The sequence below is a fragment of the Megalobrama amblycephala genome, linkage group LG3 (genome assembly GCF_018812025.1).
Source record: "Megalobrama amblycephala isolate DHTTF-2021 linkage group LG3, ASM1881202v1, whole genome shotgun sequence".
Classification (NCBI taxonomy): Eukaryota; Metazoa; Chordata; class Actinopteri; order Cypriniformes; family Xenocyprididae; genus Megalobrama; species Megalobrama amblycephala.
Genome location: NC_063046.1, coordinates 10,690,421 through 10,919,969, shown reverse-complemented (window position 1 = coordinate 10,919,969; position 229,549 = coordinate 10,690,421). Strand labels below are relative to the sequence as shown.

The following is a 229,549-nucleotide window of genomic DNA, read 5'->3' as shown; positions in this document are numbered from 1 at the left end:
ACTGATTCCAAATTAAATGACAAAAATTGTAGTTAGTATTGTAATCTTTTAGATTACTAATTTTAGGTAATGTATTCAGACTACTCATTTATCACATTAATTTGAATAGGATAATCTTGTACCATATTGATATAAAAACACAAAGAGAAAGAAAATATATTCCATTCTTTATCAACAACATGAAGTGCATTAAATATTACATTATGTCAGGGTTTCCAGACTGGGGTTCTTGATGGAACTGTTTGAGTTTAATAAAAAGCTTTTAAGTAATTAAATAATAATGTTTACCATGGTGTAGCATCTCCTCTTCTTTTCAAAACAGTGTGAAGATGTCTGGGCATCAAAGTTATGAGTTTTTGGAGTTATGGTGTTGGAATTTGGTCCCATTTTAGTCTGATATAGGTTTCCAGCTGCTGAAGAGTTTGTGGTCATCTTTGACATATTTTTCTCTATAGGTGAAAGATCTGGACTGTAGGCAGGCCAATTCAGCACCCAGACTCTTCTTCGACGAAGCCATGCTGTTGTAATAGCTGCAGTATGTGGTTTTGCATTGTCCTGCTGAAATACACAAGGCCTTCCCTGAAATAGACGTTCTCTTGAAGGGAGCATATGTTACTCTAAAAACTTTATATACCTTTCAGCATTCATAGTGCCTTCTAAAACATGCAAGCTGCCCATGCCGTATGCACTTACGCAACCCCATACCATCATACCACTCTGATAACATGCTGGAAGGTCTCCCTCCTCTTTAGCGGGAGGACACGACGTCCGTGATTTCCAACAAGAATGTCAAATTTGGACTCGTCTGAGAACACTTTTCCACTTTGAAACAGTCCATTTTAATTGAGCCTTGGCCCACAGGACACGACGGCGCTTCTGGATCATGTTCACATATGGCTTCCTTTTTGCATGATAGAGCTTTAGTTGGCATCTGCAGATGGCACGGCGGATTGTGTTTACCAACAGTGGTTTCTAGAAGTATTCCTGGGCCCATTTAGTAATGTCATTGACACAATCATGCCGATGAGTGATGCAGTGTCGTCTGAGGGCCCGAAGACCACAGGCATCCAATAAAGGTCTTCGGCCTGGTCCCTTACGCACAGAGATTTCTCCAGTTTCTCTGAATCTATTGATGATGTTATGCACTGTAGATGATGAGATTTGCATAGCCTTTGCAATTTGACGTTAAGGAACATTATTTTTAAAGTATTCCACAATCTTTTTATGCACTCTTTCACAGCTCTGCCCATCTTTACTTCTGACAGACTCTGCCTCTCTAAGACAGCCCTTTTATAGCTAATCATGTTACAGACCTGATATCAATTAACTTAATTAGATGAAAGATGTTCCCCCAGCTGAATCTTTTCAAAATGTCTTGCTTTTTCAGCCATTTGTTGCCCCCATGCCAACTTTTTTGAGACCTGTAGCAGGCATCAAATTCGAAATGAGCTCATTTAGTGGATAAAAGTGTAAAATTTCTCAGTTTAAACATTTGCTATGTTATCGTTCTATTGTGAATAAAATATTGGCTCATGTGATTTGAAAGTTAGACATTTCCGGAATTCGGGTTGTAACTGTAGTCTGATTATGGGTATTTTAAAATGTAATATAATCTAATTACAAGTACTTAATTTTTGTAATCTGATTATATAATCCAGATTATCTACATGTAACCAGTTACTACCCAGCACTATATACAGTGTCCTCCACAAATATTGGCACCCTTAGTAAATATGAGCAAAGGTGGCTGTGAAAATAAATCTGCATTGTTTATCTTTTTGATCTTTCATTCAAAAAATTCACAAAATTCTAACCTTTCATTGAAGGAAACAAATTGAAAATGGGTGGAAAAACTCATTATGAAGTAAATGTTTTTCTGTAGTTCATGTTGGCCACAATTATTGGCACCCAATTATTGCAATGTCCTTTTCCCAAGATAAAAGCTCTGAGTATCTTCTATAATGCTTGATGAGTTTGGAGAACACCTGAGGAGAGATCAGAGACCATTCCTCCATGCAGAATCTCTCCAGATCCTTCAGATTCCAGCTCCATGTTGATGCTTCTTCTCTTCAGTTCACTCCACTAATTTTCTTTAGGTTTCAGGTCAGGGAACTGGGATGGCCATGGCAGAAGCTTCATTTTGTGCTCAGTGACACATTTTTGTGTTGGTTTTGATGTTTGTTTTGGATCATTGTCCTGATGGAAGATCCAGCCACAGCCCATTATTGGATTTCTAGCAGAAGCGGTCAGGTTTTGATTTTTTATCTGTTAGTATTTGATAGAATCCATGATACCATGAATCTGAACAAGATGTCCAGGACCTCCAGCAGAAAAATAGGCTCACAGCATTACAGATCCAGCAGCATATTTAACCGTGGGCATGGGGTACTTTTTATCCATGTGTGCACCAAACCCATCTGGTGGGTTTGCTGCCAAAAAGCTATATTTTTAGTTTCATCTTACCACAGAAGCTGGTCCCATTTGAAGTTCCAGTCTTGTCTGACAACTGAATATGCTGGAGTTTGTTTTTGGATGAGCAAAGAAGGATTTTTCTTGAAACCCTCCCGAACAACTTGTTGGGATGTAGGTGCTGTTTGGTATTTTTTTTAGGCTTTCTGAGACTCAAGACTCAACAAATTTCTGCAGTTCTCCAGCTGTGATCCTTGGAGAGTCTTTGCCACTCAAACTTTCCTCCTCACCGTGCATTAGGACGATTTTGACACCCGTCCTCTTCCAGGCAGATTTGTAACATCTTTAGTTGATTGAAACTTCTTAATTATTTCCCTGATGGTGGAAATGGGGATTTTCAATGCGTTAGCTTTTTTCTTATACCCATTTTCTATTTTGTGAAGCTCAACGATCTTTTGCTGCACATCAGAACTATATTATTTGTTTTTTCTCATTGTGATGAATGATTAAGGGGATTTGGCCTTTGTGTTTACACATATTTGTACTCCTGTGGAACAGGAAGTCATGGCTGGACATGTTCATGATCACCCTGGTGTGCTAAAAAATGTAAATATGAATGGGAATATACTTCAGAGATATTTTACTCAGAAGAATTTCTAGGGGTGCCAATAATTGTGGCAAACATGTATTGGAGAAAAACATTTATTTCATAATGAGCCTTTTCCCCTATTTTCAATTATTTTCCTTCAAAGATCAAAAACATAAACAATGCAGATTTTTTTTTCACAGCCGCCTTTGCTCATATTTACTAAGGGTGCCAATATTTGTGGAGGGCACTGTATTTATATTTATCATGTGGCAGTAATGCAAATCGAAGGGAAACCTTTCAATTAATTAGTTTTAAATTAATCTAAATATAATATCTTATTTCTTTCTTTTCAATTTGGGTTGAATATGAGATGGGCACGGTCTTCACAGGTGTCATGAGATGATATTCACCCTTAAACAGAAATATACTTCTAGTCAGTCATCATTAGGGATCATGATCACACTGCAGACTCGTTCAAAAGTGAATTACCTGTGAGGTGTGAATCTGCATATCTCAGTTACATGCACGCCACTTGTCTGGATAAAAACGCCTTTTATTGCCGTCTATCTGACACACTTGCGCATGCATGCACTAGCCATAAGCTCGTGCTGCTAACCTCAATAGTAGCGCGCACTCGTTCTGCTATAGGCTTACATGACAACACTTATATTGGCTGGCGTGCCATCTGTCGTGAAACAGGACCAATATTTCAGGTTTATTGAACTTGAGCTCCCAAAATGAAGCGATAAGAAGGGATGCAGTGTTTTGAATGGGAAAGAATAATGCAGGAGTAACTCAAGGATGTTTTGGATGTATCGCGTGCCAGGGCTGAAGGTTTGATGCTCGTGTTTTGGTGAGTTTGGAGGTGATCGCTTGAGCGTGATTCATTTACCGCAAAGTTACCAGACTGGACTATCGATGAGCAAAATGCGTTTGTTGCTTGGTTTTGTTTTGTCAACTTTTTGGCTTTGGGAAGCGTCGCTTTCTCGCGTTTACACCAATCATTGGGCTGTTCGGATCCCCGGAGGACCAGTAGACGCTGATAAACTCGCCTCAAAATATGGCTTTACTAATTTGGGTCAGGTAAGGATATTTTTGTATTTTTTCCTAGTGCATATATGATAAGAAACTCATTTAAATCAGTTTAAAGTCTACAGTATCTTCATTGGTATGAGAGCATTATCAAAAACTAACAAGTTAGGTCATGCGTAAATTACCCAAACAATTACGCACTGAAACACTTTGCTCAGGGCTTTCCTTCTCCGTTTATGTATTGTTAACCTGCACGCAGAGGTCCGCAGTTGTAATTTGAAAACTGGTAGGCAGCGAAAACTGGTCGTGCCCAAATGTAAACAACACAGTGCTAGAATTTTACGACGAGCTGTTTAGCAACAGTCAACCAATCATCAACTACTTCGACGCGTAACTAATTAAATATTCATTACCTTTGTACAGTAGCAGAAACTTTCACGCGCTTGTCTAGTTCAAGTGAGGAAAGAGTGCCAATAAAAATGTCATACAGTGACATTAAACGCGTTAATTCGAGTGAAAAAGAGACGATTACATTGTTGAAAAAAACAAAACAAAAACTGGTAATGTAGGTTTTGAAGCTGGGATGCTGGTTTGAGCTGGTTTATGCTGGTCAAGTGCTGGTCCTATGCTGGTCCTATGCTGGTCCATGCCGGTCAAGTGCTTGGTCCTAAACTGGTGCTTGGCATATGCTGTTTTTTTTTTTGTTTTTTTTGTTTTTTTTTCAACAGGGTATTTTTTTATTTACAATTTTGGTGTTTTCAAGACAACCAGATATCAATACAGGTTGGCTGCTGTTGCTCAATCAACCTTGATAACGTTTCTATGCAGGATTACCTAAATCAGTTTGGACAGTAAGAAACATGGAACAAGATACCTGGTGATTAACCTATGATTAAAAATGAATCCGTATTAAATGTGCTGTAAGCAGCTGGATTTACTTCTGGTTTTATTAAACACCAAGAAGGGACCCAACACAAAATTGTTTACAGTACATATAGTACTTAATTAAACATTGAAATGTATTAATATTACCGTAAATGTAATAGATCCAACAATATGTAAATGATTACACATTTACTTTGGCTGAATAGGAAAATTAAACTGTACTTTTGTATTTTGATTTTTTTTGATTGGTGTGGCAGCCAATATAATTAATCACCATGCATATCAAACATTGATTGGCTTAAATTATGCAAGCGATGCTGTTTTTAATATAGTTTTGCATATTTTTAGTCACGTGTTTAAGCAAACTGTCCATGTGTTACTTGGTAGAAATTAGACAGGTGTGACATGAATTTGCACCAAAATACTGTAGATTTTGATATAACGTACAGCCTTTGACTTAAAGTTCATAGGCTTGTTCATGTTCCTTTTATAACTATGCACAATTATATTCTTACTTGCATTTTTATCATTTGCATTTAGCTTTTTTCACCACTGTGAGCCCTCTATCTGTAACAAAGTCATTCAGTCGTTTTGCTAATGTGTGAAAATTTCCCTCCTCGTACTTGAAAATAATTCATTTCTATAGTGGGAACAGACTGATCAGCCAATCAATGAGAAGCAAAATTTGATCTAATTTTGAGATTGTCACTACTAAAGTGATGTTCAATTTCTCAAGAGGAGGTGGGAGAATTCAGAGTTGGAATGCATTGAGGTTGGAAGTGGAAAATTTCAACTTGAGTGTTCCCACTTCTGATTCCTCTGGAGCATGTCATCCTTAGCCACTATTTACTACAACCTCTTTTTGTTGTTGTGGTTTAATAGTGTAGGCTTGTCACATGTGTGATATCTCAAAGCATACATTTCAGTGATGAGCTTCAGGTTGTGGGATCGTTGTATGTATGGTATTACACCTTTAACAACTTCAAGTACTTCAAGATTTCCAAATGCTTCAAGAGTCTCTGGGTTTCACTTGCTTGATGTGCATTCTTGCATTATGTAAAGGATTCCCCATCTATCCTTAAACGGTTCCTAATCATGATTACATCGTAAGAACTTGAGAAATCATACTGTTGGTTGTTTGAACATGTTATTCAGCTCTTGTTTCTCAAGTCAACCGCACCGTATGGAATGCACTTCTCTCTTGCACTCAAGGGCCTTAGGACATCTGGAGGTGGTGTCTGTTCAAATTAACACTGTCTGTGCTAATAGTATGCCTTGAATTAGGTCTCTGTGAGGTTGCTTATCTCCAAGATTCAAGATGTTCTCTTCTGAGGTCTGTGAAGCTTTGATTTGACACGATTGGTTGCTCAGTGCCCCATCACAGAGGCAGATCTATTTTATTTCTTTGATAAAAGCACAGAGAAAGTTGTCTTTCAAGGTTATTTTAAGTCCTTTTTGTCACCTAATGCATTTACATACATCTCAGTTGTGCTCGGTGTGTCCTGACAGCAAGGAGAATCAATATGAGTGAACAAATAAACATGGAGTTTATTTACAGAGAGATAAACACATGTGAGCGGATTCTTCCTCACATTTCTGGCAAAGGCATATTTAAAATTACACCCTCCCAGATGTTACAAAAGAAAACCTTATTCATGAGATTAACATTTGCATTGCAGACAAATCATGTAAAGTATTTAAAGGAATAGTTAACCTCAAAAGAAAATCATTTCATTATCATTTCATAGGCTTTAATAATAATAAAAAAACAAAGATATGACATCTAAAGTATGTAAGGTAGTACAACTAGATCTCTTTTATTGAATCCAAAAGGGTTTAATTGTATTTTGCAATTCGGTTTAACCGTCCAAAGGCCAATACAGCCATTTCATTTGTGATTAAAATATCTTAAAATGTAATAAATGTATATATTTTTCTATTCTATTCTATTCTATTCTATTCTATTCTATTTTATAACATTATATATCAACATAGTGCAAAATGATATTAAAATTATGTGTAGAAGTCGTTGCTTTGTTATGAGAAAAATGAATTTCATTGATGTCATTCGGAGTAACCAATATAAAGGGACCATTTTGGATCAAGTCATGTGTTCAATATCATGTGACAGGATGTGACATCATTCAGACACCTGCAAAGGACCACATGGTCGTGAAGTAAAGTAACTAACTCTCTCTTAACTATTTGAAAAATTAATGTTTTCACTTGCTCATACGCATGTCCCGAAACATCAGGTCATTTGGTACAACTGCTATAAAACATGGAAAATGCTGTAATATTTTAAAAACTTATACTAAATATAAAATGTTTGATTGTCCTTTTGCTAGCTAGCTAGATATCAGCCTGTTAGCATTGTTTGAAAGTATCGTCATTCGTTATAAATGAAATTTTGGTTAAACCAAATGACTTTTTTGGTGACAAAATTTGAGAAAAATGACAAAAGCAGTGTTAATTGATTATAAAAACCACATAATCTCATTGTTAACACTTAATAAACCTTCAAAATTAATTATATCTCCATTGTGCTTTTTTTATATTTTTAAAAACCTTATTCGTCAATGACCCTTGTATAACAAAACTGTATATCTTTCTTTCTTCCATGATAAACAAAAGATCTTTATGCATCTATTTTCCATACAGTCACAGTTCATAATGACTTCAGCTGCACAAAACACAATAAAGTAGTACACATATAATCTATTTTCTCTTCTTTATCCTTTGAAATGTTCCTCCAGAGTTCTCAAATTAAAAAATGACATCTTGGTGCATCACTCGGCACTTGTATAGGCAATCGCGATGTGACAGTTTAAATATGTTGTATATAGAATGATAAGTTTAATTTTTAAATTTAAATGATTACATTTTTGTCTGTTCCCTGTGCTTTCAAAGCTATCGAATTATGGAAAATTACTCTCATTGACAAAACAACAGCGATGCATACAGGTTTGGAACAACACGAGTGAGTAAATACTGAACTATTCCTTTATCATTTGTCTCAGAAGTGCCAGTGTGTGATAGATGTGCTGAGGGCAGTAGGCATGTGCCAACTAGATTTCTCTTTCCATGGCACCACCCACTGTGTGCCATATGTTGGTTCTGCTGAGATTCTCTTTGGTTTTTTGTGAGGCTGAAATAGCAATGTATGTGCAAGAACTTTTTTATACTGGAGTCTGTGCTGTATGTGTTTATATTGATCTCTTGTTTGTAAGCTGGCCCCTGCCAAGATGCAATTTCTGTCCACCAAAGCTGTCTGACAAAAGTTAATTTCATGCCTTTCTCAAATGTGTGACTGTTGTTTCCCTTGCTGGTTTTCATGGTTGTTTGTTCTGTAGATCGGAGGACTGGAGCACCATTACCATTTCCATCACAGCAGGGTGGTACGCAGATCCACCTTTGCCACGAGGGGCGCTCACAGCTTCATTCACATGGATCCAAAGGTAAGCCTTCCCTCCTGTGGCCACCATCACCAAACACTCCACTGATGACAAGAATGACACTTCAAATGCTTGCAAGTTTATGAAAGCTATTGCAAAGTGATCTGCTGCCTGTTTTCAAACGCTCCCGTGTGTATCTGTGTGAAGTAAAGAGCGTCAAAGATGTCTATTTACAACATGTTTTTGAAGCATTGATCATTGTAGCCAATCACAGACATATCTGTTGAGAGCATGAACACAACGGCCAATCAGAGGTGTTTAAGAATCCACTCAATAGCGCTCAAAATGCTAGGGGGAAATGCTGGTATCGTCACATTTTTGAAACTTGGTACCGAAGTCGGTACTGTTGACATCACTAATTCAAAAGTTTGGGGTCAGTATGATTTTTTTTTTTTTAAATAAATGTATACTTTTATTCGGCAAAAATGCATTAAATTGATCAAAAGTGACAGTTAAGACATTTATAATGTTACAAAAGATTTCATTTTCAAATAAATGCTGTTCTTTTGAACTTTCTAAGAATCCTGAAAAAAATGTATCATGGTTTCCACATTGATAATAATCAGAAATGTTTCTTGAGTATCAAATCAGCATATTAGAATGATTTCTGAAGGATCATGTGACACTGAAGACTGGAGTAATGATGCTGAAAATTCAGCTTTGACATCACAGAAACATATTATATTTTCAAGTATTAAAATAAATTGTAATAATATTTCACAATATTACTATTTTTACAGTATTTTGTTCAAATAAATGCAGACTTGGTGAGCATAAGAGATTTCTTTCAAAGAAAAATGAGAGTTTGCAGCTGCTGTCTTCATGAAAAGTCTCATTTAGCTGATCTAAATGGCCTCAAACAAAACTATTGAATATATTAAAAAAATTGCATGCCATAAACTTTCCAATATTGGGCTTGTGCAGGCCATCTGACGCAAGAGCGGATGAAGTCTGTGCTCCTGAATCATAAACACCCCGGTGATGCCAGAAGGAACGTAGTTAAAATTTACAGCTAAATATGGCAGCAGTGGTGCATTTATAGTGCATTTAATTGTCCGCTTGTCCTGCAGTATGCTGTGTTGTTGTGAATTTGAAAACATTTATAACCTCAACTTTGATGTTATTATTTTCAGTATGATGAGTTTCTGATGTGTCATCACAGCCAGAAGGAGCAATGTGCCTGCTGTGTCATAAGGGATGAAACAGACTAAAACTAAAGATGTTTAAATGACTACTTCAATACTCATCCACATTTTTACATTGGTCGAAATTCAGTTAATCTATTCTGTTCTTAATTTTTAACTTTAGGGTTGGTTACTGCAACGTATTGTTTTGTATGGTGTCATTTTGGTGGACTTTCTGTTTCAACACTGAACAGGGTGACTTTCAGCCCGGGGATGCAAAAGCACTCAATGCTCAATACTGCATAATTAAACAATAGCACAGATGGACCCTCCTCCCTCCACTGTGTACAATGACTGTAAAACTATAACTGACACTTTATAGGAAAAAAGTTATTAAAAAAGTTATTCATGCTTGCACTGTAATATAATATCAAAAGAAATTTTTTACTTCCCAAAATTTGAGTATGAATGTATGAACATGGCCATATTAAGTACAAAATATGAGAGTGACAACCATATTCTAGTGCTGTGTAAAAATTCACTGTAATCGTCCAAATACTTACACTTCCATCTCGTCGTTTTGAGGTTGGAGAGCCCTGGGATGTTTTCTTTTCAGATGCCCCTGCATTAAAGTTGTGCTGCTGTTGTTTTCCATTTCATTCAGTCTCTGTTTTCAGACTTTAGATCATGCTCGAGCCTCGATATTTTTGTAATAACGGCTGATTTTCAGCACGCCTGGGAGTCGGAGCCGCCATCATTGAGGATGGACATAAACAGCGCGATGAATCTACGCATTTAAAGTTTTGACATTTACAAGTTATATTATTACGGAAGAGGATTAGAGCCAAGCAATAATAAAAAAATAAAACCATCTCCAGATTAAAGTTGTTAAATTTCGAGAAAAAACTCGTTAAATTTCAAGAAAAAAGTCGAGATAAAATGTTGAGAATAAAGTCATTAAATTATGAGAAAAAACTCGTTAAATTACAAGAACAAATTCGTTAAATTACGAATTTGTTCTCATAATTTAACGACTTTTTTCACGTAATTTAATGACTTTATTCTCATAATTTAACGAATTTGTTCTCGTAATTTAACGACTTTTTTCTCGTAATTTAATGACTTTATTCTCATAATTTAATGACTTTATTCTCAACATTTTATCTCGACTTTTTTCTTGAAATTTAACGACATTTTTCTCATAATTTAACGAATTTGTTCTCGTAATTTAACGACTTTTTTCTCGTAATTTAATGAGTTTATTCTCAACATTTTATCTCGACTTTTTTCTTGAAATTTAACGACATTTTTTCTCATAATTTAACGAATTTGTTCTCGTAATTTAACGACTTTTTTCTCGTAATTTAATGAGTTTATTCTCAACATTTTATCTAGACTTTTTTCTCGAAATTTAACAACTTTAATCTCGAGATGGTTTTATTTTTTTATTATTGCTTGGCCCTAATCCTCTTCCGTATATATTATTTTCTATTGTTGTAGAATTGTTTTTGCAAATTTTTTTTTTTTTTACAGTTCAAAGGGATAGTTCACCCAAAAATGTAAATTATCCCATGATTTAGTCACCCTCAAGCCATCCTAAGTGTATATGACTATCTTCTTTCAGACAAACACAATTGGAGTTATATTAAAAATATCCTGGCTTCTCCAAGCTTTATAATAGGAGTGAATGAAGCTCAAGATTTTGAAGCCCAAAAAAGCACATACATCCATCATAAAAGTAATCCATACGGCTCCAGCGGGTTATTAAAGGCCTTCTGAAGCGAAGCGATGGGTTTTTGTAAGAAAAATATCCATATTTAAAACTTTATAAACTATAATAACTAGGCCGTACACGAGTCTGGTTCCGGTGGAAGAGTGACCTGACATATTGACGAATGCAAAGGTGCAAAGCAAAAAAACAAAACACTGGTCAGACTTAGAAGTCTAAAATGAGAATTTTTAGAGAGAAATGTCAGAGGATTTCAATATAAGAAAAGAGGAGCTTGAGTTTCTTCCCCAGTCCTATTGAACCGCGAGAGGCGTCTAAACTCACTCCCCATTCACTGCCATTCTAAAGTACTACATCTAGTGCCTATTTACCATTTGTGCTTCTCAGCAAATCAGGTAGGAGTACCGGGACTACTGTTGAATATTAATTATATGACTACATAATGAATATTCATGAGCCAAGCTGTTAAGTTCTGTTACAATTGTGTCCCTCCTACTTTCAGATGGTTCCTATGCTCCAACATTCAGCTTCTCCGACTTGCACATTAAATCATTTCAGTCCCGGACGCATTAATATGACGAGCAGCCGTGTTTGCCCAAGACTTCATTTGACAGAGCAGCCAGGCATTCAAAGTCAAGCTGTTTGCAGGATTTGGAAGCCAGCCCTCTCCTGCTAAGATTATCTCCTCCCGACAGCCGGCATCTCGGGAGTAATAAAACAGTCCAGGTCTATTGGAGGGCATCTGACGGAGGTCCTCTGATCATATCCTGCCCCGGGCCATGTGTACAAATGGTGCGGCGTGGCAAATGCCCAATAACCCATTTCATCAGTGTCAGGCCACAGGCAGAGGCCATGCGAGGCGGCGCGAAATGTTTTGTAACCGCAAGCAAAGAGCTGTCAAGCTGAAAAGAACAGAAAAAAAAACAGCTCTTCCAATAGATGTTGTTGTCCTCATAAAAGGACACTGACACTGAAAGGAAATTTAATCTTTCATATCAACATGCAGTTAACATGATTAAATTCAATACATTACATTATTAAAATCAAGAGCTGTATTTGTTAACATTAGTTAATGCACTGTGAACTAACATGAACAATGAACAGCTGTATTTTTGTTAACGTTAACAAAGATTAACAAATGTATTGTTCATAGTTAGTTAATACATTGAAAAAAATGAACCATATTGTAAAGTGTTAAAATTTTTTTTAAAGAAATTAATAATTTTATTCAGCATAGATGCATTAAATTGATCAGAAGTGATCATGAATAAATTATAAATTAAAAAAACGTTATTTTGAACAATTCCACAAAAATAAGAAGCAGCACAACTGTTTTCAACATTGATAATAATAAGAAATGAGTAGCAAATCAGCATATCAGAATGATTTCTGAAGGATCATGTGACACTGAAGACTGGAGTAATGATGCTGAAAATTCAGCTTTGATAACAGGAATAAATTACATTTTAAGGTATATTCACATAGAAAACATTTATTTTAAATTTTATTATATATATATATATATATATATATATATATATTACAGTATTACTGTTTTTCCTGCATTTTTATTAAATAAATGCAGCCTCTGTGAGAATGAGACTTCTTTCAAAAACAAAAACAAAAAAAATGATAGTATCAGTAATAATAAATATTTTTTTAGTCAAGTAATATAGTTCATTGGCTCAAAGATCATATCACGAACAGTGCGACTTGATGTATTAAAGGATTAGTTTACCCAAAAATGAAATTTCTGTCATTAATAACTCGTTCTACACCTGCAAGACCTTCGTTCGACTTTGGAACACAAATTAAGATATTTTTGATGAAATACAAGAATTTTTTTTTTTAATCTCCAATAGAAAACAATGAAATTACCACACTCAAGGTCCAGAGAAGTAGTAAAGACATCATTAAAATAGTCAACGTGACTACAGTGGTTCAACCTTAATGTTATGAAGTGACAAGAATACTTTTTGTGCGCAAAACACAGAATCGCTGCACTGCGTTTATTGCATCAACTGCGTAGGAGACTGACAGGGAAGAGGAAAAATTGTTGAATAAAGTTATTTTATTATTTTTGTTAAATGTTTTGTTAAAATATTATTTTTGTTTTGTTTTTATGCACAAAGTATTCTCGTTGCTCTTTACTACTTTCTATTCTCTTTTTACGCTCTCTATTATTTACTACTTTTCTAGACTTTGAATGTGGTCATTTCATTGCTTTCTATTGGAGAAAAACAGTCAGTCAGAATGTACAGTCACAGGTGTTTATCAGTATTTATCGCCTTCAGATCATCCAATTGAACTATCCAGTTTATAATACGGTGTAAGCTACAGTACACACTACAAATCAAGTGAACTGCATAGTTTATTTTCTTGTTACTTAGTGCTACTGATTTGCTGCCAATTAGTGTGATACACTGTACTTCATCTAAACTATTTTAAACTCTAATACATGCAGTTTTCATGACATATTAATTGAGGCACCACTTATTTTTTTAATGTGTCTAATAGCCCTTTATACTATATATCCTAACTAATACTATAAGTTTATAACTGATTTAACTGAATCATTGAGTGAGTCAGATGATTCAAACCAAGTCGTATTAGCTATTCCATTAAAGGGTCAGTTACACAAAAAATGAAAATAATGTTATTTCTCACCCTCATGTCGTTCCACACCCGTAAGACCTTTGTTCATCTTCAGAACGCAAATTAAGATATTTTTGAATAAATCTGATGGCACAGTGAGGCCTGCATAGACAGCAATGGTACTTCCTCTTTCAAGATCCATAAAGGTACTAAAAACATATTTAAATCAGTTCATGTGAGTACAGTGGTTCTATCTTAATATTATAAAGCGACGAGAATATTTGTTGTGCGCCAAAAAAACCCCAAAACAACTTTTTAACAATATCTAGTGATGACCGATTTCAAAACACAGCTTCAGAGCGTTATGAATCCTTTGAGTCGAATCGGTGATTTGGATCGTGTATCAAACTGGATCTTGAGAGAGGAAGTACCATTGCTGTCTATGCAGGCCTCACTGAGCCATCAGATTTATTCAAAAATATCTTAATTTGTGTTCCGAAGATGAACGAAGGTCTTACGGGTGAGGAACGACATGAAGGTGAGTAATTAATGACAGAATTTTCATTTTGGGGTGAACTAACCCTTTAAAAAGAACCGGCTCATAGAAGTAATTTATTCATAAATTGCTCGATTCAACAATGGTCAGCTACAGTTATCATGCTGTATGTTTATTATTGCATTTAAGGCGAGTTGTCTTTATTTTTATCTTTGTACTTTTTTGTGGCACCCAGGCTTTCTCTCTCATGACATTCAATTCAGCCTCCAAACAACTTGCCGGAGATTCATTAGCGGTTCAGAAACATTCAAGAATTATTAATGGAACCACATGTCATGAAAATCATTTGGTTCTGTTTAATTGTTTATTTATTTAATAGAACCCATTTTTAATAAGAACTGGTTCTTGATTCCCAACCCATGTATTTATAGCATTGGGACTGTAACAGAGAAATACGTAATTATTGCAATATGTGATTTTCTTTGCATTTTCCCTCTGGACCTCTTTAATGAAGGCAAGAAAGCGTAGTGCGCTAGTGATTCTGAAGTTAAGCTCTTTTGAAGGGAACCACAAATTCGGCATATCCGCAAGACAAATAAATCTGCGGGCATGGCTGGGCGACTTTTCTAATTAGAAGTCCACATCCCTTTATTTACAGCAGAGGATACGTTAACTGGAAGGATACAGAGATCTAGATAGATCTGAATGTGTTTGGTGCTGCTCTAATCGATATGGAAAGCACACTTTCGTCCTTGCCTTTAGTCATTTTTGGACTGACACACTCTAATTCATTGTTGGTTTTATATTTAGTATTCAAGGTAAAACATGATTCCACTAACCAAATATAATAATAATAAGTGAATTGTAAAACGGCAGCATTACTATTACTGTTGCGATTACTTATTTAGGGAGAGTAATGTGAGCAAACTCCTATAAGTTACTGTTCAAAAGTTTGGTTTTAAAAATAAATTAATATTTTTATTTATGCATTACACTGATCAAAAGTGACTTTTATATTTACAAGAAAACCTATTTCAAATAAATGATGTTCTTTTGAACCTTCTATTCATCAAATAATCCTGAAAGAATATTTTTGTTTATCAAGGATGCATTAAAAGTGACAGTAAAGACATTTATAATGTTAAAAAAGATTTCTATTTTGAATAAATTTCTATTCATTAAAGAATCCTGGAAAAAAATGTATCACAGTTTCCACAAAAATATGAAGCAGCACAACTGTTTTCAACATTGATAAAAATCAGAAATGTTTTTTCAGCAGCAAATCATCATATTAGAATGATTTCTGAAGGATCATGTGACACTGAAGACTGGAGTAATGCATCACAGGAATAAATTACATTTGAAAGTTTATTAAAATAGAAAACAGCTATTTCAAAAACATTAAAAAATCTTACCAACCTCAACATTTTAAACAGTAGTGTGTATATATTGCATCAAAGATTTCTTGAAACATGTGCTATTGCTTTTTTTTGTTTTTTTGTCTTGTGTATAATAAAACAGGTGAAAAAAATCTCTTCGACTTATGTGGATATGCATATATTTTGGATGGTGTGACTATGTTTCTTCTTCAGGCTGTATTTAGGAAAGCACGTTTCGGAGTACTACATTCCCATTTGTTTCTACTCAAAATGCAATGACTTCATAAGCCTCACGTAATGGAAAAGCTAGAGCGTGACTAAATACAGGCCGCGCGTTTCACAGACATGTTTATGTGCATGAAGGTGAGCCTAAACTGTTTAGTCTTTGATGTGAGTCAATGTAACCCGGGCTTTTTCTGCAGGTTGATTGGGCGCAGCAGCAGGTGGTGAAATCACGAGTGAAACGCCACGCCAGGAGTGACCCGAGCTACATCCACTTCAACGATCCCAAATGGTCCAACATGTGGTACATTGTTAGTAGATATTTCACACATTCAGTCTTGTATTTCATATCTATGCTATCTTTACTTTTTGACCTTTTTTTTCCTAATGAAGTGATTTAGCAAATGAATTGCTGCCTCATTTCCAGTGACTCCTGGAGAAAAGGGCCACTGATTTGCGCTTCATTAAACAGGCTCGTTTGTGAAGCTCCTGTTGTTTTATTTGTTTTATAGCAGGACTGTTTCCGCTGCCCTGGCCTCATAAAAACCGAACTGTGTGAAAGTAGTGTATGTGTGCGCTAGTTTGTTTCTCTAACAAGCTTGATGCTATGAATTACAAATGAATTCATACTGTAGGTTTAGTGATGTTGAGAGGAAATGAACACAATCACTCTAACACTGGCAGCATCAGTCAGGGCAAATTTCAGTCATAAGCATCAATTTACAGTCCCTGGTTCCCTTGACAAAAAGCTGATTGGATTTTTCCATTGGCTTTTGGAGTATTGTAGAAAATAAGCTTCATGACCAACAGAAGTTTATGATTCTTAAATGTTTTGTTCATCATGATGATCTTCACAAATGAACGCAACTTTATGAATTTCAGTGCCTAAATACAGTCGGCAGAAGTAAAAAGCTAAATCTAGGCTATAAATGAACTACACCACAGTCGCATGACTTTAATGTCACCACCATTAATCTTCCAACAACTCTTTGTCTTTATTTAAAAAACATGTTTCCTAATAAGGATCCACTTTGCTGTCACTGTGATATTTTTTTATTAATATGATTGCATTATTATGTTAATATATATATATATATATATATATATATATATATATATATATATATATATATATATATATATATATATATATATATATATATATATATAGTTGTAATCAAAATTATTCAGCCCCCTTAACCTGCAAGACATTTTGCTGCTGAGAACAATTTTTTTATGAAAACAATTCATCAAAGGCATCAGTAAACTGTTATACAAAGTTTATTAATACACATTTGAGTGATTCCTAGAAAGTAAAGTTGATGAAAAAGATCAAACTGGCTCTAAACATATTATTCATCCCCAAAAGTCAAATTTTGTGCAGAATCTTTTTTTTTTTTTGTAACCTCCAATAAATGCTACCTGTAAGTGCTTAAAAGCTTCTGTCACCTCTCTTACTTTTAAAAGTAATGCATTTAATATTGCGTTACTCCCTAAAAAAGTAACTAAATTTGTTAATTACTTTTTATGGAAAGTAATGCGTTACTTTTTCTCACCTGGGCTGACTTCAGCTATTTAGCCATTCTGGATTTAAGAAGAATAGAATGCAGGAGAAGAAAGTTAAAGGGTCGGTTCACCCAAAAATGTAATTACTCACCCTCATGTCGTTCCACACCCGTAAGACCTTCGTTCATCGTCGGAACACGAATTAAGATATTTAAGCGGCGAGAATACTATTTGTGCGCCAAAAAAACAAAATAACGACTTTATTCAACAATATCTAGTGATGGGTGATTTCAAAACACTGCTTCATGAAGCTTCAAAGCTTTACGAATCTTTTTTTTCAAATCAGTGGTTCGGAGCGTTAATCAAACTGCCAAAGTCACGTGATTTCAGTAAAAGAAGCTTCGTTACTTCACAAGTGTTTCGAAATTTCAATAGTTCACGTAACTTTGGCAGTTTGATACATGATCCGAACCACTGATTTGAAACAAAAGATTCGTAAAGCTTCGAAGCTTCATGAAGCAGTGTTTTGAAATCGCCCATCACTAGATATTGATAAAGTCATTATTTAGTTTTTTTTGGTGCACAAAAACGATTCTCGTCGCTTTATAATATTAAGGTTGAACCACTGTAGTGACATGAACTGTTTTTAAATACGTTTTTAGTACCTTTCTGGGCATCTGAAAGCGTTAATTATCTTTTTGTCAATGCAGGCTGTACAGAGCCATCAGATTTGATCAAAAATATATTAATTTGTGTTCTGAAGATGAACGAAGGTCTTATGGGTGTAGAACGACATGAGGGTGAGTAATAAATGACAGGATTTTCATTTTTTGGTGAACTAACTTTTTAACAACAAACTTCAGCAATAAAAAAAAAAAAAGAAAGAAAGTCAGTCAGTCAATAAATGGGAAAAGTAACTCAGATATTTTGTTGTAAATTTAAAAGTAATGCGTTACTTTACTAGTTGATAAAAGTAATCTGATTACGTAACTCATGTAACTTGTAATGTGTTACCCCACCACTGGTAACCAACATGGCGGTTAAATGGATAATAAAAGCAGAACAGTCTGTTTTCTGAATGTAAACTTTTTCTCTCTGAATCTGTGCTTTCTATGACAAAAGATGCTTTCTTTGGCTAATAGGGGACACACACACACACACACACACACACACACACACACATGCATACATTTCCAGGGTAAAGTTCATGAATTATATCCTACTTCACTCTATAATAATAGTTTTTAAATAGTTTAGAGTCTTGAGAAATTGGTGACTCTTTATTCGTTGGCATCTCATATTTTTTCCCCCTTTCGAGAAGTGTCTTCGAAGGACTTCAGACCTTGTTCGTTTTATTGAAGTGTCTTTGCAAATCATTTTGTTCTCCATATATCAGTATCAAACACTACACGATTAATGGTTAATCCATCAGAGCTGAGATTTTCAGACGATATTAAAGCATATTCTGTTTATTTGCATTCGCATGATTAATATTGCAGCACTCTGAGACTGTTTTCAATCCTTCCTCAGATGTTGACTTCACACTGGGACGTCTTTGTTGATCGTGTCCTCAAAGACTGCGTTGAAAAGAATCATAAATGAGACCCTCAAGGACACGCAAACCTCTGCCGCTGAACAAACATGAATTGTCCCGTTTAATTTACAGGTTCTTGCGGCCGCTTGCTGTGACATATTTCCTCACAGACGAATTGAGTCATAAGGTTACTAAAGTAATAAAGGCTTGTGTTTCTGGAGAGCGGAGAATGTCTCTAATGTTCCAATGTTTCCTATTTTCAAAGTCAAATGCGTGTGCCTGAAACTGATTGCAAGTGAAGGTACATTGATGTTGATGACTTCTATTTGTCTTCCAGCACTGTAGTGATAAAAACAGCCGCTGTCGTTCAGAAATGAATATCCTTGCGGCCTGGCAGAGAGGCTACACAGGTCGAAATGTGGTCATCACCATCTTGGACGACGGTATTGAGAGGAATCATCCAGATCTGGCTCAGAATTATGTGAGATTATCTTGAAACTTTCTGTGGTCTCTGTAAATGTTGTCGTCATTTACTCTAACTCAAGTGGTTCCAAACCTGTATGAGTTTCTTTCTTCTGCTGAACACAAAAGAAGATATTTTGAAGAAAATTGGTAATCAAACAGTTGACTGTAGCCATTGACTTCCATAGTAGGAAAGAAAACACTATGGAAGTCAATGGCTACAATCAACTGTCTGGTTACCAACATTCTTTAAAATATCTTCATTTGTATTCAACAGAAGAAAGAAACTCATACAGGTTTGGAACAACTTGAGGGTGCTCTACACAGCATGAATTATAACATCATTGCTTGTGTTATATATTTTAGCACTCTAGATGACTACAGTGGGAAAACAAAATAGGTTTATTTCATTCTCAATGCCTCAGATGGTTTATTTATCGTGTTTTGTCTGTCATTTAGGATCAGCTTGCTAGCTATGATGTGAATGGCAATGACTACGACCCGACCCCACGATACGATTCCAGCAACGAGAACAAGTGAGTCCTGATGTCTTTATAAATGACTCTTCACCACACAGCTTGTCTTAATTGCATCTCATTTGCGTGTGTGTCTCACTTTGAGTGATTAGGCGGTGGATAAGTGAAAAGCCACATCCTTTTAGCTGTGAGATTATCTAATAAGTCCGGTGGGACCTTCATAATGATCTTGTGTGGTAGGAAGTGAGTTCTGAACAACGTCTCAACGTTATTTTTGATCTGCAAAGGTGAAGACACACGCAGTTTCTGTGTCAGCCATTGCACCGAATTGCAAATAATTCAACTAGACAAAATGTTTGCTTGAAAAAGTTTTGAAGTTTGAAGGTTATTTGAAGCCTTTTTGTAGTTTAAATAATTGGTTTATTTGAGGTTTTAAAAGTATGTTGACCTTGCTAGGGGGTAATGGTGGGGGATATGTTAATTTATTATTTCATGAAATGAGCTATTTTATTTCATGATAATGATATATATCACGATGTAGTTATTTTATCTCATTTCTGTTATTAAAAATAAGAAAAAGAAGCAAATTTTATTAAAGAAGCCGGTTTATTTGTCTGCTGTCACTTTAAGACCAAATGCATGGATCCATTATACTGATACACATCTGGTTTACACCCAACTGTTTACATTCAATTGAGACGTAACCGGCTGTGTTTACATGAATACTCCACACGATGGGTATTTTCCTTTTCATGATATATTGTAGGGATGGAACAATATATCGATGCATCGCGATTTGTGGATCAATTCTGATGTTTTCTGAATGCATCGCAGTTCTCTCTCGAATCGATTCTGAGCTTAGTTCTTAAAGGGTTAGTTCACCCAAAAATGAAAATTATGTCATTAATGACTCACCCTCATGTCGTTCCAAACCCGTAAACCGTCTCAGGTTACGTATGTAACCATAGTTCCCTGAGAACAGGGAACGAGACTCTGCGTTGCCACGCTTTGGGGAACGTCACACGTGACTCGGTGTCTGAAAAACCAACTATCCAACAACGGCAATGCTCATTGGCCGGCGACAGCCTATGACATCATAGGGGCGCGACCCGGATGTATAAAAACGCGCCCGCGGGAGCAGTCATTATCCATCGTCTTGAAGGGACTGCCCAGCAGGCCGCCTGAAGCATGGCAAAGGAACGCAGAGTCTCGTTCCCTGTTCTCAGGGAACTATGGTTACATACGTAACCTGAGACGTTCCCTTTCGAAGGGAACTCAACTCTGCGTTGCCACGCTTTGGGGAACGATATACCAACGCCGCCATGATTAAGGAGAGTGCCTGCCAAAAAATATGGCTGAAACAAAGGTCTCAAAGCAGTCCTCGAACTGCTCAGCAACTCCCCCTCGGGTCACACCAGGCTGTCAGTGACAGCATTCCCTTTGGCCAACAGCCCAAGCTGAACTTCCAAAAGGCTTCTACCTTTCGCTTTTAACAAATAGAGCCTAAAGAAATCGCTAAGGCGTCCGGGACCCACTTTCCCAAAGGAAAAAGTGGTCCCTTTAAGGGAATGTGGCCAAGGAACCAAAGGGAACCTCGGCCAGCCACTCTTGAGGGGAACGAGGTCACCCTCATTACCACCAGGGACGCCGACCTGGTCTTCTAGGGGAACAGACTTAGTCCAGGCCAACCCTGTCTGAATACAGAGCCTCTAGAATGCATTCTTGAAGAAGAAAAATAGGTAAGAGTGACTGCAGAAAGGCAGAAACCAGCTCAGACCCACGTGTAGAGACGGGCATCCTGGAGAGCAGAACTCAGCTGAATGCTATGAACCCTCATATCGAGGGGAGATAATCCGCTCACCTAGGATCTACCCAGTGCTTAATTAACGCACTGAGGAGGCTGTGCGCTGAAACCCTGAAAGGGGAGCACAAACCAGCCTAGGGCTGATTCTTAAGATGGGGCCTGAAGAAGACCTAACCATCATAACCAGCTTAGGGAGCTAAGCACTATTACAAAACCCAACCCCAAGGGGGAAGCGCAGAGCTCACCTAACAGGTAGACTATGCCAAGAGCACATAACCACGAAGGCCCGGGAGGGACTTACAACATGACAACAGAAGTACACTCAGAAAACAACCCGTTTTATGGTAAAACGCCTTTCTGAACACCTGTCTAACGTACAGAGACAGATAACTTCCATGGCAGCCATAGGAAAGCTGCACAGTGCTCCTTAATAATCCACCCAACACAATCCGACAAGCAGTGTACTCAGTAAAAAACACTTTTCTTACTCTTTAAACAAGAGGAGTACAGCGTACGCCAACACGTACTAAGGAAGGCCTGGAAGGCCTATAACCTCAACAAACACGTGGCATCAGCTCCTGGTAGTGTTTAGGTCCCAAGCCAGGTAAACAACCCGCAAAAGAGGGGGTTGAATCTACCACTTGGGCCCCTGGCCAGCGAAAGTGTATATGACTAGTTCTCAGGGAGAAATACACCCAAAACAAACACCAGTGTGTCCAAAAAAGGCGGCCCGCAGGCTTAGCATCCTCCAGGACACATGGCGTAAGTCTCGTGGCCGTTTCCAGGAGCCTAAAGATCCAACCTAGGCGCTAGGTGGCTCTTAGCTCAACTAGAATCATTGACTCAGAGAGGCAACAATAGGCTAAACCAAACCTCAGTAAGGTTTCACTACTGTCATCTCATCCAAAGCCGCACAGAAAAACACAATCTGTGCCAACATGTAAACTAAAAAGGAGGCCTGAAGGGGCCTGCCGATTCAATGACACGTGGCTTCAGTTCGCGAATTTCCAGGGAACCAAGCTACAGGGAACCAGCTCTAACCCAATTAACTATGGGAAGCTAACTGCTACCTGTGCTAGGCTACACTTTCCAAACAGGCAAGTACCCTAAGTTATGTGACTAAAGGGAACCATACAAAACCAACATGGCTTAAGGGAGGCTAGTTGAGCCTGCTACCTCAAACAACATGCTGCAGGGCCTGAAGCAGTGTAAAAACCAAAACAGTATGTGAGCAGACTGAAATCTATTATACAGCAGTATAAAACTATTGCTAACTAGAAGGAGGCTGAACAGTCTAGCCTACAATCACCGTTATATGCAATATAGCTGATAAACAGATAACTGAAAGGGAGCTGACAGATACTAACTTTCCTCAAAAAGTGATCTAGCTACCCTGAGTATGCAATCCAACAGGTGATGCACTCAGTAACCCTGGGGAAAGGATTCACCAGCACTTACATAGAGGCCGCTTCTTTTTTTTTTTTTTTTAAGAAGGCCTACCATAATAAGTGGGCGCCAACCTGTGGCAGCATATCAAGCTCACATACCAAATGCAGGGCAAACGTTCTAGAACTCAAAGGAAACTTTGAAATACATGCTATTTGACAGAGAGAAAAAATAAAATCATTGCTACAGATTCTCAAATCTGTTCCAAGCCTTAGAGGACAAAGCTGAAATGCTGGCAAGTCAACTCAAACTTGAAAATATCAAGTGGCTCGGAAGAAAATATTCTTTCCTCTCAGCATGAATGTTCTAGAGAGTGGGGCCTAGCAAAACCAATAGCATAAACTTATCTACGCAAAGATAAGGGCCTACCACCTGAGAAACAGCATCAGGTCTCTAACAAAGCAGTCTAAAACCTAGCTGTTACACTCATCGTTGCACCTACATAAGTAATGGGATAATCTGGGCAAAAAATTCAGCCACTCCCTCAGGAGAAAACCAAAACTAAAATACATATGGGAATTATTTATACATACACCATACATACACTTAGTTCTAGCCTGGCCAAACAACATACAAGGCCTTTTAAAATAACAGGCGTTATAATAAGCCTGATCTCTACCTCGAAATTTCAGATAAGAAATACAGCAAAGATCACAGCCATGCGCTGGGCGGCCAGTTAGGACCGCCACAAACGCATAAACTGAAGTGATGAGCGCCAGCTCAAACTATACTGACAATAGTCGAACTGCAGAACATACAGAGAGAAAACTGAACAGCAGCCATTCTGTGGCTCGCTCAGTCAGTCTCAACACTCCAGTTTTTGCCCAAAAAACCCCTAATACATATTTACTGTTACACATTCAGGAAACAATACAGGAATAAAAACAAGGTCGAACATTTAGGCGATTAAATCAGACCTTGTCTTACCTTCCCACGGCTCGAAGACCAGAGATTCCTTCCACGTTCTTTCATAGTAGAAGAAAGATATCCCCGGTTCCATAAGCCTACGAACCTTTTCACTATCAAGCCAGAAGGCGGGCCTTCAGAAAAAGTTTCATCATGGGCCGGCCACCGGCCTGACTGTTCAAAGGTGTTATCCTGAACGTGCACAGATTAGAATTAAAAACATATCCCGGGAGGACGAAGAAAAGGGGCGAAGGAAAGTACCAAATCCTCCCTCGCCAAGAGAGGGGAGCAATCAGCGGCGATTGATCAAGCCGCCGATTGATCACCTCTCTCAAATCACCTCTCCTTTTCTTCGCATCCCGCCGCTTCTGAGACTTACTCCGAGGTGGAGGAGGTGCTCGAGCGGCGACACTGGATCTCTCACCCTGCCTCTGAGCCTCGGCTCGAGGTGGACCAGAGCCTCCCGGTTGTCTGGGCCCAGAATCGGACCTGAGCGGTATGCACTTCTTAAATGCTGCTGAGCGCACCCTCGCCTCCCTAAACTTTCCAACGACCGCCTCAACGGAACCGCCAAAAAGTTCAGATGGCGAGACCGGGGCATCGAGGAGAGAGCCCTTCTCTTTCTCCCCGATGTCCGCCATGGTCAACCAAAGGTGCCTCTCCGTAGCCGCCATAGCCGCCATCGATCTTCCAATCGAGGCGGCCGTTTGCTTAGTGGCACGGAGAGCCAAATCCGTGGTTTGGCGCAGCTCAGCCACCGCATCAGGGGACAAACCCTGCCCCTGATCCAGGTCCTTCAGCAGGTCAGCCTGCTATGCTTGCAACACCGCCATCGTGTGCAAAGCAGCACCAGCCTGGCCCACAGAAGCATATGCTCTGCCGTTCAAACGGGATGTCATCTTAAGGGGTTTAGACGGCAGAACCGGAGCCTTCAGTGTCGGCGCGCTACCCGTGACGAGATAGTTAGCAAACGTCTCGTCAATGGGGGGCATCGACACATACCCATGCTGGCCCAATTCCTCTACATCAGCGAAATTCCCCCGCTGATGCAAATTAATCCTGGCCGAGTATGGGTTCTTCCATGCCTTCCCCACCTCAACATGTAGGTCGGGAAGGAATGGAAGGCTCACAGGAATTATAGGGTTGTGGTCGGAGAGAAACCGTTGCCACGAACGGGCTCTTTCCTGACGCGCTGCCATGGCAGCTGCAGCCTGCCTGCAGCGCGTTCCACAACCTCCAATAATTCCACATATGCTGGACAGGGAGGCTTGGAAGAGAAAGAGGCAACCTCAGTCACTTCTCCCTCTTCCAACACCATCTCCTGCTCTCGGGGGCTCTCAGCCAGAAGAGCACTCGCTCCTGGATCCGATGATGTCAAGGAGATGGCATCATCGTCATCCAGAAGCTCATCCCCGCCAGCCACCGCTTGAGGTTGAGAGACCGTGACACCTCTCTCAAACTTAGCGGCGAGCTCCACCTGCGACCCCCATGAATGCAGCCGCCGCTCGGCCTCAGCACGAGCAGGACCAGATCCTCCGGGCACAGGTGTAGACGTCTCTCCCCTCGAGAAGAGCGTCAGGCGGGAACGGAGCGTTCTCATGGGAAAACGCTCCCACAGCTCACAGCCAGTGTCCTCAAACGCCGACTGTGCGTGCTCTTCACCCAGACATAACACACACAGGGTGTGAGGATCCTCCGGGGTCAGAAACCTCGGACAAGGATCCGCACACTTCCTAAAACCTTTGCCCTCAGACATAGTTTCCAAGATACTCACAGTTTGAATTCTAGAGAAGTCAGATAGTGGCAAGACACAGGCAGTCCCTGAAAGACGAAAAGATAATGACTGCTCCCGCGGGCGCGCTTTTATACATCCGGGTCGCGCCCCTATGACGTCATAGGCTGTCGCCGGCCAATGAGCATTGCCGTTGTTGGATAGTTGGTTTTTCAGACACCGAGTCACGTGTGACGTTCCCCAAAGCGTGGCAACGCAGAGTTGAGTTCCCTTCGAAAGGGAACCTGCAAACACCCTTGTAATTTGCTTCAACCTTTTTGAACTTTATAAATTGATTATTTTATTTTTCTAAAGTACGCAGTGCCATCTGCTGTTAAAAACTAAGCTCAGAATCGGTTTGAGAGAGAATCGCGACACATTCGGAAAATATCAGAATCGATCCAGAATCATTTCTCGATTCATGATGCATTGATTTATTGTCCCAACCCTAATATATTTCACCTATAACTCTTTTTTAACATCAAGCATCAAGCAATATCATTTTATCACTCTGAATAGGCATGTGACGGTATCAAATTTTCATGTTGCATTTTCATAATTGCTGAAGCTTTTATCACGGTAAACGGTATTATCATGATATTGAAATAAGTTGCAAAAAAATTGTCATACTATAACAGGTTTAAGAACTCTTTGTCTTACAACAAAAATGCTAAACATTTACATACAATAACACAATACACAAAAAAATTATAAAGTAAAATGTTTCAAACAAATTATAGTGCAAAAGACTTATAAAGAACAACAGGTAACACTTTACAATAAGGTCTCATTATTTAATGTTAGTTAATGCATTAACTAATGAGCAATAGTTACATTTGTTACAGAAGGTATTATTTTTTTGTTAATGTTAGTTAAATAATACAACTGATCATCATTAGTTTTAGCTCGGGTTCATTAAATAATAGTTACAACTTTTGATTTTAGTAACGTTATTAAACTTTAAGAAATTAACATTAACTAAGATTAATAAATGCTTTAAGTATTTTTCATTGTCAGTTTGGTAATAATGAATTAACATGTTAACTAATGAAGCCTTAGGTCACTAAGACACTGAACAATAAGAAATAATAAGAACATTTTCAATCATCATAGGGCATGTTGTATTCCATATTAAAATATAAAAATGTTTAAGTTTGAAAATAGCTTATTAAATCATTAAGTATTAAGTATTTGGTGCTGTGATGAACAACATTGCGAATTAAAAAAAAACTGAATGGCTATTTGAAGCATTTTAAATACTGTTCAGTAGTGCAGCTGCTTTGTTTACGGTGTCTCCGGGGTAACCGCTGCATTTCTGCTGTTCCATCAGCGCCCTTTGCTGTCAGAACGCGGACTTTCATTCAGCACGTCTCCTTCACTCGTTCCACCATGTGCTTCTCGTGCACGTTGGGCTTGTTTACATCTGAGTGCGCATGTCCCTTTGACACACAATACAGTGGTGTTGTGCATTTTATACGGTTGATGGGTAAAGTATTCTTAAAATGTATTATAAAAATTTTAATAATTCGTAATAAATATTCACAGTATTTTGAAGTGTCCATATTGTGCATATTCATTATCGTGATATATCGTATTACAAAATATCAGCAAGTCTAACTCTGAAGTGTCAGTAGTGCTATATATGTACATACCGCAATATACACAATATAGCAAAAAACGATATATATTGTCATACCTCCCAGCCCTACTAGGAGGTTGCTAAGATGTTCTTAATGGGTGATTGCTAGTTGACAGTTGTTAGGGTGTTATGGGTTGTTGCGAGGCAGTTTCCAGGGTAGCAATTGGCAAGCGTGAGCGCAGGTTAAAATCTCACACTTTACTAGTATTTATAGCACCTAACTTAATAAAGCAGACTGTGTGAGGAATGATCACCTCAGAATGGTTGCTGGGGTGTTCTGGGTAGATCTGGCTTGATTTTAGACTCTACAATAAATACAGCAATGTTTGGAAAGATCATGCTTCCTCAAAAGCTGTGATATTTGGAGCAATGCAAGTAAAGTCATAATGCTGGACTCTTGTGATTTGAATGAAGAGGCTTTTTTGTGGAGAAGCACTGAAACCAATCCAATCCTGTGGGATTGAGGGTGGTGTGGATTTAATTGAAAACGTCTCTCTTTGATAAGCACCTGATTTAATGCTTGTTCTCTGCTCATGCCGCATGTTTACGAATTAACTGCCAAGAGCTCAGCCTCAGACGAAACTTCAAAGCGCTGTTTTGTTAATACTCATCAGAATATTTGAAATGGAAAACAATGCAATGTTCAATTCATTTTTGAAGTATGGAACGTGCCTCCTGGAGCAGAAACTTGTGAGGACAAAGAAAAAAAATATTAAAAGAGACTTTGTTAATGAGGTGCACTGAGCGAAAGAGAGCGAGTGAACAGTGCACAAGATAAAAATGCAATTAATGCACTGCTAATGCAGCCTGCAGCAATATGCTGTGACAGTGGTGGACAGAGGATTGACTTGCATATCAGTTTCAAAATGTGCTGCCTTCAAAGTCCAAAACAAACTTTTTCCCTTCAGTTACCAAAATGAAATAAAAAAATTACCCTATTTACTTTCTTAAATGGTTAGTTCACCCAAAAATGAAAATTCTGTCATTACTCACCTTCATGTCGTTCCACACCCATAAGACCGTCGTTCATCTTCGGAACACAAATTAAGATATTTTTGATGAAATATGAAAGCCTTTTGATCCCCATATAAAGCAACTTTATTACCACTTTCAAGGCCCAGAAGAGTAGTAAAGGCATTGTTAAAATAGTCAACGTGACTACAGTGGTTCAAACTTAATGTTATGACACGACAAGAATACTTTTTGTGCGCAAAACCCCCCCAAAAATAACTTTATTCATCAATTTCCATGTCATTCTCCGACGCTGTTTATGTTATAAAGACAGTGCAGGGATTAATTAATAAAGAATCAGCTTGTTCACAAATCGGATAGATTTCTTCAGTTCAAAATAACGAGGAACGACAAGTCAACACCATAATGACTAAAAGTTTGCCAAAGTATTTCCCACTAAAGCAAGGCGGTATTTCACTCTGGTCATTGCAGACTGGTGGGAGTGGCCTTGGACGGCAACATGCCCAGTGCATTATGGGTGTTGAAGTTTTCCTACTTATTTGGCAAAGGGAAAACAACAGCCTTTTTTCTTTGTTTTCTCTAGCCAGGTAACACAGATGTCTTTTTTTCTCTTTTTCTTCTGCTTTCCAGCCTAGTTTTAATGAAAGCCCATTTTGCCAGTGAAGTACCTCTTTAAATGAAATGAAAATGATTTTTTTTTGCCCTGGCAACTTACTGAAATATAAAATATATATATATATATATATATATATATATATATATATATATATATATATATATATATATATATATATATATATATATATATATATATATATATATGAATGTGAAAGTATTTTTTTAATGGTGTTTCTAGTTTTAGTTTGTATGATTTTTTAGTAGTATGATTTTTTTTTTTTTTTTTCTCAAAACAGTTCTCTGAACAGTTTCTTGTTCACATCAGATTTGAATTTCTTATTGATTTAAGCAATTTGCATATGTTTTGGCATGTGTGCAAAAGAGTAATACAGTTGTCTTTTGCACAATAACTAAATGCACATGGCTTGTTGATCTAAACTAGGGATGCAACGATACCATTTTTTAAGGACCGAGTACGAGTACGAATACTTTTTTCTAGTACACGCCGATGCCGATGCCGATACCAATGCCTATACATTTATTAATTTCTCTCTCTCGTTTTTTGATGTTGCAGTTTTCCAAGCACAACACAGTGAGACTAATGAATGTAGGACAGCTTCTTTATTATTTACTCTAAACTGATGAGTTGATTCTCAGTGAAATTGTCTCTTCACAACTATTCTTTCATCGTGTGAGCCATCACATGCAAAACGATCCATTCATTTATCAAAATCTGTTGGACTTGCATGTATATTCCATAAATACCTGACATGGAATGTTTGTAATGTCTGCTAAAGTGGCAAACAGCCTGCCATGTAAACTAAAAATTCACAGTTGCTTGTCACAGAAAAGCAATAGGAAGGTATGTTAAAATGTGTGGTGGTTTTGTTGGAAGGTATAACAGTGTAAACATGAACAAGCAACTGTGAATTTTCAGTTTGCATGCAACACATTTCTACAAAATAAATCTACTATATGAATAAAAATGTTCATTTTCTTTTTATACAGCATTGACTTTTCCCAGTAAATTTTTACCTATACTGCTGAAATCTGTATCTAAAAAGCTCAGTGTGATACACAGACAAAACTGACATTCTTGTGTAGTATAGAAAGCAGTCAGTGTCAACAAAGATGTAGAAAAAAAATATTACATGACAAAAACAATTTTTATTTTGGTGGCATTGGCCAATTTACTGACACAATAACTAGGATTTGAAGAATGAATTAAATGTTTTGGGTGAGTAACTATTTTGCAGACGTATGTTCTAGCAAAGGGAGAATATTAAGACTTTCGAAAAATGTGCAAAAGTAACTGAGAAAAACTGTAAATATCTTACCGACCCCAAACATTTGAACGGTACACTGTAAAAGAAAAATCAGTTGTTTTACAGAATAAAGTGGTTAAAAATACAGTAAATATGTAAACATAATTACAGAACAACCTGTAAATTCTACCATTTAAAACTGTAATTTACACACACAAAAAAAAATTACATTATAAACCAGTTTATCTATTTTGAACATATACTGACATCCTCCATAATAACACTGGTGGTAAAGAGAAAACCACATGATAAATCAAAGTTCATCACAAGTAAATAGGTGCACATGCACACAAATACAAAACACCATCATGGTAACACACATGACACTATAATAATGCCATTAACATTCATTTAACAACATAAGATGTACCGTAAAACTATGTAGAAACATACTTATTAAAATTATGTGAAGTGTGAGTTTAAGTTTTTTCAGTGTATAAATTCTAAGATATGTTCTTTTTACTTCCAAAAATTGTACATTTAACAATGTTACTGTAAAATTACACAAAATGTAAGGTTAGACCATTACAGTTTTTCTCCGTATATGGGTAATTGACGCATAAAAAAGGTGTTTTTTGAAAATCTTTTCAAAACTGATGTAATGCATATTTTTGAGTCGTGAACAATGTGTTTAAACATGTTTCAGTTGTTAAATAACATCTCAAAGTGTTTAAATTCAGTTTTTGACTGTTTTTATGTCTGTTGGTACAACCAAATAGTTGTATGCATATACAGTAGTTGTACCACCTGACATGGAAATTGTACCAGTAATTGAGAGAGATCTACAAACCTTTTCACTCTACCACAAGGATCAGTTGGGATCCACTGGATGAAGCATTATCTTGCCAATTCATAATAAAACAGCCATTTTTGCAGTTTTTCCACCCTGACATTTGAGAACATACAAATTGCTGGACAAAAGTTGTTGTTTTTTAATTATCTCAACAGCTTTAAAACTACTGATATTTATAAAACTTGTTTATATGAAAGGTTTCAAACATAAAATGATGTCATTGTCACAATGCTGAAGATGAAGACATGATTTAAAAAATATAAATGAGGTTTAATAAGTAAGCAGGGAATCAGGCGCAACACAACAGTGAACTCAGGAGACAGCAGAACTTGGGTACAGACTCAAATAAGATAATTAATCCAACAGCTGATAAAAGGAACTAATAATGACAGTAACCATGGAAACTAAAGAGTGGTGGGAATTACAAACAAAGGAACACATGACATATGAAAACAAACTAAAAGTCCATGAAAACTAAAACTAACTGAACATATGTGTGACAGCCATAGTATTTAGCTTTTAATTTTTAATTATTAAAACACCATTTTAAAATTGTTTTCTCATCTGTTCATTTGTTCGGACAGTTGCACCACCTGATATTTTAGGGATTTAAGCTAACAAAACATAAAATATGTATTATTAATTAAATGTACTAATGAATTCAAACTAAATAGGTTTTATAGAATAAAGTGATATGTAATGAATTTATTTTAAAAGGAAATAATGATCTTGGACACAAAAATATGCACGTCATGTCAATGACCCATATACAGTACAACAGGAACTTGCTGTTAAATAATTAACAGGTTTTTACTTTTGCATTTTTACAGTTAAAATTACAATCATTTTTTACAATGTATTGTAGGCTGTAGACAAATGAGGCAAAGCACTAGGGCTTAAATCAGAGCCAGTGTCTTAGTGTGTAATACTCAATCCAGATTTTTTATTTTATTTTTTTGCCCTCTTCACAGTTTTAATTAGCAGTGTGGAGAGGACAGAATACAGTGAGGAGATAATGGGGAAGCAAGATTGGCATTGTTACAATTCTGATCAAATTCAGAAACGAATACACACTAATATATTTAATTAATGATTGCATTTCTTTTTCTTTCCAGGCACGGGACACGATGTGCAGGTGAAGTTGCCGCTGTAGCCAACAACTCGCATTGCATTGTCGGTATAGCCTACAACGCCCGCATAGGAGGTATGCATCTTTCTAAAAACAGTCTGTTTACTTCCCTGCTCTTCTTATTTTCTAATAAATCTCAGATGCTGTTTCGGTTACAGACCCGCCACAGCCGACACTCAACACACACGTGGATTGGCAAAACTGACCAGTTGCCGCAAGTGGCTAAACCCTGATCAAGCAACAGGTTTTAGACGCAGTCAGAGCAGATAAGACAGGATTATTCCGCATGTGTGCACAGGATTAAAATCGGCGAGACGCCCGCTCTCCTGTCCGCCTCTGTTCGGAGAGTTCATTAATTTAGTGGACAGCAAACCGCTCGACATTCATGCACTCATAAGCAATTAATCCTATGAAAAGGGCGATCGGTTTTAATCAAAAAGTGGATTTCATGATATGCCATCAGCCATCTGGGGCCATTTAGTTTGAGCCCGCAGCTGCACTGAAAGACGCAAATATTTCCTTATTGTACTTGCAGGTGGCAGGGCTGACAAACGCATCCTTTGCTCAGAATTGGCAGGGTTCAGGCCTGTGCTGTTCCAGTTGCGCTGTGTGCCAAATGCATAAAGTTTAGTGATGCAACTGCGAGTTCAGGATAGGGCTGCATATACAATCTCTTAAGGAGCCAAGCGAGGGTGTGAAGCTCCTATTATGTTCATTGTTTTTCATTAGTTTTACTCCTTGGCATTGGAGTCTATAGCTGCGTTTCCACTGAAATTACCTTGAACAATTTATCCCAGGAACTTTTTCCCCCAGACCTTTTGCTGTCTGCGTTTCCATCACAGTCTAAAGTACCATGAAGATTAGGTAAATTAGTCCGGTGATGTATGACTGTGCATGGCTTTCCAGTTCCCACTGGATTTTGTCCTTTACATATAAGTTTATTAAAGCTTGAACCTCGTCATCGGTCTAAATTCGTATTTTTTTAAACTCCATTGTTGATTTGAATAGCACACAACTCTTACTGCACACACATAAAATGCTGCCTGAACTCAACCAATCAGCATGGTCAGCACCCAAATCCCATCCCCAAAAGTTCCGTAACTTTGAAAAAGTACTACCTCGTGAGCAGGGACTTTCTGAGTGGGAAATTTTTACCCAGAACTTGATTTAGACCCTGGTCCCTGCGGTCGAAACACATCGAGTACCACCCCAAAGTCCCTAGTTTCTAGGGAAAGTTCCTGCGGTGGAAACGCAGCTTACAGCAGCAATTTGAAGGAAAGTTGTGAAATTTGACTTTTAGACCAGAGTTTTTGAAACTCTTTTAAAGCAAAGATCCATTTCATAACCCACACTGTTTGTGGACTCGCTTCAGTTATATTTAATGTTCCCCTATTATGCTTTTTCAGATATTACCTTGTAATATAGCTGTTTGTGAATGTAAAAGGTCTGCAGATCAAAGTGCACGATATATGGAGTTTTCTTTTCCAAAAGAAATAACTGATTCTGTACTGCCTGAAACGAGTCATCAGTAATTCCATTCTTTCTTCCTGCATGAACAACGTAAGTTTGTAACACATTTGCATAATGCCAGCCTATTGTTTTCATTGGCTACCTTCGAACAACGTCTAGTTTGACCCGCCCTGAAACACTGGCAATAAAGCTTTTTCCTGGAAGCGTTTGGTTTGTGTTGTCGACATGTCAAGAAGAAGCAGTTTTCTGTGCTACAAAATCAAATCCTCTTTGCATGCTTTCCCAAAGGATGAAGACTCTGGCTTGAATTGATTCTGTAAAAACTGCCGTTTTGTTTCCGACACATGCTGTAAGTGGTCGACCAATCACATCAGACTGGGTCATCTGACCAATCAGAGCAGAGTAGGCTCTTGGAAAGGAGGGATTTAGAGAGACTGAATCCTTTATCGTTTCAGATGCGTAATTTTTTCCCCCCAAATCACCTCACCAGAAATCCCGCCCTGCAGCTAATGCCATTGAAGTGTTAGTTCACCCAAAATTACTCACCCCCGTGTCGTTCCACATCCGTAAGACCTTCGTTCATCTTCAGAACTCAAATTAAGATCTTTTTGATGAATTCTTGTGAACACTTGCGCATATGCGTTGTTGACGCGCGAGTCTGAACACAACATGCATGCGTCGTGAAGCTCTCGTGAACGTGCAGATCAATATTTTTGTAAGTAAAGTGGTAAATTATGCAAAGCACTCGCGTCGCTCGATAAATTTGAGGTTAAATTACTGGAGTCACATGGATTACTTTTATGACGTTTTTTTCCTACCTTTCTGGACCTTGGAGTGGTAGTTGCATTGCATCTCTATGGAGGGACAGAAACCTTTCAGACTTCTCATTGCTTTCTGAAGATGAACAAAGGATTTACGGATGTGGAATGGCTGAACTGGTTTGGGAAAAAAATCACTCATTTCATCAGACACTGTGAGAAAAGAGCTGATGCTGCAATGTACGGTACAGTCCAAAAGTTTGAAACCACTAAGATTTTTAATGTTTTTAAAAGAAGTTTCGTCTGCTCACCAAGGCTACATTTATTTAATTAAAAATACAGTAAAAAACAGTAATATTGTGAAATATTATTACGATTTAAAATAACTGTGTACTATTTAAATATATTTGACAAAGTAATTTATTCCTGTGATGCAAAGCTGAATTTTCAGCATCGTTACTCCAGTCTTCAGTGTCACATGATCCTTCAGAAATCATTCTAATATGCTGATTTGCTGCTCAAGAAACATTTATGATTATTTTCAATGTTGAAAACAGTTGTGTACTTTTTTTTTCAGGATTCCTTGATGAATAGAAAGTTCAAAAGAACAGCATTTATCTGAAATACAAAGCTTCTGTAGCATTATACACTACCGTTCAAAAGTTTGGGGTCAGTAAGAATTTTTATTTTAATTTTTTTGAAAAGAAATTAAAGAAATGAATACTTTTATTCAGCAAGGATGCATTAAATCAATCAAAAGTGGCAGTAAAGACATTTATAATGTTACAAAAGATTAGATTTCAGATAAACACTGTTCTTGTGAACTTTCTATTCATCAAATAATCCTGAAAAAAAATATTGTACACAAATATTTTGTACAATTGTACACATTAAATGTTTCTTGAGCAGCAGATCAGCATATCAGAATGATTTCTGAAGGATCATGTGACACTGAAGACTGGAGTAATGATGCTGAAAATTCAGCTTTGCCATCACAGGAATAAATTACTTTGTGAAATATATTCAAATAGAAAACAGTTATTTTAAATTGTAATAATATTTCACAATATTACTGTTTTTTACTGTATTTTTAATTAAATAAATGTAGCCTTGGTGAGCAGACGAAACTTCTTTTAAAAACATTAAAAATCTTAGTGGTTCCAAACTTTTGGACTGTATTGTATATTATGAGAAAATTAAATTATTATTATTATTTTTTATTATTATTATTTATTTTTTTTACCTTGAATGGATGTAAACCTATTGTAGGAGAATCCAAAAAAACCTTTGGGAACATTTAAAATAGCACAATAGAGGCATTTTAATCCTACAACAGATAAGATATTCAGAGTGTTTGTTTAGCTGCATGGTGGTAAAATCCTATTCATTTTTCTAACTAAATTTTGATCTGTATTGTTGTTCTCTAAGCATTAATTTGGACTGTTGAAGGACGATTTGTCCTCAGTTAAATGGATGCCAGTTAAACTCAATTCAGCAGTCGATACTTCTCCTCTCTTAAATTACTGTCTTTCAACCATTTTATAATGTTTCGGTGTTGCTGATTAATTCATTAGATTGGTCACCATCTTGGATGTCAATAAAATTGTCTTTTTCAAGGTCAGCCTTTTTGCCTCGCCACCTTTATGATCTTTATAAGCGTCATCATTTCAGTGCACCTTAAGTAAATGAAACAAAAAATGAATTATTGCTACTGAAGGTTCTTGAGGAGTTTGAGGACTGCACCACCTAGCGATTGCATCTTAAACTATTTTAATTTTTGCTCCTCCAACATAATTTCTTGTCAAATAAAAACAAATCTATTGAATGTTTTTCTTAACAGCACTAGCATTTTTTTAGCTATGCTTTTATATTCTGTCTCACCACTGGCCTACATGAATATACAATACATTGGTGACTGGAATGGCAACTTTTTTTCATCTGCTATGTTAAAATGTTTAAATTTGATGTCCTCAATACACTGTAAAAAAAAATCCCCATAAAATTTATGTTAAAAAACCGGCAGCTGTGGTTACCAGAACTTTACCGTAAAAAGTACGGTAGCAACGTAAAAAAAAAATAAATCCATTAAATTTATGGTAAAAAAATTTATTTCATTAACTGATATAATGTTAATGATGTTAACCAACCTATTGAAGTGGTAATATCTGTTTTGTACTTTTGTAATACACTGACAACCTCCAATCACAGTGGTGATGAGTCACATGATGAATCAAAGCTCATCACAAGCAGCTTTTTCACAAGCTGAGAAGGACAATACTAATATATAGAAGGTTCATAGTGTCATTCACACAAATGCTAAACACCATCATGGTAACACAAATGAAATAAACATTTAAGTTAACAACATTAGATGTAACACAAAACCCTAATGTACATTACTGATTAGAAAAAAAACTAAGAAGAAACAGGTTATTTCAATGAAAATGCATCAGATGTAAAGTGTCATGCAGGGAATTGTGGGAATATCAATTTAAGGTTTTCCACTGTAAATTATACAATGACGTTATTTTTCACTTCCAAAAACTGTTAATTTAACAGTATTTTACCGTAAAATTACTATAAACGTACCGTTAGATCTATTACAGTTATTCACAGTATACAGTACGGAAACTTTCAGCAAACCACCGTAGCATTTTTACAGTCTTTTACCGTTAAAATCACGGTAATGTTTTACAGTGTAAACTCCATGATTTGAGGAATTGTTCGTGTTTGTAGCACAGACGTTGCAGGACAAGTTCTGCATGATAATAATGCACCACTAATAACCACAAAGTGGACAGATGATTGACTTGTTCCTCATCCAAATGTTGGCTTCACATATCCTAATCTATCTCAATTGTTAAGTCCTGTCTGCAAAATATTCATCTTAAGAGTAGTGAAGTGATGTTTGAAAAGATTCATTTTTCCAAGCCAGATACAGACAGATTAGCACAATGAAAGATGTGCTTTAGGTCTTTTGGCTCAGCAGTTGACTTTTTTCCCCCCTGCTTAATCACTGAAACGCTGCCAAAGCTAATACGTGTCAGATTCAAGCCAATGACTTCATCGCCTTCTAATGACATTTCTAATCTATTCGGTCTCGCCTTGGCTGCTATGTAGAACTTCATGTCCTTTAACCATAATTAGAAATGTAGAAATGATTAGTTTTTCTGCTCTGCGGTTCAGAAAAGTGTTTACTCTGTGCTGTTTTAGAAGTCGCAAAATCAATTTGAGGTGTAATGCAGCTTGTTAGAAGTGAGAGGAATGATAGAGAAGTGTTGAACCCCCTGCTTTTCCCTTTAGAGGTGTTTCAAGGAAGGAAAACGGTGCGTTCGCATATGGTGTTAGAAATAATAACGCACATACACGCACATTCTCACACTATACAGTCAGGCTCTTTTCTAGTCTCATGAGCGCACAGGAACACAAACACACGCACCTTTGTTATTATATTATGGCAGGAACCTCTTATTGACTTCTTGAATTAAGCTAATAAAGCTGATTAATTCTGCCTCTGCCTTCCTCATTCCAGTTGTCCATCAAAGATCTTGGCTGGTTGCTGAAAGGTTGTAGGTTTGAACCCCAATTTTCACCATTGAGCACTTGAGCAAAGCACTTAAAGGTGCCCTCGAATGAAAAATTGAATTTATCTTGGCATAGTTGAATAACAAGAGTTCAGTACATGGAAAAGACATACATTGAGTTTCAAACCCCATTGCTTCCTCTTTCTTATGTAAATCTCATTTGTTTAAAAGACTTCCGGAAAACACGCGGATCTCAACATAACACCAACTGTTACGTAACAGTCGGGGTGTACGCCCCCAATATTTGCATATATGCCAGCCCATGTTCAAGCATTAGACAAGGAAAGGCAGTATTAACGTCTGGATCTGTGCACAGACAAGGTAAGCAAGCAAGAACAACAGCGAAAAATGGCAGATGGAGCAATAATAACTGACATGATCCATGATAACATGATATTTTTAGTGATATTTGTAAACTGTCTAAATGTTTCGTTAGCATGTTGCTAATGTACTGTTAAATGTGGTTAAAGTTACCATCGTTTATTACTGTATTCACAGAGACAAGAGAGCCGTCGCTATTTTCATTTTTAAACACTTGCAGTCTGTATAATTCATAAATACAACTTCATTCTTTATAAATCTCTCCAACAGTGTGTAATGTTAGCTTTAGCCACAGAGCATAGCCTCAGACTCATAGAGAATCAAATGTGAACATCAAAATAAATACTTTACTCACATGATTCGATGTATGCACACAGCATGCATGACGAACATCTTGTAAAGATCCATTTGAGGGTTATATTAGCTGTGTGAACTTTGTAAATGCGCTGTAATATAGTCGAGAGCTCGTGAGGCAGGGGGCACGCGATTTAAAGGGGCGGCGACTGAAAAAATCAGTGTATAGTTAATGATGCCCCAAAATAGGCAGTTAAAAAAATTAATTTAAAAAAATCTATGGGGTATTTTGAGCTGAAACTTCACAGACACATTCAGGAGACACCTTAGACTTATATTACACCTTGTGAAAAAGCATTCTTGGGCACCTTTAAAAAGAGGTTTCTCCAAGTTGATCGGGCCTGTAGTAAGTTTACTGTAAGATGCTTTGTATAAAAGTTTCAGCTAAATTACTTTTTATGCAAAAAGTTATGCAAAAAAGCAAGAGAAAAATAAAGAGCAAGAAAAGGAAATTAAGCTGTAGTTCGATAACAGAATGAGGAGAAAGAATGCAGATTATCAAGGCATTTGTAAACATCTCGTTGCAGCAGAGTACAATAGGTTTTAATTGCAATTTATGCACATTTGTGTGTGTTACGAACCATATGGCATACGATTATGTGCCTCTATGTGGGTTTGTGTGTGAGTTTTGAAGGAATTCTCCATTTGCACGTTCGTCATATTATTTTTGTAATAAATTCAACAGTAAAGTGTAAAATATCACATTGTAATGTCTTTTTTCCTAAAATCTAGTATCTTAAATATTTAGGTTATGTATTTAGGAATCTTGTCTTACTTGTATTAAAGTATTTAGTATATTGTCTTAGTATATTGTGTTTGTCTAATCTTTTTTAATTTTTCAAAAAATTGTTTTCAATAATTAAAATAAAGCTGAAATAAAAGAAATGATAAATATTAGATGAAAAAACTTAAGCTTAAAGTACTAAGTTAAACGCTCTCTTTTATCATGCAGACTGTGCACTTTCATTACTCTGTTAGGTCACTCTTTTTACCCCAGTTGATTTTGTCTTTTGTTCTGCTTTCTTTTTCCTCTTTGTAATATTGTTCTGAAACTCCTAGAGAGTTGCACTATGTTTGAAGTTATTGATGCCACAGTGGTTTTCGCATTTCGACCACAAAATGGCATGGTTTATAGTGCACAAGTAAACTGGGCTACTTTCATAACGCTTTCATGATGCATTTTAGAGCATGGCAGGATAAATCAATATCCTTTTTTGTTGCATTTTGAGTTTCACAGAGAAAAGAAAATAATACAGATTTGGAACAACATCGGGGCAATTTATACAATGACTGAATTTGTTCGTTTTTGGATGGAACTTTTTCTCTAAGGTGTTCGAATGCTTGATGGAGACGTGACTGATGTGGTGGAGGCCAAGTCTCTGGGAATAAGGCCAGACTACATCGACATTTACAGTGCCAGCTGGGGCCCCGATGATGACGGGAAGACTGTAGATGGACCGGGGCCTCTGGCCAAACAAGCCTTTGAACTGGGAATTAAAAAGGTTGTTGTCTCAAACTCGCACACATAAACACGAGGGATTTCTCAGTGAGTAACTGTTGTTGTCGGGGTTGTTAAATTGTCTAAAGCTGGCCTGCTCTAGTGTGATGGTTATGATGGTTTTGACTAGGACTGGGCAATAAGACTTAATTTTGTATTTTGTATCAAATTAAATTGTTTTAAAATACCACCTATGTACTAATGTCTATTTTTCTAAAATCTTGTTGCTTAAATATTTAGTAAATGTGAATTTTGAAATTTATATTTATACATTTTATAGAAATAAATAGTAGTTTATCTTGTCAGTGTTGTTGTCAACTTGCCAGTGTTGTTTTTGTTAAATAAATAAATACAATTAACAAAAATGAAATAAATGAATAAAAAGTCAAATAAATAAAAAACAATTTTCAGTAACCGATCAAATAAAATTAAACTTAAACATAAAAATGTCGCCTTGGCAAATGAAATGTTAAAGTACTAAAACTACATAAAAAAAAATTAAAACTAAATAGAAATATTACAAAAATAATAAAAATGACAAAAGAAATATAGAATAAAAAATATATAAAAATACAGTGGGTAGGGAAAGTATTCAGACCCCCTTAAATTTTTCACTCTTTGTTATATTGCAGCCATTTGCTAAAATCATTTAAGTTCATTTTTTTTCCTCATTAATGTACACACAGCACCCCATATTGACAGAAAAACACAGAATTGTTCACATTTTTGCAGATTTATTAAAAAAGAAAAACTGAAATATCACATGGTCCTCAGTATTCAGACCCTTTGCTCAGTATTTAGTAGAAGCAGCCTTTTGATCTAATACAGCCATGAGTCTTTTTGGGAAAGATGCAACAAGTTTTTCACACCTGGATTTGGGGATCCTCTGCCATTCCTCCTTGCAGATCCTCTCCAGTTCTGTCAGGTTGGATGGTAAACGTTGGTGGACAGCCATTTTTAGGTCTCTCCAGAGATGCTCAATTGGGTTTAAGTCAGGGCTCTGGCTGGGCCATGCAAGAACAGTCACGGAGTTGTTGTGAAGCCACTCCTTCGTTATTTTAGCTGTGTGCTTAGGGTCATTGTCTTGTTGGAAGGTAAACCTTCGGCCCAGTCTGAGGTCCTGAGCACTCTGGGGAAGGTTTTCGTCCAGGATATCCCTGTACTTGGCCGCATTCATCTTTCCCTCGATTGCAACCAGTCGTCCTGTCCCTGCAGCTGAAAAACACCCCCACAGCATGATGCTGCCACCACCATGCTTCACTGGGACTGTATTGGACAGGTGATGAGCAGTGCCTGGTTTTCTCCACACATACCGCTTAGAATTGAGGCCAAAAAGTTCTATCTTGGTTTCATCAGACCAGAGAATCTTATTTCTCACCATCTTGGCAAACTCCATGCGGGCTTTCATGTGTCTTTCACTGAGGAGAGGCTTCCGTCGGGCCACTCTGCCATAAAGCCCCGACTGGTGGAGGGCTGCAGTGATGGTTGACTTTCTACAACTTTCTCCCATCTCCCGACTGCATCTCTGGAGCTCAGCCACAGTGATCTTTGGGTTCTTCTTTACCTCTCTCACCAAGGCTCTTCTCCCCGATAGCTCAGTTTGGCCAGACGGCCAGCTCTAGAAAGGGTTCTGGTCGTCCCAAACGTCTTCTATTTAAGGATTATGGAGGCCACTGTGCTCTTAGGAACCTTAAGTGCAGCAGAATTTTTTTTGTAACCTTGGCCAGATCTGTGCCTTGCCACAATTCTGTCTCTGAGCTCTTCAGGCAGTTCCTTTGACCTCATGATTCTCATTTGCTCTGACATGCACTGTGAGCTGTAAGGTCTTATATAGACAGGTGTGTGGCTTTCCTAATCAAGTCCAATCAGTATAATCAAACACAGCTGGACTCAAACGAAGGTGTAGAACCATCTCAAGGATGATCAGAAGAAATGGACAGCAGCTGAGTTAAATATATGAGTGTCACAGCAAAGGGTCTGAATACTTAGGACCATGTGATATTTCAGTTTTTCTTTTTTAATAAATCTGCAAAAATGCCAACAATTCTGTGTTTTTTCTCTCAATATGGGGTGCTGTGTGTACATTAATGGGGGAAAAAAATGCACTTAAATGATTTTAGCAAATGGCTGCAATATAACAAAGAGTGAACAATTTAAGGGGGTCTGAATACTTTCCGTACCCACTGTAAAAGCAAATTCAAAATATTAATAAATACTTTAATAATATATAAATAATACACCACCTATAGGATTGCATGTTTTCATATTTGTGTAACCTAAAATTTCATTCATGTATGTTCTTGTTCACATGTTTTCATGTCTCTGCAGGGCCGTAAGGGTCTCGGCTCCATCTTTGTTTGGGCGTCTGGTAACGGAGGCCGGCAAGGTGATCACTGCTCCTGCGACGGCTACACCAACAGCATCTACACCATCTCTGTCAGCAGCAGTACGGAAAACGGCAACAAGCCCTGGTATCTGGAGGTCTGCTCCTCCACCCTTGCCACCACATATAGCAGCGGAGAGTTCTACGACCGCAAAATTGTTAAGTAACACGTCCATGTTCCCACAAATGCAAGTGTTCAATAAGGCTGACCTTTCTCTGACACTTAGAATTAAGGGTTAGTTCACCCAAAAGTGAAAATTCTGTCATCATTTACACACCCTCATGACGTTCCAAACCTGTAAGATGTTTGTTCATCTTTGGAACACAAATGCAAATGAGAATGAACTTATTGGTTCTTGTGGAAGTTCAAACGCGGTGTGTAACACAAGAATGAACCTCATTCGAAAGCTCAAGCGTGTTTTTTGTAGGAAGCATGATACATTTTTTTCAGGATTCTTTGATGAATATAAAGTTCAAATGAACAGCACTTATTTGCAATAGATTTTTTTTTGCAACAATGTAAAACTCTTCACTGTCACTTTTGATCAATTTTTAATGCATCCTTGATTTTTTTGATTATCAAGAGCCTGAACCCATCAAATTTAAAGAGATGTATATAAATAAAAATGTTTACATTTATAAATATTTTGCATATTGGATGCATCTCTTGGTAATAAATGAAACATTGCTGCTCATTAATATTTAGGACATTTGTATAATAATCACTTTTGGTTCTCTGTTGTGATGCTTGTATTCTGAAGCAAAACCAGTTGCACTATAGAGTAGATTGAGTTGTGCTGATTTAAAAGAGCAAAAGAAATCTTGTGCTCCATTATATGACCCCTTTAAGCGTGTATCTTTGTGTACTCCATTTGTCTTCTCCATCTGTCATCTACTCAACCTTTTGTCCTCGTCTTACTTTCGGCCTTGTATGTATGTTGTTTTATTAGGTCATTTGCTCTCTTGATGCCACATATTGTGTCCTACAGTTCATCTCAATTATTTCTGTGACACATTCTCCTTTCATTCCTCCTCATCACTTTCTAACACCAAGCAGTAAATGTCTGACCGGTCCATTTGTGCAGTGGACATGAATAATATGGACGTGCTGTTCCCTTTCTAAGCAGTCAGGTGGTTTTTTTTGCCTTGTGGGTGATAAAATGGGTGTGAAATCCCAACATTGAAGGACAGATCACAATCAACTTTTGACTGGACCAGTATAGAAATACAGTTGTATATGGTGTTTAATGGTAAACTGCCAAAATTCAGATATCTTCTATAGATCATCTGTCCCAGATCCTGTTGCTTATCCTGCTAATACAGCTGAGCTCTTGTTGTTTGGCTGTTTCCACAAATATCTATTGATGAAATAAGATGCTTGGAAAAAAAAACTGGGGCTGAATGTTTGGTCTGGCTCCCATGCGCATGGAAAACCGCAGGGAGCTATCAAGAGGATGAAGAGAACTAGCGTTTTTTTTGTGTGTGTGTGTGTGTGTGTGTGTACATCTGCTTTCTCTTCCAGCAGTGCAGATTATGACATCATCCTTAAGAATGACTACTATGGGTTTTGCTTTTCTTCTGGTATTTGGTTAGTAGTTATGGGCTTAAGAGCTCATTTACAAATGCATGACTGGTTTCTTTATCTTTTCTCACACACTAATTTTGTTTACACCGTGTCTACACCAGATAATACTGTTGTTTTGTTAGTGGTGTTGATAAAGCAAGCATCACTATTATTATTACTCATACATAAAGTTTATTTAAGTACAGCTTCAGTGCGGAAGTCATCTCGCAACCACTTTGAATGGTATTTTAAAATGCCACTGGGACTAAAATGTCACATGACTATTTTAATGATGTCTTTTCTACCTTTCTGGGCCTTGAAAGGTGCAATGACATTGCTGCCAATGTGTGGTTCAGATACCACTCGGATTTCATCAAAATATCTTAATTTGTGTTCTCAAGATGAACGAAGGTCTTACAGGATTTACATGAGGATGAGTACTTAATGACAGAAAATTAATTTTTGGGTGAACAAAGCCTTTAACAGGTGGTTCTACACCGCACCAACAAATGCCGACACACTGCAACACTTCATCAGGTTTTGTCAGATCAGTGTGTTATCCCTGTCGCAGTCTGTTGGCATCTGTTGGAGCTTGTTTACACCGATTGAACATACTGAATCAGCAGAATGTCTGAAGTGATATGCTGTAATTAAGTGACTGTCTGCATCGGTCTGCGTCTGTCGGTGCAGTGTGAATTGTCCTTAAGGCTTGTCAATAAACAGCCACGGTTATGAATGCATGTCACAGAAAACAGAATCAATGCCTACGTGGAGTACGTCAGAAACTGAACGTGCTTCGGTATATTGTATCCAGTGTAGACAGTGATTAGAATGCTTTTGACGCGACGCTCACATCCAGTGTAGGCAAAAATCAGCCGTTAAGCAACTGAATGTCAGTAGGCGGGGCCTATGATGCGATGTTGTATAAATGTTCGTTGATGTCTTCATCTGGAGGCGGTCATATGCAAATATATTTGCCCATGTGACTTCACAGATCCCGTAATATATAAAACCGAGCCGTTTTTGGAGCTTGATTATAAATAATTTTTTTATAAGCTATAAAACTTGCAGAATGTTTTAATAGTACAAAGACTGCTTATATCAAAAGATCAAGGTAAATTTGGCTTCTCATGTTATGACCCCTTTAAATTTACTTTTCAAAATTTTAACCCTCTACCGCACGCATTATGATAAATCTATAAAAAAAAAATATTTGACTCTTTTTCTTTTCTTAGAATGGCTTAACTTAAAGTGCTGTAAAAGATTTTTTGGAAAAAAATATTATTTTAAGGTACTTTATGATATGTTGCCATATGGCAACAACGTACAATAGTGGAAATAACTTAGAATAAGTGTAAGTGTATATAGTTGATATTTTTTCTCAGAAATGTTGTTTGTATTGAATCAATTGGTGCTATTATAAGCTTTAGCAGTAATTATAAACAATACCTTATACTTATTTTCCAACATCTTGTGCTTTTCCATTCTCTTTTGCTGAATAATGCTTTATATTCTTTAAATTTCATTACATTTTTCATGAATATTATTTAAATTGCAAATGTAGACAATTAAAAACAAATCTATTACTGTTCATCATGTATCATAAAACATTGACATAAAACCAAAAACATTGCAGTTCATGAAAATTCAACATTATGCAATCTTATGAGAGGAAGGTTATGAACATGAACCCCCCATAATCCTTCAAACTTCACCTTTTTTCTGTATGAAACTTCAAAAAGCATTTTTTTTCAGAGGTGAGACACATGTACACATTACATTTGGTGCACTTCACCCTAACAATACACTTACATCCACTTGCACCTGCCTTTTTGAGACACAATGGTAGGCCAATGGTAGGTCTGGGCCAGTAGTACTGGCTGATGTTGATTTAATGGCAGTCCTTAACATACGACTAATCAACATTATATCACTAGCATTAATGTTTTTATTGTTACAGCTTAACAGACTGCAGCTGGCCTTTGCTAGCTACCTAACCTATTATAATAATGTCATTCCATTATTGCTCAGTGTTGCCATATGGCAACACAGACATTTTATCGATTTACCAAAAACGAATTTCATAAAAAAAAATTTGAGTGGTGAATATGTCATCATAACTTACCTGAGATGATATTAACAATATTTTTGTGAATGTGACATGGGCGGGTCCTTGTTTGTTACTGACGTTTTAATTTGCTTTCAGCAACTACATACAAGAGATGTCAGTCTGTCAGAATTGCGACACAGAAAAAAATTGCATGTCATGTGACTTAACCAAAGCACATCATTGGCTAAACTAAGGTCTTCTCTTACCAACAAAAAAACGAGAACGTTCTCTTAAAGAGACAGTGGCAAGGAAATGAACACAAAGAGTATGTTGCCAATGGCAACACTATGCGGTAGAGGGTTAAAGACACAGTCTTGCCTTGACTATTTATTTTGCAGCAAAAATCTTATTTATTTCTGTCATTTAAATGTTTTTAACCTACTATGCAACAATTGTTATATGGTCCAGATGATGGTTCCTCTGGGGGGAAAAAATCAATCATCTTTAAAGTTGGCATTAAAGATGCAATGTGTAAATTTTAGCGGCATCTAGCCATTGAGGTTGCGAACTGCAACTAACGGCATGCACCCCTCCCTCTCTTTTGGAGAAGCTACGCTGGCCATCTGGCTGACACAAGGCAAAGATGTTGTCGTCTGAGACAGGAGAGAGTGCAATGTGTGAGGTTTCTTTTTACTTCTAACAAAGAACGGTCTCTGCTTCTAAAGCCTGGAACACACCAAGCTGACGCCGACGAACTAGTGGCGACGAAAGCAGACTGCGGGGTTGGCTCACGTCGGCAACATCTGGGTCCAAAGTTGCCCTGACACACCAAACCGACGCTCGACAGCCGACGGCCAAGTAGCGCGTCCGTTCTGCGCCTGCGTAAGAAGAAATGCCTTTCCTTACCAGCAGGTGGCAGTATCTGAACAGCCAATCCGAATGATCAGATGGCCTGACTGACCAACGAGCTCTGATGCCGATTCAACATGTTGAATCGGCCGAAAAAAGCAGACAGGGACCAACTTCAGCTGACGGTGCGGAACACACTGAGAAAACTTAGTGGGCCGGTGAAACGAAAAACTGCCCAACAGCCGACTGTCGGCTTGGTGTGTTCCGGGATTAATAAACCAGACGACTACTACTACTACTAATTTGTGCATATTCAACGTAGTGATGATGCAAGCTGTCTTTAAAAACACGAATGATTTCGAAGAACAACAACATAGTGACTAAACGTGCTCTGTAGAGTGTTTGTCCGTTTAGGGCTGCTGTAGAAACATGCCGGCACATAATGGTGACTTGACATGGAGCGGGGACCCGCGGTGTATGTAGATAGAAATGACTCATAACGGTTCATTATGCAAGGTCTTTATACACCACTGAAAACATAGTTCTGTCATGACAACTCTCGGAGTGTTTGGCATGGCAATGGGTATGAAAATGTTGATATGTTTGGTCTTGGTGGAATAGATCTGCTACACTGCTGCTGTTGGTTATTGCTGCTGCAGAGCAAGTACGGGACTTGCTACTGCCAATACATACACAACACGCTGCTGTGAGCAAGTAAGACATGCTGCTGCTGCTGTACAATATAGCACACATGAATTACCCATAGCAGATATACAGGTGGAGCTGGGGAAGGTGGAGGGTTTCTGAAGTGTGCTGCACTGCTAAGGCAAATGCTACTCGTGTATTTGAAGATTGAGCATGCAAGTTCATTGGCTACTGATACAGCAGGAACCAATCATCTGTGTCCTATAGATAATGATGTGATTGAGTTAAAGGACCTATTAGCCTGCCCATAAGAGTTTCATGCCAAAACTTTGTATTTATGTATATTATATTGCATTTCTGTCAGTAGACCCTCCCAAATTTTACACATTGCACCTTTAAATCAAAATTGATCCTATTTATTTTCTTAAGGCACGTTACTGGTCTTATTCTTTCATCGTTAACTTTTTTCTTGTTTTATTTCACTCAAAAATGTCTAAATTTTTTTCCCCTTTATCATACAACCCTAATCACCTATAAAATTATTCAATCACAATGTAGTTTTCCCCTGTTAATAACTTTTAATGACTTTTTTTAATGATAATGAATAATTTAATGATTTTTAATCATCTTTAATTTGCAAAATTGCTCTTAAATTCTTAAACACATCTTAAATTTAATCCCCTTAATAAACATGCAGATGGTTGATGAGAAGTGTTAAAGCAGAGAATGTAAGTCTATTACTGTCATGTTTGTTTCCTGACTTCTGTTTTTCAACATGAACCCCCCCAACACACGCACACATATTGGACGACAGCATGTCTCTTATCTCAGCATCTTCCTCAGGACACTGTCAGTGGCACTGACCCCATTCATGTTTATTCTTTTGAGAAACGCCAGTGTAATCAAGCTCATGTTTGATTGAAGACGCATTGGAGCGCTCGCTCTCTCTGCCTGCGGGCTACCAGAGTAGCCCTGTGGGTGACCCGCTGTTTCCCAGAAAACCACAACAGCGGAAATTTTTACAGAGCACTTTGCAGAAAACCACTCATCCCATCACTGTCACGAAAGTGCATTCTTTCAGAGGATAGCTGAGTGTTTTTTAGACCTGACGCCTGCATCATTTCCCTCTAGTCAAGTCACCTTTATTTCTATAGTGCTTAATACATACAGATTGTTTCAAAGCAGCTTCACATTAATAAACAAGGAAACAACAGAATCAATGATGCAAACTTCACCAAATATGAGACAAATTCATATTCTGTTATAAAGCAGCTTGAAAAAGACATGTTGTCATGTTGATTCAGTTCAGTTCAATAACTGTAAAAGATAATCAATTATTAAATGAGTTCAATTCAACTGTAAAGCAGCTTTACAGAAGAAAATGGTGTCGATATTCAGCTCAAGTCAGTTCAATGTTAATTCAGTTCGGTTCAATAGGTGTCGATGTTGCAAAATTTGTCAATTATGAAACAAATTCAATTCAGCTGTAAAGCAGCTCTGCAGAAGACCACAGTGCCGTCATCCAGCTCAATTCAGTTCAAGTTTGTTCTCATCCGATAGTGTCAGTGCAGTCAAATCAATAATATTACTGAATATTAAGTGTCTTTTAACAAGAAGTGTCCGCACACAAATTTAGAAGATCTGCCATACCCGTTAATAAGATTTAAAGGACAAAATTTGCACATTTGCACAGTCCTCTGTTTCTGTTTTCATTTCAAACTCATGCATGTCCACAACATTGAAGTTGTTAACTCTCTGTATTCATGTGTTTCTGGTACCAGGTGACCACAGACCTGCGGCAGAGGTGTACCGATGGCCACACGGGCACCTCAGTATCTGCTCCGATGGTGGCGGGTGTCATTGCTCTCGCTCTGGAGGCAAAGTGAGGTTTCCATACAGCTGCAGAAAGCTGCACTGCTTCTTTATATTTCAATGTTTTTAACCTTTTTTATTTATTGGTATAAAGGGATGGTGGGGATGGTCGTCGCTTATTGCATTTTCACACCTGGCTCGTTTGGAGTTTCAGAACCTGGCACTTAGTTTGGGCATATATGAACATGGCAATTGCTCACGGATCTGCACCAAAACAATCGGTCTGATTAAAATAAGAACTTTGTAGCAGTTTGGTTGTGGCGCGAAAACAGTCTGAAACAAAGAACCAAGCAGTATCATAATTCATAATGGGAAATGCTTGGCATGAAGTTAGTAGTATTTGTTATCTCAGTTAAAAACCAAAGAGAGTCTCTTCATTATGAAAAATATAAATGTATTTATTATTTTTTTTTTTTTTGCATTTACCCAAAGTTTATTTCAATGTTGTAAATACATTTTGAAATATATTTTGACATTTCAATGAAAAATATTTTCAGTAGCTTGCATGCGTTCCGCTCTGTTTAGTTTATGCAGTTTGTCTACCTTGTGAATTGACGCCCCCAGGGCACGGTTGCCATCTTGTGGATAAACTAATTAAATTTGCAAGTGCGACCTACGTGTACAAGTATGCGCGGTTACAAAAATCCGGCGCTGCCCGTAAACTACACAGATACTCCGGCTCTAGGCACAGGCAGGGGTGGGCTGAGCAAAGATAGTGTTATTAGTCTGTTTTTTTTTTTTTTTTTTTATTTGTTTGTTGATAAAAAACTATCTTAGGGAGGCTGCATGTTGAGAAGTTTTATGAAGGGCTGAAGTCTGCCTCAGCCAATTAAAAAATAAAATAAAACAATAACACCAAAAAATTGCAGTATTTTTCTTTTATTAGCTGGATGTAACGGTGCGTTATACATTCACAAGGCGGATTCAGTCTGTTGCTGACAATTAAAGGGCCTGGATCTTGCCACCATATTTGTCTTGTAACAGAAGCAGAGACTCATGTACAGACAGCTGAAGTGGACTGAGGTGGCGTATAGCATCGAGAGCTGCTTGGAAAAAATTACCTGCTGGGATGCAATTGTTTCACTAAATTGAAAGAGTGCCTCAAAAGCCCCTACAAACTGAGCCTCTCAGATGGAAAGCAAAACAGTGGCCTCGATGAAAAAAAAAATTCTTTACTAAATTTGCAAATAAAATGAAATAGCTGTTGTTCTACAGAGGACATTTTCAAAAGAGCAATACAACTCAAAAGGCTTCTCTCTTTTCTCTAACAATTTATTTTTCAGTCCTCTGATCACCTGGAGAGATGTCCAGCATCTCCTTGTAAAGACATCGAGACAGGCTCACCTGAAAGCCACTGACTGGAAAACCAATGCAGCCGGACACAAAGGTAAAAGCCTCAGAATTTACTTTGCGGTTTGATGTTTTTAATTTTTTAAATGTAGATGTGTGGTGTGTAGTATAATTTATTTTATTTGCCACAACTGAGTAATAAAGTGGACTCATGATCCATTTAACTTTATGTATGACTCACGCACAATATGTCCAAACGCATAGTAATATCATCAAACTCTTTGTACTTTTTTTATTTTTAGTGGAATAGAACATCAAACCATGTGTTTGAATGCATGAGAGCAATTTGCAAATCTGCATCGCAAAAAATCTTTTGTTAAATTTAATTAAATCATGAAAATAAACTGTGCCAGTAGTATGAAAATTAAACTTAATTCAAGATATATTCCCTGAAAACAAGTCTTATATTTTCAGAAATGTGATTAAGAACAAATATTATGTAAAAATAGTGTATAATTTTGACACGTTTATGTCTCATTTGCTGTCATTAAAGTGAATTATTTTTATTATATCAGCAGTAAACAGTATCTGTCCTGCACTCTAAATTTTGACATTATCTAGATATGGCATTAAAACCAAATATTGGTGACATTATTTGCGTGTGTGTGTGTGTGTTGTTGTGTTTGTGTTTTTGGCTACTAGTTAGTCATCTGTATGGCTTTGGTTTGGTGGATGCTGAGGCCATGGTGGTGGAAGCCAAAAAGTGGAGAAATGTTCCTCCTCAGCACACCTGCACCAAGACCTCTGACCGCAGAACCCGGTGAGGACAGATTCACTTTTTCCTTCACACTGGCAAATATAACTTTCACTTCTGCACAATAATGTATCTCTGTAGGGGTGGGTGGCATTACTGGCATAACTAAAATCTTAAGTTATTGCAATATGAACAATTTTATGTCATGTTTCTGTTTTAAATAAATGCTGCTGTTTTGAACTTTCTATTTGTTAAAAATTACTGAAAAATGTTTCACAGTATCCAAAAAAATATTAAGCAACACAACTGTTTTCAACATTGATAACAATAAGATTTGTTGAGCAGCAAATCAGCATATTAGAATAAATACAGGATAAATTACATTTGAAAATGTATTAAAATAGAAAACAGTTCTTTTAATTTAGCAATGTTACTGTTTTACTGTATTTTTGATCAAATAAATACAGCCTTGGTGAGCATAAGAGACCTACTGACCCCAGACTGAATGCTCATTCTGGTAATGCCTAATTGTTGGTAATTCAATGTAATTAAATAAAAATGAAAGGTGCCTCATTTCATTTGATAGTTTTCTCGTTCAATTTACAATTTAATACACACAAACCCAACGACGATTATTCATAACAAATGAGTAAGTCTCACATTATTTAAAAAATAATCAACATTAGGAAACTGTATATACAGTACTATCATACCACCCATTCCAGCTACTGTCTCATCTCATTCATTGAACCAATCCCCCCCCCCAAAAAACAGTCTACTGATTCTTTTCCAGACACCACATCCTCAAAATTGACCCATATCTGCAACAAACCCTGCTTTTTCATTTGAAAGCGATATCTGATTCTAATGGGAATAATTAGAGGCATTTATTATGATCAGGAGGTCAGTGGTGGTAACTGGAGCATGTCTAAGTGTTATTAGCTCATAACATGAATCACTGCTCCGCTTCGGCCTCAGAGAGGAATGACGTGTCACGTTGGTTTTATGAGCGGTGTACAATCAGCAGACATGTTGAGATAGTCCACTTGAGTGCCATGAATCACTTACGCATTCAGTACAACACTTCAAATCTCAATTCAAATCCCTGCAATATAACCTGTAAGAGGTCTGAATTACTGAGATATTTTGGCAAGCCACTAGGCTTTATGTCAAAGTGACCGCATTTCCAGGAATATCTCAATTTTTCAGTGCCCCAGTGCTATTAGATATTGAGTAGATGCTTCCTGCATACGAAGGAAGTAGAAGTTTTTTGCAAAACTTGCTACCTTTTTGTTTGGTCAAACTTGAATTTGAGCCAATGCTATTTCTATGTAAGTGTAGGGGATAAAGTAGAGTACGAAGTACGAAGCCCCTAAAGGGACATGGTGATGGAAAAAAATATGAGCTGGGAGGAAAAATGATTTCAGTGCTTTTGAATTCACTTGCAAAAGTTTTGCGTTCCCCCAAGAAATTTTGCGCTCTCCAGTGCACACCTTCCAGTGAACGGTCCCAGAGAGGATTTCTCCGCGTAAACAACGGATCTGCGTTCACCATCTGCCCGTTGGAGGACATCACCAGCCCCACTCCAGACCCAGAGCCCAGCCACACTGCACGGAGCGAACACCAGAGCCCACCGTAGGAAGTGACCTCTGAGCCTGCCAGGATGCATAAGCCAGTAAAGAGGACTGAGCGTACCATCGTCCTGGAACCCGAGCTCCACCGAGAGACTGACCAGGTGCGTGAGCCGGCAACACGGTGCGTCACCGTGGGACTGCTTGTGAGTATGTGGGCATGAAGGAAAATCTCACCTGAGAGTGAACTGCAGCTGGCCTCTGCATTGTTTGAGGAAATGGAAGAGGATGTTTCCCTGGTTCTCCTGTCTCCACTGCTTCCGCCCAACTCAAAGTCTACTGTGTCTCCAGAGTTCCTACCCAGCCTCCCTCTCCAGTCTCCTCTTCCAAAGTCAGCCAGTCCATCGACACCTCCTCGCTGGTTCCCGTCAACTCCTCTGTGTCTCCATTGTTAAAGGATTAGTTCACTTCAGAATTGAAATTTTCTGATAATTTACTCACCCCATGTCATCCAAGATATTTGTCTTTTTTTTCTTCAATCGAAGAAATTAAGGTTTTTGAGGAAAACATTTCTGGGTTTTTCTCCATATAGTGGACTTCAACAGCTCATTTTCTCCTCCAACTTCAACTTTTGGCTTAGTCTTTGCACATTCGCTTTGTAAACACTTGCTCTGAACTTCCACCTATGTCACGCGTGACCTTTCCAACATGAGGATCGCGTTGCATAGCAGAGCTAGTGCAGAGCTAGTTTGTGGTTAAAAAGTACATAAAATTATTTTATTTTTTTAGAAAATGACGATCGTTTCACTAGATAAGACCCTTATTCCTCTGCTGGGATCGTGTATAGCCCTTTGAAGCTGCACTGAAACTGTAATTTTGACCTTCAACCCATTGGTAGCTGTTGAAGTCCACTATATGGAGAAAAATCCTGGAATGTTTTCCTCAAAAACCATTTCTTTTCGACTGAAGAAAGAAATACGTAAACATCTTAGATGACATGAGGGTGAGTAAATGATCATGAAAATTTAATTCTGAAGTCAACTAATCCTTTAACTCCAATATGCTGAGTGGATGCGCCTCGGATCTTCCAGTCACCAGCTCCGCCTTGGAAAGAGGATTCCCTATGTCCGCCTTTAGCCATTGAGTCCATCGCTACATCTTGGCTCGTTGACCTTTTTAGCTTTACCAGGCTCCCTTGTCCCTCCGGCTCCACCTTGGTCAGACATCGCTCTGCCTGCGCCACATACTCATGGCCCTTCAGTTGGGCTTTGTCCCTCCACTCCTCCAGCTCCTTCAGGCTCTGCCTTCACTCTGGCTCCACCTTGGTCCTCAGTCACACCGGCTCTGCCTCAGTCCCCTGGCACCCAGGCTCCACCTCAGACGCTCATTGCTGGGGCTCCACCTCAGTCTCCAGATGCATCAATGTTGCGTGGGTTCATTGGCTCTTCAGTTCCACCTTGGTTTCCACCTCCATTGGCTTCGGCTCCATGAGTTGTCATCCTGGCTGTCGTCCTGGCTGTCGTCTGAGTCCCCGCCTGGCTCCTTACCATCATCACTGCCTTGGTCTCTCCCACCATCCAGTGCCTCTCTGTTCTTGCTGTCAGCATCAGTGTTTAAGTGTAGTAGCTTTGTTTGTTTTTTTCTCCTGTATGTTCTTCCAAGTTATTAAAGGATTAGTTCACTTTCAAATTAAATTTTCCTGATAATTTACTCACCCCCATATCATCCAAGATGTCCATGTCTTTCTTTCTTCAGTCGAAAAGAAATTAAGGTTTTTGATGAAAACATTCCAGGATTATTCTCCTTATAGTGGACTCCAGACGGTTGAAGGTCAAAATTACAGTTTCAGTGCTGCTTCAAAGGGCTTTAAACAATACCAGAAGAGGAATAAGGATCTTATCTAGCGAAACGATCTGTCATTTAAAAAAAAAAAAAAAATGTATATGCTTTATATAAACAAATGATCGCCTTCCAAGTGGTTCCGCCAAAACCACACTTTCGTATTCTTCAAAAAGCGTACACTGTATGTCCTACGCCTTCCCTATTCTACTTACGGAAAAAATGGTACTGGCGCTGCATTAATTCCGTAAATAGAATAGGGAGACATGAACATCTCGGATGACATGGGGGTGAGTAAATTATCAGGAAAATTTTATTTGAAAGTGAACTAATCCTTTAAAGATTGTTCCCTCAAATCTCCTGTGTAGTGCGCGTTATAAAACCATGTCATAACGTGACAGTATTGTGGCAAACTACAGTTTTAAAGAAGCATCTACGTAGTGCACTTTGCACATTATTGAGCATAGTTTTCTTATTTGCATGAACCGTTTTCTGCTGTCTTGGATCATTGTATGCTTTCAAGCAAACACAACAGTGACCCAATGCTATTTTCGTATCAACACAGAAAAGGCTCACATCCCAGCCGAGCAGGAATGCGGAGCTTCAACAAGGGTCCTACAGCATTTGTTCTGAAACAGAGTTTGAATACTCGACTGTTCTGTGTGGCCTAATTTGAACTATGATATCTCGTGGGCACATCCAACTACTGATTTATATTGAAAGGGATTTTCTATCCTTTCATATCTGGCCTCAGAGGATGTGCTGTCACTGCATTGAAAGGCAGATTATCATGGTGATATGTTGAAGGGCATGATGAAACATTGTGACCTTAAAGCTTTATACTGTTTTGTTTTAGTACATTTTAGTGATAATATAAGACCTGCATTTTCTTCTGGCTTACTGCATTGCGTATTCCCTTTAATAACAGATAATAACAGGAGAAGGCCATCTTTATCACCAACTAGTACAAATTTAATTATTCGTGAAATCCAATTTGAATAAGATGGGGGTGGATCACATTTATGTCCGAATGGTAATTAATTTGCACGCAGTTTGACCCAAAAGTACCACTACAAACTGCTTAATCAGCTGATTAAGTGTTGGTGAAAGTGTTCAAAGAGAGTCTGTCTGTCAGTGTGTGTGGCTGGTAAGATGTTTTTGAAAATGTTCTGCTTTTTTTAAAGAATGCTCACCAAGGCTGCATTTATATGATCATAAATATTGTAAAAACAGTAATATTGTCAAATTATTACAACTGAAATTAATAGTTTTCTATTTTAATGTTTTTTAATGTGATTTAGTATTACTTATCATTATTATTTATAATGCAAAGCTGAATTTTTTGATGAATAGAAATAAAAAAAAAAACAGCATTTCTTTGAAAATGTGCAAAAGCTGCATAAATGTACTTGTACAGGAATTACAGGAAACAACGAAACACTTAAAAGTTGTTGAATTTCTTGCACATCTGATAGAAAACGAGATGCAATGCAAAGTTTAAGATGCCTCTGGTTTGTAAAGATGAAAAGCGAGACGAGTAGACTGCTGTAATGTAATCATCTAGTCTTTTAAGATTTAAGTAATCTGATATTAGTTTTGTCATAACCGCTCCTTTCTAAACAGATGCATAATAAAAAATCATTGCAGTTTATTTGTGTTAGACTCAAATTGTAATATAACATCTCGTCTATCTACACTGAAAATGAAAATAAATTAATAGCACTGCTATTAATAAACAGAACACACTGCTGAGTAGATCTGAATTTCACTAAACTTTTGCAGTGGTTAATCAGTGCGTTAATGTTGTCTTCTGTTAGCTGTGTACTAGAATCAGCACATTTAAACTAGGAATGTCACTAATGCATATATGCTCATTCTGATGCATGTCTTTAATGCATTGTGTCAATTACATCATCTGTCCTCAGTCAAGGACATCACATGGCTTGATTTCTCTTCCTCTGTGTCTGGGTCCACATGGGTGTTTGAAAGAAATCGATTGTCAAAATGAAGCAGCAGCTATTGATTGTCTCTTGACCTCATGTCTGAGCCAGCTTATTGAATTAATGAACTGTCAGCACATCTCTCAATAAACTTTTTAGACATATGTCAAGAATGAAGACATTTGTCAAGAATCACCCCGGGTTGGACAGGTAGCTGTTTTTATCTGCAGGTTTGGCTGATAGCAGAAAGGTTTGGATTGAATCTTGAGTTGACGATCCCCAACCTCAGATTGATGTGTTACTGTTACTTACTCATCATAATGCTTGAAGAAGTTATGAACAGCATTGAATTTTGATCTAAATTGCACAGAACTGAACATTATTTAGGGTTAAACATGAGTGCTTTGACATCATACTGCTTTGAAATGACATGAGGGTGAGTAAATATTGATAATTTTGACTTAAGAGCTAACTGTTACTGTTATATTATAAATAAATGACTCATTTAAAGTCGACATGAAACAAGTTGTGACGTTCTTTTCGTCCCTATTGTGACGTATATCGGAGAACAAGAACAGATGTAGGGCATGGCTTGATTTTATCTCTGGGGAATTGATTGGATAGTTGGATGGTTGTAAAAAAAATAGCTGACAAAATGAACAGTAGTGACAGGTTGTCCCGCCCTTGCACGAGTAAACCCAAGAGAGAAGAGATGTCGCTGGAAGAGGGAGGGAAAGTTATTTTGATTAAAGATAATGAGTAACATCAATTTAAAAAGATACATCGTTTGTAATAAGTACTGCAATATTGTTGAAAAAAAACTGTCAATTTTGATTTCATTCACCTCGTCACACATCTGTCTTTCTCTATTTGCCAGAATGCATTTGTGATGGATACAGTTGAACGAAGTAGACCTGTAAAAGCAGACTGGATGACTTTTTAACTGTAAATAGTCTCTGTTTGAATGGTAGGAAGAAGTTTGGTAGGTTCAAATATTTGGGTTAGACTAGGAATGTCCAGATGACCACGATAAAAATCCAGGACAGGTCAGAGATGTCCTGTTGAGAAGTGCACATTCAAATCAGGCCTGGTGTGATTTACACTAGTCTTTTTTTAATGCACAACAATTTGACAATTGAAATCCAACACAAATTTTTAAAAGTTAATGTGCCGTTAAAACGTTTAGTTGAAGTTCCAGTTGTTCAAAAGTAATCTAATCGGATGTCGGCTATCGGATTGGATCAAATCTTGAAAATGGGTTGTTCATTCTCAAATCAGATTAGATTACAAATTCCAATCTTGGTTTTGATCTGGATAAAATCATCAGTTTGTGGTGTTCACTTTTTAGCAAGATTGGGATATCTTTGATCCAAAAAATCTAGATTATACTGATTCCACCAGAAGGGTGGATTTCAGTAACAAAAATGTAACTTTAAAACTGGTAAAAAAAAATACAATATTTTTATCATGTAATATATACACACTTTTTTTTTTATTATTTTGCCTACTGTAAAGTAAAGAGATTTTGGTGCCCTAAAATAACCCCCAATCATATGGGGCCAGTTGTTCAAAAGTAATCTGATCGGATTTCGGCCATTGGATTGGATCAAATCTTGAAAATGGGTTGTTCAAAAGGAAAAAGGGATTCTGAAATCAGATTAGATCACAGAATCCAATCCTAGTTTTAATCTGGATCAAACCTTCAGTTTGTGTTCAAAACTTGTCAGTAGGATTTGGATAACTTTGATCCAAAAAAACAGGATTATCCTGATCCCAACAGGGGGTAGGATTTCAAGGTGGATTCCAGGAGGAAAATGTAGTAAAACTTTAAAACTGGTAAAAAAAAATACAACATTTATATCATGTAATATACATACACATTTTTTTTTATTTTGCTCTTGATTAGTTTAACTGTTAAATAAATTAGAAGTAGACATTATCCTACATATTTAGCCTTTTGGTAACCTACTGTAAAGTAAAAAAGATTTTGGCCCCAAACAGCTGTAAATATCCAACAAAAATATTATATTTAATTCAAAACCCATATTCTCTCTATCATCATGTCCCTTTAGGGGCTCCGTAGAGCACTGGTAATCCAGATTTGGTAATCTGGAAAAGTGTGTATCTGGATCATGGTGATCCAATCCACTTTTTCTTTGAAAAACCAGCACAAAAGTAAGATGGATTACCTGATCCTGGACAGCAAAACATGGGATTTCCAAATCCAGATCATTCTGATCCGGATTAAACTTTTTGAACAACTGGCCCCTGTAAATACCAAACAAAAATATAGTTTAATTCAAAGTGTTTTTATCACTGTTTGTAAAATACATGAGTACAATCATAAGAGAGGAACCAGTCAAAAGTTTAAATGCAAAGTTTCTCGGTTGAACGCTATACAGAACTTTTCTGAGATAATTTTTTCCCCTCATCTCATATTCTTTTTATCACTATGTCTCTTTAGGCGCTCCGTAGAGCACTAGTAATCCAGATTTGGTAATCTGAAAAAAGTGTGTATCTGGATCAAGGTGATCTAATCCAGTTTTGCTTTGAAAAAACCGGCACAAACGTAAAATGGATTACCTGATCCTGGATAGCAAAACATGGGATTTCCAGATCATTCTGATCCAGATTAAACTTTTTGAACAACTATTCCTAAAATATAAAATATAAATGTGTTATACTGTATCAGGAAAATAAGACGATGTTGCTTTGTGTTTTAAATGCACAAAAGCAACATAAAATGTGGAAATGCAACAATCTAGTGTTTCAGGATATATTTCCATTTTAGACTGATTAATAATAATAAAAATCATGCATTTTATTTGTTTTAGATTAAAACTGTGATTCTGAAGGGCCATTTACACAACACCGTTTTCAACTACAAATGGAAAACTTTTATGCGTTTTGGCCGTTCATTTACACAACAACAGCGTTTTCAGGGAGCATGAAAACACTAACTTTTAAAAACAGGTTTCAGAGTCTCCGTGTAAAAGTGTGATTTTGTGAAAACGGTGACGGTGTATTACATGTTCAGTCTATAGGTGTGTAGTGTTTCTTTACAAAGTGACATTGCCAACTACTGGCCTGGCATGAATAATACAGCGTTTTTAGTCATTTTCGTGGATCCATGTGAACGGGGACTGTTTTGACAATGTTGTTGACTGTATGTGAAAAATGCAAAGGAAAAACCTTTCCCTTTTTAGTACATCGTTGTTGTGTAAACACCCTGAAAAAAAGTTTACAATGAAAGTGAAAATGCAAAGCAACACAATAAGAAAACACCGCTAACATGCTGAGTGCTGAATGATCAGCATTTCTCTACACTTTGCAGTGGTTAACCAGTGTCTTTATCATGTCCTCTGTTTAGACAGATGTTTAGACAGATTTCTAAAAGTGAGCGTGCATTTAGAAAGTTTAAGATAGTTGAAATTAATCTGTCAGATGCCAGACAATAAAATACAAGCATATATTTGTTGAAACTAAAACTGTCAACTGTATAATTATTCACATGCATGGCAGATGTTTTCTTACCACTCCATATTTAGAGGAAGCAGCAGATGTAGTACATACTGTTCTGTTGACGGGTCACAGAACTACAGTGCACCCTCTCTTGATAACTTTAAAAGAATAGTTCACCCTAAAATTGAAACTGTAATCATTTACTCTCTTTAATGTCTTTCCAAACCTGAATGGCTTATTTTTTTCTTTGGAACACCAGAGATGTTTAGCATTAAATCTCCACTACACTTAAATCTGCACTACATTCTGAGCCTTAATTCATGCACTGATGCTGTTGTATGAGAACTGAACTGAGCTGAACAAAGACATTTTTTATGTTTTGCAGAACTGCTTTATAGATGAAATTAACTAATTTAATAATTGATGATCTTTACATCGGAACTGAATCAACACTGATCTGACTTCAGCTGAACAACAGCCGAAATGTATTATTTTTCATGTTATCACTGTAAATCTACTTTAAAACAATCTTGTATTAATATTGTATAAAGCGCTATATAAATCAAGAGTTCTTGACTTTGTGTGAGGAATAGATTCTTTGTGTTAAAGAGCAGATTTAAAGGGTTAGTTCACCCAAAAATGAAAGTTATGTCATTAATTACTCACCCTCATGTCGTTCCACACCCGCAAGACCTTCGTTCATCTTCAGAACACAAATTAAGATATTTTTGATAAAATCCGATGGCTCAGTGAGGCCTTCATTGCCAGCAAGATAATTAACACTTTCAATGCCCAGAAAGCTACTAAAGACATATTTAAAAAAACAGTTCATGTGACTACGGTGCTTCAACCTTAATGTTATGAAGTGACGAGAATACTTTTTGTGCGCCAAAAAAACAAAATAATGACTTTATTCAAAAATATCTAGTGATGGACGATTTCAAAACACTGCTTCATGAAGCTTCGAAGATTTACAAATCTTTGGTTTCGAATCAGTGGTTCAGAGCGCGTATCAAACTGCCAGATTCACAAGCTTCATGAAGCAGTGTTTTGAAATCACCCATCACTAAATATTGTTGAATAAAGTCTTTTTTTTTTTTGCTATTTTTTTATCAAAAATATCTTAATTTGTGTTCCGAAGATGAACGAAGGTCTTACGGGTGTGGAACGGCATGAGGGTGAGTAATTAATGACAGAATTTTCATTTTTGAGTGAACTAACCCTTTAATTTGTATTTATTTCGGGTCCTAATTAGGATATGACGAGCACATGTGCCATGCTGCTTATATTTATGAAGCAATAAAAATGCCCATTCCTGTGCCTAAAACATCTGTGGATGAGAGTCTGAAACAAGTACTGGTGGGATGTTGTCCTGCTCCGCTTCACAAACGAGGAGTGGAAGGAGAATTTTAGATTGACACGACAGTCATTAATACAGCTCGTTCCACGTGTCATGCGTCATTACACCATAATGCGCATACGCAGTACTTTCCAGTTTCGGGTTTCAATCTGATCAAGTGTTTACATGTCCTCTCGATCGGATTAGAAAAGGTTTAAACCACCCCTTACAATCTGAATGAAATTTGAATCGTATTTGGCCAATTTTTGACATGGTTACATGTGACTTTTTTATTCTGACTGTGCTAGTAGATGATTATAAAAATGCAGCTGTTGTACTGAGAAGAGCAGCTTGAACATTGTTATGAATTACTCTTTTTATTTTCCACAGAAATAAGTAAGCCAGGTTTGCAGTGACATGAGTGTGGGTAAATGAATCTCTTTAAGGCTTCACATCAAACTGCAGCTGGTGTTTTAGGATAGAAACAGGACAAATCACAGCAATGTCATTTTAAAATATTTGTTAATAGCAGTCAAACTAAAACTAAGACTAATTATGACTGTATGTAACTTCATCAGGATGAGATGTGGCTTGTAAATAGGACAGGACATCTGGTCACTATAGTGTAAACGCAATAGAAGAATATGATGTTATAGCCTGTACATTTCTCACTGTCGGCTAAACGGGCTTCACAAAAATAGCTGTTTTTGCTGTTCACTCTTTGTTTTGGGGCTTGATCAATGGGCTTGATAAAGCAATGAAGAATAAATGGTACGTCCACACTGTTTAAATTGTGCTTGTGTTGTAAAGTGTTGTGTTGTTTTTGTTTGCAGCTGTTCCTCAGAGAGCTTCGCCACTACTGCAGCAGTTGTGACGTAAAAGGCCATTTCATTTTGGGTGTAAAAGTAAAATATAATATAAGATTTACTCGCCCTCAAGCCATTCTAGGTGTATATGACTTTCTTCTTTCTGATGAACACAATCTGAGATATATTAATAAATATTCTGACGGATCCGAGCTTTATAATGGCAGTGAACAGGGGTCACGAGTGTGAGCTGAAGAAAGTGTCTCCATCCACATCCGTCCATCATAAACATACTCCACACGGCTCCGAGGGGTTAATAAAGGCCTTCTGAAGTGAAGTGATGCGTTTTTGTAAAATAAATACCCATATTTAACAAGTTATGAAGTAAAATATCTAGCTTCTGCCAGACCGCCTTCAGATTGAAAGAAGAAAGTCATATACACCTAGGATGGCTTGAGGGTGAGTAAATCATGGGCTAATTTTCATTTGAAAGTGAACTAATCCTTTAAAATGTGACTTGCTTCGAGAAAAAAAAAAAAAAAAAAGAGAAAATCTTTATGTACTTTTGTCATTTTTTCTTTCTATTTAGCATTCATTCATATTTTTTACAGTTTTAGTAATTTTAATACTTAAATTTATTTTATTTTTTGTTCCCATGGCAACATTTCTCCATTTTGTTTTAAGTTTACATTTTTCATCTAATATTTATATTTCATTTTATTCCAGCTTTTTCAATTATATTTTTAATAGTTTTAGGTTTAGTTAACAGTTACAACACTGTACAGTGTGACTTCATGAAATATATTTTTATAATTGAAAATATAATTCATTTAAACGTTCAAAATATATTATAAAATGCATATTTCCAATATTAAAATAAACTTTGGGTAAAGGCAAAAATATAATAAATAATTTTATATTTTATATTTTTCATTATCTTAGATTATGTAATCAGCTGACACATATCTATCCCCTAAAATATGGTTATTAATCAAATGCACAATATCTGTTGTTTTATTGTGGGTAGTGCTCTGAAAATGTGAATCAGTTTCCTTGTGCTGCTCTTTGCCATTTTTTGATTTTGTGCCTGATAGCATTGAATAAGCAAATTTCATCAAAGGGAATCATGAGATTGATTTTTGAATTTAAATTGATTTGCTGATAGAGGGTGCAGAGTGAAAATCCAGGAGCACAATGTCCACCCCAGTCCCTTGTTGACCCGTCTCTCTTTTAAACCATCAAATCTTTCATTCGTTTACCGCTTCAAAACACAGAGAGTCTGTGTATAGTGTTGGCTGTGTGCATGACTGCCGCGGCCTTTGATATTGATCATAGATTGGGTTTTATTTATAGCATCTCACGCTCACATGGCTATTGAGAGGGAATTAGCTGGTGCTTTGGCCACGTTTCGACTGGAACTCTCATTCCTTTGGCTCTATGAAGTGAAAAATGTAATGGCTATGCCATAAAACAATGATGCTGTGCTTGATGATTAGATAGTTTGCTTACATATGTTTAGCCATTTATTTGTTTACATTGAAATACATTTAATATATTTAAACATTTATGCCTGGTCTCCATATGGATGCTGTTTCCCCTCAGGTTTCATCTCAGGGGGAAGTTTGAGGTTCCCCTCAAATTTCAGCACAAGCTGTCATGTTACAGTAAATTGAAGGGACACAACCGTCCATTTTAAGCACATTTTCCTTTGAATGTCAGTCACGAGGCTATAGCGCTCTCCACCTAGAGTATTTCTGGGTAATACTGCTTCTGAACATGTGCTAAATAATGGCTCAGACCTCAAGTGACTAATTTTGTTGCCATCTGTGCGTTGTTGTTTATCAGCAGAACCATAAAACGGCACAGTCGCTATTATAAAACCATTGAAACGGTGTTGCTCCCAAAGAAAAAAGTCTTTCATAAACAAAACGAGCTTCCCGGACTGCCCAGATAGATGATCCTGCAGCTTAACGAGCCACGATACGGCATTGTATTGTGAATATGACAATGAATGTGCTTGTTTTTTCACACTATTAAGGGGAAGGTTATATGTAATGCAGACGCTCCGATGCTTACTATGTGATTTAAATTATTTAGGTTGAAATAAAATGAACAGGTCAGGCAATTTGATATTTCTGTATTGCCTTTTTATCTTAACGAACCACATAAGGTGTGTGATTATCTAGCTGCACAAAGGATTATGGGAAATGTAGTTTAGTCATGCAAACCTGTCACTTCATAAACCAGTAGTCTCGTTTCTCTAGTTTTCATGAATAGTACACAAAATGCACAAATACTAAATTAGTACACTACATTCACAAGCACCACAACTCATCAATTGACATCTCCAATTTGCAAAGTTGGTCTATAATAATTAAAATTGATAATTATGATATTGTGGTAGCGTTTATGACTGCTCATATCGAAAATATTATCATTCTGTGTCTGACATGATTTCATTCATCATATTCAAGAGTGTAAATTCTACAGCAAGAGATGTAAATAAAGTCATGTGGTTTTTGACAGTGACTCAAAGGAGGCAGGACTTTCCCAGAAGACCACTTGTCCTCAGAACACACTGCTCCATCTTAAGTTCAGCCATTTATCGTGTTAAGAGGCAGTTTGTCTCTGTCGTTGCATAATGTCTCTTTACTCCAGGAATAATTGAGGACAGTCGGGAAAACTGGGAGTTTTTCCTTTTAGGCAAGTGATTACACAAAGCAGCCGTCATTTACATCAAACAAGAAATACACTAGTGATGGAGAGAATGCATTTTCTACATTGAAAGTAATAGTTCACTTACTCTTATCATTTACTCTCCCTCATGTCATTCAGATTATATTGTTTCTTCTGTGAAACAAAATGTTACTCTGATCAAATGTAATTTCATACATTGAAAGTGGATGTAGATTTTCATTGCCAAACTGTATAAAAGAACAAAAATGTACCATAAAAGTATCAAGTTGCTACAGTGGAGCTCATATGGTGCAAAAGTTGTAAGGACTACACCGCGTTCCAAATTATTATGGTATTATAACTGGTATGAATCTCAGACAAAATAATTTGCCAGGTCTATGGAAACCCTACTTAGAGGTTGTTCCACATTATTAAGCAAGTCACAGTTCTCATGCAATATGGGGAGGAAGAAAGATCTTTCTGAAGATGAAAAGCATGAAATGGTCCAATGTTGTGCAAAAGGCATGAAAACAACTCATATTTTATGAAACTGAATGGAGATTATCGAATTATCATAAGATTTCTGAGTGATTTAGAGCACAGCAGAACTCGGTCAGATAAAGGCTTATTAATGAAAGTTCCTGTCAATTGTATTAAAAGGGCAGCTATAAAAAAGCCAGTGTTGAGCAGCAAACAGGTATTTGAAGCTCCTGGTGTCTCTGGAGTCTCAAGAAGCTCTCCATGCAGGCTGGCAGTTGTGCGTAAAGATGCATTTTAGGCATCACTAACCAAACCTCACAAAGAGAAACGTTTACAGTGGGTGTAGAAATACATTTTCAAACAGTTTTATTGCTGTGGTGTTTTTTTGCAGCATGGGATAGTGCATAGTGCATTGTATTTCAGAAGGCACTATCCTCCTTTTTATATCATAGCTGAAAATGGCCAGTTATGAACATATCTTGCAAATGTCATTTTAATACCCTCAGAGACCCTAAAGGGACCTTCCATCTCACTTCCCAATATTCCAGCCCAAATCATCACCCACCAGCTCCTTGCTGACATCGCAGTCTTGTTGGAACGTGGTGGCCATTCACCAGCCATCCAGAAATCCATCCATTTAGACCATCTATTGTAGTACAGCATTAGCCAGTGAATAAAACTATTTAAAAATGAGTCTTCATGTATTTCTAAACCCACTGTAAATGTTTCTCTTTGTGAGGATTGGTTAGTGGTGTCTAAAATGCATCTTTACGCACAACTGCCAGCCTGCATGGAGAGCTTCTTGAGACTCCAGAGACACCAGGAGCTTGCTGCTCAACACTGGCTTTTTTATAGCTGCCCTTTTAATACAATTCATTTTTTTGACAGGAACTTTCATTAATAAGCCTTTATCTGACCGAGTTGTGCTGTGCTCTAAATCACTCACAAATCTTATGATAATTTGATAATCTCCATTCAGTTTTCACAAAATATTAGTTGTTTTCATGCCTTTTGCACAACATTGCACCATTTCATGCTTTTCATCTTCAGAAAGATCTTTCTTCCTCCCCATATTGCATGAGAACTGTGACTTGCTTAATAATGTGGAACAACCTCTAAGTAGGGTTTCCATAGATCTGGCAAATTATTTTGTCTGAGATTGATACGAGTTATCTAAAAAGATGGATAAATAAACAAACAAACATTTTCTTAGAAAAACTAAAATCTGAATGTTTATTCTACTGAAATCGTACTGATATGTCACTTGCATAATAATTTGGAATGCAGTATATGTTTATACGTTTATGGTATTATTTGATCTTTTTGACAAAATAAATTACCATCCACTTTCTTATTTCACGCTTTTACAATCTTTTTAAAATCAACCAATTTGCCAGTTTATTGACTATGGACTGTCATAAAACCTGAAAAATAATAACTAAATATATATATACATCTTGCTTATTTGGAGCGGGGTTTTTTTTCAGAGCCTGGTACATTTTATTCCTTATTTCGGTTCGTTTAGGCATATACAGTCAAACAAAAAATTATTCAGACATTTTTTAATATTTTTGATATATTTTTACTAGTGGGTGCAGGACACTATAGTTCATTTATGTAAGTGAGGATAGCAAAATAAAGTAAGCTGTGACATATTATACCCAAAAATTCTTCATACAGTGGACTACCAGTAAAATTAATAAAAAATTTGGAACGAAAAATTATTCCGACACTTTGACCTGACCATATTTTGCTTAAGTGTTATCTGACATAATTAAGATTAATTTTTTAACTCTGAGTTTAACTCTGAGATTGTGTCATATTTTATTACCATTATAGTGAATAAACTGTATTAATTAATGAAATGTTCAAGGTGTCTGAATACATTTTGGTTTGAATGTATGAACAAAGCAAACGCAGTCAGATCCACTCCAAAACAATTGCTCTGAGATCGCCTGAACAAGGTGGTCTCAGTCGATTGAAAATGAACTCAGCAGCTTACTTGAGGTGAGAAAGCAATGTTACCCAGCGGACCAACGAACCAAGCGGTCTCATAATTCATAATGGTAAATGTGTTATATAAAAAGCAGTAGTGTCTGATTCTGTAAGTGTTTTTTTGTGGTTGAAAACCAAAGAGCTCTCCAAATGAAGCCTTGATTCCCACACTAACTGCATTTATCAGTTACAGATAAGTTAACAGATAAAGCCACAATAAGCTCATGGAGCAAACTTGTCAATTCATCTTGATGGATGACACAGAGGAATGTAAATAGGTTAACTCTGACCAATGAGAGGACAGTTCTACTCACATGTGACTTGCATGAACACACTTTGATACACTTTGAAATGTTGCCCTGTAAAAGCAAACAGAACCAAGAACAAAATGCAACATTGTTACAAATTAAAGGTGCAATAGGTAATTCTCTACAGAAAAATTTTTTGTTATACTGGTTATATCCTAATAGCGATCACTATGTTAAACGGTCCAAATGTATTTTTATAAATGTATCGTCTGTGGAAGGTGTAGGACCATGAAATGTTCAACCAATTGAAGAGTTTGGTTCCAAAACGCTATGAATCCATTTTGATTAATTTGAGTAAAAATGTGTTTTCTTTACCTAGAAAGCGGTAAGATGAAAACCACTATTTTCTGTTTCAAACTTTCACATAGCATCTTTTGGTTATAAAAACATTAAAAATTCAAATCTAGATTTTGATTTTCAAAGGTTTATTATAAAAACGTATTTTTCCCCAAAAATGTAATAAATCCATGACACGTGTTTTTTTTGTTTTTTTTTTTCAAAATGCAATTAATCCATCAATATAAAAGTTGTTTTTCATATTGAAAATAAACAACAAAGTAAGTTAATTCACATATATGACAGCCTCTGAACTTTGTCAATACTAATCTTACAGGCATTTGACTAAAAAATACATTCAGTCGTTGCTCCCAAAATGAATTCAACGGGGCATCTTGTTAATGTTATAAATGAATTATGTCTCTGTTTGTCATTAGAGTATCTGGTACTAAAAAAAAACACATTTGCTGAGTACATTGGTATTGAAAACGGCTTTTAAAAACTGTTCATGATTCAGTTTGGGGACCGTGACAGAAGTTTGATGCTGTCGTGGAACAAGCAACAGCCGGCATTGTTCCTCCTCCCGACTCGAGTGCCTCATCTTCTTAATCTCCTCATGTAAATGATTAGATTTCGATGACTTATGTTTCTTCCCCACCGCAGAAACCACCACAGGTTCATCAATGCCGTCAAAATTACTCATGTTTCTGTTTTTGTTGATCACAAAGTACAAAACAGATAAGGAAAACTTGGAAGAAGCCGGGTCAAGTCAAGTCAAGTCACCTTCATTTATATAGCGCTTTTTACAATGCAGATTGTGTCAAAGCAGCTTTACATTGATAATTGGTATATAATTTTACCTTTTAAAGAATAGTGTCAATGCAGGCAGATCAAAAGCACTGTTGAATAAATGTCAAGTCAAATTAAATTAAATTAGGGCTGCACGATTAATCGTATTTTATCACGATAACGATATCTGCTTCTCTCGATTGATTTTAAATAATCGTCACGATATTGGCCCGCTCTATGAAAATGAACATAATTTGGAAATATTGGAAGTAATATTAGGAATTTCGCTGTTTTATCTTTTGAAGTTTTACCAGTTTTCATAATGTTGATCAGCTAGAAATGATTTTTCTTTGCTTTACGAATTTGCCGGGCAATTTGAATCTGGTTTGTCTTATTGCAAACGAATTGTGTTGCTTTAAATTCTAATGTGAATACATATTACAAAGCGCTCACCAAAACCATGTTTTGTATTGATTTACCATCTAACGAAGTTATCATAGTTGGTTAAATTTAAGTCTTTGTGCCACCTACAGGCCTTTTGGGTGAAGTGTAGGTTGGTAAAGGTGTATTCAGAGCGCCACCATTACTATTTACAGTGCATGGAATGGTGCACTGTGATTGGTTGAGCGGATATATCGCATTCTGCAGAGAAGGGTGACTGCCGTTTGTCACGTTTTGGAAAGAAAGGGAGAAAAAATGACAGAATAACACGACGGAAATCGCATTTTACGCAAAATTAATAATTGACTTTTCAATACCGACCAGATACAGTACTGATTTTGGTGGAAACTCAATTTTTTAAATGCCGTTTATCACGTTTTGGAACCAAACTCTTTAATTATTATATTTGGTCTGAATGAAATAATATGATGTCCTACCTGCCTGTCAACATATGTTTTTTACATACACTTGCGCTGTTGTGCACCCTGTTAACGCAGACATCATACATCATCAGCTTGTTTCATGCTATGATGAGTTTATACAGACAGACCTCAGTCACAGAGCACCGCAAACAAACAGCAGCAACCTTTTACAGTTCCTACCGAATCAAAACAACGAGCTTATGCTGCGTTCACACTATAACTACCGTAATTAAGAGATGGCAACCCGTGACATTCTAACCGGAGCTGTTCAGTCAGGCTCAGAATTATGCGTTTCCAAGACAACAGTATCAACGCCGAAATGAATCTGCAGCAGTCAAGTACAAGCTCTCTAAGTTGTTTATGCACTGTAAAAAATGACCGTGATTTTAACAGTAAAAGACTGTAAAATTGCTGCGGTGAAAAACTGTTGATTGGTTTACAGAAAGTTTCCGTACTATATACGGTGAATAACTGTAATAGATCTAATGGTACATTTAATGTAATTTTACGGTAAAATACCGTTAAATTCACAGTTTTTGGAAGTGAAAAATAACAATTCATTGTAAAATTTACAGTGAAAAACCGTATATTGACATTCCCACAATTCCCTGCGTGACACTTCACATTTGATATATTTTCGTTGAAATAACTCTGTTTCTTCTTAGTTTTTCTCATTTTTTTCTAATCAGTTATGTACATTAGGGTTTAATGTTACATCTAATGTTGTTAAATTAATGTTTATTGCATTTTTTAAATTTCATGCATGTTACCATGATGGTGTTTAGTGTGTGTGTGAATGACACTGTGTGCACCTTCTATATATTAGTATTGTCCTCCTCAGCTTGTGGAAAAGCTGCTTGTGATGAATTTTGATTCATCATGTGACTCTTATCACCACTGTGTTTGGTGACTGTCAGTGTATTATAAAGGTACAAAACAGATATTAGTACTTAATTAGGTTGATAAATTAACATTATATCAGTTAATGAAATACGTTATTTTACCGTAAATTTAACAGATTTAAAATGTAAAATTCACATGTAACTCCGTAAGTATGTTTACGGTTTCATGTCATTTTTACAGTATTGTTCTGGTAACCACAGCTGCCGGTATTTTTCCGTAGAAACAACGGGATTTTTTTTACAGTGTGGTCATTATTATTGTAATGTTATGTGCTTTAAGACATGAGGTAGTTTAACTCCATCCCTTGTGACGCTTTCCGAGAGCAGCTGTGTGTGTGTGCCTTCATGTGTTTTGGAGGAGGCGTGGCTTTGGACGCCTATTTGTGGAGAGGGTGGGATCATATGCTTTCAATACTAGCTGGCTAACGGTAGCGTTTCCCAGACCACCTACTGGGCCTTTAAGTCCCTGTTTAAGAACAAAGCAAATGATCTACAGGTCTGAAAATGCCCTTAGTTGATATCAGGGTTCTAAAAGCTTTTTAGAATCTTTTTAAAATCAGTAACCGTTTATTGACTATATTGTCATGTAACCTGAAAGTTTTTTTTAATCTTCATAATTTTTTTAATTATCATATTTTCACTCATGAGAGCCTAATGTTGGGTCGACGAATGCAGATCTGTGTTTTAGATTCACTGACCCCCTTGGGTCCTCTTGCAGGTACATTCGAGCGGATCAGAAACTGAATGCCAGCATCTCGACCACAGGCTGCAGCGAACAGCCCGATCAACACGTGGTGTTCGTGGAGCACGTGGTGGTGCGTGTCCTCATCGTCCACCCTCGCAGAGGAGACCTGGAGATCAACCTCATATCACCCTCAGGGACGCGATCACAGCTACTGGCTCAGAGGTGATGCTCACTTACACGCAACAAAACACACTAGAACACGTATATACAGCTGAATTTACAAGAGACAAAAAGCTGCTTTATATTTTTAGTGGTGCTGCTAATGTCAAGCAACACTATTTTATCCTTTTTGACACTTTTTATTGGCTGGTTTGTGGAGTGGACAGGAAATGATGGACAGCAAACCACCAGGACCCTCATGTATAAAACTTTCTGTAGATTTCATCCTAAAAGTGTGTGTATGCACAAAAGGTACACCAGAGCCTGCTCAATTTTCCCTTTGTAAAACCCAGTAAAAAAAAAAAAAAAAAAGTTTTAAAAGTTTTCAGAGAAGAGTTCTCCTTCTCATTCTTTTCCAGTAGTATTTTTATTCTCAAAAGTTTTCCAATAGCATTTTTAATTTTAAGGCCAAATAGTATTTTCAGTTGTTTTAAACAAATCAAATGTATGCAATTTTGCCTATAAGGTATATTTTATGATGTTTATACATGTATTTTTTGGTCACACTTTATACCCCCTCTGGTGAAAATCAAGTTTTTAATGTTGTTTATATGTCAGTGTGGTGTTTTTAATATGCTTAAAGCAAACCATGTGCAAATTCACAAGTCAACACCATTGCTGAGGATTTTCTCCTTAAAACTGCAGTGAAAAAAGACAGTCTCAAACCCGCGGTTCGAAATCGCTGGTGTTTCTGACGTCACAAACTACCTTGTAACCAATCATGTCAATGGGCCGTCAGGCTTTACCATATCATTACCTAGTAGGGGAGTCTCAAGAGATGCTTATCCCAGTATATTTTTTTGTTGATATGAAAAATTGTGTAGATTTAGCAATATAGCGGGTGTATGATGTATATTATTATGTTATGATGAACAATATGCCTTTCTCCACCGACATTCTGAGTTGTTCAAAGCATTTGTCAGGATACTGTTTGTTAGAAGGCAGCTGTCTGGCTCTCACATGGTGAACAGCTCTCACATGGTTTGTGTAACATTAGCAACACATTATTATCTGTTTACTATTACTATCTGTTTGATAACATAGTCAAGCAAGAGGCTAATCACATTAAGTACTGTTATGTGTCGACGTTGTAAAGAGTGATATTATTGTGCAGCGTTTACCTCAAGCGTGCCACACGAGTCCTGAAAAGTGAAGCCAAAGCGTCTCGATCGCCCCCAGGTGGCTGGAAGCAGTATAGGTCATAAACCCCGCCCTCTCCATGTTATGTAATGGGACGCGAGACAAAGAAAACAATCAATTTACACTTTAAACTTTTTTTTTCCAAAGACAGTTTCTGTCATTTTAATAATAATAATAATAATAATAAACTTTATTTTATGTAGCACCTTTAAAGGTAACATCTCAAAGCGCTTTACAGACATAGAGATAAAAAATGGAATAAAGATCATATACATACCATATGTATATACATACATATTTTAGGCAGTTTTTATCATGCTGGTGTTAGTTCAAGTGTTCGTTCTTTAAATAAGTTTTGGTTTTAGTTAGTTATTTGATCCTAAAAATGGGGGTGTGACGTCATGATTGACAGATGAGATTGACAGATTCTCTGAATGAAGTAGTCACTTTTTTCTGGATCTTCGCCATTTCCATAACTGTTTATTTCACACTTGTCCCTCTCATTTTCTATGGTGGTTACAGCAACTTGGGTTACCCTCATACAAACATATGCACACTAATATGGTAATATCCTACTTTTACCGTAGTGTATTCTAAAGGGGTCTACATGGGCTGACAGGCTCTGATCTGGCTGCTGTGGATTCTGTCACCCAGGAAGCTTCATCCTGTCAATCACACAGCGGTTTGATATCCTCTCTGTTGGTCTTGATGCTCTGCACTCTCCAAATCCTCTCTGCGCTCCGCTTCAGTGTAGTTTAGTATTCTCTTAGCGGTTTTCACCGCATGGTTATGATGCTGGGACTCATTCTCATAGCCCTCACGAATATAACTCTCACACACTCCAAATCACTCGTTCTCAGCTGCTTTTGCTTCAGGACGCAGATTTTACAGTGGCAACACAACACAGGACCAGAACTAAGTATCTTAATTAAACAAAAATGTCAATAAAATCAAATATTCTATGATTACTATTATTATTATTTTAAATCTTGCATACTTTTGTTCTTGTTTTTGGAGGGTATTACACAATATTTATAATAGGAAATGTGGGTCTTCAGACATTGAATGGCAAAAATGTCACTATAATCAAATGTATATAAAATAATTTTGGCTCCAACATAACAAAATTATTATTAGGCTATTTTAAATAGGGATGCACTGATACCATTTTTTAAGGGCCGAGTACGAGTACCGATACTTTTTTTCTAGTACTTACCGATACCTATACATTTATTAATTAATAATCTCTCTTTTTTTTTCAAGCACAACACAGTGAGACTAATGAATGTAGGACAGCTTCTTTATTATTACTCTAATGAAAAAAGTAAAACAAAATTTATGTGCTTGTCACAAACTTAAAGAACAAAAATTTCACAGTGTCCAATAACCTTCAAAGGGCATAATTACCAATATATATAATTGTTGTTATATAAAAAGAAATTTACAAACAAATTACAAACAATACAACAAATACTATAGAGATACAAATTAAATAAACTTGCCTTTCAGATACAGTAGGTTTATTTACCATGTATACATTTATTTAACATCTTTTGTTGTTTTATTAACATTAATGACAAATATAGGCTACAGTCCCTTTAAGACCGAATCCATGGATACTGACACATATCCTGTTTTCACCCAAATGTTTACATCCACTAAAGCCATAACTGACTGTATTTACATGAGATACTCCATAAGATGGACATTTTGACAACTATGTGTGCATTTGACCATTCAGGCGCAAGGAGAACTGATCGCGTGTTGTCTGAGTGAACTGGGATTGCGCGTGCCAGAGAGCGCTTCTGATTTCTGTCATTCAGCGCGATTCCGCCTATCCCGCCTTCACTAATTCATGACAAATTGTGATTGAAAGCATGCAGTTCGCAATGTGTGGGTTGTCATCATTAATTTTGAAGTATTTCGACACCTCTGAGGCTGACATTGTTTCTGCTCCTGCCGCCGGTGTCTCTGTGCACGGAAAGTTCTGTCAGTTACGTCACTTGAGGTATCGGTCTTTGGTATCGGGGGTATTTTTACGAGTACAAGTAAATGAGCTTGGTATCGGGCTCTAATGTTGCATCCCTAATTTTAAATCCTGCATAGTTTTCTTTCTTGATTTTGAAGAATAATACACAACTTTTATTAAATGAAATGTGGCTTTAAATACCAAGAATGTCACTAAAATCAAATACATAAATTAAAGCATTTTAGCACAAGGCTGCAACGTAACATTATTATGGGAAATGTGGATCTTCAGACATGAAATGCCAAAAATGTTCAGAAAAATGAAACGCCACAGTCGTCTTTTCTATCCGTAACAATGTCCGTCACTCCAGTTTGTCTACGTGAAAGTCCCTCCATTCTCAATTCTCCACGGAAAGCTTATTGTTTTGACGTTCCTCGTCTTATTTACCGCATGGAGACGGAAGACCTGTCAAAATCCACCCCTGCACAAACATCTCCCACAGAGCATCTGCTTTTGTGAAAACAGACATGACAGCCTAATGGGGCTTCCCGCATTTGGAGAGTATTTATGAACGGCCAGCAGTCGCCCCGCTCGCCTGCTTTCTCACCCCGGGCTTTCAGTGCTAAGTGTTGATGGAGCGTTGTCCATATGACGCCTGCAAATTGCCAGAAAAGACATTTGCCTTGAATTATCGCTCCAGTTGGAGAGGGATGCTGTGGTCGGGACCTCCCTTCATCTCATTTATTCAACATGCACGCTGCCAGGGCCAAATGCAGTTCAGATTTACCGTCTCCTTATAGCGCAGATCGCCTCGGCTTGGTGGCGGGAGAAGAAAGCACGCAGATGTAATGTGCGAAATTCCCTTCCAAGCCTGTTAACAAGGGCCGTAAAAGGGCCAAGTTCAGAATTGGCAGCTTTGCAAAGCTCTCATTAGTAGTGTGATTGTGGACGGAGCTCAAGGGGAAGAAGTGTTTTTATCAGTATGAGTGCAGTTCAAAGGAAGCGCTAGTGGTCAGACAGCAGGCCGCATGAGCAAATGTGAGCCACCCTTTTGTTGATATCTGATTCTTAGAGAGTGAGTTCATGCTGATCATAAGTAGCGATAAGAATCAAAACTTATGAAAACTTAAAAAAAAAAATAAAAAATAGTGGGACCAAATGATTTCCATGATATTTGGTTCTTAAATGTTTGCATTCATGCTAGGATAGTTAAACTGCTTTCCTTTTCAGCTGACATCACCCAGGCCCCATTGGATATTGGCTATTAACCTATTACCCTGTGTGAACCTGATATTATGGGGAGTTCAAGTCCTCCTGGGAAGTTCATATACGAGTTGAGAAGTCATGTTTACGACTTCAGGTGCGTTCAAGTCGCTTTCGTCGGAGCAAGATGGCAGTGTAGCTTCTCTTAAAGGTGCCCTAGATTCAAAAATTGAATTTGCCTTGGCATAGTTGAATCACAAGAGTTCAGTACATGGAAATGACATACAGTGAGTCTCAAACTCCATTGTTTCCTCCTTCTATAAATCTCATTTGTTTAAAAGATCTCCAAAGAACAGGCAAATCTCAACATAACACCGACTGTTACGTGACAGTCGGGATCATTAATATGTACGCCCCCAATTTTTGCATATGCCAGCTCATGTTCAAGGCATTACACAAGGACAGCCAGTATTAACGTCTGGATCTGTGCACAGCTGAATCATCAGACTAGGTAAGCAAGCAAGGACAATAGCGAAAAATGGCAGATGGAGCAATAATAACTGACATGATCCATGATAACATGATATTTTTAGTGATATTAGTAAACTGTCTTTCTAAATGTTTCGTTAGCATGTTGCTAATGTACTGTTAAATGTGGTTAAAGTTACCATCGTTTCTTACTGTATTCACAGAGACAAGAGCCGTCGCTATTTTCATTTTTAAAAACTTGCAGTCTGTATAATTCATAAACACAACTTCATTTTTTATAAATCTCTCCAACAGTGTGTAATGTTAGCTTTAGCCACGGAGCACCATCAAACTCATTCAGAATCAAATGTAAACATCTATACTCACATAATCCGACGCATGCATGCAGTATGCATGACGAACACTTTGTAAAGATCCATTTTGAGGGTTATATTAGCTGTATAAACTTTGTTTATGCACTGTTTAAGGCAAGCGCGAGCTCCGGGGGCGGAGAGTGCGCGATTTAAAGGGGCCGCAACCTGAATCGGTGCGTTTCTAATTATGCCCCAAAATAGGCAGTTAAAAAAATTAATAAAAAAAAATCTATGGGGTATTTTGAGCTGAAACTTCACAGACACATTCAGAGGACACCTTAGACTTATATTACATCTTGTAAAAAAACATTCAATGGCACCTTTAATAAACTACACAAAAATACAGCACGTTTTTTTAAACCATTTCTAGAAAATGAAGAACGATGAATGAGCATCAGGTGTGTTTTGCTTCTTAGTGTTTTTTTAATTTATGAAGCCACTGTAAACTTTATCATTACATATTATATTTACATTTATTACAATGCTATTACATTTTGTGCAGGGAATTAGCTTATTTTGTTGTAAATAAAAAAAGCCTGACAATGTCACTGCTAAATACCTATATATGAAGAGTTTGGTTCCAAAACGCAATAACTCCATTTTGATTAGTTTGAGTAAAATGTGTTTTCTTTACCAAAAAATTGGCAAGATGAAAACCACTATTTTCTGTTTCAAACTTTCACATAGCATCTTTTGGTTATAAAAACATTACAAATTCAAATCTAGATTTTGATTGTCAAAGCTTTATTATAAAAGAGTATTATTTTTTCCCCAAAATGCAATAAATCCATGACACCTTTTTTTCATATTTTTCATATTGAAAATACACAACAAAGTAAGTTGATCCACATATATGACAGCCTCTGAACTTTGTCAATACTGATCATATATACAGGCATTTGACTAAAAATACATTCAGTCATCGCTCCCAAAATGAATTCAACAGCTCATCTTGTTAATGTTATAAATGAATTATGTCTCTGTTTGTCATTACGGATTAAAGGTGCCCTAGAATCAAAAATTGAATTTACCTTGGCATAGTTGAATAACAAGAGTTCAGTACATGGAAATGACATACATTGAGTTTCAAACTCCATTGCTTCCTCCTTCTTATGTAAATCTCATTTGTTTAAAAGACCTCCGAAAAACAGGCGAATCTCAACATAACACCGACTGTTATGTAACAGTCGGGATCATTAATATGTACACCCCCAATATTTGCATATGCCAGCTCATGTTTAAGGCATTAGACAAGGGCAGCCAGTATTAACGTCTGGATCTGTGCACAGCTGAATCATCAGACTAGGTAAGCAAGCAAGAACAATAGCGAAAAATGGCAGAAGGAGCAATAATAACTGACATGATCCATGATAACATTATATTTTTAGTGATATTTGTAAATTGTCTTTCTAAATGTTTCGTTAGCATGTTGCTAATGTACTGTTAAACGTGGTTAAAGTTACCATTGTTTCATACTGTATTCACGGAGACAAGAGCCGTCGCTATTTTCATTTTTAAACACTTGCAGTCTGTATAATGCATAAACACAACTTCATTCTTTATAAATCTCTCCAACAGTGTGTAATGTTAGCTTTAGCCACGGAGCACCATCAAACTCATTCAGAATCAAATGTAAACATACAAATAAATACTATACTCACATGATCCGATCCATGCATGCAGCATGTATGACGAACATCTTGTAAAGATCCATTTGAGGGTTATATTAGCTGTGTGAACTTTGTTTATGCACTGTATAACTGCACTTATAGTCGAGAGCTCGGGGGGGTAGGAAGCGAGAGATTTAAAGGGGCCGTGCGCTGAATCAGTGCATAGTTAATGATGCCCCAAAATAGGCAGTTAAAAAATTAATTTAAAAAAATCTATGGGGTATTTTGAGCTGAAACTTCACAGACACATTCAGGGGACACCCTAGACTTATATTACATCTTTTGAAAAGATGTTCTACGGCACCTTTAAAGAGTATCTGGCACCACCGCATGGTTATAATAAACACATTTACCGAGTACGTTGGTATTGAAAACGGCTTTTAAAAACTGTTCATAATTCTGTTTTGGGGACCGTGACAGAAGTTTGATGCTGTTGTGGAACAAGCAACAGCCGGCATTGTTCCTCCTCCCGACTCGAGTGCCTCATCTTCTTAATCTCCTCATGTAAATGATTAGATTTCGATGACTTACGTTTCTTCCCCACTGCAGAAACCACCACAGGTTCATCAATGCCGTCAAAATTATAAATTTTTTTCTGTTTTTGTTGATCACAAAGTACAAAGCAGATAAGGAAAACTAGGATGCCGGGTGTATTCAGGGTGCTGCCATTACTGTTTACAGTGTGTGGAATGGTGCGCTGTGATTGGTTGAGTGGATATATCGCATTCTGCAGAGAAAGGACACTGGCGTTTGTCACGTTTTGGAAAGAAAGGAAAAAAACATGACAGAATAACACGACGGATATCGCGTTTTGCGCAAAATTAAGAAATAACTTTTCAATACCGTCCAGATACAATACTGACTTTGGTGGAAACTCATTTTTTTTTTTTTTTAAATGGCGTTTATCGCTATTTGAAACCGAACTCTTCAAATATTGTGTTATTCCGCCATGTTTTTCACTGACCCAACTTGTAAAGATTGGGATTTAAAGAAAATCCTGAGCTTCCCACTCGTATTTACGACTTTGTGGCATTCATGTGCGTTCAACTCGTAAATACAATCTTTTCAACATGACTTGAACACACCATTAGCTTTTAGTCATTAATTAGTGCTTTCGCACTGAATAGTTCTAGGAACTCAGTTAGCTTATAGGAACTAGCCACTGGGATAGTTCCCAGAGAAATAGGCTGCATCCAAAAACCTAGACAGCTGACTTGCTGCCTCACTGCTCTATCAGGCAATGACTTGTACAGCAGCGTTTGTGCATGAAGGCACCTCACAAAACTGATTTCGGACAGACTCCTGAGGCAGCGTAACAGTTTAATGATCTACAGCAACACAGTGCAAGCTTTGGTGAGAACTAAACAAATATTTAATTACTACAGTAGTCATTTCTTGTTAGAAATTACATCAAAATTGGAAAATGTTGGTCAAAAATGTACATTTACACACAAACTGGCCAGCAAACGCAACTTTCGGACGCCATCTTTATTTTTCTAGCTCAACTGTCACAGAATGTAAAGCACAGGATTTTGGGATATCAAAGGAAGGATACATCAATGCTGCCTTCAAAAATCGATCAGAGGAAGGTATCTCAGGAAACAGGAAGTGAAGCTAACATTGAATTCGGACATGCCTTGATGCCCTCATACCTTGAAATGTGTCCTCTGAAGGCAGCATTTTCCAGTTTTCAGACGCAGCCCTTATTTCTCCCCCGGGCCATGTTCCTGGTTAAGTTTGCAACAGGAAAAGGAACTCTGAAGCGGCTGACAGCAGCATCTATAAGCTCGGCATTTACAAACGCTAAAAACCAGTGGATGGAGGATGCCGTGAATGGAGCTGTGTTTGTTGTGTGTCATGGGATTTGTGATAACGAAGATGTAATGTAAATTCATAATTTGCGCGACTGAAAGAGCAAAAAGTGGACGAAATCTTCTATGACAACTTTCAGTATTACATATACTCGAGGCGGAGAAGAGAACACAACCCTGCAGACAAGTAATGCCGTTATCGCTGTTTTCCATGTTCTAGAAGTTAATGTTTACATGACTTTTTAAAAATGCCGGGTGTCTGTGTTTGACATGCGTTTGACCAATCAACGTACACTTACGTCACTGATAGTTCATATAGTGCTGGTTTAGACCCTACTCTGAAGTAGGAGCTAAGAGAGTACCTCAAAGATGACGTGTTTTTGTTGGCCAACCCGGAAGTTAGCGGTGCACGGGTTCCCTCGATCGAAAGCCTATGCATTTTTCCCATAGACTTTTGGAAAATCGCAAAAAATAAGCTCTGTGTTTAACAAAGGGTTATGACACTTACACGTTTTGTCTATCAAGATAATCTTTACAAGTTAACACAACATTTATACATTTTGAAGCCTAAATAAAGTCATCAGATATAAAAAGCTAACAGTAGGCTATAAACGGACTACACACACCATGGTCGTGGATCAACGTCACCACCACCAATCTTCCTCAAACTTTATTTAAAAAAACAATGTTATTTAAAAACATGCTCGCTGATTATGATCTGCGCTGTGTATGAATACTTATCCACTTTTTCATGAGAAATGCTGTCCAAATGTCCTGTTTGTCATGATGACGTCTAAAGTCCCCGCCAAAGGAAGTTGTCCCTTTTAGCAACTTGTTAGCAACCGCCGTTTTTAAGACACAGTAAAGGTTTAAAAAAATCACAAGCGGGTTATAACTGGTGTGTTTTATGTCATAGATCAAAACGTGAAAATATTTAGAGGCTTTGTTAACCACAGACCTTATTTCAGGCGATTTAGCAAAAACCCATTCAAAAAACCCATAGACTTTACGGCGTTGGAACCAGAAGTCCTAAAATGCTAACTCGCTTCCGGGTTTTGCCTACAAAAACACGTCATCCCTGAGGTAATCTATTTAGTTCCCCCAAAAGGAGTTCCTACTAAAATCGTTCCTAGTTCCTGCGGTGCGAACAAGCCAAAATCCAGGTACTTCCGCCAATAGTTCTAGGAAATATGAAAAAGTTCCTCCAGTGCGAAAGCCCCTATTGTGTTTGGTTGCTGTTGAAGGTAATGCAGCCTTTCTAAAAACTGTACCAATAGTTGAATAATTGAATGCCGGTTAATGTAATGAAGGTTACAGCAATAATTGCAGTTTGATTCCTCCTGTAGATTTTGTTTAGAGGAGGAAAAAGATATTTTGCATTTATTAGGGCCCGAGCACCGATGGTGTGAGGACCCTATTGTAATTGTTCGGCTAGTTATTCTTCTTCTCCAACATGAATCACATTTTTTAGGGCCTAAACGTGCTCGAAAACTCATGAAACTTTGCACACGCGTCAGAAATGGTGAAAATTTACATCTGATAGGAGTTTCAGAATTAGGTGTGGCAAAATGGCTCGATAGCGCCACCTACAAAATTTTAATCAAGCGCACTTCGTGCTACATTTCACGTACAAGTATGAAATTCGGTAGACACATGTAACAGCCCAGTACCTACAAAAAAGCCCCCTACTGCAAACTCTGTAAACCCAACAGCAATTGAGATATTTTGAATTTTCTTTGCAAAATTTTGGCAGTTTTTGCCATTTCCACACATTGTACTTTAAAAAAATCCTCCTAGAACTTTAATCAGATCAAGGTCATATTTGGTCAGTCTAATCTTAAGGCCTTAGTGATGTTAAATTGAGAAGATCTAGAGATTTCGCTAAAGGGTGTGTCCGTGGCATCTTGACAAAGTTTGATGTTTCGCCATGAAACAGGAAGTTGTTGTAACTCGGGCATACAATGTCCGATCTGTCCGAAACTTCACATGTTTTATTAGAGTCCTGGCCTGAAGACATCTACATGGCAATATTCAGTTACAGTCATAGCGCCACCTGTGGGTAACAGGAAATTACATGTTTTACACTATGATTAACTCCTCATAGAAATTAAACCAGATAAACACCATATGTTGTCAATCTAATCTTAAGGCCTTCGCAATGTTAAATTACAAAGATCTAGATTTTTCGTTGGAGGGCGTGTCTGTGGCGACTGACGAAGTCTGATGTTTCGCCATGAAAGAGGAAGCTGCTGTAACTCTGTAACAATGTCTGATCTGCCTCAAACGTGTGTGATAAGAGTCCTGCCCTGAACACATCTATATGCCAATATTCAGTTAGTCATAGCGCCACCTGCTGGCAACAGGAAATGGCATGCTTTACACTGTAATTCACTCCCAGAAACACTTTTTGGCATATTTCAATATGCCACGAAGTACCAAACATACTAGAAACACGTTAAATCATGTAACACTTGGCTAAGTAAGTGCTAATGTATGTGATTAACACCACGAAACAGGAAGTTGTTGTAACTCAGGCATACGATGTCCGATCTGCTCCAAACTTCACATGTTTGATAACAGTCGTGGCCTGAAGACATCTACAGAGCAATATTCAGTTACAGTCAAAGTGTAACCTGTTGGCAGCAGAAAGTGTGTGAGGGCCCTTTCATCGCTGCTTGCAGCTTTAATTTTGGTATTGTTCTTTTGTTTTATGTACAATAATTTTGAGCAGTTGGTTGCAGGTTTAACTCTGTCTGCATGTAAAATGTATAACATAAATGTGTGTATTCACTGTAAGAAAAGTCCATAAAAATAGGGCACATTGTTCTGTTAATATATATACTAAAAAAAGGTCCGTATTGATTTTTCACAGGTGTTTTACCCGTATTCTGAATTACTCATCACATTATGTTGAGTTTTATGGTTAGAGGAAATGTGTGTTAATTTTTCTATTTAAAAAAAAAATATATATATATATATATATATGTGTTGTTTGGTTCCCAACCAAACAATATTTCTTCAAAATATCTTCTTCTGTGCTTTGCAGAAGAAAGCAAGTCATACAGGTTTGGTACAATATGAGGGTGAGTAAATGATGACAGAATTTATATTTTTTGGGTGGAGTATGCCTTAATGTTAACCACAGACCACAGACTCTGACTTGTCCCTCAGTTGGTAAAGACAAACAGGAAAATGTATTTACAGTAATCCACCTACGATGGAACATGATCTGTCTGACCTGAGCAAAGTTTATAGCACCACGTCACGCCAGCTGCTCCGAGCTCGCACAAACAGAGCCAAAGCATCCATCTGCTCAATCACCATGATGCAGTGGTGTGACGTCGACTCATGCTTCACAGGTGCAAACACAAATCAGCCTCATGGACTCTTTCCCAGTGATCCCTGCTGCACCGCGCCAGCATGTGAATGTGATTTTGTTTTGGATGATGAGGTGCAGATAGTTGTTTTTTATCTTTTTGCACACTTCTGAAGAGTGATGTAATTGTCTGAAGTGAAGGATTTTTCTTCAGAGGCTGAGGTTTAAATTGATATTGATCTAACATGCTCAGGCTAACTGTTTTTTGTTTTCCTTTTCTTTTTGTGTTGTTGTTGTTCTTGTTTTGGGGTTTTTTTTTTCATATAAAATCTGTCTTGTTTTTCATTGTTTTATTTTTATTGCATTAAATGGATAGTTCACCCAAAAATTAAAATTCTGTCATCATTTACTCACCAAACCTGTATGAATTTCTTTCTTCTGTTGAACACAATAGCAGATATTATAAACAGTTGGTGATATCCATAATGGGGCCCGTCAACTGTTTGATGAGTAAATGATGACACAATTTTCATTTTTGGGTGAACTAACCCTTTAACCACAAACATTAAAGGCTCTGTTTACTCCTGGTATTAAGATGCGTCTTGGTCGATTGGATCACAAGTGGACGACGCTAAATACAGGTGTAAACGGGGTCTAAAACATTTTGAGCTTGTCCACTTTGATCAATTCCAGAGGTAGTCAAAAGCACATTCAACCGAATTGTTTTCGTAGTAGAAACACAGTTTTCCAGCTGTTTTTACACTGTTTTATCATTGCTTTTGTGGTTATGTTCAATAACTTGCCATTTTGTGACATCTGGAGTTCATTTTCTACTCAAAATGCCACAATCAAACTCAAAAACGATCCATCGAATATTACAGTCATTGTCAAATGTGTACCAAGTATTGAGGTCTCTGTGTTCAGGTGCCACGTTACTTCTAATATGTAGATATGATGTCTACACAATATCTATTGTATTATTTACTTAGATGTTTCTAAGTAAAACATACACTTTAAAAGCATGGTTTAATGCCGTGTTATATTGTTTGAGTAAAATGAATTGTAAAAGAATCTTCAACTAAGTAGAAATTACTCAACAAACTTTAACTGGCCAAGTTAAAATTACTTCTACTATTACTTATAATACTTATTTTCTTTGTTAATTTTACTTAACTTAGTTAAGTAGAGTTACTTAATTCTACAGTTGTGGTCAGAATTATTGGCACCCTTGGCAAATATGATCAAAGATGACTGTAAAAATAAATCTGCATTGTTTATCCTTTTGATCTTTAATTCATAAAATTAGCAAAAATCTAACCTTTCATTGAAGGAAAAGAATTGAAAGTGGGGGGAAAATCACATTATGAAATAAATGTTTTTCTCCAAAACACGTAGGCCACAATTATTGACACCCCTAGAATTTTTTATTAGTAAAATATCTCTGAAGTATATTCCTATTCATATTTACATTTTTTTTAGCACACCAGGGTGATCATAAACATGAAATTGTCCAGCCATGACTTCCTGTTCCACAGGAGTATAAACATGAGGAAACACAAAGGCCAAATTCCCGTAATCATTCATCACAATGAGTAAAACCAAAGAATATAGTTCTGATGTGCAGCAAAAGATTGCTGAGCTTCACAATATAGAAAGTGGCTGTAAGAAAATACCTAAAACATTGAAAATCCCCATTTCCACCATCAGGGCAATAATTAAGAAGTTCCAGTCAACTAAAGATGTTACAAATCTGCCTGGAAGAGGATGTGTCTAAATCGTCCTAATGTGTGGTGAGGAGGAGAGTTTGAGTGAACAAAGACTCTCCAAGGATCACAGCTGGAGAATTGCAGAGATTAGTTGAGTCTTGAGTCTCAGAAAGGCTAAAAAAATGATCAAACAGCACCTACATCCTCACAAGTTGTTCGGGAGAGTTTCAAGAAAAATCCTCTGCTCTCATCCAGAAACAATCTCCAGTATATTCAGTAGTTTTTGCAACCTCCTTTTGCTCTGAGTCTTCACCTATAATGCCTGATGAGTTTGGAGAACACCTGACGAGAGATCAGAGATCATTCCTTCATGCAGAATCTCTCCAGATCCTTCTGATTCCAGCTCCATGATGGTGCTTCTTCTTTTCAGTTCACTCCACTCATTTTCTTTAGTGTTCAGGTCAGGGGACTGGGATGGCCATGGCAGAAGCTTCATTTTGTGCTCAGTGACACATTTTTGTGTTGGTTTTGATGTTTGTTTTGGATCATTGTCCTGATGGAAGATCCAACCACTGCCCATTATTGGATTTCTAGCAGAAGCGGTCAGGTTTTGTTTTTTATCTGTTGGTATTTGATAGAATCAAACAAGATGTCCAGGACCTCAAACAGGCCCACAACATTAAAGATCCAGCAGGATATTTAACCGTGGGCATGGGGTATTTTTTATCCATGTGTGCACCAAACCCATCTGGTGGGTTTGCTGCCAAAAAGCTCTTTTTTTTAGTTTCATCTGATAACAGAAGCCAGTCCTGTTTGAAGTTCCAGTCGTGTCTGACAACTGAATAAAAGGGTGCCAATAATTGTGGCCAACGTGTTTTAGAGAAAAACATTTATTTCATAATGTGATTTTTCCCCCCCACTTTCAATTCTTTTTCTTCAATGAAAGGTTATATTTTTGCTAATTTTATGAATTAAAGATCAAAAGGATAAACAATGCAGATTTATTTTTACAGTCATCTTTGATCATATTTACCAAGGGTGTCAATAATTCTGACCACAACTGTATATTTGAAATTTACTTAAAAAATATGCATGCAAAAACTTGCAAAAGAAAAATTAAGTACATTTTACTTATTGTTTTTTACAGTGTATGTAAATTGCATGAGCTTATTTCATCCATTATATCGAAAGATCTGAAAAAGCCCATATTTACCCACCATCACAAAACTAATCATAAAGAGGTTCTGCTTCTCAATTTTTGCCAAAACTACTGCAAAATGTTTAATCCATTAAATTTTTATTTTATAAAACTACTCTGAGAAAAAAACAAAAAACAAAACAATAAGTAAAATGTACTTAATTTTTCTTTTGCAAGTTTTTGCACACATATTTTTAAGTAAATTTCAAATATGGAATTAAGTAAACTCTACTTAACTTAAGTAATTTTAACTTGGCCAGTTAAAGTTTGTTGAGTAATTTCTACTTAGTTGAAGATTCTTTTACAATTCATTTTACCCAAACAATATAACACTGAATTAAACCATGCTTTTAAAGTGTATGTTTTACTTAGAAACATCTAAGTAAATAATACAATAGATATTGTGTAGACATCATATCTACATATTAGAAGTAACGTGGCACCTGAACATAGAAACCTCAATACTTGGTACACATTTGACAATGACTGTAACATTCGATGGATCGTTTTTGAGTTTGAATGTGTCATTTTGAGTAGAAAAGGAACTCCAGATGTCACAAAATGGCAAGTTAAAGCAATGATAAAACAGTGTAAAAACAGCTGGAAAACAGTGAAAAATCAACCTCATTAATTATTCAAGACCCAGTGCATGGTGGGAACACCAGTATCGGAAAAGTTGAGTAGTTTTACTTAATTTTGTAATGTTGATATTTATGCTTTAATTTCTACAAGCTTAAATTGAGTACTAATATAGAATTTACATTTTTTTCTGTAGTATTTACATCACCATAGAATCATTTTCTAGTGTAGTAACACTTTACAATAAGTTTTTTATTTTTTGTTACATTTTTGTTAATTTAATTAACATGAACTAACAATGGAAAAATACTTCTAAAGCATTTATAAATCTTAATCTGTAAATATTTTTTCCTTAACAAAGATTATTAAATAGTGTAACAAATGTATTGATCATTGTTAGTTAATGCATTACCTAATGGGATGTTGTAAAGTGTTACCAATACATTTACATTTATTAAAATACATTTATTTTTAATACATTTTAAACTTTTAAAATGTATTACAGTTGAATACATTTAAATTATAAAATTTAAATTTAAATAAATGTATACATGTGCATATCAGTAAAAAAATGATTTAAACACAACAGTCAGTTTAATCACTTCAGTTTGTTGCATTAGCATACATGTTTGAGGATGTTCAGTGTTCCTCTTCTGAAGGATCACAACTGGGAGTGATGCACAGTTACCAGTGATGCAGAAATGAGCATAACAGATGGCTTTCCTTATTTTCAGTATCCTCTTTTGCTCTCCTCTTCTCTCTGAAACATTGACCACTCTGTTTCTTCTGCCTTCCAGATTGTTTGATAACTCCAACGAGGGCTTCAGGAACTGGGAGTTCATGACGGTGCATTGCTGGGGGGAAAGAGCGGAGGGCACGTGGACCCTGGAGATATCTGACTCGCCCTCTCAGCTGCGTAACCCGGAGGTGTTGGGTAAGGAATGAATGGAGGAATGAAGTTCAGACTGAATATGCTTCCAGTGCAGACAACCTAAAGCCATGTGGTGCGATGCTAGTCATGTTCAGTCTAGACATGGTGTAATCCTAAAACATATGACTCTATTCCCAAATTTTGAGCCTAATTCTAATGTTTGCCCCAATGGTACTGGTTTGCTTTCACACTATGTTGTTTCATACCAACTTCTGTTAGAAATGTTAGTTAACTAACATTAACAATGACAAACATAACGATAACATTAACTAACGTGAGACCTTATTGTAAAGTGTTACCTTGTAACATTTGTTTACTTTATAATTTTTTTGTGTTGCTTTATTGTATTTACATGTTCAGTTCTTTTTGTTATAAGAAAAAAGTTATTAAACCTGCTATAGTATGACAACAATTTTTGCAACTTATTTCAGTATTGTGATAATCCCGTGTATCGTGATAAAAGCTTCAGCAATTAACGCAACATGAAAATTTGATACCGTCACATGATTACTTTCGCATTTTATTTTATTTTATTTTACAAATCATTTTGGCTCTCAGTACTACATGCAGTTGTTTTTATTTATTTATTTATTATTTTATTTTATTTTAATAATCATTTTGGCTCTCAGTACTACATGCAGTTGTTTTTATTTGTTTATTTTGTATTTTATTTTACTTTAATAATCATTTTGGCTCTCAGTACTACATGCAGTTTTTATTTTATTTTATTTTACAAATAATTTTGGCTCTCAATACTACATGCAGTTATTTTTATTTATTTATTATTTTATTTTACAAATCATTTTGGCTCTCAGTACTACATGCAGTTGTTTTTATTTATTTTATTTTATTTTATTTTAATAATCATTTTGGCTCTCAGCACTACATGCAATTTATTATTTTATTTTATTTTACAAATAATTTTGGCTCTCAGTACTACATGCAGTTGTTTTTATTTATTATTTTATTTTATTTTATTATTTTATTTTATTTTACAAATAATTTTGGCTCTCAGTACTACATGCAGTTGTTTTTATTTATTATTTTATTTTATTTTATTATTTTATTTTATTTTACAAATAATTTTGGCTCTCAGTACTACATGCATTTGTTTTTATTTATTATTTTATTTTATTTTATTTTAATAATCATTTTGGCTCTCAGTACTACATGCAATTTTTATTTTATTTTATTTTACAAATAATTTTGGCTCTCAATACTACATGCAGTTGTTTTTATTTATTTATTTATTATTTTATTTTATTTTATTTTATTTTAATAATCATTTTGGCTCTCAGTACTACATGCAGTTTTTATTTAATTTTATTTTACAAATAATTTTGGCTCTCAATACTACATGCAGTTATTTTTATTTATTTATTATTTTATTTTACAAATAATTTTGGCTCTCAGTACTACATGCAGTTGTTTTTATTTATTTTATTTATTTTTTATTTTATTTTATTTTAATAATCATTTTGGCTCTCAGCACTACATGCAATTTATTATTTTATTTTATTTTACAAATAATTTTGGCTCTCAGTACTACATGCAGTTGTTTTTATTTATTATTTTATTTTATTTTATTTTATTTTATTTTATTTTAATAATCATTTTGGCTCTCAGTACTACATGCAATTTTTATTTTATTTTATTTTACAAATAATTTTGGCTCTCAATACTGCATGCAGTTATTTTTATTTTATTTTATTTTACAAATCATTTTGGCTCTCAGTACTACATGCAGTTGTTTTTATTGTTTTATTTTATTTTATTATATTATTTTATTTTATTTTATTTTATTAATCATTTTGGCTCTCAGTACTACATGCAGTTATTTTTATTTTATTTTATTTTACAAATCATTTTGGCTCTCAGTACTACATGCAGTTGTTTTTATTTATTATTTTATTTTATTATTTTATTTTATTTTAATAATCATTTTGGCTCTCAGTACTACATGCAGTTGTTTTTATTTATTTATTTTGTATTTTATTTTACTTTAATAATCATTTTAGCTCTCAGTACTACATGCTATTTTTATTTTATTTTATTTTACAAATAATTTTGGCTCTCAATACTGCATGCAGTTATTTTTATTTTTTTACTTTATTTTTTATTATATTTTATTTTGGCTCTCAGTACTAGATGCAGTAATTGTAGCATCATGTTTTGCAAAAAAATAACCAATACAATGTATAACATTTTACATCAGTTATGTTCTTAAAACCTAGTAAACTACTTTGCTGTTTCTAGGGCAGCTGATTTCTTAATCCTAATGGAAATAAAAACTGCAGTCCCAGATGGACTTTTGTCCATGTTTTTCTACACTGATTTCTGGCTTTTTTGCTTGTTTGGAATTGTTTGCATTCTTGTACTTGCATCAAGTATGTTTCTAACTGAAATCAATGACATTTTTGCTTATTGCAAACTTACTTTGAGACGTGCTGCAGACTAAAGTTGTTCTTTCCTCTTCTGATTTCTCATCAGGACTGATGTGATTCATTGCAATGCATAACACAACTTTCTTTGTCTGACTTCATTGCTCCATCTCTTGCTCTTTCTTCTCTCTCAGGTAAGCTGAAGGAGTGGACACTAATCCTGTACGGCACGTCTGAACACCCCTACCAAACCCAGGGTTCCCACCACTCTCGCTCCAGGATGCTGGAAATTCCCACAGCAGGCAAGGAGCTGAAAAACCCAGATTCTGTGCCAGGAGCCCCTGAGCATGAAGAGGAGGAAGAGGAGGAATATAATGGTACTCTCAGTAATACCTAGACAAGTAAAAAAGTTTGGGGTCGGTAAGATTTTTTTATTTTTAATCTTCTGCTCACCAAGGCTGCATTTATTTGATCAAAAAGACAGTAAAAACTGTGAAATATTATTGCAATTTAAAATAACTGTTTTCAATTGCAATTTTAAAATGTAAAATATTCATGTGATGCAAAGCTGAATTTTCAGCATCATTACTCCAGTCTTCAGCGTAACATGATCCTTCAGAAATCATTCTAATATGCTGATTTGCTGCTCAAGAAACATCTACTATTATTATTATCAATGTTGAAAACAGTTGTGCTGCTTCATATTTTAGTGGAAACTGTGATACATCTTTTCAAGATTATTTGATCAATAGAAAGTTCAAAAGAACAGCATTTATTTGAAATAGAATTTTTTTGTAAAATTTAAAAATGTCTTTACTGTCACTTTTGATCAATTTAATACATCCGTGTTAAATAAAAGTATTCATTTCATAAAAAAAAAACGTACTGACCACAAACTTTTGGACGGTAGTGTATTTCTAATCATTTATTATTAACTCTTCCAAAACCCATTTAAAATATGGAAAAACATGCAAAAGGGGCAGGTGATGAACAAGAAACATGTAATCATGTAAATACAGAACATTTTGTTTACTAATGGACTGAAAAAAAATTGAAACTTAAAAACAAAACAACAGCTATTAATAACAAAAATAAGTTACATGAAATATATTTGTTACTTTATTATTATTGAAGCAACAAATAAGAAGTTAAAAAGCCCAAACACAATTAGATTTTCATTTGACTTGATTTTAATAAATAGTATGATCATATTAATATGTATTATATATACAGTGGGTACGGAAAGTATTCAGACCCCCTTACATTTTTCACTCTTTGTTATATTGCAGCCATTTGCTAAAATCATTTAAGTTCATTTTTTTTCTCATTAATGTACACACAGCACCCCATATTGAGAGAAAAACACAGAATTGTTTACATTTTTGCAGATTTATTAAAAAAGGAAAACTGAAATATCACATGGTCCTAAGTATTCAGACCCTTTGCTGTGACACTCATATATTTAACTCAGGTGCTGTCCATTTCTTCTGATCATCCTTGAGATGGTTCTACACCTTCATTTGAGTCCAGCTGTGTTTGATTATACTGATTGGACTTGATTAGGAAAGCCACACACCTGTCTACATAAGACCTTACAGCTCACAGTGCATGTCAGAGCAAATGAGAATCATGAGGTCAAAGGAACTGCCTGAAGAGCTCAGAGACAGAATTGTGGCAAGGCACAGATCTGGCCAAGGTTACAAAAAATTTCTGCTGCACTTAAGGTTCCTAAGAGCACAGTGGCCTCCATGATCCTTAAATGGAGTGACGTTTGGGATGACCAGAACCCTTCCTAGAGCTGGCTGTCCGGCCAAACTGAGCTATTGGGGGAGAAGAGCCTTGGTGAGAGAGGTAAAGAAGAACCCAAAGATCACTGTGGCTGAGCTCCAGAAATGCAGTCAGGAGATGGAATAAAGTTGTAGAAAGTCAACCATCACTGCAGCTCTCCACCAGTCGGGGCTTTATGGCAGAGTGGCCCGACGGAAGCCTCTCCTCAGTGCAAGACACATGAAAGCCCGCATGGAGTTTGCTAAAAAACACCTGAAGGACTCCAAGATGGTGAGAAATAAGATCCTCTGGTCTGATGAGACCAAGATAGAACTTTTTGGCCTTAATTCTAAGCGGTATGTGTAGAGAAAACCAGGCACTGCTCATCACCTGTCCAATACAGTCCCAGTGAAGCATGGTGGTGGCAGCATCATGCTGTGGGGGTGTTTTTCAGCTGCAGGGACAGGACGACTGGTTGCAATCGAGGGAAAGTTGAATGCGGCCAAGTACAGGGATATCCTGGACGAAAACCAGAGTGCTCAGGACCTCACACTGGGCCGAAGGTTTACCTTCCAACAAGACAATGACCCTAAGCACACAGCTAAAATAACGAAGGAGTGGCTTCACAACAACTCCGTGACTGTTCTTGCATGGCCCAGCCAGAGCCCTGACTTAAACCCAATTGAGCATCTCTGGAGAGACCTAAAAATGGCTGTCCACCAACGTTTACCATCCAACCTGACAGAACTGGAGAGGATCTGCAAGGAGGAATGGCAGAGGATCCCCAAATCCAGGTGTGAAAAACTTGTTGCATCTTTCCCAAAAAGACTCATGGCTGTATTAGATCAAAAGGGTGCTTCTACTAAATACTGAGCAAAGGGTCTGAATACTGAGGACCATGTGATATTTCAGTTTTTCTTTTTTAATAAATCTGCAAAAATGTGAACAATTCTGTGTTTTTCTGTCAATATGGGGTGCTGTGTGTACATTAATGAGGGAAAAAAATGAACTTAAATGATTTTAGCAAATGGCTGCAATATAACAAAGAGTGAAAAATTTAAGGGGGTCTGAATACTTTCCGTACACACTGTAAATATGATGGTACTTGTTGCTTTTTGATAGTGTAAGATAGTCTAGAAACCATGTAAACAGAACTGAAACATGAAAGAACATTAGACTTAAAAGCAAAGCAAAGAAATTGTCTATGTCTTATGTGATATAGTGCAAAATGAACAATTCCTAGTCCAAAAATGATCGTCTATATCAACCTAATGAGCTTTATTATTATAATAAATCTGGAATTGTTGACTCTCTGACAACTTGCTTATGTTCCTCATTTGCAAGTCGTATGGAATAATAGAATCTGTGATAATGAATAAATGCAAATGTTATCTAGTATATCTATGAATCAGATTTATGCCGTTGCTTGTTTTTCATTATATTTCAGGTCCGTGTCATCATGAATGTGGAGATCAAGGCTGTGATGGGCCGGATGCTGATCATTGCCTCAATTGCATTCACTTCAGTCTGGGCAGCCTCAAATCTGGCAGGTAAAGTGGTCGTCTAGAAAGAGGACAATTATATTTAAACTCTGTTTCAGTTTAGTGTTATAGATATTTGTGGGCGGTACGTCAAAAGTCATGGTATATGAGTATTTCTTTATGTTTCCCACTTAAAATATCTACTTTATAAAGGTACTTTATTAATGTACTTTTTTGTCAACTATATAGTTAGAGAATATACAGTAGATTTATGCTCCCCTCATTTTTCTTCATCTCTTATCCTCCTCGTAGGACATGTGTTAGTCACTGTCCACTGGGCTACTTTGAGGACGTAGACGCCCGTAGATGTCGTCGCTGTAACAGAGGCTGTGAGAAATGTGTCGGTCGTGGAGCGAACGAGTGCAGATCTTGCCGGAGAGGTCTTTATTTCTACTCGAAGGAGAGCGTCTGTGTGGAAACCTGTCCCACCGGCTGCTTCCATGACGAGGGTGAGTCCAACAAAGATTGTTGCATTGAACTTATGTGTTTTTTTGAGCTGATCTTTCTGAATTACCATATTTGTCCAGTAAATTAGGTGTAGGATGTACTTTGAAACAGTTTTCATTCAGAAATTGCTAGTAAATTTCACTAATAATTTCAAAGAAATAACACATTTTGAAATTGTGTAATAGAAAGACTGTATATGAAACCATACAAAAAGAAATGAAGTATGTTGTCCATTTATTTACATTTAACAGGTGCTGTTAATCGGAAAAAAATATTATCTCCTTTATATAAATATATAATCACAGAACAGAGCATGTTTGCATCATTCGGCCCATGGGCACAGAGCAAAAAAAAGACAGTCATTTACATGTTTCTGACTAATTTTGCATTTGCATATGGGTTGTTGCGGGTTTATCGTCCTTTGTTGTTTCCATCTTGTTGATAACAGATGCTGGGATGGAGATGAGCTGTAGTTATCTCCACAAATCAGCTTGTTGATTGAGCGTCTTTCACAGTCCGCCTGTGATGCGTATGCGGATGATAAAAGCCAGCAAAGACTTGGTTTATCACTGTTTGTGCACGCTGGCCTCAGCTGTTGAACACATGCAGAGCTGTGCATGTGGAACAGATGTTGATGGGATATGTGTTTAGTGGCAGCATGAATGGATGAAATTTGCACATACCCAAGTATGAATTGCATCCAGATGCACTGATTTCATGTCATTCTGTGCACATGTATTTGGTTCATTTTGTACCCGAATAAATCATCGATTTTTCAGTGTGTGATACATGTGATTGTGATTGACACCGTCTTTAATAACACCCAGTATATTTGCTACTTTAATGTGTCATCTGTACAGGGTAAAACTGCTTTGAATATGCAAATTTAAAGGTACAGTAAGCCATTTCTGAGAACTGCTGTTGAAAGTGGATTGGAACGAGCAGCACAACACACTTGTAGCCACTCAGCAGTAGGGGGCGTGTCCACTCATTATAGGGGAGGAGAGAGAGTGAGCCAATCAGCAGTATGGGGCGTGTTCACTCATTATAGGGGAGGAGAGAGAGTGAGCCAATCAGCAGTATGGGGCGTGTCCACTCATTATGGGGGAGGAGAGAGAGTGAGCCAATCAGCAGTAGGGGGCGTGTCCACTCATTATGGGGGAGGAGAGAGAGTGAGCCAATAAGCAGAAGGGGTGTGTCACTTATTATGGGGGAGGAGAGGGAGTGAGCCAATCAGCTGTATTGGGCGTGTCCACTCATTATGGGGGAGGAGAGAGAGTGAGCCAATCAGCAGAAGGGGTGTGTCACTTATTATGGGGGAGGAGAGAGAGTGAGCCAATCAGCAGAAGGGGTGTGTCACTTATTATGGGGGAGGAGAGAGAGTGAGCCAATCAACAGTATGGAGCGTGTCCACTCATTATGGGGGAGGAGAGAGAGTGAGCCAATCAGCAGTATGGAGCGTGTCCACTCATTATGGGGGAGGAGAGAGAGTGAGCCAATCAACAGTATGGAGCGTGTCCACTCATTATGGGGGAGGAGAGAGAGTGAGCCAATAAGCAGTATGGAGCGTGTCCACTCATTATGGGGGAGGAGAGAGAGTGAGCCAATCAACAGTATGGAGCGTGTCCACTCATTATGGGGGAGGAGAGAGAGTGAGCCAATAAGCAGTATGGAGCGTGTCCACTCATTATGGGGGAGGAGAGAGAGTGAGCCAATCAACAGTATGGAGCATGTCCACTCATTATGGGGGAGGAGAGAGAGTGAGCTAATCAACAGTATGGAGCGTGTCCACTCATTATGGGGGAGGAGAGAGAGTGAGCCAATCAGCAGTATTGGGCATGTCCACTCATTATGGGGGAGGAGAGAGAGTGAGCCAATCAACAGTATGGAGCATGTCCACTCATTATGGGGGAGGAGAGAGAGTGAGCCAATCAACAGTATGGAGCGTGTCCACTCATTATGGGGGAGGAGAGAGAGTGAGCCAATCAACAGTATGGGGCGTGTCCACTCATTATGGGGGAGGAGAGAGAGTGAGCCAATCAGCAGTATTGGGCATGTCCACTCATTATGGGGGAGGAGAGAGAGTGAGCCAATCAGCAGTATTGGGCATGTCCACTCATTATGGGGAGGAGAGAGAGTGAGCCAATCAACAGTATGGAGCGTGTCCACTCATTATGGGGAGGAGAGAGAGTGAGCCAATCAACAGTATGGAGCGTGTCCACTCATTATGGGGAGGAGAGAGAGTGAGCCAATCAACAGTATGGAGCATGTCCACTCATTATGGGGAGGAGAGAGAGTGAGCCAATCAACAGTATGGAGCGTGTCCACTCATTATGGGGGAGGAGAGAGAGTGAGCCAATCAGCAGTATTGGGCATGTCCACTCATTATGGGGGAGGAGAGAGAGTGAGCCAATCAACAGTATGGAGCGTGTCCACTCATCATGGGGGAGGAGAGAAAGTGAGCCAATCAGCAGTATGGGGCGTGTCCACTCATTATGGGGGAGGAGAGAGAGTGAGCCAATCAGCAGTATGGAGCGTGTCCACTCATTATGGGGGAGGAGAGAGAGTGAGCCAATCAGCAGAAGGGGTGTGTCACTTATTATGGGGGAGAAGAGAGAGTGAGCCAATCAGCAGAAGGGGTGTGTCACTTATTATGGGGGAGGAGAGAGAGTGAGCCAATCAACAGTATGGAGCGTGTCCACTCATTATGGGGGAGGAGAGAGAGTGAGCCAATCAGCAGTATGGAGCGTGTCCACTTATTATGGGGAGGAGAGAGAGTGAGCCAATCAGCAGAAGGGGTGTGTCACTTATTATGGGGGAGGAGAGAGAGTGAGCCAATCAACAGTATGGAGCGTGTCCACTCATTATGGGGGAGGAGAGAGAGTGAGCCAATCAGCAGTATTGGGCGTGTCCACTCATTATGGGGGAGGAGAGAGAGTGAGCCAATCAGCAGTATTGGGCATGTCCACTCATTATGGGGGAGGAGAGAGAGTGAGCCAATCAACAGTATGGAGCGTGTCCACTCATCATGGGGGAGGAGAGAAAGTGAGCCAATCAGCAGTATGGGGCGTGTCCACTCATTATGGGGAGGAGAGAGAGTGAGCCAATCAGCAGTATGGAGCGTGTCCACTCATTATGGGGGAGGAGAGAGAGTGAGCCAATCAGCAGAAGGGGTGTGTCACTTATTATGGGGGAGAAGAGAGAGTGAGCCAATCAGCAGAAGGGGTGTGTCACTTATTATGGGGGAGGAGAGAGAGTGAGCCAATCAACAGTATGGAGCGTGTCCACTCATTATGGGGAGGAGAGAGAGTGAGCCAATCAGCAGTATGGAGCGTGTCCACTTATTATGGGGGAGGAGAGAGAGTGAGCCAATCAGCAGAAGGGGTGTGTCACTTATTATGGGGGAGGAGAGAGAGTGAGCCAATCAGCAGAAGGGGTGTGTCACTTATTATGGGGGAGGAGAGAGAGTGAGCCAATCAACAGTATGGAGCGTGTCCACTCATTATGGGGGAGGAGAGAGAGTGAGCCAATCAGCAGTATTGGGCGTGTCCACTCATTATGGGGGAGGAGAGAGAGTGAGCCAATCAGCAGTATTGGGCGTGTCCACTCATTATGGGGGAGGAGAGAGAGTGAGCCAATCAGCAGTATTGGGCATGTCCACTCATTATGGGGGAGGAGAGAGAGTGAGCCAATCAACAGTATGGAGCGTGTCCACTCATTATGGGGGAGGAGAGAGAGTGAGCCAATCAGCAGTATTGGGCATGTCCACTCATTATGGGGGAGGAGAGAGAGTGAGCCAATCAACAGTATGGAGCGTGTCCACTCATTATGGGGGAGGAGAGAGAGTGAGCCAATCAACAGTATGGAGCGTGTCCACTCATCATGGGGGAGGAGAGAAAGTGAGCCAATCAGCAGTATGGGGCGTGTCCACTCATTATGGGGGAGGAGAGAGAGTGAGCCAATCAGCAGTATTGGGCATGTCCACTCATTATGGGGGAGGAGAGAGAGTGAGCCAATCAACAGTATGGAGCGTGTCCACTCATTATGGGGGAGGAGAGAGAGTGAGCCAATCAGCAGTATTGGGCATGTCCACTCATTATGGGGGAGGAGAGAGAGTGAGCCAATCAACAGTATGGAGCGTGTCCACTCATTATGGGGGAGGAGAGAGAGTGAGCCAATCAACAGTATGGAGCGTGTCCACTCATCATGGGGGAGGAGAGAAAGTGAGCCAATCAGCAGTATGGGGCGTGTCCACTCATTATGGGGGAGGAGAGAGAGTGAGCCAATCAGCAGTATGGGGTGTGCCCATTCATTATGGGGGAGGAGAGAGAGTGAGCCAATCAGCAGTATGGGGTGTGCCCATTCATTATGGGGGAGGAGAGAGAGTGAGCAAGAGGGAGATTCAAAGACTGTAGAAAGAGAGATGGCTGAGAGACATTACAAAAGAGAAAAATCACTGGAGAAAGAAGAGTTATGATCAGACAAGAGCTTTAGGACCCACGTTAATATTAGAAAAGCTTTCCAACGCTGGAGAGACATTAGAGAGTGGGAAGCCTAAAAATGGATGGTTGTGTTTATAACATCAATTTGCTATATTTCACAGAAACAAGGTATGCTGTTGTTGTGATGTTAGCTATAGTAACAGGACAGTTTTGAGCAGGACTGAGTGGCATCCTGCAGCATGATTGGATTTAATAGGGGAAACTATTGAATGATTATCTGTTTAAATTAAAGGCAGTTGGACTCAACAGTGATCCTTCCAACTCACCAAATAACCAGTGGTCTGTGAACATTGACATTGGCCAGGAATTGGGTTTCCTTACATTTATATATTCTGGGGAAATACATAAAGCAGAGCCTGTGAATCTGCTAGACAACACTATAAATACAATTTAGGTAGATCTAAATTCAGGTGATCACTTGTATTATTGTTATATATCATCATATCGCCCGGCTCTAAAACTTGTTAAAGCACCAAGAAGGCATTATAGACATAACATTATGACTTTATGTAAAGCTGCTTGGAAACTATGGGTATTGTGTGCACTAATAAATTTGACTTGACACTTGATCGTACTTCAAGATGGGATAAAAGTGACAAGGACATGAACCGGCTAAACACAGCCAGTTATGTCTCAAGTGAAAGTAAACAGTTGGGTGTAAACTGGATGTGTATCCGTATAATGGATCTGTGCATTTGGTCTTAAAGTGACAGCAGCCTAATAAACCTGCTTCTCTGTGTCACTAATGTGAATCAAACAAAAGAGAAAATAACTTACTGCTCTTGACTGAATAAATTTTTTAGCTTTAATAAGAATAGATTTATATTTAAAGGATTAGTTCACTTCAGAATTAAAATTTCCTGATAATTTACTCACCCCCATGTCATCCAAGATGTTTGTCTTTCTTTCTTCAGTTGAAAATAATTTTTTTTTTCCATATAGTGGACTTCAGTGGGGTTCAACGGGTTGAAGTTCCATATTACAGTTTCAGTGCAGCTTCAAAGAGCTCTACATGATCCCAGACGAGGAATAAGGGTCTTATGTAGAGAATCATTTTCTAAAAAAAATAAAATAATAATAATAATAATAATTTATATTCTTTTTAACCACAAATGCTCGTCTTGCACTGCTCTGCGATGCGCCAAACATTACGTAAACACATTGGAAAGGTTACGTGTGATGTAGGCGGAAGTACAGATCCAGTGTTTACAAAGTGAATGTGCAAAGACTAAGCCAAACACCCTTTACAAACAAAAAAAAAGGTAAAACTGATGTTGGAGAATTTTAAAGTTGTAGGAGAAAATGAGATGGAGTTTTTCGCCCTACCACGGTACTTCCGCCTACGTCACACGTGACCTTTCCAACGTGATTACGTAATGCGTGGCGCATCGCAGAGCAGTGCAAGACGAGCATTTGTGGTTAAAAAGTATATAAACTTTTATTCTGTTCAGAAAATGACTGATCGTTTCACTAGATAAGACCCTTATTCCTCGTCTGGGATCGTGTAGAGTCCTTTGAAGCTGTACTGAAACTGACATTTGGACCTTCAGCCTGTTAAACCCCAGTGAAGTCCACTATTTGGAGAAAAATCCTGGAATGTTTCCTCAAAAACCTTAATTTCTTTTCGACTGAAGAAAGAAAGACATAAACATCTTGGATGACATGGGGGTGACTAAATTGTCAGGAAATTTTAATTCTGAAGTCAACTAATCCTTTAATTCATACAGTAAAGAATGAAATAAGAATTTGGTCATATCGCCCACCCCTATTCCATATTATGAGTAGTACGCTAGTATGTCTGTCTTTGATTGTCTATGTGATCTTTCTGTCACTTTTCTTTTCCAGGCCAGAGACGTTGCCTGAAGTGTCATGAGAACTGTTTGAGATGCTTGAGAGATGCAGACAGATGCACTGCCTGTAAGGATGGCTTCAGGTAATACAAATAAAAATCAGAGCTATTCTTGTTTACAATGTTCACTGAAAAAATTTGCACAAAACAACCTGATTAGAAAGAAATGCACAACTTCATGTCCAGTGTTGAACTGCTGCTCTCAGATTGTGGTCTTTTAAAATGCGTCCCAAGAACATTTGATCATTGCTGCATTTGGTGCTGGATTGTTGCTTAATTGCAATGTAAATAAAAGCAAATATTTGGGTTACACTTTATTTTACAATCCCGTAGTTACATTGTAATTACTCATAAGTACTGAGTACTATTAATTAACTACATGTAATTACTATAGAGTTACGGTTAGGGTTTGGTTTAGGGTTAGTTACTTGTAATTATGCATAATTTACTGTTATTACTATAATAATTACATGTAGTAACGTGTAACTACGGCACTGTAAAATATAGTGTTACCAATATTTGTGACTATTAAGCATTTAAAAGTCTCTTGTAACCTATAAACTTTCACTCGCAGAGGTGTGACCCCTCTTTGCACTCATTGCGAAATATATTGAGTTATGAATTCTCATGGCATTCTGGCGCAGATGAAATAGCGTAAGAAGTGAGGCTTTGGTGTTTTATGTCGGTTTAGGACATCTAGGGTGCATTTGGTCATCTTTATGTATGCTGTCTTTGCTGTGGTTTAGGCGAGCCGTACTGAGACAGACTGGGCTTTAGTTCTTGAAAGGCAGTCTGGTCTTGTGAAGGGTAAAACGCTGCATGCGTTACGCCATGACCTCTCTGCAGCATTTAATCTGTCAGGGTTATATATCGTGATGTGCTGTGTTTTGAAGTGCGGATAGAGACCAAATGCCTGGAGTCTTTTAGATTCACATTCTCTGCGTCACACTTGCTCGAATGATTATTGAAACGGTTCTCTTCCCCTGTCATTTTCAACCACTGACCCACAGTTCCCTTGCAAAACAGTTCTTTGAGCCAAGACAAAATCAACCCACTGTGAAGAAGATTGTAGAGTTGTTTTCTCTGACACACATTAAGTCTTGTCTTGGATTCAGACTCACTGGTTACTCTGATTTGTTTGAAAATATAATTTACTATATATATATATATATATATATATATATATATACTTACAACGTGCATTTTATATATATATATATATATATATATATATATATATATATATATATATATATATATATATATATTGGAAATTCCAGTGATGTTGTAATAATAATAATAATTATTATTATGGTAAGCATTATTTTTGGGCAAGTTGGTTACAGTGTCAACTTGGAAATAATTTATTATATACATAAATATACTATTCTAAATATTAAAATGCTTTATTATTTATTTCTATAACATACAGTCATGTGAAAAAGAAAGTACACCCCTTTTGAATTCTATGGTTTTACATATCGGGATATAATAAAACATCATCTGGTCTTTAGCAGGTCTTAAAATTAGGTAAATACAAACTCGATTGAACAACAACACATGACATATTGCACCGTGTCATGGTTTATTTAACAGAAAACAAAGTCAGGTGCTGATAATCAAATGTCAGTAAGTGTGATCACCTCTATAAAAGCAGAAGTTTTGTCAGTTTGCTGGTCTAGAGCCTTCAGGTGTGTGTTAACACAATGCCAAGGAGGAAAGACTTCAGAAATGATCTTAGAGAAGCAGTTGTTGCTGCCATTAATATAGGAAGGGTTATACAGCCATTTCCAAACAATTTGAAGTCCATCATTCTACAGTTAAGGAAGACTATTCACAAGTGGAAAACATTTAAGACAGTTGCCAATCTTCCCAGGAGTGGATGTCCCAGCAAATTCACCCCAAGGATAGACTGTGCAATGTTCAGAGAAATTGCAAAACACCCAAGAGCTACATCTCAGACTCTACAGGCCTCAGTTAGCATGTTAAATGATAAAGTTCATGGCAGTACAATTTGAAAAAGACTGAATAAGTATGGCATGTTTGGAAGGAGAAAGCCTCTTCTCTCTAAAAAGAAAATGGCAGCACAGCTTAGGTTTGCAAAGTTGCATGTGAACAAACCATAAGACTTCTGGAACAAAGTTCTTTGGACAGACGAGACCAAAGTGGAGATGTTTGGCCATAATGTAGAGCGCCACGTTTGGGGAAAACTAAATACCGGATATCAGAACAAACACCTCATACCAACTGTCCATCATGCTTGTGGAGCGGTGATGATTTTTGGCATGTTTTGTAGCAACAGTCATTGAGTCGACCATGAACTCCTCTGTATACCAAAGTATTCTAGAGTCAAATGTGAGGCGATCTGTCCGACAGCTAAAGCTTGGCCAATTTTGGTAATGCAACAGGACAATGATCACAAGAACACCAGCAAATCTACACCAGAATGGCTGAAAAAGAAAAGAATCAAGTCTTTCAGTGGCCCAGTCAAAGTCCAGACCTCAACCCAGTTGAAATGCTGTGGCAGGACCTTAAGAGAGCTGTGCATAAACAAATGCCCACAAACCTCAATGAACTGGAGCAACGTTGTAAAGAAGAGTGGGCCAAGATTCACTCACAATGATGTGAGAGACTGATAAAGTCATACAGAAAACGATTACTTCAACTTATTAATAAAGTTGGTTCTACAAGCAACTGAATTATAGAGTGTACTTAGTTTGTCACACATGGCTGTAATATGTGTAATATGTCATGTGCTGTTGTTCATCTGAGGTTGTATTTACCTAATTTTAAGACATGCTAAAGACCAGATGATTTTTTGATTATGTCCTGATAACTATGTCCTGGTGTACTTTCTTTTTCACATGACTGTTATAACAATAGTAATAATAATAATAATTATTATATTATATACATACATTTTGTTTTGCTCTTGGTGTGAATAGTCTTAATTTGCGTAAAAAGTTTTGATATGTAAATGTTGCCGTCACGTTAATGTCATTTTGATATAACTGCTGTTTATGCTTTCCATGATGAAAGACTTATGATTTTTGCTTTCCATGATAAAACTGTGGAAACATTGCAGTGAATTGTGATATGAGTTTAATTTTTCTCTCTTCTTATTTTTTCCTGATTAAAGTCTGGCAGGAATGACCTGCGTTCCACAGTGTGCCAATGGAACTTATTTTAACTTGGAAGAAATGAAGTGCAGCCCTTGCCACATCTCCTGCTCCACATGCACAGGTCAATTCTATTCTATTCTATTCTATTCTATTCTATTCTATTCTATTCTATTCTATTCTATTCTATTCTATTCTTATATTCCAATTTGCTGTACTTACTGTAAATATCACAGCCACAAGTAATTTGTCAGCCATTATATTCAGAACAAATGCAATTTTATACAACAAACGATAAACAAAAATTCCTAGTAGTATCATAAAGGTCAATACAGATGAATTGATCGTGGCCCAATTTTTTTACGTCAGCATTTATCAGCTCTGGTTTTCAAGGTCCACCGTCCTACCCTGAACAAAAATACACCGCTAATTAAAGGTCCCGTTTTTCGTGGTTTTTTGAAGCTTTGATTGTGTTTATAGTGTGCAATATAACATGTGTTCATGTTTCACGTGTAAAAAAACACAGTATTTTTCACATAATTTACTTATCTGTATACCGCTGTTTCCACTGTCATAAAAACGGGCTGATGACTTCCTTGTTCTATGAAGTCCCTCCTTCAGAAATACGTAACGAGTTCTGATTGTGCCAGCGGTTCCTGTGTTGTGATTCGACAGCTCTGAGCGCTCCTTGCACGGAAAGGTCACGCCTCTTACCATAACATGGAGATGCACGCGCTCAGTGTTATTGTAAACATGTCTTTAATTTTACCCTATCAATTTGAGCCGGAATCAGACCCGGTGATTGGACTGCGGGATGAAAATAACAGCGTTTCGACGACATGGCGACAAACACACTCTACAAACGCAACTCTTGTGTATTCCTGTGGGCGGAGGTTAGTCAAAAAACTGTTTTAGTGACGTCATTAAAGAAGGAAGTAGAGGGATGTAGTCCAAACTGGCCGTTCGATGTAGGCGACTTCTGTTAAATAAAATATCTCGCTTGGCATTGAACTTTGAGCTTTAAAATTTTACAGATATTATTTATACTCTAACAACAACATTACACACTAACTAAAGTTTGAAACATGGGATCACGAAGAACGGGACCTTTAATGTCTTTGAAAATTCGAAAAAATCAACAATTACAGACAGGTAAACTGTCACAGACCTTGAAGGCCAGAGCTGATAAACCATGATTTACATCAGTATACTCAGTGTTGGGGAAGCTACTCTGAAACTGTAGTTTGACAAGCTACAAGCTACTCATGAATTAAAGTAGTTAAACTACAGTCAAGCTACCCTTTTGAAAAAGTAGTTAGCTACATTACAAGTTACTATCAAAAAGTAGCTAGCTACATTGAAACTACTTTTTTTTTAAATTACATAGCATATTACAAATAACTGGATAACTGTTAATGAAGAATGTTTAAGTAAGATGTTTGGGGTTTAAACAAAGCAATGCACTACAATTGTGATTTCAAAGCATAGTGTTTTATTTTGTAAACTATATCAAAAAATACAATACTCAAATGTATATAGGCTACTCAAATGTCAATACTCCTATATCTCACACTGACTCTCTTTGCACGCTTTATATATATTAAAATTCTGAATGTATTATAAGTTTTGTTTTTCATGCGAGAGGACCGACGACCAATTGCACTCTGCAGTTTCAGAAGTGATTACTAGCCTACACAGAAATGCAGGATTCACGCTCAAAATGGCTACCATAACCATAACACGGGACAAAAATGTGCAATAATAAAAATAAGCATAAATGCAGACTAGAAAAATATTAGAATTTTTGTATCAATATTTTTAAAATTCTATTCCAATTATTTGTAAAATGACTTAACATCTTAAATGTCTCTACGCGAATCATGCGCATCTCGCGTGAACATTCTTATACCCGAGCAACCGATTTTATTAGATCAGCGCACTAAGCTATGTTGTTGTTTTCTATTCAGTTGACGGATGCTTTGCCAATGCAATGACTCAAAACACTGCGTTAGTGATCTTATGTTCATTATAAAACTGGCAGGACAGATTAGACTATGGCGGGTCACCACTGTAATAAAATATAACAATGTAATATAACAGCGCAGTTCACTCACAGGACATTGCAGATGCAAAGCTGACTCAAATATTGCTCTCTGAATATGAAATGAACTCAATGCAAAAGTAGAGGAATGAGATCAGATGTCTTCCCTAACTTGTTTACCACAGGAGCAGAATCAATTCGCAGTGAGAGACGCAAGAGTAAAGAGTTTGTCTTGTTTTCAGGACAGCAGGAGTGAAAGAGCCTCTGCCAGTCCTGTTTCACTATTGCTGCTCAGCCTTAGAACTTAATTAACTTAGTTCATTATACCAACTCACCAGAGACGACTGATAAGCCGTGAGTTGTTTGCTTTCCAAGTTCGCTGAAATGTGGAGAGCTAATGTTATAGACACAGCGTGGCGGAGGGAAGTAAATTGACAGATTAGCCCGAGTGTGTGTGTGTGTGTGTGTGTTTTTTACCTCATTTAACATAGTCATGGACTCCATTCCAAACCCTATAGTGAGCTATAGGGTATTTTAGGCAGCATTTTAAGACCTTAAAGGGATAGTTCACCCAAAAATGAAAATTTGATGTTTATCTGCTTACCCCCAGCACATCCAAGATGTAGATGACTTTGTTTCTTCAGTAGAACACAAATGATGATTTTTAACTCCAACCGTTGCGGTCTGTCAGTCGTATAATGCATGTCAATGGGAACTTCGTCTATAAGAGTAAAAAAAAAAACATGCACAGACAAATCCAAATTAAACCCTGCGGCTCGTGACGACACATTGATGTCCTAAGACACGAAACGATCGGTTTGTGCGAGAAACTGAACAGTATTTATATGATTTTTTACCTCTAATAAACCACTATGTCCAACTGCATTCAGCATCTGGTGTGTGAGGTCTGAAAACGCGCTCTGATGCCGGAAGTGATCTCTCGCGCTTATACTTCAATGAGTGCGAGAGATCACTTCCGGCCGGTGTGCATCTTGAGACAAAACAAAGGCGCTGACATAATTTAAGATATATTTTAAGCTGCTTTCAGTTAAAACAGCTCAAACATGCATTTTAGTCTTGGACTAGGCTTAAGCCTTGTCTATGAAATTGGGGGAAAGTAGGAAATATTATTATCTAAAAGCAGCATGGCATGCATCATTCGTGGAGATGACAATCCCACAATGCACTGCAACATACTCCATCTAAATTAGTAGACTGAGAAGGAGTCTTGTTTATTTCATTCAGTGCTGATTTTTTATTTTTTTTTTGCTTCAAAACATTTCAGATTAAGATTTTTTTAATGTTTTTGAAAGAAGTCTCTTCTGCTCATCAAGACTGCATTTATTTGATCAAAAATAAAAACAGTAATATTGTATATTATTACAAAAAATATTATTACAATTTAAAATCACTGTTTTCTATTTGAATATTCACTACTTGTCAAAAGTTTGGCAATATTACTATTTTTAATGTTTTTGAACGAAGTCTCTTATGCTTATTAAGGCTGCATTTATTTCATAATAAATACAGAAAAAAACAATAATATTGTGAAATATTATTACAATTTAAAATTATGGTTTTCTATTTTAATATACTCCAGTCTTCAGTGTCACATGATCCTTCAGAAATCATTCTAATATGCTGATTTATTTTCAATGTTGGAAACGGTTGTGATGCTTAATATTAATTTTTAACCTGTGATATTTTTTCACAGAATAAAAAATTTTTGATGAATAAAATGTTTAAATATATCAGCATTTATTTAAAATATAAATCTTTTGTAACAATATACACTACCATTCAAAAGTTTGGGGTCAGTAATTTTTTTTCTTTCTTTTTTTTTGAAAGAAATTAATACTTTTATTCAGCACGGTTGTGTTAAATTGATAAAAAGTGATAGTAAAGATTTATATTGTTAGAAAAGATTTATATTTTGAATAAATGCTGATATTTTTTAACTTTTATTCATCAATGAATCCTGAAAAAAGTATCACAGGTTCCAAAAAAATATTAAGCAACAGAACCGTTTCCAACTTTGATAATAACTGAGTATCAAATCATCATATTAGAGTGATTTCTGAAGGATCATGTGACACTGAAGACTGGAGTAATGATGCTGAAAATTCAGCTTTGATCACAGGAATAAATTATATGTTAAAGTATATTAAAATAGAAAACCATAATTTTAAATTGTAATAATATTTCACAATATTATTATTTTTTCTGTATTTATTATGAAATAAATGCAGCCTTAATGAGCATAAGAGACTTCGTTCAAAAACATTAAAAATAGTAATGTTTCCAAACTTTTGACTGGTAGTGTATTTTATAATGTATTTATTCCTGTGATGTAAAGCTGAATTTTCAGCATCATTACTCCAGTCTTCAGTGTCACATGATCCTTCAGAAGTCATAATAACATGCTGATTTGCTGCTCAAGAAACATTTTTATAAAATTATTATTATAATTGTTGAAAACAGTTGTGCTGCTTCATATTTTTGTAGAAACCATTTTTTCCCAGAATTTTTTGATAAGTTTAATGCATCCTTGGTGAATTAAAATTATTTTTTTTCAAATCTTACTGACCCCAAACTTTTACAATGACAGCATATGTGCTTTTGATGATTATGTGCAAGCACCTTTGAAAGAGATCACATGGTTGACCTATAGAAGAGAGTCTCTCGTAATCTTGCTTTAACCAGATGAGCTGATCAGCTGAAGCAGGCAAGAAAATCGCTTTTGTGGTCTGATCCTGATGTTCATCGAATCATCTTCAGTTGAACCTGATACATTGTATACGGCCACTGATTAATGATAACGCTGCATTGCTAACGTCAGCCTCTGTCACCAGCCGTCAAAACACGCCTCGAGCGAAGACCCCAATGAAACGCACATATAAATAACGGAAAACCGATTCCAGACCACCTGCGTTGAGCTAATAGTGTGGTTGTGTTTGCAGGGCCGGGACTGGAGGAGTGCATTCAGTGTGCGCCTGACTTCTTACAGCAGGAGTGGCGGTGCGTTCAGACATGCGCTCCCGGGTACTACAGGAGCGAGGTTGCGGGATTCTCACAGAGGATGTGCCGCAAGTGAGTCATGCACACGTCTCAGATGACGACTAAACATTTGAGTACAGTTATGCTTAAAGTTATAAAGTTATGCATTCAGACAGAAACCAAAGCTGCCTTTCCACTGCACACAACAATCGGACACGACTGCCGGAATTCACCCCTTAGTGGCAGACGTAATAAACTTTCAAGCTCATTCTCCCTGTCTCTGCATTTCTAGCCTAGTATTTCCATGCAGTTGTGTTTTTCCGCATTTTACAGTGACATTTGTTAACACAGTGGTTGACTTAAACTTACAACGAACAAAAGTAATGCCTTTATCTTCCAAAAATTCACCATGGTGGAATGAATGAATGCAAACAATAAACAGCGATGCATATAGGACAAATGACCACCAATAATTTTAACCAAAACAGCATTAAAGGTCCCGTTTTTCGTGTTTTTTTGAAGCTTTGATTGTGTTTATAGTGTGCAATATAACATGTGTTCATGTTTCGCGTGTAAAAAAACACAGTATTTTTCACATAATTGACTTATCTGTATACCGCTGTTTCCACTGTCATAAAAACGGGCTGATGACTTCCTTGTTCTATGAAGTCCCTCCTTCAGAAATACATAACGAGTTCTGATTGTGCCAGCGGTTCCTGTGTTGTGATTCGACAGCAGCTTAGCGCTCCTTGCCCGGAAAGGTCACGCCTCTTACCATAACGTGGAGATGCACGCGCTCAGTGTTAATGTAAACATGTCTTTAATTTTACCCTATCAATTTGAGCCGGAATCAGACCCGGTGATTGGACTGCGGGATGAAAATAACAGCGTTTCGACGACATGGCGACAAACACACTCTACAAACGCAACTCTTGTGTATTCCTGTGGGCGGAGGTTAGTCAAAAAACTGTTTTAGTGACGTCATTAAAGAAGGAAGTAGAGGGATGTAGTCCAAACTGGCCGTTCGATGTAGGCGACTTCTGTTAAATAAAATATCTCGCTTGGCATTGAACTTTGAGCTTTAAAATTTTACAGATTTTATTTATACTCTAACAACAACATTACACACTAACTAAAGTTTGAAACATGGGATCACGAAGAACGGGACCTTTAAAAAATAATAGAATATACATATTAAATTAATAATTTATTACTTATTTGTCTATCAATAACCATGCATTTTTAAAAGTATCAAGTGTTTTTGATAAAGTTAAAGTATGAACTTTTGCTTTTTTACATATTCAGCTATCTTTAGTGTGTAATGATGCTGTTTGAGCATGAAAAAGGTCTGCAAAGTGACAAAGTCCCTCCAGCAGGAGTTCTTCTCTATATCAGTGTCACTGTTTCTGAATGCCCTGAAACACCTCCATTGTAGTCTTGAGTTTTCTTCCGGGAATGATCACACCAGTTCTGGAATCGGATACTTATGGTCAGGAATCGGATACTTTTTATAAAATTACAATTTCGATTCCTCTTATTGTTTCCTTTTTGTGCATTTTAACTTGACTTTAAACCATTCAAGCGCAAGAAGACTCTCACTTTGTTTTTTGTGCTGAGCACACATCCAAAGCGACATGCACACAGAAAGTCGCCTCTCATACATTTTGAATAATGTGCGATACTGAACTGAGTCCTCTTCTATGTCTTTTTGCACTTGAACAGACAAATACACATAAAAATATGTCAAAATATCCTCGTAAACACAGTTGGTTATGTCTTAAGTCAATGTAAACAGTTGACAAAGAAAACTCATAACAGTATTGTTACATGTTCACTGTTATCTTCCTTTAATTTGACCTAGTTTTCCCCATTCTGTTTAATTAATCATTTCTTTCACCTGTGTCCAGTTCATTATCTTGTTAAAGGGATAGTTCACCCAAAAATGAAAATTTGATGTTTATCTGCTTACCCCCAGGGCATCCAAGATGTAGGTCACTTTGTTTCTTCAGTAGAACACAAATGATGATTTGTAAAACACCACTATGTCCAACTGCATTCAGCATTCACTTAGTGAGGTCTGATCACGCTCTGACAACGGAAGTGATGTCTCGCGCTTATACTTCAATGAGTGAGAGACATCACTTCCGTTGTCAGAGCGTGATCAGACCTTACTAAGCGAGTGCTGAACGCAGTTGGACATAGTGGTGTTTTAGAGGTAAAAATTATATAAATATTGTTCAGTTTCTCACACAAACCGATCGTTTCGTGTCTTAGGACATCAGTGTGTCGTCACGAACCGCAGGGTTTAATTTGGATTTGTCTATGCAAGTTTTATTTACTTATATAAAAGAAGTTCCCATTGACCCACATTATACGGCTGACAGACGGCAACGGTTAGAGTTAAAAATCATCATTTGTGTTCTACTGAAGAAACAAAGTCACCTACATCTTGGATGCCCTGGGGGTAAGCAGATAAACATGAAATTTTCATTTTTGGGTGAACTATCCCTTTAAGTATATTGTATCCGTGCAGCTCTTAAAGTGACAGCAGCCAATATTCCTGCTGCCGTCTCTATAATAACGTTAATCAAAAATATACGATTACGTCATAGAAGATGCAACTTTTTGAATGGAAGAAAAAAGGAAGAAATACACTTTCGCTAAGATACTGGCTCTTTATAATTTATGCCGTGCAGCGATTTTCACTTGCACGTATAAGAAGATTATTACGAAGGCAGCTGACGTTAATGGAGGAATTTTCAACTTTACTCTTTAATTACAATTCCTGTTCATCAATAAAGTGAGAATCAGACCCGTTATAAATCCAAATACACTTGAAATAATTACATGAATTAATAAGTGTACTATCAAAGTAGGAATAAAAATGTTTGCCGTCGTAATGATGACAGTAGCGCACACAAAAGTAGCAACTGTTCCCTTCTCTGGCTCAGTTAGTGCTCACACTGCATGCAAACCACGCTCGAGCCCAACCGAACCGTGCTCTGACCCATCTCTTCCAAGCGGGCCAGGGCCGGCTAAATGAATGGGCACGGAACGGAGCGATCACACTTGTCAAACGAACTGGGCTTTGGGGGTCAAACTCGCTCGGGCGCGGTTCAGAGCGCCTAGTGTGAGTACACCCTTAGAATAAATGTGAATGATATCTAAGGTTTTTTTTACCTTATTGGAATCGAAATTGGAAATCAATAAGAATTGGAAATGATAAGCAAAATCGGAATCGGAATCGGAACCGGAATCGTTAAAATTCAAACGATACCCAACCCTGGACGAGGCCTGGTTGAATTGCATTGGTAGTGTGTTGACACTCGCGGTTATGGTAATATCTCAAACACTCTGGTGCTTGCTTTTTTTATCTCCATATCAATGATCAATAAGCAATCAGTTTTGCAGATAAAATCAGACAGAAGCAGCAGAGGAAGGTTCAGCACAGATCTTTCATGTATGGGTGAGATTTACAACTCCATCACTGCGTTTTAGATTCCTGTAATGTAGCATAAGGGCAGCGGGAGAGGATAGCCGCCTCTGCACTGCACAATTTATAAATCAACAGTCTTTTGCTTTATGAACGCTGTCTAAAGCAAATAGAGGCTTTTATGAAGGTCTTGGATGGTGATTGGAGTAGAGATGGGTTCTTCTCTGAGTACGGTTGATGTTCACTGGAGGCAAATAGATCAGACAGCCGTAAAACAGAGGTAAATTGTGGCCCTGAGGTAACCAATATACAGTGGAAGACATCTAGTTTGAGCTCATATACCAGCAAATGACAAAGTACATATAGTAAATACTATACAAGTGCCCAGAGGTCACATATGGAGTGCCAAGGACAGTTTTACAGCTGTTCTTCAACACTACAGCTGTTATGAATGGCCTTAGAGCTGTTGTCATTTTTTACATCAATCAGAGCTTGTATATTTTATAATGATAAATTATCCTGCTTCAAATCATAATGGGCCTGGGCCTTTATAAAAGGTGTTTATTGTGTTTTAACTGGTTTTGAGAGTGGCACACCTGCTTTACTTGAAGATTCTTCATTGGAAAGAGGGGAAGAACTTGTTTTGTATGTACACGCTTGGTATTCATTTGTGTGAAAACAAAGTTTTCTAAAGTTTGAGGTCATTTTAATAATTTTTTAAAAATAAATTAATAGTTTTAAAAGTACAAAGTCTCATGTTGTTTCAAACGTCTATGAAAGAAATTCGTATCTGTTTGGAATAACATGATGGTGAGTAAAATGATTTTTATTTAAAGGGGACCTACAGTATTACGCCTCTTTTCACAAAATGTAATATAAGTCTCTGGTGTCCCCAGAATGTGTCTGTGAAGTTTCAGCTCAAAATACCCCACAGATCATTTATTATAGCTTGTCAAATTTGCCCATATTTGGGTGTGAGCAAAAACACGCTGTTTCGTGTGTGTCCCTTTAAATGCAAATGAGCTGCTGCTCCCGGCCCCCTTTCCAGAAGAGGGCGGAGCTTTAACAGCTCGTGCTTCGGTTGCTCAACAGCAACAAAGCTGGAGAATCTCACGCAGCCAAAATGAGGATTGTCAGTAACGGTGTTCAGCCTTACATTGTTCAAACCGGAGTCGACACTGATGGAGAGACTCAGGAAGAAGTTACAACTTTTAGAATGAAACTGGACGTTTCTGAACAGTTAGTGGATAAATTTATGTTTTATAATAAGATAAATATTATAATAAGATCCCCTTATACATCACAAGGGGAGCGAAATCTGCTTGCAGAGAAAGGCTTGTCAAAACAAAGTTACTGGATTGTCCTTTTTGACGTTTTCTGGGTTGGTAGATGCACCGTGGACCCGATTATAGCACTTAAACATGGAAAAAGTCAGATTTTCATGATATGTCCCCTTTAATGTGCATATAAATTTAAGTCAGTAATGCCATAGAGATGAAGACAGAGATGTTTGTCAGATATCTAGCAGCATCATCAGTCTGACTCTCTGTTGCAGTGTGGCCCGGTGTGTGAATGAGACGAGCATCAATTCTCATTCACAGTGAACGCTCTGAGCTGTCAGAAGCACATCAGGGTATGTGATCTCTTTCAACTCGGAAAGTAATGACCTGGACTAGTAGATGTAGAGCACTGAAGTGTTTGAATTAACAAGCTCTAAACTATGTTCAGCCCCATGAACGTAAGCTCAGTGTTCCTCCTCCAAGATCCAATATCACAGTTTGATTCATGTCAACTAAAGTAACCAATACTAAAAAGTACTTAAACGGCACTTTATAATTCAAGGCATTCGCTCTTTTTACGGCTGTCACTCACTGGCATTGATGCATCAGAGCTGGTCGGCCGCACACCTTCATACATATTCATGTGATGATGCTTCTGTTCTGGTCGCCTGGCTTCCCTCGTGTTTTCAGGAAATCTGTCATTTTTATTGATCTTTTCAGACATGAAAAGAGGAGACTCATGTGAAGTTTTTCTGTCCATCTTCAGGTGTGAGGAGAACTGTTTGAGTTGCCAGGGTCCTGGAACGAGCTGCACGCAGTGCAAGGACGGATACAGCCTCGTCAGTCGGACGTGCATCATGAACGCCACCTGTAACAATGGTACGCTCCCTTGAATCGCCGTCGCTGTTAATGTTTTTGTACTATTTACTGTTAATGTTTTCTCCACATGTGGACACAGACCCCGTCAGCAGATTACGAGGGCTGCTGGAATGATTCACGGCTGATTCACGTCTCATTTCATCTCTCATTCTCAGCAGTGGGAGTCTTAATTGCAGTGTAGGAAACACTTTGTGTGTACGGAGGGGAATTTTATGAAATTTAATTATGTATTTATTTATTTTAATCGAATTAATTATCTATGTAATTAAATTATATGTAGTTAATTTATATAATTTAATATATGTTTTTATTAAAAAATGTTTATTTATTCATGTAAAGCTGATAATCTAACATGAACTACCTATTTAATTAATTTATCTTTCTCTGTTATATGAACAACCAGTCAATAATTACACTGATTGGCTCTAATGAGCATTAGGTACACATACAGCAATGACTCATGAGTCAGGCTAATTATTAGTCCTTTAATGATTTAAAAAATAATATTAATATTACACTCTAAAATATGCTGGGTTAAAAACAACCCAAGTTGGGTTGAAAATGGATAAACCCAGCGGTTGGGTTAAATGTTTGCCCAACCTGCTGGGTAGTTTTAATTAACTCAACTATTGATTCAAAATTACTGTATTGCTTGCTTAAAATGAACCCAAAATAAGTTGGAAATTAACATTTATTAATGTTTAATAAATGAACATTTAACTAATTAAACTAATTAAACAATAAAAATTTATTAAATTGCTTATTAAAGGTGCGCTAGAATTAAAAATTGAATTTACCTTGGCATAGTTGAATGACAAGAGTTCAGTACATGGAAATGACATACAGTGAGTCTCAAACTCCATTGTTTCCTCCTCCTTGTGTAAATCTCATTTGTTTAAAAGACCTCCGAAGAACAGGCGAATCTCAACATAACACCGACTGTTACATAACAGTCGGGATCATTAATATGTACGGCCCCAATATTTGCATATGCCAGCTCATGTTCAAGGCATTACACAAGGGCAGCCAGTATTAACTTCTGGATCTGTGCACAGCTGAATCAACAGACGGCAGATGGAGCAATAATAACTGACATGATCCATGATATCATGATATTTTTAGTGATATTTGTAAATTGTCTTTCTAAAAGTTTCGTTAGCATTTTGCTAATGTACTGTTAAATGTGGTTAAAGTTACCATCGTTTCTTACTGTATTCATGGAGACAAGAGCCGTCACTATTTTCATTTTTTAAACACTTGCAGTCTGTATAATTCATAAACACAACTTCATTCTTTATAAATCTCTCCAACAGTGTGTAATGTTAGCTTTAGCCACGGAGCACTATTAAACTCATTCAGAATCAAATGTAAACATCCAAATAAATACCATACTTACGCGATTAGACATGCTGCATGACGAACACTTTGTAAAGATCCATTTTGAGGGTTATATTAGCTGTGTGAACTTTGTTTATGCTGTTTAAGGCAGTCGCGAACTCCGGGGGCGGAGAGCACGAGAATTTAAAGGGGCAGCAGCCTGAATCGGCGCATATTTAATGATGCCCCAAAATAGGCAGTTAAAAAAATGAATAAAAAAAATCTATGGGGTATTTTGAGCTGAAACTTCACAGACACATTCAGGAGACACCTTAGACTTATATTACATCTTTTGAAAAGACGTTCTACGGCACCTTTAATAAATATTCACCTTTTGATTATTATTGTTTTCTCTAGTAATTATGTGTCTGATTTTTAATTTTAAACCTATTTTGGGTTCATTTTAAGCCAGACATATAGTAATTATTAAACAATAGCTGGGTTAAATAAAACGGGCAAACATTTAACCCAACCACTGGGTTTGTCCATTTTCGACCCAACTTGGCTTGTTTTTAACCCAACATTTTTAGTGTAACATTTAAAATATATAACACTCCCAATTAACTGACTTAGCAATAAGTACACATACAGTGATGAGTCATGAGATTAAGACTGATTAAAGGGTTAGTTCACCCAAAAATGAATACTATCCCATAATTTACTCACCCTCAAGCCATCCTAGGTGTATATGAATTTCTTCTTTCAGTCAAACACAATCAGAGTTATATTAAAAAATATTCTGGCTCTTCCAAGCTTTATTATGGGAGTGAATGGTACCCTAGATTTTGAAGCCCAATAAAGCGTATCCTTCCATCATAAAAGTTAATAAAGGCCTTCTGAATCCATATTTATAAATTTATAAACTAGAATCACTAGCTTCCGTATGCGAGTCAATTCGGAAAAGTGAACTTTGACCTGACACATGATGTACTGACGAACGCGGAAGTGCACAGGATAGAACAAAACAAAACACCGGTCATGAATTATAGGTCTAAAACAAGAATTTTTAAAGACTCGCTGTATGTTATTTCCATGTACTGAACTCCTGTTATTCAACTATGCCGAGGTAAATTCAGTTTTCAATTCGATGGCACCTTTAATAAGTCATTGTGATTGATTCACTAAATAAAACCGGTTCTTAAGACTCATTTGTTTTTTGAATCAGGCTACACTGTTTACTGCACTGTGTGACAATGCAATAGAAAATATTTATTTTATTTCGCAGCTCCCAGTCTTTCTCTTATCGCATTCAATCAATTCCCTACCCAACCTGGTGTTGTTGAGGAGGGTGACAGCAGCAGATGCAGTTAATCGTGCTCTATCGAGCTCTTGTGATTGATTTAGAGTGAAAGAGTGAGTTATCTGTGGAGTTTAGTGTACGTGTGTGTGCTGTTGCAAACATTAACGTAAGAGAGTGTGTTTGTGCATAAGTATTTGCCCTTCATTCTTCTGTATTGTTGCAGAAGAGAGCAAAGGCAGCGCTCTTCAACTACGTAATCTGTGAAAACATTCTACAAATTCTGTCATCATTTACTTCCCTCATATTCCATAGTCCTTTTTAGAGCTTGACATTTAAAATTCACTTTTGTTGCAAAAGAGTCACTGGGACATTGTCAAACATCTCATTTTGTGTTTGACTAAGGAAATAAAATCTTAATAATCTAATTAATTAAAATAAATGTAGATTATCTATTTAATTATATTTTATCTTTCTCCATCATGTGACCAACTAGTCTATAATTAAACATATTAGCATATACATACAGTGATGACTCATGAGTTTAAAACTGATTCATGAGTTATTTTGACTGATTCATTGAATAGAATAGTGAATCAGGCTACTAAATATTAATTCGCTATGTAATTCAATTTAAATAATTATTATTTAAATTAAAACCTTCAACTGAAACCTTAAACCTTCATTTTTTTTCACTGGCTTTCACTTTTTTTCACAAGTTTTTTTTTTTTTTTGAGGAGCTGTTATAGTCACATGAAGTTATTGAGAAGAATGATGTCACGTCAAATTGACCTGAGTTTTTACGGGGCTTTCAGACTTCAAATCTTCTCAAACACAGTTTGTTGCACAACTATAAAAGCTGCCGGTTAGAGAGCGAAGAAAAGAGGGACACAATGAGGAGAAAGATTTCAGAAGAGAGTGACGTACGGAGAAAACATAAAAGGGAAGAGAGTCGTGCGTGATTGAAAGGCTGGATAAAACGGGGATTTGTTGTAAACGGTGGTTGTGTGAGTGGAGTCAGAGCTTTGGCAGGGCAGCAACAATGCTTTCACCAGGAGCCTCTCATTCCTCTGGAACCTTCTTTCTGTACAAACTTACATAACATGACCATCAGCTCACTCAGAGAGGAGAGAGATGACAGCAGACGGTCCGCTGGTGTCAGACAATGGTGATCGAGTGTGCGGCATATGGGCTGCATCTTATTTGAGGAAAATAAAAGACACACTTTGAGGAAAATAGAAGAAACTCTAAATTTTTTTATACCACACTTGACATTTGAGATTGAAGTTAGTGACCGATGTCAACTGATTACATGTGAAATGACTATTAAAGGCGCAGTAAGTGATTTCTGAGAAACGCGGTTAAAAGTGGACCGGGCTGAGCACCAAAACACACTAGTAGCCAATCAGCAGTAGGGGGCGTATACACTCATTAGGGGGGAGGTGCCTGTGTTGCATAGCGTGTTTGTGAATTTGGGGGCGGAGCTATCAAGATAGGGGTGTGATCCTTTTGGGTAGGGCGTGTTTGTTTTGGTGATTTCTAATATCAACAGCGTTTCTCAGAAATCGGTTACTGCAACTCTAAATGCTGCTGCTTTGTTTTTTTTAATATGCATTTTCATTTTGTGTCTGAAGTGTAAGTAGTCAAAATTAAAGGTGCCATCGAATTGAAAATTGAATTTACCTCTGCATAGTTAAATAACAAGAGTTCAGTACATGGAAATGACATTGTAACGCGGTTCGTAGATGTGGGAAGAAGGAGGCGGGAACCGGCGAACATTCAACATAACTTTAATAAACAAAGAACAAAACGAAAGTAATGCCGGCAGACCCTCGCGGACGTCTGCCGGCCACACAAACATAATAAAACATAAAATAAAGTCCAGGCCTGGTCCTCTCTCGTCCTTCACGGTCGTTGCTCCTCCTTTTATGCTCCCGGAGCTCCTCCGTGAGAGACTCAAGGCCGGTGCGCCTCCCAGGTGATGCTCATTATCACTTGCGTCACCGGCCTCGCGCCGTTCCCTCACGGCTCTTGCCCGCCCTGGTCGCCACATACCCCCATCGCCCCTCGCAGGCCGGGGGGTACTCCCGCGACTGCGCTTACTCCCCCCCGGGGCCTGTCTCGGCGGCTGCAGCACCTGGGGGTAAGGACAGATGAGACGAGAGAAAGGAGACGGAAGCAAGGGGAGCGACAGGACGAGAGAGGGGAGAGAGGAAAAAGAGGAAAAAAAAAATTCTTGGTCCGGTTCCCCGACACACTGCCGCTCGGTCCTCAGCCTGCCAAGAGGCTCTTCTTCGCGGTGCCATGCGGTGGCACTGGACGCTCGGTGGACGGCCCGATCCTGGCGGCCGGCGATGGCTCCTCTGACTGAGGGCAGCCGGCAGCGAGTCCCCCGTTCCCTGCTCCTCCCCTTTATGGCGGACGGCAGCAGGCTCTGGCCCACGGCGAACGGCGGCGACTCCTCCGCTCCCTCTTGGACGGCAGCTACCCCACCTCGTCCCAGGAGCACGGCATCCGGGTCTCCGTCCCACCTGTCATTAGGCTCCAGCACCACCGCCTTGGGCAGCCTCTCGCGGTCTTCCCAATCCCGCACTGCCCGAACTCCGCAGCACCGCGATGCCCCTCAGCAGCGAGGGCTCTCCGACAGCATGTCCCTCCTTCCTCCCGGGTTTGGGCACCAATGTAACGCGGTTCGTAGATGTGGGAAGAAGGAGGCGGGAACCGGCGAACATTCAACATAACTTTAATAAACAAAGAACAAAATGAAAGTAATGCCGGCAGACCCTCGCGGATGTCTGCCGGCCACACAAACATAATAAAACATAAAATAAAGTCCAGGCCTGGTCCTCTCTCGTCCTTCACGGTCGTCACTCCTCCTTTTATGCTCCCGGAGCTCCTCCGTGAGAGACTCAAGGCCGGTGCGCCTCCCAGGTGATGCTCGTTATCACTTGCGTCACTGGCCTCGCGCCGTTCCCTCACGGCTCTCGCCCGCCCTGGTCGCCACAGACATACAGTGAGTCTCAAACTCCATTGTTTCCTCTTTCTTATATAAATCTCATTTGTTTAAAAGACCTCCGGAAAACAGGCGAATCTCAACATAACACCGACTGTTATGCAACAGTCGGGGTGTACGCCCCCAATATTTGCATATGCCAGCCCATGTTCCCAACATTATGAAAGGCATTAGACAAGGGCAGCCAGTATTAACGTCTGGATCTGTGCACAGCTGAATCATCAGACTAGGTAAGCAAGCAAGAACAATAGCGAAAAATGGCAGATGGAGCAATAATAACTGACATGATCCATGATATCGTGATATTTTTAGTGATATATGTAAATTGTCTTTCTAAATGTTTCATTAGCATGTTGCTAATGTACTGTTAAATGTGGTTAAAGTTACCATCGTTTCTTACTGTATTCACGGAGACGAGAGCCGTCGCTATTTTCATTATTAAACACTTGCAGTCTGTATAATTCATAAACACAACTTCATTCTTTATAAATCTCTCCAACAGTGTAGCATTAGCCGTTAGCCATGGAGCACAGCCACAAACTCATTCAGAATCAAATGTAAACATCCAAATAAATACAATACTTACGCGATTAGACATGCTGCATGACGAACACTTTGTAAAGATCCATTTTGAGGGTTATATTAGCTGTTTGAACTTTGTTTATGCAATGATAGAGTCGAGAGCTCGGGAGGGGGCGGAGAGCGCGAGCAATTAAAGGGGCCGCAGCCTGAATCGGCGCATTTCTAATTATGCCCCAAAATAGGCCGTTAAAAAAATTATTTTAAAAATATCTATGTGGTATTTTGAGCTGAAACTTCACAGACACATTCAGGGGACACCTTAGACTTATATTATATCTTGTAAAAAATCGTTCGATGGCACCTTTAACTTATTGAAGCTGCATAAAATAAATCTAAAAATCTCAATTTTTTAAACATTTGAAGACTTGACTTCTACACAAACATACAGTTGTCCTTATGAGTTTACATACCATTCGAAATTAAGATTTTTAGCATTTTTCAAACAAATAATATTATAATGTTGTTGCTTTTATTAAGTATTTGTCTGAAGAAGCTGCGCAACAAATATTTATATATTTAATTTACACTACCTTGAAAATGCTCACCAAAACTGCATTTATTTGATCAAAAATACAGTAATATTGTGAAATATTATTACAATTTAAAATATCTGCTTTCTATTTGAATATATTGTAAATTGTAATTTATTCTTGTAATCAAAGCTGAATTTTCAACATGTGACATACTCCAGTCTTCAGTGTCACATGATCCTTCAGAAATCACTCTAATATGATGATCTGACTTTTGTGGACATTGTGATACTTTTTTTCAGGATTCTTTGAATAGAATGCATTTTTTTACTTTTAATGTGTATTTATTTAAAAAACAAACAAACTAACAAAACATACTGTCAGGCATTTCATATCCATATTCATGGATTTGGTTTTCATTAATTCATTTTGGTTTAATTAATGCTTTATTTTGATTACATTTTACGCAATAACCAGCACATAAACATTCTTTATCACTAGAAAAAAAAAGTAGAAATAACCTGTTAAACATGAAAGTATTATGCAATCATTAATATATATATATATTTTTTATATATACTCATATAAGTATATATACTCATATATAATTATATTAATATAATTATATATGAGTGTGTATACATATATACACACACGCACATATATGTGTATAAATATGTGTGTGTATACACACACATATTATGTAAACACAAACTTTTATGTTAGATGCAATTAATCGAGATTGATTTGACAGCCCTAAAGACATTTCTCATTATATATAACCTTTTTTGTCATAAGGGGGTTTCACACCGGAGGAACCTTTTCATAATTCCTAGAACTATTGGCTGAAGTACCCAGATTTTTCCATGTTCACACCGCAGGAACTAGGAACGATTTTAGTTCTAGGAACTCCTTTTGGAGGAACTAAATTAGCTCCTACTTCAGAGTAGGGTCTAAACCAGCTCTACAGGAACTATCAGTGACATAAGTGTACGTTGATTGGTCAAACGTATGTCAAACACAGGCACCCGGCATTTTAAAAAAGCCGTGTAAACATTTACTTCTCGAACATGGAAAACAGCAATAACAGCATTTGTTGTCTGCAGGGTTATGTTCTTTTCTCCGCCTCGATGATATGTAATACCGAAATTTGTCATAGGAGATTTCATCTTAGCCCCACTTTTTTGCTCTTTCAGTCGCGTAAGTTATGTGTTTACATTCCATCTCCATTATCACGAAACCCACGAAACCACAAACACATCTCTGATCACGGCATCCACCAGTTTTTAACGTTTGTAAACGCCGCACTTAAAGGATTAGTCCACTTTTATATACACTTTTCCTGATAAATTTCCTCACCCCCATGTCATCCAAGATATCCATGTCTTTCTTTCGTCAGTCGAAAAGAAATGAAGGTTTTTGATGAAAACATTCCAGGATTATTCTCCTTATGGTGGATTTCAATGGCTACCAACAGATTGAAGGTCCAAATGTCAATTTCAGATCAGCTTCAAGGGCTTTAAACGATCCCAGATGAGAAATAAGGGTCTTATCTAGCGAAGCGATCGGTCATTTTCGAAAACAATACAACCGTTTATGCTTTAAAAACAAAATATCGCCTTGAACGTACTTTCCGCTTCCGCATTCTTCATAACGCTTACGCTGAATGTCCTACGCCTTCCCTATTCAACTTACAGTAAAAAAACTAAACTGGCGCCACGTTCGTTCTGTAAGTAGAATAGGGAAGGCGTAGGACATTCAGCGTAAGCGTTATGAAGAATGCGGAAGCGGAAAGTACGTTCAAGGCGATGTTTTGTTTATAAAGCATAAACGGTTGTAATTTTTTCAAAAATGGCCGATCGTTTCGCTAGATAAGACCCTTATTACTCATCTGGTATCGTTTAAAGCCTTGAAGCTGCACTGAAACTGCAATTTGGACCTTCAACCTGTTGGTAGCCATTGAAATCCACTATAAGGAGAAAAATCCTGGAATGTTTTCCTCAAAAACCTGCATTTCTTTTCGACTGACGAAAGAAAGACATGGATATCTTGGATGACATGGGGGTGAGGAAATTTATCAGGAAAAGTGTATTTATAAGTGGACTAATCCTTTAAAGACGCCACTGTCGGCTGCTTCAGAGTTCCTATTCCTGGTGCGAATGCAACCGGGAACATAGCCCGGGGGAGAAATTAGTTCTCTGGGAACTATCCTAGTGGCTAGAAATAGTTCCTAGAACTATTCGGTGTGAAAGACCCTATAAAGGTTCTTTAAAATTGAATCAAGAACAACAGGGTTCTAAATAGAACCCCACTGAAACTTTTTTTTAAACACCTTGTCTACACTGGATGCGAGCAGCGCAATTATAATCAGTGATGTTGTCTACACTGGATGCAGTGCAATGCCTCGTTGTACGACATACTCCAAGTACTCACGATACTTCTCATACAAAGGACAAATGGATTTGCAGAGGTCGCGTTGTCGCATCCAGTGTAGACAGCTTCTTTTGCAGCACTGCATCTGGTTTAGACATGGTGTAAGAGCGTGAGACCCGCCAAACTGGAACTCAACATAATATCACCGCTGTGGGGAAGAACTCACATGCAAAGCATGCTGGGACATGCAACCTCTAAACAGACATCAATGAGTGAAGTCTTCACGATCCAGAGGTCTAAACTTTCTCTTTCCCTTTCCCAGCGGATGAAGTGTTCTGCGAGATGGTCAAGTCCAACCGGTTATGTGAGAAGAAGCTCTTCCGTCAGTTCTGCTGCCGGACGTGTTTGATGACCGCTGGATGACAGCAAGAAAAGAGGCCATTGGACTGACCTCCTCTCTCTTTGGTTGTATTATCTAATGTACATTTTAACCTAGCTATACTGTGATTATTAATGACAGAAGTAATACTCCTCATTTCAAGAAGCCCCGTTAGGGTGCTGTTTGATTTAATCGAGATATATTTTTAAGATTGTCTGTTTTTTAAACATGCAGTACATGTATAAATTGCTTCTTTTTTATTCAAAGACATCGCTCTGAATTATGTAATAACTGTATATGAGAGAAGCCATCTGGAGCCGGCGTTCTCAGAACTGATCATGTGATTTCCAGGGAGAATGATTGCGTTGGTGTATGTCAGATAACGTTTCGAGTGATACTGCAATGTAAAGAGAGACATTAAAGAGATAGTTCACTCAGAAATTAAAATTTTGTCATTTACTCACCCTCAAGTTGTTCCAAATCTATATAAACTTCTTTGTTCTGCTGTACACAAAGGAAGATATTTGGAAAAATGTTTGTAACCGAGCAGATCTCGCTTCCCATTGACAACCATAGTATTTTTTTCCCCTACTATGGTAGTCAATGAGGGAGATCTGCTTGGTTACAAACATTCTTCCAAATATACGTGTTTGGAACAACTTGAGGGCGAGTAAATGATGACAGAATTTTCATTTTTGGGTGAACTATCCCTTTCAAGGATCATCAAGCATAATGACACTGTACATTTTAAACTATGTATCTAATGATATTTGAAATATTTGAAGGTGATATACGTCCATCAGTGCTCTGAAATATAAACCATTCCCTGATGAAAATGTGTGGCCGAGTTTCTCTTTTCCCACAGTGAGATTCGTGTGCTGGTGGTCCGTGTTTAAACTCTAATGATCATTTGTTTGTTTAGGTTTTCCGGTGTTTTTCCATGTTCTGATATCAGACCTTGTAAATATTTAGATTGGACGCAACTCTTCATGAACTGTCCGAGTCTAACCCGAAGTGACGTTTTGACTGCAGCGTCCTGAAGGGCAATTGATGAACAAACACAGTGATCATTGAAATGAAGGTTCACAGCTGCTCTTAATAATGTCAGCACACAGACACTGACGCATGTTCCTCATGTTTGTGATGTTACTGAACTCTTCAAGCTTCACTGAGTCTCTTTAATGATTCTGGAGTCAGTTTGTGTGAAAACACCACAGGACTGATAACCAGTCACATGGTGAACTACATGCTGCTTTATTAATAAGCCCTGAACTATGTGCAATTTGCTCATTATTGTTCCTCATTGCATTATTACATAATTTAAAAGTGAATTGCGTGCTTTCAATTGAATTTTGGTAACACTTCACAATAGGGTACATTAATTCACTACATGAATTAACACTTGAAAAGTTTTAGTTAATCTTAATTACAACATTTACTAATACATTACTAAATCAAAAGTTGTATCTGTTCATATTATTTAATGGACCTGAGCTAACATGAACTAACAACTAACGTTAAAGTCCCCCTGTGATGAAAATCTATTTTTTAATGTTGTTTATATGTCTATGTGCTGTTTTTAATGTGCTTTAAAGGTCCCGTTTTTCGTGGTTTTTTTGAAGCTTTGATTGTGTTTATAGTGTGCAATATAACATGTGTTCATGTTTCGCGTGTAAAAAAACACAGTATTTTTCACATAATTTACTTATCTGTATACCGCTGTTTCCACTGTCATAAAAACGGGCTGATGACTTCCTTGTTCTATGAAGTCCCTCCTTCAGAAATACGTAACGAGTTCTGATTGTGCCAGCGGTTCCTGTGTTGTGATTCGACAGCAGCTTAGCGCTCCTTGCCCGGAAAGGTCACGCCTCTTACCATAACGTGGAGATGCACGCGCTCAGTGTTATTGTAAACATGTCTTTAATTTTACCCTATCAATTTGAGCCGGAATCAGACCTGGTGATTGGACTGCGGGATGAAAATAACAGCGTTTCGACGACATGGCAACAAACACACTCTACAAACGCAACTCTTGTGTATTCCTGTGGGCGGAGGTTAGTCAAAAAACTGTTTTAGTGACGTCATTAAAGAAGGAAGTAGAGGGATGTAGTCCAAACTGGCCGTTCGATGTAGGCGACTTCTGTTAAATAAAATATCTCGGTTGGCATTGAACTTTGAGCTTTAAAATTTTACAGATTTTATTTATACTCTAACAACAACATTACACACTAACTAAAGTTTGAAACATGGGATCACGAAGAACGGGACCTTTAAGACAAACCATGTGCAAATTTAACACCAATGCTAAGTATTTTGTCTTTAAAACTGCAGTGATAAAGAAAACATAGTTTGAAATCGCTGGTGTTTCTTACATCACAAACTACCTTGTAACCAATCACGTCAACGGCTTTAGCATGCATTAACCCTGACCACTCTGAAGCAGCTATTTGATAACATAGTCAAGCAAAAGGCTAATCTAATTATTACCGTTATGTGTCCGACGTTGTAAAGAGCGTTACCATTGAGCAGCGTTTACCTCAGTAAGTTGACCGAGTGGATCTCTGAGCTGGAGTGAGCTAGTGGAGGCGGGGCTAATTTGCATATTCATAGATCCACGTATACTAAATGAGGCAAGGGTGTAGAGTTACATTCAAGCTATTTTAAGGCATGAAGATTTTTTTTCACAAGGAAAAATCTTTAAATATATTTAATGATCAAAGATGAGTTTTAAGGGATAAAATTATTGACTACAGGGGGACTTTAACAAACACTTTAAAATAATAATTTGTTAACAGTTAAATACATTAGTTAACATACTAACGATAAACAATAATTTTACAGCATTTATTAATCTTAGGTAATGTTAATTTCTACAGTTACTAATACATTATTAAAATCTAAAGTTGTATCTGTTAACATTAGTTAATGCACTGTGAAGTAACATGAATAAACAATGAACAAATGTATTTTTATTAACATCAACAAAGGTTTATAGATGCTGTAAATATATATTGTATCATAGTTAGTTCATGTTAACTAATGCATTAACTAATGTTAACAAATGAGACATTATTATATTAAATACTGTAACAAATGTATGGCTTATAGTGTATTAACTAATGCTAACAAACATTACCTTGTTGTAAAGTGTTACCTGAATTTTTGATTGCTAAGATGTTTTAATGTATGATTATCAACTTTGTCTCAGTTGTGTTTCCTACAATTCTTAAGGAGAAATAAAAATGTACACAAATGAGTCAATTGTGTAGAGCTATAAAAAGGATTTGGTATTTATTTCGATAGTCCACTGCTAACTTTGCAACATGTCAACTAACTCTCATTAGAGTATTATTAGACCGTCTGCTTAATATCTGTTAACACTTTATTTTGATGCTCCCAACAGACATCCTACTGATTATAAGTAACTGTCTATAACCTGAACCCTAACCTAACAGTCTACTAATACTCTAATGAGAGTTAGTTGACATGTAGTTGTAAAGTTATAATAAAATGTCTCAAGTGTGCCATCGAAATAAAGTGTAACCAAGGATTTTATTTTGAAACACTCGAATCAGAGCTTAATATGCAGAGAAACTAATAGTAAAACATTTCTTGGTTGATTCTGTATGGCATCAAGAGGAGTGTTTGACAGCAGCCATTGTGTACGCTAAGTCAGGCATTACTATTCATGTTAGAGTTATATAGCATAGCTTTATAGGTCTTGTAAATGTAGTCATAACTAATACTTCAATATACTTCAGTGTTCAGTATCTATTGAATGTGTTTTGGAGTCTCTCAGACTCTGAAACAGGAATTTTGATGATATTTTTCTATAGATTCATCAGAAATGTTTAATGATCATATGGTGTTTATGAATTCTCAGTATTTTTTCATGCATGTGTCAACTTTATCTCAGGTGTTTCTCCTAAAATTCATCAAGAAAAATGAGTTATATAATGAGCTATAGAGTTCTAAAATAAATGTGTAGAGCTGCTCAGATCCTTTAGTAATGGAAGAATTTGATGAGAAATATTCTTACTGAGGTTTCTTAATTGGTATTTTGGCAAATTGAAGCACCATTTGAGACACTGAGATTGCTGAATCTCTATAGGAAACTTGTGAGATTTTCACAGAGAAACACAATTTTAACTAAACGGATTAAATGCAAATTGTGTCATTTGCTCAATCTTATGTTGCTCCAAACCTGTGAAGCAAAAAAACAAGATATTTTGAAAAATGTGTTTTTTGTACATACAATGCAAGTCAATGGGGTCCAATGCTGATCAAACACCAAAGTTATAAATATCTTCCTTTGTGTTCCACAGATAAAAACTTTCTCGGTTACTTTCTGGGAACATTCATATCAGGGTTTATATATATATATATATATAATTAAAACTAAAGATTTCAATGTCATAGTCACAGAACTGCATTTACCACATCTTCATTGGTTATTTTTTGCTACTGTACTTTTTTGGTATAAATTTTATTGGTTTACTCTCTTCTGAGACTTTCCAGTCTTAAACTATGAAAATATATGATTCAAGTATGAATTATTTGTTTAAAATTAAAATAAATGTATGCCTACAACTTAAATAATAACTAATCTACACAAAGAGTGAAATAAACTTTGAAACATCAAATATTTACTTATGAGAAAAATGATTTTATCATCTTTCATTTCCAATCAAAGTGTAATTTTGTCAAAAGTATGAAAATATTATTTAATTGTATTTAACAAGCCAAAAGTTTGTTTTGAGTTTACAAAAATGTTCCAAAAGTTGTTAAAGGTTGGAATGGAACCAGAATCCAATAAACAACCTTTATTTTTAAGAGTGCTCTGAACCTGAAGATAGAAACACTCAGCATTTGCCTCTACATTTATTCATTTAGCCGAGGCTTTTATCCAATTTGTCCAATCCATCCAACCAATTTGTCATAAGAGCCAACACTATTTGTATAACACACTGCCACATTTAGTGTGTAAACTTGAGCACAGCCTGTCCAAGAAATTAAATGCCTTGAGGTTAAAAAGCTTGGACACTTTAAAAGGTAAACAGAAAAGTTACAATGGTTTATCACGCTGTATTAAAGGGTTAGTTCACCTAAAAATGAAAATAATGTCATTTATTACTCACCCTCATGCCGTTCCACACCCGTAAGACCTTTGTTCATCTTCGGAACACAAATTAAGATATTTTTGTTGAAATCCGATGGCTCAGTGAGGCCTGCAGCCAGAAATTACATTTCCTCTCTCAAGATCCATTAATGTACTAAAAACATATTTAAATCAGTTCATGTGAGTACAGTGGTTCCATTTCCTCTCTCAAGATCCATTAATGTACTAAAAACATTTAAATCAGTTCATGTAAGTACAGTGGTTCAATATTAATATTATAAAGTGACGAGAATATTTTTGGTGCGTCAAAAAAAACAAAATAACGACACTGCTTCAGGAAGATTCGGAGCACAAATGAATCAGCGTATCGAATCATGATTCAGATCGCGTGTCTAACTGCCAACGGCTGAAATCACGTGACTTTGGCGCTCCGAACAGCTGATTCGATACACTGATTCATAACGCTCCGAAGCTTCCTGAAGCAGTGTTTTGAAATCGGCCATCATTATATAAGTCGTTATTTTGTTTTTTTGACGCACCAAAAATATTCTCGTCGCTTTATACTATTAATATTGAACCACTGTACTCACATGAACTGATTTAAATATGTTTTTTAGTACATTAATGGATCTTGAGAGAGGAAATGTCATTGCTTCCTATGCAGGCCACACTGAGCCATCGGATTTCAACTAAAATATCTTCATTTGTGTTCTGAAGATTAATGAAGGTCTTACGGGTGTGGAACGACATGAGGGTGAATAATAAATGACAGAATTTTAATTTTTGGGTGAACTAACCCTTTAATCACACTGTCGAATTGATGTGACCATCTGATGATTTACTACTTTTCATATTAAAATCATCTGCTTAACTTTATCAAACGGTCGTTTCTTAAAATGATGAGCTTCTACAAAAACAAAATGACCCTCCACATCTCGGCAGAATATCATAACGCAGAGTATTTAGAAATTAAACGTGTTAAGATAACTGTTTCAGCAAGAGGAAAGAACTAAATGTTCACTACACCATCTGTGGTTTTCTTGTATCCCCTGACCATTTATTTTATACAACTTTAACATGTTTAATGAGGAACAAAAGAAAATGGCTTCGACTGACAGGACTGTGCTGCGCTCTGGTGGCCTTCGTTTGAAAGTGACTCTCTTCAGTGTTTTCTTTTTTATATATAGGGTAGAGTGGGGGAAAACGCCCCCCTGGGGTAAAACGCCCCCTTTGTACAAGAATATTTTCAGTCAAAATACTAATTAATTATGAAGGCTGAGCAATTTTAATATTTGGTGAATAACTCCTGCCATAGTCACTCAAAACCTGGATGGCAATTCTAGTCACATTTATGTTTTGTTTCACTGTAATGTCACATTTTCCTTAAGGGGGGCGTTTTCCCCCACTCTACCCTATATTGTTGCATAAATTAAACATTTTAATACATAATAATCATAATCAGCGATTGTAATCTTGAGAGAAATACGATTATCATTACTTAAAAAGGCTACTTTTTCTCTTTTGTAACTTGTTTTGTATGTACGCAATAGCGCATCGCTCCTCCAGCCCGCCTGGTGGCGCTGTGGCGTTTCTCCCAAACGCGGAGCTTGTTTCGAGAAGAACAGAACAGTCGCTTCCGTTTGGCGGCAGCGTGTGTAAATGTAATACGTGCTTAAAAACTTTTAAACAAACACGTTTCTTAGTGATCAGACTCATTGTTCCTCTCAGCTGTTGACATGGTGAAGCTGACGGCGGAGTTAATCGAGCAGGCGGCGCAGTACACGAACCCTGTGCGGGACAGAGAGCTCGACCTGCGCGGTGAGTGAAGGAAGCATCTTCATTCACATGTGAATCCTTGATTTATGCGCGTTCATCTCAAATTAACCTCGGTTTGTGTGTTTGTAGGCTATAAGATCCCTGTGCTGGAGAATCTGGGCGCCACACTCGATCAGTTTGATACCATTGATCTGTCCGATAATGAGGTCAGAAAACTGGACGGGTTCCCACTGCTGAAGAGACTCAAAACACTCCTGATAAACAACAACAGGATCTGGTGAGAATCAGATTAATATGTATTATGCACTGTTTATCTTCATCTCTTTTGTTATCCTACAACGCTTGGTGTTTTGTCTCTGTTATTGCAGCCGTATTGGAGAGAACATGGAGCAGGCTTTACCAAACCTGAAGGAGCTCATTCTCACAAGCAACAACATTCAAGAGCTGGTAAGTTCAGCCGTAGATGTGCCTTTATGCACTTGAATTCATCTGTGACCATTGAATTGTGGAGTAATGGGTGTTTCTGGTGCTCAACAGGGGGATTTGGATCCTCTTGCGACAGTGAAATCATTGACCCTGCTCAGGTACCTGCTGAATAAACTGCTTTTACTAATGTTTTAACTTCAGATCATTTGAACTGGTTTTTCTCTTCTGTAGTCTCCTCAGGAATCCAGTTACCAACAAGAAACATTACAGGTTATATGTCATCAATAAAATCCCACAGATCCGTGTTCTGGACTTCCAGAAGGTGAAACTGAAGGTATGATTAAACCGTAATGCTTTATCTTTTATTTGATCTACACTAACGTTCAAAATAAGACATTAATATTTTTAATCAGCAAGGATGCATTGAATTGATTAAAAGTGACAGTAAAGGCGTTTATAATATTACAAAAGATTTGTTTCAAAGAAATGTTGTTCTTTTGAACTTCCTGTTCATAAAAGAAACCTGAAAAACAATATCAGTTTCCACAAAAATATGAAGCAGCACAACTGTTTTCAACATTGATAATAATCATAAATGTTTCTTGAGCATCAAATCAACACATTAGAATGATTTCTGAAGGATCATGTGACTGAAGATTGGAGTTATGATCGGCGTTGCCAATTTAGTGATTTTCTCACTAGATTTAGCAACTCCTCGACCCCTTTTTTTTTTTTTTTTTTCTTCAAAAGCCTAGCGACAAATCTAGCAACTTATCTTGATTCTTATCTCACTCACTGATCTCGATTTATATAAATTAGTAAAATCGTCATTTAGTGTTTAGAATTAGCTACTTTCATTTAAAAGCAGTGGGCAACACTGGTAATGATGCTGTAAATTAAGCTTTGTAATAAATTTACGTTCATGTAGAAAACAGTTGTTTTAAATTGTAAAAATATTTCATTTCTGTATTTTTTATTAAAAATGCAGCCTTGGTGAGCAGAAGAGACTTCTTTCAGAAACATTTAAAAAATCTTTTCAAAACTTTTGAACGATAGTGTAGTTTTTTTTGTGTGTGTGTGTGTGTGCAGTTCATGTTTGTTTGATTTGTCAATGTCATGTTTAGTACCGGCAGTTTTTTTTTTTTTCCTAGTGCTTATCTTTTATTTATAGAATAAATAATTTTGAAGCAGTATTTAGGGTTGGGAATTGAAAAATTCATTGCAATTCTGGAATCAGATACTTAAGGTTAGGAATCGGATACTTATTATAAAATTAATTTCAACTCCGCTTATTCCTGTGTGCATTTTAATGTGGCTTTAAACTATTTAAGCCTCTCATAGTGCACGAACACTGAAAGTTCTTTCACAGCTTCTTGCACTTGAATAGATAAATACACACAAAACATTGTCAAAATAGCCTCGTATAAGTCAGCCTTGTTTATTAGTTTAGGCTGATTTTTGTTCATGTTATTCAGCTGCAACAAAATGTTTTGCAAAAAGACAGAATAAATATGCATGATTATCTAATAGTTTGGCTTAATTTTTTTTTTTTTTTTTTACCATATTGGAATCAAAACGGGTTATTAATTGGGCTGGGTATTGACACAATTTTCACGATTCGATTTGATTACTATTCACATGCCTTCGATTACGATTTCAATTCGATGTCGATTATTTTGGATGTAGTATTTCAGTTACAGTGCATGGCAAATTTTCTAGAGGAAGAAAAATCTCAACTAATGCTGTAAACTACACATGCAAGTCAGTTGGTATTACTATAATAATATTGAAGGTTAAACTTATTTATATACAAACACTTAAATTACACTCAATGTTTTTATTATAAATGGTGTTTAGAATTACATAATCATGTTTCTACTCCAATTAGCTTTTTCTTTTAAATATAAACATTTAAACGGCAGTTGTCATAACTGATTTATAATAATAAATAAATATTGAAGAAATTATAATGAATATTTAATGGTGCATAGCTATATTTATCAGAATGTTGCTTTCTAGAGTTCACTTTTCTTGCTGACTGAGTTGGTCACTGAATGTGTTTTTCTGAGGTAAATGTGACGTTGTTTACAAGCTGTTTTATTGCCGTATTTCCGAGGTTGAAACACTGATTGAGCGATTACACGAGACATGATACAGATTTCGGTAAGTTGTACTGTATATTTTAAAATACCTTCAGATGTTTAGCCGTGTTTATTTCACGCTGTAACTGGTATTAAAGCGGAGGAGAGGATGTTCACATGCGCTCGTACTGCCGCTTCTCTTTAACCGAGGCGCTACAGCGATCTCTCACGACACATTAAACGGCGGCAAAGCGGGATTTATTATTTAAATCTCATAATAAGATGGACGTCATTTGAAATGAGACTTCATATCAAAAGTAACAAAACACAAAGATTATTGTGATATATTGGATGGGAGGTGCATTTATCAACTGAAAACAGACTAGACTAATCGATTCTTGGGATTTAAGAATCGATATCGGTTTGTAAAAATAAGAATCGATTTAAAACCGAGAAATCCATATTTTTTTCCCCAGCCCTAGTAATTAAGAATCAGAATTGCTAAAATTCAAACAAGACCCAACCCTATGAGTATTAGTGAGGGATATATTAATATTGTTAAATTATTATCCGTGATGCAAATACACCTTTAGTTTTACTTCTGAAATGCAATTACAGATCTGTGTTTACTAATAACTGTTTTGTACAAATAGTTCAGAATTTGTCATTGTTTTATGTTTTCTTGAAATGAACGAATTGATAAAATTAATACGGCTTCCTTTGGACAGATTATTTCTTGAAGATTTTTCACACAACATTTTGTTTTGTTTATTTATCATTGTCGTTATCACTCTGGGCCCTGTTTTTCATACATCGCTTACTATATCCGACATTATTTTGTGATAATTCTCTTCTGCCTATTTTGTTTCTTTAAATGTGTCTGCAGAATAAATTGGCTTGATTGAGTTGTCTGAGATCATTCAGTAATGCACGTGTGAAGAACAGGGCTTCATTCAGGGTCCATGTCATGGTCTGTTGTGAACGTTTGCTTGAACTTTCTGCTGTATCGCCGCAGGAACGTCAGGAGGCTGAAAAAATGTTCAAAGGCAAACGAGGTGCTCAGCTTGCAAAGGATATTGCCAAGCGAACCAAAACGTAAGATGAAACTCCTTGATCAAGCTCAGCTCTCCCGAATTACTGGACTGTGGAAGTTATGAACTCGGCATCTCGGAGAATGAAAATTGACCCTGAATTGGCTGTTCAAAGCTAAATTTCCATGTTAAACTTCAGCAGTGTTTCTCAGGGGAGCTGGCTCAAGGCTTTTCTGTCTTGTATCAGTTTATTCATATTGATAAGATACTCAAGATACTACACTCTTGATTGTGGGAACAGCGGTTGAGAGGCTGCAGAGGCAATCTTCAACATGTTCGCATAGTCTGATTCCCAAATTTACTCTGTTGCTCTCAGGTTTACTCCAGGAGCAGGACTTCAGACTGAGAAGAAAATGGGACCGTCTGCTGCAGATGTTGAAGCCATAAAGGTATGGAAGAACCAATTGTAATGTGGCATGTGGCACTGCCTGCAGACACAGCTTTCAGACACGACTTTCTTCTCTTCTTTGTAGTCCGTGCAGTTTCTATGGTGTTATTTTAATGACAAATATGTCGAGAGCGCATCCATGTAATGCGGTTGCACAAAGATCATTGATCAAAGGCGGATTTACTTCACTCCTTCACGCGCACACACAACAAAGCACTGCAAGTGTGATATCGCAGCTTGTTCATTATCAAAATAATAGTCAAACAAACACATGTCGTCATTTCTTTTTGAAACCTTCTCACTGTAATTCATAACTGCACGTTTATAATGATCAATGCATTAAGGTGATTGTCTTATTATAAACTGTGTACATTTTATGTAAAGATAACATGGTAACACTACAATAAGGTTATCTTTGTAGAGACTAAAAAGTCATTTTCAAATGTATTTTAATCATTATTGAGCATTTATAACTGCATAAATAAGAGTGGTGAGTTCAATGCATTACCTGCCAAATAGTGTTTACAGCTTGTACGCGGAAAAGGGTGGTTTTTTTTACGCTACTATTAAGAAATTTGAATCAAAGTATGTTATAGACTTTTCATGAAGACTCTAAAGCAGTGGTCGGCAATAGGCACAGCCATGTTATTTTGATAGCGGCTGGTTCTGAAATAGATCTTTGTCACGTGGTGCCGTCTAATATTATCACCGTGTCTACACCAGACGTAACTTTTTTTCTGAATTAGCTAAAAGCTGTCTACACTGAATGCGACAAAATGACCATTGCAAAGCACTTGGACTACATCTAAAAACAGAATGGGGAATCCGTTTACTGTCGGGAGTGTGTTGTCGCATCCAGTGTAGTCATTATCACTGATTATAATGGGTCCTCCTATTATTTTTATATGCATCGCATCGCTCGCGTCTGGTGTAGACACTGTGTTATATTCTTTGAAAATAGTGACAGATTTGTTGCAGATAAGACACACCAGCTTTGCATTTACAAAACTAGGTGAGAATGCATAGTTGTCTTTCCATTCTTCTTTGTATGCCCTATTTTCGCTGACAACTTTCCTCTTTAGACTCTTTGATAGTACCATTTTCTCTCACCAGCTAGCTTAAAGGTTCCCTCGAATGAAAAATTGAATTTATCTTGGCATAGTTGAATAACAAGAGTTCAGTACATGGAAATGACATACAGTGAGTCTCAAACTCCATTGTTTCCTCCTTATATAAATCTCATTTGTTTAAAAGACCTCCGAAGAACAGGCGAATCTCAACATAACGACTGTTACGTAACAGTCAGGATCATTAATATGTACGCCCCCAATATTTGCATATGCCAGCCCACGTTTCCAACATTATAAAAGGCATTAGACAAGGGCAGCCAGTATTAACGTCTGGATGTGCACAACCAAATCATCAGACTAGGTAAGCAAGCAAGAACAATAGCGAAAAAAGGCAGATGGAGCGATAATAACTGACATGATCCATGATAACATGATATTTTTTGTGATATTTGTAAACTGTCTTTCTAAATGTTCTGTTAGCATGTTGCTGATGTACTGTTAAATGTGGTTAAAGTTAGCATCGGTTATTACTGTCTTCACGGAGACAAGAGTCGTCGCTATTTTCATTTTTAAACACTTGCAGTCTGTATAATTCATAAACAACTTCATTCTTTATAAATCTCTCCAACAGTGTAGCATTAGCCGTTAGCCACGGAGCACCATCAAACTCATTCAAAATCAGAAGTAAACAATATAACAGTATACCATACTCACATAATCCGACGCATGCATGCCGAACACTTTGTAAAGATCCATTTTGAGGGTTATATTAGCTGTGTAAACTTTAAGGCACTGTTCAAGGCAAGCGCGAGCTCTGTGGGCGTGGACCACGGGATTTAAAGGGGCCGCAGCATAAAACCGGCACGTTTATAATGATGCCCCAAAATAGGCAGTTAAAAAAAATTTATAAAAAAAAATCTATGGGGTATTTTGATCTGAAACTTCACAGACACATTCAGGGGACACCTTAGACTTATATTACATCTTTTAAAAACATAATCTAGGGCACCTTTAAATGTTAACCAGTGGTGTAATCGAAAACCATACTTGAGTAAAAGTATAGATATCTTACCAGAAAATGACTTTGGTAGAAGTCAGTCACTGTTTAGAATGTTACTTGAGTAAAAGTTTTAAAGTATGTGATATTTTTTGTACTTAAGTATGAAAAGTATTTTTTTTGATATTGAACGTACTTAAGTATTGAAAGTAAATGTAAAATACAAAAGGAGCAAAAAATATTATTAAAAATTGTTATACAGTTTGAGCAGCATGATTATGTTCAGTTATAACTCTTTCTTACATTTTGTTTTTTGAATTAAAAAATGGCTAAATGTTTATTGTAATTTTTAAATATAAAAATACTAATATTAACTATACATTGATCGTTCATGTTAATTCATAGTGCACTATAACTAATGTAAAAGACAACATTAAAATTAAAATTAAAAATGTAAATGTCGAAATTAACAATGTACAATACTTTTATTAACCTTTTAATTTACAAATGGACTCTTATTGTAAAGTGTTACCATTTCATAACAATCATGCTTAAAAATGACCATCTTTACACACAAAGGCATAGCATGGGTCTATTATATGTATACTTTCACACATTATTTGCCACTATTTTAGAAAACTTGATGATTATCTAATGAAAATGTGTTACAGTGCCGATAAAAAAAGAACTGAAATCGAATACATTTCGATTTATGTTTCTGTCGCTGCATGATGAGAATACAGTTTAAATATACAGCGAACAAATGGACATAAACTAATGCAAATGAATGGTAACAATCGTGACATTAAACAGTTGGTGTTTTTGTCACATTGTTTTAACCGCTTAAGGTACTACTAATGTTAGCATCCTCAGCCTCGACAGCAAACATACTATTGTTCTCCACTAATGCAGCATCATTACTTTATAATGATATGAAAACATGTACTGTAGTGTACACTGTATATCATACCGTTTTGTTGTCCGTTTTAAAACGTTTTTGAAGTGTCCCGCTCTGTGCAGCGCGCAGCAATACGCCACGTGTCAAAACAAACTCTACGAGGCATCAATAAAACATAGTTCATTAAGAGCATGACTCAAACATGCCATTAATGGCCTTATTCAAGTCCTCTTTTATTTTGAGTTATTTTTATCCATTCTGCATCTCCCACATATGTGTGTTTTAGTAAGGCGGTCTGTGTTGCAAGTTGGTGAATGAAGATACTGGCCAGGTCACTACTCTACTTTATTAATTTATCCAGTGTAAAACCCGGACACCGCCACACAAATGTGGCTTTTTGTTAATGACTGTCCTACTACAGGATTTAACCGAGTAACAGCTCAATACCAGTTATAAAACACACTGTAACAGTCTGTCACAGGCAATTCTAGTTGCATTTTTCAATTAATTTCTTAAATTATCCTTTGACTATGTTCTGGTCGACCATCTAGTGGTGAGAATTTTTTTTTTTAATTCAAAAGCAATCCAGTCGAATGCATTTTTGACTACCTCTGGAAGTGGTTGAAAGCTCAAAATGTTTTACGCACCGTTTACACCTGTATTTAGCATCGTCCACTTGTGATCCGATTGATCAAAACGCATCTAAATACCAGACCTTTGTCCTGTGCACTTGCGAATGCATGTTTTCTTCTCTCCTGGCTTTAATATTGGCAGAAGCATATATGTGTGTTTACTGCCACTTTTGATTGGTTTAATGCATGTTTGCTGAATAAAAAAAATTAATAAATACTCATCAAATGTCAGTTTAATGTGTTATCCATATAGGTGTGATGTCCTGATATAATGCATCTCTTTGTAAATGTTGTTTGCATGTAGAATGCGATTGCTAATGCTACGTCACTGGCTGAAGTTGAGCGGTTGAAGGGGCTTCTCCAGTCAGGACAGATCCCAGGACGAGAGCTGAGATCAGGTATTATTTTGTAATACACATTTATATGTAAACATTACTCTGTAATCACAAATAAATGTGAAAACACTTTCATTCATTGGTGAACGAGTGGGAACCCTGTGTGTAGCTCATTTTCGGTGAAGTTTGTAATCAAACATTTAAATGAGTAACGGGACATACTCTCTGCTTTTAAGAGCTAAAAATGATTAAGCTTCTGTTTTCCCTTTTTTCAGGAGCAGCTAACATGGTAGAGGAGGAGGAGGAGGAGGAAGAGGAGGAGATCCAGGAAGAGATGCAGGAGTCAGTCCCCATGTTTGAGGACATGCAGAGCATGAGAGATGAGGGAGAAAACGGAGATGATGTCATGCAGGAGGATATGCATGTTAACGGATCATAGTTGTGTTCGATCAGAATCATGAATGCTTTTGACGCTGTGTTTGACAGCACTTTTCTTTTGTAAATTTAAGTACATTAAACATTTGTTTTTTTTAATGAACAGTGATGTGAAAGTTTTTCTTTATGTATATCTGAATGTGGTCAAGAATTTCCTGTTTATTTACTGTTCTAATATTTTGTGAAATCATTCTCAAAGACTAGAAATTAAAAATATTAATCTGTACTGATTATTTACAGTTTGTTCATTGTTGAAAACTTTTCTAACTCGTTATTGGTCACACATTTTGTAAACGCTTGGAAAAAATCGTCAATATAATTTAGAACAGGGTTTCTTGATCTTTTAGTCTCCAGAAATGATCATCCTTGTGAGGGACCACTTCCTAAAATTCAAAAGGCATCTCTATAACTTCTTGTATAAATACCCAGTTTATATTGTTAAAATGTCTAAAATATATTACTTGGAAAAAATGTTTTTTTTTTTCCCCCTACTCATAGTACTATACACTACAGTTAAATGGGTAAACACTTTAACTAATGCTAGCAAATGAACCTTATTGTAATGTACTAACAACCATGAGCAATACATTTGATACGGTATTTATTAATCTTTGTTAACGTTAGTTAATAACAATATAACACTTCATTGTTTATTCATGTTAGTTCACAGTGCATTAACTAATGTTAACAAATAAAACTCTTGATTTTAATAATTAGTAAATTTTGATATTAACATGAACTAAAATTAATAAATGCTGTAGACGTATTGTTCGTTACTTAATGTAGATAACATAATAAATGAAACCTTATTGTGAAGTGTTACTGTTGAATAATTTATTTACTTGTTTACTCTAATTTACTCTCTTATTAAAGGTGATATTTCAATATTTACATTTCAGATAAGTCAAATAACCAATGCCATAATCGAAAAGTAGAGTTTTTAGTTTGCCTTTGACTTGGTTTGTCTCAGTTGGGCTCCCGTAAAGGCCACGTCATCTTAAAGCTGATTGGCTGTCTTGTGGCTGCGGAAGTGAGTCAGTGTGTAGCAGGGAAGCTTGAGTGGAACTGAACGGAGCAAACATGCGCTAATTATTATAATTATTTACATAACAACATTATAAATCACCTTAAAAGCGTTTTAATATGGAGGCAGAAGGTGGTGCGCGTGTCCGAAATGAAGATGTTCCTCCCCAGAACCAGGATCTGAGTTTTCTGCTGCCATCTGGTATGTAAACATGAGCCTGAGCTTCAGTTCAGTGGCGTTTACTGACCTGTCATTGTTGATCATAAGTTTAATATAGTGTAATCCGTTTGACTGATATCTAAACTGTGACTGTGGGTTATAAAGGACTCTGAAGGAAACATTGATTTTACATTTTAATGCGGATCTTCTCAGGAAATGACCAGAACACGCAGAACATAGTCAATAATAGTTAGACTTTAATGGCCTGTTTTAATAAGCCATTAAGTTAACAGACTTAACAGATAAATAAAAGAACATTCCATCGTTTTGTGAAATGTTTTGCTTTGGAAAATGTAATTCTTTAAGTAATATAATATTTTATCTGATGCGATGATGCGGACATTTTAGTTATTTCTTTATTTACATGTCAATACAAATTTAAATAAAGCCATGTTAAAATAAGGTAATAAACCACATTTTATACTTTATATATTTATACTTTAAAATGTATTGTGTTATTATATTAAAACATATAATGCCATTTCATGCATTCTGACTTATTTACACTGTTGAAGAGTTGGATTCTCATGCTAACCATGGCCAAAGTTTCAAAACACGAGTTGGACGTATGACGGAGTATTTCTGTGCCAAACACACTACTTCCGGATTCGAAGAGTTTTTTTCGAGTGTGTCCTGTATGACGTCAAATGAGAGCGGAATTCCTTGTATGGGCACTTCTCCCTGATAATCGTGCGCACACACATCATGAGCACGCCCATCAACGCGCTTCGTTTGGGAAGCCGAGAGATTTTTTCAACAATGGCTGTGTCCCAATTCAGGGGCTGCACCCTTTGAAGGCTGCATACATCATCGAGGCAGTCTCATTTAAGAAAAATAACCGTTAGATTGCAACGTAAGAAAGAAATTACAGTATTTTTCACCTCACAATGAATTTCAGTCAATTTTATTACGGTTACTTTTCTTAAATATGACATCCTTGATGAAGTATTCAGCCTTCAAATGCGATCTCTGAAGGACGCAGCCTCTGAAATGAGACGCAGCTCCTGTCACCAAAGGACCGTGTTTTTAGTTGTGAGGGAAAGATTACCTTATTCAGCTTCCCAAAGAACCCAACGTTAAGGGAACAGAGGATGAAGTTTGTTTTTCCGGGGCAGCAACGGCGTTGTGCATATGTGTGTTTGTTTGTTCCCGGGATTTTGGTGACGAATTCTTTGTAAACTAGAGTTGTCAAAAGTACTGACTTCGGTAACGTTACCTATCGGTACTGAAATTTTAAAAATGTGATGCTTTGAGCGCTGTTGAGCGGATTCATAAACACCTCTGATTGGCCATTGTGTTGACGTGCTCATCGGATATGTCTGTGATTGGCTTCAATGATCAATGCATGGCAGCATTTGAAAGCACACGGAAGTGTTTGAATTTGAAAGCGTTTTTAAAAGCAGGAGTGCTTCAAAGCAGGCGTCTAAAATTTCAATACTGAGTAGGTACTGAAGTCAGTACTTTTGACATCTCTATTGTAAACAAGTCCCAGTTCGATTTGCAGATCGCGGGTGGTGAGTAAAGCTGCATCAGATGTCTGTGTTTTGTTGGCAATCAGAGCGCAAGTGCATAAAACGTAAACACCACAAACGTTTTTTGTTCCCTTTGTATGTATAATAATGTCGCTGCTAGCAAACGATCTCTACACGTCTAGACGATCTCTCGTGACTTTTTAGCTCCTCCCACGGCACTGACGGCAGACACGCCTCCAGGAGCTCGGCTTTTTTCGGAAAGACTCGGTTTTAGCTTATCTATTTTTTATAAATATGACAAAACTAAAGACTTTTCGGAGATATGAAGGATGCATTGTTACTCTATATGTACTCAAGATTAACATGAGATTAGCAGAAACTGTGAGTGGTGCCCCCCCTTTAACAGAAATGAAAAATAAGTACATGATGATATTATTAATAATAATAATATAAATCTTTTGTAATTTTGTACATCCCTAAAAATAAGATGTATATTATTTATATATAAAGCTTCATGACATTTTTGAGTATTTGAATGTTTCAAAATGAAATATGTTTGTTAATAATTACAGTTGTATATAGATACTATTAACAACCATCAAATGATTGATTATATAGCAGACTATTTAAAGGGATAGTTCACCTAAAAATGAAAATTCTGTCATCATTTACTCACCCTCAAACCTGTATGAGTTTCTTTCTTCAGTTAAACACAAAAGAATATATTTTGAAGAGTGTTCGTAACCATTGACTTCCATAGTATTTTTTCCCCCTACTATGGAAGTCAGTGGCTTCAGTCAACTGTCTGTTTATCCATATTCTTCAAAATATATTTTGTGTTCAACAGAAGAAAGAAACTCATACAGGTTTGGAACAACTTGAGGGTGACAGCATTTTCATTTTTGGGTGAACTATCCCTTTAACAAACTTTTGAAAAGTGCTTATAGACTTTGCAGTGTCTGGAATGTAAAACATTATCTTTTTTTCAACAGTTGCTACGCTCCTGTCAGACTATGGCTGGTATCTGGTGTTCCTGTGTGTGGGAGGATTTCTGCTCATCCAGCATCTCCGCAAGAACAGATCCACAAACAATCAGAGCTCTTCTGTGACAGCGGAGAGCCAAGGTCAGAACCCACACTGTCTGCTGTTTGAAATGCCTCGAAAGTATTTGAGGTATTAACAGGTTGTGTGTCGCATCTGCAGACCCCGTATCTGTGGTGCGGCGTCAGGAGGCTTTGGAGGCGTCGCGCCGCAGAATGCAAGAGGAGCAGGACGCCAGAGCTGCAGAATTCAGAGAGAAGCAGCAGAGGGTGAGTCTTGTGCGGTGATGTGATCAGACAGGTCGGACGTTTGGTTTGCAGTATTCATGCTGGTTTATTTGTTCTCTTTAGCTGGAGGAGGAAAAGAGAAGACAGAAAATCGAGATGTGGGAAAGTATGAAGGAAGGAAAGAGTTACAAAGGAAATGCAAAAGTTGCACAAGTAAGACTTCTGAGATGAATCTCTCTAGGCCTCAGGTGTCAGGTGGTGCATTTACATATTATTTCTTGTTTCCAGCAGAACACTGAAGAAGCTGCTTCCACCAGCTCACTGAGACCAAAGACAGACAAAAAGCCCCTTCGTAACAGTGGTATGCAGCATGTGCACAATTTTACATTTTCTCTTATGATTAAAAAGAAGAGTCTCTTTTTAAACATTTTTTTAAACATTATTTCTTTAACTGTTCAAAATGCAAACTATGCAAAATTGAAGAAAATACAGTAAAAAATAAATAAATAAAATAAAATATATATATATATATATATATATATATATATATATATTATTTTTATATTTTTTATTATTGCATATTATTATTACTATTATTATTATTATTATTATTATTATCTATTATAAGTATAGTTTATTTCCTCAAAAATTGACCAATTGACTAATCTTGAACATTTGTATTTTAATAATATATACATATATAAAGATTTGTTGTATGACTTCATTACATTTTTGACTTTTAGAGTGTTTCGTAATGTAACAATGTTATTAATTTGAGTTGGCTTTTCACACTTGAAATGGTTAACCCTGGGTCATTCTAAACTCCTGGTAAATGAAATCCTGGGTTATCTTTATTCACATTTCACACTGCTCATACAATTCCCAGGATTGACAGTTAATCATCCTGGGTATTCATATCTACTGTTTCACACTTCACATTCCTCAAGTCCTTATCTGCAGCGTTTCACACTGTACAAGTTTGGCACTGCAAAAGCGATGCTAACCCTGGGTTGCTAACCCTGGGTTGCTAACCCTGGTAAAAAGTGGTGCTAACCCCAAATGCTCCTGTTCCCGGGGTTAAAAGGTTAGAACGAGGATAACCCGGGGTTAAACGCAGTGTGAAAAGCCCTTGATACTAACAACGTTTAATCAGATTATTTAACATACTTTCAGAAAGTGCATACAGAATGTTCTTTTTTTTCCCTCTTTTTCTTTTTTTGAGTCCACTAACCCAAAAAATTAACCCATTTTCAGAATAGCCCAAGATTTCACAGGGGAAAATGATCCAGGTTGTTAATCAATATTGCAGCGATATTCAGAGATTAAAGGGAGAGTTCGCCCTAAAATGAAAATTATGTCATCATTTACTCACCCTGGTGATGTTAGACATTATTATATTGTGTTTAAAAATATTTTTGGGGCTTTATTTTCTTCTTATTTATGTTGTTGTTTACATGATTTTCTGTCTGTTTTTACTGCAGGATACAATCCTCTGACTGGAGATGGAGGAGGAACGTGCTCCTTTAGACCCGGCAGAAGAGGACCGTCCGCTGGTGGATGAGGTTAAAGGTCGTCAGAGTAACCTCTGACCCTTTGACACTCCCCCATAGGAACACATGAATATTAACTGAATAAGGCTGTCAGCACTCATCATAGGACAATAGCAAATATGGTTATTAAGGATCTTCATGAACACTTTCATTTTTGGCTTATACATTACCTAAATTTTCACTCACCCTCATGTCGTTCCAGTCCTGTATGCTGTTACATTTTTAATCAGTCAGTTCTATCTTATGAACTCCGATGATTTTGAATCTAGTGCACTGGTTGAATGGGCTTTTGTAGTTCTTCTAAGGCTTATTTGTTCCCTTTCGAGCTGCATGATGAGTGTCCTTTTGTGTTTCACAGTAACATCATTTGCAGTCAGAATGACATCAGAGTGAGTCGATAAAGACAGGCTCTTCTTTTTAACGTTTTTTTAAAGCAAATACTTTTTCTTTAATTGCACATTATGATTAAGAAACTATTGCCTATTTGTATGATTGACAGCTTCTAATGACGCCTCCTCGTCAAAGGTATTAATACTCCTGGGGCAGGCTGATGATGTTCAGTAATGAAACGTGTTCCTGTTTTTAGCTTTTGCACTTATAAAGGCTGTGCTAAATGAACACCTAGAGAGACTAAATAAAAATGCAAAGTGCTACATTTATATCATTTGAACTGTTTGTATTCTGTTGTAAAAGTAGTGCTGTTTCATGACGGATCCATCAATGCAGTCGCTAGTGATGTAAAATAGCAGCCTACGTGGTGTGAGGTCTTTGGTGTTTTCAAAAGCATTTGTTTAGAAATGTAGTTATTTTGAGTTTTTCAGAATTAAAATGCATACTTACTCAGTGTTTGTCCATGTCTTATTTTTGAAGAACAACAAATTTCACTGTTTTATCCTGTTTCAGGACCATCAAAGTAACAATTTACACTTTTTAACAGGATGGAAAGTTATTTTTAGGACACAGGAAAGTCAAACACTCAGAGAATAATATATTTGATTAGAGAAAGGGAAAACATTATATTCTACTTAATAAATAAACTGGAATCTTTCAAAACAGATTGTGAAATTCTAGTATTTAATGTTTGAGGTTAGTTCGTATATAGGGACCTGGCAAAAATAACATCTACGCAATGTAATTAGATTATTCAAATTCACCCTTATGTTCAGTTAATTATGATACTGTAATAAAAAACTAAGTAATTTTATCTTATTCATATACGTTACGACAGGAAAATACACAGCAGAAGAATCTCGCGAGGTCATACTTTATCCACTAGGTGGCGAGATTAGCACGTGATTTGGTCAGTTATAAACGAAAGGAATCCTGTTATAAAGTTAGAGAATTAAGCTTAATTTTCATGGAAAACCATAATAAGAAATTTGACTATTAAATAAGAAATATAAATATATAATTAATATATTGAATTTAAAAATATATATATATATATATATATATATATATATATATATATATAAAATAATTAGCACGTGATGTAAAAAAATATATAAAATAAAGTGAACTTGACAAAACGTTGTTTAAACATGCACTATCCAAACAGTATTATGATATGAAAATATTTTTAAGCATTACAAATTCCTCACAAAGTGAATGCTAGATTTGTCAATTTTAAAATAAATATTTGTCACATTATTTTTTGTATAAAGACTGCACAGATGATGATGATTGACATCATAATCCAAAATCATTCCTAGATACAATAGCTTTTCTTTCGTTCAGTTTTGTATGGAAAATTTATTTTGTTCTCTTCAGAAGATATGTTTTTATTTTGAGACTTAAATCTATTTAAAGTACTTATATGATTTAAAGCGAAAACTGGCTTCTGGTTAGAAAATTGACATTTAATAAATACATTATGAAATAAAATTCTATAGTAAAGCGTGTGCATCCATTACAATAAACAAAGTTTAATGATTAATCTCTCAAAGGAACAACTGAATTCACGCGACAAAGGACGCAACGCTTTTCCCATGCATGAAACGTCATCAGCTAACTGTCCTCAGCCAATCAGGAACGAGCTACGGCGCCTCCAGCGTGTCAAAAACCCCTGACGGTTAAGCCGCGTCGCCGCAGACGCGTTTCAAGCACTCGCGCTCACTCACAATGGCGAGATAGTCTCGAGAACGAGGATGCAGCCGCACTTCTTTAGACAACAGACCATTAATTTCCCCTGACTTATCTCCGATTCAGGCTCCAAACGACGGAAATACCTTCACGAACCCGATCATGGCTCGCGTGGAGCGGATAGCTGGTGATTAGATGGCAGTCGCTGGTGATATATGGGGACTGGAGCGCTGCAACGTACACAGCGGCAGTGAACGGTGATCAGCGGTGATCATGCTCGGACCCAAACCCAGTGTTCTGGACGGGACTGCAGCAGCGGGTGGCGTTTAAAACGAACCGAAGGCACAAAGAAATAAAAGCCCTGACTGATCCGGAGCTTTGAGTATAAGCTGAAATGGCAGGCAGAAGTCGCAGATCGTGGTTCAGTGTGTTGCTGGGTCTGGTAGTTGGGTTCACACTGGCGTCCAGGCTCATCCTGCCCCGGGCCACTGAGCTGAAGAAAGCGGGTCACAAGCGGCGGGCGAGCGGTGGCACGGGCGGCTGCGGAGGTGGAGGAGGGATGATGATGATGAAGAAGGAGTACGGAGGGGTGCTGATGGCCGGCACCGAGAAGCCCGCGGTGCCCCAGTCCAACAGTTTCCTGTTCGTGGGCGTCATGACCGCGCAGAAGTACCTGAACAACCGCGCCGTGGCAGCATATAGGTAATTCATCGCGTCCACTTACGAAGAATCACCATGGTGACCGTAGTTTCCGCCCAAACACAGCATAGTTACGACCGTGAAGAAACGGTACTGCACATTTATTGTAGTAGTAACGATGGTATTTTGGCTGGTTACCAGAGTAAATCATGGTAAGGATAGAAAGAGGTCAGGTTATATGCTGGAGCAATTTTATTTTAGCTACTAGTTCGTTTTTGGGTGGCGGTTATTGGTAATTTAACGCGTTCACGTAACGTAGCGTTACGTTAAATCACCTTGGTAACTGAGGTGTAACTTAAAGTCGTAAACATTTAATTCTTCTAAAATATATTTATCATATTTGGCAAATACCAGTTACAGGTAATGCAATGCTTTCACGTAAGTGTGATTGTTAGTTAAATATTAACAATAATTCTGTGGTATTTTGGTGGTGAGAGGTCAGGGTTCATCAACATTATAATAAAACACATTCCTGTACAAAGAAACACCATGATGGTACCCATAATTTCCGCCGAATTGTCATAATTATGTAGTTTTACTTCAATATAGTAATAGTAATACTGTATCTCGTAAAAGCTTTCAGATTCTTTCCATTGTATTTGATGACACTTCTGCCAAATACAATTTTACCATCGTTATACTGTAGTAAAGTAATTCTGTGGTATTTTGGTTGTGACCGAGGCCAGGGTTATGCTTTATTTCATCAACATTATAATAAAACACATTCCTGTACAAAGAATCACCATAATGGTACCCATAATTTTCGCAGAATTGTCATAATTATGTAGTTTTACTTCAATATAGTAATAATAATACTGGAACTTTCAGATTCTTTCCATTGTATTTGATGACACTTCTGCCAAATACCGTTTTTACCACAGTTATACTGTAGTAAAGTAATTCTATGGTATTTTGGTGGAGACTGTCATTACCATTAGTAAGGAAATGATGTGAGAGAACTGGGTTATGATGAATCATTTTATATCAGCTGTTTAATTTCCTCTTTTGAAGTTTTACAGGTGATTAAATGCAGTCTTATATGAAGAATCATTGTGGTCGGTATCTTCTTCTCATTTTTAAATTGCACTTTTGGCTAATACCACGTTATTATTTTAGGAATAGTATTTGTATGGTGCTTTGGCAGAGACTATAGTGATTGCCATGGAAATTTGTGTAAGGATGGAGAGGACAGAGTTGTGTTGAAGCAAACATTTATGTCATATTATTAGCAGTATTATAATTGCCTTGGTGGAAAAGCCAGAGCATCACAGAAGTATTTACAATGGCTGATTCTCTTGTTGCTGTATTTCCTACGATTAAGTGGTTATAGTTCTGCACAGTAGCGATTTGAAGATGCAAAGCATCTAGAGAATGTGTTCTCCAAGGATTGCTAAATCATATTATTTCCTCTCTCATTGATTTAATTGCATTATTTGATTTGCATGAGTAAGCAAGATTACTAAATGCTTATTTCATGCAAGAAAATGAGGAAGGTAGTCTGTCAAAGCAGAGCTTGGTGTTGTGCTTGTAAATGTCAGAATGACACCATGTCTTCACTGCTGAAGTGTGCAAAAGGTTAACACGGGTATCTTTGGTTTCCCCTTTAGTTGCAGAGAACAGGAAGCAGGGTTTTGGTAAAATTAGATGTTGGCAAGAAGAGGGGATATTATCTGAACAAAAACAGTGCAGCCTTTCCACGTGCTGACATGCGGGACGCAAATGTATTTTAGAGACTCATGCTTGAGTGTCTGGACAGGAATGTTGCAGTGTTAAATTATGTGTATCTCTGAAGCTCTGCTGAACTGATTTAGTTGCTGTAAGTGTCCTCCTACACGACAGGGTCATGGCAGAATGGAGCTTCTGGCATGCTGAGTACTCTATTTAGTTTATCTGTTTTCTTTCCACATGTTTATAGTTAATCAGCTTGGGACTTTTGTTTTAAAACCATCTGAATCATCCTAATGCTACTTCTTGCTCAATTTGTTCATCATCCTGATAATAACTTGAGGGAGTCTTTTTACTCAAGTCTTCAGTTCCTCATGGCAGTATATTCTGAATAGTGCTGCATACCCAAGGTTTTTGTCTCGATGCCGATGCAGTACATAATCAGTAATGTGTTTTTTCTTTTTTTCATATTTTCCAACCTATGAAAGATACTAGGTATTTTCCTACTTAATATTACCCAAGTGAAGTGTTTAAATCTTCGAGCGATGCTCACGGTGTTCATTTACACACAAGCAGCTCTTGATCCAGTGTTTTCAGTGTCTCGGTTCGGACTTCGGAGTAGTGTTGTCACAATACTGGAATTTCCAACTTTAAAAGAACACTCCACTTTTTTTGAAAATAGGCTCATTTTCCACCCCCCCCTAGAGTTAAACAGTTGAGTTTTGCCGTTTTCAAATCCATTCAGCCGATCTCCAGGTCTGGCGGCACCACTTTTAGCATAGCTTAGCATAGTTCATTGAATCTGATGAGACCAATAGCATCTCGCTCAAAAAAAATGACCAAAGAGTTTTTCCTATTTAAAACTTGACTCTTCTGTAGTTACATCGTGTACTAAGACCGACGGAAAATGAAAAGTTGCAATTTTCTAGGCCGATATGACTAGGAACTATACTGCGCAATATCATTGCGCCTGCTGCACCCATAGTACTGCAGCAAAGATCCTTGATTATTACGCCGGAATGAGAGTATAGTTCCTAGCCATATCGGCCTAGAAAATCGCAACTTTTCATTTTCCGTCGGTCTTAGTACACAATGTAACTACAGAAGAGTCAAGTTTTAAATAGGAAAAATATGGAAAATCTTTGGTCATTTTTTTTTGAGCGAGATGCTATTGGTCTCATCAGATTCAATGAACTATGCTAAGCTATGCTAAAAGTGGTGCCGCCAGACCTGGAGATCGGCTGAATGGATTTGAAAACGGCAAAACTCAACTGTTTAACTCTAGGGGGGGTGGAAAATGAGCCTATTTTCAAATAAGTAGAGTGTTCCTTTTAAAGGAGTAGATCACTTTCAAATGAAAATTGTCCCATAATTTTCTCACCCTCAAGCCATCCTAAATATATATGACTTTCTTCTTTCTGATGAACACAATCTGAGATATATTAATAATTATCCTGATGCATCAGAGCTTTATAATGGCAGTGAACAGGGTTCACAAGTATGAGCTGAAGAAAGTGCTTCCATCCATCATAAACATACTCCACACAGCTCCGGAGGGTTAAATAAAGGCCTTCTGAAGAAAAGCGATGCATTTGTGCAAAAAAAAAAAAAAAAAATCCATATTTAACAAGTTATGAAGTAAAATATCTAGCTTCCACCAGACCACCTTCTGTATTCAGTTTACAAAGAAAGTGTAAAACTCTCACGGTTCAAAAAGCTTATGCTTCGTCCTGCGCCTTCCTTATTTAACTTACGGAAAAAGCTTAACTGACGTGACACCAGTTTACACTTAATACGAAACCATTGATATAATAATAATAAACGGTTGTTTCATTTTTCAGTACATTAATATTATTGCTACATTCTTATTGCTATGGTTTGTTTTATTTGTAAGTTAAAAATAATAAAATTTTTAATAATAATTATTATTATTGTCATTGTTGTTTATCCATATTGAATAGGGAAATTTGGAAAAAAAAATTGTCCTAAGCTGATCACAATCCTGATAATTTAACGATGATGTGAGAATTTGTAAACAAAAGAGCTGAAATAAACACAATATTTACTCAAAATTCACTTGAGTATGAAAAAACAAGGTTGTCAGCAGATTTTGGTTTTGATAGGAGAGATAACTTTTTATTATTATTACTACTATTCATTTTTTTTATTTTTTATAATAGTTCCTTGAAATGCCTTTCGTTTGATATTATAGAAAAATAGACATAACTGGGTACTACATAAAACATTTTGGGGTAAATTTGCAGCACAAATAACTATATTGTGATTTACTGTTAACATGATGTAGGGTTTTGGTCATACCGCTCACCCCAGGCCAATTTATTGGTTGATCGATCGCTAATTGTGAACTGTTGGTGAAGTTTTTTTTGTTTGTGTATGATGCTCACACACATATTTCTCCTTTTTGTATTATGTAGGACCTGGGCCAAGACTATTCCTGGCAAAGTGGAATTTTTCTCCAGCGAGGGTTCTGACACTACAATCCCAATTCCCATTGTGGCTCTGCAGAACGTGGATGACTCGTACCCTCCACAGAAGAAGTCCTTCATGATGCTCAAGTACATGCATGACCACTACCTGGACCAGTTCGAGTGGTTCATGCGAGCCGACGACGACGTCTACATCAAAAGCGAGAAGCTGGAGAGCTTTCTGAGGAGTCTCAACAGCAGCGAGGCCATCTTTCTTGGCCAGACGGGCATGGGCGCCCGTGACGAACTGGGCAAGCTGGCCTTGGAACCAGGGGAGAACTTCTGCATGGGCGGCCCTGGCGTCATCATGAGCCGTGAGGTGCTGCGCAGGATGGTGCCCCACATCCGCCAGTGCCTGCAGGAGATGTACACCACCCATGAGGATGTGGAGGTGGGCCGCTGCGTGCGCCGCTTTGCCGGGGTACAGTGCGTCTGGTCCTATGAGGTAAGATGAGCTGAAGTTTGTGGGGCATAACGTGCAATACACCTGCATTTTTTTTTTTTTTATTATTATTTATTTGTGTGTGTGTAGTTTGTATAATTACAGGGCCAAACCACAGTGATCACATGACCAAGATAAAGCAGAGTACCCTTTGCATAATTATTAGTGTCCTAAATTTCCTGCAGCTCGAGGTTTATAATGCATATTGTTCGAAAATGCCTCTTCATTGAACTCTCAGAGCTGCAATTTTCACGGTACTGAAAATTATAGGTTAGAGCGAAGCAGAAAAGAGCTGCATTCTTTTCACCATCAAAACTCCTAGGTGGCTTTGATCCTTCAAAGGATTTCGGCGATACCTGACCAGGTATTACTGATAGAGCTGGACAATAGTGGAATGTGTTCAAACGGGAACATGGCCTATCTCTGCCAACCAGGGATGGCTGTTTTAGATCAGCTGTTTTATCAAAGCCATGATGGGGTGACTCATAGGAAATGAAGCTTTGGAGATTGGACACTGACTTTTTGAAAGGGTGACCTCTGACCTTGGAGAGATGAGTCATCGTCTCTCCAATGGATGAAGGTCATCATCTTATACTATTATGGCATCATCTTCCCCTTTTCTTTTTGTGAGCAGACTGAGTAGCTGAAAACTACTTTAAAAAAGATTGGCCATTTGCAGAGAACATGTGTGTCATATTTCACAAAAAATCTAAAAATGTTCTTTATTTTGCATCAAGAAAATTAATCCTGTTTTTGGACCATTACATTTTTTGCATTGTTTTCATGTCATTTAAGTAGATTTTATCCATTTGTCATTACTGTAAAGTTTCTGGATGTTTTCGTTTTGAGAGAATTTGCAATAATTCTTAATACTTTTAATCCATTTTTTTTATTCCATTCCATTACAGGTAAAAGCTTTATCCCATTAGTTAACATTAGTTACTGCATAAACTAACAATGAGCAATACATTTGTCACAGTATTTATTGATCTTATTGAAGTATTGATTGTACAGTACTTATAGAGCTTTTAAAAATTATTGATTAATTATAAGATTAATGCTTACAATTAAAGTCACAAGTTATTCAGTCAAGAGCAGTGGGCGATTTTTCTCTTGGTCTTTTGATTAACATGACACACAGCAGCAGGTTTATTAGGCTGCTGTCACTTTAAGAGTTTATGCACGGATCCGATATACTGTTACACGATATCATGCGTTTTGTCTCAGCTATTTGCGTTCCAAAACTGACTGTATTTATCTGAATACATGGCAAGTTGATCATTTTGACATAATTTTGTATGTATTTGACCATTTAAAGCTGATAGAGAGGATTTTTTCGTCGACTGATAATCCAAAGACTGTTACTGAGTTTTTGAAATGAGCGCATGCGTAAGAACAGCCCCCCTCCTTCACAGCTCACTTCAAAGGAACGCCTCCCAAAACTAGAACACAAAGTATTGGAACACGAGTGTTTACCACCGGCATTCGCTTTGTCGTCTTTGTTGTTATTCATTATGTCGGGCTCACCGCAGGTAACTCATAATCTGCAGTTGTTACTCCTGTCTCCGGACAAAAACATTGCATGCGGCGCCTGTGGAGTGTGGAAAGTTACTGGAGCGCGCAGCCGCGCTCGTCTCTCACAAGGAACGTCATGGCAGTGATTGACGAGCCAGAGGGCCAATCGCGTAAACGATTGGCTGATGTTTTTAAGGCCCTACCTCGTGCACAGATGATGTATATTAATATTATTCCTTTCAGTGCACCTAATAAATAGTCTTTTATCAGTTAGTAAAGACAGTTTCAAGTAATATTGCAAAAATGTATAAAACAAAACATCCTCTTTAGCACCTTTAAGCGCAATAAGCCACAAAAAAGAAGTAAATTTGGCGCTCGAGCTGTTTGAGAAGCAGCTTTATTTGCGCACCACTTATATAGATTACTTTTGGTGTGGGAGCGAAACCTGTGGAAATGACTACAATTATGCACAATACAAGCACTATTCAACTGGAGCGAATGAGACGAGTGAGTGAGTGAGTGACAGGAGGCGGGAGTGTGTTTAATTTCCATAAATATTTTACAATGCAAATAAATATCATGGTCCTAAAATAGTGTTTTTCAGACAGAAAATATTATTTGATTTTGGGGTGAAGTGTGACCTAGGCATGTTCCTCCATCTACAGCTTCAGGTGTTTGCTATGGGAAAGGAAACTAGAAGTTTTGTGTGGATCTTTCTGTGCTGTTAATGTTTATCTGGATTTCCTGGCTTTCCTGTTTTCTGCTAGTTTTGAGTAAAGCACTTTGCATTTTTCTCCAACATCACAAATAAGTCTTTGCGTATCGTTTAGTCTACCAAGACCATCCGTCAAGGCAAGATTACTTTTTTTCCATCTGCTCCAGATGAAGGAGCCACATGCACAATTCGTCACCGTAAATGTGACATCGCTTTTCACAAATTTGCAAAACGGAAAAATTAAAGGGTTGGAAAGTTATCAGAGGTGCTCCATGAATCTTTTTCGGCTTGTGGAATGGGGCGGAATTGGAACCTCCAAGTCTTAACGAGTCTCCCCTGTGACTGGGGCCGCTGGGATTTTAATGCACATTTGATGTGTGCTTTAATTACAGCCGTGCAGGATTAGTTAGAGACGGCACAGCTGGGCAACCTGCTATTAATGTCGGAGCATTCTGCCTCTGGTTCTTTATGGAAACGGCCGAGACCTACTGCACTGCAAGTCTCGACGGGCCCTGCGAGAACTTCAGCCTCGTAAAGTGACCTCAAAGACCTCACAGCTCAAAATGGCAGCCTGTTACTCCCTTAAATACTGATATTAAGCGTCTTTGTCTGTTTGGAGCTCTTCAGATGTGTATCTGTCTGTGCTGCTGCTCAGCTTCTGTTTGTTTATGGCCAGAGCGCAAACAGTCTCATCTGACCTCTGCTTTGGGCTCGCCAATACTTGAGATGATTCTGTGCGCAATTTAAGCGGTTATAATGAAATGTCACATTTTCTCTGTCTGTTTTTCTCGGAATTGCCCAATTTGTTATCATTTGCTAAGTCAAGCATCACTTTGACCTGTAAAGGCCTGTTCACACCAATAACTATGACAATAACTATAATTTTTCCAACTGATGAATAATGAGAACATTGAAGCGGCAGATGATAAAACTTCAGCGCGTTTATAATAAACATTGCTGTGAAAAGTTATTATCATTATAGTTAACGTTAACGAGGGACCCGAGCCAAATCTAGAGGTCAGATATATAGAGACGTGTGGGTGGACTTTTCTGACTTGGTCCAGTAAGCAACCACCCACCCACCCACCTCAGGGCACTCTTTTATCTAATCTTTTTACACTTTAACCAGTGATATCGAACCTTAGCACTGCTCAGCTGGACACTCGTCACCTGTGTTATATTAAACCGGTCGATCTGGGAATCTTCTCGCAGCTGCTCTCGTATCTCTCACTTGCTGACCTTGTCCTGTCCTGGTTGCTGCCTTCCTCATATTAGTGTCTAAACATTAGTAAGGGTGCTCCGATCAGGATTTTTGGGGCCGATTGCCAATCACTGGCAGCAGTATTGTCCGATACTGATCACCAAAATAAATAATAGGCCAATATTCTTAACAACAATGTATTTTAAGTATTAAAAAATTAAGAGATGAGAAAGTATCATGAATTGACAACTCTTTATTTATTGGCAAGCAACGTGTGCAACATATTCCATTCCTTCTCACAGCTTAGACAAATATAGGCCTAGCATTCCTGTAAAATAAAATTAATAAAAATAAAAAAACAGAACAGTCTTCATCAACAAAGTAATTGCATGTAAAACAATACTGCATGGTCTTCACTTTATAAATTAAATATAGATTAATCATACTAAAATGTGCTAAAGAGAAATGAGTGATTTTCTCTGTCCTTTGTTGTTTGATTCACATTAATGACACAGACAGCAGCAGGTAAATTAGGCTGCTGTCACTTTAAGACCAAATGCACGGATCCAATATACTGTTACTAGGGTTGGGTACCTAACTAATTACGTCGGTACTACCGAGTACTGATTCTCATTAATCAATCGGTGCCAAATTCTGGTACCTGAGAACTCATCTGGGCGCAAGAGTAAGGTACATGAGAGAGAGAGAGAGAGAGAGACCATGCAAAGTCACCCCAGCAACTTGTTCAAACACAACACAAAGGGCAATGGCTAAACGTTCTTAAGTGTGGTTACATTTCACAAAACTAGATACAGCGCTCACATAACAGTTTATTTTGTGTAGTGTAAAATTTCTAAATAAAAAAAAATGTTGAAATTGAGAGGCTTGGACCTATATAATTATTTTTTTTTTCACTGAAATAAATGTTTTTGTTATTACACAGAGAGTAAAGTACCGAAAAAGGTACCATTGGGTACTGGCACCGAATTTCAGCATCCGATACAAGTATCCAACCCTAACTGTTGCACAATCGATTTATTTCCCACCATGTACCGATGGTATTTAAGCGAATACTCACCAAGCCAGGCATTTTGACTTATTTCTGTGTGTTTTAATCTTTTTAGGCACAAACTCAAAGCTCAAAGTTCAGTTTGCTTCTCCGTGTTCCACAGAATACTTGGGGAACAGTATCATAATGCAGTTTTAATCCGTCTTATCGAGCATGTCCTGCAGTTTAGCAACAGTAGACTGTATTTTATGACCATCTCTAATCTAGCTGGTTTGGATGATAAGCTTGGGCTTGCAAATTTATTGTCCTTTTCAGACGCCTGGTAGAACTGCTGGATTGATGAATGTAATAAAGCAAATTTAGCTGTGCATAGAAAAATTGTCTCGTGAATTTTGCGTCTTCGATTGGCCTTCATAGGGACCACTGATCAAACTATATAAAGCTATTATTGGCCGATAACGATTGGCGCCCGATCAATCAGAGAACCCTTAACCATTATGCGTTTACCATCAAACGGACACATCAGAGAGACAAATATCTCAGACGGTAGAAATGTTTCAGTCGGAAGTGACGGATATATAAAATTACTTATGTGATATACTCAAAAGTTTGGGATTAGTAAGATTTTTAGTAAATAAATAATAATGACTAGTATTTTTTTCCCTTTGTAAAGAATGAAACTCTGTAATATAGAGCTTCTATATATTGCAATCACTTTAATATGCTGATTTGGTGCTCAAGAAACATTTCTTATCAATTATCAACGTTGATAACATTTATGCTGCTTTATATTTTTGTGAAAAACCATCATACAGTGTCTTTCAGGATTCTTTGATCAATAACATTGTCAATTTATGCATCCTTGCTGAATTAAAGTATTATTTTCTTCATAATAGTGATCCCAAAAACGGTTATTGATAGTTTCTGATAGTGTCCACACTATGCTTTCATGATAAATATGGAAGTTTGCTTTTTCGTTGTGCTTTTTAGTAAAACTGAGAAAGTTGCTGTGTAACGTACTCTTGGGGAAAGTCCTTAAAATCCCTTTTTTTTGAGCCTGTTATTAAATGTAGACACAATGAATGCAGAAGTTCTGCTAAAAGAAAGTAGTGAACTGCTGCGCTTTGTTCAGCAGCGCAGTTTGGCTAATCTTTACACCAATTATGTTGTCACAGATGTTATGTCTGAACGACGTGTGGGACTTCTACACACAAATTACAACTGAAAGAAGAGCTGTCTTAGTTATTCCAACAAATGTGCCAATTAAGAGCGTTGTAAAGTAGCAGTTTGTTCCATTGAAAATAGAGAAAAGCCCTCAAGCAAGAACAATGCAAGATGTAAATCGCATGTCATGTTGTACGGCGTTTTGTCTCCTGTCACGTGACTTTGAGTGATCATTCACATTCTGACTGATATTGACAGGCCATTCTTCAGCCATTATTTAGTTGTCAGCCCATCCGTTTGCTCGGAAAACAGCCGTAAATGACGAGACAAAGAATGGAAGCTGTAAGCCAATATTGGGTTCCACATTTTTTTCCATCTGCGCCTTGATTTATGACTTTTGTGTCACTAAACTGTCAGTGCATTTATTTGGTCTGTTCATTGTCTTGGTAGAATAGACTTTCTCAATGTTAAATAAAATAAGGAATAATATTAGTAACTCATTTAATACTATGTCCTAACCTGGAAAAATTTGATTTTTTTTTTTTTTTTTGATTTTTTTTTTTTTTTAAAGAAAAAGAAAAAAGAAAAATGGGATATAAAACGTGTTCTCTTTCATCCTAACCATTCAGCATTTTAGTTATCTAGTTAGGACACTGTTATTGCTACTTAGGGCTGGGCGATATGGCTGAAAACCATATCACGATATCAGTGTTTCATATCGGTCGATATCGATAATTATTGACATTTTTTTTATGACCCATTTAAAATAATGACAAGGAGAAAAATATATTACATTTAAACATTTTTATTTTAAACTTAACCTTCCTTTGATCATAATCCCCTCAGTTATTAAGACAGAAATGTCAACAACCATGGAAAACTCAAATAATTAAAATGTAAACATAAGTCTAAAGTCACAATGAACACTTAACAATTATCTCTTAACATTTAAGGTGCAAAATGAAAGAAAATGTAAGAAATGCTTAATAAAGTGTAATAAAATAGTGCAAAGTGTTAAATATAAACATAGAGAAACCTGAGAATTTAGTGCAAGTTTAGTGCTAGGAAGTTCACTAGCTGTTCACCTTTCTTAACTACAGAATCCTATCTTATCTGTTTGAACAATGGTCATTTCAGTTAGGACCTCATTTAGGACAAACGCTATTACAGAATGCCATTTCTTAAGTGCATAATCGTATCTTAACTATGGATAGGAAACGAGTATTAGGCCTACAGAAGCATCCTAACTCGACAAAAATCCTAAAAGCTGTCTTAACTTTAGGACAACCCCACTGGTGTCCTAACTTCAAAACTATTTGAAATCCAATGGTAAAATTCACAGTACAAAAGCCTTTTTTGAGAATGGCGTTAAATTTATTAATTATCCAAGACAAAGAGCAGCGATGTTTAATGGTGGAGAGACTTTTGGAGGACCCAGAGGATGTGCTGCGCTTTAATGATAAAATATTTCCTTATCTTCGTGAGTGAGCGAAGGTGAAAACTTGCTGAATAAAACAGGCTTTAACTGTGACGAGCAGGGCGCGCGAGAGATAATGATGAGCGTCAGCTGCACGTTTCATCGGTCTTGCGCCGTTCTCTCACGGCTCTCGCCCGCCCTGCTCGTCACATTAACGTTACCTTTTCAACGGAACTTTGAGTCTCTGTCGCGTCGTTGTTTCTGCATTTTGATTTTAGGTTTACCTCAGAAGCAGTTTGCGCGTCTTTAGTTGCGCAGTTTAAGATTTCCTAACTATAGATAAGATGAGATTTTGTAAGATAGGATAGGAATCCTAGAAATTATCTGTAATACGCCCCATAAAGGAATCCAGCAGACCAGCACGAGACGACGATATGGCGCAACCCAGAGCCATATAGAGAGTTAATGCAACCAAACTTGCTTCGCAACCTCTGTTTTCTTCCGACGAAGAATAAAAAATATCGAACGTTTTTTCGAACACATTTTTATTGATATCAATCATGCGTCTATCGCGATACATATCGTTTTATCGCCCAACCCTATTGCTACTAAAAAAAAAAAAACTTTTATTCGACAAAGATGCATTAATCATATCAGCAGTGCATTGATCAAAACTGACAGTAAAGACATTTATAATGTTACAAAAGATTTCTATTTGAACTTTTTTTTTGTTCATCAAAGAATCCTGAAAAAAAATGTATCATGGTTTCCACAAACAATATGAAGCAGCACAACTTTTTTCAACATTGATAATAATAAGAAATGTTTCTTGAACAGCAATTCGGCATATTTGAATGATTTCTGAAGGATCATGTGACACTGAAGACTGGAGTAATGATGCTGAAAATTCAGCATTGATCACAGGAATAAATTGTATTTTTAAAAATATACAAATAGAAAACAGTTATTTTAAATTGCAATATTTTTTTTACTTTTTGATCAAATAAATAGAGCTTTGGTTAGCATAAGTGACTTCTTTCAAAAACATAAAAAAAAAAAATCTTACAGACCCCAAACTTTTTAACTATAGTGTATACTTGTCTTTCTTTTCCACAGTATAACCGGAGGCTTTTTCTTTCTTTCTTTCTTTTTTTTTGATCAAATAAATTTGGTGCATTTTGATTTCACATTATCATTTAGAATCGTGAGAGAACTGCGCGAGTGATGATGATGAGCGTCAGCTGCGCGTTTCATCGGTCTTGCGCCGTTCTCTCACGGCTCTTGCCCGCCTGCTCGCCACATTAACTTTACCTTTTCAGCGGAACTTTGAGTCTCTGTCGCATTGGAATTAAACGTGCGTCGTTGTTTCTGCATTTTGATTTTAGGTTTACCTCAGAAGCAGTTTGCGTGTCTTTAGTTGCTTGGTAACAGACCTGACAGTTGATTAGGCTACCAAACTCGACTGAGCAGTTTAAGAATTCCTAACTATAGATAAGAAGAGATTTTGTAAGATAGGATAGGAATCCTAGAAATTATCTGTAATACGCCCCATAAAGGAATCCAGCAGACCAGCACGAGACGACGATATGGCGCAACCCAGAGCCATATAGAGAGTTAATGCAACCAAACTTGCTTCGCAACCTCTGTTTTCTTCCGACGAAGAATAAAAAATATCGAACGTTTTTTCGAACACATTTTTATTGATATCAATCATGCGTCTATCGCGATACATATCGTTTTATCGCCCAACCCTATTGCTACTAAAGTAAAAACTTTTATTCGACAAAGATGCATTAATCATATCAGCAGTGCATTGATCAAAACTGACAGTAAAGACATTTATAATGTTACAAAAGATTTCTATTTGAACTTTTTTTTTTTTTTCATCAAAGAATCCTGAAAAAAATGTATCATGGTTTCCACAAACAATATGAAGCAGCACAACTTTTTTCAACATTGATAATAATAAGAAATGTTTCTTGAACAGCAATTCGGCATATTTGAATGATTTCTGAAGGATCATGTGACACTGAAGACTGGAGTAATGATGCTGAAAATTCAGCATTGATCACAGGAATAAATTGTATTTTTAAAAATATACAAATAGAAAACCGTTATTATAAATTGCAATATTTTTTGTAATTTTTGATCAAATAAATAGAGTTTTGGTTAGCATAAGTGACTTCTTTCAAAAACATAAAAAAAAAAAAAATCTTACAGACCCCAAACTTTTTAACTATAGTGTATACTTGTCTTTCTTTTCCACAGTAATAACGTGTAATAAAGTATAATTTTTCTTTCTTTTTTTTGATCAAATAAATTTGACGCATTTTGATTTCACATTATCATTTAGAATCTTTTCTGTTTCTCACTGAGCTCCCTGATGACATGCCACTTACAGAGTCTGAAACTGACTTGATTTGCCTGGGCACCATTTAGAGATCCATCCCCATGTTGGCATCGTGCCGTGACTTATCTGCTTCCTCTTCCAGTGTAATGATGATTGCATCTGTGAGTTGCTCTTACGTATGGTTCAGCTCCCTGTGCAAGCTCAGCAGACCAGAAGTGAAACTTGTCAAAGCATGTATTTCCATGCATCACATCTGTTGTGTCCGCGTCATTGTGACCACAGATCTGTGTCATAAAGGTTAGCAGTGTAGTGTATGAACACTATTAAATGTGATATTAAATAACCAATATGATTTTGCTCATTTTGCTCATCCATTTTTTTTTTTTTTTAAAAAGCCATTTCACAGCAGATATTCAATATTAAGCATATTTTATACATGGCTGAAAAAATGATATATCCTTCAGTTTTCTCAGCCTCGTAGCCACTTCATGATCCAGGCCTTAATTCTCTCACCTTCTTCTATGTGTCACATAGTGTGTCAATAAGTCTTTAGTTTCTTTTTCTGCTCAGACATCCACAGGAAGTCAGCCTCCCACACGCATATTCTGTTCTTCGAGCTCTAACAAACAAACGCCTGTAGTCGCGTCTATTTCTTGCCACACGGCGAAGCCCGGAATTATACTGCCAGTGCAGTCCTGTATTTTGTGGCCATTTTCATGGAATCTTTTTTGGAGATCTATGCAAGATTGGTCATTATTGCACTCAGTTATAGTGTTTTGAGGATTGGCGGCAGTGCGCAGATATGTGAAGCTTTTCTCAAAAGCACAAATAGTTTGTGCCGGCTCGAAACTTCACCCGCAATGTTTGTCCACCATAATAATAAAACAATTCTTGGGTTCTTGTGCGTTTTTATGCATCATTGTGGCGTTATAACAATGGATGGAATTTTGTTTTCCATTTGAATTTGCATTATATCGTATCTGTTCCAAAATCTATGTAGATGGGATTACAAGACATCATAGGCAGCGTGCGCTCCCAACATATTCAATTAAATTCTAAGGCAGCATTATATCTTTCATAGATAAGGCTATCCCAAAATGCACACTGTAAATGCACACACAAAAAGTCTTACTAATTAACCCCAAACTTTAAACAAATTAATATTTATTTAGCATTAAAGGGTTAATTTACTCAAAAATGAAAATTCTGTCATTAATTACTCACCCTCATGTCGTTCCACATCTGTAAGAATTCCGTTTATTTTTGATGAAATCCAAGAGGTTTATGACTCATCCTTAGACTGCAATATAATCAACACTTTCTGAGTCCAGAAAGGTACTAAAGACATCGTTAAAACCGTCGACATGACTGCAATGGTTCAACTTTAATTTTATGAAGCGACGAGAATACTTTTGTGCACAAAAAAACAAAAAGATTTTATTCAACAGCATCTTCTCATCTGTGTCATTCTCATACGCTGTTTACATTCAGCACTTCCGTGTTCACAGAATGACACAGAAGAGAAGATATTGTTGAATAAAGTCGTAATTTTTGTTTTGATTTTGCGCACAAAAAGTATTCTCATCACTTCATAAAATTAAGGTTGAACCACTGCAGTCACGTTGACTGTTTTAACGATGTCTTTAGTACCTTTCTGGACCTTGAAAGTGGTGGTTAAATTGCTGTCTATGGATGAGTCATAGCCTATACCTCTCGGATGTCATCAAAAATATCATAATTTGTGTTCCGAAGATGAACGAAGGTCTTACAGGTGTGGAACGACACGAGGTTGAGTAATTAATGACAGAGATTTAATTTTTAGGTGAACTAACCCTTTAAATTGATAGTAAAGACATTTAAAATTTTACAAAAGATTTCTTTTTCAAATAAATGCTGTTCTTTTGATCTTTCTATTCATCAAAGAATCCTAAAAAATGGAACAGTTTCCACAAAAATATTAAGCAGCACAACGGTTTTCAGTATTAAAATGTTTCTTGAGCAGCAAATCAGCATATTCGAATGATTTCTGAAGGATCATGTGACACTGAAGACTGGAGTAATGATGCTGAAAATTCAGCTTTGCCATCACAAGAATAAATTACACTTTATTACACTTTCAAACAGAAAATGGTTATTTTAAATTGCAATAATATTTTACAATTTTACTATATTTTTAATCAAATAAATTCTACCTTGGTGCGCAGAAGAGATTTCTTTCAAAAAAACATACATCTTACCGACCTCAAACTTTTGAACTATACTTGTCTGTTTTTTGTCCTAAAAAATATTTTTTTAAAATGATCTGTTTTACCTAATATTTATGTGTGCTGTAGAAGCCCTATCAATGTATTGAAAAGTTGTTCCAAATTGGCCACTTAGGTTTCATTTCAGTCAGGGTTCTACCTAGACAGCAGTAGACAGCTGGGCAGCTCACTAGAGTTTGAAACAGTATCATTTGTACATGGTTGGGCTGAAGCCCAGTTGACCTTGACAGCACCCAGAATAAGTCAATCATATTAAACATTCTCAATGATTTGATCCTCTGAGCTTAATTTGATTGGGCCTCTTAGCTTGTTAAAGTTACAATATTAGCTATTCATATCTTTGCTCACCTGTTTCCATGGGGTTAATTAGTTTAGACGATGGACTAACCAGCCATAGTTCATTCTTTGGCTCTGTCAGAGCGTTGAATAGGTTCACTGATGATCTTTTTTCCCCAAGTCGTGACCTTTATTATTTACCCTTTAATTAGGTTTTACCAGTTCTGATGGGATCTTTCCCCAGACATGTGTTTTCACTGTCTCCAGCATTCTTTGCACATTTTTAATTTGCCTGTCTAACGAGGTCCAACTAAATGTGACGTGTAGATCTTCACGTTCAGAATGAAAAGATTGAGGTGTCTCTGTCTCTTTGGTTCACAACTCATTTCAGTTCTTCGCAGCAGACTGCCGTGTATGTGGCAAACCTCATGTATTTTCAGACATCCTGTGGCCGCTGGACTCATGTATGTGTTATTCTGTTGCTCCTCGGCGCTCCCGAGCAGGATGCTAAAATTATAGCTGCAATGAGCAAATAAATGTTTACTAGCTTCATTTAAAAATAAATACAAACAGAGGTTAAAGGGGTTTGCTCGAGCATGAAAGCCAGCAAGCTTGAAATGCTCCTTCTGTGGAGTAACAGCCATAAATATCTCTCCAGCTGTTTGTGTACTGATACGATTGCACAAGTAATTGGCAATTGTGTAGTGTGCTTTATCAGTCATATTGTTTTCTTTTCAATCATAAACCCATTGTTTCCAAGTTTGTGTTGTCCTTTGAGTGGACAGACTCGCATTGTATTTCAATACTTGCGCTTATAGTTTTGAAAACTTCAGTAGTTACTAGTTAGTATATATATTTTTCTTTAGTTGTTTTTTTTAGGGGTGTAATGATTCACTCGTTTTCTCGATGCATCGATTATAAATCCTGACGATGCATATGCATCGATCTTGAAACATGTTTTTTGAATCGTGAATTGTTTATTTCGGTCGATAATCGATGTAAAATGCAAATAATCGGATTACTCGCGATTCTATAGTGATTCAGTGCTTTAAAATATATAAACATTAAATTACTACATGCGCGAATTGATGGAGACCTTGTGCGCCGTCATTTTGCACCTTCCCTCACAGCTCTCCTTCACAGACACGCACTCTTTACCGCCTTTCACTGGATTCCTGCCTAAGACACATTGAGGGAAGCATTTCAGTATCCCTATAAATGCTTATTAAAATACAGAATCGAATCAAATTAATCGAATCGCATCGAATTTTAATGTGAATCGTCTCAAATCGAATCGTTCTGAATTTGCAAAAATCGTTCTTGAATCGAATAGAACACCTATGAATCGTGAATCGAATTGAATCGCTGTCTACCCAAATATTCACAGCCCTAGTTTTTTTATTTTAGGACCCAATAAAGTTTGATTGAGCAACATTTAATGGATTAACTTCCTTATTGGTTATTTCTGACAACCTGTTTAAAACCAGTGGTCAAAAGATTTAGTCAGATGATTAAATGCAATGGAAATTTGACAACTTGGTTCATTTTAGTTTTCTTTTGTTAATTAAATGTTTTCATTTGGTTTAGATTTTATGAATTAAATCCTTGATATTTGTGCAAATTCCTCAAGGGGTCTTTTTTTTTTTTTTTTTTTTTTTACATAACCTGCTCTGCTTCTGAAATTACTTATTGGCTAATGTCAACCTATTGGCAGTGAAGTATTATTCCAATTAAAAAAGAAACAAAAAACCTTTTTCTATTTAAATATATATAGTGTAATTTATTCCTGTGATGCAAAGCTGAATTTTCAGCATCGTTACTCCAGTCTTCAGTTTCACATGATCCTTCAGAAATCATTCCAATATGCTGATTTAAAATATTTCTAATTATTATCAATTTTGAAATCTGTTGTGCTGCTTCATATTTTTGTGGAAACCATGAGACAATTTTTTTCAGAATTCTTTGATGAATACAAAGTAAAAAAGAACAGTGTCTTTTGCTCCAATTAATATTAATTTATACAACATTTATTTGAAGATTGAAAATTTTGCCTTGACCTTTAGGATGTTTACATTTGTAGTAATTTCATTATACATGTTATAACCCTGTTTGTTGTAATGAAGCAGGATTTGCATGCAGCATTAAGCGTGTACGGACGGCCCTCTGTGTGGACTGAGGGGAGTTTTTGTGGTTTGGCATCATTTTCATGCCAACAGCCAAACATGCCAAAGTACAGCTAATGCAAATGAAAACCAACAGCATCTGTTTCCTACAGGTCTGACACGTGGCCCCTCCCTCTGAGAGATGCTGTCACACCCGCGCTATCTTTATAAGTCTGTCTCTGTCTCTCTCTCACTCCTTTGCCCTCCGTGTTTTCATCAAGAAACCCTTGAACAAGAGCGTCTTTGTGGCACTGCTATTTTTACCTCTCCAATGTACTTTGCTTTCAACTGCTGCTCTTATTCAATTAGTTAAATCTGTGTGTTTTTTGTTCTTCAGTTGTTTTAAGGGTAAGATAAGGGAAATGCATGTAGACACAGTCATCAGGTGATGCACTAAATAACCTGATCTGCTGTAGAAAAGAAAAAAAAAATGGTTTGTGTGTGAAAAGGCAGTTTTTACACACAAGTTTGACGCATTGCACTGAAGAGGAAGTGTGATGTGACTCATACTTTGCTTTGATTGGATGCCTGGAGGAATGACTTCTGTGCCTCGTTTCTTTGCCACTGTTGTTGCGTTTAATATTTAGTAATATCTTTTCCTCTTTCTTTTTTTACTTTTGAGTATTAGAGTTGACACAATTCTAAGTTCAGTAGTTGCTACCAATACCAGTAAAATGTATTAACCTTCCAAACCTGTAAGACTTTCATTCATCTTCGAAACACAAATGAAGATGTTAAATGAAATCAGATTTTTTTAAAGTCAACATTGATGTGATTTAAGTCGAGTTGACGTCGACTAGTCGATGATGACATCATTAATGAACAAATAAGGAGCCGTTCACACAGAATGCATTTTTCCATTCCAGTGCGCTTTCCATTGTTTTTCTATGTAAATATGCACTAGACGTATGTGTATATGACCGCTGTGCTTGCGTCTTGTATCTTTTGCACACAGCGTTCTAAAAACACAGCACTCAAGTTCAAATCAGTTCAATAACTTTTAAAAATAAGCCTATTGCTCCTACATTATTTTATTTTATCAGTTCTTTTGTCTTTGGGTTGTTATATTTCTCACAGATTTCTGCTCGTTCTAAATCAGATACAGATAAAGTAGCACAGTCAAAATTACTTACATTTATATGAATGCATTAGTGAGAGGGCGATTGCATGTGAATTAATTCTACCTGGCAGCATCTCTCTACTAATAGTGAAGCTGTGTGTTTTAGTTAAGAAATATATGCTAGAACTTTTCAGTTTCTAAGCTGTTTTATTGATAAATCACAGAACAGTGTTGACAATAATAATTCTGTATGCGCACAATCTATCTGCACATGATCTGCATGCTATTGTCTGTATGTGTGTGTCAAGTCAAGTCAAGTCACCTTTATTTATATAGCGCTTTTTACAATGTATATTGTGTCAAAGCAGCTTTACATTGATAACTGGTACATAATTTTGGCTGCACAGCAGCTCTTAAAGAATAGTGTCAATGCAGGCAGATCAAAGCACTGTTGAATATCAAATGTCAAGTGTCCCCAACTAAGCAAGCCAAAGGCGACGGCGACAAGGAACCCAAACTCCAAACGGGTGTGTGTGCGAACGGTTTAGAACGGTGACTAACGTACCTGTACAAAAAGCTGTTTTAAAGCGTTCATCCAATCAATATTGAGCGTGCAGATGGTATAATCAAACAAATCTTGTGGAGCACTCTTGGAGTATGCATTTATCTGTCATTAAGTGTTGGATATGGTGCGTAAATGTGGACTTCAAAGATTTCTTATCCTGTTGCTGTGTCTATAGGCCACTAGTCGATTTCATGCTTAAAGCGTCATGGCTGTGTATTAAAGTCGATTAGTCAGTGCAATTCCTTGGACACACCAAGCCAACTTCACAGAACTAGTGGCAACGAAAACCTGTGGCGTTATTGCCTTGCGTTGTCTGCGTCTGTACCTAAAAACGTGCACTCGAACACACAGCACAGACTACAGCCGACTGTAAACTAGCACCTGCATTCTGCGTCTGTGTGTAGGAATTAACTGTCTATATCAGCAGGTATCAATAGTCCGTATTCATCATTCAAAAGGAGAAACCGAAACAAGAATATGAGATATATGCAGATATATGAAATGTAAACAAAGCAGCGCTTGCTTACCATTTTGAATATCAGTAATGTTGATAACATTCTTCATTTTAAGCGACTCATGTTATGAAAATATTTGTATTTTGGAATGCTAAGGTAGGATAACATAACATTAGACCAGCCTTCTGTCTGTGCCACCTTGACTGACTTGCTCTCTTTCATTGCTTTCGCTTTAATTCTCGTGCACTGACTCTTTCGCTGAACTGAACATCCAATCAGAGTTCCCACTCTCACCGATGGCCTCGATGCCGATTCAACTAATTTCAGCAATGCCGAATAGGGCAAAATACCACCAACACGAGAGCTGACGTGTGGGACACACTAGCCCGGCAGACACACGCTGACAGCCCGACATTGGCCAACATAGGATAACCATTAACTGACAGTTTGTGGAGACCAGATTTCGAGGACGGACCCAATTTTTCATGACACCGGGAAACACCAAGTCTAAGTATATGCAAATAATATTAGCTAGTGGGCCATACTAGATCTTAAGACACTGTCTTAACGTAATGGCTATGTTTATGCTACTGTCCCCGGGTAAAAATGCAGTTTAGGGCATTTACACGACGTTGCATGTTGGGTTATTAACTGATTAAAAATATATAACTTCAATGCACTTAAGTCGCTTTGGATAAAAGCATCTGCCAAATGCATAAAAGTAAAGTGATTGACTTGGCACTGATTGCAAGCTATGGCTGAGTGTGAAGGTTGTTAACTTGGATGACTTATACAGTAGCAAAAAGTGTCAGCTTAATTGTAAGGATCAAAGAGGCTGAAAGTGGTCATGATATTGTGGCCCCTTTAAATACTCAAACTTCATGTCTCCTCTCCGTTTCTTTCCCACAGTGAGCTCAGTGTGTGCCTCTTCAGGAATGCTGAGGGAATGACTGGCTCGCTGCAAGCTAACGGCTGATCGCTTCGTGCTTCAAAATCCCTAAACATTACACCCTCAGTTATACACTCAGATGTTTGTCGTTGAAGTTTGTCTACCTTGCAGGACACTGGCCTGTTATTGGCAACTTATGCAAAGTACGGGTCCTCAAACGGGTCCTCTGTAGACGTGGATATGGGTTGCATTAGTATAAAACAGAAGCTCCGTTCTTTCTCCGTTCTATAGTACATGATTATATAGTGATGGTTGATGTAGCTCCTGACATTTGGAAGTTCTTATGTAATACAGCCGTTTTGAGTTTGTAAGAGAATTGGGTGACATATGTTGTGAAATAATATTGTACGTTTTAAACTGTTAGTAGTTGGCACATCCCTAAAGACCCTGTTTGAGAGGAAGTTGTTGTCTGACATGACCGCAGTGCTGCTTTTGGCTTGTTCCTGTACAGATGCAGATTTTTTTTTTTTATCTTGTACTGCAGGGATGTGGAAAACCTAAAATCTAAATATCTAAAATATATATATATATATATATATATATATATATATATATATATATATATATATATATATATATATATATATATATATATATATATATATATATATATATATATATATATTTAAAATATTTTTTTTATTTATTTGTAATATTTACTTGCTTATTAAAACATTTATTACAAATATTTATTTATTAAATATTTATTGTTGGTTATTAAAATGGTTATTTGTTTTTAAGTATTATTTATTAAACATTTAATTAACCTATATTTATTTGTTAAATTTATTTTAATTCATTAAAATATTTATATATATTAAAATATTTATATTTAAAAAAATAAATATTTTTAAGCTGATGTTTCAGTGCAGTAAGCCTCATATCTAATTCTTTAATTACTTATCTTACTAAGCTTTTAACTGGAGTCTTTTACGATCTGTGAAGTTTGTGTATAAAATCCTTGTCTTGCTCTTAGCGAGAGGAATTACAGTGTCGTCAGATATCAATAGCTAGAGATAACGCTTCATTGGCAGTCTCTTTGTGTTCCCTGGCTTCAGTGGGTGGTTTGTTGGCCATGTTCACAGCCGTTTGTTGCCGTTTGACACTTTCTTTTAGAGGAAGTCCATTAGCGTGCCATTTGAACCCCTCATTTCCACCAGCAGGCTTATTAAGAGCTTTGCTGCTCTCTCCAAAGGCAATCCAGGAGCTACCTTTTCCTGTTTGGGCTAGTTTTTTCCCCTTTGGCACGATCGCTTTGTTTCTATTTTTTTTTTTTTTCTTCTCTCTCTCCCTCTTGTCCTAGTTTGTCCAGTCAGAGACAGACTAAACTCTACCTCGAAATGCACAATCTGTGATGCAGATTTGCTGAACTTTTATTTTGTGCCTTTTTGTTTTGTTCTCTCCCGCCTGAAGTGTGTTTGGCCAGCGACGTGAGTTACTACCAAAGCAATTAAATGAGACTCAGCATTCACTTGAAGAATTTCCTACTACTTAAAACTCACAATAGAGATTCTGGAGGGTCATTAATATTTGATTGCACTGAAAGCTGCTGTTTTTCTTTTCAAAACGAATCATTAAATTGGATAAAGGAGCCATTGATCAACATGTCGACAGTAGTTTTGTGAAAATAAAAAGGATTCTGACTCTGTTTTTGGTTGGAAATTACCATTTCATCATAAAGCGGCAAGCACAACCACTTCTCTTCCCCATCAGTCTGAGGACAAATCATTTAGTTCTTTTAGGGTTTGCACAATGACTTGTTTTTACTAGTCGACTACTTGGTGGGTCGATGTTTACCTTATGTAAATGACTCACACTGTGCCTCATCGGCGGCCTTTGCAGTGTTTTGGCAGGTCGAATGCTGCGCTGAAGGAGATTGTGAGTGGAGAGAACGTCCTTGCAGCCGAGATGACGCTAGTTAGGAACGAAAGCACACCCGTCTCCAGACTCATGCTGCTTGCATTGTCCTAAATTGTGGAAGAAGATTCATGTCACACACAATTATGGTTTCTTTCAGCTTAGGGGTGATGTTTTGATTGGTTTCAGAGCAGTTTGCAAAATGTTTGGCTTTTATGTGAACACATTAAAAGAACTCAGAAAATCTTGTGTCCAAAACACCAGTGCATTTCACTTATAATATAATATAATATATGGCCGCATTACTTGGGTGTGCATTATTTTCTAATAATTCAATGGCCGGAGTCAATTCCTTACATATAATCTCAAATTGGCTAATAATAGTTAGCATTTAAATGTCCTGGATATTGCAGTATATAGGCTTAGTTTTGGGCTTCTTACACAACTTCAAGCTCTTTACGATCTTTTTCATTTTTTGTTCCTGTAGTATCATTGATGTATTTCAAGCTCTCATCATATGTTCATATTCCCATCCTTTCTGTGCGATAAGTGAGCTTGTTTTATGGTGGTGGTGGTAGTGTTTTTGTGAATGGGCTTCCTTGAGCGGTGAATTGTAAGTCCCGGCATTTTCATCACGTCTGATCCGTTGAGGACCAGACAGGATCTGTCATTCCTGTCAGACGGAGGAATGTGAACAAAATGAGGATAAGGAAGACTGAGGCAGTTTAGTGAAAATAAAGAGAAGCAAACAAGTGATGGAAATCTTAGAGAAAAATTAGCATCAAAGAATAGTATCAAGGAGTTCAGAAACAGACAAAAAGCAAAGGATCTTAAGGAGAGGGAAAAGAAAAGGGCACAGTGAAGGAGATGCTGATGTCAGCACATGCTGCTCTCTCCGTGTTTAGTGAGACCAAACAGCCCGAGAACAGTGTGCTCCCAGACACACCCTCTTCCTCTTTTAGAAGTCGTCTTTCTCCACCAAAATGCCAGCAGTTCTTTAATCTCGCCTTTCTGCCCGTGGCGGCGCGAGCAAATGGGAATTGTTAGGATGCACCATTTGTTTCCGGTTTGTTGGATTCAGCTGGTGAAAGCAGAAGCATTAAAGGAATATTTCACCCAAAAATTTAATTATGTACTCATTTCCTCACACTCGTGTCATTCCAAACCCATGACTTCCTACCATGAAACACATGGAGAATTTTTGGAGATGGTATTATTAGGTGCTTTTTCTGTGCAATGAATAGGGACTGAAGCTTTTAAGCTTCACAAAGCATGCAAAAGAATAGCAACTGAAAGTTGCACAGAATTACTAAAATGAACATTTATTGGTCAATATAGATCATGGCTAATAAAAATGGTCACAAATGCCTGTAACTAATAGCCTTTATGGTTTAAACAACATACTCCATATGAAATGGAAATGTTGTGTGCATGCCGTGTCTTGATACAGTTGATCAGGATATTGCCATTTGTCCAGCTGTGAAGTTGGTCTTTGTATTGACTTTCACATTCGACCTTCTCAACTTCTGAGTGTTGGTGGCTATTAAGTTTGTGGCAATGGCTCTTTGTGGCCCATGTGTGTTTAAAGGATGCATGGGTGTCATCTTGCCTGGAACTGTTTAAGCTGGAGAGGGGATTAGGGAAAGCTTGGATTAGTTGTAAAGGGCAGAAAGGAAGCTCACTGATGGTTTAGATTCGTGCTGTATCTCCGATGAACCTGATCTGTAAGGTAGTAATTCTCTCACGGCTCCCTATGGTAGAAGACACACGGCCCTATGAAATCATTATATTTTCCCCAAATTCCGTGTTTTCTGTTTTAATTTTTCTGGATTCCAATTTCATAGTATTTTAATTGTTTTTAGAATCAGAAAGCATGACTAATCAATTTAATTCATATTTAATTCAATTCAATTCATGCACAAGGGGATTACTAAATTAAATTAAAACGTCATCATCATCATCATTATTACTAATACTTTTAGAAATACATTCTGTTGTACAGAAGTAATTTATTTCTGTCATCAATTCTTCAAGTAAAACCAAACTTTAATTTTGGTGGTTCATAGTGAAGACCTTTCAATTTCTGTGTTTCTGATGATAGTTTTTATCAAATGAAATGGTGAAATGCCACTGTGAAGTGACTCTGAGATCAGCTTTGGAAATGTTCATGTGTTCATGTCCTCACATAGTGTCATGGCAAACGCAGATTTATGAAGAAAATGTGCCAAAGAAATCAGGTTTTATATGTGTGTACAAATCATTTTATGCCTAATTCCTTTGCGAACAAGGGCTAGTTCAATGCTGGATTTGCACAAAAGTTGATTCTGAAAGATGAGTTATTACCAACATCCTACTATAGTTCCCACATGAGCACCTGTACAGCAATTTATAGATGATCATGACGGCACATGCTAATCGATAAGTTGAATAAACTTAACTCCACAATTACATAAATTCATAAATTAATCATTCAGAAACATCCTGTTGCATTTTCAAAGTTGTAACTTCTTCCTATGTGTCCGACTCCGGTTCGAACATATATGGTTGAACACCGCTACTGACAATTTCTAGCTGTGTAAGATTCTCTGGTTTTGTTGTTGCCAGAGTATCCGAAGCACGAGCTGTTAAAGCTCCACCCTCTTCTGGAAAGGGGCTGGGAGCAGCAGCTCATTTGCATTTAAATATCTTGCTCACACCCAAATAGGGGCAAATTGGAAGGACATGCTATAATAATAATAATAATGAGTGATCTGTGGGTTATTTTGAGCTGGAACTTCACAGACACATTCTGAGGATACCTGAGACTTGCATTACTTCTTGTAAAAAGGGGCATAATAGTTTCCCTTTAAATTGCAGGTTCTTTGGACTTTAATATTCAGACACTAGTCCATATCACGATTTGTTTTATTCATCCATAATTTGCCAAATTCTGTGACGATCTGCGTTATAAAATAAATTCCATTATCATGATTTGAATTCTGTGATTCCGTCCCTGTGCAAGGGAGCAAAGCCTCAGGAAACAGGAGCCCAACTCGGATTACCACTAAATCTAATGTGCCTCTTGGCTCACAGCACCATTACAGAACTATAATACAGCTATACTAATCGCCCTCAGAGCCGCCCACTTTACTGGTTCGCTCTCCCGTCGAGGTCACTGCCATTCCAGGGTGAAAGCTGACTTTGTTTTTAAGTCTTTTTTCCCCCCTCATGTACAACAAACAGTTGGAACAAAGAGGCCTGAGAGAGTTTCACTGCCTTCTTCATTCTCATCACAGCTGGAGGTGGCCTGCAAAAATCTGCACATTGCAGTTAAAATTAATTCAGACCAGGTGAAAATGTCCATTTGTTAGGGATTAAAACTTCATGTGCCTTGGAGCCCGGTCTCTACCAGCGCTGGCTGGCTGACTGAGCAAACAGCTTAAAGTATTACTTGTATTTTTCTAGCATGGAGATAAATATGTTCAGCGTTTACTTTGGGTTCTCCGCTTAATTTTTCGCAAAACCTCACGTCTCAGATGTGCCGCACTGTCAGACGGCCATGCATGATTTCAGAACCGTCTCATCGAGGACATACCGTCCCATATCTCTGAAAGATTCACTGGCAAAGGCTCTGATTCTTAAGTCCCCTCATTATCTCATTTTGGTTGTCTCCCTTTATCTATAATCTCCTTGGTAAAAGTATGTTTTGGAGATGCAGAAATAAGCCAGAGTTAGGCCTGACTGGTTGGCGAAGACGGCGTGTCCTGGCACCTCTGTGGGCATATTCCTGACACATCCCAGCCATGGCCTCATTTCTCCTGTCCGCCATTGCGTACGCCCTTTTTCCGTGTCTAGCTGGCAATTTTGGGCTTATTATACATAGGAAAGTGAAAGCTGAGGAAGAAATGCCCTCCAGCTTTCAAGAAATGCCCTGCTTCCCCATATAACATTTTCATGTGATTTAATTTGCTTTGTGTTATTCTGAAAACTTTTTTTTAAATTTTTTATTATTATTATTTTTTATTTTTTATTTTTTTTTTACACAATTGTGATTTCAGCATCAAGAGAACACTGAGGCTGGCAGCCATTTCTGGTAGACCATGTTAAGTAGGGCCGTTTGAGTTTTGGCCCAGTTCCCCTTGGTGCATCAGCTGCTTGAGCATCTATAGTAGTGACCTTGACTTACCTGCGACATGGCGCAAATATTGTGCCGATTCAATTACTGATGTTGGCACTGCTGTGGTTGTGTTGTGATGGAATGTTTTTGAGCATGTTATTGATAACATATCCATTTACTGAATGTATTGCTAGTTAGCAGGTCCAACCTGATTCTGCATCCACAAAAAGCTCCAAAGATTCCCACTGAATTTGGAATGCTATTCAACCCCATCCCTTGTTTGTTGTTAAAAGTATAACACGCTTCAATGTTGGACATTTTATAATGGATGTAATTGATTAGTCATCCAACCTATCAGTTGATTGTGTAGGGATGTATATTTTCCAATATGAATTATTTATTTATTTATTTTATTGGTATCTGTCGATGCTGCATATTTAAAGGTGCCATAGAATTGAAAATTGAATTTACCTTGGCATAGTTGAATAACAAGAGTTCAGTACATGGAAATGACATACAGTGAGTCTCAAAAACCATTGTTTCCTCCTGATGTAAATCTCATTTGTCTCATTTGTCAAAAAATGGCAGATGGAGCAATAATAACCGACATTATCCATGATATCATGATATTTTTAGTGATATTTGTAAATTGTCTTTCTAAATGTTTCGTTAGCATGTTGCTAATGTACTGTTAAATGAGGTTAAAGTTACCATCGTTTATTACTGTATTCACGGAGACAAGACTGTTGTTATTTTCATTTTTAAACACTTGCAGTCTGTATAATTCATGAACAACTTCATTCTTTATAAATCTCTCCAACAGTGTATAATGTTAGCCCGTTAGCCACGAAGCACCATCAAACTCGTTCAGAATCAAATGTAAACATCCAAATAAATACTATACTTACATGATCTGATGCATGCAGGCAGCATGCATGACGAACATTTTGTAAAGATCCATTTTGAGGGTTATATTGTGAACTTTATGTAATGTATTATAGAGTCACGAGCTCGGGGGCGGTGAGCGCAAGCATTCAAAGGGGCCGCAGCCTGAATCGGCGCATTTATAATGATGCCCCAAAATAGGCAGTTAAAAAAATTAATAAAAAAAATCTATGGGGTATTTTGAACTGAAACTTCACAGACACATTCAGTGGACACCTTAGACTTACATTACATTTTGTGAAAAAGCATTCTAGGCTACCTTTAAGTGTGCATTCTCATTTTCCCAGTTTTTACATTTTAAGTTAGTCTTTAAAATAAAATGTTAATAATTTAATAACACTGTAAGTTTGTCATCTTAAGCATCTGAAAATGAATATCCATTTTTCATACTGTATAGTATAATGTTTTAATGAAGAAATTAAGCCCTCATAGCTCATTGACAAGGTTTGTACTGTAAATGGGCTTGACTATTAAAGGTGGGATATTTTTTCCAAATGAAAGAGTGCTGTACTTTCAGCAGTTATTTTATCTATGGTTCGCAACATTTCTTACAGATTTCTGCCGGTTGTAAATCAGATAAAGATAAATTAGCAATTATTGCATTAATGAGAGATCGATTGCGTGTGTGAATTAGTCAGACCGTCTCTCTATTAATTGTGAAGCTGTGGGTTGTAAGTAGTTACTTCAAAAGTAGATAAATATATGCTATAACTTTTGAGTTTCTAAGCTACTTTAGTGATAAATCGCAGGACAGCATAGACAAAGAGTTTCTGCGCTCCTCTCTGTGCGTGTGATCTTCACGTGATGTGCAGCTACTGTTTGTATGAGTGTTCGTGTGCCACAATACATCAGCGCAGTATAGCTCAATATAATAATACACCTCCAATGGTCTAAAATCACTTGAATGTCCAAACTGACAAGCCTTTAAAGACATACAATTGACAAACTTTCGTGAGGACGCATGTGAAAGTGATCTCACTTTCGGGCTCGCGCTGTCCGTGTGTGTTGACTTGGCGTTTGAGTTCGCCTCCGTGTTGCTTCCATGCCGCTGACTGGAGGGGGTGGAGTCACGTGACTACACACTCAGTAGTATGTTTTTTAGGGGAAAGCATTGATAGGATAAAAAAAAAAAAAAAAAAAAAAAAAATCATGGGAAAATTACGTCAGTTAGAGGTTCTGAATTTTGGTTTCAATTACAATTACTTATTAGCCCTACTTAAACGTGATTATTTTGTATAGTTTGCAGAATTCATATAGTTCTCTGTTTAGTTAGTTTTTTGCCAAATGCCAGCATTCATAATGCCGCCTGTTATGGCGACTGACTGCCAATGACTCAGTCACTGAGAACATCAATTGCGAGAGCTCTGAAATGCAAATGCGGTCCATTCTCCAGCGCTTCCCTGCGGGAGCTTTACGCGGCTGCATCCACCTGCTTCGTGAGCTAATATGCAGAGATGGTTCTGTTTAAATCGGTTGATGACGGCTCGAGTGTGATGGAAGGGGCTGCTGCTCTGTCAATCTGTACATCTGTGGGAAGATACCGAGGCAACATCTGGTGCCTGGTGGCGGCAGACGACCATACTGATGAGGGGATGTGTCGTCAGTCATGTGTGTGTGTGTGTGTGTGTGTGTGTGTGTGTGTGTGTGTGTGTGTGTGTGTGCCATCTGTGTTACCCTTCATCTATGGAACGTCAGTTCTTGGACTCAAACTAACGCTCGGAGGGGATTGAATTAGAGAGTGGTGACATCCTGCGTGGTTTCTTTCAGCCTCGAGGTTCTGTTTGTAGGTGTGAGACCACAATGCTCCATCTCCAACTAGGCAGGGAGCCTGCGGAGAGTCGGGATGTTGAGGAAAGTGAGCTTGTGCTTCGCCAGCGCAGCCCTGAGAGCCTTTGTTCTTCTAAATCTCATTTCTTTCTCTCTTCCCACCGCTCCACTTGTGTGTGTTACTGTTGGACAAACAAGAAAGAGATCAATTCTTGTGGAAAGACGCCGGATGCTCATTAGAATAAAACCAAGGAAGCTCTGTATGCTGCCTGCTTTGATGTATTTTTATCTGTTAATTTTTTTTCCCCCAGTCTTGTTATTCACATCAATTCAATTGAAGATTCATTTCAGAAAGATATTTTGTCATTTTGACAGATAAAAAAAAATATCTTTTCTATTGCTTTTTGCTCCTTCAGGAATATTCCCACAGTGTAGGATACTATTAGGGATTTAAAGGGAAGTGAAACGGGAGGAATTGTAGACCAAGAGCAAGACATAAGTGCATATTTAAACTGAGAAATGAGATTTTGGGTGTAGTCTGGTGGGATATTGTTCATAAATCCACTGTCTTTTGGGGCAGAAAGAAAGAAAAGGCCCAAGAACTCGCAACTCTGTGCTTTTTTCTTTTCCCACCCGTTTCATTGTCTGCCAATTAAACATTCTAAGTCCAATCTCTTTAAAAAGAGACTCTTCTCAGTCATTCTGTAGCACAGACAGTGCAGGACGAGTTACATGCTTTAGTTTAATAGTTTATCCCAAAGTATACTTTTGTTTTGATGCAAACACTTAATGTATGTGTACCACTGAATGGATAGCCTTTCAAAATATACTTCATTTGATAGAGTGTGTAAACACAGGCGGCCAACACATGTGTACTAATGTTTCATCTATTAAAACGTGTTTGTTAATTAGGGCTGTACGATTAATCATAATTAAACCGAACGTGATTTGGCAAAGGCAGCGGGTTTTTGTTTGTTCGTTTTTGTTGTTGTTTTTGTTGTTGTTTTTTTTGTTTTTTGTGTGTCAGTGAAGTACGGCTAAATGCTGCTCCATCTGAAAGCCAGAGGGCGCTCTCACACAGAAACTCCGAATATGCCCTTACAGAAGTAAGATAACGCACGTCGTTCCAGGAAATCCCTATGGGCGTCAAACTATCGCTGTAGCTGAATAAACAGAAGATAGATCATGACTAATAAACATACGACTACGACAATATATCGTTTATATGAGTTCTTCAAGCCTTTTCAGGTATTTTCATGAAAATAAAGTATATTTATAATGCAGTGCTAATCGACATAGCCTTTATCACTGTACTATGAAATAAAATAATGTGTGCCTTATTCTGTGTAAGAAGCCACATCATCTCACTGAAGGATGTTTTCAAACACTCAACTGATGTTATGAAGTGAGTTCAGAGTAAAAACATGTTATTAAATGTTGTCTTTTGTTAATTGGACAAGAGTTCATAAATGCTTCTCATGTTTGGAAAGATGTTTGACGCATGTTGCTTTTTCAAATGCACGTTATAACCGACTCAGACTCGCAGTAATTTTAGATGGAGCAGCATTTACTACTGATCACAGAGCCGTGCATCACTGACAAGCTGCGCATAAAATAAATCGCAGCCTTTGCAATTTCATAATTGCACTAAACTAGATCAGTTTAAGCTCGATTTCGGGTTAATTTAGATTAATTGTGCAGCCTTATTGTTAATTGAAATAAAGCTAAGCTGAAATAAAATAAAATATAAATATTAGATGAAACTTATTTCAGTTAGTTTTCAAGGTAGCATTTCTAATGTTCAGTTTTAAGTTGAAGCACTGAAATAAAAAATAAAATAAACAATAATATAAAAAACATAAGTGAATAAAAATATAAATAAATTTATAATGAAAAATATAAAACCTAATTTAAATTGTTAATAAATAACTATTATAGTATATAAATACTAAAAGAATAATTGCCTGTAGTATGAGAGATGGTAGTAGTGATGCTTGCCATGGTGAATGCTAACAAGCATGTTGTTCAGTTTTGTGGTTTTCACACCTTTAAAGATAGCTAGTGTGCTAAAGCTTTTGTTTTGTATGTTTCTGTCATTTCTTAGCTGTCGTAATGGTTTGCTGAATGCACTGCTCAAGGTGAACAAGAACGCTTTGATTTTGTTTTGAATGTTTGCAGACTCTCTTACAGAAACACCTTGTGCATTAGGAGATTTAGTCAACCAACAGGAACGGTAAGATTGAGACTGGCTCCTCAAAATCCTGAAATGAACATGTTTTTTTCCCACTTTGTGGAACTGGGTTGAGACTCCAGCATTTTCTTTCAATAATAAACAGTTTTAGCTTCCGCCACCAGCCAGCATTTGTACCATCACTCACATCATCCCAAGGGGCTTTACAGCAACTATAAAGGCAGGCCTGTCTGCAACCTCTGTGGGAGAGTGTAATTCATTTATGTAAAGGAAGAACATGAAACACAGCGTGATTGTTGGTGAATCCTTCTTCTTAGGCCTTTGTATTCTTTGAAATGCTGTAATCCTTGGAATATCTTCCTTTCAGGAACATTTATTGAAGTAAGCAAAGGTAGGATGTCTGATAGTTTTGGGAAAATGAAACCAGGTTTTATAGACCACAGGTTTTAGAGACGTCACAGTCACGTGCATAGTGGTGGCAGAAAAATAGCAGTAACAAGTGGAGGAAAATAGGCAAAATCCACAGAATAAGAGAGCAAATGTTTTGTGTCTTTGGATGTCAGAATCGGAATGCAAAAAATATAATTTTTATAGAATACCGTCGTTGAAAATGCCCTTGGAAGCTCAACGCAGACATTTATGTTGTAAGTCACAGGCTGGACTGGTGAAACCTGCTATGATTAGTCTACTACACTCTAAAAAAAAAAAATGCTGGGTTAAAAACAACCCAAGTTGGGTTGAAAATGGACAAACCCAGCGGTTGGGTTAAATGTTTGCCCAACCTGCTGGGTAGTTTTATTTAACTCAACTATTGTTTAAAAATTACTTTATTGCTTGCTTAAAATAAATCAAAAATATTTTGGAAATTAACATTTATTAATATGTCTAATAAATGAACATTTATTAATAAGTTTAATGAATAATAATTAAACAAACATTTATTGAATGGCTTATTGTTCACCTTTTGATTGTTATTGCTGCCTCTAGAGTCCAATTTTTAATTTCCAACCTATTTTGGGTTCATTTTAAGCTAGCCATATAGTAATTTTGAAACAATAGTTGAGTTAAATAAAACTAAATAAAACTTATTCTAAGGAAACTATTTGGCTTTGAAGGGTTTTTTTAAAAAAAGCAATTATGTTCCGCAGAAACTTATTTAGGAGTCCCACAAAGATGGTTTAGGGAGTGTAGAGCGGATTCGGAAGACTGGAACAGTAAATGGATCCCCACAGAGCCGTCTGAAGATGCTGAGATTCAAACAGAAGTTTGGCAGATGGTTCAGGTAGTTTATTCCAGTTCAGCCATAAAAATGATATGTGGCTTGGTTCTAGAGCGTCTTCTAGGGTTTTATCCGATAGATAGGCAGCTGTAATGTGGGAGATGGACTCAAGGTCAGAAATGAGACTTGTCTTTGTGGTGGTTGAAGGACAGCCTGTGAGAATGATGTGGTGTCTCTGGTGGTGATTGCAACTGGACTCCCTTGAAATGCGTGGCATGTGAGAAATATTTGTTCCCCAATGATGTGTTTCAGTGGAATCTTGATGAACAGGAATTGGAGTATTCATGTGCTGCATTCTTTATAAATTGATATTTGTCTACTCGCCTTCATGTCATTCCAAACCCATGATATGCTGTTATTTGAAATGTTATAATTTTCAAGCAGCTATTTTCCATACAGCAACATGCAAGCTGTGAGACATATTCAAAACCATCTGAAGTCATATGATAGTTTTGCTTGAAGGACAAATTGAAATTTAAGAGTCTTTGCCTGTAATACATAATTCTCGATCACACTGACATGTCACAGCAGTTTGAATGAACTGCAGCAGAAGAAATGATTTTCCATGTATAATGACTTCATTTAATTCTGTTCCTCAAACAAATCTATCATATTACTTCAGAAGACATAAAATATGGTGCAAAAGTCATTAAGCTCTTCTCTGATGCTTTTATAGTCTTTTTTTGGTCCTTGTAGCAGTGGTATTTTAGTATCATTGATATAATATTATAGTTTCTGTTATATTGAATTAGATTTTATTTTTATATCTTCTGTTTTACACTTTCTGTTTTCTTTTTTAGTTCAAGTTTTAGTATTTTTCATTGTTTTTTTTATTAGTTTTTGTTTTTTAATACATCACGTTTTTATTAAGTTTTAGTTATTTTAGTACTTTAACTAAACGAAAATAAAAAAAAATCTTGCTTTGGAAACTTACTGAAATGAAATAGGTTTAAGGTTTTGACTTGTACTCACTGTGAACTGCTGTTGTATGGAAAAAAGCTGTGTAAATATTCTACATTTAACTCCCACAGAAGAAATATAAGCATATGAGTTTGGCATGACATGAGGGTGTAAATAATGACCGCTTAATCCTTTTAAGAATCACGTTCACAAAATAACAACTTTCTCTTTTCTACCCAAGAGCCGTGAGACATTTTTAGCACGTTGACCACTTCAAAATCTTTGCGTAGGGCTAAATTGCGGTTCGTTTGCAGTGCATTCTAATTACGCTAATGGAGAATTCCATGTAATTCCTTTTTGATGGATTTCTAGTCTTTAATGAGTCTCATGTGGATAAGGTTGCGTCCTTGTGTTTCTCTCCCCATAAAACATCCTCCGGAAATTCCCCAGTATTTCGCCCCCTGCGCTCGTCAGCTCATCATCCCCTCACGGCCGCCTGTTTACAGGTTTGGCGAACAAGACGAGGTCGAGTCGACGGGTCAGACCGCCTTCAGATGAAGTTCGTCTGCAGGGCTCTCCTTTGACGTCAGACGGGCTGGCTGCTTAATCGCACGGCCTTGTACAGATGAGTCCGTCTGCCTGTATTTCATCTCCGCCTGTCACTGCCATGTGAATCTCAGCAGTGTAATTGCCCCTTCGGCAGAACAAACACAAGCCGGCGACAGCATTGTTCCACCTTTCTGTCGAATACCCACGTCCTGCAGCAGTGTACATCTAGGGGAGGAAGAGTGCTTCTCATTCCCTGTTTTGGCACTGGGACAGATGGCCACTCCAGTTTCTTACTGCAAAATATGCTTCACAATGCCAGTCTTTTTGTTGATGTGGAACGTCCCACGAGGCCAATTTATTCCCCTTTTTTTTTTTTCTTTTTTTTTTTCCTTCCATTGTAGATGAAATGGTCATTCAGCACTGAATTTAAATGAACAATTTTAATTAAATTAATATTTAATGCAATTACATTCTAATGCAAATTTCTGCATTAGAATTTCATTTGAATTGTAGTAGCAAAAAAAAAGATGCAACTTTGCTATTTGAATAAGGAACTATAATCACAATTTAATAGTGGGTTATTGTCCTTTCGGAAATTCTTTCTGTATCTGCGGTAACCCCTCAGTCATCAACAACAACAACTGACAAATACAAACAAACATTAACAGATTACAACACATTACAAATACGACCAACATCAAAAAACAACAAAATCACTACCATAGATGTAAAATGACAACTGAGATATCACAAGAATTTATTTAACAGAGCTATACTGGAGGATATAAAAGATCTTTGTGCACGGGCAGTCTGTAATAACGGTACCCTATACCTTTTGACTAGATGGTAACAACTCATATTCACCATAAAGAGGATGTGATACATCCCGGAGAATTACATGGCTTTTTCTCACACCTCGAGATTCACATAGAGTTGTCATACTGTGCTGCTGTTTACCTGCAGTCTTACTAGCCTTATTATCTTATTTACTACAGAGAGTGAGAAATACCAACCAAGCAATAAAGGTGAAGGTCCAAATACTCTCCACAAATGAGCGATAGAAAAAAAAAAAACATGTTTCCACACCAAACTGCATAAGTTCATGCATGAAATACAATACATCAGTGACTGTCCCTGGATACTTATATTTATTTACTGCTTCAGTGCACTCACCATTGACAGTTGTTGGTTTGTATCTTTTCTTGTTCTGAAATCAAAAAACTTATTAGTTTTCCTGGTGTTTAAATGAAGGAAACTAGATTGACACCAGTCAACAAACTCATCCACACTTCTATGATACTCCACTTCGTCTTCAGTGATCAACAATTCACCCTTCTCTGGGAGTTTGATTGACAGGCAATCTGACCAATCATAATGCTGATTAATCTGCAGTTTTGTCCGATAAAACAGACCAGACAGGAGAGTTAGTCGGTTAACATTGGTGGACTTGAACTTGAAAAATGGTGTATTGATGTCTTTCCACAGTTAAAACAACATACCTTCTGATTCTGATGTTCATTCAGGTTTATTTTGTGCAATAACTAGGAAGAGATGATCGGTTTACATGTCTCTTGAACTAAGGCGCTACAGCGATCTGTCACGACACATTAAAGAGGCACAAAACAGTATTCATCGTTTGGATTTCTTTTAAAAAATGACAAAATTTGAAAGCCAAGACTTTAATACAAAAAAGTAACCTCCTAAGTTTTGTCTGTCGGCACGTTGTTGGTGTCCTCTTTGCTCTGTGATGTATTTTTCACTGCGTGAAAACATGAAGTGTGGCATGAGAGCACCATGGCTTGTCAGACGTAGCAACAGTGGGTGGGGGATGGGGCATATTTAATATTGAAAACATTAGATGAGGAACCTCTACTTTCATTTGTATAGAGAGTGAATAAAACTGGGGAGATGGTACTTCCCTGTGTGGCACCTGTGTTGGTAACAATAGGGGAAGACAAAGCGGAGTTTGCCATAAAGGCAGGAACACACCAAGACGACGGTCAGCCGTCGGGCAGTTTTCTCAGTGTGTTCCGCACCGTCGGCTGAAGTTGGTCCTCGTCGGCTTTTTTTGGGCCGATTCGAAATGTTGAATCACCGTCGGAGCTCGTTGGTCTGTTGGGCCATCTGATCATTCTGATTGGCTGTTCAGATACTGCCACCTGCTGGTACGGAAAGGCATTTCATCTCACGCAGGCGCAGAACTGACGCGCTACTTGGCCGTCGGCTGTTTAGCGTTGGTTTGGTGTGTCAGGCCAACTTTGGACACAGACGCTGCCGACGTGAGCCAACCCCGCAGTCTGCTTTCGTTGCCACTAGTTCGTCGGCGTCGGCTTGGTGTGTTCTGGCCTTAACATGCTGTAATCTATCAGTCAAGAAGGACTCAACCCAACCCAAATTTACTGAGATTCAAAATTATCTTTGTCAAGATAATTGGAATGTTGTCTTGACAAAGTCTTGTTTGAAAGCTTTGAAAAGATTTTTAACAATACCTGGAAGTTTGAAGATTTATAGATATAGAATAGATATAGAATATAGAAACAAGATATAGATATAAAATCTAGAATATCGGATTACAGATAGGATGTAGGTAGATATAGAATAAAGGGGTGTAACAAAACGATACATCAATATGGATTGATACATTGATAAAATGACTAACGTTAAAAAGCAATCCTTTATTTTGACACTCTCCACATCCTCACACAATGTGTGTCTATGCATTACCGCAACCGTGTGCATTTTTGCTTACTCACCTGTCAGGGCTCAACAATAAGGACTGCCCAATGGCCCACGGTCAGCGTGAAAGACACTCGGGACAATTAACGGAACTATCCTGATCGGGCCATTGCTGAAACGTCACAAAACACGTGCAACTGTAAAACTTTAAAATTCCTCTTTCTGTCATTCTAATTCAAATTTCAATTCAAATTCCAGTTGGTGAATTGACGATTCTTCAATTCTGATTCAGATTTTTGCACAGCCCCCAAATGCACACTACAGCTTAACTGCAGACATCTTAATCTTTTTAGGGTCAGAGACAAAGATTGTCAGCTTGTCTGGTAGGAGAACGTCAGCATGTCACCAGTGAATGACCTCTGTGCTGTGTTAAAGTCAAATCCTTACCAGTCATTTTAGCTCATGACCTCGTTCTTGTAGAAAGAACGACCCAGTGACCCCCTAGACCTCCATCTGTTGTCATTGCCTTGCGTTTTCACCCATTCTCAAACATGGTCATTTGTACACACCTTGCACGAGGTCCTTTGCCACCATACAACCAATTGTTGGGACTTTTAATTCAGTGAGACTGGTTTAAATGTTGCTCGGCTGGGACATTCATCGGTGGCGATCACAGTCGAGCAGCTAAACCCTCTATCCTATTAAACTGGATTACGCTGTAAGAGTCTTACAGCATGAGGGCCTGTTGACCAGGTGTCTCTGCCATACAGATTGCCGAATCCACAATGCTGAACCAGCCTAAACAATCTCATTAGCCTCAGAGCGGTGCAGTTCACAGCTCTCCAAAGGTCTCTACGCTTTTATCGACCTGTGGTTTCAGCTGTCCATTGAACACCCGTGCAAGTGTGAACGATCGAGACTGTGTTTTCAAACATACACTCAAGCGTGTAAAAGCAAACATGGCCTTGTCTGTTCTTTAGAATTCAATTCAGTTACGGCGCAGATTAATCACAATCTGTTCATTTACATTTTTTTTTTTAGGTTATAGTTTTTGTCTTTTGGCACAAATATCCTTCACATTTAGTCTGTGTATATATATATATATATATATATATATATATATATATATATATATATAGTATATTTTTATTATAGATATTTTATTTATACAAAATATTTTTCCATTTATGTTTTATATTTTTGTTCGCAGTTTGTGTATTAGAATAATTTTTCACTTTCTTCGTAATTTTGTTAACATTACATTCAGATTTGTAGCACCAGATCACAACATCAGTCCCTGAAAAGCCCACTCCTCTAAATATTGAGCAAGGTGATTGTAAAGATGTGACTGTGTTCGGATGTGGTAGGTCTGCTGTCATTGTGGGTGGTTTGCTCGGATGGCTGAAATGAAAGGCCTTACTGCTCTTTGTGTACCTTCCCAGGGTTTGCTTTGTTTTCCTAACTTTTGACCCCACAGTTCCATCTGTAACCTCACACTCCTGACTTGAAAGACAATGCCCGCCTGAGTTTCCTCAATAGGTCTGCGCGCACAACTCAAACACAACAAGGCCTGACTGTAGTCGGCTTGTATCAAAAAGATGGATGAAGAAAAACTGCAGCCCTAAGGAATACAGAAACCATCTAATCAATCAGTCGTCGATCTAACGCTCGGGTCCAAAAAAACAAACCTAAAGCCTGTAATTCCTTGTCATTAATCAGCTCTGTTTACATTGGCCTTCAATGTCTCTAGATATTTTGCATCAGTAAACTAAAGTTATGAGAACTTAACATTGTAGTTGTAGATGTAAATAAATGCATTCTAGAAATTTCAGGAGTAATTATCATCCTATGACTCTCACTTAAGTTAAACCCCTTGAACAGAGATTGCCTTTATTCTGTTTGCCTTTCCTTAATTTTACCCTTAAGAATAATCACTTGTACAGCTGTTTCATTGTATGTGGGTCATTTTATTGACTTGCCTTCTAAATATTATGATTACATTTCACTAGAATGACTTGGAATTATTGCTTCCCGAGCTAAGGTACAGTGATTTTGTTAGTTGCACAGACCATAGCCGTCCCTGCTGTGAAGCGGCTTCCCGGAGTCCCTGTTTATCCTCAAGTTCCTGTTTTAGATTAGCAGAGCTGACGCGGGATAACCTTGTCTGGGAAGAGAGAAGAGTGAAGAATGTGTGTGTGTGTTTTTGGCAGGGAGATACTGACGGCATGATAGCACAGCATGGTGTCACTTACTCTCGCCACAGACCTTCTTAATTGCAATTGGTGCTAATGGGCCTGATGATGGAGCGATCATTTATCTGCATGAACCAACTGCATGCTTACGTTATTTATTGATCTAAAACAAATGTCTTTGAAATGCAGTTGGAGAACATTTTATTTTTAAAACATATGCTATACATTAGCCATTTTTAAGGGCTGTGTTCAGCTACAGCACTATTTTATTTGTAATTTTTTTTGTGAACCACAAAAATGCACTTTGCCCTCATACATATATATATATATATATATATATATATATATATATATATATATATATATATATATATATATATATATATATATATATATATATATATATATATATATTACAGTATTTCATATATTAACTAGACTGTGGCGGCCCGTAAATCTCAGAATTACGGAAATTAGGCCTGTCATGATAAATAACCGTCTGATAATTGCGCTCTTTTATACGGCAAAAGCGGGAGTCATAGAGCAAAAGAAATAGACTAGCACCAATTAAGTTTTCGTTCACTATATTCAAAGTCATCTGAAGCAATTCCATAGCTTCATTTGAGGGACAGAAGACATCGTTAAATTTAAGTTCACTCAAACTCGTCTTCCCTCCGCTGCAGCTGTCAATCATTATCTGTTCAGCACTCAAACAGCGCGTCGCATTCGGTAACAGTCAGCACGGTAAAACTCTCCAATATGATATATTCCCTTTATAATACTTGATATATAGATAAAGGGCTGTGGATTTGACTTGACTTTATCTTGCTGGAGTTTATTACTGTTTCTGAACTATGCCATCATACTGGCTACAGTGTGTCTGTTAGATCGCACAACACAAGGACTATGAATTGGCGTCACATGCAGAATAACTGGAACTTAAAAGTGAGAAGAAACGTATTATTAATATACTGTTAGATGTAGATATGCACAGGGATTCTCTTTGTGCCATGAGCTTTTCAATGCGTAGCGCAGCGTAACTGCGCGCTGTGACTCCATATTGCTTTAAGCACATCCTTCTGCACCCGGGACACGCATAAGTGGTTTGTGCTGCTGTTTTATTCTAGAAATAAATTAATTCAACAAAAGTAACCTCTTTTGCTACATATTTGTAATGGTTTAAATGTATACTCTACATGTTTGACTACTTAAGAACTATCATTTAGCCTACTATATGTTGTGTACGGGACTAATGTGCCCTACCATCACCAATATATAAATTACTATTAGAGCACAAAATTGTTTACAAGAGAACAAATTTCTTCATTGATCTATTCACTTAAGTTTGCTCTGAGAATGCACCTGATTTATGCATTTAAATTTAAAAACGTACAAAATTTTCCTCAGGGAGGGGCATGCCGATGCCGATGTTCACCCACCACAGTCTCACAAAATCCTGTGGGAAACACTGAGATATATATTGTAGGGGAATTTTACAGTTAAAGACCCAAAAGACCAGATATGATGAATAAAGACCCGAAGTCAGAGTTTTAAAAAAATAAATTGAAGAAAAATTTTACTGAAGAATAGTTTGCAGTTCCATCAGCAGAAGCCAGCTTCAAATCTCACAAGGAGTTCGTAGGCCACTCTGCGTACATTCACATTTCCACAACAGTTATACTCTAACAGAGCCCACTAACTTCGTCATTACTTCAGGTTGAATGATTCTGATTGGCCAAGAAGAAAAAAAATCACATGGACAGATAGTCAGAAGCATATCTCCATTCGTCACGATGCTGACGAGGGGACTCTGGTTTTAGGTACTGGATGTCCTTTTGGGGTCATGACATGGCGTCTGCTGGTCTCAGTCAGAGTGCCATTTTATCCACCAGTACAAAGGACCTGCACAGAACATCTAGTGCACATACACAGATACACATGATTCACAGCTTCTTCAAGGCTGAAGTTGATCTGAGCTCTGCTCTGAGCAGGAAACTTTCCCAAAACATACTGATAACATGTTATTTTCTCTCAGTGAGAGGTACAGACAATATTCAAAATTATTTTCTAGTGTTTGAAAAGGAAAAGAAATGCTTTAACATGCGTTGAAGAAGCCATTCAAATAATTTAACAGAAAGATAAATGTTGATTAATAACTTAAAAGATATATATATATATATATATATATATATATATATATATACTTAAAAGATAAGATATATATTTACTTTAATCGTTTGCGTTATAAAAGAGACACTGGGTCATTTTCATTCTGTGAGTAAAGGCAGCCTGAGTTACTGCTTTGGATTCTCGACTGTGTGCTTTATTGCTAACCAAACTGAAGGACACATGAAAGCTGGTGGTTCTGCTTGTGACTGACCGCTGCTTATTGATGGACTAGGGATGTTTATTATGTTGTCTGTCTCTCGTTCTCTTCAATGACACTGGGAGGTTTCATCATACTTCCTCACTGTCACTCTTGACAAAAGACTCTTTGCTTTAGAATGTGACTCCAGACTAAAAAGCAGTCTTTGTCTGCCGAGCCTTTTCTAACATGTCACATGCTGCTGGCTACTGCAGAAGTCATCCTTGAATGCAATAAAGGCAATTATTATCCATCCAGACTGCAAAATGCTCACGCTCATAGTTCAGCGAGGTTAATAAATCGGTGTCTAGCCACTTCAGACACACTGAAATATTAACATCATCAAAGTGGCTGTGTATTTAAATAATTAAAGGGTTTTGAGCTGGTGGAAGCGGTGTGTCATGATGTCTGGCCTGCCAGCATGGCACCTGCCGAATGCTGGATGTGCCTCTAGGAATAACAGCGCAGCTCGAGGCCAGTAAGGAAAGCCTCATCTGTCCTCACCAGTCCCTCTCTCACTTTTTCCAGACTTTTTTTCATCCGCCTCTTTGGAAAGTGCCGTCTCACCAAATCCCACTGGATGTAATGAAGCAGCGCTCGACACTCGAAACGGTCTAAGAATTTAGGACATCCCATAGTATAATTTCCCTATACTATACATGTGTGAGGGCTGCCGAGTCTGGGAAGGAGGTTGCACAGCTACAAAAGATGGAAAGATGGTGTGGATAATTCAAGTTTTCCTTAAAGTGGTAGTTCATACAAAAATGAAAATGTACTCGCCCTAAAACCTTGAAAAAGTTGGACTTCTTTGACAGTCCAACTTTGGACTTCTGTGTAAAATAAAATTCATAATCAAATAAGCAAACACTGACAAGAATAACACTAAATAGGTATCATTTTAAAGCATAGAAACTCAGCTTTTTAATATCCATTCTGATCAACTCTTAACAAGTGCTGAGTCATCCGTCTAAACCGGAGTGTACCATCCGCGGGCGCCACCTAGCTATAAAAAAATGAATAAACATTTTTCAAAATTTACTGCCTTGATCAACACAAAATAGGTGTCATTTGAAAGCTTAGAGTCTGAACTTTACAATGAAACTCCTAAGTAGTGCTGAGTTATTTGCTGATAAATAGGGGGAAACATTTTTCATAATTTATGAAATACTTTTTTGTACTATGTATGTACTGCAATGTGTCAAAAACATCATACAGCTCAGATAGTCATGTGTCATATGTCATTTGAAAGGTCTCACGGAGTAGAGTACAACAAGCATAATTGTTTTGGGCTTTGACTAAACTTGTGCGAGGCTTTTGTACTAAAATCAGATGTGGCTTTCATGTGGCATTTTCGCTTATAACTTCATAAAACATGCATAGATCGTGGAAAACACATCATTACTTACAGTGGATGCTCCCGATTGAATGAGTCCAAAATCAACATAATCCATTGCGTCGATCACAAGATTTTCCTCATGGAGAAACTATTTTAAAAATGCCCATTAGGATGGTGTCAAGGGCTAAACAAAAAGGCTACCTTGGTTGCAAATGCTGTAACTTTTGATTACTTTATGCTATCACCACAAAATTTAAAATGTAGGCAACCTTCACCAAAAAAGAATTGTTCTCCTTCATTAGCATGTTGCTAATGTACTGTTAAATGTGGTTACCATGAAAGTTACCATCGGTTATTACTGTATTCACGGAGACAAGAGAGCCGTCGCTATTTTCATTTTTAAACACTTGCAGTCTGTATAATTCATAAACACAACTTCATTCTTTATAAATCTCTCCAACAGTGTAGCATTACCCGTTAGCCACGGAGCATAGCCTCAAACTCATTCAAAATCAGAAGTAAACAATATAACAGTATACAATACAATACAATACTCACATACGAACACTTTGTAAAGATCCATTTTGAGGGTTATATTAGCTGTGTAAACTTTTTTTAAGGCACTGTTTAAGGCAAGCGCGAGCTCTGTGGGCGGAGAGCACGGGATTTAAAGGGGCCGCAGCATAAAATCGGCGCGTTTATAATGATGCCCCAAAATAGGCAGTTAAAAAAATTAATTAAAAGAAATCTATGGGGTATTTTGAGCTGAAACTTCACAGACACATCCAGGGGACTCCTTAGACTTATATTACATATTTTAAAAACATAATCTAGGGCACCTTTAAAACTTTGTTACAGTTACTAGGGGCTTTGGCACCAGATAGTTCTAGGAACTTAGCCACCAGGGTGTTTCCCTGATAACTAATAGTTCCCCTAGGGCCGTTTTACTGCTTGCATTCGCACCGCCAGTAGGAACTCTGAAGTGACGTAACCCACGCTTGTTGTTGTGACTTATTTTGATGGCGCTGAGAACACCAGAGCCTGAGCACACAGTGCTACTATTCTCCATTAGTTTCTGATCTTTTTAACAGTCTGGTCTAATACGTTATTAGAACTGTTATTCAAAGAAAGTAGACAGCATATGAAAAAAGTATTTGTGTTTGCGTTAATGCCCAGTGTCGCTAGCTGAGCAGAAGTACATAATCATGTTTTGCTTAGTCCAAAGATGCGTTGGATTTTCTCCTTAACATAATGGTTGAGAGGTCCATCTATCACTTTTTTCAGTGTTTGTAGAGTTAGTTTGTGGAGTAAACATATTGGCTATAATCTGTGTGTGCTTTTTTCTAAAAAAAAAAAAAAAAAAATGGCGGGTGCTAGTGTTTTGCTTGTGTTGAGCCAATCAGCATGCACTTACGTCACTGGTAGTTCCTGTTGTGCTTGGTTAGACCCTACTCTGAAGTAGGAGCTAATTTAGTTCCCCCAAAAGGAGTTCCTAACTAAAATCGTTCCTAGTTCCCCCGGTGCAAACACGCTAAAATCCGGGTACTTCCGCCAATAGTTCTAGGAACTATGAAGAGGTTCCTCCGGTGCGAATGCCCCTATTGTTATCATCCTTGACCTTTAGACTAATGAACTACGTGATGGAAGAATTGTTTATAATGCTTATTAATTTTAAGAAATGTTACTTACTTTAAACATTAGTGTCTTTTATCACATCGCTGTTGTTGATTTTTATAAAAGCAGTGATTTTATTTTTACTCCGCTTCATGGCACCTAAAAACATTAGACATACATTAATTTTACATGAAATTTCAGTGTAAGCACTGTTTGATGATGATAAATTGCTGGAAAAACATGTGCATCATATATGATGAGATGCACGTGGAGAAATCCAAATGGACAATTTTCAAAAACAACCAGTTTAATTTTTTTCTGTCATTTCATGTAAAACAATACAGGGCTATTTTGTGATGTACATGACTGTATTTAAGTTGTTCTGAAGGTTATTTGATTCTAATTTTGAATGGTTTTGTTATTTTAACTCTTATATTTAGCCAATTTTAAGATGTGACTCTCCAGGAAGCCTGTTTTTAAGTCTGTATCACAGGCACTCCTGATTGCATCCTTTCAGTTTCCCTGTATCCTACCAAAGAGCAATGACTCGTTACGGGCTAAATTCAGCCCTCTCCTATATGAGGGAAAGTTTCCAATGAGGCTTTTTCAGAGTTCTTTATCAAAGCATTTTGAATAAAAAGGGAAAAACATAAATACATCGTAGTGCACATCTGCTTGTACATCAAAAGCAGCAACTTTTTCATGTTCCCTGTAATCTTGTTCACCAACAGAATGTTTACTGTGGTATTTTGATAGTCTAACATTTTGCGATTTTAGAAACTTTGTGATTTTTTTCGTCTTTTACTGCCAGCTTTAAGTTTAACTGATAATGACTCAAATATTATCTCTTCAGCCTGCACTGCTTTCTTTCTAGAAGTGTAATTAAATTTTGCTGCTGTGTCTTTCCTGCTATGCAATTTTAATAAGAAACATTCCAAATCCTTTTAATTTATTCCTTTTTTTATATAATTTTCTCTAATGGAAATGAAACAGTCATGTTTTCTTAGGGATTTTGCCAAGGAAGTATTTAATAGAAATTACTACACAAGCATACTGAGTTTGTAAAAGTTACTGAGTTCAAAAGGTGCTGAAGAACAGGAAAGAGCTTTCAGCAGTTCTGCTGCTGGTGTATGTTTTTTCTCGAGTGTCCAGTCTGTGATTGTTTTCTCATAGTGTCTGATGGCCAATGATATTTTCATCTTTTTGAACCATGAAGACTTTGGTTTCCTTGTTCTGTTTCTGATTCATTGTTGAAATTGTAAAAGTAGGTCAAAATGACTGTTTTATGGCACTTCTGAGAGGTTCAATCTAATAATAATTTAGGACAGCATTTTAGGACAATATTTGCTTAAATATAACGTAATAAGTATCATAGTAATTTTCACTGTGCCCACATTAAGAAATGTTACGTTTTTTTTTTTTCATTCAAGGTTAGCTTGTGTTGGCGATAGTTTACATGTTTTGTGGCACTATTTAAGCCCATCTTTAAAAAAGTATCCGAATTTGTTTTTCTTTTCTCCCCCCATGACTGGTATCCGATATCAATATCATCTCTTTACTATGTGACATGGTTAGCTCTCTGGTTTTGAATGGTCGTACTAAAATTATTCATTTAATTCCTGTCGGGTGGCCATGATCATTTGCCAGCATGGATGAGTTAAAAGCTGTCAAGGATGTTTGACTGAACAGAATTAGACCGGAAAATAACTGTAATTTTCATTTGTTATTTTTATCTACGGCTTGTTATATCTAGAATTCTGAAGGGAAATAAAGGTAAGATTTTTTTTATTTTTTTTTTTTTTATTTTATGAATTTGAATGAATTGAGAGAGATTATAAGTGTGAATTACAGCATGTGTCTGTATGTAATATTGAAGCTTGTTCGTTATTTACAGAAATAGTGAAGTTATCACCTCATTTCTGAGAAATATATAAAATATATATGAAAATATAATGTAGCTTTCAGTAGCAAAGTTGTTTTATTTATAAAATTCACGGGTCAGAGGTGGAAAATCAGTTTCTATACTCTTGAATGTTTCTGTGTGTGTGTGTGTGCAATTTCTTAACTAAAGTTTCCACCTCAGTAAAAATTAGCTGTGAGTTTTACTGTAAGCGCATACAGGCACATCTGCTTCATAATATGACATTAAAAAGCTGTCTTTGTGGGCAAACGTGTCGTCCTCGCCTTGTGGTGGCTTGGAATTCAAAGGGGGAGCGGATATGCGTGTTTAGACGTAGATATCGGATTTATATCTGATGCAAAAAAATCGAATCTTGTGTGGATTTTTGTTTAGATGTGTTGTACAAATTCTAGTCTCGGTCAGATGCGAGTAAAAAATCAGATTTTTTGTTCCAGTGTGAACAGCCTTAGACTTCTAATCTTTTACTACTGCTAGTTAATGTTTTCCTTTATGCATTGTTTCACCTTTTTGACCTTTTTTTTTTTTCCCCCTTAATGAATTTGTCATTGTAATTTCTTCTAATTATGTTTCAGTGTTGTATTTGGTGGTTTGTGAAGCCTATAGTTTAAGTTTATCAGTGTAAATGCCTTTATCTCTGATAGACGTGTACAGATTTGGTTTTATCTCTGTCCTGGCATAGATCTGTGACGGTGTGGAATGTTCTGGGCTCATCCTGCTGGGCTCCTGCAGAGCTAATTGAAGTAACGTGATGAGAGAGAGCAGACAGGAAAGAGTCCAACAGAGCGAATGACCTCTGCAGATTCACTCTTAAAGCCAAAGAGTGTCATTTTGTATAATAATACAATACTTGCTCCTACTTGAGTTTATCGTGCAGCTATTTGTAGTGTGCCTGAAGAATTTTAACACTGTTGTTCTATTGCACTTTCAAAACATTGCTCTGAAAACGTTTGTTCGAACTTCTGGTTCAGCAATTATGTGTGTTTGCTACCAATTTTCCTTTCATATCTGATATAATTTACATTTGAAACAGGATATTCAATGAGGAAAAAAATGCAGAACAGGACTTGATTTATTCAGTTAGGAATTAAGTGGGATGTGAAAGAAGTGGGTGTTACATAAGAGTCAGATGGTTAAAAATGGAGGGATTCATGACATCTTTAATATGTAAGTAAGTAGGGCCACATGATATTGAAGAAAAATGTGATTTGTAATAACTCGTTAAACAATTCGATATGCGATATGATAATGCTTTAAGTGTGTAAAATAAATGTAAATTATATTTAAATATATTTAAAAACTGAAAATTATGTAACCAACATACATGTTTCACCCCTGCAACTTCTCGAAGGCAGTACAGCAATGATTATGTCAGAGATCAAATTTGAATAAGGAATAACAAATTTATTAATTAAAAAGTATGGAGACAAACAAATTAATTAATAGTTAATAATATCTAGAGTATTGTATCTAATAGATGAAGATGAAGATCAGAATATAGAGAAAGAACTAACAAAATTAAGACATTCGCAGAATGAAATGAGAGGTAGAAGAGAAGAAGCAGAAGAGACGCGAGAAGCAAAAAGAGCAAAGGAAAAGCCTAAACTATCAAAGACCCAGTCCGTTTTATACCATAAGCATAGGAAAACTTACATCCCACTCAAACTTATGTTTTGGTCTAATAAGAAAAGGTCAAACAGACTTGTCCATTATGTCATTGTTGGTGTAACGGCTAGGTCAGAGTGACTGGTCAAATGTCAATGATAGATGAAAATAGATACAAAAGGTGTTGTTTTGACACCCTTAAGGGAATGCATTATCACATGTCTGAAAAAATGGAAACAGACATATTTTGATACAAAGGTACATGCAAAACATCATCACTTCTGCAGTACTTGGCAGGCGCCCAATATCTAACCATAAACATGTCAAAATAACCTGTCACATTGGAGCACCTTGAAGAACAATTGAATATAGCAAGCATACATACTCTTAAAGATAAAGGAAGAATAGCCATAAAGGAGTACATTAAAGAGTAAATACTTGAAAATATGATGAGGCTTAATATATGGAGTAGGAGTACATGAATATATGAAATCAAATGTAATATTGATAAATTATAAGCCATAAACAATTAACATGAAATATAAAATGCATGAATATGAATATTGACCATTTTGGATGCACCAAAGTGGACAGCAGTGTTTTACTGTAGCATTAGCTACATAAGTGTCATTCAGGGGGTTTAGGGTTTCGAGCTGGGTTTTGAGCTGCACGGATCCAATGTATTGTTACACACGCGCACTTTCTTTCTCAACTGTTTAGTCCACTTAAGCCGTAACTGACTGTATTTACATGAATACTCACCAAGATGGGCATTTTGACACAATTTTGTGAGTATTTAGCCATGTTGCGAAAGAGAACCGAAATTGGGATTACGTGCTGTCCGAGAAGTGGCTTCCTGTGCGTGTGAGTAGGCCCTACTTCACTTATTGCGCCTAATAACTTTTCGTAATCTTTTGAAGTAATGTTGCCAAAAGTACGGACTTCAGTACCTAGTCGGTACTGAAATTGAAAAAATGTGACTCTTTGTTGAGCGGATTCGTAAACACCTCTGATTGGCCATTGTGTTGACGTGGTCATCGGATATGTCTGTGATTGGCTTCAATGATCAACACTGTAAAAACATTGTAAATAGTCATCAATGAAGCTCTTCACCAAGTGCTTGCACAGATACACATTGCAGCGTTTGAAAGCAGGCGTCTATCACGGACCAGTCCGCTGATAGACGCCTGCTTTCAAACGCTCACGCTTTCAAATTCACACTTCCGTATGCTTTCAAACGCTGCCATGCAATGATCATTGTAGCCAATCACAGACATATCCGATGACCAACCCAATGGCCATTTAGAGGTGTTTACGAATCCGCTCAACAGCGCTCAAAGCGTCACATTTTTAAAATTTCAGTAACTCTATTTTGAAGTATTAAAATCATTCAGTTATCGTAAGCCATTGTGATATGCATATTGGGATATTTTGATAATTTCGATACATTGTGCAGCTATCTGCATATTACAAAGTGATATACTATAACAAACCTCAATTGCTTGATTGTTTATATTATATTATTGCCCAGCATTAATCTGCTAAATATGACTATATGGCATGAAGATTAGCATCATACATTTTTGTAAAGCTGCTTTGAAACCATGTGTATTGTGAATGTGTTTTGACAGCTGAAAAGGAAAGTCGTTAGAGAGGCAAAGCAATGACTAACTATTGATTGACTTCTTGATAGATTTCCGATAGATTAATAGATTCGTTTTATATAAAAGTAAATGTAGAGCCTGTCTGACCCGTGGTCTACTGCTTAGATCATGTGCAGGTTTGAATCCAGCTTGTCATTTCTCCTGTCTGTGTTGTTTCTCGGATCCTCACGGTCCCTGTTCAGTGTGGCAAAAGGCAAAATTTAAAAGCAATGAGGCCCCAGAGTCTTCTGAAGACAAATAGGGGGTTTATCTGAGGGTTTAGCAGACAATGTTTCTATTTAAAATCTTTTCAACAGAAGTGATGTCAAATAACGTTACGCCATGAGTTGGTAAAGATAAGCACAGTGTGCCCATTATGGGCACATTATTCGATTTCTGCGTGCGGAGAGACTGCTGTGTCTGTGTCCTGACAGCAAGATGGATGTCTGATGCCCGTCCACCTCCCATGGGCCGCATCCAAATGGGTTTCTGCGCCATTCGAGAGTGCCGGCCCAGACAGATTGAAAGAAGCTCGGCGTGTCTCTCAGCTAATTCATGGCACATGCCGAGAGAAGCAGCGCTGCTTTTTGGATCGCGCTGTCTTATTGGCAAACCGTTTTACTAAAATAAGTGAGAGCCAAGCAGATCTCACTACTGTATCTCTCTCTGGACACATGAGAATATTTGGGAGGGTTTTAAAAGCTAATAACTGCTCTGGTTCTGAGATGCTGTTCGTATTGACCGAATCCAGTTACTTATCAGTCATCCAACCTCGTAATGTGTGCTATTTCTTAATCCACTGCCAGCTGACATCTCAAGTAAGACGAATGTCTTGGAGTTATCCAAGGGCAGCAACTCTTCCATTGAGAATGGATCAGGATGAACTGGACACACATTAATAAAGTTGGTTAGGATCTACAGTTTTTTGTTTTGTGGTATTTAGAGAAACTTCTCAGGGAGAGTTTGGCATGCTAATACAGTACAAATCCTCTCTGAGAAGCTGCATCTCTTAATTCATCATCTTTAAAGCATCGCCACTGCAGCCATCAAAGCACCGCGTGTGTAACGGATCCGTTGTCTTCAACAAGGCAATTACTGGTGGATTTCAAATCGCCTGCTGTAAACAATTTTCACATTATTATACATACTAGGTCTCTGTTTTTTTTTTTTTTGTGTGGACGAATTAATGGATAGTGAGCCAATTTATCTGTTGAATATTTGTCATATAAAGGCTTCACAGTCTGTGTTTTTTGTAAAAACGTCCTCATAGATCGTCTTTCGCTGTTGTGATGTATGAGAGTTGCGTTTTTAAGACTCTGTGATTATACATTACTGTTCAAAAGTTTAGGGTCATAAATGTTTTTTTTTTTTTTTTTTTTTAAGAAATTAATACTTTTAATGCATTAAATTTATCAACAGTGATGGTAAAGAAATGTATAATGTTGCAAACATCTCTATTTCAAATAAACACTGTCCTTTTGAACTTTCTATTCATCAAAGAATCCTGCAAAATGTAACCGTTTCCACAAAAATGTTAAGCAACATAAATGTTTCTTGAACAGCAAATCAGCATATTAGAATGATTTCTGAAGGATCATGTGACACTGAAGACTGATGCTGAAAATTCAGCTTTGATCACAGAAATAAATTATATTTTACAGTGTATTCAAATAGAAAAGTTAATTTAAACAGAAAAAACTATTTCACAATGTTACTGTTTTTACTGTATTTCTGATCAAATAAATGCAGCCTTGGTGAGCATTAGAGGCTTCTTTCAAAAACATAAACTGACCCCAGACTTTGAACCGCAATGTGGATCACGGTGCATATTAGGGATGCGCCCAAAGCCGCTATTGAAATCGCTTTTGAATGCAGTGCACGCTTTTCACTTTTACTTTCTAATTCGCGGTCACGCATACTCTGTGAAATAGGGAGTGGCGGTACTGACCACATATTTTACAAGATAAGATATGTCAATGACGGATCAGTTGTGCACCAAATCCTCCGACATTGTCTTGTCAGTCATCTTCCTTACTATCTTCACGTGATAAGTGAAATCTATGTAACTGACTACTGCAGCAAGCCTAACCACGTCCCTTAGGGGCTCCATAAAATACTCATTTTCCGTGCATTTCCGAATTCAGAAAGGGGGGGACTCTTGAGACCCTCGAGTTTTGTACCATGTTTTTTGCTCTCTAGCTGTTTTTGATCAAAAGAATGTATGGAATAGTTCACTCCTTTTAAAAAAATAAATAAAAATAGGACACAACGTACTGTATTAGTTTAACAGAATTTTCCGTATTTATTTTTTACAGGTGTTATACCTGCATGTCAGGTGACAATTAACCAACATCAGAGAACCATGAACATGCATGTTATTAAATAATTTAAAAATCACAGGAGGTACTTCAAGTAAAAAATTAAGTCTAAATGACTTGAGAAAAAGGTTTGGGAATCCCTGTACTAGTAAATAATGAAAATATGTAGTTTTGCACATCTCTACCTGTTAAATCTGTCAAAATATCGGCACCTCATTTTTCTCTGTAATAGTTAATGGTGATTTAATGGCAGATAGGAAGCCCGTAGGAAGCCGTGAGGTCATTCCAGCATGTTTCTATTGTTACAGTCGGTTACTTCAGCGTGCCTGACTTCCCAGTCGTTAACGATTGCTTTCCTTTCTCGTGGTCTGGGACTCTGAGTTCACTCATTGGAAATGGTTTGGAAACACACATCTGTCCCCGAAACTCCCGGCGTACCACCGGCCAACTATCCGCCTGCTGCTGCTCTCTGCCCCTTAAAATTTACCAGCCTCTGTTACAACGAATTAAATTTGCAATTAACCTTCCCGGGAGGTCAGAAGAAGGCACGAGGAGAGGAAAGAAGCTTATCTCACGTTGTGCAAAGGCCTTTGCCGTTCCTTCGTCAGGCACAACGAGGGTCTCATTGTTGCATAAGGTGGAGGCTCATATGAACGTCAATAAACACAATTAATTAGGCTTTGCTTTTGAACCAGAAGGATCCAGTGGAGCACAGTCAGTCGCTCATCCTTATTAATTTCCCTTTTTATTTTCATGTTGAGTAAACTTGGTTCTCCTTTATGAAGCCAAGTGTGTGTTTGTACACATGCATACATACATACACACACAAGCAGAACCAATTTCTGTGTAAATGGCTCTCAAATTTATTCTTGCATAAACAGTTGCATTGGATTTAATGTGACAGTTTACTTAAGAATGGGTTTGTAAACAATTTACACAATTTATTCTATTAACAATATGATTCGAGCTGATGACTCCTCTGTTTGATTGACATATTCACTAATTGAAGCGACAGCTTCAATGAACCATAGTAGTAGACAACAAAGAACCATACTAGTTTAGTGAATCATTCATTTTGGAGAGTATGTTGTTGTACAACGTAAGTGAAAGTGAAAATTACTGTTAACGTATGATTTTGATGATTCCCAGTCCATCACATACAATTCACAAGCTCACAGATTAAATAAAAATATATAGTCCTGTATAAATAACTGCTTCTGAATAGTAGTGCAGGTAGTCTTGCTGGTTTTCAGGTTCTGATGTTGCTGTTCATGCACAGTAGTTTTGCATATTGCATGTATTGTTTTTTGGAAGGGGAAGGCAATGACAGAATGTGTTTGTGTGAGATGGGCGGTCATTTAAATCCATCGCTGGCAGTCAGACCTACATGTCCTCATCTTCCACTATTACCATCAGCATTTTTAACAGCTGCCACCATCTGCAGCCTTTCCCAGGAACTCCTCCTCAATTTCTGAAGAACCTGTCAGCATGCATTGTTTATTTTCCCCACATGCTGCTTTTAAACATATTTAATTAAATTTCTAAGACCATTTTTAAGTACCTTTTTTTTTTTTTTTTTTTTTAAGACCATCTTGTAGCTATGGATGATAATTGTAACAAATTTAATAAATAAAGTTCTGATTCTAATGATACAGTTCTGCTTCCTTAAAGGAGACGTATCATTTTCACAAGATGTAATATACGTTTCTGGTGCCCCAAGAATGTGTCTGTGAAGTTTCAGCTCAAAATACCCCACAGATCATTATAGCTTGACAAGTTTGCCCCTATTTGGGTGTGAGCAAAAACACGCCGTTTTTGTGTGTGTCCCTTTAAATGCAAATGAGCTGCTGCTCCCAGCCCCCTTTCCAGAAGAGGGCGGAGCTTTAACAGCTCATGTTTCGGATACTCTGGCAACAAAATCTCACGCAGCCAAAATGATGATTGTCAGTAACGGTGTTCAGCCTTACATTGTTCAAACCAGAGTCGACACTGATGGAAAGACAATTCTCTGTATATGTTGAGTTGGCCATGGTGAAAGTAGTGACTGGTGTTTCACTGAATAAGTCAACAACTGCTCCGGCTGAGTCTGTACGAATTCTACTTGTATCAGAGTTTTCTTTGTCCCAAACCCTGCATTGATGAATTGAAAACTGACTCATCAGGCTGCAGACAGAGACTAAACTTTCCCTGCAGCAATGTCAGCGACACCTGCACATCTGTTGAGTTGTGCTGCAGCTGTTTTACAGCGAGTTGTCATTAAGATGTTCCCAGCCAAAACAGTCTTGTTTGAAAAGCAAAACCTTTGAGGTCCCATCAGCCACTTGTCTGTCTGGCTGCTCTCTTGCCTGTACAGTAAGTTACTGTTCAGCTGTATGACATAAGGTTAATGCTTTAAAATTAAACTCTCAGGCTTGGATCATTTATCTTGCATATCCAAGTATTGATTTTTCCAACAATATTGGGAAAGTATTTTGAGGTTTGGAATCCATGTAGAATAATTGTTATTTGGATGTAAATGTAATACTTTGTATGCAAACTAGATTTCAAAATGATAAAGTTTGTACTAGATCTCAATATTTCATGTCCAAAGACTACTGTATAATGTATGGCTGTTATTAATAAAAATACAGTTTGTTTTCTGTATGGAGCCTGTTATGAAAAGCAGAAACGCTGTCAATGTTACACACTACAGATGCAGGATGTGTGAAACAGGCCACACTGACATGTGGGTTTGGTGAGAGGAATCAACTCAGCACATATCCATGGTTTCAATCAAGCCTCTGTGTTCATTTTAATATACAACCAGCCTGTAAGTATGCATTGGTTGTAATATGTATCAATAGCAAAAATGATTTATGTTATATTAAACGTATAACTTCACCAAATTAATTCTCTAGTGGCTTAAGGATTTTTAGTAAAATGCTTTTTTGTAGCATTTAAGCAACCCCTACAAGTCCAACACAGTAACTTTGATTTAGCCAGTGCTGTGAGTTTTGTCATCTGCTTGTTCAATCAAGCAGTTGTTGAGGTAGTTGTGGCCTAATGGTTAGAGAGTCTGACTTGTAACCCCAAGGTTGCAGGTTTGAGTCTCAGTACTGGCAGGAAATGTAGGTTGGGGGAGTGAATGAACAGCGCTCTCTTCCCCACATCTGAGGTGCACTTGAGCAAGGCACCTAACCCCCAATCACTCCCAGGCACCGCAGAAAAAAAAAAAAGGCTACCCAGTGCTCAGTATGTGTGTGTGTGTGTGTGTGTGTGTGTGTGTGTGTGTGTGTGTGTGTGTGTGTGTGTGTGTGTGTTAAATACTCAATTCTTTGTTTACTTGGATTTGTAAAATGTAGAGCACAAATACTTGGCCACACGTCACATCACTTTCAATAGCAGATGGGGGGATTGTTTGGGAAACGATACAATATTTTTGTGGCACAGAAATTTGAATCAGATTTCTAATTCTGCAACATCACAGCTGACAGCTTAATCATTTTCTCAGGTACTGATTGGGTTTTCTATTATATTACAGTGCTTTAGTTTGGTCCATTTTTCATTCTTTAATTGTCATAATGAAGCAATAATCTGAGGCCCTGTTTACACCTGGTATTAAGATGCGTTTTGGTCGATCAGATCACAAGTAGACAAGTAAGACACATTCCCGTTTATACCTTTTGCTTTCATCTGTCTCTCTTGTCCATTTTCAACCACTTTTGTCCTGATTTCTTTTAGGGGAGGGTTTATGGGCGGGTAAATGTATGGGTTTTTTTAGATCTTTCGATCTAATGGACAAAATAAGATAGAGCAGTTTACATATGAACGTGCCTGGAGACAACGGAAAAACATATGGAGAGCATCAGCTTTCGTTTCTGCTCTGACAGCCGCAAGACCACGACGAATGCTGTGAGTGCATGTTAGGAAATCAGGAATGGTGAGAGAACATTGTACTTGGTACGTTTTTCATCTTCAAACCAAACTTGGGTCTTCAACCGACAAAGTTTAAATCCTGTCTGGCCAGCACACTTCCCATAATGTTTCCGCGTTAGGTCAGTAGGCGGTCTTTTATGGCTGTTTCCACTACGAAAACAATCTGGTCAAATGTGTTTTCGACTACCTCTGGCCGAAACTAGACAAGCTCAAAATGTTTTACACCCCGTTTACACCTGTATTTAGAGTCGTCTACTTGTGATCCGATCGACAAAAGCGCATTTTAATACCAGGTGGAAACAGGGCCCTAAATTTCAGGGAACAAGAACAAATAAACTGGTTATCATAGGGCCTGTTTACAGCTGATATCTTCATGTAATTTCTCTGTTTGGATAGCTATCCGATCGTGAAACGACCAGGTGTAAATGCCCTCTGGAACACTTTTGAGAGGGATTTAAATCTCTCTCAACATTTTAAGAGGTGGTCTGAGACGCATTTCAGATGAAACTGGACAAGTGTAAATGCATCTGGTTGTTGAAACCCAATTTTTACCAAATTTGACTCCCAAAATGTTAAAAATGAAACGTGAGAGCGTGTTATAAGGCTATATGACATAATATAGCCAGATATGACTGCGTCGCCACAGATGAGTAGCTGAGCCAACGCGCAAACTGCCGCAAGTGAAACGGATTTGAATGTTCCGGTATGATTTTTGTCAAAGGTTAGCCGAAGCGTTGTCATTTAGGAATAAGATTATGTGGGTGTTTGAATCGAGATTGTGATCTTTTAATGATTGATCATGCAGCTCTACCATCTGTTTAATGGTAATGCTGTTTGTCGTAGGGCACACATACAGAATCTGTTGCTGAAAGCGAGGCAGTATTTGTGACGTGATTTTACCACCCCTTTCACACTTGAGTATGTGTGTTGGGAAGTGACAGCTATAATCTCCCAGCTTTGTCCAGCTTGCAGCTTTATATAAACACAGCTTCCATTTGTGGTGGTCCTCCCATGGTTTACACTTCGATTCTATAAACTTAGCACTGGGCTTTCCAAAACAACGCTTTCTGATTGTGGGAGTTTGGGAGTCGTTTAGGTCAGAGACGCACTTAAACAGATTATATGTAATTGGGTATCTTTTTTAACTCCATTTCCCTCTTTGTTTCACTTTAATCATTTCAGTTCTCCCAGCAACTTCTGTCTAAACACCCACAATCCAGTTCCTATCCCCACTTCTCTCTACTTTCCATGGGCGGCACCTCTCGAGCAAGGCTAACAGAGCGCCAGTGTGCCACAGGCTTGCCGCAACTTTCCCGGAGACTGTAATTACTACCCTCAATAAAAAAATAAAAAAAAGGACAGACAATATCAGCAAACTTGAATGCGTTGTTTGAGGGTGGCTTTTGAATCCTGGTCTTTGTTGGATGGTTTGAATGAGGTTATATTTGTGTGTGCCACCCAGCTATAAAAGTAAAAGCAATACAAATTCACTCAGCTGTCTCTGAATTATATAACGGGTAGTTCCGGTTCTGGATACTGATTAGTCAAAATAGCTATGAGACCAAAACACCTGTTCATAACACCAATGGAAAGCGATTATTAACTTTAGTTAATACCTCATTGAGGTTTTAATGAAAAATTGTGTCTGAAAGCAACAAGGCTCTTGAGGTTGTATATGCTTCACCACAGCAAAACTTTACCAGAATCTGAATAAGAAGAGATAAAGAGACTGCATGTGTACCACAAAATAATGCCAAGAAAATGCATTCTTTTGAGTTGATCCCATGAGCAAATGACTCTTATGAGTCGGTTCTTTTCATTGAATCAAAACCATACAACTTAACCAATTTATTTTAATTCATAAACAAATGATTCTTATGAGCTGGTTCTATTCACTACATCAGACCCACACAGCACAACCAGTTTAGTTTGTTTGTTTGTTTTTTTTAGCCGTTTTTTTTTCAGTGAATCAGAACCTATCATTCGGATCAGTTTTGTCTGGTTCACAAGCAAATGACACTTATGAGCAGATTCATTTTAGTGAATTAGAACCATACAGCTTAACCAATTTAGTCTGATTTACAAACAAATGACTCCTATGAGCCAGATGTTTTAATGAATCATACCAAAGGCTCACAAGTTGCCAACTGACTCACTGAATCAACATCTGACTCACTTTTTGAACTGCAGGTTATCGTTACTTTCAGTGATGTCAGTCTCGAAATTAAACTTGTTTTGTGTATTTGAGGTTTGTGCAAATTAAATTACTATCATTACTGACTGGTTGTTCAAATGACAAGGTGTTGTTAAAAATACTCGTTGGTGAACTAACTTATTTTTATGTATTATTATATTAACAAAATACGTTGTTTATACTGTACTGTATTTACATAATATATTCACAATATAACGCAGCCTCTTTATCTTATTACTTGGGTGAACTTGAGTGATTTACAGTTAGTTGCATTTTAAACTCAGAGATTTTTTTTTTGTGAATTATTACTAAAGAGACAACCTGATATTTGTTCCTGATTGTAAGAGTTCCTCACCCAACACTGTTCATTTGGCCAATTTATGGTATGCTGTGTATCCTGTGCAAACACTTCAGAGGAGCAGCAACAAAAGGCTAATGCGTCATATATCGCACACAGAGGTGTTCCTGCGGATTTATGGGTATGTCTTCCCTCTCTCTGTTTGTCTAAAGCATTTTGGCTTCATCAGACCTGTGAGGAACAAAAGGGATTTCAGGTTATTGAATAACGTGTCTTTATGCAGTGGGCGTGTGGGTTTGAAGTTCTCGGACAGATATTCATTGGACTGTAATGCAGCTTAGAGCTGATGCCTCTTAAGACAGTGGTGTGGTTGGCTTTATTGCAGAGTTCACTCACTGTAATACACAGTTCATAGAGGAATAGTCCTGTCTGTATGTCAGCAGTGCTCTTCATAAGCACCCGTTCACCCCGTCTATTCAGATGGGAATGAGAATGTGACTTACCTCTTCCTCTACCAGGCTGATTTTGTCTGCAGTCAGACATTGTATATTTATGTTGTTGTTGTTGTTGTTGTTGCTGTTTTTTGTTGATTTGGCACACTTGCTTTGTTCCCGAACAAGTGAATTGAAGTCATTCATTTTCAATGAGACTTGGCGATGTAAGGCAACCTGAGCGGCAGAAGCTGTAAGCGATGCAACGAAGTTCGGCTTTTTGCAAATAAACAATGTGAACAATGTGAAGTTGGATAAATCAGTTTTATCTTCAATGATTTTACATTCCATCAGTTAGAGCAGAGTGTGAAGGTTGAATTAGCAGAGTAATAACACAGCTGTACATAAAATATTGCGATCAACACAACATAATGGGAGGCATATCAGAGTTTGAAAGAGAGATGTTATTTCCATCAAGAGGCGCATCCATTTTTGGTCAAGATCTTGTATTGAATTGTACTGACAATGCAAGAGGTGAGCACTCTGTAAAGTCTCCTCCAGCACATCCCAAAGGCTTTCAATAAATTTGAGGTCTGAACTCAGAGGTGCCAATTCATGTGTGAAAATGATTCTTCATTCTCCATCCAACCATTTTTTTTCACAATTTGAGCGTGATAATATGAAATTAAGGAGTTCAGGTGCAAAAACCTCTTAAGTCCACCTCTTTGGACAACAAGACATAGTAACTTAGGGCTGGCTATTGACACAGTTTTCAGGATTCGATTCGATTGCTATTCAGATGCATTCGATTCGATATTGATTATTTTGGATGTAGTATTTCAGTTACAGTACATGGCAAATTTTCTAGAGGAAAAAAATCTCTCAACTAATGCTATAAACTACACATTTAAGTCAGTTGGCACTACTGTAATAATATTGAAGGTTAAATTAACTTATTTATATACAAACACTTAAATTACACTCAATGTTTTTATTATAAATAAAGTTTAGAATTACATAATCATATTTCTACTCCAATTCGTTTTTTTTTTTAAATATAAACATTTAAATCGCCGCTGTCATTTGAAATCTGCGACTTTGCTTCATATCAAAAGTAACAGAGCACAAAGATTGCCATTTATTGGATGGGAGGCGCTACATATTCTGCTCATTCATCAACTGAAAACAGACTAGACTAATCGATTCTTGGGATTTAAGAATTGATATCGGTTCGTAAAAATGAGAATCGATTAAAATCGAGAAATCGATATTCTTTTACCCAGCCCTAGTAAAACGTCTGTTGTGTTTACTTGCTACTCGCAAAATCCTGATTTAGCGTATTTGAAGCGAAAGTATTTGATGAATGTGTACTATGTGTGGAGAGCATTCGCTCAATATCTTCATCTTATTTTTAACGAGGTGGCGTTTAGCGGCTTTTCCATTTGAACTCTTCAAACATTTATTTACTTGTTTATTTATTTATTTATTTATTTGAAGCTCATGACCAGGTTTTTAGGGGTTTTCCGCCTCTTCCTCATCACACACGTTGAGTAAACTGGCCTATAAACCCCAGACCCCACCTAGCCAGATTTCATTAATTCTGCTGCTCGTCATGAACAAGCCTCCACAACGAACCGGCCAGGAATGAACTGACGGCAGTGGGATGCTCCAACTTGCGGTCAGTAAAAGAATTTCCTCAACATTATCGCGCTCTCTGGAGCGGAGGTGTCAGACCGTGAGTTAAACATGCTGCAGGCTAAAAGAGAAACACAGATACAGTTAAAGCAGGAAGTTCATCTGTAAAGGGAAAAAAAAAGAGGGAGTCGTTGCTGAATGGTCTCATAAATCTAGTTTGATCTGTTGAGTTTATTGCGTAGCGCCTTGGCCCACCATGAAATGTAGATGTAATGCACCATTGTACTGTGTTATCTCATTTCCTGCATCGGTTCTCTGTGGTTTAATGTGTCCATATTGCACTGAATCATAAATGATAGGCCATTTATGTCTGAATTATTCTTGCCAAGAAGACTGAACGTGATCACCTCTGTTTGAATAGAAATGCCAACGTCATTTCTTTACGTTTCACCTTTAATTTGCTCTTTCACTCTTTTCACTTTCATCATGGACAGTTTCATTTCAAGGAAGGGCTGGGAAATAGAAATGTGCATTAATATACTGTACATTTAATAACATAATTTTTGGAGAGCTCTTAAAAGCATAAAATTCATTTTTTTATACAATAATTAGCTATAAAGTAACATTTTTGGGTTGAATATCCAGTAAAAATGACTATATTGTGATGTACACCATTATTCTGCTGTGAAATATCCTTTCTGTGAGAAGATTTTGGTCTTTGAATTATTTAAGAATTTATTTCCTGCAAATGATTAAATAAAGCATTTTCCCCAAAACTGTAGATGTAGTCTAATGCTAAATAGATGTTTTCTTCCAATAAAAATTAATAGGTGTCCATATGAAATACAATTAGCTGTTTTTGTTTTACCTTTACCTAATTTGTCCTTTTACTAGAGGACAGCTGAAGTAAAAAGAGGTGTAGTTTGCCCACTCTCCCCTGTGCTTGGCTGCGGACATTGACTATTCAGTGTTTTATGACTTATTATAAGGCTCCTCTTGTTTGTAATTTTTCACACAGAGCTTGGCAGCTGGTTTATTGGCTTTGCTGTTCGGTGTGACCGTGCAGAACCGAATGACTTCAGATAGTGTCTGATGAAAGCATAAACAGAGCTGTGTTCAAGCTCTTATACATGAGCCACTTATATTTATTAAACAATAAGCTGCAGGAGGTGAAGCGTTACAGCAGTTTTACCACGGCTGAGGGTGAGTTAGGCAGTAAAACCGCTGTAACGCATCCCCTCCTGTGGCTTATTGCTTTTATTAAACAGCAGCAACAGCAAAGTCCCTTTCAAGAAAAGTCTGTTCATTCAGTGGCTATATTTGCAATGCCTCATCTACTTGAATGGGGAAATCCTAAAATCTCAAAATCTGCTTGCTGAACTCAGATTTGAATAACATATGTTAAATCAGCTACAAAATCTGACATGAAATTTTCCATAAATGTTGTATTTTGGGCTCAAATAGCATTAAAAAGATTACGTTGGTCCAGCCAATGCGCATGTCCAGTCCTAAGCACGCATCTCACTGACTTTTCTGGGAGCTTCTAACAGCAGCTGCGGTGATGCAATGACTTTACCATTTTTTTTTATTATTTAGAAGGCGGGACTTCTTCCACCATATTGCTTGTTGCTCATTGTCCCACTCATAAACAGTGCCCAAGGAAGTCGACCGGAAGTTGAAGTCGGCCGGGTGCCGCCATCTTGTAGCAGAACTTCACTTGCGTTAGCATCCCCATTGACTCCCATTCATTTTGGCGTCACTTTGACAGTGAATAACTTTACATCTGAGGCGTTTAAAGACTCCATTTGTCCATTATTTATTTCTAAAGATACACGACAATGTATAAAGGGCTCCATTACCTTCTATGTTACATTATGGCCCCGTAGATACAGTTTTTGTAAAAATAGGCTAACGATTGCGTCATAACCACTCGACTCTCTGTCGCACAGCAAAGAAATTACCGTACAGACAGGAGGAGAAGCTCGCAGGCAATAGTATGCATTAACTTAATATGGCGTACTGGCGTTACATTTTAAAATACTATACAAAATAATTAATCAGAATACTTACTCCTGCTCACTCACGCCAAAGAACTCCCCGCTCAAGCTCGCCGTCTCTGCAAGATTAACGATGGCAGTTTGCACGCACAGCTACTAGAAGATTTACATCTGTCAGACAGGTTGCTGACGTCATCAAGCTTAGTTTGAGTCTGCGCGTCAGAAACGGAAGTGCTAAAAATCGCTAAAAATGGGCTTCACTTGTCTCAATTGAGTTCCAATGGGGTCGCTGTGTCCATTTCTTTTACTGTCTATGCTCATAAAGAATACGAGTGCACCATGTTTGTATTTACAGTCTTTGGTATAAGACATCATTTTGTGCAGTACAGTCGTGTATATGTGAGCTTGTTTTAAGACACATTTTAGAGCTGTAACAATTTGATTATTCATATTACATGGCTTTCTGAAATACTTGATTCTGATTGGACCACTTAACCACATAATTGACTGTTGCCAGTGTTTTAATTTCAACTCAAATCAATATTTCATGTCCATTTATTTATTTATTTATTTATTTATTAAATTGCCATGTAATAAGCTTAAAAATATACAATCATCCGCTTGTTGTCGCAAAATAAACCACTTTAGAGTGATACATGACCCTTTTTCTTCAGGTCACAGTTGTTTTGATGGGTGACTGCACATTTATCTCTGCATATTTATGGTTATCTTTATGCATATTGGGTATCTTTGGTTTTTTGAGCTAGTGTGGCTGAGTTGCTTTGTGTTGCACAGCCGTCACTAGCGTGTGCTTCTTAACGTCATCATATGCTTTGAATGGAAGCCACTTCAAATAGAGATATCAAAGATGAGCCCGTCTGATGTGTGCCCGCCTTGCAGCAGCAGCACGTCTCCAGAGCGCTTTTCTTGAGCCCTTTGGGCTTTCAGATGTGCTGTGATTTCTGAAGATCTGCTGCTTTATGCTTTCAGATTGACCGGTTCTTTCAAAGAGCTCCTCACTCAAGATTTGGGCTTCAGGGTTCCTCAGCGCTTTAACCTGTCTGCGCCAAAATTTGCATGCTGAAATTTTATAGCCCATTTAAAATCAAAATGAAATAAATAATAATAATAAAAAAGTGCTATACTGTATTTTCTTTATGCATGTTTCTGGTCTTTTCATGCACAGTCAGTTTTAAAGTTTTATTCGCTCTTCACCAACCACCTGCCTCCTTTCCGGTATATAACGTCCCCTTTTCACAGTTCATTCAATTCCCAAGAGATAAAATGCAATCTCTTTTTTTTTTTTTTTTTTTTTTCTAGTTGAATATGGTATTTTGTAGGGTCACACGATACGAAAAATAACATTGAACTTAAACGCGATTCTTAAAAATAGTAATTGCAGCCTTAGAGATTTCTTTTTATGCGCAGCTTGTCAATGAAGTATGACTCTAATTGCTAATCCATCTGAAAGCACTGTGAGTTTGAATCGCTTATAATGTACATTAGAAAAAGCAACAAACATCTTTCCATGAGAAGCATTTATTAACATCTTGTCCAACAAAAGACAACATTTAATAACATGTTTTTACTCCAAACTCACTTAATGACAGTTGAGCGTCCTTCTGTGAGATGTGGCTTCTTTTATTTATATATATATATATATATATATATATATATATATATATATATATATATATATATATATATATATATATATATATATATATATATATTGAAAACCATTGTTTTGGTCTGAATCTGGCCTGGTTTCTGTGCTGCTGCTTTGAAATCCACACCAGGCACGAGTTTATTTTCTTTTTATTCATTTTCTAATTACTGTTTTTTGATTGTGTTGGCCGCCACAAAGCAGGTAGCTATACTGTTCTCCCTCTACTTCCTGTCCTACTTTGCGATTCAATCCTAGCCTTGTGTTGATATGGAATTTCCTCTATTCATAAGTCAGACTTTCCAAAGTTGTGCTTTTTCATTTTTTTTTTTTTTTTTTTTTTTTTTTTTTTATGTCATCTCCCTTTACTCCCACAGTCTATTAGATTTAGTGTTCCCTCTTCAGCAGCTGCGACTGCCAGGGATGGAAATCTAACCTTGTAGGAGTACGGCTTACTGCACCATCCCACCAAGGAACAGGGCTGGTTATTGCAAATTGAAGAGCTTTGTAACTCAATTACCCAAAGACAAAAGTGCCAGCCTAAGTATACATTCTGTCAGCGGACAAGATGGCAGTTTTCTTTGTATTATAGTCATTTGGAAATGGATTGGAATAGTACAGTTGCTGCAGACACAATTACACTGAGCGCAGAATGAAAAGCTTCCATAATAAAGTAATGCAGAGGAAAATTGAAAAAAGAGACGAATGGGTCTGCGATTGAATAGATGAGGTCTTGAGTTTAAGTGGCCGGATGTGAATAGACGTCAGGCAAGCCCTTGCCAATAATGCTGTTTTAACATCACCACTTTATAAGGCAATATTTAGGATGCTTTAACTCTAGATGCAGACCTGAGTATGTTTGACGTCAGAGTTTGATTTGGCATGAAAGCAGTTTTTCATACTTTTTGTGGTAATGATAATGAAGGAATGTGTGCTTAATTCATATAAAACTAAGCACAATTCAAAAAAAAAAATTTGATTTTATTTTAAGAAATTAATACTTTTTCATTAAATTGATCAAAATTGACAGTAAAGACATTTATAATGTTACAAAATATTATTTCAAATAAATGCTGTTCTTTTGAACTTTATATTCTTCAAAGAATTCTGGAAAAATGTGTCATGGTTTACACAAAAAATATGAAGCAGCACAACTGTTTTCAACATTAATAATAATAATAATAAATGTTTTTGAGCTGCAAATCAGCTTATCAGAATGATTTCTGAAGGATCATGTGACACTGAAGACTGGAGTAATGATGCTGAAAATTCAGCTTTGATCACAGGAACAAATGCCATTTTAAAATATATTCAAATAGAAAACAGTTATTTGAAATTGTAATAATTCACAATATTACTGTTTTTTACTGCATTTTTGATCAAATAAATGAGCCTTTGTGAGCAAAAGAGACTTCTTATAAAACTTTTTAAAACATATCTTCACAACTCTAAACTGCTGAACAATACTATTCACTAAAAAACAAAAAAATGAAAGCAGAAAATACTTGTTTTTTTTTTTTTCATTTACCAGTATATTTTACCTGTCAGTAGATCAGTACTTTTTGGAATTGGCATTATGGGAAACAACGTTAATTTACAAATCGGCCATAGGTCTGTTAATCAGTCTCCCATTAGTTCTAAAAAAGGGTTTAATTTCTTAAATGAAGAATATCTTGCTGTACTAGGCTGTTTTCACACTCGAGTCCATTTGTGAGACCCATTTCTCTCCATATGTCAATATGTACAGTACAAAACAGCTGCATAATTCTCACAGTGGTGCTTACAATGATGCCGCATAAAATGAAGTCTCTAGTTTAGACCAAAGCAATCGTGGTTATCAGTGCATTTAACTGAAGTCTAAGGCCGAATGGTCTGAATCGCCCCGGGCTGCACTTTGGCCAAGCAGCATTAATAGTTTCCGTGTGTGTGTGTGTGTGTGTGTGTGTGATGGCTATTGATACACCAGTTTGCAGCAAGGCATCTGTTGCCTTAGCTCTTCAGGAGGCTCATCTCAGAGCTCTTATCTCCACTGATAGCACCGTATTGTTATTTACTGTATACTCTTGATAAGCCCCATGGAACAAGATAAGGGCTTGATTGATTTGTTTTCCTATCCGTCGAACACCAATCTGGCCGGTTTTATTGTCAGAACTGTTTCACAAAGCCATTGCCTTTTTGTTGGGTCTCTAGCATCTTCAAATCTAGATTTAAACATTAATTCTGTTTGTGATTAAATAGTGGCAAGAAATACTGAATACAATCGATGTAGGCAGTATGAATGCAATCTTCACTCTTAGAAAAAAAGGTTCTTTGGGGTTCTAATATAGAACCTTTTAGGGGTTCCATGTATGTAGCGCCTGATAGAACCTTTTTTGGTTCTATATAGAACCTTTTCTTCTAAGAGTGTTCCATCACAGTATGAGTAGTTTAGGGGGATATATATTAAGTAATCATGTTGCAATGCTTATATTTGGATAATCCAGTGAATTAAATATTAATATATATTTAAAGATGCTTCATCTTATTTTTCTCATGTTTTGTAACTGGATATGCAAACCAAATGATTATTCATAATGAATGATAAATTTGGCATCAGTGCAAAAATAGCTTCTAGCTTCACTAAAAATAGCAATCGTATCTTTGCGATTTTTGGTTTAAATGGAAAGAAATTACTGTCCTTGAACTTCTTTGATCAACATACAATGTTGTAAGCTATAAAATGCCACTGCAATTACTTTATGATCTTTTACTGAGCTATTGTGTGTTGTACATGTCTGTCATCCATACGCTGACCTACAGTAAAAGTCTGGTTCCTTATGATCATTGATTAGTCATGCATAATTCTGGGAAGAGAAGGGCCTTTTATCGTAGCTTTTCAATAGAAATCAGAAGGGGAAAACCACCCATTCCTGTCATCACAACACTTATGACTGTAACAGGAGCAGATTTCATATGACTGGTGATGACTGACTCGATCCTTATCTATTCCTCACATGCGCTTTTGCATCTAGATGGTCTGTTTTGTTACAGTAGAATAAATCCGTATTAAAGAAATATGATTCTGACGAAAGACGTTTGGATGCAGGTAGTTTCTCTGTTTTAAAACCTCATTCAAGTCTTATATCTTCAGCACTGAGTGTCAACCACACCATACAGTCTTTCTAAAAAATATCTCTGAATAACATCCCATGATGCTTTCCAGAGTTTAGCTCCAGCATCCACGTTTGTCTTAAGCTTAAGGCCGGTTTCCCCCGCTTAACCACAGCAGTCAAGCGAGGTCAAAGAGCGCACCAGTACGGTCACCTGACATCGCTGAAGTCTCAGCGGTAGCCGGATTTGATTAGTCTCAGAGTAGCTCAGCAGATGTTAATGAGAAGACCTTGACAGGGTTCCTGCGCTCGCAGAATCCATACCTATTAACGTCCCACTCTGCTGCTCTTTCTTCTCCGCGTGGAGCCGTTCAGCTGACAGGTGTTGGATGAGGCCATCAATTATCAGAGCTGAATATCTGTGTCAAGCTCCATGAATCGATCCAATAAAGAGGGCAGTGACAGAAGCGTCCACCTCTGCTCACCCTTCATTATCTTCTGAGACCGTCCTTTGTGACGGACTCCCGCGGCCCGTCAATGGGGCCGATTATTGGCCGTAATGATCAAATCCGCAGGCATTGATGGACAAATCCTTGGCTTTTTATTAGAACTCAAAGGTTTGGATACTGAGAGACTTTTGAGGTGAACAAATTTTGTACGGTTTCTCCTGTAGGTCCTTTATGGCTGACTTTGATGTTACAATGTAAAAAGTATCAGTTGACTTAACTTAAAAAAAATTTAAAAAGTGAGGAAACCCGTTTGCCTTTTAAAATGAAGTAATAAACGTAACGCGTAATTGAAAAAATTAAGTTATGTGAACTTAACAATTCCACATTAACCTAAATTATTTTTTTCAGTTACGAATGAAGTTTATTTACTTAATAATTTTAAGGCAACTGGTTTCCTCACTTTTAAGTTAACTAATCATTTAAGATTTTTTTTAATAATATAAATTTAATTTATTTAGTATTTCATAGGTACGATTTTTTTTATTAATTATTTTAAGAGTTTTAACATGTTACAATTTATTTATTTTTCTATTTATTATTTTAATAATATTAATTTAGGATGTTTAGTATTTCATAGGTATGATTACATTTTTGTTTATTTTATTTACTATTTCAATAGAAAAGTACTATTATTTATTATTTTTATTATTTATTAATTTATTTTTATTATTTATTGTTGTTTTAATAATAGAAATGTAGTATCTTATTTAGTATTTCAGAGGTACGATAATATTTGTTTGTTTTTTATATGGTAAAAATGTATTTTTTTCATTTAGTTAAATATACTTATTAAATTTAAGTATATAGCCATTTATTAGATTAACGACATTATTTTCTGTGTAAACACTGGACAGATTGGGACTTATTTATGAAAGCCAGCGCTATTTACTTGGTGAAATTGGTGTTTTCCTGCAGGAAACATTTCGTACACAGAATTTTGTTTAAAAGAATTTTCTTTTACATGTTTTCTATTAATCACAGCAGCAGTAATTCAATTTTGTAAAGGTTTTGCATCATGCAAATTGTGTACAGCACTAATTTTGTGGGTGTGTTTGTACCGTTAACCAATTTGCATAATTATTTTCTGTGACCACTTCACTTTCTTGCCAAATGCATGGCATCTTTCCTGCTGATGAGACCCGATGACCGCCAAAACCAGACGGGCGATGCTTTGGCATGTCCTTTGGCTGGGTTTCATTCCACACTCCCTCTCTCTTTCTTGTTCTCAGTCAACAAGCCTTTTTCACAGTGATGCAGAGGAAGCTGCTTCATCTGCGTCATTGTGAGTGTTGCATAATGATGATTTTGAATGTGGCATGCTGAAGTGTTTTCATGCAGCGTTCCAGAACGCAAGAGAAAGCGTGCCAGTTCAGGCCCAGACCAAAGACGTCGATCATACAGTGACAGGAGTGATGAAATCTCCATTATTCACGTCCTCTTGCAAGCAGCCTGCAACCCGACCTGCAGAATTGAGATGAGAATGTCAAAAGAAAAGTGCTGGAAGAAGGATTGAACAATTGAGCTACTTAAGAGTTAATATTGTTAGATTAATTTTTAATTTGAGACATTCAACTTCAATTACATCTTCCCCCTTCGTGTAAATTTGCATGATAGTAATGTATTTTAAATTTATTATTATTTTAATAATATAAATAAATAGCATGTCAGTTAGTATTTCATGATTACATTTTATTTTTATTTTAATAGAAATGTTATTTCATATGCATGATAATATATTATTAATTTTATTTTGCATAGTAAAAATGTCTTTTGACTAACATTTATAATTTTTAACCTTTTTTATTTTGTACTTTTCGGTAAATGAAGAGTTGCACTACAAGTTTGTATTGTTCGCCCTAAATTTCTTACATGCTTTTTGAAAATGACAGAAAGAGACTGTCTATTTAGATATGTTTACATAATGCAAAAATTTATTCTGTTCAAAGCTAATGGAAAAAGTCATTTAATTATTGAATAGCTAACTACATAATTAATTTTGTTTTTATAATTGGGTGGCATTGGGAAAACTGTCCTACTTAGTATTACCCTCCCATTAAAGACCTTGCGTTCATCCACAGTCTTGCTCATATCTGAACATTATATAGATTTTATTATTTTTTCAAACCTGAAATACTTTGTATCTGCAGTATCTTCCCTGACATGTGCTGTTTTGTCTGTCCTTGTATTTAATGTAATACATTTGTAAACAAATAGTTTTTCCATCCAGTGCTGCGCCATCATGCATCAGATATTTCGGAGAAACAATCCATCTGTTTTTGATGCTCACCAGCAGTGTAAAGTTCTCGGCCATCAGATCAGCCTTGACACGTGTTTAACATCAGGAGTAATGGCTTCCCATTAAATAGTGGAAAGAATTACCGTTGTTTTACTTCACAGTGCTTTGAGTTAACAACTCTGGCAAATGTTCCAGCTCAATTGGATGTTTTTAATTCTTTGTCTGGGATCTGTATAGGGGACGAGCTCTTCGTTGTTGCACCACACACATACATGACTTTGATTCTGCTGAGCTGTGATGATGCTTATTCATCAGCAGATAAATCCTAGTGTAGTCCAACTCGCTCTGGCATGTTTAAGACCCTCTCCGGTCAGACGCGCTCATAGGCTGATAAATTGCATCACAGGTCCAACATTGCCATGGCCTGTTACTTTACTTTACTTAAATGATATTAACACGCAAAAAAAGAGAAATCCAGAGATAAAAAAAGTAGAGATTCCTGAGGGCCTTAAAGAAGAAAAATAAGACACATTGCACAATGGCACAGTTTGCAACTAGGTAAAATAAAATACGTTTTTTGAAGATATATTATTTTATTACGTTTATTTTTTTTCAAGTAACAAAAATGTTTTAGTTTTTTTTTTATATAGTTTTTAGTTAACTATAATAACCCTGTTACTGGTAAACAAGTTAAAAATACAGTATTGTAATACACTGTAATCTAATTGTAATACAGTGCACATTCTTGAATGTCAAAATGAAAAACTGTAATTGTGCATGAATTAGGCCTTATTATTTTAAATGATGAAATCAGCCTTTGCAAAAGCGGAGAAACAAGTCGCATTATCTGTACAGCTGCAATTTAAAACCAGCGAGCATAGCGTATTATATTACTCTGTTATCGGAGCTGTAGTCAGTTGAGACGGACTGAATCTGAGCTGTAATCTTGCATCACATGCTCCACTGGCAGGATGTGCTTCTCCATGTCAGATTTCACTCGCCGTACATTCCCACACTAATTACCATTCCGGAACAAATCCTTGAGTCACCCAGCACTCGGGAGCGGTGGTCTGTCATAACAGATCTGCCATGGAGCCTGTGGAGAAAACAGTACCGTGCCGAGGCGAAGTCATGGGAATTAGCTGTACATCAAAATCAATCAATGTTTTGAAAGAATACAAAATGGATAATGCATGAAAATCCTTTCACAACATTTTACTTCCATAACCTGATGTATTTCAAACGGGATATTCAACTAAATGATTTATTAAGAATGTAAATAGGGTAAATTTTGACATATTTGACATGTTGACTTTAACATTGGCTCCCATTCCAAACAAATCTCCCCAACCCTCTACAGACACACTGACGCTCGAGTCGCCATTGGCTAGTCAGTTTTTTTTATTTTACTCGCCAGACTTTTTACATGGAATGCAAGAACAAATCAAGTGAAAAAAATCACTTTAAGACTAATGCACGGATCCAATACCGTTACACACACGTTTACTTTCTCAACTGTTTACATTCACTTAAGACATAACCAACTATACTTTTCTAGTATACTTTCGCCAAGATGGGCATTTTGACATAATTTTATGTGAAATTGGCCATTCAACTGCTGCGGCAGCACTGGTCCAATCGAGACAGTGACAGTTCTGTCAACGAGACACTTTCTCGCGTGAAAAGCGACAGAAGGCACTCTCAGCCAAGCGACTGTGCATAAAGTTCAGCAGGCAATGAAATTAAATCTATGCTAAACTTATTGCCTCTAACTCAATTACAGGCGACTGAAATCATACAATTTACTAGCCATTGGCTAATTAAGTCGCCTCTCATGAAATTTGGTCGCATATGTGAGTGATTTACTCCCATTGTAGAGGGTTGCTACCAGTGTGTTTAAAGGGGAAACTGAGTGCACTGACCTTTTACAGGGTAAGTCAAACATTTGTCTGTGTTTAGATGCAGCATCTCTGAGCTGCTTTACACTGATCCTGTCATTTTCATGTCACCGGTACACATCACTGCACCCTCTCTTGCTGCTTGTCAAAAATCCAAGCTTTTGCTGGTTTGAAATCAGTTTAAAGGGATAGTTAAAACCAAAAATTAAAATTTTGTCATCATTTACTCATCCTCAAGTAGTTCCAAACCTGTGTGAATTTCTTTGTTCTGCTGAACACCAGGGAAGATATTTGGAAGAATGTCAGTAAACAAACCATACCTGCAAACTAGTCGCTTTTCGGCGAAATTCGCCGTTTTGAATCAAAATGTGTCATTTATGTGAATTGTATAGATCTGAAGAGGTTTTTTGGGGGGGTGAGTCAGGGTGAGTTTGCAGGCACAATAAATCGAAAATGGGCTACTTTCCCATAGACTGGACTGAGACCATAAACGTCTCTCGGGCTGTCGTGATCTTTTTTGGCGTTCTGTGGTGTGACTAACGCATCGCTGTAGTGCTGCTTCAGTTCAAACAGAGGCAGAGAGCACGTGAACCATTTTTTTTCTTCCGCTTTACAACACGAAATAAACATGAATGGATGTAGGTTGAATGAATACCGAAGGTATGTTGAAAGATCCAGTACAACTTACTGAAATCCATTTCATGTCATATGTAACGTTATCGATCAGTCATTGTTTCAACCACGGAAAAGTGCCAATAAAATAGCTTGTAAAAATGTCACATTTACTGTAACATTTACCTCAGAAAAGCCATTCAATGTCAAAAAACTTGTTAGTCAGCTACAAAAATGAACTTAGAGAGGAGCATTTTGAGAGATTTATATATATATATCCACTTTGATCTGTTTGGTTACTGACATTCTTCCAAATATCTTCCTTTGTGTTCAGCAGAACAAAGAAATTCACACAGGTTTGGACCAACTTGAGGGTGAGTAAATGATGACAGAATTTTTCATTTTTGGGTTTAACTATCCCTTGACAAAGACTCTGTTTGGTAAATGTAACCAATGATTTTCGATATATACAAACACACTCACAATGGGAGAAAGTGCAACACTCAAAGTGGCGGAATAAGTCCCGCCTTCTAAATAAAAAAGCCAATCGCCAATTGGTAAAGTCAGCTGCCGTTAGAAGCTCCGGTTGCTGTGATTTGAGCATTTAGAAACAAAATTTATGAGACAGATGTTGTGTGATTTTCAAATATGAAATTTAATTGTAAGCTTGGTGAACACCTTTTTGGAGAATTTGATGTTTCCCCATACAAAGAGATAGGAGATGTACTTGCATGACTGAAGTAGCTGCCTGAGAGGCGTTTCAAAGATGGCCGCCAAGTGGAATGGCTCGTCTGAAAGGGACTTTGATGCAATTCAGTAATTTGGGTCATGATAACTCAATATATAGGATGTTATTTGGCCCTTGTGAGATTATTGCCATCGGCAGATAGATGGATGGATAGATGGATGGACAGAAATTATGTTTGATTATTCATTTATTTACTGTTTTTATTTATTTATTGGCTCTTTGTATTCCTAAAATGATTATTATTGTTGTCATATGCAAAGTATTTCCCTTGGTTTAAAGGAATAATTCACATGAGGGCAAGTAAATGATGACAGAATTTCAGTTGTTTGGATGAGCTGTTCCTTTAAGGCTTTTTTGTTTTTGTTTTTTCATACAAACTTTCTCGCTTTAGCTCCCTGTTAAGGCAGTAATGGAAACCCTTCGTGCTCTGACAAAAAACAGGCTGATGCTGTCATATGCCTGTGTGGATTTATCTATGGGAATGAAGTGATTGTGTCTTGTTGTAATGTATTTGTTTAGGCTCGAGGACGCCGTATGACCATCCTATCACTGCAATGGCACATTTGCTCTGTGGCACGCTGCGATTGCAGCTTGAGTTCATTTCTCTGGCATCCTCAATCGCAGGGACATGTCTGCTATCTGAATGTCAGCGCAGTCTAAATGTTTTCATTTGTGTCAACTGCCATTCGTTGAGCTGCAGATGGGAAAAACTTTCTGGAGTATTGTGGGGGGAAAAAGTAAATTCATCTCATGACCTAATTGGTGGTGTGCTTTTAGTAGTTAAAAAGTATTGCGCTACCTAGCAACCATTCAGAACACCCTAGCAACCGTGTGTGTGTGTGTGTGTGTGTGTGTGTGTGTGTGTGTGTGTGTGTGTGTGTGTGTGTGTGTGTGTGTGTGTGTGACCCACAGTCATGAAAAACCTGGAATGTGTAAAGAGAGTTTTAAATTTGTGTTTTTTCTAAGTCTGGAAAAGTCATTTCCATGAGTGAAATGTTTAAGTCATGGAAATTTCTGTAGTGAATATACATACTTCTTGGCTATAAATTTGCTCTTTGTGAGTGAAATCTTATCCAGTAATCCATGTGGAAGAGTTATGGAAATTCGTTGGTCAAAACGTTTGTGAAGCCTCTATAATAAAGATGCACTGTGACTGCTAAAAGACTAAATGTAAGAAAGTGGTTGCTTTGCAGCAAAGAGATGCTCTTGTAATTTTGTTAATAACACTGATTTGCCTTGTCTTGGCATGTGAGGTCTAATTTTGAGTTTTAACTGACCTTTAGTTCCTCTTCAAGTTTTACTTCAATGCACCTTTTAATTCTGCTTCTATTCCTAAATGCCACACAATGTTATTTAACTCCAAACGATGATGAATGGCCTCATCACATCAATGGCCGTCATAAATGAGTCATAATGTGCTTTAAGAATAAATGTGACCCAAAGTTGGGATAATTATGGGGTGGCTAATGATGAAGTGTTCCAACAATTCTAACTACTGCTGAGTACCGTCCTCAGGCTCTCAGATAGAGCAAAGCTTTCTCAGGTCAATCTAACCTGCTTATTGGCATCGTGTTCCTCTCACACCCTTATTACCCTTTCAACCAGAGCCAACAGAGCAGGTGTTAGGAGTGCCTGGTTTTGCCTTTAATGATTACAGGTTATTACTAGGTCTACAACTGATTAGACAGACTTGTAGGATATTGTAGAGAATAACGTAACTGGTTTTGAGTTGTTGTTGTTGTCTTTGTCGTTTCAGCTTTATGACAAAATACACGCAATATAATGGCAGCATTTGATGAAATGAAAGTAGCACTTACAAAATTGTTATTTATCTCAAAACGGACAATTATCAACTGCTCTATCAATACTTACAGTATGACTTGACATGACTAGTGCAATAATATTAGACATCAAGTCATAACATATCGGACATTGGCCACCCAGTACTCTATCAGTAATGGATGTGGTGTCCAAAATCCGGCCTGCGGGCCAATTATGGCTCAGGGATGAATTTCAAAAGGGCCCCAGCTTGTCTATTAAAATATATTATATGTGGCCCACCACACATAATTTACAAATCATGCAATTTCACAGTCAACACTTTTTCCCTTGTATGTGTACGAACCGCTTTACAGGACTGGCATAGAAATGGTTTAGTTGGCTCTTGTGACTCTCTGCTAGTGATGGTATCACCTTCCACAATCCTCAGACAACCCTTGTTCTGTAATCTTACCCATGTCACCGTATCGCTTTTGATGCCATTATTGGTCTGGTGGCCACTTTCCATCTTTCTCCTGTGTCTTAAGGTGGACTTGCTTGTTTGCATTTCACTTTGGCCCTTTAATTGGAAAATAAGATACAAGATGCCTTACTAAAGACACATTGTGCCCTTTCTTGTTTTTATTTGTTCAAGTTTTTAATGATATATCTTTTGCATATCATTGCACAGTTGAGCTATTATGACGCTGAGACATCTCTAAACCAATGACTAATACCCATTTTCTCTTTTTCAGATGCAGCAGCTGTTCTATGAGAACTACGAGCCAAACAAGAAGGGATACATCCGTGATCTCCACAACAGCAAGATCCACCGGGCCATAACCCTTCACCCCAACAAGAACCCTCCGTACCAGTATCGCCTGCATAGCTACATGTTGAGCCGAAAGATCGCTGAGCTGCGCCACCGCACCATCCAGCTTCACCGTGAGATTGTGCAGATGAGCCGCTACAGCAACACTGAGGTGCACAAGGAAGACCTCCAGCTGGGCATGCCTCCTTCGTTCATGCGCTTTCATCCCCACCTACGTGAGGAGGTGCTAGAATGGGAGTTCCTCACGGGCAAGTACATTTTCTCGTCCTCAGACGGTCAGCCTCCACGTCGAGGCATTGACTCCTCACAGAAGATGGCGCTGGACGACATCATCATGCAGGTAATGGAGATGATTAATGCCAATGCCAAGACGCGAGGTAGAGTCATCGACTTCAAAGAGATCCAGTACGGATACCGAAGGGTCAACCCCATGTATGGGGCGGAGTACGTACTGGATTTGCTGCTGCTCTACAAGAAGCACAAGGGGAAGACTATGACGGTGCCCGTGAGGAGGCACGCTTATCTTCAGCAGACATTCAGCAAGATCCAATTCCTGGAAGATGAGGAAATGGACGCCCGAGTGCTGGCTGCCAGGATCAACCAAGACTCAGACTCGCTGTCCTTCTTGTCTAACTCTCTCAAGATGCTTGTCCCATTCAAGCTGAGCGGCCCAGGCGTCGAACAGCATGAACCCAAAGAGAAGAAGATCAACATCCTTGTGCCGCTGGCGGGACGCTATGAAATCTTTGTGCGCTTCATGGCCAACTTCGAGAAGATCTGCCTCATTCCCAACCAGAACGTCAAGTTGCTGATTCTGCTTTTCAGCACGGACAACAACACGGAGCGCATTAAGCAGATCGAGCTCATGAGGGAGTATCACATGAAGTATCCAAAAGCCGATATGGAGATCAAGCCGGTTTCTGGCCCTTTCTCCCGTGCTCTGGCCCTGGAGGTCGGCTCGGCCCACTTTACCAATGATTCCTTACTCTTCTACTGTGACGTGGACTTACTGTTTACCCCCGACTTCTTGACCAGATGTCGCGGGAACACCGTACTTGGGGAACAGACGTACTTTCCCATCATCTTTAGCCAGTACGACCCAAAGGTTGTCTACGCGGGCAAGGTGCCCAGCGACAACCACTATGTGTTCACATCCAAAACGGGCTTGTGGAGACACTACGGTTTCGGGATTGTCTGTGTCTACAAAGGAGACTTGGTCAAAGCGGGTGGCTTTGACGTCTCAATCCAAGGTTGGGGACTGGAGGACGTGGACCTCTTTAACAAATTCGTCCAGTCCGGGATCAAGCTGTTCCGCAGCACGGACACTGGCATCGTGCACGTCCACCACCCCGTGATTTGCGATCCCAACCTAGATCCCAAGCAGTACAAAATGTGCCTGGGTTCCAAAGCATCCTCGCACGGCTCCACGCAGCAACTTGCCGAGCTGTGGTTGGAGAAGAACAACCATGGCTTCCAAAAGATCTCGAACTCTAATAACGAATCAATGAGGACAGAATAGACCCCACAAGCGCACAGCCATCTGTCTTCCTCTTTATGGTGTTTTTTAACTACCTTATTTATTTTTTACAAAAAAGACTTCTGTGGATATATTTTGAAATAACTTGTTTTGTAAACTGTAAAGGAGCAGCACGACACCTTCAGACTCTGTCTTTTTTTTTTTTTCTTTTTTTTTTTCTTTTTTTTTTTGCAGCGTTACCGATTGTTAAAATAAGGAACATTGACGTAAGAGGAGCAACAACGAGAGATCTATTTTACGAATTTAATACTGAGCATTATATTTATGGCACCTCACGTACAGACTTGCTGTGTACCTCACCGGAAAATGTCGCAATAGAGTTGAAGAAGGAGTTTGGACACGGACATGTGGTGTCTGGCAAATAGTAAATGTTTATTTGTGAATGTTTACAGAGAGCTTTGAACAAGTGATTGATACTTGGGAAAGGGGATCTATAAAATAACAATCTTAATTGTGACAATTAAGGGCCATTGATCAAAAGTTTCTTTTTTTTTTTCTTTTTGGTTTATTTTTTCAGTTTATTTGTCTGGGGGATCCATAATAACACTGTTTTGTTTCCATTGATTTTGATTTATTTGTTTATTGACTTCTGTGAATGAAACTGCTGGATGTAGATCTTTCCATCTCATTCCCACTGTCTAATTTATTGAACGTTCAGTCTCGTATGATATCGGACTGAGGTTGTGTATGTTAGAGATTGTGTAACCGTCTCAGTCATGGATAGTGTTTTCGTTCCTGTACGTTTTCCTCTCTCCATCTCGAATTACTTTGATTACCAAAGACTTTTTTGCACAGTTGCTGTAGGTGATAATTGTTTTGAGCGTGCTTGTGTATGTATGTGTGCGTGTATGTGTCTGTCTGAACACAAGGCGGTGGAGCAGGAAAACACATGAATTGTACTGTAGGATAGAGGTACCAATGACCAGATTTCTATTCTACACAGCTCTATGAAAGTATGTCAACAACAAGCCACTTAACAAAAATGATGAAAACTATTTTCTCATTTTGTTTGATCAGAGTTTGTTTGCTCCTGTTCGTTATTTAATTTTTTTATACGGTTGCATACAGGCCTTTCTCCTGTGATCGAGCCATGCACTCCATGGGGAAATTGGCCTAAACCGCCGCCTCGCCTTCTGATGTGAGGACCAATCTCCCACAGTAGTCGGTTTCTATTTTTTTCTTCTTCTTCTTTGGGGAGTTTTCATACTTCTGTTCTCTGTTAGCCCCCATACAACTGGGACAAATGTTTTATATTTAATAAAATGGAAAATGTTTATCAAAAGTGTTGCATTATGTTTTGATTTCTACATCTAAAATGAACCTTGCCTTTTAGGTTTTATCCCAGTTTGTTTGCCTTTTAGCTGTTTATTACAGCATCCAAATGCAGTGATACACGACTTTTAAAGGCATGTTCCAGATTCAAAACAAGTTGAGATCAAGCATCTGTGATGTGCTGTCAATAACTCGAAAACAAACAGATGCCCAATGGAAGGTTTCAAAGTGCTTGTATTTATGTAAACTGCTCACATGAATTATTCCATACAGAAATGTGTTATTTCATATGAAAAGTTATCTAAATCATCCTTTTAGCAGTGAAACGACTCTTCAAGGACTATGAACATTTTATGCATTTAGCAGATGCTTTTATCTGAAGCGACAAGGACAAAAACTTAATCAGTATGCATTTTCACTGAGAATCAAACTTCTGACCTCAGTTGAGCAAATTTGTGTAATTCCTGTGTATTTTTCTCCATATAAACTCCCTTAATGGTGTCATTGCCAATATCTTGCAAAACTTACCAGGTTTACTGGTTTTACATGGTCATGACAGGAAAGAATGACTGAATTTAACTTTGCACAGAGAAGGTTAGTAAACAGACTCACACTACCTAAGATTGTTAATGAAACAATGTTTTCAATAGCTTAAAGTGGCCATGTTAAGCTCTTTCACAAAGTGTTGATTTTGTTTTTGGGGTCTACTAGTATTTGCCTGGCAAGGCCAGACTGATATATCTTCTACAAGATATATCAGTCTGGTCAGTCCGCCCTCTGTCGCGATTCGAGTCAACTCCAAACCGTACCGTGCAATCAGATTAGTTTATTTCAGTGACGCAAACAGCGTTACTCTGGTGCGGCGAAAGTCCCTTCAATATCAACAAAGATTGCGCTCGGGAGACTCGAGAGTTCGTTCTATTCTCTTGTCGCTTTGCTAACGTTATATCCGCCCTTCTTTGATTGGTTTACTCCGCTTCCTGTTTGCTCGGATTTGCTCTGCCCTAGAAATCGAATTGATTCAATGGCCGACCAGACTCATCCGCTGGTACAGTGGTGAGGCTGGATTTTCCAGGCAATACTAGAATAGGTTTTCTTGCTTGAAACATTTTATATTTTCCCAGTTTGTCCATTTTACATTTTCCCAGTCTGTCAGTAACTCTCCGTTTAGTTCCGGTCTCTAATAAAGCCCCGAAAAGCGCAATGTGCTCTGATTGGTCGGCTGAAACCATGTGTTGTGATTGGTCAACCACTTTGATCATGTTTCAGAAATGTCAAGCCCCTTACCCCTTATTTACACTGCACACTTCTGTGGCGCATTACGGCTCCGGATAGATTTTGTTCCGTCCTCGACGTGGTGTCCACTCACACCAGACGCATTTCAGAAGCGAAGCGGCTGGATTCGCAGGACCACGAGATTTGCCTGTCCGATGTTGTTTTTCTTGATTTTTCGTGTTTTTAATGTCTAAATGGTTATATTTTGCTGTAGTCTACAGGCAAAGTTAAAGGTCCCGTTTTTCGTGGTTTTTTGAAGCTTTGATTGTGTTTATAGTGTGCAATATAACATGTGTTCATGTTTCGCGTGTAAAAAAACACAGTATTTTTCACATAATTTACTTATCTGTATACCGCTGTTTCCACTGTCATAAAAACGGGCTGATGACTTCCTTGTTCTATGAAGTCCCTCCTTCAGAATTACGTAACGAGTTCTGATTGTGCCAGCGGTTCCTGTGTTGTGATTCGACAGCAGCTTAGCGAACCTTGCCCGGAAAGGTCACGCCTCTTACCATAACGTGGAGATGCACGCGCTCAGTGTTATTGTAAACATGTCTTTAATTTTACCCTATCAATTTGAGCCGGAATCAGACCCGGTGATTGGACTGCGGGATGAAAATAACAGCGTTTCGACGACATGGCGACAAACACACTCTACAAACGCAACTCTTGTGTATTCCTGTGGGCGGAGGTTAGTCAAAAAACTGTTTTAGTGACGTCATTAAAGAAGGAAGTAGAGGGATGTAGTCCAAACTGGCCGTTCGATGTAGGCGACTTCTGTTAAATAAAATATCTCGCTTGGCATTGAACTTTGAGCTTTAAAATTTTACAGATTTTATTTATACTCTAACAACAACATTACACACTAACTAAAGTTTGAAACATGGGATCACGAAGAACGGGACCTTTAATACACTTAAAAGTCCAGTTATGGACAACAAGTATAAAAGATTTTCGGGTTTTTTTAACTTCGCATCTCTTGTTGTCAATTTCTGGCTTCCTAGTGATGTGAAATATGAGCAGGAGCTTTCACAGGGTGATTATTTTGACTTTATTTTGTATTTGAACTGCTCGGCTTGGACGTGGCATCCATCAAAAATAGACTTGGCGCCTATCTTTAGTGAAGCGACGTGGTCAGCCGCTTCTGGGACGCTTCTGAAATGTGCTGTGGCATGGCTGGTGTAAACACAAGCATTGACTAGAGAGGCCACTATCGATTCCTTTGGCCGTGTTGGAGCCGTAACATGCCACAGACTTGTGCAGTGTAAA

General features: G+C 37.3%; 4 protein-coding genes across 8 annotated transcripts; all 4 read left to right on the top strand.

The window, feature by feature from the left end:
- Positions 1-3,564: 3,564 nt before the first annotated feature.
- Positions 3,565-124,700, top strand: pcsk6 (proprotein convertase subtilisin/kexin type 6). 3 transcript variants are annotated; one of them, XM_048183811.1, is made up of 21 exons: positions 3,565-3,851; positions 8,269-8,373; positions 16,116-16,226; positions 19,293-19,436; positions 19,877-19,953; positions 32,283-32,371; positions 40,113-40,285; positions 42,610-42,822; positions 49,554-49,654; positions 50,928-51,031; positions 51,637-51,754; positions 71,653-71,841; positions 88,070-88,206; positions 90,779-90,961; positions 93,799-93,901; positions 94,145-94,341; positions 100,687-100,774; positions 103,830-103,933; positions 108,811-108,940; positions 114,327-114,439; positions 123,814-124,700. In XM_048183811.1, exons 2-21 carry the CDS (start codon positions 8,362-8,364, stop codon positions 123,912-123,914), a joined length of 2,487 nt encoding a protein of 828 aa, XP_048039768.1. In that variant the 5' UTR covers positions 3,565-3,851; positions 8,269-8,361; the 3' UTR covers positions 123,915-124,700. The 3 variants fall into 3 exon arrangements, with proteins under 3 accessions (XP_048039768.1, XP_048039767.1, XP_048039769.1); XM_048183810.1 differs by having other exon boundaries at positions 3,565-4,081; XM_048183812.1 differs by lacking the exon at positions 3,565-3,851 and adding an exon at positions 7,877-7,895 and having other exon boundaries at positions 16,116-16,219.
- Positions 124,701-130,544: 5,844 nt separating this feature from the next.
- snrpa1 (small nuclear ribonucleoprotein polypeptide A') lies at positions 130,545-139,344 on the top strand. Its single transcript, XM_048183807.1, has 9 exons — positions 130,545-130,807; positions 130,895-131,042; positions 131,134-131,212; positions 131,303-131,349; positions 131,423-131,525; positions 134,288-134,367; positions 134,680-134,752; positions 138,653-138,746; positions 138,959-139,344. Exons 1-9 carry the CDS (start codon positions 130,726-130,728, stop codon positions 139,120-139,122), a joined length of 870 nt encoding a protein of 289 aa, XP_048039764.1. The 5' UTR covers positions 130,545-130,725; the 3' UTR covers positions 139,123-139,344.
- Positions 139,345-140,123: 779 nt separating this feature from the next.
- On the top strand, positions 140,124-145,494 carry selenos (selenoprotein S). 2 transcript variants are annotated; one of them, XM_048183809.1, is made up of 6 exons: positions 140,124-140,343; positions 142,826-142,957; positions 143,037-143,143; positions 143,225-143,314; positions 143,393-143,462; positions 144,583-145,494. In XM_048183809.1, exons 1-6 carry the CDS (start codon positions 140,262-140,264, stop codon positions 144,660-144,662), a joined length of 561 nt encoding a protein of 186 aa, XP_048039766.1. In that variant the 5' UTR covers positions 140,124-140,261; the 3' UTR covers positions 144,663-145,494. The 2 variants fall into 2 exon arrangements, with proteins under 2 accessions (XP_048039766.1, XP_048039765.1); XM_048183808.1 differs by having other exon boundaries at positions 143,390-143,462.
- A 1,043-nt stretch (positions 145,495-146,537) lies between these two features.
- Positions 146,538-227,015, top strand: chsy1 (chondroitin sulfate synthase 1). Of its 2 annotated transcripts, XR_007184084.1 has the most exons (4): positions 146,538-147,435; positions 151,533-152,028; positions 224,120-226,686; positions 226,802-227,015. XR_007184084.1 is itself a non-coding variant. In XM_048183806.1 (3 exons), exons 1-3 carry the CDS (start codon positions 147,128-147,130, stop codon positions 225,713-225,715), a joined length of 2,400 nt encoding a protein of 799 aa, XP_048039763.1. In that variant the 5' UTR covers positions 146,538-147,127; the 3' UTR covers positions 225,716-227,015. The 2 variants fall into 2 exon arrangements, 1 of the variants encoding a protein (XP_048039763.1); XM_048183806.1 differs by having other exon boundaries at positions 224,120-227,015.
- The last annotated feature ends 2,534 nt before the right edge of the window (positions 227,016-229,549 follow it).

Excerpts from the sequence above, each read along its gene's own strand:
- selenos (XM_048183808.1), top strand. The coding sequence starts at position 140,262 with ATGGAGGCAGAAGGTGGTGCGCGTGTCCGAAATGAAGATGTTCCTCCC. Across the intron at positions 140,344-142,825 it reads GAGTTTTCTGCTGCCATCTG|TTGCTACGCTCCTGTCAGAC; the intron begins GTATGTAAACAT and ends TTTTTTCAACAG. Across the intron at positions 143,463-144,582 it reads AAAGCCCCTTCGTAACAGTG|GATACAATCCTCTGACTGGA; the intron begins GTATGCAGCATG and ends TTTTTACTGCAG.
- chsy1 (XM_048183806.1), top strand. The coding sequence starts at position 147,128 with ATGGCAGGCAGAAGTCGCAGATCGTGGTTCAGTGTGTTGCTGGGTCTG. Across the intron at positions 147,436-151,532 it reads CGCGCCGTGGCAGCATATAG|GACCTGGGCCAAGACTATTC; the intron begins GTAATTCATCGC and ends TGTATTATGTAG. Across the intron at positions 152,029-224,119 it reads AGTGCGTCTGGTCCTATGAG|ATGCAGCAGCTGTTCTATGA; the intron begins GTAAGATGAGCT and ends TCTCTTTTTCAG.
- snrpa1 (XM_048183807.1), top strand. The coding sequence starts at position 130,726 with ATGGTGAAGCTGACGGCGGAGTTAATCGAGCAGGCGGCGCAGTACACG. Across the intron at positions 131,043-131,133 it reads ATAAACAACAACAGGATCTG|CCGTATTGGAGAGAACATGG; the intron begins GTGAGAATCAGA and ends CTGTTATTGCAG. Across the intron at positions 131,350-131,422 it reads AAATCATTGACCCTGCTCAG|TCTCCTCAGGAATCCAGTTA; the intron begins GTACCTGCTGAA and ends TCTCTTCTGTAG.
- pcsk6 (XM_048183810.1), top strand. The coding sequence starts at position 3,917 with ATGAGCAAAATGCGTTTGTTGCTTGGTTTTGTTTTGTCAACTTTTTGG. Across the intron at positions 19,437-19,876 it reads CAGATCTGGCTCAGAATTAT|GATCAGCTTGCTAGCTATGA; the intron begins GTGAGATTATCT and ends TCTGTCATTTAG. Across the intron at positions 100,775-103,829 it reads GCCTGTAAGGATGGCTTCAG|TCTGGCAGGAATGACCTGCG; the intron begins GTAATACAAATA and ends TCCTGATTAAAG.